General features: G+C 51.4%; 8 protein-coding genes, 1 long non-coding RNA gene and 1 pseudogene across 38 annotated transcripts; 5 read left to right on the top strand and 5 right to left on the bottom strand.

Moving 5' to 3' along the window:
• Positions 1 to 1,898: 1,898 nt before the first annotated feature.
• Positions 1,899 to 17,989, bottom strand: PPP1R2 (protein phosphatase 1 regulatory inhibitor subunit 2). 2 transcript variants are annotated; one of them, XM_028731962.2, is made up of 6 exons: positions 17,593 to 17,987; positions 16,518 to 16,625; positions 15,931 to 16,008; positions 15,642 to 15,742; positions 13,901 to 14,092; positions 1,899 to 5,839 (listed from the first exon to the last, which is right to left on the bottom strand). In XM_028731962.2, the coding sequence occupies exons 1-6, from the start codon at positions 17,799 to 17,801 to the stop codon at positions 5,772 to 5,774; spliced, it is 756 nt and encodes a 251-aa protein (XP_028587795.2). In that variant the 5' UTR covers positions 17,802 to 17,987; the 3' UTR covers positions 1,899 to 5,771. The 2 variants fall into 2 exon arrangements, with proteins under 2 accessions (XP_028587795.2, XP_077785720.1); XM_077929594.1 differs by lacking the exon at positions 1,899 to 5,839 and adding an exon at positions 5,846 to 8,174 and having other exon boundaries at positions 17,593 to 17,989.
• Positions 17,990 to 22,776: 4,787 nt separating this feature from the next.
• APOD (apolipoprotein D) lies at positions 22,777 to 28,123 on the bottom strand. The gene is made up of 5 exons (XM_028731963.2): positions 27,968 to 28,123; positions 25,400 to 25,555; positions 25,013 to 25,134; positions 24,354 to 24,442; positions 22,777 to 23,391 (listed from the first exon to the last, which is right to left on the bottom strand). The coding sequence occupies exons 2-5, from the start codon at positions 25,520 to 25,522 to the stop codon at positions 23,156 to 23,158; spliced, it is 570 nt and encodes a 189-aa protein (XP_028587796.1). The 5' UTR covers positions 25,523 to 25,555; positions 27,968 to 28,123; the 3' UTR covers positions 22,777 to 23,155.
• A 7,378-nt stretch (positions 28,124 to 35,501) lies between these two features.
• Positions 35,502 to 42,239, bottom strand: LOC114598214 (very long-chain specific acyl-CoA dehydrogenase, mitochondrial-like). The gene is made up of 11 exons (XM_077929561.1): positions 41,674 to 42,239; positions 41,228 to 41,426; positions 41,043 to 41,147; positions 40,820 to 40,906; positions 40,237 to 40,299; positions 40,026 to 40,127; positions 38,707 to 38,804; positions 38,196 to 38,268; positions 36,995 to 37,067; positions 36,534 to 36,606; positions 35,502 to 36,375 (listed from the first exon to the last, which is right to left on the bottom strand). Exons 1-11 carry the CDS (start codon positions 41,904 to 41,906, stop codon positions 36,267 to 36,269), a joined length of 1,215 nt encoding a protein of 404 aa, XP_077785687.1. The 5' UTR covers positions 41,907 to 42,239; the 3' UTR covers positions 35,502 to 36,266.
• Positions 42,240 to 50,437: 8,198 nt separating this feature from the next.
• Positions 50,438 to 66,196, bottom strand: LOC114598178 (D-beta-hydroxybutyrate dehydrogenase, mitochondrial-like; annotated as a pseudogene). The gene is made up of 5 exons (XR_013393081.1): positions 66,010 to 66,196; positions 59,958 to 60,068; positions 57,641 to 57,785; positions 54,158 to 54,310; positions 50,438 to 53,600 (listed from the first exon to the last, which is right to left on the bottom strand). The product of XR_013393081.1 is annotated as a D-beta-hydroxybutyrate dehydrogenase, mitochondrial-like (transcript).
• Positions 66,197 to 66,221: 25 nt separating this feature from the next.
• Positions 66,222 to 77,925, top strand: BDH1 (3-hydroxybutyrate dehydrogenase 1). Of its 3 annotated transcripts, none has more exons than XM_028731967.2 (7): positions 66,222 to 66,347; positions 68,707 to 68,835; positions 71,379 to 71,451; positions 72,360 to 72,470; positions 73,373 to 73,514; positions 73,925 to 74,077; positions 74,427 to 77,925. In XM_028731967.2, exons 2-7 carry the CDS (start codon positions 68,741 to 68,743, stop codon positions 74,894 to 74,896), a joined length of 1,044 nt encoding a protein of 347 aa, XP_028587800.2. In that variant the 5' UTR covers positions 66,222 to 66,347; positions 68,707 to 68,740; the 3' UTR covers positions 74,897 to 77,925. The 3 variants fall into 3 exon arrangements, with proteins under 3 accessions (XP_028587800.2, XP_077785686.1, XP_028587801.2); XM_077929560.1 differs by lacking the exon at positions 66,222 to 66,347 and adding an exon at positions 67,037 to 67,116; XM_028731968.2 differs by lacking the exon at positions 66,222 to 66,347 and adding an exon at positions 67,176 to 67,550.
• A 12,505-nt stretch (positions 77,926 to 90,430) lies between these two features.
• Positions 90,431 to 171,851, top strand: DLG1 (discs large MAGUK scaffold protein 1). 20 transcript variants are annotated; one of them, XM_028731975.2, is made up of 25 exons: positions 90,431 to 90,550; positions 90,825 to 90,956; positions 92,725 to 92,891; positions 108,860 to 109,030; positions 131,368 to 131,457; positions 132,914 to 132,967; positions 135,687 to 135,737; positions 136,473 to 136,597; positions 137,357 to 137,526; positions 138,127 to 138,263; positions 140,178 to 140,322; positions 141,176 to 141,302; positions 147,812 to 147,968; positions 148,631 to 148,733; positions 153,651 to 153,765; positions 155,792 to 155,968; positions 157,296 to 157,365; positions 161,521 to 161,554; positions 164,649 to 164,690; positions 165,969 to 166,019; positions 166,555 to 166,656; positions 168,681 to 168,853; positions 169,988 to 170,097; positions 170,565 to 170,656; positions 170,802 to 171,851. In XM_028731975.2, exons 1-25 carry the CDS (start codon positions 90,532 to 90,534, stop codon positions 170,906 to 170,908), a joined length of 2,721 nt encoding a protein of 906 aa, XP_028587808.2. In that variant the 5' UTR covers positions 90,431 to 90,531; the 3' UTR covers positions 170,909 to 171,851. The 20 variants fall into 20 exon arrangements, with proteins under 20 accessions (XP_028587808.2, XP_028587805.2, XP_028587803.2 ...); XM_028731972.2 differs by lacking the exon at positions 161,521 to 161,554 and adding an exon at positions 161,001 to 161,097; XM_028731970.2 differs by lacking the exon at positions 161,521 to 161,554 and adding an exon at positions 160,998 to 161,097.
• A 3,181-nt stretch (positions 171,852 to 175,032) lies between these two features.
• On the top strand, positions 175,033 to 197,170 carry MELTF (melanotransferrin). Of its 4 annotated transcripts, none has more exons than XM_077929557.1 (16): positions 175,148 to 175,372; positions 178,173 to 178,434; positions 181,323 to 181,422; positions 181,940 to 182,122; positions 182,838 to 182,994; positions 184,762 to 184,829; positions 185,491 to 185,681; positions 185,927 to 186,107; positions 187,121 to 187,272; positions 189,058 to 189,154; positions 190,007 to 190,201; positions 190,892 to 191,048; positions 191,462 to 191,529; positions 191,610 to 191,797; positions 194,501 to 194,696; positions 195,870 to 197,170. In XM_077929557.1, the coding sequence occupies exons 1-16, from the start codon at positions 175,233 to 175,235 to the stop codon at positions 195,938 to 195,940; spliced, it is 2,406 nt and encodes an 801-aa protein (XP_077785683.1). In that variant the 5' UTR covers positions 175,148 to 175,232; the 3' UTR covers positions 195,941 to 197,170. The 4 variants fall into 4 exon arrangements, with proteins under 4 accessions (XP_077785682.1, XP_077785683.1, XP_028587819.2 ...); XM_028731987.2 differs by having other exon boundaries at positions 175,199 to 175,372; positions 178,280 to 178,434; XM_077929556.1 differs by lacking the exon at positions 195,870 to 197,170 and having other exon boundaries at positions 175,033 to 175,372; positions 194,501 to 195,042.
• LOC144327914 (uncharacterized) lies at positions 194,011 to 198,058 on the bottom strand. Its single transcript, XR_013393080.1, has 2 exons — positions 197,016 to 198,058; positions 194,011 to 195,981 (listed from the first exon to the last, which is right to left on the bottom strand). It is a non-coding gene; the product is annotated as an uncharacterized LOC144327914 (long non-coding RNA).
• Positions 198,059 to 198,238: 180 nt separating this feature from the next.
• Positions 198,239 to 210,693, top strand: PIGZ (phosphatidylinositol glycan anchor biosynthesis class Z (Gwada blood group)). 3 transcript variants are annotated; one of them, XM_077929558.1, is made up of 5 exons: positions 198,239 to 199,064; positions 204,899 to 204,980; positions 206,598 to 206,790; positions 207,234 to 208,847; positions 209,738 to 210,693. In XM_077929558.1, exons 3-4 carry the CDS (start codon positions 206,670 to 206,672, stop codon positions 208,838 to 208,840), a joined length of 1,728 nt encoding a protein of 575 aa, XP_077785684.1. In that variant the 5' UTR covers positions 198,239 to 199,064; positions 204,899 to 204,980; positions 206,598 to 206,669; the 3' UTR covers positions 208,841 to 208,847; positions 209,738 to 210,693. The 3 variants fall into 3 exon arrangements, with proteins under 3 accessions (XP_077785684.1, XP_028587824.2, XP_028587821.2); XM_028731991.2 differs by having other exon boundaries at positions 198,240 to 199,064; positions 207,234 to 210,693; XM_028731988.2 differs by lacking the exon at positions 204,899 to 204,980 and having other exon boundaries at positions 198,240 to 199,064; positions 207,234 to 210,693.
• A 12,864-nt stretch (positions 210,694 to 223,557) lies between these two features.
• LOC114600772 (trypsin-like) lies at positions 223,558 to 237,616 on the top strand. 2 transcript variants are annotated; one of them, XM_077929559.1, is made up of 4 exons: positions 223,558 to 223,921; positions 224,300 to 224,439; positions 225,462 to 225,563; positions 233,950 to 237,616. In XM_077929559.1, exons 1-4 carry the CDS (start codon positions 223,678 to 223,680, stop codon positions 233,980 to 233,982), a joined length of 519 nt encoding a protein of 172 aa, XP_077785685.1. In that variant the 5' UTR covers positions 223,558 to 223,677; the 3' UTR covers positions 233,983 to 237,616. The 2 variants fall into 2 exon arrangements, with proteins under 2 accessions (XP_077785685.1, XP_028593262.2); XM_028737429.2 differs by lacking the exon at positions 233,950 to 237,616 and having other exon boundaries at positions 225,462 to 225,639.
• The last annotated feature ends 11,230 nt before the right edge of the window (positions 237,617 to 248,846 follow it).

The raw sequence follows: 248,846 nt of genomic DNA, 5'->3' as shown, positions 1-248,846 counted from the left end.
TGGAAGTGAGAGCTGGACCCTAAAGAAGGCTGATCGCCGAAGAATGGATGCTTTTGAATTCTGGTGCTGGAGGAGACTCTTGAGAGTCCCATGGACGGCAAGAAGATCAAACCTCCCCATTCTGAAGGAAATCAGCCCTGAGTGCTCACTGGAAGGACAGATCCTGAAGCTGAGACTCCAACACTTTGGCCACCTCATGAGAAGAGAAGACTCCCTGGAAAAGACCCTGATGTTGGGAAAGATGGAGGGCACAAGGAGAAGGGGACGACAGAGGACGAGATGGTGGGACAGTGATCTCAAAGCTACCAGCATGAGGGAGGCAGTGGAAGACAGGAGGGCCTGGCATGCTCTGGTCCAGGGGGTCACGAAGAGTCGGACACAACTAAATGACTAAAGAACAAATTGATGGACCTACAGTAATAGGTCTCTAAAGCCATTTGCACATGTTGCCAGACAACCAGCCCATGCAGAATGTAGGCACCCTATATATAGAAAGGAGCAAAGCAGTGATATTTTTGGGAGCAGGCTAGCAGGCGGGGCCCATGACTTACATCCTAGGAGCCGACACAACACAAAACACTGTTGCTGGATGTAGGTTTTATTTTATTTGTTTTTTATCTTATATTGGGGGGGGGGGCAAGAGAGTGGGGCCCTAAACTATAGTTTGTTTAGCTTATACATAAATCCAGCACTGGGAATCAGCATCATTAAATTCATCCTGCTGCCCTTCTGCTGGGCGGCTGAGCAACACAAGAAATGCAAAATGAAACCACCAAACCCATCAGGTCTAAAGACAAGCCCCCCTCCTTGCACCCATTAATCCAGATTACAACACCTCGCCAGCCTTAGACAAATTGTGCGCACAGCAAGGGGGAGCGCCTCTTGCGCTCAGATCCTGCTGGCTGGTTTCCTATGAAGGGCTGCTGTGAGAACAGGATGCTGGACTTGATGGGCCACTGGCCAGCAGTCTCATGCTCTCATGTATCCCTCCCCTGCCTTTCCAACCCCGAATCACCAGCCATGGTTGAACTCCCAACTGCCCCCGACAGCAGGACTAATGGTCAGGGATTTGGGGAGCTGTAGTGCAACGTTATATAGCAAGCCCCCCCAACCCTCCTTGCCATCAAAGACCCAAATATTCACCACCAGTGGACTCAGTAAGCTTTGGGGAAAGCATTTTGTTTGTTTCAGACCAGGATTTATATACAGTGGTACCTTGGTTTACGAACGTAACCCGTTCCAGAAGTCAGTTCTTAAACCAAAGCATTCTTAAACCAAAGCGTGCTTTCCCATAGCAGCGGGGAAATTTACAAAAGGAAGACACTCAATAGGAAGCGGAACATGTTCTGCTTCCAAGGCAAAGTTCACAAACCAAAACACATACTTCCGGGTTTGCAGCCAAGTTGTTCATAAACTAAACTGTTCTTAAACAAAGGTACCACTGTATAGTTAAACTGCAACTTACACACATTTTATTTCTGCACATTCAGCTTTACGCACTTGGCAATTAGAAAGAAAGAAAGAAAAGGGGCAGGAGTCCAGAAAAAAAAAGACAATGTGTTTTGACTATATACAATTCTGGCTTCAGGCATGATCCCTGGAAAGTAACCCCCATGTAGGTTGAGAGCTTACCATACATGATTCTACTTCAGAAAAGACAGTTGGCTCCTCCATTATTTACCTTGCAATATTATGACCTCTCATCTTAAAAAATAAAACATGGTTTTTTAACCATGCTCTAGGCACTCTGTTGGGAAACCTCTTTCCACCTTTTTGGAGAGTTTGGTTCAAAGTCCACCAGGATCCAACTTCTCCCCCCGCCCCACAAAGGAGAATAACAGGAAACATCCCCTTTGGCTGCAGCCTCAGCAGCTGAACAAATGCAAAAACGCATACAGTTAAATTAAGAACTTTATTCTAAATACCAAACAACCCAAAACACACTCTGACATTGCATAGAGCTCCTGCGGTTGCATCCTGGTGATGGCAGTGACAGTGAGCAAATGAAGCAGGAAGAGCCTGGTGAAGATGCCCCACAGCTGAACATACTGCTGGCAACTCTTTGTGCCTTCATTTGTGGTGTTCCTCCAGCAGAGAAAAGGAAGGAGGAAGCAGCCACTCCAGAGGCTGCCCTGAGAGTTCTCTTTTCGACTTTGTGGGTTCAACACAGGAAGGGCCGTCAACAATTGATGTGTACCTGGCTCGGCTGAGGAAGTTGGGAGGTGTGTGGCTGCTCTCCTGGTGCTTGTCAGCTTGCTTTTCCCCTCGGGGTGAGCACACCCCTCCCCAAGAAAAGCCTGCAAGGCCCGGGGAGGGAGAAGCAGGCTTGTCGTTGGAGCTTGCTTTTGCTATGCCACACAACTAGCCAAAAAGAAAAGCCAGCCAGCTGCAGAGGTGCTGAGCGGGGTAGATCAGAGCACCCATCAGGTCTTTTCCAATACCTATTGTTAAAGCTGGAGGGGGGGATTGTGACACCCCAGAAGTAGTACCAAGTCCCCACCACGGCCTTGAGCTAAAGTCAGGAGGATGAGCCTGACCGTTCCCCCACACCGTAAGCACAAACGCGACCTAGCCCCAAAACCCCAATCCTCCCTCTTTGGAGAAATCAACTATGGTTGTACCTTGGAAGTCAAATGGAATCCGTTCTGGAAGTCCGTTTGGAAACCAAAGCACGGCTTCTGATTGGCTGCAGGAAGTTCCTGCAGCCAATCAGAAGCCATGGAAGCCCCGTTCAGGTTCCAAAGAACGTTTGCAAACTAGAACACTCACTTCCAGGTTTGCGGTGTTCGGGATCCAAGGTACGACTGTATTAAATGCATGCTTCAATGAAATACCATTCTTTGATGAATGAACTCTGCATTTTCAAAGAATGGGTAACGACTGACCAATCAAAATTGTTTGCAAAACAGTGGAGTGTGCAATCGGCAGGGAATCACTGCAATGCTTAGGCAGGGAAGGCAGCTCAGCCTTTTGCATAGTAGACTGAGCACCCTCCCGCTGGGCAGACAACGGACGGAGGTTCATAAAATGTAATCATTCTGCTTTCAATTGCCTAGAAGTGTTACACTGTATGTTTTGAACTTGGCTGAAGGGGGGGAAAGATACAAAATCTTCAGAAATTCATATACAGTGGTGCCCCGCAAGACGAATGCCTTGCAAGATGAAAAACTCGCTAGACGAAAGGGTTTTCCGTTTTTTGAGTCGTTCCGCAAGACGAATTTCCCTATGGGCTTGCTTTGCAAGACGAAACGTCTTGCGAGTTTGTTTCCTTTTTCTTAAAGCCGCTAAGCCGTTAATAGCCGCTAAGCCGCTAATAGCCGCTAAGCCGCTAATAGCCGCTAAGCCGTTAATAGCCGCTAAGCTGCTAATAGCCGCTAAGCCGCTAATAGCCGTGCTTCGCAAGACAAAAAACCGCAAGACGAAGAGACTCGGAATGGATTAATTTCGTCTTGCGAGGCACCACTGTAGAATCAATGCCTTAACCTTAATCAATTATACTTGGATCATAGTCTGGGCAGATTATAAGACTGCATGCTAAGGAAAGAAAGGAGACTGGGGGTGGGGCCTGAAAAGCAGCTTCTCTCGCTCCCCCACCCGAGTAGAGGAGGGTCTTCACCAGACACCTCCACTTGCCATGTCCTGGTGAAGAACCGGCACTCATGCAGAGCTCACTTGGAAGGATCCCTCTGGCACATTCCCAGGGGAAGTCAGAGGCCACCAGCTCCCAGAGACCCCTCTGCTCTTCATGGCGCTTATAGGCCTTGATTTGGTATTTTAAAATGCTGCCGCTTGGCAGGAAAAGGGCCATCAATACATGCCAGACGAAGGGCCCCAAAGGCTCAGAGAGGCTGTGCAGGGCAGGCCACTTGGGATCAGGGCAGGTGCTGATCCCAAATGCAGGCATTTCTCCCCACCCTCTTTGCAGAGGAGCCTGAAGTCCAAAGGAGGTTTCCACAGATGGTGGGCCAGCAGAACAGGCTAAACTCCCCCAGGGCCAAGGGGGGGCTTCGCAAACAATCAGGATGGCTTGAGGAAGCAAGCCAGTGGTATTAGACTTGTTTATTTAGGGTCAGTGCCGTACAGAACAGACAACATCCCTGCCCAGAGGGCTCACAACCTCAGCCAGCCAACTAGGGGCCTGGGGGTGGGTGCCCTGGAGATGCAGCTCACTGGGACCAAGTGGGATACAGGTCAATGTCACTTCACCATGATGTTGTCAGAATAGGGCCGGCAGGGGTGGGGCTGGGAGGTGGAGTGCAACCAGCAGCTGGAGAGCTGCTTTAAAGAACAGAACATTCACTACAAGTTCTTCTCATGGGAAAATGCAGTCAAAGGAAACGACACTTTTACTTAAAACATCACAATTAAACTGCAAACGGGAAGCCAGGCAGTGACTCTGATGTGGCAACGCTGACATGCAATTCCACACAGCCTGGACTTTTGTGGAAAGGTGAAGCTTGTTTCAACAACCCCCCTCCCCATTTTATCTATGTTAAGTGACTACACACACGTCTTTCTTGTAAGGGTACAAAGAGCCTAACGTTTTAAGACAGCCCTGGAATGCAATACTATAACTTTCAATGTGTTGTTCAGATGTCACACAGTGAACAAGCCACCTTAAAACAGATCCATAGAGTCATATGGAGTTGGGTCAACACATCAAATTTAGATCAAAATTAGGAACTGAAAAGCCAAGGCAGGATTTTCTCTCTACTCAAGTCTGGAGAGAGGGAACAAGCCAGACCCCCGACTCTTTCTCCCCTGCCATCAGCCAGGACCCCGCCGCTAGGGGCCTCCAGGACGAAGGCTGGTCTTCCATCCACAACCACGTACAGGCGGCTGCTCTGGCTCCTCACTAGGGCTGTGTGGCAGCACAGTTCACCAGGCCACCCTATCGCTCTGGACAGGAAGAGGGAGTGATGCTTCTAGCGCAGATTTGCAAAGCTGACTTCCCTCCAACTTTGGGAAAGTGTGGCAAGCCCCTGGGCTGCCTCAGCTGACAAGGTGGCACGCAGCTCAATGGAGATTCAGGGTGAAAGAGCCCACAAGACAACACTCCACAGCCAAGCCCACAAGCAGAAGCAGAGAACGTTGCACGGCCCGGCAGGGCAGGAGCCCCATTTCCAGGCTCAGAACAGCCCCCACGGAACAGCAGGGAAGCTCTGGGAAGCATGGAGGGAATGCAGAGCCTCCTTGCTGCATTAATGCCACCTCCCTCTCTGCCTGTTTCTCCCCCTCCAGCAACAAGATATAGACTAGCAAGATTAACAACCAAGAAGAAATATTCTACAAAAAGAAGCCTATTAATCAATCAATCCCTTTTTTTTCTTCAAAATACCTTGTCAATTGTCAAGCGCTTCAGTGTAAGGGTTCATCTATTCTAGTCGTAAAGTTTGGCACATCAATGCCAAAGCCCTTCCACCAGGCATGTGGCCACTTTAAGTCCTAGAAGGTCCTGCCAAATAGAATAGGAGAAAGCAAAGTGACTGGTTGTTTCAAAACCATAAAGAGGAGCAACACGGATGTGCCAAAGTCACCTGCATTGTACGTCATGTGATCCTGCTGTTTATGCATGAAGCCGTCTTCTCTGTGGCTGCCAGGCACAAGAATAAGCCAGCTCAGCCGAGTTTTCCGTCTGCCTAAGAGAAAAGTCTCGCCGGCTCCCACCACACTTGGCAACACTAAGTGGGAGCCGACCTGCTCCTCAGTGACTTGAGTCACAACTGCAGGTGTGCAATGCAGTGAATACAAAGGCGTGGCTTCAGGATCAGCTACAGTCCTGAGCAGACTTCTTCTAGGCTGTGTGCAATTTTCTCAAGTGGCTCGCTAGGATCAGGTGCTGTAGGAAAGAGAAAAAAAGAAACAGGGCATTTCTCACCAGCTGCAGTTTACATGACAGAAGATTGTGCGTCTATGGGGCAAGCGTTCATCCTCACAGGAGCAGAGCCCAGACGGTCAGATTCCTGCATGCAGCATCTTTCTTTTTCATCTGAACAGGGTGAACCTCCAAATGGTTAACCTGAGTCCATCAAAGCACGTGCACAACACCCAAACACATGGATCATCTCCACTAGCTGCAGAAGCCAAGAGTCCTCTTAGCCACCAGTGATTGTTTCTGAAATGAGGCACAGCAATTGCTTGACCTGCATAAACACCCCTCAACTAGCTTTGTGGGCAGCTCTGCAAGGGTCCCACCCACAATGTCCATCATGCGGGCCTTTTATACCACCCACATGCTTCAACCACCTTCCAGGTCACATATAAATCCAACGTGAGCAACCAAGCACAAGAGACTGAGGCATCCACACCTCATGGTCAGGATTCTGTATCTGCCACACAGAATTCCAGCAAGAACTGGACCAGCCCCAAATCTAGCACCATTTTTGAACAGGCTGGCCAAGGAGGTACATCTACCCTAGAGAAGACTAAGTAGGAAGGAACAGGGAGAGGCAGAACTATACACACACACACACACACACACACACACACACACACACACACTACCCACAACTGTCAAGCAGGTGGCTGAAGAGACAAAAGGGAAGGGAGCAACATATTTGACTAACAGCAGTGCACCAGGTGACCTGGCAGGGGAGAGATCAGCCACTCACAGATCAACCAGTTGTGCCAAAGCAATGCCATTTTTGTTTAACTTGGTTCTCGAGGCTAAAATAACCTCAGCAAAGATCTCTGAAGATGAAGAGAAAGACACTGGGATCTGGGACATCATGTGTGCCTTCTCCTCCCTGCCCAGTCCCAATGTTTTAGTAGCCGACTGATGAGGATTTGCTACCCCAAGTGTCTCTCCTGGCCTCCTTCCCAACATCTTAGTCACACAGCAGGTGACTTTAAGTTGAGGGACGCATACAGCTCTTTAGACAACTGAACAGAGACCTCCACACTACACTTACCAGCATAGCCTGATACTCCCCAAACACTCCCCACACCATTCCTACAGGACTTGGGGGAAAGAGAGGGACTAGGGGAGAAAATGCACCTTTTTCCTATCACTGGGGCCTCATAGAGAGGTAGGAAATCCCATTCTTAATACAGTGGTACCTCGCAAGACGAATGCCTCACAAGACAAAAAACTCGCTAGACGAAAGGGTTTTTTGTTTTTTGAGCTGCTTCGCAAGACGATTTTCCCTATGGGCTTGCTTCGCAAGACGGAAACGTCTTGCAAGTTTGTTTCCTTTTTCTTAACACCGTTAATACAGTTGTGACTTGACTTTGTGGAGCAACTCATAGAACGCGGTGTGGTAGCCTTTTTTGAGGTTTTTGAAGACTTTGGTGATTTTTGAAGCTTTTCCAAAACTTTCCCGACACCGTGCTTCGCAAGACAAAAAAAATTGCAAGACGACAAAACTCGCGGAACGAATTAATTTCGTCTTGCGAGGCACCACTGTAATAAAAACCTGCAGGCCTCCACCTCAGACCCCGTTCCAAGGAAAGTTAGTGGCTTCAGCCCCACATCCAGCCCTCCATTCAGAGGCAGCTAGTGAGCAACTGAGAGCAGGCAACTCAACCCAGACTTGCCCCTCTGCTTGGAGAAAAGATGAACAGCTGCCAAAGAGTCTACAGGGCTGCATGTTAGAGGGAAGCCCTTCATTGGGCTCTGCAGTGGTGGGAAGGGCAAAGAGGGAGCCCTGGCCATGCAAGTGGAGGCCATAGGAGACCAAGCAGAAGCCACAGGGAGCTTAGCGGAAGGAGCCCAACTCACAAGCACCCCAGGGCCTTGTTGGGGAAGAAGATCAGGAGCCTGGGCAGCCAGAACCTCCTGAACTTAGCCACCCATTCCGGCATGCCAGCGTGAAGGAGACAAACACAGAAGGACCCCCCCCCCCAAGACCCAGCTGAAAGGACTGCAACCCCTCCTCAACTGAATCAAGATTCAAGGCCTGCTCTTGTCCAAATACTGTGCTGAAAAGAGAGATGATTTCTAAGTGACTCAGGCTCACAGGAAGTTCAGAAATGCGCATGTTTCAGCTTCCTTTGCTCTGTGAACTGCACAGCTTCACAAGAAAGATCATCCGCAGAATTACGGCCAGCAGCTAACCAGCACGTCGTCCTCGGGGTTCTGGTGGGAAGATTCATTAGGCCTTGATTTGATTCTCATCTGCTTTATTCCTACTACTCTGAATGTCATGGCTAACGTATTATTCAAGTGTCCCAATCTGTCAGAAAGAAGATAACAGTAAAAAAAAACTCACCTCAGTCAAGAAATAGGCACATAACGTGTTTCAGATGGACAGGCACTGCTTCAGTGCACTTGCAAAAAGATAAAATTATGGGGGGGGGGGGAGCTATGCAATTTGGTTCCAGAGGTTGAAGTGATGGCAGAACCCCCTGCAGGATCCAGTCCTGTCTAGGGCAGAACTCTCTTCTCAAAGGGGCCAACCTAAGGGATGCCTGCTAGCAGGACATGAGTGCAACGCAGCAGGGAACACCAGCCGCTGGTTTGGAGAGGCCTGCTGCCTCCGGCAGCCACAGTGGCTGGTCACTGCGGGAGCCTGATCTGCCAAGCTTTTCTCTAATCCTCTCTTAATGGCACCCAAGTTGGCGCCCATCTCTGACTCCTGTGGGAGGGAATGCCATAACTTGACTCTGCGCTGTGTGGAAGACGTTCTTTAGTCCCAATTTTATACCTCCATCCTGTTTCCTGTCGCTTGTCTTTCCTCTGAACTAAAAATATTGTCACCTTTCCTCACTGGCTCGTTGTTTCACCCCCTTGTCCTTTTCTCAACTTCTTCCAGCTCTACAATATTCTTTTTGAGGCGACATTCCAAACTGCACCACAGATTTGTGCAATGACCTAACAATTTTGGCAGTTTTATTCTTAATCCCTTTCCTAACAATCCCTAGCCCAGGCATAAGCAAACTCCGGCCCTCTAGATGTTTGGGACCACAATTCCCATCATCCCTAGCTAACAGAACCAGCGGTCAGGGATGATGGGAATTGTAGCCCCAAACATCTGAAGGGCTGGAATTTGCTTATTCCTGCCCTAGCCTTTCTCAACATCTTCATCAAGGTCTCCACTGGAATCCAAGGTCTCCTTCTTGGTCATCTGCTGCCGATCCCAGGAGCACTGGTCCCAGGAGCACTTTAGATTTCTCGCCCCTGTGTACATCATTTTACACTTACTCATGATTCATTCCACGCCAAATCACCTGCTTTTAATACTCGACCATGCTCTCATGACTCAGATTTTCTTCAAAAAAAAGTTTTATGTGTAGATACCTATGAGATAACCTCAAATTATTTTTTAAAGATTTTTTGGTCCAAAATTGGGCGCAGGAGACCATTCAAAGTGAATCATTATTTAATAACAAAATTGGTCTATAATTCTTCACACTCAATAAATCTGTGCCTTGTTTTGGAATCAAAGTAATATAGGCTTCTTTCCATGTCTTTGGGATCAGTCCTTTTGTCAATATATTGTTCATAACTTCTCTTAACGGGGCTATCAGTTGTTCACCTAATATTTTATAATACTTTACTGTATTATATCCGTCTGGTCCAGGTGCCTTCCCAATCTTTCCCTCTTTAATTGCTGTTTGAACTTCCGTAGTTGTTATTAGTGAGTTCAATTGATTTTGCTTTTCCTGCAGGATCTAATAAAAACAAACTACGTCTCAGAGCCCTTGTTCATTTTATTGTGTAAAGCACTTCTGAAATGATATGGTCAAAGCTATTTTGTTTCCCATAAATGTAGTATGGTCACTGATGCTGTTTTAACCACTGTATGCAATATAACCTTTCTGAATCAGCAAGAAGAAATGTATTTATTTTTGTACTTTATAAACATCCAACAAGTTTCTTGTGAATGAAACCAAAGGATTTAGGCAATAAGTATCAGACTTGAGGGGTTCTCTTCTCCCCCGGCAGTTTCAAGGATCAAAGAAAAAGCAAGAAATTCTTATTTTGTGGTTTTAATTCAGCAAATACGGAGCCCGGCAAACAGCTCCACCTAAACACCATTGTGACAATGCTCACTCTGAGCCTCTCCCCCTCCTTCCCCAGCAACAGCCAGTAGGTTTTAAATTGGAAAATACAGATTTGTTAGATCTTGAAGGACATGACAACAGATTTGGATGTCATGCGTACCTGTGGAATTATAAAGGGAAAGTGCATATTCTGTAATCACATAATCAGGAGATCACTTTTAAAAGTATGGGAAAGATATAAAGATTTATTAGAACAAAAGACTCTGTGGTGGTTGTCACCAACGGAAGCAACATCAATTTTTAAAAAAAGCAGAGAAAAATGGCTTACGTATAGAGCTCTTTTAATAAAAATAGAAGAGAAATTAAAATTGAAAGATTTTGAAGAAATTTGAGATCATGTTAATGATTGGTTGCAATATTTTCAAGTAAATGAGGTTTTTAAATAAGATAAAAAGAAATGATTTAGCTATGTCTAGATTTTAAAGAGAAATTATAGAGGATAACACTGAAATACTGAAGAAAATGTACAATTTATTGTTAGAATGGGAAACCAAAGATGAAGTTAAATGTGTAATGATTAAATGGGCACAAGATTTAGGACACAATATGCAAATGAAAGATTAGGAAAAATTATGTAAAGTTGATTTAAAATTTATTGCTTGTACAACTCTGAAAGAGAATTATATGAAAATTATGTACCGATGGTATTTAACTCCAGTTAAGCTTGCAAAAATGTATAAAACTAGTTCTAATAAAAGCTGGAAGTGTAAAGAGAAAGAAACTACGTTTTTTCAAATGTAGTGCAATTGTAATTACGAAATAAAATTTAGTATAAAAATGTTAAGTACATTGAGGTATAAGATCATAAAAATAAGACAACAATTAAGCAGAAGTAATAAATATTTAAAGAACCAGGGAAGTCATGGGGTGGGTTTTTTTTCTTTTTTGTTTATATGACAAATGTTGTATTGTGTTATTTGGTTGAATATTAAATTGTAAAATCCAATCTATCTATCGTCACATATACATATACATGCACACGCACACACATACAGCCTCATTACCATATTACATGTATGAGAAACAAAACAGATTTGACCATATCACTGCAGAAGTGTTTTACACAATAAAATGAACAAAGACTCTGAGACGTATTTTGTTTTTATTAAGTAATCAATAAAGCTTAATTTTTAAAATATATCAGACGACATTGTAACATAAGAGGGTACAATTTTAACTATTCTCACGAATGTGTGAGTTATTTCAGGCTCAAAGAGACCTTAAACCTGTACAAAAAAGTGTAAAAAATTTACTTCAAAATCAATTTATTTTATAACCACAAAACACCCTCATTTTCAAAACATAAAAAGTACATGCTTAGCCCATTCTACAACAAAAGTATGAAACACATGTTGGTTGTGGTTTGCATGCTATGGCTTATCAAACCCACCAGAAATAAACTGACAAAAATTCACTTTGAATGGTTGGTGACCCTTTTCTGTGGCACTTAATACCATTTTAATACCTTATTTTGAAAGAGACCACAAGTACCTTTATTTTGATACCAAAATAAGCCCAATCGGTTGAAAAACGAGCGAAACAGGAGGTTTTTCCTAAACTGACGCAGAAACTGCATTAGTCTAAATCGCACAAAAATTGAAATTTTCAAAAAAAAATCGTCTGCGCCCAATTTTGGACCAAAAAATCTTTAAAAATTATTTGAGATTATCTCATAGGTATCTACACATTAAAAAAATGAAGAAAATCTAAGCCGTGAGAGCACATGGCACCAGGTGATTTGGCGTGGAATGAACCTCATATCAAACAGCATTTGCCATTTTGCCTGTTTGGAGAGGTCCTTTCAGATGTCTCACAGTAGAAAGCAGCTATCATATCACCTGTGTCTTCTCTTCCCTGGGCTCCCCTCAACCATTCCACAGCACACCTGGGCTCCCTACTCTCTCCTAGAACTCACAGATCCTCCTCTATCGCCTGTCTCTGCCACAGTGCTGTTCTGCATGTGCTTATTCCAGGCATAGGCAAACTCAGCCCTCCAGATGTTTTGAGACTACAACTCCCATGATCCCTAGCTAACAGGACCAGTGGTCAGGGATGATGGGAACAGTAGTCCCAAAACACCTAGAGGGCCGAGTTTGCCTATGCCTGGCTTATTCCTTTCAAATCTCCCTTTGCTATCAATGCCTTTTCCAGCCCAGATGTCAAAGGTGTGTTTCTGCTAAAGGAGATACTTAGAACTAAAGAACTTGGAAACTGAAGTTCATATGTGTATCATGGGATACAAGAATATCTGGGTTGCATCTGGGAGGAGAATCTCAAAACCCAACTGTTCAGGCATCACTAACACTGCTACTTCCAAAGTGTCTTTGTGAATGAAGCCACTTGGCCAGCAACAGCAGAAGCCAACTAAAAATAAATAAATCAGTGCCACTAAGCAGCCTCTGAAATCTCCAAGAGAAGCATTCAATTTATTCATGTGAGGATAAAGGAGGATGGGTAAATGAGGCATGCAGAGGGAAGGCCAAACCAGCTCAGCAGCAGCTGAATAAGCCATTCTGCATGCAGAACGCTGTGTGAGGAGTGCAAACGCAAACCTCCAGGCCAGCTCAGCTGCGGCCCAATTCTCTCTCTCTCACACACGCAGACACACACTGAGTCTGTCTGCTGACATGGCAGTGCTGGCTGCTTGGGCTCCACCCAGCTGCACAAATCCTAGAAGGGCTTGCCTTCCAGTCACCTGGAAAAGGAGTGGAAAAACAAGAATGGCAACACACTGCCCATTTTTGTCTCTCCACAGTTCCTATTTCTACCTCAAGGAGAACGGCCCCTGCAGGCAAATAGGAACAAGTCCCTCCAATGGAAACAGAGCTGGCTGTTAAGGCTGGGCAATATCTGGTTTTCAAAATCGTGATATAATACCAGTTAAACATTGCAATATACTAATGTCTGAAATAAGGATGGAGCTATGTAGAGCCATTGGCTGGCTTCATGGATTTTCCCATATTGTGATTTTTGCTAGCACCTGCTCTTGTGATCTGCTGCCCCCTGGCAGAGGAGAGCTGAGCTGGCAGAGTGTAACAGGGGCTGCAGGAATCGAGAGAATCACAGAATCGGGAGAAACCGCAAGGGTCATTTACTTCAACACCCTGCAATGCAGGAATCTTGGATAAGGCATCTATGACAGACGGCTATCCAACTTCTGCTTGAAAACTTCCAAAGAAGTGTGAGCTGGCTTCATGGTTTTTCCAACATTGTGATTTTTGTATAGTGCGCCAAACGTACTCGCTCACACACAGACTAGGGATAGGCAATGTATTGAAACATCATCAAAAATCAGTTTGAAGTCCACATTATGTCAAGTTTCATAATATTCAGCATGGCAATATATAGCGAATCACAATGTGTGTGTGTGTGTGTGCGCGCGCGCACGCACTATGAAAAAAATTGCAACATGTAAAAAATGTGAAGCCAGTCATCCCTTCTCTCACGATTTCTTCTGTTCTATCAGTTGTGTCAGTTTTAGACCCCTAAGAAGCAGCACTTTCCAGGACGTTACCCTGTTCACCTCTACATAATTACATCCTTATTTCAGACATCGTGATGTGTTGGTATATCAGGATGCTGACCTGATGAACGTCTCACCAAACACATATTGCCAGGTCAAAAATCATGAAACCGACAGCACAATATAGACTTCAAGCTGATACTGTATATCATTTTGAAGACAATACCAGAGTTGTCAGGCAAAGCAAACACTTGGCTGGAGATGGCCAAGGCTGCCAAACCCCGAGAGCAGCTGCCTAGGAGCCTAAGAATCTGAAACCTATTCTCAGCCCTGCAAAACGCCCTCCACCCTGTGGCTCACAGAGCCGACGCTAGTGGGGAAGTGCTCTCTGACCGGCACCAACTGTAGGCACTTTGGGAGTAACTGGCTCACCAAGGTCTACTGTGTCCCGCATCTCTTCATCACATTCATCGTCTTCATCCTCATCATCGCATTCATCGTCGTCATCTTCTTCATTGGCTGCGTCACCATGCAGCTCCTTCGCAATCAGCTGCCTGGCCAGCTTGATGTTCTTGCCTTCATTGTAGTGGGTCTTCCTTTTCATCTCAAACTGCCTCTTCTTCTCTGCACGGAGAACAAACAGATTCAGTAGACCTACTCATCAGCCATTGTTTTTCGACTGCAATACCTCCTGCAACTTCACATTTTAAACACTCTGCTAAAGCTGCAGCAGACCTTGCCGCCACTGCCTGCTGCCATGAAGACCCTGAACGACAAGAACTGGGGTCCATAAAAAAAAATAATATCAACATTTCAACAGGAAGGTTTTTAAAAAATCCTGCAGAGGCCTTGCATTTGGCCAGGAAACAATGTACATAAATGTGTTCAACTGGAATTACTTACCACATTGCCTAGGGTGCATTTGCTAAGGGGAGTTACAGCCGACCTCATCCCAAAGGCTATGGGTGGGTAGGGAGGCAGCACAAACAGAACTTGTTTTTGGTCAGTCTAGAACTTCCAAAACATTTTCCCCTCCCAGCTTCTGCAGGGTGCTCAACTAGATTTTTTCCAGGTCCGCAATGGAGCAGAATTTCCACCTAAGCAGCCAAAATCCACCTGCACAAGTGTGTATGCACAGTCTGTGCAAGAACCACACCAATGTCTGTTTTGTTGGGCCTTCGCACTGAGAAATCAGTGGCTTACTTTTCTGGTTAGTAAAGTCAAAGGAAGAAGCAAACAGACCAGCCTAAGCAGCTCCCAATCTCAGCCATTTTACTCTGGAGTCAGGCATAAGGGCAGGTAACTGGGAAGGCTTAAGGGTACAAAAAAAAGAGATACCCAGCACAAATGCCAGCTATTCTCAAGAGCAGTTTTCAGAAAGCCGTGGTATGAACACAGAGAACTGCAGTGTGTAATTGCAGAAAGAGGCAAGAACATGATCCCCAAACTGATCCGTCAAAGAGCAACCATTCTTTCCAACTTGTTCCCTGGCCCCTGCAGGCAGCTCATTCACCACCACAGCTCTTTCCCTCCCCTGTGATGTTATGCAGTCAAAAGAACTGCTGACTTGGAAAAAGCTCCGTGTCTCACCAAGAGCCTGAAATTTAGAAATTGAGTTGGAAATTTCAGGGGGAAGGAAAATATCCAAAATCATAACTGTCCCCAAGCATCGTTATCATGCCATGGGGAGGTAGAGATCTAAGGAGGACGAACTTTTACCTGTTAACCCAACTCCACTTGTTAGAAGGTCCCAGCCATTACCTGACACTTAAGGGCTAAGTCATACTCAAAGAGGAGCCCCTCATTGCAAAGGGCTGAAGTCAATTAACAACACTGGTTTCAACGGGTCTCCTCCAAGTGTTGACAGTGGAATCCAACCCCCAGGAGTGCCTTCAAATCTAAGCATCTTTCTTTCACAGGTTATAACTATTATGTTAATGGGGTCCAGAGTCAAGAGTCTGTTCCTTGGGCTTCAATCCCACCTCCCAGCCCCACTTGATGGTCACGGGCCATCAAATTACCATCCTCTGCCTCAGCTTTCCATCTATAGATAGGGATAAGAACCAAACCACAACATCTGTGCAAATATGAAAAATAAAAACTATCTAGCCCTTCACACATGTCAGCTATTCCACAGGCACCGTTTGGCTCTAACTGGCAAAGCAAGACCTACCACGTTCTTCAGGAGATAACTCCAACTCATCCTCTTCCTCGCTGCTCTCTTCCTGCTGAGCGAGAATCTTCGGCCCCTTGCCATGTGCTGCAGCTGCTAACCTACACAGATTTATTGGGTTATTTATTTTATTTCATAATACTTTTAGCCCACTCTATTTCCCAAGATCACAGGACAGGTTACAGTAGTAACATAACACACCCAAAGAAATAAGCAAGTTCAAGTAAAAATATAATTTTTAAATGTAGCATAAAACCTAACAATCCTCCCTGCACCCAGGAGCACTTACTTCTTTGCCAGCACATCTGCAGTGACGGCTTCGTTGCATTCTGTATCGCTGCCTGCATCTTCGTCATCTCCTGTCATGCTGCAAAGGTAAGACACAGAGAGGACATCAAGAGAACTTGCTGCTACAGCCTCACTTGAAGAAGCAGCACCAAGCTACTTGCGTGCCAGAAGAGATTCCTTTAAATGCCAGCTCTCCTTATTTCAAGTATTTTTGCGTAAATCAACTCCTGTGCTGAAGATACCAAAGGTATCTACAAAAATAAAGGTGATATCCAACTATGTCATATTCAGAGACCTATTAAATGCTGTAATTGGTCTCTTTAAACAGAGTAGAAGGGCTTTTCCCTTGATATATAATTTTTTGAAAGATATAGTTCCAAATAATTTATAACTGGAGCTTGCACTTCCCCAAAGCCTATCATGCACACCAATGTGCACTAATTAATCAAAAGCAACCCCTGCAACACATAAAGCCTGCCACGCCATGAAATCTTTTCACTCCATGCTGCTGTTTAGCCTATCAAAAGCGCCTTTATCTGGCTAAGCGCACAAGGGCAACCTATCTTTTAATCATCATGACTGGCTTACCTATGGTAGGGCGTGCTTGGCTCATCTATCTTCATTAAGCCGTAGTCTTTGCCCGCTGGATGGTAGGTAGCTAGGATGTTCATTTCATCCCACTTCTGGGACTTCTTACTAAAAGAACATGAGAAAGGAAAGAAATGGAATTAGAACGGAGAGAAACATTAGCACTTCTCTCTTTCAGAAACCCTATTCCCTCTCCCTAGAGAGAAGGGCAACTCACCCTTTTGATCTATCCAACCCCACCTTAAAGCCCCTGCTCAGGTACAAAGCTCACTGGGTGGGCCTTGGGCTCTATAACCCCCCAACCCGACAGGGCTGTTGTAAGGACAAGATGAAGAGGGAGAAAGGGCAAAGACCACCTTGAGGTCTTTGGAGAAAAGGTGGAGGATAATAATAAAGGTAAAGGTAAAGGTATCCCTGCCGGTACGGGCCAGTCTTGACAGACTCTAGGGTTGTGCCCTCATCTCACTCTAGAGGTCGGGAGCCAGCGCTGTCCGCAGACACTTCCGGGTCACGTGGCCAGCGTGACAAGCTGCATCTGGCGAGCCAGCGCAGCACACGGAAACGCTGTTTACCTTCCCACTGGTAAGTGGTCCCTATTTATCTACTTGCACCCGGGGGTGCTTTCGAACTGCTAGGTTGGCAGGTGCTGGGACCGAGCGATGGCAGCGCACCCCGCCGCGGGGATTCAAACCGCCGACCTTTCGATCGGCAAGCCCTAGGCGCTGAGGTTTTACCCCCAGCGCCACCCGCGTGATAATAATACTAGTAAATTATTTATACCCCGCCCATCTGGCATAAGAACAGATGATCGCTCTGATCCGCCTGTTCCAATCATGAAACGAGGTCGCACACGCCCCCCCCCTCTACCTGAAGGGCAGCCCCCAAACCAGGACCCCCCCCCCCCCGGCAGCAACCAAGGAGATCTGACCAGAAGGCTCCCCGCCCCGCCCACGGGGAGTGGGCCTGGGGGGCCCCGAAGGGAAGCTGATCCGGGGCGGGATCCGGGGCGCCCTTCCCTCTGCTGCGCCCCGCCTCCCGCGCCCGAGTCCCGCCCCCCCCCGGCCCGGCCTCGCACCCTTGGGCGTCGTCGTCGTAGGCGCCTCCCAGCGGGGCCTCCGCGGCGGGCTTGGCGGCGGCCCGCTTGGCCTTGGCGGTGGACGCCTCCGCCAGGGCCGCCGCCACCAGGCCTGCGCCGCCGCCGCCGCTGCCGCTGCCCCCGGAGGGGTTCTTGAGGATGCCCTTCACGGGGGGGCGGCCGCTGCTGGACGAGGACTTGGCCTCCATGGCGCCGGGAGGGGGGCAGGGGCTCCCCGCCCGACCACTCGCTCGCCCGCCCGTGGCCTCGCTGCTGCGGCTGCCGCTGCCGCCGCGCTCCCCTCGGCTCTCCTGCTGCTGCTGCTGCTGCTGCTGCTGCTTCTCCTCAGGCGGCGGAGGCGGGACGGGAGGCCGCTCGGAGTCACGGCGCCGCCTCGCTCTGCGCACGCGCAACAGGCAGGCGACGCGCGACGCGGCGTCACAAGCGGGGCGCGGGGCGGGGCCGCCTCCCTTCCCTCCCTTTTCGCCTCAGAAGCCGGGCGGCGGCGGCGGCGGCGTTCTGAGCATGCGCCGAGCGCGCGAGAGGCGGGACGTCCGGAAGCCCGGATGTAGAACGCGCCGCTCAACGCAAACTGCGCCTGCGCAACCCAAACGACAACAACCGCTGCCATTGGACGCGACTCGGCCTGGGCCAGCGCCTCCGCCCTCCGGACGCGGCGGGAAGGCAGCTCCCGTCGGCCCCCGCGCCGCCCCCGCAGGATGACGGGAGTTGTAGTGCAGGCGCGCCAGGAGGGGCCCAGGCAGGGAGGCGAGGAGCCCTTTCCGCGGGGGCCCCGGGCTCTGGCCCCGCTGGCCGGCCTGGAGCCGAGGTGGGCCTGCCCGGCCTCGCCCGGAAGGAGGCGGTGAGAGCGGAGGCCCCAAGGGAGGCGCACCAGGCTCCCCTCGCCCGGAGGCCCCTCAGCGGAGGGCGCGTGTCCCGCCTTCCCATTCATAGGAGGGCTGGAAGGGACCCCCGAGGGCATCCAGTCCAGCCCCCTGCAGCTCCACTCAGGAGGCTAATCCTGAATTCTGTCCTCACAACAACCCTGTGAGGTAGGACAGCCTGGACGGGCATGCAGACCCACTCTCCCCACCCCACCACCCCTGGGACTGGCGAGGGGCACATTCCTCCGCCTGCGTGCCAGGCCGGGCAGGCGGGGCCCTTCTCCTCGAGGGCCTTGCCAGCTCTGCCCCAGGTGGAGCCTCTCTAGATGGGTGCGGAGCCCGCTCCCCTGGCAGCCTGTGCCCACCCCAGCTCCGGTCCTCCATGACCGCCGTCACAGGGCTTTCCTGCTGGCTGCCAGGCGCTGGGCTAACGAGCACATGGGCGGGTGTGCGAGGGGATTAGGGCTTGCCGCTCTGCTGTCAGAACAGCTTGAACAAGTCGGCCATCTCCGATCGCTACAAGAGCCTCCCTTCAGGGGACGCGGCATCAAAGGGGCAGAGCAGCTCCAGGCAGGAGAACATCCCGCCCTGCTTGGCTGCTAATCAGGACGCCGTGTCTCTGCCTGTTCCCTTGCAAGCAGTGACGACCGCATCATCTTGCCAGCTGTCAGCCCTGCCCAAACCGATCGACCGCCTTGCTGGAGTGATTGAGATAATGGCCGGGTTGAGCCTGGCTCATCAGATCATTTGGGAGCTGGGGGGGGGGGGCTGCCAGTCTCTCTCGTCCCGAGCACAAAATTGCCCAGGCAGGCCTCTTCCCCTTGAGCGGTTCGGATGAGTTCCACGCAGTGGCCGCATGGCCGGGCTCCCGGGTTGCCAGCTCCCCTGCCCCTGCTTGTAATTTTATGCCGTGAACCAGTGGTATAGAAATTAAATAAATAGGATAAAATAAATAAAGGTCACATGCATCCTGTTTCACCACCTGAGGCGAGATGGGAAGCTGCTGTCCTGCACATGCTCAGCCCGCCTCCCCCCTTGCCGCCCCACCAAAGCCTCTCTCACCGGCGTGCGCAGCTGTGTGTTCTGGCGATATCTCAGGAGAGCCCCACAAGATTGTGCAGAGGCCTCTCATGGGGCTCTTCTGAGATCTCACCCGAGTCTGGAAGCCGCCCCAACCACCCTCCCCAAGGGTGGTGGTAGAGGGCATTCATGGAGGCACCCCATAGATTCTGCCACCTGAGGCGGCTGCCTCATGGAGGGGCCAGCCCTGTGCACATCCGTCGCACAGCATCAGGGTGAGTGGGCAATCAGGCAGTGGCTTCACTTCAGTCACCTGGGAGAGAGTCAGGCTGTGTGGGAGCAGGTTCCCCAAGGCAGGTGTTGAGGTTGAGTGAGGGCGAGGTGTTCCTGTTGGACTGGGAAAGGTACAGTGCTGTGGGATGGCACTTGGCAGACATGCAGCCAGGAGGGCTAACACAGAATCCCCAGGGGTGGCACCAGACTGCCGCCCCCACCCCCAAGTGAGGAAGAGCCAAGGGGGATAAAGGCAGGGTTAGTGTGAGGGACACGAGTGGCGCTGTGGGTAAAAGCCTCAGCGCCTAGAGCTTGCCGATCGAAAGGTCGGCGGTTCGAATCCCCGTGGCGGGGTGCGCTCCCGCTGCTCGGTCCCAGTGCCTGCCAACCTAGCAATTCAAAAGCACCCCCGGGTGCAAGTAGATAAATAGGGACCGCTTACCAGCGGGAAGGTAAACGGCGTTCCGTGTGCTGCGCTGGCTCGCCAGATGCAGCTTTGTCACGCTGGCCACGTGACCTGGAAGTGTCTCCGGACAGCGCTGGCCCCCAGCCTCTTGAGTGAGATGGGCGCTCAACCCCAGAGTCTGTCAAGACTGGCCCGTACGGGCAGGGGTACCTTTACCTTTAGTGTGAGTCTCGCTGACTCCCAGAGGAAGCCATGGCATTTGTCCCTGCATGATGCTGAGCTAAGCGCAGGTCACTGTAGCTGCGGAAAGGTCAAAATATTTAGAGCGACCAAGATGGCTGTTGATGGTCTGTGGAAAATGGGATTCTTTCATAACTGGTGGCCAGATCTGAGCCAAGGTTGTCTTTGAACAGCTGGGAGTTTGGGGGGAGCTCAGGGCTGGATCTGGAGTAGGACCCAGAAGCCACAGCGTCAGGTTCCAGAGGGTGCCTTCTAGGTTGGTAGAGGGAGAGCAGCTTTTTGCAGGGACTTCTCAGTCCTCCAGCAAGAAGAGACAGGTTTGGCCAGCCACAGGGTTGCTGCGCTGCCCGTTTTCTCCTGGGCAAACCAGGAATTTGTGCCTTTGGGGCTGCATTTGAATTTCCAGGGACTGAAAGTTGTGTTCTGTCTGTTCAATCCATCCAGCCATTTCCCATCAGCTGCAAAAGTACCCCAGGTAGCAGATCTCTCTCTCTCTCTCTCTCTCTCTCTGCATATGTATTGCTTGGAATGCAGGTCCTTACAAAAATGGCAGGTGGCAACTGGCATTTCTTTAGGAAGGATTTCTCCTCTCACAGGAAGGAATCCCTCCCCCTCTCTCCTCTGACTATTCCTGCTATGGCACACATGTGCTTCACCCAAAAGCCATTTGCTCTCTGCTTCAAAAATACTGATTTGGCCATATGGAGATTGAATCATCAGGTTTCTAAAATATTGCTGTTCTCCTTAGTTTTGGGCCCTCAGTTGCTGCTTGTGGCATGTTAGCTAAGGCAAATATATGCAGATGAGAAAAAGCTCATGGGGAGATGTGCCAGAATGTTAACAGCTTCCTGCTTTATTTTTATAGTCTTAATACGGTAAGTTAATTTTATTGGCATTTTGCATTTTGACTTTCTGTGTGAGCCAGCTTGGAAGGGCTTTGGCCCTGAGTGGTGGCAGAGCCCAGCTGGCTATTATTTAGAGAATAAGCAACCCAGAGGAGGCCAGAGGCAGGATCCTGATTCCACACAGCCCTGCGGACCCTGCTCCGACTCTCTTGAAGTGCTCTGGAGCACCAGGTGCTCGGCTCCTGGCAAGCCACTGGGTGGCGCTCCAGGCCCACTCGGCAGATCAGCTTGGTTGCTCAAAGACCCAGCAGCTGCCTAGAGAAGGTGGGCAGGTGAGGAAGCAGCCAGTGTCCCACTTACAAACTTCTGGAGCAGTGAATGTTCCATGAGCTCTTCTTCCTCAAGCGCAGCTTCTGCACCGGCAGCCATTACTGGTGTGGCAGACATGAGTGCTGGAACTACAGGCAGGTTTGTGTGGCACGGCAAACTGTTTAGTTGTAGTATGAAAAGTTACAGGAATTGAGCAGGACACTCTGGGGGGGCCCTGGGAGGAAACAAAGCAGCGTCTCTGCCCAGAAACTCTTGCAGGCATAAAGAGCATTGAGAGCAGGATCGTGTATTACTTCCCTGAAACCATGATGATCCCTAGGAATGCACAATTAATAAGGGAGGTAGAGGGTCCCTAGCTGGCTGCCCTCAAACAAGCCAGGCCCAGGGATTCAGGTTTCAGACGGTGGTTTGTCTGGAGTGAAGCAAACCACAGTCTCCTGAGTGGTCTCAGGTTTGCTGCTTGCACTGGCTTCACATTCAGCCGTTAACCATGAACTCTGACATGTGACTGAGGCTTATGATGGGAGTGGGGGGCGCATTTCCACTTGGGCCTGATCCTCACTGGGTGGCCTCAGGGCAGCCGTTATTTCTCACCTGTAGCTACCTCAACCATAACTGGTCCCTCCTAAACTGCAAATAAATTGCAAATAGGTAAGGCTTCAATTGTTGAGGTGTTTTTACATATTTTGTATGCCTTGTGTTTATCACTGGAGCTCCAGAAAGCCCCTGGCCAAGAAAACACAGCACCAGGGCCTATGTTTGCAACGCTGGGGCGGCAGGGAGAAGGGCCCGTTGGGGAGCTGGCTGAAATTGGTCCCCGTCTCTTTACTCCTCTTGGGCCCCCAGCCTGTCACTTTACCAGGCAGGCTGCCAGATAATGCACATCTCAGCAGAGGCCCAGATGGTTTGCCTCTAAACGGCAGTGAGGAGGTCTAGACACGGCTTTTCAGCAGGACTGACAACAACCCTCAGCACCCATCTCAACCACCCACCTTTGGCTCAGCCTCTGACAGGCAAAGAGGCTGCAAGGAGGTCGGAAACAAACACACCCTTTGGGGTTCTGGAAATTCTGAGGTGCAAGTTCCAAAGGAGTGAGGGGTTCTCACTCCAAGGCGCCCCCCCCCCCGCCCCCGCAATTTCAGCACCATAGCAAGACACAATAAATGAAGGAAAATCAGGAGCTGTATAGATGCAAGTTGCTTGATTAGGCAAGTTTATTCTAAGCAGAAAAACTGAAGTTTCCTCACAAGAGAATTTGGAATGTGGCCCCAGGTTCCCAACCCTCCAGGAAGCAACTGGCAGCCTCCTCCAAGATCCTCGCTTTACTCTTGAGACAGATTTTAACCCGGAAACAGCAGTGCGGAAGGGGGCAGCAGGACACTCCAGCAAGGTCCTCCCCAGGACAGGTGGGTGCCACAAGGCAGCAGGCGCAGGGCCTTCCCACCCGTCCCGGTGGCCTGAGGGCTGGCAGACTACACGAGCCCAAAGACTGTGCTGGTCAAGACAAAGCAGTAGCTAGCGAGGAGGAGCAGGCAGAGTCCAGGGCTGGTTGGGGCCTCTGCAGGCTACATGTCCGATGGGCAGTTCTCCTGGTCGGTGGGCATCATGCGAGCCGTCTCAATCTTGTAGGAATGCAGGGTGCTCTTGAGGTGCTCCACCGTCTCCGGGGGCAGCTGGCGGGTTCTGGACATGATCCAGGCGTAATCCACATGGAAGAGCCAGAGGAAATTTGTGCAGGAGTAGATCAGCGTGTAGTTCTCGTAGTCTGTGGAGAGGACCCAGTAGGGTGCTGCTGGCATGACTGGAGGGGAAAGGAGCAGGAATTGCCATCAGCAAAAGAGCCGCTGGAAGAACCAGGGCTGGCTTGGCCGGCAGGAAAACGGAGGCACGGGAGAGGCCTGGCAGCATCCCTTCATTTCCCAACAAGGCCTCCCTTTTGTCCGGGGCAACAAGGAAGCCCACGGTGCAAAAGGAATAAGGAGCCTGTTCACTGGTGACTCGGAGCCCAGCCGTCCCAAAGGGAAGCTGGGCAGTGCAGAGACTTCACCGAACTGTATCACAATGCAAAAGGCAGCCTTTATAATAGATGTATCCTTGCAGCGGGGAATGAAGTGGCCAAACTCACAGCCGGCAATCAAGGAAATGGCTTTCTCTGTGTTTCTAATGAATGAGGCCTCCATCTGCTTCCTTGGCAGGTAGAGGGCAGGTAGAAAGAAGCCACATTGCGCCAAAGAAGCAGATCGTTGATAAAGGGATTGCAAATGGCCAATAGTGTGAGGCCCTTGTCCAAATCTAAGGCATGCTCACAGCTGGAAGACACTGTGCGCTGCAACACAAAGGGAGCTGCGGAGCTGAAAGGGCCACTCAATTTTCAAGGGGCTGAAACAACTCCCCTGGTGAGGAATGGTTACAACTTTGGGGCAAATTTGGAATATTGTGGAGAAAGTCAATGCAGAGAGGTGCTCCAGTGAAGCTGTGTGTTGGAAGATCCAGAACAGGTAAAAGAAGCTATTTCTTCACATAGTGCATGGTTAAACTATGGAACTCACTGCTGCAGGAGGCAGGGATGGCCACCAACTTGGATGGTCCACCAAGAGGAGTGGGCAGTGAGGGGATTGCCAATGACTACTAACCACAATGTAGCCAGCAGAAACCCCCGAAACGGGGCAGATTCCATTCTGCCTCCACGGTTGGCCTTGCAAGCTCCATCCTCCATGACCAGGGTGAACCAAGAGGAAGAGGAGGAGCCTCCCACTTACTTACACGAGCTAAACTTGACCTGCAGCTTCGCCGGTTCATGGTGGTCTCTTTGGAAGGCTTCCCCCTCAATCTGGTTGATGGAGCCGTCAGAGCTGGAGGGAGAAGAAGACGTGCAGCAGGTAAAGAGCAGCCCAAGGAGGACAAGAAAGTTTACAGTCCCCTTGTGCCGCGGTCGCATTCACAGGCCTTCCCTTCAGATCTGCCTGCTTGGTGGGAGGCAGGCGGGGCCTTTTTGGCGGTGGCTCCTTCCCTGTGCAATTCCCTCCTGCGTTTTGTGCGCCTGGTTCCCTCTCTCTGTGTTTTTAAAATAGGCCTTTGAGATGCAGCTATTCCTGTTCTCGTTTTAACTAAATGTATAATTTTAAACTGCCGCTGTTGGATGGCCTGACCTTGCAGGTTTTAAACCTTCTGTGCCTCCCTTTGTGAGCTGTCTTTGCAGGTGGGTCTTTGGCCCTGGAAGGGGGCACCAAAACACCTAGATAAAGGCAAGCTTGCAAACCCCTCAGCCGGGGCAGCCAGAGGGAGGTGTTGGGGCAGGAGGGCCACCCAGGAGCCCAGCAGGAGCCCCACAGCTCTTGCCCAGCCACCCCCTCCCCAAACCACGAAGAAGAACCCACTTTGCACCCCCAACTCCTACCAAGCAGGAGGAGAAAGATACTTACAGGAGTTCTTTGTTCACCACTCTCACTTTCCCGTTTTCCTTGAGCTCATAGTGTGCCTGGATACATTTCCCTTTCTCAAAATTGGATGGCAGCTTCTCAATCTCGTACCATATCCCCTGATACTGAGAGAGAGGAGGGAACACACAAGAGAGTCACTCCATGTTCTGCCCATCCTCTTCTGTGGGGCTGCGATTGAAGCACCGCTGTGGAACATGCTTCCTCGCAGAGTAGCCTTGAAGAAATCTCATTCTGCCCTGCTTTTCCCTGCCCAGCCTTGGCAATGCCCTCCCCACCTTCAAACCCCCCTCCCCCTGCCGCCACCTGGTGGTCCAGCTGACTGCTGAGTTTGGCTGCAATAAGGCAGCGTCAGGGCGGGTTTGCTCCTACCTTGTTGACGTCAAAGCCTTCCTGGACTGGAGGGTCTGGGCAGCTCCCCATGTGGAAAGTTTGCCCCTGGGTCCCGCCGAGGAGTCCCAGGATGAAGGGGAGCAGCACCCAGTGGACTGCCATGGCGATGGGCGGGAGCAGAAATAGGCTCCCTTCCTGGCAGGGAAAAAAAAACAGCAGAAGGGTCAGGGAGGAGTTAGATGGCCCTTGGGGTCCCTTCCAGCTCTCCAGTTTTATGGGTCTGGCAGTGCTGGGGTGGGAGGAGCCCCTGGCCCTGCCCTGCCCCACCAAGGCAGACATTGAGCAAGGCTCAGAAATGGCCAAAGGGGCCTTGGGTGAAACTTCAGCCCCAGGTGCCTGTCGAGGAGAGAAGGCAGGTGGGGGGGGGGAGCCCAAGAAGCCCAGAAGGCAGTGCATTGGCTCACAACTCCAGCTCAGCCAGGAGACCCAGCGAGACCCCCCAGGGCAGCTGCAAATATCGCTGGGCAGAGGGAGACCAGCAACTCCATGCAAGGAAAGGCATCCCTCACACTCAGATCACCAATAGGGCAGGTAGAATCACCTTTTGGAAAAGAATCTTACGCCAAAGATGTACTTTTTACTTCATTTGAGAAAGTTTATCTCCCACCCATTGGGGGGGGGGAGAGGAGAAAAGCGTTGTGATTCCTGCACTGCGGGGGTTGGACTAGATGGCTATGATTCTACGATAAGCAAAAGTGCTCCTTGTTGGACAGACTTGCAGCCTCTTGTGCTTCCAGGCAGAGGAAATGGGTCTGCAGCCGCTCTGGGCTCTCTCATTACCTCCCCAGGAGCAGCCAGCCCATCTCAAGACCACGCCAGTTCCGGGGCAGAGCCATGGGTGGGCACACACACACACCCCGGGCAGGCCATGCCCAGCTGCCTCCTCTGCCTCTGGGGAGTCTCTGCTGGATGGCGGCTGGAAGGGGGTTCAGAGAGGTCTCCCCTGAAGACAGTGGCTCTCTTGCGAGTCCCTTCAGCCAGAAGCTGGGTTGGCAGAACTGGGGGGGGGGGGGGGAGTCTTAAATTATTGTCGTTAATTTTTCTTATTGCTACTGTTATTGTTTTGTCCTTTTTGTAAACCATTTAGAGGTTTGTCTTTTTATAGTAAAGCAGTGTATAAATTTTATGAAAGAAGTAAAGTTGTGACAACTTTATTATGTCTTCAGACTATTAGAGATTTATATTTATATTTTCTATTAAATCTGTTTTGCAATTTAAAATATCCGTAAGGCTTCCCTTCTTCTCTTTCCATGGTTCATTTTACATATCATAAATCCCTACATATTTTACAAAAGCTATGCCATTCAGTATTACATTATTGTATCCATCAAAACTTGTTTACACTGCTGCCAGCATTTTCAGCTGTATACAATTATTTCCCATATATTCAATAAAAGTTTTCCAATCTTCTTTAAATGTATGTTCTTCCTGTTCTCTGATTCTATATGTTAAGCCTGGGAATTGTGCATATTCTGTCCACTTAAGTTGCCTTTCTTCTTTGGTTGGGACCTCGCTCGTTTTCCATTTGGGGGCTAACAAAACACAGGCCACAGTTGTAGCATCCCTAAATAACCTTTTTTGACACCTAGGAATTTCAGTCTGAATTATCCCCAACAGAAAGGACTCTGGGGGTTTTGGGAAAGTACTTTTAAACATTTTTTCCAATTCATTATGGATCATTTCCCAATACTCTTTTACCCTTTTACAAGTCCTCCGCATATGAAAAAACATTCCCTCCACCTCTTTACCTTCCAGCACTAATCTGATTCTGTCTTGTAAATCTTAGCAAGCCTACTCGGAGTTAAATACCACCTGTGAATCATTTTCAGGTAGTTCTCCTTCACAGAATAACATGCTGTTATTGCTGTAACATCACTTTTCCAGAGTTCTTCCCAGAGGTTAAAATCTATATTGTGTCTTATATCTATTGCCCGGTGTGTCATTGAGGCTTTAACAAGCTCGTCTTTTGTTCCCGGTCTAATAACAAATTACACATTTTGGACTAAAGTTTCTCTTTGTTTTGTAGAAGTTCTTTTTCAAATTGTGAGCTGTGGTTGGAAAAACCCTTTTTTCTATCTAATCTAAATATTTCATGTAACTGATGGTATTGTAACCAGTCCATAACGTGGCTCTTTACATTTGTACTTTTGGGTCTTTGTTTTCTCTTTCTTTTTTGTTGAAAAATTCTGTTCACTATCACTTAGGCTTAGCCTCTTATTGTAACCAAATTCTCAGGGGAGTGATGTTGAACTTCTGTCCATAATTTTACAAAAATTCTAAAGATTATAGTAATAAACAAGCAAGCTTTGGCCATTTATGGGGTGCATGGTCAGCTGCTGGTCAAGCATTTATCCCTGTTGGTAATTCTGGAGGGTCAAGGCTTGATTTTGAGCCCTTTGAGCCAACGCTTGCATGAAAAAGCAGCCCAACTCCAAGCCCCTCCAGGCTCCTACCCCTTGCCTGTGGGAAGGAAGCCCCCTCAGAATGGAGAGCCTGCCTTCCACAAGCCTTCGAAGAAGACCCCAAAGAGACGTGGTCTTGGCCTACCTGAGCTCAGGTGGTGTCTCCTGCCTGCTGAAAGTTCTCCTCCTGCAGACCAGCAGCCGATGCTCTCCAGCCTCTCTGGAAAGGATCCCTGCAAGGGCAGCTCCTTTTATGAGCCTCTCTGGGGCTGAGGATCCTGCCCTGGCAAGCCACACCTTCCTCCCCTTTCACTCATCCCTTTGTTGCTGGGAGGAGGGTGGCAACTGGTGCCAAGCCAGAGGGCAGGCTCTTTGGCATCAGTGCCCTTGCCGCTCCTCCTCCCCACCACCAGCAGTGGTCTTCTCAGTACCAGGCAGTCGTTGCTTCAGAAAATGGACCCCAACCTAAGTCCTTGTATTTTTAAAAAGTTTGCCTATTCCCATCCCTCCTTTTCAGCTAAAGATTCAACGCATTTGTGTCAGGAAGCAAAAAAACTAGGAGAAGCAACAAAACTATCAACAGAGAACAAAAGGAGGGATGGGAATGCATCTTAACTTAATGTTATTTATTCTGTGCTCCTTTTCAAAACAAACCCTTGATCCCATTGCCCAAGGGAGGAACCCTGGGGTCCAACAACTCAAGATCGTCCCTCCCACACCTTCAGTGAAAGGCCACCATTTCTTACCTTGGTCCTTGAAGGAGGTAAGGAAGACAGACAATCCATTTACTAGATCAGTACTGATGGTGTGGAGAACAGGGAGCAAAACCCTTCACCGCTGGTCCCGTTCCTGGATCATCCAGCTTCCTTGGCATTTACACCATCTGTGACCTGCTTCCTAGAGGGAAAGCAATTTCGCAAGAGGGACTGCAAGGTAAATTAAAAGGCACTCACGCGACCTGTTTCAGGTAGCTCAGGCTCATTCTTTTGCACAGCCTTTGGAGTGTGAGGGAGAGGACCTAGACACACTTCCCTTCTTTGAATCCTTATGCCAGCCTGTGCCCTGAAGGGTGACGCTTCCCAAATATACAGCAATCTGTCAGATCAGGAAACGGTGGACGCTAAAGGGCTTTGAATTGTATGGGAATCGGATTTAGGCCACCCAACTGAAGATCACAAATGGGAGGGTATCTGGACCACTCCCCATTCAAGACCATCTCTGCTCACGCACAGGAGGCCTCATTCAAGGCCAATGGCACTGGATGCCAGTCAGGCTGGCAAAAATTAACACACACACCCCTTTCTCCTCTATGTTAGAAGGGCTGTGGAAAGCTTGGTTTGTTTATTCATGTTTGGTGGGAATGCCCTGACGTTTAAAGCTTTTGGAATAGAGTATTCTCCATTATACCCACAATTACAGACCAACCCCTTTCTCCAGATCCCGCCTTAGCCCTCCTAACCTTGGACATAGACTCAGGCTCCACTCTGTGCCACAGTGAACTAATAGGCTTCTTACTGACTGCAGCTCGATTAGCAGTAGCTCAGCAATGGAAGAACCAGGCTGAAATACCCCTGAACATACAGGAAAATAAAATATATCTGGGATACAGCAATATCTGAGCATCTCATCAGAGACAGGAGGGCAATTAAAGGCATAACAAATAGAGACACGTTCCAAGAAACGTGGACCCCTTTCTTGGACAATGGTATTTATCAAAATCAAGACCTCCTTATACAGTACCAACTGCTCAGTATTCTCAGTGGAGAGGTTACGTTAAGTCATGTGTTTTGACTGTTGAATGTCTAAGTGTAGGTCTAGAGAGAATGGATAAGTGTATTGCTGGATAAGAGTTTAATGGTTTTTGTATTTGTTTAAAAACCAAAAAATTGAGCCCAGAGCGCCAGGGGGCCGACTGGAGCATGGCCCCGTTTCACTCTCTGCTTGCCCTGGCTCGGGAACGGCCCCTGAGCTCTACCTGTTCCAGCCAGACAGGAAGCAAGTTGGCTGCATATGTTCCCTTGAGGAACATATATTTGTTGTCCTACAGCTCCCATAATCCCTGACCACTAGCCCTGCTGTGTGGTTAAACCACAGCTGGGGAATCAGGGTTGGGAATGGCTAGGGGGAGGGATTCACAAGACCCTAAAACAGGGCTTTCCAAACTTGGGTCTCCAGCTGTTTTTGGGCTACAACTCCCACCATCCCTAGCTAGCAGGACCAGTGGTCAGGGATGATGGGAATTGTAGTCAAAAAACAGCTGGAGACCCAAGTTTGGAAAACCCTGCCCTAAGACATGGGCGTAGCCAGAACTTATTTTGGGAGGCAGGCTTTGTTAGCGGGGAAGAACTCTGAGTTATTGGCAATGCTATTGGTCAGTTAGTTAAGTATTTTTATTTATTTACGTGATTTAGGGGGGCAGCTGCCCCCCTGCACCCCCTGGCAATGTCAATGCCCTAAAAAGAGCTTCCTGGATCAGGCCAATGTCCCATCTAGTCCAGCATCTTGTTCGCACAGTGGATGAACAGGTGCCCCAAAGGCAGGATCCGGGCACAAGAGCCCTCTCTCCTGCTGCAGCTTCCAGCAACTGGGATTCAGCAGCACTGCTGTCTCTGACGGTGGAGGCAGAGCAGAGCCAGGCTGGCCAGCAGCCATGGAGAGCCGTCTCCTCCTGTCCAAGTTGGGTGGCCACCGCTGCCTCATGTGGGAGTGACTTCCCTAGTCTAACTATGTGTTGAGTGAAGGAGCCCTTCCCAACCGGGGGCGGATGAATGCCTCCCCAAGGCAGCCTGGCCCCAGAACAGCAACCTGAGCCTCTGAAGGGCAGAGTCTGCATTGCGGGCGCAGAGGGCTCTCTGTGGCTTTGGAGTCCATCCACCCTGATCTCTCTCTCTCTCTCTCTCTCTCTCTCTCTCACACACACACACACACACACACACACACTCACTCCAGATCACATCCACGCCACACAGTGAAAGCACATGACCTCCCCCCAAGAATCCTGGGATCTGTAGTTTGTTAAGGGTACTGGGCACTGCAGCCCTCTGGTAAAGGAGGGTTCCAGGATTCTTTGGGGAAGTGCTGTCAATGCGCATTAAACATCTGTTGTGGGTGTGGCTCCTGTTGCCTTCCTGAGAGCAGCACAAGGCCAAAGCAAGAGGGATCTCCTTGCTTCCATTGATCAGGATTCTCACCCCTTGCACAATTCAGCCAGAGCGCAAGGAGAGCCTGGGGGTTCCTGCTGCGGGATCTGACCCAAGTGGGCCCATTTGGACCAGCATCCTTTCCCCACAGTGGCCAGGCAGATCCCACCCACCCATAGGAGCCCACTCCTAGGGGCCAAGGTCCCTTCAGCCCCCATAAAATATCTGAGGGGCTGGGCCCCCCAAAGTTGGTGGGCATTGTCCCTCATATGCTGTGTGCGTGCCACATTTTGTGACTGATTATGTGGGGTGGGACTTACCTGGGCCACCCCAATATTTTATTCAGGTTGGCACCCCTGCACCCCCCCCATGGCAAGCTGGAGGCCCCTCCCTTGCTGCGGCCTCATATCCCTTCCCAGGAGGACGGGGGGGGGGGGGGGACTGCCGGCCAGCCCTGGCCAGGTCTTTCCTCTTGCAAGGTCCGGACAGCCACCTGTCACAGTCAAGGCAATGTGTCACCTGCCAATTAGCTCAGAGTCATTAGCATTTTGAGCAGAGCACATTCTTGTTTGTTTTTATATATTTATATATTGCGGCAGCAACCAGCCCCAAGAGTTGAATGGCATCCATATAATCCTCTGCGCTGTCCTTGAGTAAGAGGCCGCAGGAGTGGGAAGAGGGACAGGGGTGAGTCCTCTTCCTCCAACCCTCATTCTTCGCAGGCTCAGATTGTCACCTGATCCCATCACCTGGCAGGAGTCAGCTAGCTGGACAGGTGTCTCCATCCCCGCCTTCTGCCCAGATGCCTTCCGGTCCTTCTCTGCCTTGCAGCTGTGCACAAGTTTGGCTTCCCCCTTTCTGCTTTTCGTGAAGATACACGTCGTCTTGGATGGCTTTGGGGCAGGAAGGAGGTTCAGGGTGCAGTCCTCAAGTGGGTGGGGGAACCCCAAGGCCTTTCATCCACCTCAGCCAATGACCTGCTTAGGCCCTCCCCACCTGGGTGAGGGGGGGGGCTTTCTCCTTCCTCCACACTTTCCCTGTTTTTGTTCCTTAAATCATTTTCCTCCCATTGGGAAGGAAGGGAAGGGACTCCAAGGCTGGAGGAAAGGTGTGGGGTCTTTTCCCTGGCCCACCCACTTTTGCCGTCCTTCTAATGTCAGAGTTCTAATATCAGCAGGACAAGAGTCATGGAAGACATCAGGGAAGCAGGGCAGGGGTTCCAAAGAAGTGGGGGACACCTGGCTTACCAGTAGTGCATGTGAAAAGGATCTAGGGGTCTTGGTGGACCACAAGCTTCACAGAGCTGCATCAACAGAAGTCAAGTGTCCAGATCAAGGGAAGTCAGAGTCCCTCTCTCTTCTGTCTTGGTCAGACCACGCCTGGAATACTGTGTCCAATTCTGGGCACCACAATTTAAGAAGAATGTTGACAAGCTGGAACATGTGCAGAGGAGGGCGACCAGGATGATCAAGGGTCTTATGAAGCCGTATGAAGAATGGTTGAAGGAGCTGGGGATGTTTAGCCTGGAAAAGAGGAGACTGAGAGGAGATATGAGAGCAATCTTCAAATATCTCAAGGGCTGTCACAGGGAAGAGGGGGCAAGCTTGTTTTCTTTTTTCTAAATTTCATTTTTCATTTTCATAATTAAAACAATTAAAACAATAAACCAAATACAAAACACACATTTAGTTTTGACTTCCCTCCACCCCTTATTTTCATTTCCACTACATATTCTAATTGTTCCCAATATTTCCACTTTCTGTTTTATAGCCTAATAATTGTTACTGCTGAATTTACTCTATTACTGTTAACTTTTTAATATGCTTACAGTAATTTTGCAGATAAACTACAAAGCATTTTCAATCTTCTTGAAATATTTTTCCATCTTTTAAATATTTTTCCATTCTTCCTTTGTTGGTATTTTGCCCCCTTTCCAATTCTGAGCATATATACCATTTGGGCTGCTGTAGTTGCATACATAAGAGATATTTCTGATCCTTTAATACACTTATGCCTAAAAGAAAGCTTTTCTTTAACTTTTAACAAATAATTTCTAAAAACATTTTTTTGCAGCTCGTTATATATAATATCTTTTTGCATGTCCAGAAGCAAGCTCGTTTTCTCTTCCTCTGGAGGGTAGGACTCGAACCAATGGCTTCAGTTTACAAGAAAGGAGAATCCGACTCAACAATGGGAAGAACTTTATGGCGGCAAGAGCTGTCGACTGTGGAACAGGACTCCATTCTAGACTCTCCTTTATTGGAGGTTTTTAAGCAGTGGTTGGGTGGTGATTTGTCGTGGATGCTTTACTTGAAATTCCTGCATTGAGGAGGGTTAAACTAGATGACTCTTGGAATCCCTTCTAACTCAACAATCTAGGATTCTATGAAAATGAGATCTCCCTCTCAAGGCAGAGGCTCTTTCTCTGCCCGCTAGAGAGGAAGGGAAGATGCTTCCATGGGGTTGCTGGGTGATAATCTTATTTTATAAGTAAATAGATCCAATAACTAGAAGGCATGTTTCAAGGGGAATACGGCGTATTTGGTCAAAACTCGATGCAGGACAAAAATAGCAAACGCAACGTCCCATTTTAATGTTTTAATGGAAGTTTATTTTAATTCGCAACAACATGGAAACAGGCAGATAAAAGTGTTGGGAAAATTAATGGCCATCCGTTGTGACAGCCACTCATGACATTCCAAGGAGCACATCAGAGCCACCGGAGTCCCAGGGACAGGAAGTGACAAACGCATTTCTGGAGGCAGAATCAGCCCCAACTCCTCAGCTGCAGAAGATTAAGGGTGGCTCATGGCACACTTGGGTGGATGATCAACTCCTAGGTGTCCTACTTTATGGAGGACAGTCCTCACTTTGAAGGCCGGTCCTGGTCCAGTTGAAAGGCAAGGAAGAGGAAGAGAAGAGAGCTACACTACCTTTGCATCTATACATGTGCAAACTGTAGATAAATGTGTCCTTTTGTGGGGGGAACTTTTCGTGCTGCTCCTCAAGCCCATCAGGTCCTTTCAAAATGCTCGCACGGGAGCAGGTGGCTCAACCTCAGGTGAGATGGGACCGGACGTCCTTTGTGGTTTGTGGGCATTTGTCATCCTACGTAAAAGCCAAGGTGGCCAATATTGTTCTGTGCCTTGGATGAATGCTTTTGTGGTGCTGGCAAGTACCAGACCCAAGATGCTTTACCTTCTTGTCTTTCAGTGGAAGTTTTCCCTTGACTGTGTGTGGCAAACGCCGCCCCACCCCGGGCAGCTGTCTTCCTTCCGCTCGGCTGCCGAGGGGGAATCTCCTTCCGGCTGCAGATTCCTGGACAGGCCTGTGCAACTGTCCAAGGGGCAGGCAAAGGACAGAGGAGCCTCAGGTCATTTGCACTGATGCCAAACGCCTCGTGGCATCCAAGGCCCCCCCCCCCCCCGCTGCCTGAAGAGCCCTCCTGGCTTGTGGTTCAACAAGCAAATCTGCTCCTCGCTCCTTGGGGTCCAGGACCCGCTGCAAGAGCACCAGGCAGGATGAGGCCTCTGGTTCCACAGACCCTTTAGGAGGAATGTGACATTTGGAGACCTCAGGGGCTGAAGAGGGTCCCCTTGAGTAAGACGGGGGGGCCATACATCAGGGATTTCCAGGACAAGTCCAGTTTTGGGGGGCCAGACCCCCATCTGGGAAGATTTTTGCATTTCGGATTAAATGTCCAGGTTTTGGGTTTTTCTTTTTTCTTTTTGTTTCTGCTTCTTTCACTATTTTTTAATGCGCTGTGTCCCAGAACAGGGAGCAGACATCGAGTGGCCTGGAGCGGCCTGACGGGGGCCATGCCAGGCCCCTTGCCAGTCTCCACAGTCGCCTGGCCTTGCCTGACCTTCTCAGGGTCGCTCAGCCTCCCATTGTGAGCAGGAGGCCAAAGACAGCAAAGGGAAGAGAGGGGAGGGAAGAAGGGGGCAGCAGCAGGGAGGGGGCGAGCGAGGGAGTTGGGGGGGTCCTGAGTTTTTGATCCCCAGAATATGGCAGCCCTAGAGTAAGATCGCTGTGCAGCCTCACTCGACTTCCCAGAAGTCATCCCCTGCCCTAGAGCGAGGAACTGGGGGAAGCAAGAGGGGTCTCCATCACTCCATCACTGCCATCAGGGCAGCAAAGAAGATTTACAGTAGATGCATGAAAACGAACACAGCCAATAAACACCAGAAAGGCCGACTGAAACAAGATGGGCCAATGAGGCCGCCCTGCGGAGAACGCTCCAGAGGTAAAGTTCTGGGCTGCCCTTCGTTGGAGGTTTTAGCAGAGGCTGGATGGCCGTCTTAGAATCCTAGAACTGTAGAGTTTGAAGGGACCCCGAGGGTCATCTAGCCCAACCCCCGCCAATGTAGGGATTTCAACTGAAGCATCCCAGGCGGGTGGCCATCCAGCCTCTGCTGAAGATGTCAGGAGTGCTTGTCCAAAGCGGGAGAGGAGGGGAGCCAGCCAGAGCCCAGAGCCAGGAGCACCGGAAGCTGCCTGTGCCAGACCAGGGCAGACCACCAGGGAAACGGAGGCAGCTGGCTTTAAATCAGCTTTAATAGATGCCAAGCTCCTTCCAGTCCCTGACTGAAAGCCCCCCGGAGCTCAGAAGCCGAGCGGGTGAGCAGCCACAACGCCTCCATTCTTCACCAGGGCATCGGAGATCAGCTTCATGCCGGCAAAGGACTCCTCCCAGGCCAGTGAATTGGCTTCCCGCAGAGCCTGGCGGACGCGCTGGAAGGCCTGCGGGACACAGGAGGAGCGTCACCCACCCACGCGGGAGACCAGTCACGGCCACCCGACACAGGGCAGCAGCCACAGGCACCCAGGGCACTCCCAGGCCTACAGGGAAAAGCTGGCGAGGGAGGGAGGCTCGGGGTCCTTCCAGGGCACAGCTGCCCAGCCTGGGCAAGAGCTGGCGCGGGGCTGGCACCCTGTGAGCCACCTTGTTCTTGGCCCCGGGGGAGACCCATCAGCAGTGAGGCTTCCTCCAGGCCGGCGGAAGCTTCAAAGAGCCACAGCCAGGTGCTCTGGCGAAAGGCCCAAATACCTCCCTGCAATTATGGCTAATTGAGGAGAGAAGCATTTCACACCTGGTTACATCCTGCAAGGCTCAGCTCCTGCCTGAGGACTGGGAGGAGGAGGAGGAAGGATCACCCGGCAGGAAACGGGGGGGGGGGGCTGGAGGAGGGGCAGCCAGGGGGAGGAAGTCTGGGTCTGAGAAGCCTCCGTGGGGCCAATGCAGAGCCAAGGGGAGCGAGGGGCCAGAGGGAGGACATGGCTGAGCCCAGGCCGAGGAAGGGGCTACGGGGGTCCTCCTCCCACCCCACTGCTTGCCTCATGGCACCACGTCCGGCACAAGAGCTCCTCGTGCTGCGCTGCCGGCTGCTTCAGCAAAAGAGAGCGGCTGGCCCTGCAAGAAGAAAGAGGGAGCGAGGGAAGGCCAGAGCCCACAGGAGGGGAGCCCAGAGCCCGACACGGGCCCCCCAGGGGTCAGGCCCCTAAGTTTGCAGAGCCTGGGGGCAAACCGTGGGCCCCTTTGCTCTCGCCCTGCAAAGGCAGACTCCCTACCTGGAGAGAGCCACAGCCATGGCGTAGATGTCGATGGCAGAGTCCGCCACGCGCTTCAGGTGGAACTGCTGGTCTGACGGAGGAATTGGGGGGAGAGGGGGCGTCAGGCAAGATTTGGGGCAGCTGGCCTGGCCTCTGCTTCTCACTCCAGAAATTGCTAAGGAGGTGAGTTTGCTTTTGCAGGCAGACTTGGATTATCCCCCCCAACCCATGACACAGCAGACACTGGACCTGCCCCACTGTGTGGCCCCCCAACAGTCCTTCCCAAGAACACCCACAGGAGGTTGTGGGGCCTGGCTGGCCCCCTACCTTTGACAAGAGGCCTCCACGCCCCACCTCAGAAAGTCAGGCTGGGGTCTCTCCCCTGCCTGGTCAGGCCCTGCTCCCCATGGCTCCTGATCCAGGGAGGGACTTGAGGTGCAAAGCAGGGCCTGCTTTTCGTTGGGGGGCAGGGGGGGTACCTGCCACTGCAGCTCCGTATTTCAGCAGCAGGCTCTCAACCGCTTCACCAAAGAGATCAATGGCCTTGGTGACCTGGGCGGAGGAAGGGCAAAGGGCAAGGCTAGCCTGGCATGCCCACACATGCCCACACCCCTCCGCCCCCCCCCCCAGGCTGAAAATAGTCCTGATGGGGGCCAGCAGCTCTTCCTTTACAGGCCCCTCCCTGTTTCTCCATCAGCTGCTCTTTGCATATTTACAGTACCTACAGGCACAGAGATGGCATCTCAGAAAGACCAGGCTGAAGAACCAGCTGGAAAGGAGCCTCAGCCCCCCCACCCCACCCCTGGGTGACAACATCCACCTCTCAGGCAGCCGGCACTTCAGGACCCTCTGGAGTGAGAGGAGCTTGCCCTTCCAGGCACCACCTGGGGACAGGTGTGGAGGGGACTCTGGCACCCTGCTCTGGAAGAACACCCCATGCAGACACCCACATAGGGCAGGGGTGGGGAACCTTCAATCCATGGGCCCACTTCATCCTGCCAAGGGGTCTCATTTGACCCACATTTCTCTCAAGCCAGGCCTACCTGCCCATCAGCTGATGTCACCGGGAATGTCAGCTGATGGGAGGACAGGGAACTGGATCACGCAGCCAAGGCAACAGGGTTCAATTTTTGCTCATCAGCTGATAGGCAGGAGTTAAAACCCTTTGCAAAAGCACTCTCTGAAGCACTCTCTTCTTAAACAATCAGGGGCAGAAGCAGGAAGAGCAGCCTGTATCTTACTGGCTTCGTTCTGCTGTCTGCCACACAGACCCACACCATCACCACCACATACTGTCCACTTAGAGAAAGTGCCCAAAGCTGCTCCAAAGAGTGCTTTTGCAAAGGGCTTTAAGGCAGCCCCAACCACATGTCAAATCTGGCCCTTGAGGCTGATCCAGATCCTGTGGGCCATTGAGCCAAAAAGCTTACCCGACCTGGGCTGTCCTCTTCACTGGCACGATGGAAAGAGGAGCTAAAGTTGCAACAGCATCTAGGATAGGCTCAAATGCTTGATGCTTTTGAGGGGACCAGTTTTTGCTGGCAATGTAACAAGTGTCTGCACACAAGGATTATTTGTGTACATAGCTCTGTACATCTCCAAGGTTTGCTTCCTTGCCAGCACATGGATCCAATTGCAGCTGAGCTCCAAACTCCTTTTTATCCCACCATGATGTCTCACCAGAGTCGCGCAGTCCTCCAGGTCTGGGTGAACATCGCCCTGCAGAGAGAGGCCACTGGGAAGCCCAACTTTCCTGCAGTGGAAGGAGAAAGAAAGGAGATGTGCAGAACTTGGAAGAGGAACAGAACTGTCAGCTGGACATTCAAGATAGAAATCAGAAGGTTGATGGAGAGCAAACCAGCGAGTCTGTGGGCTGTCCCTCCTGGCTGTTGCATCAGACCAGAGGGGGGGGGGGACAGTAAAAGCTCCAATCTGTTTGTCTACTTGCACTTCATGCTTTTGAACTGCTAGGTTGGCAGGAGCTGGGACTAAGCAACAGGAGCTCATGCCGTCGTGTGGATTCAAACCACCAACCTTCCGATCGGCAAGCCCAAGAGGCTCTGTGGTTTAAACCACAGTTCCACCCACTCCCCCTCAGGCCAGAGGAACACCCCAGGCACCCGCTTCTGCCCCCAAGCTGGACATGGGGGCTCACAGCCCCCCCCCCAATAGCCCCAGACATGCTCCTCACCGCTTGGCTCTCATGACAATCTCCTTGCAGAGGGCTTCCACCTTCCCCACCGGATTGGAGAGGGACTTCTGCAGGCGCTGCAGCTCCTCTCCAGCATACTAGGGGCAGAGAGAGTTGCCCTGCTCAAAGGAGGTTCAGCCCCAAGGCTGTTTCTGCGAAAGCGGTGGGAGTGGGGCACCCCACCCCACCCCTCCGGTTTCCCCCAGAGTCTTGGGTCAACCTGGAGCAGAGCAGCCCATGAACTGGGGAACTGCCTCTAAGGTTCCTGCCCACAAAGGACCCACGGACAAGCCATGGAAGAAGGGGCAGCCCAGCAAGGGAGGGCTGCCAGAGAGATTCTGGCCTGGCTCAGGGAGAAAGCTCTGCCATGAACTCCTTTGGGCTTCTCAGCCTCCACTAGAGAACAAAACTAATGGCAGCCAACCTCATGGGGTTGGTGTGCCATCTAACAGGCTGAATATGGTGCTGGCCAAAGGACAACTGTCCAGGACATCTGCCTGGGCTCCTGGTTCACTCCGGGGGGGGGGGCTCTGGGTGCTTTCTCCCAGTCTCCACAGGGTGGGAGCCAGCAGCAGCAGACAGGCAGAAGACCATGGCTCAGGGGGCAGAGCCCCCCTTTGCACTCAGAAAGTCCCCGGTTCCATCCGCCATGGCAGCATTTCCAGGTATGGTTGGGCGTGTCCCCTGCCTCGGATCCTGGGGTGCCACTGCTGCCAGTCAGTGTAAGGTAAAGGGACCCCTGACCATTAGGTCCAGTCATGACTGACTCTGGGGTTGCGGCGCTCATCTTGCTTTACTGGCCGAGGGAGCCGGCGTACAGCTTCCAGGTCATGTGACCAGCAGGACTAATCCGCTTCTGGCGAACCAGAGCAGCACACGGAAACGCCGTTTACCTTCCTGCCGGAGCAGTACCTATTTATCTACTTGCACTTTGACATACTTTCGAACTGCTAGGTTGGCAGGAGCAGGGACCGAGCAATGAGAGCTCACCCCATCGTGGGGATTTGAACCGCCGACCTTCTGATTGGCAAGTCCTAGGCTCTGTGGTTTAACCCACAGCACCACCCGCGTCCCTGCCAGTCAGTGTAGGAAGTGCTAAACTAGATGGACCCCAGGAAGGCAGCTTCTTGTGCTCCAAGTGCCATCTAGTGGCGGGTCCTGAGGGCTTTGATTGACGCTTGTGGCAGCCAAGGAGAGGCTGAGTGAATTCTGAGAAGGCCAAGGAGGTGTCAAGGCAGGTGGGCCAGAAGGCAGGGCGGCCTTCCTGCGCAGGACCAGTGGGAGGGCAGCCTTGGTCAAAGGCTGGGGGGGGGGCTCACCTTCATGCCCCCCAGCGCCACAAACAGGCGGAGGATGTCGTTGGTGCCCTCAAAGATGCGGAAGATCCTCAAGTCTCGCAGGACTTTCTCCACTCCCGTCTCCTGGCCAAAGGAAGAAGGTCACCTCCACTGGCCTGAGGCTCTTGCCCGGTTGGGGCCCAAAGGAGCCGCCCCTGCAAGCCCCCCCCCCGCCCCCTCTCCCCTGACTGACCTTCATGTAGCCCATCCCGCCCAGGATCTGGATGGCTTCATCAGTCACTGTCCAGGCTGCCTCCTGGGGACGGAAACAGCCCAAGGCAGCAAGGGCAGCCTCAGCTGATCTGGGGCCACCACCCCAAAGGCCTTGCTGGCCAGACAGGCGCCCCCTCTGGGACCGGAAGCAGGAGGCCAGCAGGGAACAGGTCAGGAGGATGCAGCACTTTTAGCAGGCCAGGGAGGGGCAAGCCAGGAATTTAGAGTCAAGGAGTGACTCCTCAAGAGCTCCAGAGGGTGCCCCCCCAACTCGTGCCCCAACCCCTGCGAGGCCAATCAGTTTCTGTCTAACAGAGAGGGTGGGTTGAGGGATGGAGATTTGGCAGAGCCGGCCTGGCTTCCTTGGAGAGACATGTCCCCCACCGACCCACTCAGTGGCGAAGTTGCATGCTCCACTACGGGATGGAGAGCAGGCGGGGGCGTGGCGCGCATCCGGGGGGGGGGGCACCATGATGGCACCCTACTGGAATAGTGGTGCCGGGGGTGGTCCGCTCCCTCCGCACTCTCGTTCCTCCGCCAGTGGACCCGCCCCATCCACTCACCGAGGCGAAGATCTTGCTGATGGCGGCCTCCAGGCGGTAGTCGGGCACCTTCATGTCCATGTTGGCACTCAGCACATAAGCCATGGCCTGGAAGGGGCGGGCAGAGGCACCGCTGGGCACCCGGCAGTGGAAGGGCTCCCAGGAATCCCCCCAAGGCGCAGCGCCTCTTCCCGCCCCCCAGGGCCTGTCCTCAGGCGTCGGGCCCAACGCCCCCCCCCCTCACCTCGGTCACGTAGAGCAGCATCGCCATGCGCGCCAGCTTCTCCTGGATGGTGCCAAAGCTGCTCAGGGCGCTCCCGAACTGGCGCCGGTTGGCCGCGTGCTCCACCTGCGGGCGGGTCGGGGCCTCAGCGCGGGCACGGGCGGCTCCCTCCCTCGCTCCGGCCCCCCGACGGCAGCCCCGCTCACCGCCTTGCGGAGGACGCCACGCATGGTGCCGGCCAGCGCCGAGGCCATCCCGAAGCGCCCGTTGTTGAGGATGTGCATGGCCACCTGGAAGCCGCGCCCCAGGCCGCCCAGCAGGTTCTCCGCCGGCACCTGCACGCCGTCGAAGTGCACCTCGGCCGTGTTGGAGCACTTGATGCCCATCTTCTGCTCCGGGGGGCCGCTGAGAGGGAGAGCGGGGCTCAGGACTCGGAGGCGCAGGGCGGCGCGCTCGGCTCCAGCCCGGTCCCCGCGCAGCCGACGGCGCAACCAGCCGCCTCCCTTTAGGCTCCTGCGCCGGTGGCGGCGACCCAGGGGCGAGGGATGCGCACTCTGCCCGCGTCCCGAGGCTAGTCCCTCCTCCCAAGTTCCCCGGAGCCGGTCGCCCGTCCAAGCATCTCCCTGTGCCCCTCTCGCCCCGCGGGGCTCACCTGGTGACGCCCTTGAAGGCCCTCTCGACGATGAAGGCCGAGATCTTGTCCTTCTCCTCGCCCGTCGTCACGTCCTTGACGCGCGTCTTGGCGAAGACCGTGAAGATCTCGGCGGTGCCGCCGTTGCTGGAACCGAGAGGAGTCAGGAGGGCGCGGGGAAGCCCGCCGGGCCACCCTGGGGGGGGGGTCCTGATCCGGATCTGTCCCTCACCTGATCCAGATCTTGCCCCCATTGAGGGTGTAATAGCGCTCGCAGGGACTGAGCTCCGCCGTCGTCTGGATGGAGGCGGCGTCGGACCCGCTCGACGGCTCCGTCAGGCAGAAGGCGGCGTAAACCTCGCCTGGCGCATGGAGAGAGGAGCCGCTCATTCGACGGGGCGCCCCGGCCGGCGGGCTCCCGGGACTCTCAGAGGCAGCCAGCGCCCCTCCGAGGTTGGGCGCGCCGTCTCTGGGCGGCGGCTAGGCTGGCCTCTCACCCCTGCGGCTGCTCGGCGGAAGGAGACCCGACGGCTCCCGCCCGCGTCCCCTGCCTGGCTTGGGCTTCCGACAGCGCTGCTGCCCTCGCCGCCCCGCAGGTCTCGTTTCGGGGAGGGGGGGTTGTCTTACCAGTTGCCAACTTGGGCAGGTATTTCTCCTTCTGGCTTTTTGTGCCAAAGAGCAGGATCCCCTTGAAGCCGATGGACTGGTGGGCACCGAGGGCGATGCCCACCCCGAGGTCGTGCATCCCGACCACCTCCACCATGCGGGCATACTGGGGGGTGAATTGCTCTGAGGTTGGCATCACGCGGGGCAGGCAGCCATTGATTCACCCAGCCCCACAAGGCAAAGATGGAGGAGGGGTCTCTCCAGGGAGATGAGTTCCCCTTGGCCCATCACACCTGGAGCATCAGTGCGCACCCCCACCCACCCATGCTCCCACATCTCTGCGTGGGCAGGGGCTGCACGAATGGGGAATTCTGGCCCCTTCTCTGCCTCACCCCCCCTCTCCTGGCTATATCAAAGGCCTCCTCCTCCCCAGAGTCCCATTGGACACCCCCCCATCAGTCCCTCTCACCTGCGTGTTGGTGAGCCCGATGCCGCCCATCTCCTCAGGCACCTGGAGGCCAAAGCAGCCCATGTCCTTGAGGCCGGCCAGGGTCTCCTCCTGGATGGACTCCAGTTCCTCGTTGGCAGCTGGGTCGTTCACTTCCTGCCCACAGTTTGAAAAGAACAAAGCAAAGGCAGACCCTCCCCTAAGGCCACTTTCCTGTGGCAGGGAGTTCCAGGGAAGATTTGGCCTAAAGCAAGAGACCTCCTTCTAGGCCTGGTTTGCCAAGAAGAAAAAGGGGGAAAGAGAGAGTTGTCTTCTGATCCGAAGGATCTTTGCAAGTTAACAGCTGTGGATACATTTGGAGTCAAAGATCTAAGGGGCAAATCACTCAACACCCAAGACAGAAGAATTATGTTTTGTTTTTTAAAGGATTTCAAAAGTGAAATCTGAAAAGGTGAGAAATGATCCTTTTGCCGGATTTTGCATGTCTGAGCCATGTTTTTCCAGCTTTATACGCTTCCCTCCAGGGCAGGGTTTGTTCTTGTGTGGACAAGTGCCCAGATGTGCCCTCTCAGATGCCCACCCAATCTTGCTACACTCAGCTGCCCAGGGCACCCAAAGATGGATGCTGGCTTAATTTGGCAAAATGGAACCTCAGGCCTCCTCACCCTCACTCACCTCGAAGAAGCGGGTGCAGGGATCCACCATGGCCTGCAGGGACTGCGCTTGCTCCGGGGAGAGCACTGGAGGGGGCAGAGCGGCGGGTGGGTCAGCAGGAGGATCAAACCCCTCACCCCACCCCCCAGAGACCCCCGCTGGCTGAGGCGGCTCCCGCTCCTACCTGAAGGGAAGGGGAAGACGTTCTCGGGGGCCAGGTGCCCGTTGAATATGTTTGTGACAAAGGATGTTGATTCCTGAAAGAAAAGGCGATGCTTCCTGTTTGGGGGGGGGCTGGCGGTGGCACAACAGAGCTCATGCCCTGGCAGCTTCCAGTGGGTGCAGGATCCCTCCTCTCTCCCTCCATCTTGTGGAGGGGACGCTTTTCCGTCTCAGTGGTCCCCTCCTGAGCCTCAAGGCCGCCTTGAACCCGCTTCCCACCTCCTGCCAAAGCACCTGCCCCTGCTGTTTGCCCAGCGTGCCTTCTCTCGGGGTGGGGGCAGCCAAAAGGAGTCCCAGGCAGCCTCACTCAGGGAGGGGGCAACGCGAAGCAGGGCTGAGTGACAACAGCCCCCACTCACCTTGTTGGCATGGCTGGAATAGCTCACTTTTTTCTGGTCAGGCACCGCATAGGAGGGAGGCAGCAGCCTGGAAGAGGAAGGGCAGGAAACATGGGGGGCAGGAAATCACTGAGGACCCCCCCTGCCCCCCATGAAGCCAATGAGATGCAGCAGCCAGCTCAGACCTCTTGACCCACTGAACCTCTCAGGTAGACTGAGGCACCTGCCAAGGTGAAGGGAGAGAGCTAGCTAAACCTGGCAGGACAGCTGACTCTGTGGCATTAACCCCTTCCTGCATTCATCCGACTCAAGCAGGCTGGTTCGATGAGGCTGGTCATCCCACAATACACTCTGTGGTGCCCTGCCAAGACCAGCAGCCCCTGTGCCAGGTCCCTCCCCCACAGCACATGCCCAGAGCCCCCCTCTGCCTCCACCATCCTGCAGTGACTTCTGCCCCCCTGCCTTTGTTTCTGCTGTGCCAGGCATACCTGAGGCTGGATTTGGCCCACAGCTGTCTCCACCACTTGAGCCCCATCCCTCGCTGGATCAGGCGCAACATCCTCTCTGCTTGGGGAGGTGGTCTGAGGTCAGTGGCGCAGAGCACCTGCTTGGTATGCAGAAGGTTCTGTGCTCAGTCCCTGGCAGCATCTCCCCTGCCTAAAATCTTGGGGCGCCATTGCTGCCAGCCAGTGAAGACAGTGTGGAGCTAGAAGGACCCAGTGGTCTGCACTGGTAGTTTCCTGTGCCCCTACTCCTGCCCCCTTCTGTGCAGCCCCTCTCACCCCCTGCCAGGCCCCCCTCCCATAAAAGGGCAAGGGGGAGATTATTATTTCCTTGCTGGGTTTGGTCTCTGGCACCCGCTAGGCTGGGCATGGAGGGAGGGGTGGCTCTGCCTTGATGCTTGCCGCCCAGCACCCGCCCCTGGGGGGGCCTGGCCTCTTCACCACGGGGAGCCGCTCAGCCTAGCTGTGGTGGGAGCAGCTGAGGACGGAAGTTCCCTCCAGGAAGAGGCAAGTTGAGCAAGAAGCAAGGAGCCCAACTTACCTACAAAATGCAGCAGCAGCAGGAGGAGGAGGAGGAGGAGGGGAGCCCTAACTGGGCAGCCATGCTGTGCTCCTACAGTGTGACACCACCGTTTCCAGGGCAATGTCACAGAGCTCTGTGATGTCATCTCAATAATAATAATAATAATAATAATAATAATAATAATTTATTTATACCCCGCCCATCTGACTGACTTTCCCCAGCCACTCTGGGTGGGCGGCTCTCAATCGAGTGTTAAAAACAATACAGCATTAAATATTAAAAACTTCCCTAAACAGGGCTGCCTTTTCTGTCTTTTAAAAATAAGATAGCTGCTTATTTCCCTGACATCTGATGGGAGGGCGTTCCACAGGGCGGGTACCACCACCGAGAAGGCCCTCTTGCCCTGTTAAGGCCCCACCCTCCCTTTTGGCACTGGGGCCTGCCAATTCCTAAGAGGAAATATTCCCTGCAAACCAGCATGGGGGGGTGGACTAGATGATCCTTGGGGGTCCCTTCCAACTCTACAATCTCAGTGATTCTGTGACTCCATGAAGTGTCCCAGGAGCTGCACCCACAGGCACAGAGGGTCATGGTCAGGGCACCCTGACCTGCCACCCGGAGGCTCCCAGGTTGACTTGGGTCTCTGCCACAATCTCAACGGAGCCTTTGAGAAAGCCCTTCTCTTGCCCCCGGCCACAGATGCACCCCCCCCACTTAGACACGGTATACATGCTCTTTCCCTCGGTTATCAAGGGCTGCTTCCACTTACAGTGGGGTGGGGCATGCTTTGCACATGCTCAGAGGCTTTCTTAGTAGGGCTGGGTGACTTCATTATGACTTTAATGGTGATAATCTCCAAATGCTGAAGATGTCGTGATTATTTTGACTTGTTGGACGCTGCCGGGGGCGGAGCACCTTGCTGCCAAAGAGGGGAGTGGGATGCCTCTGCCCCACCTCCACCACTTGGGGCTCCCCACTCCGCACCCACCAGGACTGCAGGGGCCTGTTTTGGCCAGGCGTGCTGTGAGGAGGCCAGCAGGGGGCAGAGGTCTTCAAGTCTTCATCTGGGCTGAGCTGGGTGGCAGCTGGTCGAGAGGGATCCCTGAGAGGCTGGCTGGGTGCAAGGCTCTGCCATGGCTCCTGCGATGCCGCAAAGGAAGCAGCAGGATTGCTCAGGCTGAGCCGCCAGTGTTTTCTAAATGGCTGCCTGCAAGGCAGCAATTCAGCCGGGGCAGAATATTCCCTGCAGCTTGGTGAAGCCAGCTGGCCAGCACCCTGTTCTCACTGTGGCCAGCCAGATGCTTCAGGGGGGAGGTCTGTGAGCAGGATCGGATCACAAAGGCAGCAGCTCTCCCCATGACCTCCCCATGAGCTGTTTCCTAGTTCTGCTGGATCTCTCAGCGGCCTTTGATGCTATCGACCATAACATCCTTCTGGACCGTCTAGAGGGGCTGGGAGCTGGGGGCAGTGTTATACAGTGGTTCCGCTCCTTCCTCCTGGGCCGTGTTCAGAAAGTGGTGTTGGGGGATGAGTGTTCAGACCCCTGGGATCTCACTTGTGGGGTGCCACAGAGCTCCATCCTCTCCCCAATGCTTTTCAACATCTACATGCAGCCGCTGGGAGAGATCATCAGGGGGTTTGGGCTGGGTGTTCACCAGTGTGCGGATGATACCCACCTCTACCTCTCTTTCAAATCGGAACCAGTGAAGGCGGTGAAGGTCCTGTGTGAGTGTCTGGAGGCGGTTGGAGAATGGATGGCGGCTAACAGATTGAGGTTGAATCCTGACAAGACAGAAGTACTGTTTCTGGGGGACAGGAGGCGGGCAGGTGTGGAGGATTCCCTGGTCCTGAATGGGGTAACTGTGCCCCTGAAGGACCAGGTGCGCAGCCTGGGAGACATTTTGGACTCACAGCTGTCCATGGAGGCACAGGCCAATTCTGTGTCCATGGCAGCTGTCTCCCAGCTCCATCTGGTACACAGGATGAGACCCTCCCTGCCCACAGACTGTCTCGCCAGAGTGGTGCATGCTCTAGTTATCTCCCGCTTGGATTACTGCAATGCGCTCTATATGGAGTTACCTTTGAAGGTGACCCGGAAAGTGCAACTAATTCAGAATGCGGCAGATAGACTGGTGACTGGGAGTGGCCGCTGGAGCCACATAACACCATTCTTGAAAGACCTACATTGGCTCCTAGGACGTTTTTGAGCATAATTCAAAGTTTTGGTGCTGACCCTTAAAGCCCTAAACGGCTTCAGCCCAGTATCCCTGAAGGAGCGTCTCCACCCCCATCGTTCAGCCCAGACACTGAGGTCCAGATCCGAGGGCCTTCTGGTGGTTCTCTCCCTGCAAGAAGTGAGACTACAGGGAACCAGGCAGAGGGCCTCCTTGGTAGTGGCACCTGCCCTGTGGAACACCCTCCCATCAGATTTCAAAGAAATAAACAACTATCTGACATTTAGAAGACATCTGAAGGCAGCCCTGTTTAGGGAAGTTTTTAATGGCTGATGTTTTAATGTATTTCTAATATTTTGTTGGAAGCCACCCAGAGTGGCTGGGGTAGAAATTAATAATAGTTATTGTTGTTGTTGTTGTTGTTGTTGTTATCATCATCATCATCACCCCCAACAACTAGCATTCCTATACTGCCTCTGGCAGTGGAGGTGGAAGATGGCCCTTGTGGATCGTGGCCACTGATAGCCTTGTCCAATTGTCTTTTAAAGACATCCAAGTTGATGGCCATCCCTGCGTCTGGTGGGAGGGAGTTCCAAAGTTTTTGCATTGCATGAAGAAGTCTTGCCTTCTGTCTGTCCTGAATTCCCATTCACTTCAGTTCTAGGATTATGAGGGAGAAGTACTTCTCTGTGTCCACCTTCTCCACGCCAGGTATAACCTTATGGCCCTCTGTCATCTCTTCCCCTCTCCCCTCTTCCATGTCTTTTTTGTGAGAGTCAGCTAGGAGCTGGTGTGAGATGCTAAGTGCTGTTGAGCTGACTGGGAGCCACAGGGCTATCAGACTGAATGTAGGACTAGACAAAGGCAACCTAAGTGCAACAGAGGAAGCCAGCTGATCTAAGTGCAACAGAGGAAGCTTCCCAAACCAGGGGGGGGGGGGGTGTAAAAAGGGAAGCAGGGGTCAAGGTGGTCAGCTTTCTGCAGGAAGAGCACCTACAACAAACCAGGGACCGTCAAGGAGGCTTCTTCTTCCATTAGGCAGAAGTCTTGGCTGTAGCAGGAACCCCCCCCACCCCAATCATTCTGCTTGTACAAACTTCATACACACACACACTCACACACTACATACGCCACATTTCTGTTATAAATTCATAGAAAATCAACCATACATTGGATTTGCACTGTTCCATTTTTATTTTACTCCATATGACAAGAACTAACAAAAGGGGAGGGGGGTTTGACCCTGGTCAGCCAAAATCCCTTCACTGTCTCAGCACATCTGCAGGAGCCCTGCCCAGATGATCCCAGACAGAAGACAATCAAAATCACCAAGAACTTGCATATGGGAGTGGATTCAGCATGGACTGAAACAAAGGACAATGATCAGATCTTCCCTCAGGGGGCAGGAAACTGCAAACTCCCCTTTGTCTCCTGGAAGTGACTCATAGGGAGGGGGGAAAGGAGGAACCAGCCAGGTGACAAGATACTCAGGTTACCACCAACTCCTCCCTCAACCCCTCCTTTCTGTAATATATGCATGATGTTTCTGGGGGGTGGGCTTGACCTAGAGGAGGGGAATTTCAAAAGTTTTTATAAGGTCTTGCAGCCCATTGTTCTGGGTCTTTCCTCTCACCTGCGAGTGAGGGGAGCACCCTGTCGCGACAGTCTTTCTTCAATAAAGACCAGGCCTACAGGCTGCTGATTTGCTTCAATTTGCTCTGGTTGGTGTTTTATTTTTGTCCAAGGGAGCCCTCAGATTTTTCCTGTAACATGGCCAAAGGAGGAGAACAGAGAGGAACACAAACCATGGCAAAATTGTGGCTCTGGAAAAGTCCCTGTGGGCAGGAACAGAACCACGTTGGAGCAACGGTCCCAACACTCATCCCCCAGAGCCGGTCCATGAGGACAGCACAATCAGAGGCATCAACGGCCGCCAAGAGAGAGAGAAACAGAAGCAGGATCATCCTCCCTCTGCCCCAGCCTCTCCATCCAAGCCACCCATTGGAGGGACCAAGGCTGATTCGGTCCTGAGCCCATGCCTGAACCCAGGAAATCAGCCCACCCCTCACTCCAGGGACTCCTGATTCTGCGAGGCCTGCTTGTCGGTCAGAGCAAAGCAATTAGCTGCCTCCAAGGTATATGAAAAGCCTGGTCTTTATTTTGCTTCCAAATCTGAAATAGCAAAAAAGACCCAGAGAAAGGGTGCAGCTTCTTTTAAAAGTTCAGTCCCCCCACCCACCCCAAGATCCACTCCCACAAGTGTAATACAAACGTCACCATGTCACAGAAAGAGGTGGTGTTTCCCAGAAATGTGTGTGCTTGACTGGCCACCTACCAAGCAAGAAAGACAAGTCTCTGCTCATCTTTCACCTTTTGCAATCGTTAAGGTTTTCCTTTCACATCCAATCACAGTAATTGCCCTTTACCTTATCTGTGTTAAACATTTCCTCCTTGGTGCATTGATAGCTGTCCTTTTGTCCCATTTCCACTTCTGATAGCTATCTGTAATTTCCCAAGACCTGATTCTGCCCCCCGCCCCCCCCCCCCCCCGTCCCTGTGCCTTGGAGATGATGGCAGTTCCCAGCTTGTCCAGGCACTGCAACCTGGTACCTCTTTGCTTAATGTGTGTGATCCTTGGTTTGGCTTTTTTTTTGTAATTACGGTAAACCACTTTCACACAATTTCTAGTGTTCATTCTAGCATTCATTCATGTTTTCCCTGAGTCTCCATTCATAAAAGTGGCTGAGATTAATAATTTCTGCTAGTAGGAACCTTATTTGAAATAGATCCAGGTAATCCACCCGCTCCACCACCCGACCCAAGAGGGGGCCATTTCCAACCGAGCAGCAAAACATCCAGGGTGGGCTTCTTTACGAGTGAGAATTATGTCACTGTAGATAAAAGCACCACCACCATCTAGCAGTAGTGATGCTTTGAGCACTGCTTTATTTTCTTCAAATTTTTCCCTTGGCTTGGTTCTGCTGGAGTTCTTCCTCTGGGTTCTCCTGCCTTTTCCTGGTGTGTCTGTGGGGGGTCCGGACTGGCCCCTGCTGCCTTTCTGCTTGTGCCACCCCCGTTGCAAGCACAGGAGCCTTGCCAGGAAAGATGGCAGCCCCTCTCCACCCAGGGCACGACTCCCCTTGCAGCTCAGCGCATCCACTCTTGACCAGAGAAGAACCAGCACTGTGTGTCAAAACCCAGACCCCCCCCCCCCCGTTTCACCTTCCTCTGGGATAAGGCTTTCTTCCTCTGACAAGGGTGGGTTCTGCCAGAGGGCGGCAGGATCAGACCCACAGGGAGACAGGGAGACACAGGTGGGCTAAAATGGTTCACTTTATTTCTTTCTCAGTGTGCAGATGATCAGGTGCCCATTGTGTTCCAATGATTTCATAGTGCAGACAAATGGCAGTGCTGGGGGTGGGGGGTGAAGTTACACACATACCCCCCCTCGCATCACTTGCATGCCCATGGTGCTCAGGTAAGCGTGGCTTCCCTCACAGAAAAGTAAAGGGATACTGCTCTGTGAGCTACAATTCCTGGATTGCGGGGGGTTGGACTAGATGACCCCTGGGGTCCCCTTCCACTCTGCAATTCTGTAAGTTGGCACAAGGGGTCTTTGGAGAGCGAATCTGCAGTGGGAAACTATGCCCAGTCCTCCTGCGACTGCCGAGTCCAATTACATGCGCTTGTTCCCAGCATCACACGCATGGCCCAAGAGCAGCTGGCGCATGCCTGAGCTGGCCAGAGGCCCACTGGGTGAGCGGCTCCCGGGCCCGGGCCTGCCTTGGCCTTGCCCTGCTTAGGGGGCAGCCTGCCAAGGGGTCCAGCTGGCGTGAGGGACATGGCTGGGCAGGTGCTCCTTTGCAAAGGGAAGAGCCAGGAGGTCACTGTGGCTGCTTCTGACGCAGACATGCTGCCTGCTCACGCCAGGACTCAGTGTGCGTGTGCCTAACACACTCTGTGTATGCCCAGAGACACCTTGGCCACATTTGCTTGGACTATGAGAGATCTTTAAGGGAACCCGCAAACCCCACCTTTTGGCTCTCGGGACCTTCAGCCTAATCCCATGCAGCCCCCTGGCTGGCTTAGAGCAGTGGCGAAGGGGAGATCACAGAAGGGAGGAGAGCCTCCTGCCATCCCATAATCTGCATGTTCTCCACCCACTGTTGCAGGGGAGGCCCATGTTCCTCAGTTGAGGGGGGGGGATGGAGTAAGGTTACCAGTTTTCCCCCCAAAGAATCTGGGGGCTCTTTTTAAAAAAAAAAAAAGAGGGGGGGAAGTAATTTTTTAAAAAGTTTTTTACAAAGAAGAAGTAATATCTTCTCTTCTGTGGTCTCCTCTGGGTCCTGGCCTGCTCTCTTGGAGTGCTGGCCACCGTGGAGTAGCCTCGGGTCGGGCCTGGGCTTGGCCACGTGTCCTTGCCCTCCCAGTGATCTCCTACCTCTTTACCTCAGTGGTGGCAGCAGCGGTGCAACAAGGTTGGGGCTCCCCTCTTTTTTTCTCCTTCCTCTTTCTCTCTCTTCCTTCTCCTTCTCCTCTCCCCTTTCTCCCTGCATCGGCTCCAGGGTTTTCCTGGCCATGGAGTGCTGCTGGGCAGTTGGCCGGGTGGTCGGGTGCTCTCACTCCCAGCTCGATTTGGGTCACGGGGTGTGTGTGTCAGCGGTTCCCCCAGTTGACGTGCCGGGAGTCCCTGGTTCCCCCTCAGCAGTGGCAGCCTCAGCAGCCCAGAGCCAGGCTGGTAGCGCAGTTGGCTCTGGCTGGCTTCAGGAGCTGCTCACTGCTGTGACGCCCGCCATTTTGCCTCACCAGAATTCCCTATATGATGTGTCTTGTGCCGTTGAACCAATCACGCAACATTCATTCCCTACTAATAAATCTACAACACTTAAAATATAAATCCGGGGACATTAAATGAAATCCGGGGACATTCCGGGGACAGATTTGTGAATCCGGGGACGTAGAGAGTTGCCTTGTATGCAGAAGGTCTTCCGTTCAATCTCCAGGCGCACCTCCGGGGAAAGTGCAGGAGGAGAGATTGTTGCTCTTGTGCTCGGATCCTGCTAGCGGGTTTCCCACTGAGGCATCTGGTTGGCCACTGAGAGGAGAGGGGGCTGGACCAGATGGGCCCCTTTGGCCTGATCCGGCAGGCAGGCAGCCCAACTGGCCAAGACCTCTCCTCTTGCTCAGGGGAGAAGCTGAGGGGGCTCGACGGGTCAAAGGGCTGACTGGGTGGAAGCTGCCTGGCTAGGAAGGACTCCTGGGGGGTGGGGGTGGGCTTGAGGGTCCTCGTGTCCCAGGCCCTGATGCAGCCCTTCCTGGGAGCCCCAGCTGAGGGCAAGGGGAAGTTTCTGCTGCAGCTGGCATGGGATGTCTGCACTGGGGACCCCCTCCCCGTCTTTCTCAGGGTGCTGGAATTCCTTGAGCAACATCCCCCAGCCCCCCAGCTCAGAGCCTCCCCCTGTGAGAGACAGATTCTGCCCAGGCAACTGCGGGGCAGGCTCTTTGTGAGGCCTCCAGAGCAGAGGCAGCCATTTGCTTCCTTGGCATGGGGGGAGGGGGGAAGGAGGGGTGCCAGCTGGCATCCTTGCAAGTAGTCAGTGGCCCATTTACACTCCCAGAATCTGGATGGCTCCCCCACCCCACCCAATGCAGGGTCTCCTGGCAACCGCTTGCTGTGGGCACATTCAGAAGGTGCCAGAAGTGGAAGACACCAACCCCCCCCCCCCCCAGCAGCTTTGCTCCAGAAGAACCTAAAGGCTGGTGGGGTTACTTTCTTTGCCAGGGCTGCCTGGAGACACCCTCCCCAGCCTCAGGAGCCACTTGGGCTGGGCATGTGGCTAGTTCTGGGCCAGGACGACTCTCAGGCAGGCTGCCAAGATGTGGGCGTAGGATCCTAGAACCACAGCATTGTAGAGTTGCAAGGGACCCCAAGAGTCATCTAGTCCAACCCCACGCAAGGCAGGAATTGTTTGTTTCCAATCTGGGCACCAGGCCAATGGGCAGCGAGGGACTAGCGGACGTAGAGCCAGTCGGCCAGAGCCGTGGGCAAGTGGGTGAAGGCCTGCAGCCGGACCCACCAGCGGGCCTCCATGGGGTTGTAGCGGGCGTAGGGGTGCCGCGCGGTCAGTGCCTCGGTGATGTCGTCCAGCACGAGGGAGACGTCCCTCAGGCCGCTGCGCACAAAGCCCTCCATCCGGTGGACCTGCTCCGCGAAGTAGGCCTCTCCGTAATCCGCACGGACGGCTGCGCTGGCCCCGCTCCACATCTGCTCGGCCTCGGCCTGGACGCCGTCCCGGGTCAGGATGCCGGTGGCCGCGATGAAGTTGCTGGGCTCCACCGCGACCACCCCCACCCCCCAGGGGTACATCTCCTGGCGGAGGCAGCTGGTGAAGGCCTCCAGGCCGGCCTTGGAGACGCAGTAGGAAGAGCGCAGAGGACTGGACATGCGGCCGAGCATGCTGCTCACGTTGACCACGCGGCCTGCAGGGGAGCAGAGAGGCAGGTGCTGGGCGAGGAGGGAGGCTCTTTGGGGCCGGCCTTCTCAAAGGGGGGCAGAGGCTGCCCGGAAAGGTCAGCGACTCATCGGGGAGCTTCCCAGCACCACCCCCATGGTGACTGAGAGAGGAGGGAAAGGAACTCTGCGTGTGCTCAGAAGCACACCTCACCAAAATTATTTTCCGTTTCACTGCAAGCCAGCTTTGGAGGCCCCAAGTCCCACTGTCCCATGGGCTGAGCAAATCCACGGGGGCTGAGGCTGCCCACTGGAGCCTGAGCTCCAGAGCTGACCCATCTGCCGCAGGATCTGGAGGGAGGGATCCTGCAGCCGGAGGATCGTGTCCCAGCTGCCCCACCTTCTGCAGGGGCTCCTCAGCTGCTCTTGCCAGGGCTTGTGACAGCCCCCCCCCCAGGGGCTGGCTGCCCCTCCCAGGCCACTGCTGGCCCAATTCTGCAGCAGGAAACCCTGGCAAAGGGACTGAGCGCAGCGGGGGGAGGGGGTGACAAGGAGGGTGTCCCTCAGGAGGCGGACGATGCCGTACCTTGGGCCCTGCGGATCAGGGGCAGAAAAGCCTTGGTGACTCGGATGGCCCCCCACAGGTTGACCTCGGCCACCCTCTGGTACTTCTCCACGCTGGTGAATTCCACGTCCCCAAAGGAGGCGACTCCAGCGTTGTTCACCAAGCCCCACAGACCTGTCAGGCAAAGCAGGAGATGCGTCCTGGGGGTTCTGCCGCAGGAACAGGGTCCTCTGCCCCCGGGGACACCCGGCCCCCTCTCTCCCTGCCCCCTCCCAGGGCCCAAAGTGGGACCCTCTGAATGAGGACGCCAGAGGAACCTCCAGAATCAGCCGGGGGGGGGGGGACACAAGAGGCGCCATCCCTGTCAGGTGGCCTCAAAGCCTACTTCTAGGGGGGAAGTGGCCCCAATCCAACAGAAAGGTGAAATTAGCAGCCAAAGGTAACAAGTGCATATTCTTGCTAGTTAGCATGAGAAGGGGTTAACACCACAGAGCCGTATTGCTGACTGGCACATACTCAGACCATAGAAACACAATTGGTAGACAGGGTTCTGTGTGATGTCATTTCCCCTCCATATGGTACTTCCTGTCCCCTCCTCTCTTCCTTTGGCCAGTGTTGGAGGTGCTCCAGCTTCGGGTTCAGGCCTGAAGCTACTTATACTGCAAATGCAAGTCTTTTGCCTGCATAGTTTTTACTGCTGCCATTGCTGTGAACCATTGCAAGATTATAAGTTATATTTTTAACTTATTTACAAGTTGTTGCCTGATTGTTTGTTAAGTGGAGTAAGAAAGGGGAGCCAGCTCGCTTCATGAAGCTGGACTTGCTCAAAAGGAGCCCAATTCCCACGCTTTTAATTTTGCTGCCAAGAATGGGATTTTGAAACTCAATCCCCGCTTGTGGGAGCCTGGAGGGATAAATTGCAATTAACCTCTCCTCTCCTACCCATTAAACCCCTCCCACATTCTGCACTGAAATGAGTAGGGCTGGTGGGGGGAGCACATCCGTGGGGGAGCCATGGGGTCTCCATCCCAGGCCATTTCCTCCTCCCCACGGATCCACCCCATTCCCTCTTTTCCAGTGTCTTTTGTCCTTGAATTCTGAGCCCCAGGAGGTGCACCAGCGCAGAGGGGGTTCTGCTGCCCTCCTCTCTCCCCTTGCTGCCCCCACAGCCCCCAAAGAAGGTCTGGCAAAGAGGCTGGAAGAGTTTCCCAGGAATGTCTCCTCCAGTCAGTTCCACCCAGAGAGATCCACCGAAGGACCTTCTGGCAAGTCCTGCATGCAAGAGGCTGGACTAGATGAGTCCACCAACTTGACTGTGCTCTGATTCTGTGAGTCTCCCAGGGGCTGCCAAGACCCACGGCTGGGTGAGCTGAGGCGCTCTCTCTGCTGCCCCCTCTCTCCTCCAAGGGGACTGGAAGAGATGGGGCAGCTCTCTCCCCTCCTTACAGCCCCCTCTCCCCGACCTCCCAGTCTCTGAGTCAGAAGGATCCTGTACAGAGAATCAGGAGACCACCTCCACGAAACTTGGGGGACCATTTCTGCGTTTGAGGTGGGGGCCAGAGGTCTCTGCGGGGGTGGGGGGCTTCTCCTTTCCTGCCTCTTGCCCAGAGAAGGGGTCCTTTGAGGCTGGCTCAGCTGAGGGCATCTTTGGAGCTCCTTACGCAGACCCCCCCCCAAAGCCTCTTGCTTGCCTGGCTCCATGCCCATGTGCCAACCCTCTCCTGCTTCATTCCTCCCACCCATGGAGACCCCTCCCTGCTCTGGCCCAGCCTCCTCCTCCTCCCTTCTGGCCCTGATCCATCCTCTGCTCCTCCTGCTGACTCCCTTGGGTGGAGGCGGCCCTTTGCACAGTCCTCCCTGCCTTGCCTTTGCCCTCCTTTGCAATCCTCCTCGGCCTCATCCTGCCCCAGGGAATGTGGGGCTCAGCAGCAGGCAGAAAGGCTGGGCCAGGGGGTGCTGCTGCTGCTTCTGATGCTGCCGGGGGTGTGTGCTTCCTAAAGCCTGCACGTCCTGCAGATGACCTGAGCTGACCTGAGACGGGGTCACCTGCCAGCTGTTGGCTCAGAGGTCCACACCTCGTCCTGGATCAGGCCCCCAGGCAGGCAGCCCCCCCCCCGTGCCTGCTGTGCAGCTAAGATGCCCTTTTCCCTGGCCCTCACCCACAACTGTCAGCCCAGTGCAGGAACAGAAGCCAGCCTACGCCTGGGGGCAGCCGGCTCTCCCACCCCAGGCCACCTTCCTGCCCACAAGGACTTGCCTCCCCAAAGGGAAGATGCCAGGGCAAAGGCAGCTCTGTAGCACAAGGAAGAGCCCTGAGTAAGAGGCACCATGGTGGAGTACTGTGTCCAGTTCTGGGCACCACAGTTCAAGAAGGACACTGACAAACTGGAATGTGTCCAGAGGAGGGCAACCAAAATGGTCAAAGGCCTGGAAACGATGCCTTATGAGGAACGGCTAAGGGAGCTGGGCATGTTTAGCCTGGAGAAGAGGAGGTTAAGGGGTGATATGATAGCCATGTACAAATATATAAAAGGATGTCACATAGAGGAGGGAGAAAGGCTGTTTTCTGCTGCTCCAGAGAAGCGGACACGGAGCAATGGATCCAAACTACAAGAAAGAAGATTCCACCTAAACATTAGGAAGAACTTCCTGACAGTAAGAGCTGTTCGACAGTGGAATTTGCTGCCAAGGAGTGTGGTGGAGTCTCCTTCTTTGGAGGTCTTTAAGCAGAGGCTTGACAACCATATGTCAGGAGTGCTCTGATGGTGTTTCCTGCTTGGCAGGGGGTTGGACTCGATGGCCCTTGTGGTCTCTTCCAACTCTATGATCCTATGATTCTAAGTTTATACAGTTGGGCCTGGCAGGAGAAGCAGAGAGAGATCAGTTTTCCTCCCTGTCTCCTAACTCCAGAACTCCTGGGCATCCAATGAAGCTGAACGTTGGAAGATTCAGGACAGAGAAAGGAAAGACTTCTTCATGCGGCACATAGATAAACTGCGGAACTCCCTTCCACAGGAGGCAGCGATGGCCATCAACCTACGAGGCTTTCCAAAAGGACTGCCAATTCATGGAGGAGGAGGAGGGGGCTTTGGGGGCCGCAGGAGGGGAGAGCTGCTCTTGCCCTGGGGTCCTGCTTGTGGGCTTCTTCCCGTAGGGGCCTCTGGTTGGCCATTCTGAAGATGCTGGACCAGATGGGTCACTGGCCTGATCCAGCAGCCAGGCTCTTCTGGGTTCTTATCTCGTGATCCCAGCTCCATCCGCTGCCTCTTTTCCAGGAACTGAGCCACCTCCCTTTGAGGCCCCCCCCCCCCGACCTCCACCCTCCCCACTGCCTGCTCAGGATCAGCCAGGACGAGCCTCCCCTCTGGGCCACCCGCCCCACAGACACCAAGCAGGTCCCTCTGGCCCTGCAGCTGCCCCAGGGATGCCCGGCTCCAGGGGAGCAGAGACACCCCAGCCCCCATGTGGCCCCACAGAGCCAGTCCCTGGCCAGAGGGCCCTTACCTTGCTCAGGCCCCTTCAGGCTCCTGGTCACGAGTTGGAGAGCCCTGGCCACCTCCTCCTCGCTGCAGACGTTCATCTGCAGGACGTGCATCCGCCCCGAGGGTCCCAGGCGCTCCAGCTCCCGGGCACCGTCTCCTCCTTGGTCCTGCTCAAGGAAAGAAATCCTTTGCCCACAACAGTCTGCCAAGAGTGGGCCCCCCTCCAATCCACTCCCAGGGCCCCCTGGATCAGGCTGGGGGCTGCTGGGGGCTGGCACTTAGCTCCCTGACCCCCAGCTGCTGCTTCCTTGTCTGCAGGAAAGAGGGCAGTATTGGCAACTGTGTTTTAAAACCTGCTTCGTGTATCTGGGAATGGAAAACCAGGATAGTGTGATGAGTTTGGGGAATCAGGCTGAATGCCAAGACATACTCAAGCCCTGGAAACAGCAAGTGTTAAAAGACAAGCCAGGCTAGCTTCCCTAGGAGGAGATCGCTTGGGTGATGGGCCATTTAGAGAACAAAGGAAAGGGGCTCTGTGTGAGATGGCAAAGGGGTGGCCTCGCAGGTAGTTAGAAGGAATTGTTATTATTGCTTCCTAGACATCCATCCATCTGGTGGGTGTTCCCACTCCCCTCCACCAGGCAGGCCAGGGGACTGGGACTTTGCCCCCCGCCCCAGCTCAGCGGCCTGCTCCCCCCTTCTCTGCTCCAAAGGCCCAGGCAGCCAGAGGAGACGCCCTGTCTGGTTCTCCTCTCCACGGATGGAGGATGTGGGCGGGCTGTATCAGAAGGGATTTCCAGATTCATAAACTGCCCCACAGCCAAAGGCTGCCCAAGGGGGTGTACAGTCAGATCAACAGGGTTGCAGACTCAGCTGAAACCAGTAAGGCCATTCCCGCGATTGTGCAAATCCAGAGGCTGATGGGCATTTCAGGGAAAGCCTTCGGGATCAAGGGCATATTACGGGATTAGTGGTTGCCCAACTTCATTTGAAACCACAGGGAAGACACAAACCCTTTGCAAGGAGAGCAGAGGATCCCCAGAGGCAATTCTGGGGCGGTAAGCCTGGCAGTTGGGATGGGGGTGGCCAGGAATGTCACCGTCTTCTGGGAACAGGAGACACAAAATCTGGCAGGGGAAGGTCCTCGCTTTGCAAACGGGTTCAGGGGCTGAAGGGACGCCGACCCACGGGAATCAGGAGCCCAGAGGAAGAGTCCCGGGGCCTCTCTCTGCCTGCGCATGGATGTCCCCCGCTGCCCCGGATGTTTACAAGGGACCCAGGCGAGGGGGCTGAGGGCACGTGGCTTGGAGCTGTGATGAAGAACCTGCACCTGCTGCTCCTGCAGTGCGGGAAAGTGAAAGTGAGCCGTCACCGTCTCCACGGCAACAGGGCCAGGCACAACCTCACTTGGGATGGAAACTTCCAGGCTTGGCCGCCTCCCAGCGGGGGGCTCACTGGCCCTGCCAGGTCTCCCAGGCAGGGAGGGAGGTCACCTTGGCCGGCCTGAATCACAAAGGAGACGGCTGCATGACCTCTGGGTGTCCCTGGGCAGGAAGGCGGCTGCGGGAGGGGAAGAAGGTGGGGAGGAGGCCACCCAAAGGCCCTCCCTGGCAGGAGGAGGAAGAGGAGGAAGAAGAAAAAGAATGGCAGTTGTCTCAGGCACAGAGATCTCACTCCACACACACCCAGCCAAGGGAGCTCCCCTCACCCAGCAGACAAGGCCCGTCTGTGGGACAGGAGGTGGGGAGGGGGCAATGGCAGGCCTTGACCTCCAAAATTCCCCCAGAAGGACCTGTCCACACAGCCTCCCCCACCGGCCTCAGGGGCTCTGTCCTTGGGCACAGCCAGGGGCCTAATCTGCACCCACCCCCAAGTCAATCTGCCCCCACAAAATCCAACCAAGTTTGGTGGCCGCAGCAAAAAGGGAACACAATGAAGCAGGCGCCCTGCTGGGGGGAGCGGGGGGGGGCTGGCACCCCACTCACTCACGGTGTCGTATGAGTTTATGCCAATAAAAACTCGCTGGCTTGCAGCAATGGCATCCCCCACAGCTGGGATGCCACCCCAGGTGAAACTACCCCCCTTGGGGCACAAAATATGAGCAGTCCTCGGTTTACACCCCCCAGACTCCTCTTTCCCAAGTGATGTTCTCCAGAGGTTGTGGGACTCCCAGCGGAGCCGATGGCCAGGGGGGAGGAAGAGGGTGGGAGTCATAGTTCAGCAACCTCTGGAGGGCACCTGGTTGGGAAAGGTTGCTCTGCAGGGTGGGCCCAGCAGCTGCTTCTCTCCTGAGCCCGTCTCTCGTCCAGCTGGGTGGGCGGCAGCAGCCCCCCCCTCACCTTGAGCAGGCAGGCGGCAAAGACGGTGAAGCCCTCGGCGTGGAGGCGCCTGGCCAAGGCCTGGCCGAAGCCTTTGTCGCAGCCGGTGATGAGCACGGCCTTCCCGTCGGCCTGCAGGGGGGAGACAGGAAGGGCCCCCCTCAGAGGCTGCAGAGAGCCAGGCAAGGCTCAGCCGCCAGGGAGAGGGCATCTCTACGCTCTAGACCAGAGGGGTCCACGTGTGGCCCTCAAGGCCCTTTGGGTGGCTCCCGCCCTCCTGCTTCCCTAGGTAGGACGTGCCCAGCTTTGGGAAGGAGATGCGAAGGCACCAGGGAGGAGCAGGCCTGAGCCCCGTGTCTTCATGGCAAAGCCCTCTGCCTTGCTTAGCCGGTTTGGGGAAGGCGGCAGGAGGGCCAAGCGGGGCGTGGGTGTGTCAAACGTCGGCCTCTCTCTCCCAATGACCCACCCTGAGAGACGGCTTCACCCAACCACCCTCCCAACTGGAGGGTCCCGATCCAGTTCTCCTGCTCCCCACCTCTCTCAGCCATCCGGGTCCTAAGAGGCTCAACAAAGGCAGATGGATGCCTTTAAAGTATCAGGAACATTCCTGCCTTCCTCTTCCAGCGAAGGAGGGGAAGAGGCAGGCAAGAGCAAGCCCAGAGGGGCTGGGAGGAAGCACGGCCGGCCAAGCCCCCCCAGAGGGCAGAGTTTGCCTCTCCTGATCTGCACCCCCTGAAGTCACGAAGGGGGTCACCCTCCCTCTGAACCCACCCCATTTTGTGGCTTGCCACACTTGTCGCTCTCTCCTGGCCAGCTCAGAGGTGCTGCGTCTCCTCCCGACTCCTAGGACGCAACGGTTGACTCAGAAGCCTCCCGCATGCCCACTGCAAAGAAGGATGTCCAGTGGCACAGCAAGGGTTAAGAGCTGCTGCCTTGTGGGCACCAGGCGCGGAGGCAGGGGGCTGTGGCCCAGCTGTGTTTGCTGCAGAGACACCCAGTGGGCAGGGCCCCTTCCTCCTTCCTGCACCAGGAGGGTCAGGCCAGTGGTCCTCCTTCCAGCCCCTTCTCCTGCCCCTCTTTCCTGGGCACCTTGTGCAATGAGCCGTCTGGAGGCGGCTTCAGCCGCAACAAGTTGTGGCGGCAGATAAGGATCAGGCCTCAGCTGCCAAGCCAGACCCAGAGCCGGTTTTTCAGGGCTGGGAAGCTGCTGAGTAACCGGCAGGCAGGCCTCACCTGACCCGACTGCTCTCAAGGACAAGCGAACGGGAAGTGCGAAGCGAGAGAGAGCCCGCTTGCCAAGGGCGGGTGACTGGGCTGCTGGCCTGGCATGTGCGGTGGCATCTCCCCTGCGTCACCCTGGGCCAGGGAAAGAGTGACCAGCCTGGAAAGTCCTCTTGGGACACGGCCTGCCCACCCAGACCAAGGAGAGAACTCAGCTCTGGAAGCAGGCCAAGGCACCAAGGGCAGGAGCTATTTTGAAGCCCACAGAGGAACAAGAAGACCTGCGGTGTTTACAGTCCTTGTCAGCCTCCACTCCTCCCTTGCCAGCCCTCCCTCCCCACATCCACAAAAGTCGACAGGCCAGCTTAACTGGGGGGGGGGGGGTGACCAACGGACGGAGCCACACCTGAAGGTGATTCAACAGCTGCTGCCTTTGGGAGCCCAATAAACTGGGAAACCTCCAGACTAGTTAAGGCAGAGCCCTGGGACCTGGGATTGTTTGGAACCACATTTTAAGCACAAATTGCTCAACTCCTAGGGCTGCCGTACGTCCGGAATTTCCCAAAAATAATGTCCAAATGGAATATTTGAGGATCGGTGGAAATGTTTGGGGAAACCCGGGCATATGGCAACCCATGTTGAAAATGTATATTCCCGCCCCCCCCCCCCCGATTTTCTAAAAAAATAGCTGTTGAACTATTCGGCAACCCTACCACCCCCAGAAGCCCCTGGTGTCCTGGTGCAAATGGGTATGTACCGTATTTTTTGCTCTATACGACTCACTTTTTCCCTCCTAAAAAGTAAGGGGAAATGTGTGTGCGTCTTATGGAGCGAATGCAGGCTGCGCAGCTATCCCAGAAGCCAGAACAGCAAGAGGGATTGCTGCTTTCACTGCGCAGCGATCCCTCTTGCTGTTCTGGCTTCTGAGATTCAGATTTTTTTTTTCTTGTTTTCCTCCTCCAAAAACTAGGTGCGTCTTGTAGTGTGGTGCGTCTTATAGAGCGAAATATACGGTAGATGCTGTTCTCTAGAGCAGTGTTTCCCAACCGGTGTTCCGCGGCACACGAGTGTGCCGTGAGACGTTGCCTCGTGTGCCGCGAGATGCCTGGAGGGAGGCGGGCGAGTCGGGCGGCGAGAGGCGGGGCGGCGGCGGCGAGGAGAGGCCGCGCCTCCTGCTGTTGCCTGGCGCTCCTCCTCGCAGCCGGAAGCGCTGCCTGGGCGCCTCCGCGCGACTCTGCCTCGCTGGGTTTGGTCTCCCAGCAGAGACGGGTCACACCGCCCCTCCCTCCCTCCCTCAGCCTGCGCGGAGGGAAAGCCAGAGAGAGGCATCGCTCCTGCGCGGCGGGAGAGGGAGCAGCCGGAGCGATGCCCCAAACGAACGCATGGGACCGGAGGGGAAATCCTCTCCGAGGCGGATTGAGCGCAGCTGAGAGAAGCCTTTCGAGGAGCTGCCGTGTCCCCTGGAAACCCCCTTCCCAGCTCTGCCTCAGCCGCCGCCGCCTCAGTTGCCGCCGTCCCTCAGTCCCTCGCTCTGCTGCCTCCTCCCACCCCCAAAGCTTGGAGGTTCCCCAGCAAGGGGGAGGGAAAAAAACTTTCACTTTTGTGCGTCCCTCCCGGCGTGACACTGCGCGCTGACGTCACGGGGCGGGGCTTTAATGGTGGTGTGCCGCGAGATTTTTTTTTAGTAAACAGGTGTGCCGTTGCCCAAAAACATTTGGGAAACACTGCTCTAGAGGTGAGGCAAAGGTGCCCAAGGCCAGCTCTGGTCCAGCAGATCAGCCAGAAGGAAAAGAAACTCCAGCAGCCTGGATCCAAAACGAAGCCACAGCCAAGGAGGCCCTAACCCGAAGGCACACTGGCTTGGGCTTCCCCTCCTCCTTGCCCCTCCAGGTGATCTCTTCCAGCTGGGACTATTTTCAGAGGTGACCTTTGCCTGCCTCTGGGTCAGACTCTGAGCCCCACATTCCCCTCTCAGGCACAGGAGGGGTTTGCCCTCTGTCAAGGGTGAACAGGAGCCCCTCTGTGGTGGGGATCCCGGCATTGCCTGGCTCTAGCCTGGCTCCCACCTTGACCTGACCTCCCATCATCTCTCCCCTGCTCTTCTCACTCTCCTGTCTTGTTTGCTCCCAGGAAGCCTTGTGGACCCTTTGACTCGGTTTCCCTCCTGGCCGCTTGGGCTGAGAAGGGCTGCCTAGTCTACAAAGAGGGGGGTGGATTTAGATCAGTGCAGCTTAAGTCTCCAAGGGGAAAAAACAAAATCCTGCAAAGTTATTGGTTTAAATCAAGTTTCACGTTTTGTAACCTGGCTCTTTCCTAATAGCAATGAGCTGGCTGTAGCCATGGAGCCATGTTTACTTGCAGCTAAATAGAGTCCTTTGTGCTGCGCAGGAACCCCAAATCTTCATGTTGCCAATGTGACTTTTGCACAGAAGCCAAAAAGGAGGCCGGGGGGGGGGGGGCTGCAATGAGTGACTTTGTCTCTCTCTTGCAATGACAGTAAGCAAGACCATTTGTTGGGGGAAGGGGCTGTGACTCAGTCGGAGAGTATCTGCTTTGCAGGAAGGTGGTCTCAGATTCCATTCCTGGCATTGCTGAGCTGGCCTCTTTCTACCACTGGCAGGCAGAGCGGCCTGCTGAGCACTCCTGCAAATCCTGACACCCCCCACCCACCCGTCTCCTTTCATTCATTGTGAACTGGGAGACTGGTTAGGGCTGCCCAAAGGGACTTGGCACTTATGCACAGGCACTGCTTTTCATGCAGCCCAGAGTCCAGTTTGGGGGCTGGGTCTCACAGCACTGCAAGGCTCCTGGCACACGGAGATGTGAGCCAGGGTCTTCTGTGTCCCCCTTTCTCCTGCCTTCCCAGCTTGCTCCAGGCAGCTAATTAAGTACAATCACAAAATGTGGTTTTTCAGAATTTAACCACAATGACCATGACCCCATTGTGAACCATCATTTGCTCAAACTGCCAGCAGACTACTCTAGAACAGCCTCCTGTGATTGATTGCAGAGTAAGTGTGTTAGAAAATTTGGTATTTGGTATTAAGAAATGCACTGAAAATTTTTCATTTATTAAAAAAAAAGAAATAAAAATGTGCAGTTATGTTGTCATAATCAATGGATTTGAATTGAGGCGATGAAGCGACCCCCCCCCCCCACCTGAGCCCAAGATTGGCAATATTTGTTTTCATTGGTTAAGCAATTACAAGGCAAGAAAGCAAATGGGATTGAAAGGTTTTTAATTGGTTTGACAAATGTGCTTTATGGTATCAATCACGCAACAGAATTAAAAATCCGCTTCCTTGATTTTCCCTTCAAGCCATTGCAGCAGCCGCCCTGCCAGAGGGGAAGGGGCTCCAGAGCTGGGCTCCTGTTCAGCTTTGGGGATGCAGAGATGCTGGGCCTCCGGGCTCCACCCCACCCCACCCTCTCTGGGGCACCCAGGGCGCCTTGCTGACCCCCACAAAGAGGATGCGGGGGGGGGGGGGGCTTTCTTCCTAGCCTACAAGGCAGCGGAGCTTCCTTAGAGGTGGCTCCACAATTGTTGTTACTTTGAAGATTTGCATCTTGCCTTTCAAGCAATGATCCTCAAGGCAGCAAACAAGAAACGGGAAATATTACAAAACCCCAACAACGCCTTCCATTGTTTCAGTTTGCAAGTTTTAGTCTGCTGTAAAGTTTCTTGCAATTGGATGTGTTTTAAGCTGTAAATTGCCCTGGAATCTGACATGATGAAAGGCAGCTTTAAGTAATTGGCTGTGTGGATTGCAGCATTTGGGACTTATTAGCTTAGAGAAAAGGTAAGAGGTGATGTTGAGGGAAGTTTGTAAAGTTACGCCTGCCATGGAGAAAGTGGGCAGAGAAAAGTTTCTCTCTCCCTTTGGCAACACTGGAACTCACGGATATCCAATGAATGTCAAAGGATTCAGGGCACAGAAAGGGAAGTCCTTCTTCATGCAGAGCAGAGTTAAACTGTGGAACTCCCTCCCACAGGAGACAGTGACAGCCACTGACTTGGATGGCTTTAAAAGAGGAGAAATCCATGGACTGGAGGAGGAGGAGGAGGAGGGAGAGAGGGCTACTGATGGGCTACCAGCCATGTTGGCCAGACTCTCCCCTTCCCAGCCCGGCTCCTGAATCCCAGTTCTGGGATAGTGCAGGAGCAGAGAGTTGCTTTGGGGCTTCCCACAAAGGGCACCTGCTTGGCCACTGTGGGAACAGGAGGCTGGACTAGATGGGCTCCCTGGGGCCGGATCCAGCAGCCTCTTCTGAGGCACAAGTGTGTGTGATTGAGAGAGAGAGAGAGGCCTGAGGCGCCTAGTCTCCCCCCCCCCAGCTGTCTCCCAGGCCACCCTGCTCTGGCACCCCCAGATCCCCCCCCCTTTCTGGAGCCCCGTCCTTCCAGGCTGCTGGGACGGAGACACGTGTTCTGGGGAAGAGCGCAGACTTGAGCACCAAGTCCAGAGCCCACGAGAAAGGGAGGCGAGGGGCTTCCTTGAGGGGGAGCCTGCCCAGGGCAAGGAAGCCACGCAGGGCCCCGGAGGGCAGCTCTCTGGCTGAGCCACGTGCAGCTTGTGTCGGGGGGGTGTGTGTGCTCCCCCCCCCGTTGCCCCGGCTCCGCCGCGCTGCTCCTCGCCCAGGCCTGGCCCGGGTGCAAAGGGCAGCACGCCGGAGGCTCGGGGCCCCTATGGGCCGGCCAGGCTCCCTCGGTGCCCCGGCCTGAGCGGGCCTGCTCTGAGTTCGGGACCGGGGTCTGCTTTGGCCCCGGAGAGAGGCCCCTCCCGGCCCGGCCTGGGGGCGCCGCAGCTCCCGCTTCCTTTCCTCCCCGCCCCCCCCCCCGGGCGCTACTCACGGCGAGGGCGCCCCCCCGACGGGGCAGCCGGCGGCCCAGCAGAGGCAGCAGCGCGACGCCCAGCGCGCCCGCCACGCCCCCGCCCCACCGCCAGAGCGGCAGCAGCAGGAGAAGCAGGAGAAGCAGCAGCCCGAGGGCGAGGCGGGCGGGGAGCCCCGGGGGGGGGCGGCGGGGGCGGGGGCGGCATCATCTCCTCCCGGGGCGGGCGGGCGGGGGAGCGAGCGGCGGGCGCGTGACCTCACTTCCTCGCCGGGCGGGAGCGCAGGAGGCCGGGCCAGTCGCGGGAAGGAGGCGCCGGCAGCCAGCGAGAGAGGGAGCGAGCCAGCGAGAGCGCGCAGGTGAGGCGCCCCGGGAAGGCGAAGGCGAGGGCCAGGCAGGGAGACAGGCAGCACCCCCCCCGCCCCCGTCGCCGCCGCTGCCCTTCGGCCTGGCCCTGTTCGCCGGAGCCGGGCGGGCGGGGCGGGGGCGGCGCCGGGCCTCCCTCCCCCGACGAGCCTCCCGGCTCAGCCTCTCAGCGCCCGCCGCCTCCCGGCCGGCCTTCCGGCGAGCCAGCGAGCGGCAGGTGCGTCCCGGCGAGGCCCTCCGGCCCAGCCCGCCTCCGGAGCCGGGAGGCCCCGGCAGCCCCGCACGAGGCGCCCGCTCTCCCCCCGAGGGGCCTGGGCCGCCGTCCCTGTCCCCCCCCCCGGCCAGGCCGCGCGGCTCCGCGGAAAGGGGCCTCGAGGCGCCCCCGCCGCCCCTCTGCTTGGGGGGAAGCAGGCCCATCGCCCCCCGCGGGGAGGAGGCCTGGGGCACGGGGGGGGGGGGCGCTGGCGCAGAATAGGAGGCTTCCAGGGCTGGAGGGAACCCCAAGGCTCGTCTAGTCCAACCCTCCGGGTCTCTTGCGTGTGAATTCCCCCCCCCCCCGTGTGCTGGGAGGAGGGAGTTGAGCTTCCCGTGCCCCCCCCCCCGCCCTTGACCCTGGGGAAGACCTTGCTGGGCTCCGGGCCGCTGCGCTGCATCTTCCGCCTGCCTGCAAGCCGGGATCCGGCTGCAGTTCTGCTGCATGCTGCCAAGGGCCTGCAGGATTCCCTGCCACAAGAGATGGCAAGAGGCAGCAGCTTCTCCAGGGTTAGGCTGGCTGCTCTCAGCGGTGCCCGGGCAGCCTCCTCAGAGTGCCCCCCCCCCGCCTGGCCCGGTGTTCTGGTGATGCCACATAAGGGCATTTGCATACCTGCTCCCTATTTGCATAAGGTGCTTTGTCCCTCGAGTTCTGCTGCGTGGAGAGAGTCCTGTGGGGCCTGGCCTGGCTGTGCCCTTCTTCTCCCTGCCAGCACCCACTCTCCTTTCTGCCCCCTCCCCACACGCTGCCACCTGCAGGGCCTCCCCCAGCCACTCACTCTTGTAACTGACCTACGGGTTCTCCAGAGACCGGGAATGACATTCCTGCTCCTGTCCTTCCTGCTCCTGCTGCTGCTCCTCTCCTAAAGGGCTCCTGCCCTCCCAGCTCTGGGGCAGGCAGCCCCCGTGCGCTCCCCTCTCCATGAGCATGGAGCCCCACGCAGGTAAAGGGCAGAGGGCAGGGCAGGTGGCCTTGCTCGGGGACAGGTGCGGTCAGGAGGCATCCATTGCCCCCCTGGCAGACCTGTGGCAAAGGTGGGGGTTAGTTGAAGCGGGACATGGGGAAGGTTAGGGTTAGGGTCATGGGGAAGGTCACCCAGGGGGAAGCAGCTGGGGGCTGCCCGTCCCAAAGCTGCCATGGAAAGCTGTGCCCGCACATTTTGCCCTGAGAGGGATGGTCGCCCAGGTCCCAGCTGAGCTCTGTGGTCCAAGGTCCAAGGACCCGTCTTGTGTAGCATCACCTTCTCCTGGTGGCTGAGCAGGTGTCTCCCAGGGAAACTCAAGGAGGATCCGAGCGCAAGAGCAACTCTCCCCTCCGCTGGCACTCAGAAGCCTGGCTGCCTCCAACTCCATCCTGGCCAGTGGCCATTGCTAGCCCTCTCCTCCTTTGCGGAGGCCCTTTGACCACCTTCCCCTCCCGGAGAGCCAGCCTCCATCGCTTCCTCCTGCTTGGCTTTATGAGTCCGGCCATAAAACAATCTCCAGTTATACAGCCCCAAGAGCAGCATTTCCCAGGAGGAGGAGGAGCCCCTCTTGGCCCTGCTGCCTCCCAGGCCCCAGCACCCCTTCCTTGGACATGCCTGGGGGTGGGGGGGCGTTGCTTTTGGGGGGCTAGTACAGCAGGCAGGGGGCTCCTGCGCAGAGACCAGGACCACCAGATGGGCAACAGAGATCCTGAACAGGGATGGTGCCCGTAGGAGGGGCTGTGGCTACGAGAGGGACCCCCCGCCGAGGCCGTTGCTTGCCCCAACCACCACGTTGTCTTCCGCAAAGAGAAATCAGGTCCTGGACCTGAGAAGAGCCCCATGTCTGGATGAGACCAAGCGCCAGCTGAGTCCAGCACCCTGTTCTCGCAGTGGCCAGCCAGGCGCCCTGGGTTTGCGATGCCACCCAAAAGCATGTTGCCCACACGGAGTGCCTTCTGTGTTTTTAGGCAGAAGGGCTGGGCGTTGCGTGAGGAGCCTGCTGTTATCTTGATGTGTGGGGCGGGGGGGGGGGGGAGGCTCCCTCCTTTTGGACCCTGTTTTATGGCCAAGAGGCCAGTGGGGCCATAAAGGTTTGGAGCAAACAAAGGTGAGGTGTTCCTGCCCTCTCTTGCAGAGCCCAGAGGAAGACTCCGGCTGTGAAGACACCCATGGCAACCATCCTCACGGCCACCCGCATCTCCCGGCCCCTCGCCCAGCTGGCCACCAAAACCTCCCACCTGAAGGATGTCTCCGCCAGCCTTCGGTAAGTGGCCTTGTGGGGAGGGGTCTGCAGGGGAGTCCCTGGGGAATTGCCCCTTCAGTAGCAGGGAGAGGGGCTTCCTCTCTGTCTCTGGCCATGAGGGGCCCTTCAGCAGAGTCGCCTGATTAGGGGACCGTTTCCTTCCCCCTCCAATCCCCAAATTTCCTCCAGGCACTGCAGCTTTGCCACCCTGAGGGTTTAGCAATTGGGAAATGGAAAGCTGCTGTGAGGGGTCAGAAGCTGCCCCCTGGCCTCCCCTGCTGCTGTCGCTGAGCCCTCTGTGGCCCCATCCCTTGAAAGGCGGCTGGAGACGTCCTGATCAGGGCGTGACGCCAGGGCAGAGCTCAGAAGCTGCCTCACCTGCCCGCCTAGATTAGCCAGGACTCTGGATCCGAAGGTGGGGGTCCATTTCCCCATTCAGGAGCCAAGGCGCTGTTAGGAGCATCCTCCTCTTCCGTCCTCCTTCCTTGGCGCTTCCCAGGGGCTGATAGACTAGCTGGGCCCCCTGGAAGGCCAGGTGAGCTCAGGTTGTTCTGAGGGTAGGCAAGGCACTGCTGCTTGGTGTGGCAAAAGGACCTGGCAGAGTTGGCAAGGGGGCGGGGGGTGGGAGAGACCCCCGCTGAGGTGATGTGGGTCAGTGCAGGGTCCATTTTTAAGGGACTCAAAGGCAGAGGGAATTTTAGGGGCCTCTTTCCAGCCAGTTGAGAGACCTCCCCAAGAATGGCTTCTTCCCTGACTAGCAAGTCCCGTTTTCTGCAGACTTGGGGAAGGAGGTGCCAGGATTTATCCTCTTCATTTGGCACCTCTGGCAGCGCTCAGCACCCCCTTTCTGGCAGAGCAGAATTGGCTCCTCTGGGAGCCTCTGCGTGGCCTCCTTGGGCTGCCCCAAGTTGAGCAAACAAGTTTCAGAAGAGTCCAGAAGGGCTGTCGGCTTTCCAAAGTCCCCCTGACACGTAGCCCCCCAAGGCTGCCGCCTGCCCCCTCCCCTCCCTCCGGCCGCTGGGCTGACCTTTGGGAAGGATCAGCAAGATGACGTGGGGCAAAGGGTGACCCTCGGCCACAGTCCTTTGGCGGGGGAGCTTCCAGCCCAGAGAGATGGGGGGTCCTGCGTTTGGGTCTGCCCCTTAGGACAAGCACTCTCTGGGGCCTGGGGATGCTGGGGGGGGGGGGCTTCCTTGCCCAGAGGGCACAAAGGCCTCTGCAGCTGCCCAGCCTCTCTGAATTAACACACACACACACAGAGGCAGGCCTGAAGGGGCCGTAATCGTAATGAGATTACCCTGCTGGGAATAGCTGCGAGGGCGGGTCCTGCAAGGGGCAAGGGGCCTGGCACGCCCGGCCTGGACTTGGCAGGAGCAGCAGTTGGAGTCAGGGAGGAAGAGGAAGAGAGATGGGGATTGCAGGTGGGGAGAGAAATGGAGGGGGCAGGAGGTCCCTTCTTCCGCCTGCCCAGCTCTCTCTTCCCTCTGTCTGGCAGGGGGGAGCCTTTCCCAGCTGACTTGAAACTGGGGGCTTGTTTGTTTGTTTCTATGCCACCCTTTCCTCCAAGGGGGCACAGATAGTTCTCCCCCTCCTTGCTTAATCCCCCCCAACAACCCTGCAAGGTAGGTTAGGCAGAGAGGCGCAGCGACTGGCTCAGTGAGCCAGGTGGGGCTTTGAACGCTGGTCCCTCCCAGGTCCTAGCCTGACACTCTCAGCACGGCACCACGCTGGATCCCTCGGGTTGGCAGCATCAGGGGCAGAGGAGCTACTCCTGAGAGCGGTCAGGAGAGAACAAGAGAGCTTCTGCTCAGCCCCTTGGGGAGTGGGACCCGCAGCCAAAAGTCCTTGGCCCTGGCCAGCCGGAGGGAGGGAGGGGTGGTGTCATCCGATGAAAATAACCGCCTCTTGCCATGACGCCTCCTGGGAGCAGCAAACCCAGGCGAGGAGGGGCGCTGGGTGACTTCTCACGGACTGGGCTCTTGTGTGTCCCCCTCCCCAAAGAAAGAGCTAGAAGATCTCAGTTTCCTGGGAGGCAGCCTGGGACTTAGTCTGAAGCAGTGCCCCCCTTCTGGGGCAAAAGGAAAGGGGCTTGGCCCCATTGGGTGAGGTGGGCGCAGCGCCATCAAGTCCAGGGCGCAGGGAAATGGACAAGTGCCCAGAAAGTCCAACAGCTCCCCTTGGCTCTGGAAGAGGAGACTTGCCCCCAATGAGGGGACGGGTGAAAAGGAAGTTGAAGGGTTAATTCAAGAGGGTCAGATCTTTCCAAAATGCCTGGGGGTTGTGGGGGCCTTTTTAGGGAATCTTGGAATCCTGGAAGGGACCCCCCGGGGCCATCTAGTCCCACCCCCTGCAAGGCAGCAGTCAAAACTAGGCGTCCCTGGCAGGCGGCCAGGCTCCCCAGCTGGACTGCTCTCTGCAGGGAGACGAGCCTGGGGGTTGGGGGGGGGGATTCACAGCTAGGAGCCCCTGGAGAAAGAGAGAGGGAGGGAGGGGCATGATGTTGGGGATCAGTTTTCCCGGATGGGAGCTTCCGCTGACCCAGCCGCTGGCCTTCTCCCTTTCAGGCCCCTGCCTGAGATCTGTTCCTCGGTGTCCCGCCTGCAGGGCCGGCGTTCCTATGCAACGGAAGTGGATGAGGTGAGAGCCTGTGGAATTCACTGCCACAAGAGGGGATGAGGCCCGTGCAGGGAGGGGCACAGAGATGGGGATACTGGGCCGCTCTTGGCTTCTAGGGGGTCTTCCTCCAGCTTCCTGGCTGGGGTGGGGAGGCAGCAGGGAAGGTGGGGCTGGGGGGGGGGCCTGGGAGGGCTCTTGTGGGGTGAGGGGCTTCCTCCCGGGGTGCCCCCTTGTGGCCAGCAGCAACACTGATCTTTCTGTTTTTGTTTTTTTTTTATAAATTTTTATTGAGTTTTCAGAGTTTTATAACAACAAAAAGAACAAAACAAAAACAAAAAGAACAAAAAAGAAAAGAGAGAAAAAAAAAAATAAGAAGAATACAAATAGATTCTTTCATCACCCTCTTTCTTGACTTCCCCCCACCCCACCCCATGCATCCCAATTCTCCTACAACACTGATCTTTCTGGGCTGTTTCCTGGAGGAACCTGAGCTGTCCATCCTGAGATCATAGAATTGCAGAGTTGGGAGGGGGGACCCTAGGGGTCATCTAGTCCCACCCCCCCGCAATGCAGGAATCTCAGCTCAAGCATCCAGGACAGACCTCCAGGGAAGGAGAGTCCACCGCTCTCCTCTTGCGGAAATCGGTTCCCCCGTCTAACGGCTCTCACCATCAGAAAACCCTTCCATGGAGCCAGCCTGGACTTCCTGCTTCATCTGGGGAAATTCCCCCCAGCGCTGTTTCCTTGATGGGGCTGCTGGCATTTCTGGGGGTGTCTGAAGACCCCAAAGGTTTGCCAGCTGGAGTCCTGACCTGGAGGGTTCTGGGTGCCCCCCCCCGAGGTTGTGGGACCCCCTTTTCATGAGAGGTGGGTGGGGGTGGGCCTGCTCCTCCCTGGGGGGTCTCCAACGTCCCCTTTTTGTGCTCCAGATTGGCGAGAGGCCCGTCCTCATCACTGGCTGCGATTCTGGCTTTGGCTTCGCCCTGGCCAAACACCTGCACGAGCGAGGATTCATCATCTATGCCGGCTGCCTGCTCAAGGTAGGGGGGGGGGAGCTGGGGGGGGAGGGAGGGGAAGCCGAAGCCGCCAAGCCCCTCCTGGGCAGACCCCCCCCTCCAGCTGCGCCTCCAGGCTGCCAGCTGCTCTCTCCCAGGGGGCCCTGGAGGGTCCTTGTCTCTCCAAAACCCAAACAGAGGGAGCCTGTGGATGTGGGCAGGAGCAAGTGTGGGGCAGCAGGCGGCCTGGGGGAAGGTTAGTTAAAGGGCAGCTGGTCCCCCTTGGAGACCCCTCTCCAAATCCCCCTGCCTGGCTCTGGAGGGATGTGGGGCTCCCCCTGCTGGCCACACTCTCAAATGGCAGCCAGCGATGCTCTTCCCTTGCAGGAGAATCCCAGTCATCCTTACCATTTTCAAGGGCCCAAAATAGGTGGGGGGGGGGGGACAAAGCCTTTTCCTGAGTGCCTGGCCCCCACCTGCTGGATCTGGCAGCCCTTCCCCCCTGGCTGGGAGACCCAAGGCAGCCGGCTGCAGCTCTTGCCTGCCCCCTGGTGGCAAGACAAAATGCCTCCTCTGCCAAATTGGTGAAAGTCTGGCCAACGGCACTTTGGGTGAAATAAAACCATAAAATTGGCACAAAGTCTCCTTTGCAAAGGAATGGCACCGTTTCCTTGTGCTCATGGCTAAAAATGAAGAGAGAGACCTCCCCTCACTGTACAAAACTTTTTGGTTAACACAAACTGTTTTGTCTCCTTTGCTCCATGCAAACTGCCAGGGAGAAGATTCCCTCGTGTTACTTGGCCCTTGTTCTGCACACATTGCCTAAACACCAGCTTCTGGGCTCAGGGTGGGATATTTCAATATTGAGCTGTATGACGTTGTTGCATGTTGAAAGGATGTCAAAAGAAATCAGTAAGCAAACAAATGTCCCCCCCGCTCTTCCTCAGGAGCAGGGAAGGGGCGGCTCCAAGGATCTGGACGCCATGAAGAGTGACCGGATGAGGACCGTCCAGCTCAACGTCTGCGACAGCGAAGACGTTAGCCGGGCCGTGGACTACATGACTTCCACTCTGAAGATGCCAGAAAAGGGTAGGTGGGGGTCTGGCATGAGATCAGCCAAGGAAGGGGGTCCAGCAGCCCTTGGTGCCTGAGCCTCCGCACGTGGCCCCCCATCTCCCCAGCCTCCTTCTCTGGGGGGGCCTTGTGGGGCCGTGCAGGTCTGAGGCACCTGGGGGCGCCACAGCAGGGCTGGGGCTGGCAGAGGCAGGAAACACCCTCAGAGCCCTTCCAGCCCCCTCCTGGGCAGCTCCCGCGTGGCCTGAGGGCTCACCTGGTGCAGCGTGGCTGGTGAGGTGCTTGTGAGGCAGTCGTGAGGAAACCGCGCTTGGCTGTGCTTGTGGCCTGAAGCCCCGTTCATTGCTCCCCCTCGTGGCGGCACAAAGGCAGCTACAGACGGGGTTATGCGATGACCGATGTCTCCGTGGGTCTTCTCCCCTCAGGGCTGTGGGGCCTGGTCAACAATGCTGGCATCTCGACCTTTGGGGAGGTGGAGTTCACCAGCATGGACACCTACAAGGAGGTGGCGGAGGTGAACCTGTGGGGAACGATCCGCACCACCAAGGCCTTCTTGCCTCTCATCCGCAGGGCCAAAGGTGAGTGAGACGCTGGAGCTCCCCATAGCTGTAGCTCAGGGGTCCGCCTCCACCATCCCTAACCACTGGGCATGCTGGCTGCTGGGCAGGGTGTGTCAGGAACCCTGCAGCATTGGGGGGGGGGTGCTACGTGAAGGGAGGCCTTTGGGGTTGGTGGGTCTTTGGGAGAGGAGCAGGAGGGCTGGGTCAGGGAGCTTTGCCCAGCAGCCCCCATGAGTCGGGGGCTTCCACCCCACAAGCACCTGGGGAAGGGGCCTGTGGCCAGAGGAGGGGCTTGTTGGGGGCCCCCCGAGGCGGCCCCTGCCCCTTGCTCTTCAGCCCCTTCAGGATCCCCCGCTTCCCCCTCCAGGCCGCGTGGTGAACATCAGCAGCATGATGGGGCGCATGGCCAACCCGGCGCGCTCCCCCTACTGCATCACAAAGTTTGGGGTGGAGGCCTTCTCCGACTGCCTGCGCTATGAGATGCGCCCGCACGACGTCAAGGTGTGCATCGTGGAGCCGGGCAACTTCATCGCGGGCACCAGCCTCTACAGCCCCGAGCGCATCCAGGCCATCGCCGACAAGATGTGGGACGAGCTGCCGGAGATCGTGCGCCGCGACTACGGGCGCAAGTACTTTGACGAGCAGATCGCCAAGATGGAGTCGTACTGCAACAGCGGCTCCTCCGACACGTCGCCCGTCATCGACAGCATCGCCCACGCCCTGACCTCCTCCACCCCCTACACCCGCTACCACCCCATGGACTACTACTGGTGGCTGCGCATGCAGGTCATGACCCACATGCCGGCCGCCATCTCGGACCGACTCTACATCTACTGAGCGGGGGGGAGGGGGGACCCCTGCGCCCCCCACCGCCACCGTGTCCACCTCCAGGAAGGGAAACTAATGCTAAGGGTTACCCTGTACAAATTTCTCCGTAGTCGCTTGTCTAGTTGAGGTCCAAGTACTGTATTTTTAGGGCTAAGCTGTTGTTAATTTAAGCGTTTGAGGCTCCCTTACTCCTTGCATGGTGTGTCTCCAACCAGTGCTATTTATTTCCAATAGTCCCATTTCCCCCCTGCCCATCTCGGCTGCTTTGGTCAGAGTCCCTGCTGCCACCCTCCCCTGGGAGCCCCCCCTTGAGTGGCAGGCAGGGGGGGTGGACCCTTGTGCCCCTGGCTCCTTCCACCCAGCGCCCAGAAGCCCCAGAGCCCCTCCCTCTGGGCTGGAGCTGGGGCTCCAAAGGAGCCATTGGGCCTCCTCCGGCCTTGCCTGCCTTTTGCACACTCCTTCTGGGGGGCAACTCTGTGGACCAGAAACACAAACACTCCCCCCCCCCCCACTAGGCAGGCTCATTCCCATGCACTCCTGCGAGCAAGCGAGCGATGTTCTCCTGAGCCGGGCACTTTGAACAGGGGCTGCAGAGGCAGGGTGGGGGGAGCTTCTGGGGGAGCCCCCGTCCCCTCAGTTTGGGCAGCCAGATGCTCCTAAAGGGCAAGGAGGGTCCCTTGGGCTGGGCAGGGAATTAGAGGACTTTTTAGAAGCTCAAACTCTTTCTGGCATGCTGGCGGGGGGGCGGGATGCCTGCCCCCTTTGCTCCCCAGGGCCAACTGCGCTCACAGGGCACTGCAGCAATAAGTGGCTCTCGCTGTCGGTAGCACACACCAAGGAGCCGCAGGCTAGCCATGCCCCCCCCCCCCAGCCACTGAGCAAGGACTGGGTGGGGGGGCCCTCTGGGAAAGGGAACAAGCCCTGCAAGACAGGACGGCAGAGTCTCTGCTCCACTGCAGTTTTAGGAACACACTTTTGTACAAAAAAGCCACGTGGAGATATTTTTGTGATGCTTCAGAGGCGAACAAAACTGTCACTGGAAGCTGATGAAAAGTGTTTGTGAAAGTGGGGGGCAGGGGGGGCCTGCACTTCTGTAACGGGGGAGGGGGAGTCTGTGATCAAATATCCTCTGCCTTGATTAACATTAAACAACAGTGACAAGGAAGACGCTGCCAGACTCCCTCCTTCCTCTCTCTGTTTCTCTATATTTGCCTGCAAATCTGGACGTCGTCGTCTTCTTTACAATCCCTCGTGTCTTTGATAGAAGTAACATCAACTTTGTTCCAGTAAACTCGGCGTTTCTTCCCACAAACGAACTTAATCATCGAGCTGCAGAATGAAGTAGTAAAGAAGCAATCGCTTAGAAAACAGGGCAAATCTGTGCCTGTATTAATATTTCCCTTGAAGGAAGGCTAACAAATAGAAGGATGAAGAGCCTCTCTCTGTTCTTCCCTTGGGAAAGAGAAGTGGAGATTGTAAAGAAAAGGACAACGTCTAGATTTGTCTGCTTGTCTCTACTCCTTATTGCGGAGCACTTGTCCGTGGTGAGATATTTTTCTGTGACTTCGCATTGTGCTATTATATCATCACCCTCTGTGCTGCCTGTTGAAGCATCTGGCTGGGGCTGAGCGCCCCCCCCCCATGTTAGGCAGCCAGTCTCTTCTGCAACGGGGGCCACGGGGGGGGGGTCTCTTGGCCATGCCTCGCCAGAGCTGCCACCGGGCATTGTGGGGAGCCTGTCTGGCGGGTTTGGGGCGGGGGGAGAGTAGGGTCAGTGCTTGGGGGGGGTCCTTTAGGCCACAGGAGGGGGCTCCTCCTTCCTGGGTGGAAGCCCCCCCCCCCCCAACATATGAAGCAGAGATAGGGACCCCCTTTCAAAAAAGTGTTTCGTTGTGAGGCCTGGCAGGGCTGAGCCAGGCGCTGGGAAGCTAAGCGCAGGGCTGGCCTGCAGCTGCTCCCCCCCCCATTTCCCCAGCATTCCCCTGGGCATGGTGACTCTTGAGGGTCTCTGTGCTGTGGCATTTGCCTGCTGTGCCGGGGGCCAAAGGCCTCCATCCTCCTGGCTGGGTCAGGGGCTGCCTGCCAAAGCTGGGCCAAGAGTGCAAGAGGAGCCCATGAGAAGCTGCCCCTTCATCGCAGGCCAAGGGAAATGGCCGGGGGGGCAAGGCAAGGAGATGCCAGCAGCCCTAGAGCCTGAGGTGGAAGGCAAAAGCCTCCCCAGTTCATCCTTGCCGCTTCCCCCCCCCCCCCAGCTGCACAGCCTCATGGCAGGATGGCATGGAAGGGCAGCACCTCCCACTCCAGCTTCGGGCCAGGAACCCCCCAGGCATCTTCTTGCCCCCCCTCTGCTCTTCACTGGCCAGCTGTTTCTCAGGTCTGCTCTCCCCCCCCCCCCCGGCTGAAGGCCAAGTCATCCTGCTGGGTGGACCAGGCCCCGGGGGTGGGGGGTGCCGCAGAATCAGAGTTGTAGGGCTGGAAGGGTTGCCAATTGTCATCTAGTCCAAGCCTCTGCCATTCAGGCAACGATCCCTTGCCTGTTTCACGAAGGACAGGCCTTGTCTGCCTTCGCTGGATGGCTTGCCAGGAAAAAGCTCTTGGAAATTTTCCTGGTGGAAAGTTCCTTCCTGGTGGGGAAAAGGGATGCACAGGAAACAGCTGCTTTGTGTCACCCAACAACCCGCAATTCCTGTCCAAATCAGTGAGAAAAGCTAGACACGAAACAGGGCAACTTTGCCAGAGCAGCCTCCCATCACCAGGAGGCCAGAACTATTTCAGCAGCCAGGACCGGCCGGCAGAGAAGCCTTGCCCTGTGCCTCAGTCCTGATAGCAGCCTCAGAGGAGCCCCCTCTGCTCCCCAAGACCAGCCGTGCGGGAAGCCTCAACCTTGCTTGGGAGAGCGGCAGCAGCCACTGGGCACCTAGAGTATTTATTTAGTATTTATTTATTATGTATTCAGTTTATATACTGCTCTTTATCCAAAAATCCCAGAGCAGTGCACAGCACAAAAACATAATTTATATAGCATAAGAACAAGAATGGGGGGAAAAATCAGAGAAAAAATCATGAGTATCTGAAGATGTATGCATGAAAGCTCATACCAAGAACAAACTTAGTTGGTCTCTAAGGTGCTACTAGACAATTTTTTTATATATTTCTACTGCATCAGACCAACACAGCCACCTACCTGAATCTAGAAAAAAATCATAATAGTCTCCTCACTTTTAAAAGGCCATAATTTAATGGCCAGAGGCCATTAAAGAGAATGTTTTTGCCTGGCACATAAAGACCATGTAAGGACGGCACCAGGTGAGCTTCTCTCCTGTGGTGACTCCATAACTGGGGAGTCACCACAGAAAAGGCCCTTCTGGTGTTGTCACCCTCCAAACCTCTCAAGGAGGGGGGACATAGAGAAGGGTCTCAGGTGACAAGGGCAGAGCCCAGGGCGGTTTGCATGGGGAGAGGCGGCTCCGAAGGCACTGAGGTCCTGAGCCTTGTCTTGATTGAGCTTCAGTTGGTGGGCTCTCATCCAGTCTGTTACTGAGGAAAGACAGCATTCTGGCCCATCTACTGCCTGGCCTGTGGCTATAAAGGAGAAAAAGAGCTGTGCATCACCAGCATATTGCTGCCAACACACTGGAAATCTCCGGATGACTCCACTCAGTGGCTTCATGGTGGGTGGAATGGAGCCCCGAGGGACCCCCCATGGAAGGCTCCTTGGGGCTCCTGAAGACAACCATCCAAGGAGGACCACTGCAGAGCCCTACCACTTGCCCCCCCCCCCAACTCAGACAGCCTCCAGGAGGAGCCTGGGGTGATATCGAAACCTGCGAGAGGAAGATTAACATTGCCCGTCTCTCTCAACAGAGGTCATCATATATGGATCTAAAACCCCAGTCTGCTCCAAGAGCACCTGGATCTGGTCAGCGAACAGAACGGCAGACAAAAGCACAGAGGGATCCCCAAACGACCCTTTGAGTGAAGTGCAGGTCTCAGGTCTCAAAGTGCCGGCCAGGGCCGGCCTCTGCGCTACTGGCAGCAAACAGGATTGGGGCCTTGAGCAGGCGAGGCAGATGCCTTCCTTGGAAGTTTGTAAGCAGAGGTGGTGTGGCCACCTGTCCTGGATGCTTTGGCTGAGATTCCGGAATGACGGGGTTGGACTAGATGACCCTTGGGGTCCCTTCCAACTCTACCATTCTCTACTCTGCCATTGAGCTGCAGCCCTCGCTCATTCTGGACTCTGCTTAGCTAAAGGCTGTGCCTGGCACAGGGCAGCAGGAGAGGACAAGACCCTGATTGTCGTCGTCGTCCTCCTCCTTTGGGATTCATGGCTGACAGGAGCCCAGCAGAGCCAGGAGTCTGGCCTGGGCAAACGCTGGCACGGAAAGAGGGGGAGGAGGAGGAGGAGAGAGAGACCTTCTCCAGGCCTTCACCCTCCTCCAGATACGGTTCTTGTGGCCTCAGCAGCAAAAGGTACCGTATTTTTTGCTCTATAAGACTCACTTTTTCCCTCCTAAAAAGTAAGGGGAAATGTGTGTGCGTCTTATGGAGTGAATGCAGGCTGTGCAGCTATCCCAGAAGCCAGAACAGCAAGAGGGATCGCTGCTTTCGCTGCACAGCAATCCCTGTTGTTGTTCTGGCTTCTGAGATTCAGAATATTTTTTTTCTTGTTTTCCTCCTCCAAAAACTAGGCCTGGTGTGTCTTATAGAGCGAAAAATACGGTATTCAGGATGCTGCAGAAAGCAGCCCCATCAGCTCCTGGGAAGACAAGTTTCTCTCTGCTGGGTGGGGAGGGAGAAACTAGAGGGCTCCCCCCCCCCACACACACACCCTGGCCTGATCCAGCTGCAGGGCTTTCCTCACATCCCAAGGGCTGCCCACCACCTGCGGCCAGGAGAAGACTGAGCTGCCCACCAGTGCCCGTCTGTGCCACCTCCACTGCTGCTCTGCCTCCTGCACTGGCACCCAACTGAGTCCTGCACTCCCCCCCCCATGCGCCCTCCCTCCCTCATGCACACGCACACACATGGCCTCTGTGTTGTGTTCATGCCCAGATCTGAGCAAGTGGCCCATCTGGGGTGAACTGCCTTTGTGCTCCAGGGGGCATGATGAAGACCCAGGGGCGTGGGGCTGGGGCAGACCCTGCCCCTGCTGGCGCTCCTCCTAGAAACTCTTCGTGGGTGGTGGTGTGGGGCGGGGGGGAGGGCAGGATCCGTCTGTGCACAAGATACCAGGCTGACTCCCTTCTGCGCTCCTGGAGGGGCCAGGCGGGGCGTTTGCAAGAGAGGCGTCACGTACCAAGGCACCCTGTCTCCCTGCTTGGCGCAGGCTGGCACCACCATGGGACTCTGGCCCTCCCAAAGTGGCTGAATTGGGCTTTGTGCGGAAAGCGAACTGTGCCCAGCTGGGAGGCGGCCCCTGCTCCGCTGTCAGGCACAGCCCTCATGCTCCCCCTGCCTGGCGTGGCTCAGGCCATCCCTCCAGGCCAGGCTAGTTACCTGCTTTTCAACTGAAGCAAACTTTCAAAGTGAAAACAAACAAAATGCATTCAAACCTCTGAGGAGAAAATACAGTCATTTTTAAACAAACTTTTATGAAATAAATAAATCAGCAGCATTACTTTCACCACAGGGCGATTAATGCAAATGCAGCCCCAAAGCCTGTTCCACTTGGAGGGGAAAGTCTTGCTTAGGAGCCCCACTGAAAGGGCCACATTCTGGCACCCAGCCATTCTCCAGCAGCAATGAAGACACAGGCGGGGGGGGGGGGGGATGACTGCCAAGAGCCCCCTCAGCCCCGGAGGAAAGGAGGATGCGCAGCCCAGGAGGGAATCTGCCCTGGATCTCAGTGATGTTGTATGCTGCTCCCTGCCTACATGGACACAGAGTCAGGGCAACATCCCACGGTGGTCTGGCAGAGACCAGCAGGGGTGAGATGCTGCTCTCAAGACGTGAGATGCCCTGTCAAGGTCTGCAGGGAAGGAAGCAGACCTCTGGGAGAGCCCTTTGCCTCAATGCTGGCTCACCTAGAAACGGGGAGGTCCTGGAAGAGGACATTTCCCCTTCTCAGCCAAGGCTGGGTGCGCCTGCCAGAGTGGGAGCTGCCATGCTTGAGCAAGTCATCAGGAAAGTGGCCTGCGTGGTGCAGCAGGACCTTTGGGTGGGCATGGAGAGGCTTCTGAGACACCTCCCAAAGGCCATTTTGCCAGTGCCTCCCTGCTCTGCCCATTTGCACAAGGAAGAGGAGGGCAGAAGGAAGGGAAGCAGCCACTGCCCAGGCCAGCTCATTGCTGGCTCTCTGGAGCATCCCGGATCGAGGCTCTTCAGTAAACTAGGAGACTTGTGAAATTATTATTATTATTATAATAAATCATTTTTATTACATTTCCTGTTTTACAATTTCAAATACACATTAAGATATCAATGACTTCCCTTCTTCTCTTTCCATGGTTCTTTTTACATATCTTAAATCCCTGCATATTTTACTAAAACTATACCAATCGGTTTTCCATTATTGCATCCATCAAAACTTCTTTACACTGTTGAATTGATCTTAATGCTGCCAGCGTTTTTAGCTGTGCACAATTATTTTACATATATTCAATAAACGTTTTCCAATCTTCTTTAAACGTATATTCTTCTTGTTCTCTTATTCTACATGTTAAGTCTGCAAGTTGTGCATATTCTGTCAACTAAAGTTGCCATTCTTCTTTGGTTGGGACATCCTCGTTTTCCATGAAACTGGTTAAATTAGCTCAGAAGCAAGCAGAAACTCTCCAGGACAGGAGTAAGAGGCTCCGGTGGCTAACCGGCTGGCTGATGGACTTTCCTGTGTTGGCAGCTCTCATGTGCAACGCAAGACCACAGTCAAGAGGTTAGCAGGGCATGCCTCCTAGCAGGGTCACCTGGGGTCTCTTTTCCCAGCAAGGATGTGACTGGCACACATTCTCTGCCAATACAGATCTCATCCCCCCCCCCAGCTCCAGTCAGGAGAGGACACCCCAGAGGTCTCCTGTCAACTGCCTAAAATAGCTCCGCTTTCAGGGATTCAGCTAGGATTTCTACAGGGCAGCTGGCCAGATCAATGAAAGACCCCTTAAGCTACCAGGAAGCCACCTGGACCCATAATTTTCCTGGGATCAGACCACCTTAATGAACCCACCACCCTACAGAGGCCAGAGGTCACCCAAACCCAAGGACATAAGAAGAACTTGCTGGATCAAAGCAATGGTCCATTTGGCCCAGCTCCTCAAGTTGGAGGGAGCCCCGGTGGATGAAGGGTTAAGCAGACATGCAAGGAGAGTGTCAGCAACACCAATTTATTTATTTAGTTATTTAATTAAAGCTGATCAACTGGATCAGAATTATCTGCTTGTTGACACTCTCAAGAGTGCTGTGGTTTCTTTCTAGCAGGGAAACTAATTGAGAACTAGCATATTGTGACTTGCATGTGTCCAGTAATTGCTTCTTCTGATTCTGTGTTTCACCTGAAAGAAAGGTGTGTACGTACATAACTCCCTTGGAGAGATGCTCAATGAGTCCCTGTTTAAATGAGAAGGGGAAGAACCATGTATGCCACTTTGAGCTCCTTGGAAAAAAAGATGGGATACAAATGAAATCAATCAATCAATCAATCAATCTAATAGGACAGGGCTTTCCGTCACAGAAACCATGTTGCCTCTGCTTCAGTAAGGCTTGGTCTTCTGTGTGTTTCTATATGTTGGGTTATTTTATTGTTAACAGTACTTTCCACCAGTTTTCCAGGGACAGACTTGAGCTAAGCAGCCTGTAATTTCCAGGATTCTCCCTGGATCCATTTTTAAAAATTGGTGTGACATTGGCTATTTTCCAATCCTCACATTTGAGTTCTTTGAGGACTCTTGGATAGATACAATCTGCCCCAGGTCCTGGGGGCCCCCAGGTCCAGGGTCACCTCCCCTCTGGACAATTCCAGCATCAACTTCTCTGAGCTACAGTCATTTAGGCTATCTAGAAATCCTACCTCTGTCATGATGGGAGCACACATGTGGCCATTCTATGTGAGTTGAAGTTGCCCATTACTACACGGTCTCTCCTGTTAGATGCTGCCTTGATTTTCTTCTTCATCTCAAGATCTCCTTGAGCATTTTGATCAGGCAGATAAAAGCGCATCCCAGTACCAAACTACTATTGGGGGCCAGTATTTACACCCACAATGACCCTGCCCTTTGGGAGATTTCTTGTTTGTTCGACGTGATGCCTTCTTTGACATACAGAGTGACACCATCTCTGGTATGTCCTTTTCTGTCCTTCCTATAGAGTTTATAACCAGATAAAGGTACATTCGCAGAGAAACCAAAATGCTTGTTTACAAAGCTATCATACTACCAACTTTACTGTACACTTGTGAAACATGGACCACTTATAAACACCATCTCCAACTCCTAGAAATATTCCATCAATTGTGTCTCTGAAAATTTTTACACATCATTTGGGAAGACGGGTGAACTAATGCCAGTGTAGTGGAAGAAGCAAAGATCACCAGTGTCAAAGCAATGATTCTTCAACATCAACTTCGTTGGACTGGTCATGTTGTTCGGACGCCTGATTATCGTCTTCTAAAGCAACTACTCTATTCCCAACTCAAGAATGGAAAGTGTAATACAACAACAAAAAGAGGTTTAAAGAGGTTTAAACAACAAAAGAGGTTTAAAGATGCTCTCAAGGCAAATCTTTCAAAATGTAGTATAAGCACTGATACTGATAACTGGGAAACACTGGCCTGTGAGCGCTCCAATTGGAGAACAGCCTTTAACAAAAGTGTTGTGGACTTTGAAGAAGCACGAACTTCAGACGAAAGGGAGAAACGAGCTAAGAGGAAGGCACACTTGGCAAACCCTCACCATGATCAACTCCTGCATGAAAACCAATGTCCCCACTGTGGAAGGATGTGTGGATCCAGAATTGGCTTCCACAGTCACTTACTGTTAAGACTGTGTTCATGGAAGACAAACTTACTTGGCTAGGAGTGATCACCAAAGAGAAGATGAAGAATATCCAGATAAGCATGTCCCACTGGTTCTCTCCATTGCACCAGGTTTCCGTTATGCTCTCTATATCAGTGCTGTCCGTCCTGTAAGACCAAACACTCTGGTTTGCCCATCGTGGCTCGGAGGCTTCTAGCACTGATGCATAACACTTGCACACTATGTGCGGTGCTTTGGCCTCTCTGAATTGCTTTCTTGTACCCTTGCACTCAGGGACGCGGGTGGCGCTGTGGGTAAAAGCCTCAGCGCCAAGGGCTTGCCGATCCAAAGGTCGGTGGTTCGAATCCCCGCGGCGGGGTGCGCTCCCGTTGTTCGGTCCCAGCGCCTGCCAACCTAGCAGTTCGAAAGCACCCCCGGGTGCAAGTAGATAAATAGGGACCGCTTTCTAGCGGGAAGGTAAACGGCGTTTCCGTGTGTGGCTCTGGCTCGCCAGAGCAGTGATGTCACGCTGGCCACGTGACCCGGAAGTGTCTGCGGACAGCGCTGGCCCCCGGCCTCTTAAGTGAGATGAGCGCACAACCCCAGAGTCTGTCAAGACTGGCCCGTATGGGCAGGGGTACCTTTACCTTTACCTACCCTTGCACTCATAATGTCTAGTTCATTTCAGCCTCCATATAAATTGCCATCCATGTTATCATCTTCACCCCTGGGAGGAGATTCATTTGAACCTTCTCAACTCTTTTCAGCTTTCCCCCCTAATCAGTTTAAAAGCTGCTCTGCCACCAGTTTTATTGTAAATACTAACAATCTGGTTCCATCCTTCTTCAAGCAGAGCCCAACCCTTTTGTTCAAACCGGGCTTGTCCCAGCATGTTCCCTAGTGCCTAAGAGATCCAAGCCCTCCTCCCGAGACCATTGTCTCTCCCACTCACTGAGACCACAAAGGGGAGCCTGGCTGGGCGGCCCTGTGCGTGGAACCGGCAGTACTTCACCAGAAAGCTGCCATAGAGACTCTGACTTTCAGAATCCTACCTAGCAATCTACATCCGGCTTCCAGTATCTCATTTCTGCCATCATCTTGTGCCTAGTGTGATCATAGAATTGTAGAGGTGGAAGGGACCCTGAGAACCATCTAGTCTAACCCCCTGCAAGGCAGGAATCTGCAGCTGTCCCATTCGGGGACTGAACCTGCAAACGCGGCATGATCAGCACCGTGCTCTAACCAGCTGAGCTATCCAGACTGACATCTATCAGGCTATCTAGGCAACATTTGCAGCCTTCACCTCAGGCGGACAATTCACCCTGCGATTTGCATGCCCACCGTGTACCCAAGTATTTACGTTCCTTATGACTGAGGGTCCTTCTCTGAACTGGATGAATCTCCTCGGCACATGAGGGCATTTGTTGCTCCTGCAAGGCAGGTGCCCCTTTCTAAATGACCACTTCTGCTTCCTCTGAGTGACAGCCCTTCTTGAGAGCTCCAAGGCCTCTGCAGATGCTGCCCTTCCCCAGCCCAGCTCCTTAAGGCCAAGGGAGGCCAAGGGAGGGAGGGGTGCCATGCCAGGGTCCGGCCTCCATGCCCTTTCCCCCCTCCACTCCTCTCCAGTCAAGGGGAAGAGAACACAACAGCTTTGCATCCGGCGTCCCCTGACTTCAAGAGGGCAGGTCTTCAGGCGCAGCAGAGACTGCTGATGGGGTGGGGTGTGAAGGAGCTTCTGCCCTGCTGGCTCTGCTGGAAGCACAACTCAAAGGGCACCAAAGAGGCTGTTTGAATTTGCAGCAGCCAAGTCCTGCCATTAATCCTCTGGCCAAGTCTACATTAATTTGCTCTCTACTTAGATCAGCGTGAAGCTGCCCATTGGGCTCTGGTTGGCCTTTTCAGGGTTCGCTGCTCTTGAGGCGCCGGGAAGTGGAGATTTGGGGTTTCTTTCAAATGCTTTGAGTGCTGCCGGGTGATCCTGGCTGGCATCGTGGCAGCAAGAAAGATCCTGAACATTGCCTGAGTGGCAGAATGAGGCTGAAGATACCGACTAGCCTTTATGTAGTTATTATTCATTTGTTTAAAGCATTTGCACCCCATCCTGCTGAGTGTGCCCCTTCCCTATCATGTAAAAAACATGTGGGGGTGCACCTGAAAAATGGAGTTTGGGGCCCCCTCAAAACCTCGTGCCTTGAGTGACACGTGGCTGCTCTCCTGGCAAAGTGGGAGCATGAACTGGAAGGCTCAAGGCTTGTTGTGGGAGTACAGGATCAGTTCCTCCCTTATTTCCACTTGCATTGGCTGCTGTTGGCACTCAGACCCACTTGGTGGTGTTTTGGAACCAACCTTTCAGCTTTGGCAGACGGGGCTGTGGACACCCGGATCTAGAAGCCCCTTTCCCTTTGCTCCACGCAGACTGTGCCGTTGTCCACCATAACATACAAGAACGGACTGTGTCTCTATACATTGCAACATTTCACCAATGAAAATAGGGGCAGCCTAAGGAAAAGCAGGACATTCTGGGATCAAATCAGAAGCCAGGATGGCTTCTGTAAATGCGGGACTGTCCCTGGAAAATAAGGGCACTTGGAGGGTGTGTGTCTCTGTCCTGTGCAGGCTTCTTGGAGGAGCTGGTCTGAGCTGAGGGTGCAGAGGACGGAAAGGAGGCCTGTCGATGTGGCGCTAGGAAGACCTGCTAGGTTGGCAGGAGCTAGGACAAGAACAAGAGGGATCCTTTACCCAGGGAGACCTGTGGCTGAGAGGGGTGCAGAGCAGCTTCCGGATCTTCAAAGGATGCGCCATAAATCTTTGAACAGCAGCAAACGTGCTTCATGCAAAAGAGAGAGTTGCAGGATGGCAGGAAGCAGTTGTGATGGCGGGGGGGGGGGCAGGAAGGAGAGCACCTTCAGCAAATTTGGGAAGAAAATACATGCTGAAGTGGCCCCAAAGGGGGCTTTGGGGGCTTCAAAGTCTACCTGGATGCAATTAGATGAAGATCAGCAACAAACCACAATGCACAGCATTGATAGCCAGGACCAATTTCTGGTCACTGTGCAGCATGGCCTCTGAGCAACCAGCATTCCCTCACCCAGCACAAATAGAAGGGGCCACAAATCTTGGTATTATGGGATGGCAGCTCCCATCATCAGCCCAGGCAGCCAGCATGAGTAGTGGTTAGGGAGGAGGGCTTCAGGCTCTCTCAACTCCTCTGGCCGGCCACAAAGGGCGCCTTCTGCCCAGCCCAAAACTGAGGTGCGGCTGGCAGTGCTGAAGGGACAGAGTCCAACAGTCACATCAGAAGGGAATGAGCCACCGGAAGGGAATGTTGAGAAAGAATTCTGCAGGAAAATACACATCAGGTTATTTGTGCTTCTATAATACTCTTCTATTCTGAAGAGAAAGCAGGTGTAACATCTCTGTTGGAAAGTGAAGAGTGTTTGTTATTCCCACTGAAAATCAAATATTGGGTGCTTTTACTTGACTTGACCTCGAACAGATGGAGGCAGCTGTATGAGCTGCAGAGAATATGGGTGACCTGTGTGACTGGACAGGGCCCTTCCGGTGATGGCTCCCTCCTTCCTTTGGGATGGATGCCTACCTTGCCTTGCTTTGCCCAACCTGCTCATTGGCTGGAATTCCAGTGGCTGGAAGGCGAATACCTTTTGAGGTTTGCTAAAACTTTTTCAGCCCATCGTCATAGAATCATGGTCACCTCCAGCATTTTGCAGGAAGGATTCTGTCTCATGCTGGAAATTTAGGTTTGTGCAATGGGAGTGGGTGAAAGTACTCAGTCAGAACAAATCCCCTTAAAAAACAACAACAAAGACTTTTTGAAGTTCAGAAAGTGATAGTGAAGTGTGCTAGAAAGTGTGGGAAAGCAATCCGTTGGGGAGAAGATGTCTAACCTCCATGCAAACAAGTCAGAGCAAATGCCCAAAGAGGAGGGACCTTGCTTAATTTCTGAGGTAGAAGCTTAGTGCAAGCAAAGAAGGAAGGGGGCTCAACAGACAGGGGGCCAGGAGGACCCCAGAAGGGGATACAGAATCATAGAACTGGAAGGGACCCCATGGGTCATCTAGTCCACCCCGCTGCAATGCAGGAATTCAAGCAGGCATCCTTGTCCTGGCATTGGAGGGGCATTTCACTGATTTCAGTGCTTCCTGGTGCGTGCTGCTTTTCCATGTCTATTTTTCCCCTAATAACGGCCCTGAACATTTTCCTGGAAATTCTCCTGGTAAGTGCAAGGATCGCCAATCTCTGGGTTTTGCTCCCTCTTTCCCTCCCCTCAGCAAGGCTGCCCCTGTGGCTCAGACATTTTGCACCCTTCCAGGGGGCCTGATTCTGGAGGAGCAGGCTCCTCTGCGTGGCCCTCCCTCCCCATCAGTAAAAAGGGACAGAGAGTGGCTGGTCCATCCCACAGAACTGCTTTGCGGGCAACCACTGAGGGATATCCCTTTGCACATTTGTACTGGGTCCATTTTGCTGGCAAAACTCCACCTGCAAAGGGCCAATGCCAGGCTTCGCCAGTCTGAGCCCAAGTCCTCCGGCCTGGAGCCTGGGAACTTGGCTATGTGATCTCTCTGCCCCACAACACTTTCCAGTGGGGCTGGCTCCACAAATGCCAAAGCTTCTTAGCCACAGAATAAGCTTGGCTGTTCAGAAAAATTTTCCTTTGCAATCATGAGAAATAAACATCTCAAACGTCATTGCCCAAATGTGGCTGGGGAAAGGATTGCTCATGATCAGCTCAGCCACCTCCCTGGCCAGACCCAACTTCAGCCTCATTCAGCGTTGGCCTCCAAGCAGAAGAACGAGAGGAAGACCTTCCTTTGGACGCTGCCGCATGGCAGTTGGCCCAGGCAGGGCTGCCTCCTTCCCTGGGAACCTGGAAACATTCTGGAAGCTCCAGCTCACTGAGCCTTTGAGCTCAGCATCACCTGCCCGGGCTGGAAGCAGCTCTCCAGCAACCCAGGACAGGAGCTTCTCCTTGCCCACCTGGGATGCCACAGGGACTGGGCCAGGGATCTTCTGCATGCCAAGCAGGTGCCCCACCCCAAGCCATAGCCCTTCCATCCCCACCAGCCGACCACAGGAACAGCTATTCCACGCACTCACTCTCAGAAACCTCTCCTCTGTGAGCCCTTACAGGCAAAGCTGGATTTTCGCCTTTGCATTGGGAGGAGGTGGGGGCAGCATATGTGATCACATCCAGTGGTCCACCAACCCTCTGGCAAAATTGGGCTGGCTCAGGAAACAGAAGCAAGAGGCCATTCCTGTTTCTGGATCCCCCAAGACCTCCGCCAGCCTTCCCTCCAGTCCTGGGGTTGACACTGGCTGGTCCAACACCTGTTAAATTTAATTCAAGCCCCCCCCCCCCCCCGCTGGCATTTGCTCAGTGCACTGTGCTTCTATTGACGTATTCTATTTTTTATTTTGAACCTCACCTTGCTACTGTTGTGGACTGGCTCCCTGCCCCGCAGCCCAAGCAAGCCTTGTGGGTGCCTTCATGGCAGCCCCTCCAACGGCCTGGCCAGCCTCCAGATGCACCAGCCAGCCATCAAGGGCATCTCTCCCAAGGCACACGAAGCCATCTGTGGAGAGAGCAAACAATGGCCCTTGCCCTGAAGTGAGGAAGAAGGCTGTGCCAAGAGATGGTATCTCCCCTGAAAGAGATGGTATCTCTTTCCTGAAATGCAGCAGCAGGATCCAGATTCTGGAACCCAGAGTATGCCTTTGGTAGGCTGCAAGATTTTCATGCTTTGGGGTCCAAATGCCCCTCCCCTGCCCCAAAGAGTGGGAAGCAGCTGCACCAGTGCTGGACCTCTGGCCGGTTTCTGGCCACCTGAAGACCCACCACCACCTGACCAGGACTGCTGGGTGTCCCCGTGTGATGCAGCAGAGATGGCCCAGCCTGACAGGAGCCCACGCTCATCTCAGGGGCCCTTGACGCCCCAGGAGCCAAATGGTGGTCCAAGGGGGGGTGGGTGGTGGGGTGTGAGCCTAGTGCCCAGGAGGGACCCAGGGCTGCCTGAGAGTGTGAGGGGCGCTTATGGTATTCCAGCAGCAGCAGCAGCATCATCTGCCCCACATGGCGGAGGGAGACCCATGGCTGGGCGCCACGAGGCGGGCGGAGCCGAACAGGGCTGGCGGCGGAGAAGAGGGTTCCCCAAGACTCTTCTTCTGACAAACCCGGGACCCGCGGAGGGCTGGCTGCCTCGTCCGCTGAGGACTAGCGCCTTGGGCAGCCCTCTCTCGGCCGCGCTCCTCCTCCTCCGGGGTGGGCGGGGCTCCGCCCGGCCGCCTCTCACCTGTCCCGCCCCGCCCCGTAGGTAGCTGGCGGCGGCGCGGATTGGCGGGCGGGCGCGGGAGGGGGCGTGTCTGCCCCGCCCTCCGCCTCCGCCGGCCAGGCCCGCGACGCCATCTTGCCTGGAAAGTTTGGAATTTCGGAGCGGCCTCCCCGGAGGGAGCGAGAAGGCGGCGGAGGAAGAGGAGAAGGCGGAGGCCCAGGCGGCGGCGGAGCGGGGCGAGCGGGAGGCGCGGAGCCGCCGCGGGAGGAGGAGGAGGAGGAGGAGAGGGGCCGCGGGCGGGAGGGAGGGCGGGCGGGCGGAGGAGCCCCCTCAGCGCCCGGCCGGCCGGCGGGGGATCAGGGCCGGCGTGGCGGGCGAGGCGAAGTGGGGCCCCGCCGCTCTCCCGCGCCCCGCCATGCCCGTCCGCAAACAAGGTGAGGCGCCGGAGGGAAGAAGGGCGGGAGCGCCGCCCGCCCGCCTCCTCCGGGAAAGTTTTCCTCGGCGGCGCCCCGGGGCAGCCGGGCGGGAGGGCGGGAGGGCGGCAGGCAGGCGGGCGGGCGGCCGAGGAGGAGCAGCCCACGTGGGCGGCGGCGCTCGGGAGCCTCTGAGCGCGTGCAGAGCGCGGCCCGCCCGGGAGCAGCCAGGGGGGGAGGGCCGGGTGGGTCGGCGGAGGAGCCCCCTGTGCAGCGACGGTGCCCCCTTTTGCAGACACGCAGCGCGCCCTGCGCCTCCTGGAGGACTACCGCGCCAAGCTGAGCCGGGCGGACGAGAGGCAGCTGCGGAGCTCCGTCGAGCGAGTCATCGGCATCTTCCAGAGCAGCCTCTTCCAGGCTCTCCTAGGCGAGTATCATAGGGGCAGCTGGGGAGGGAAGGCGGCGCCGGGACCCGCGGCGACACCCAGAGCCTTTTCTGCGCAGACATCCTGAGACGGAATGGCATTTGCTGTCCTCCTCCTTTTGCAGCACATTCACGCAGTTTGGCAAGTTCCTGTGTCCTAGACAAACTTGGCTCCCTCTCTGCTTGCCCCTGACTCGAGATCATTTGTGAGCAAGTTTAAACACTTTTCGTATCTCCAGTTGGAAAACTTTCACTACCATTTAGCCAACTCCTAATCCACAAAGGGCCTCTCCTCTTAATCCACGATTGCTAAGTTTACTCAAAGGTCTTTTGAAGAAGTATCTTGTCAAAAAAATTTAAAAGTCAAAGTACACAAGGACAGTCAGATCACCTCTGTCTGCCTCCCTGTTGATGCTCTTGGAGAGCACAGTTTGTGAGACAGACTTTTTCCTTGCCGAAGCCTGTTGCTTCCGCTTCATAGAATAGAAGCATAGAATTGTAGTTGGAAGGGACCCCCAGAGTCATCTAGTCCCACCGCCTGCAATGCAGGAATCTCAGCTAAAGCATCCATGACAGTTGGCCACCCAACCTCAGCTTTAAAACCTCCAAGGAAGGCGAGTCCACAACCTCTTTCCATTGCCAAAGAGCACCCGCCCTGTGGAACACCCTCCCATCAGATGTCAAGGAAATAAACAACTATCTGACCCTGTTTAGGGAAGTTTTAATGTTTGATGTTTTATCGTGTTTTTAATGTTCCGTTGGGAGCTGCCCAGAGTGGCTGGGGCAACCAAGTCAGATGCGCGGCATACAAATAATAATAAAATAATTATTACTATTAATGTTAACTGTCAGAAAGCTCTTCCTGATGTTTAGTGGGAATCTCCTTTCTTGTAACTTGAAACCATTGGTTTGAGTCCTGCACTCAAGAGCAAGAGAAAACCATCTTGTTCCCTCCTCCATATGACAGCCCTTGAAAAAAACCCTCTCAGTCTCCTCTTTTCCAGGCTAAACATACCCAGCTCCTTCAACTGCTCCCTATAAAGCTTGGTTTCCAGGCCCTTGATCATCTTGGTCGCCCTCCTCTGCACACATTCCAGCTTGTCAGCATCCTTCTTAAATTGTGGTGCCCAGAACTGGACACTGGACTCCAGGTGGGGTCTGACCAAGGTGGAATAGAGTGGGACTTTTTATTCCCTTGATCTGGACACTCAACTTCTGTTGATGCAGCCTAGAATAGCGTTAACATTTTTTGCTGTGGACTCACGTTACGCTTGTGGTCTACCCCAGAACCTTTTCACATGCACAACTGATAAGCCAGGTGTCCCCTATCTTATGTTTTCAGTCATTCGTGTTACATTGGCTGCTTTCCAGTCCTCAGGTGTGGAGGCTGATCTCAGTTAAATGTTTCTGTTAGAAGCTTAGCAATTTCACATTTCTTTTCCATGGGAACTCTCAGGTAGATGCTAGAAAGCCTGGAAAGGTTTTCTCATTCTAAGAGTTTACTGCCCCCCCCCCAATCTTGTATAATTGGCTGTATATCCTAAAGTTGTGCTTTCCTTACAGGCTTTGTAGGTTCTGCCACTGACAGTTAGCATGTCTCTTTGTGTGTGTGCCATGTGGCGCTGGTGTTTTTGCTCACAAGATGCTCCCTTACTCTGAGGGAGATCTGATTATAAATTGAAGGTGGAAGGAAGATCAAGTAGAAAGCAACAACTGCATACAGTATCTCTTCTGAAAATCAAGTGCTGAACCATCTTTTCTCACTCTCCAGATATTCAAGAATTTTATGAAGTGACTTTACTGGACAACCCCAAAAGTGTTGATCGCTCAAAGCAGATAGAATTTGTCCAGCCTGTGAATACATGGGACTTCTCCAGCCTTCCAAGCACAACAGTGACTTCTGAAACCCTGCCAAGCAGCCTTAGCCCAACCACAGAGGTATGACTTTAACATGTTTGCTCTGGCTCTTGAGCCAATGGGATGGCCATTCTTAAATCTAGATCTCCTGTACAGACTTGTGGTCAGTTTGACAGTAAATCAAAGACTGATGGTTGCCAAGCTTGTATCCTTGTGTGGCAGGGAATCTGCAGTATTTTTCTGTTTGGACAATGGGCTGGAAACACCAGAGTTGGAAATGGGGGTCAGGTAGGGTGTGCCCACCACCCCTCACTTCTTCCAAGTTCTACAGTCTTCCTGTTTCTCCATACAGAAGTCATTGAAGAGTGAACGGTTGTGTCTCAGTGACTAGAAATATGTGGGGAACCCAGGCTTATGAAGCTTGCTAGTTGGTGGAATTTGAGGAATGCTGCTGTCCTTCAGTTTAATCAACCTACAAAACTCTCTGAGTTTTTGTGGCATCAAGAGATAACAGTATGTAATAGTTGTTTGTTCCAGTGGAAATGTCCACAAGAGTACCTTGTCATCTGTTGCCCCACTGAGGTTATGGAGGGATGTGGAATGTTCTGTGTGTTGCCAAAGGTGGAAGTGAGCAATCTGAAAAGAAGTTGTAAAACAAAGGCACATACATTTTTGGATTTTATTGTTTGCAGTGAAAGCTTACTGTGTCATCCGGTCTCTCAGTTGTGTTCTTGGGCAGCAGCATGTCTTCATTATTCAGCCTGCCTCTGTTTCACATTGGAGTAGGATTGACTCTCAGATGATGCTTAAGAAAGGTTAACACCTTCAAGTTGAGATATTCACCTGACGTTATATGTGATAAAATTGATCAAACTGAGGGTCTCTCCAGCTTAGCATTCTGTTTTCCCCTCAGAATGATCCAAGGGGGAGTCTGCCCCTTCTGAGATGTCTAGTTTGTTTGATTCTGTGTCCTCTTTGATGTAGGAAATGACAGCCCCCATGATCTTTCAAGACCTTCTTAGAGAGGCAGCTGGTTCCTGCTGCACGTTCATTGCGCCTAGTCCTACCCTATCCCTGCTTGGATGGTGTCAGAGCTGGCTCCAGGTCCCAGCTCACAGAGGACCAACGCTAGCCGGTAGTAATATACAAAAGTCTTTATTGAAGTACAGTTTCCATTTTCAAGCCGCAGCGCCCAGCTCTACGTCTTAGAGGCTAGACCGGCGAAGCTCCATCTGAGTCTCCACCCCCTGTACACCAGCTTAAGACTCTAACCTTACTCCACCTCTTCCGTCTCTCCTTTCTCCTCTGGGTCCTTCTGCCCCCCGGGGTCTCCTCCTTTCTGGACTCTTCTGACGCTGACCCCCCTGACTCCTCCCCCTCCTTTCGGCGGGCTTTGGGACCTGGCTCCCTATCCGGGCTGCCAACTGCGCCGCCCTCCTGTACATTTGAACTTGGCGCGCGCGCCCAGCCTTCAACCTTCCTCTTGACCGTTTCCTCGCTCTCCGATGGAGGCGTGGCCAATCCTGACTCCTCTCCCTTACTGTGCTCTGGTGGGGAAGCTGGTCCTGATTTCCAACTGCTGCTCTCTGAGTCCCCTCTGGCCCCTTCTTCCTGGGGTGTCCCCCTAGGCACCCCCCTTGCTCTGACCAGGGGAGCCCCTTTCTGTGAATCTTCCGATTCGCTGGAAAGACTCAGAGACCTCGGACCGCTGTCATCGCTAACATTTCCTTCGGATTCCTCCCCCTCGCTCTCTATTTCCTCCCTTTCCTGTGCCTCTGCTCCTGAGCCCCTGACAGATGGTCAAGTGTGCTTTGCCTTTAGGATGTAGGCTTCCTCCTGAACTAGCCCCTGGTGGCTTTCTTCTAGAGGTCAGCTTAAAAGCTGCTCTTCCACATTTTTGATATTAACTTCCAGTTTGATTTTAACTTCAATTTCAAGTAAAACCATCCCCTTTTGTACATCCTGGTTTGCCCCCCAAATGTTTCTCAGCACAGAGGAACCCAGGATACCTCCTCCCTCCTCCACTGTATCATCCATACAGTGGTACCTTGGTTCTCAAACTTAATCCGTTCTGGAAGTCCGTTCCAAAACCAAAGCGTTCCAAAACCAAGGTGTGTTTTCCCATAGAAAGTAATGCAGAATGGATTAATCCATTCCAGACTTTTAAAAACAACCCCTAAAACAACAATTTAACATGAATTTTGCTATCTAACAAGACCACTGATCCATAAAATGAAAGCAATAAACAATGTACTTCAGTCAAACAATCAATCAATCAGCTGAACTGGGTTCCACACAGTCACAAAAACAAAACAAAAAGAGCTGCAAAAACGCAAAAAGAGACAGACCTCAGTGTAACACTCAAAACAGAAGCGTAACACTCAAAACTGAGCATGTTTGGCTTCCGATAAAAGTTCGCACCCTGGAACACTTACTTCTGGGTTTGCAGTGTTTGGGTTCCAAGTTGTTTGGGTACCAAGGCGTTTGAGAACCAAGGTACATGGATATCCCTTAACTCTGCTTGTCCTGCTGGCCGTACATGCAAAATACCTTGGAGGTACCATATTCCAACGTTCTACCTAGCAACCTAAATTTTGCTTCCAGGACCACACCGTGACTTATCTATCCCTAATGTACTGTGGCTGCAGGCCTGGGTGCTGGCCTGTCACAAATCCAGAGGCATATGCTCGGCATGTGAGCAAGCTGCGCTTCATCCTCCAAGAGTTCCATCTGAGGAATCATTCCCTTCCTTTCCTGAGAACCCCCATCTCTGTGACGGCAGAGGAGCTGTCATCCTGGGAGTGGCGTGTCGCTACCACGTCCTTGGGGGCCTCATCCTCAAATCTGTCCAGCCCTTCTCAATTTCTCCAGCTGAAGAAACTTGTACCTGGAGGACCAAGAGCTCACTGCACTTGGCACACGCCCATGACTTCTGTTCAGCTGTCATGCATGCAACGCTCTGTCATGCAAGACGCGCAATGTGTTTTTGTGTGTCATTTTCACTAATCTCAGCATTTGTCTTACACTCCCTTAATAGTCGGTTGGGGAAACGCACCACAAAATTTGGGGAAGTGTGGATTCTGAAAGAAGGATGCATTGTTTCAGGAAGTTCAAATTAGAAATCCAAGGCGGATTTCTCACCCACCCCACATATAGTCCTCTCCTTAGACAGACGTGGCAGGATTTTGGAACACAAAAGCCTGAAGGACTCTTTCCAAAAAAGTGTGAGGAGCAGCAGGACCTTCTTTCAAATCCAGCCTTAGGCTGCACGTTATTAAAACAAGCCACATCCTAGACGCTGCTGCCTGCCTTTGCAAGACATTTCCCTGTGCCCCACCCACCCGGGTATAAACCGCTGGCCAGTTAGGCTAGCCCCAAAATTCCTTGTACACTCTTTCTAATACAGTGGTACCTTGGTTCCCAAACTTAATCCGTTCCGGAAGTCCGTTCCAAAACCAAAGCATTCCAAAACCAAGGCGTGTTTTCCCATAGAAAGTAATGCAAAATAGATTAATCCGTTCCAGACTTTTAAAAACAGCCCCTAAAACAGCAATTTAACATTAATTTTGCTATGAAACAAGACCATTGATCCATAAAATGAAAACAATAATCAATGTACTGTACTATAAAATAAATAAAACAGTATTGTAGATGATAAAAATTAAAATTATTTTTTTTTTCTTACCTGCACTGATGATAGTCATTGTTTGGATGGGGGGCTTTTATCCATTTCCACAGTCACACAATCAATCAGTAGCTGAACTGGGTTCTAGTCACAAAAACAAGTCACAAGTCAGAGTCCCATAAAACGAAGAGCAAGCCACAGTCACAAAAACAAAAGTAAAAGCAAAATTTTTTAGCAAAAACGAAAGCACCTCAGAATGGAAACAGAAGGCTTCAATTACAATGCGGGGGCGGGGGGGGGCACAAATTAGCAGTGCGTCAGTACAAACGGAAGCTCAGGAGCACCTTTGGCTTCCGAAGCAAAGTTTGCAAACCGGAACACTGACTTCCGAGTTTGCGGTGTTGAATTTCCAAGTTGTTAGGAAACCAAGCTGCTACAAAACTGAGGTACCACTGTATACTCTTAATAAAGTTTCATAATTGGACCAGTGAGGTTTGTGTGTGTTTGCCAGTCTCAGGTCTGAGGAATTCCTATGCATCTAGATGCCTTTGGGTTCCGCCTTGTTGGAAGACCAGAGTTAGTAAAGCCGGGAACTTGCCTTGTTCTCAGGGAGAAGCAGAGGTCTGGAGAGCTGGCTTGATGCTCTGTAAATTGCAAGGGGGTTTGCTGGAGGTGCAAGGTGCGCTGGTCCAAGATCCCGGGATTTAACTATTGATCATATGTGTCCCCCTTGTTTCTTGGACTGGTTGGTGACCTAGAAAGGGTAAGATTCAACAGGCAGCAGTTAGGCAGGGAAGGGGGAGGAGAGGCTCCCCTGAATATCCCTCCTCCTTCAAGTCTGTGTCTTGTTCCTTTTAAGTTTGGTAACTTAACGCTTTGTCAGTGGTGCTAAGAGGGGCTCCCACTCACACCTGTGGAGCAACTTTGTAGTCTTAGCACAGACACCCACATGGACTCGGTTCCTGCACAGTGAACTCCGGATCTCTCCATCGTTCAGGGTCACGCGGGTCTGGTCTATGCAAGGTGAGGGAGGAGGAGAGCTCAGCCTGGCTGCCAGCCTCGGTAGCCCAGAGGGTCAGAGTCACTGGGTTCCTCATCTACCAACGAAGTTGCACTCACAGTAGACCCCTTTAAATGAATGGACCTCAATTAGCCATGGCCATGAATCTCACTGGGTCTACCAGATAGAGCACACAATTTATGTAAATTGTGACTTTGTCCTGCACTGTGATCAGCAAAGCTTGCAGGAGTGCTGTTGGTCTGGTTGTAGCAGCTCCTGAGTCTTTTTAGTGTTTACTTAATAATAATAATAGTAATTCTGGAATCATTTGGACATAGGCAGAAGTTGTCTTAGGCAGAGACAAACCGCTAGTCGGTCTTGCTCAGTACTGATTCTCAGCCCTGCTGCCTGAGCCCTTTGGATTGGGAAGAAATCGGGGTCTTCCGTGTGCCAGCAGGTGCTGCCTTTGAGCCACACCCTGTGGAATCTGGTACATTCAAGACGGGCAAGTGCTAAAAATAGTTAAAATCAAGCTTTGTTGTTTGTCTTCCTAAGCTCTGTTTTCACTTCCCACCCCTTCAGAAATTCTACATGGAATATTCCATCTGTTATCTTATTGACTCCAGATGCTGAAATTGTTTAATGGGGAAAACCTTTGCATGTAACTGTAGCTTTCATTCGCTGGAATGCTTCGTTGGGGAGGGAGAGAATTTTTTTAATTCAGCGGTTTATTCAAAATATGTTTAATTAAATACAGCTTTGAATCTCATCCATCAAGCCATCTTTAGGGAGCGCTGGGAGCAAACTGCATGAAGAAGCAGGTTAAACCTCAGGAATAATTTGGAGCACATTGGAAAAGCCCCCTTCCTCTACAGTTGTTTGTTTCTAGGGAGCTTTTCTCATTTCCCAACGTGTTTCTGCCTATTGGGTTCTTTCTTCCTTGGCTGCATCCTGCGACAGGTCTTGATGCTTTGACCCCCCCTTTCTTTCTTCCCCCCTCTTCCCCCCTTATTCTCTCCCCCCCCCCCCAGTTTTCAGTAAACAACCACAGGCCAAATAATGGACTTAAAGTAAACTAACTGGCTGTGTGGAGCAATGGACTGCCTTTGCATTGTAACCACCAAGGTAAGAGACGGAGTTTCAGCAGGGCTGGTGGCTATGTTTGTGGGAAGCCGTATGTTAACTTCCATGCTTTGCAACTTTTTGTAGGGAGAATTTCATTTCAAGCCAGTCACTCAGCCTCCTCTGGGATATCTTAGCTTGCTTAGCAGCAGGACACAAAACGAGTGCATGTAAATGGATGTATTTTCTCTTCAACTTAATACTTTATGGTATTGAATGCATACAAATGCTAGCATCTTCTTGGTGCTTTGCTTGAACTCTCAGAATAGAACTCATATGCTAGTTTTACATAACCTTTAATCTTCCCTTTTTAATGGTTATCTTAGTCTGAGGAAGCTTTATTGGGATTCCATTTTTAAATGTCCTGTGACACAAAGGTTCCATGTTGTCCAGGGGGATCTTGGCTGTGCTGATGCTGCCCAGTGCTCTACAATGGTCAGTCTTCCTCATCGCTTGCAAACGGCCAAGCGTCCTGACTTGGGGAAGCGGAATGGGGGTCCCGCAAAAGGTGGGCTGAGAGAGGACTGGCGTGCTCTGTACTACTGAAGACCTTATTCTTCCTGTGAGACGCTTAAAAGCCCATCCCCACCCCCGTATTTCTGCCTTCAGCAAGCACAGTCATTGGAATGAAACGAAAACTACCTTCATCAAGAACAGAATCTGACAACTTTTAATGAGAGTATCTTGGCAGTTTACAGGTGATGGCTTTTTAGAGCAATAGATGTGAAAGCCTGTGAATTTTTCTTACGGTAGGAAAATGAATGCATCCTTTCATACCTACTCTCTGTTTTTGTCGTCTTCAAAGGGTTTTGCCTTGATGGCTGAAACAGATGAAGTCTCGTCTTTTGCCTGACAGCTTTATCTTAGAGTTCTGTTTTGAGCTCAGGGAATGTTTAAGTGAGTGTTGCATTTGTGTTGGATCCAGGGTTGATGTCATTAAGATAACTGGCATTGCACATTTAGAGTCCATTTAGAGTGTCAGTCCCTGAGCAGGAAAACTTCCCTGGACCTTCCAAGCTCTGAGCTTTAATAGTGAACCTTCCAAGAGGTTTTGGCTTCATTCTGTATAGCAGGGTGCTGTTCTGGGGTTTAGAAACAAGCAGTGTGAGCTGGTGCCGTGCAGAATGAAGCGTTCAGGTCATGTATTATTTATTTTAAGAAATGTATAACCCATCGTTTAATAAAATTGCAACATTTCAAAACAGTCAAGAAAATTAAAAACATGTAAAAGAAAAGCATATAAAATATACTGAAAATAGATTATGCTGTTCCTTTTTTAATTTTCACACTTTTGAAACAACAAAACTTCACAGGTAATCATAATATTAACCATAAATTTAACATCTGGGGCACTAAAAATACCATCTGTTCAAAGAAGATTACAAATAAGTGGTTTAATCACATCAGTTCAATCTCTGTATTACTCAAAGTAATCAGTTGTTCAATATGCTACAAAAGGATTCTGTATGTTTTAAAGTTATATTTCTTTAACTTATTTTGTCTCGCATGTGTGTGTTGTGGTTTTCAGCATATTGCACCCTGTTCTTGGAACATGAATCTTCCATTTAGATATTTTTAATATTGGTGAGGTGCAGATTTTTTTTAGCTGTCAGTGATACCTCACTATTATAATACCAATATAATTATGTAGGGGACGCGGGTAGGTGTCAGACATACCTTTTATTGTGAGTTGTGGCAGTTTCTTTGCCATATAATATTAACTTGCATTTTTGCCACGATGACTGTAGCTGGTATAAAGACTGGTAGTCTCCAAAACAGAAGCGTCTTTCAAAATCTTGATGATCAAGAAACAGCACCCCACCTTGGCATCCCTCCCTCCCCTACTATATCGTCAGTATTTTATAATTATTTTCAACACCTCTACTTCTGAAGTATGACATCTTATACCTTTGCTAGCATTTACACATCTTGAAGCTAAAGTTTATAACTAGATCCTGGCCACCATTGTTTAATATAAATAATATTTCAAACAACTCAAATACAGAAGGGAGGTGGTTTCTTGGGGACTGTAGGATACCAACCACATAACTAACACTTAAGTGAAGCTCCCATGTTCCATCTGTTAGACCTTTGGGGAAAGAGAATGTGCTTTGCAGGTACAGTCCCAGCTTTGATCCCCAAATTCAGTGGAAATGAATTCTTATTTTTTTTATATATATCCTTTCCTTTTACATGGTTACACATTTGTACAATTGCAGTGCTTACGTGTGCAGAGTATCTTTGCAATGGAAGGAGGTTTGGAGAAACCCAGAGCAAGTCAACCACTGCACTGTCTGTGGCCTCCTGAGCCCCCCCCCCCAGGTCCAATGGCCACCATCCACCACTGGCTTAAAGGCCTAGCCCACCAATTCAGGAGTTTTAGGGCATAAATTTGTGATAAAATGTCTGCATTCTTCCACTATTGTAGTTTTGTTCTATTTACTTTGCAACGTAAGTGTTTATTCATTTATAAGGCACCCTAACAAAGGACAGTGTGTATTTATTGTGTAAATAAGCTGAAAAGTGCCTACCTTTGGTTAAGATGGTTCTGTTTCCTGCATTGCAGAAAGGTGGACTCGATGTGACCTGGGGGGGGGGGCGTTCCTCCCACCTCTGCCATTCTGTGTGTCAGGGAAGAGACCAGTCCTGACCCTCTGATTCTCTGATTCTGTGGTTCTGGAGTGTGTTCAGGAATAGAGAAGACATGCTGCCCTCTGCTGCTGGCAAAAGGCATGTCTTAGTCTGACAACCACTGTGAGGAAAACGAAAGGGTTGGATGTGTTGCATCCATTTTGAGCAATGGGAAGAAAGGAATTGTGGGCCCTTTGCAATAGCAGTTTGCAGGTGGCTGGTTCTCTGTGGAAGACAGAAGAGGAGCTCTGAGCATCCTCACTGTGTCTGGATGAGATTATTGCAATAATATGGTCACTTTCTCTCATGTGTGCTCAGAAATATCAGGGCAGGAAAGCATCTAGATATAATAAATAAGGACGAAAACTTTCAGAGCTTTATAAACACCTTCTATTTATGCCAAACTTTTGTATTCCTAATGTTGAAAACTTTGTAGCCCTTTGTTGTGACTTTGCAACTTTTTTCACCGAAGTCTCATCTTGAGTCCCTTCTACGTACCTAGAGAGACCTAAAGTGTAATGCTGGCCCCAAAATTGCTTCCATAATCTTTTGTAAGCTTATTCCAGCTTTATTGATTTCAAACCTATATTAGCCACTCTTCAGCTGTAGCTCTCAGCTGTTCACAAAGTATAATGTTAAAAACACTGCAAAGAGCTAATTACAGCAGATGGAACAATCAGAATTAAAACCAAATAGAATGAAAAGGCCTGGATTTCAGCTGATGCTGAGAAGAAAATGAAGAGGGTGCCACTGAACCTCTTTTAAGAATGGAATTCCAAAAATGGGGCACTCCCCCCCCCCCAAGCCTCTCTTGCTGCAGCTGCTGCCTGCATCTTCTCTCCCCTTGGAGCAGCAGCCCCTCAGAGGCTGATCCTGCTGGAGGGAGCCGGCAACCTTAAACCATCCGGCACAAGCCCCCAGTTCCTTATAACCAGATGTCACAGAATCAGACGTGTACTTCAGGGCTTTAGCATATTGTCACTGTTGATGATTATATACTTTCCATGAATTAAACGGGCCTCTTTTCCCGTGAGACAAATTCTACTTGTCTATGCATTTTCTGTTTCTAAAGCTGGCTTTAGAGATGTATTGTGGACCATGGTTTCCCGTGAACCGTCTATGTTTCTAGTATGGGCAATATCAGTCCGGTAGAGTTCCATGTGCAGTGGTACCTTGGGTTACAGACACTTCAGGTTACAGACCCCGTTAACCCAGAAATAGTGCCTCGGGTTAAGAACTTTGCTTTAGGATGAGAACAGAAATCGCGCGGTGGCAGTGGGAGGCCCCATTAGTTAAAGTGGTACCTGAGGTTAAGAACAGACCTCCGGAACGAATTAAGTTCTTAACCCGAGGTACCACTGTATTGGATGCTTTGATTTCAATTAGAAAAGATGGCAAAACCATCTATGCATTGGTATTCTACTGGTTTGGATGATTGTGAGCAAGTCCTTTGGACAAGCGGATGTTTGCAAGGCAGCCATTGACTTGCCTTGCTGAAGTGGGAGTCTTTGTCCATCTTTATTGTTAGGCAAGACAACCTCTTAATGTGCCTCAAATGCATTCTCTGGGTGTGCCTGGCGGGCAGGGTGGGTCTTGAGGCATCATCCAAGAAAATGGGCTGAGAGCTTGTGATTCCCCACCCCCAACACTGTATGGACCCAAGGGCCGCATCCTGCCCCTTTTATGCTGCTTGCCCAGGTTGGCTAAATCTTGGAGAGCCTGTCTGACTGTTATGTTATTTTAGAAAGCAGGCCTTCGCAGAATAGGTATGGATGAACTCAAATGGAAACACACCAGGCATTTGAAAAAAAGATCTGCAGTGTTCCTATTTTGAGGGCAATTAGTCTAAATCATTTATTCTAAAACCACGTGGAATGATCCCCCTGCGATGTTTGTGAAAATGATACACACATGAACTGCCAGTTGTTGTGTGCTGGATGTGGCCCTCCAGTCCATCACTTGGCTTCCAAGGTGTTCCTGAAGCTGAAGAGGTTCCCTGTCGGAGAGAGAAGGAATCACACGCAGTTCAGGTGTGGTCCTCTCCCCCCTCTTCTGTGTGTGTACCTGGCTAGGAGGGCTGGCTGAGCCCAAGTAAAATAACTGGTCCTGGAATAAAACAGCCATGCTTGGACCAAATAAGTTCTGCCAGGGTGCTTTAGGCTAAAAAAGCCCTCCTCCTCCTAGGGGGAGGAGCGCAAAAGAACTAAACTAGCCCCTCAAAGCGGGCCCAAACTATTCTGAGAAGTTAGCAGTGTAGTGGGATTGAACTTCCGCCTGTTTTTACCCTTTCCACGGCCAGACTGTCCTTGGGGGGGGGGGGGGGGGGTTGTGTCTGTTTTCTAGACTTGGTGATCAGAGGGGGGGGGGCACTACATTGCCTTGCCCTGGCTGCTTCCCTTTGTTTTTGTTTCAAAGCAGTGCAAGCAGGGACCCTGCAGCAAAAGTGCCATGTGCTGATAGATGGACCCCCCCCCCTTAGGCGGCAGCATAACGGTCAGCTGAACGGTCAGCGCTGCCAGTTCCAGGTCTAAGTGCAAGAGCTTATTGTTTGGGGTGACAGATGAAACAATAAATCCTCTCTCCTGCAATTTCTTTAATTCAGCCGTGAATATTGCTATTGGATTGCCCTTTTATTTCAAATCCTTATCTAGTCTCAGCAATAAATCCTGCTGCCCCAAAGCCATTGTCCAGCCCTGCCAAACTGGCTGTAAGGCAGAATAGATTTAACGGGACCCTGCAGTGCTAATAACTCTGATTGCAGTCTGTGGGTTGGAAATGAGCGCACAGTGGTGAGAAGGGAAGCCCCTTTGATTCTGATGGGAATGTCTGGGTGATTCATGGCTGCCCACATTGACCTCAGCTTTTCATTCCTGGTGCTGATTCAGTGTGAAGCATTCCACATACTCAGGCTGCAATAATTAACATTGCTCTTTGCCACCCACTAACACGCCTGCCCCTCCGTTGCCCTGCCATTGCAATGAAACCTCTGCTGATACCCGATGTCTCCGTTCACCAATGGAAATGGGCTCCAAGAGAGACAGCTTCAGGGTGCCCCATATAGTGGTTGGCTGTTCCAGGTAGACAGAAGTAACAGACAGGACCAGGAAATGTGCAGCGAGTGGCTGGATATTTTGAAGTTGGCTGCATTTACTTGGATTTCCAAGTTCCTGCTACAGTCTGAAATGTGCTTGCTGGAGCGTCTCTCTCTCTGGCGTGTGCTTGTGTGTGCCCCCTGCGATGATGGGTCGGTTGCTGCAGCGTTTTGCCCCTCCCCCTCAGCATCTGGCATCAACAGAGCAGTGGCTGCAGCCAGATGAGCCGCTTTTATCCTTATGGAGGAGGTAGCGGAGCTTCCTTTGCCTGCAGCAGGTGGAACTGCCTCATCCCCTTCTCTCCCTCCCTTCCTGCTCCCCTCCCTGGAGATTTTGGGCCAAGAGGATTCCAAAAGGGAGCCCTTGCAGAGTTCTCTTCAGGCTGATGCCTTTTCTCTAACTGAAGAGGGAGCCACCCTCTTGGAAAGGGACACATGGACCTCTTCGGCTTGATCCCGCAGGCGGTGGGGACTTCTGCCACGAGAAATCATTCCGTGCTGTTTTTCTGTCTCAGCTTTCTGTTGAGAGGATCATGGACTCACACGTCCAAGGCAGGCAGCAAGCCCTTCTCTCCCAAAGCATTCTTCTTGAATCTCGGTTGCTGAATGATGGAGGTGTCCTGGGTCTGAAAAGATGTCTCCTAGCACAAAAAACGTGGATTGCTTTTCTCCAGTGCTGTGCCACTGCAAAGTAGCATGCAGCAACAACACTGTCTCTTTAATGTTTGGATGCAAGGTGGGTCCGAACGGGGTTTCTGGCGAACCTCTGGCACATCTAAATAAATTAGCAGCATCTCCTTGTTAATGGGATCTGTAGCAAGAGAATTATGCCATGGGATGGGATTAAGTCATATGCTTTTGGTGACGTGCTGGAGGCAGGCAGGCAGCGGCGATCTCTGCTCGGTCTGTGTGCCTTGTGGAAGAGGGATATTGCACACGCACCCTCTGCAGGAGAACAATTAAAAGGCAGAGTAGGAAAACCTCGGGGGAAGGCTGAAGCACTGCCCTGGCAAAGCACGGCATGTTTTTGTAGTTACCGTTTTTACTTTGTAATATTCATACCCTGTTCTTTGGTTTATTGAGCTCCTGGGGTGGCTTATAGTAATAAAAAGGTTTCTACAGCAGGAAGTAGCTCTATTAATTGCCATCTTATATGTTTTGCTCCTGCTTTATTCTGTGGCTATCAAGGGTTCTGTCTGTCGGAATGGAAGCTCCCTGGGGGAACACCGGAGGGCTTTGGGGGCTGTGTTGACAAACTGTGATGAAGGGGGCATAGTGACCTTTAATGCAAAGCATCCATTTGGATTGACTTGATGGCTTTTCTTTCTTCCCTCCTTTTTTAAAAAGTGAAATGCATGTTATTTCCTAGTATTTGGGGGTTTCCTCATAACAATGTGGGTTGAGATACCCCAGGCTGCGATTGGTTTCCATCCCATGTTGCAGATACTTGAGAGAGAGAGAGAGCAGCTGAAGCATGCATTTTGCCTCTGAGAGGATCTTCAGGCAAGTTCAGTTGACCCAGCCAGGGTTCTTGAGGACTGACTTGCAACTGAAATGTTGCAGGGGAAGTGCAATGATTGGAGGGCAGCTTTGGGGTTGGCACTGGGAGGGAAATGGGGGAGAGGGTTGCAGGAAGGCAATAAAGAGTTTTCAGTGACGGCAGCTGCCTCTCAGCTGCCCCTCTTGGGGAATGGCAAAAATGTTCAGCTCCATTCTTTTTAAAAAATCTTCCTGTTGGGTGCATGTTTCATGTGAAATCTCAGCAGTTTGTAGATTAGCACTTCCAACTTCCCGTGTGGCCTGCAAGTACCCAGTGCTAGGCGGACCCTTTGATTTAGTGGCTGAATAGCCAGTCCCTTCACAGAGAGGTGTGTCTGGCACCTTTGTTGTGTAGCTTTTGTTATACGCTGAAGATGCACATCTTTACCCTGGCTTTTGACACCTGAGACCTATTTGGACCCACCCTATGTTTTTGACCATGATTTGTTGTAACAGATTTTAATGTTGTGTTTTAAAATAGTTGTAACCTGCCCTGAGACCTTGTGGAAATTTAAGCAAATAAATAGTGTGTCTGAGTGTCTGGATGGCAGCTAAGACTTTCCCTACCACTCAGGCTGTGTTTTGCATGCTGGTTGTGAGCAGAGGAGGTTTAATATGCCAGGAGAAAACTTGCCCTGGAGAGGTTATAGATGCTGCCTGCAACTTCAGATTCGTGTTTCCTTCTCTTCCCCACCAGTGACGGAACAATAACTTGGGGGGGGGGGGCACAAGTTGAGGTTTCATGATGTTTCCCCTTCCTCAGCATTGGCCTGGGGTGAGGTGCAGCGCATCTCCACATTCCATTGTGGTTTCCACAAGGCTGCCAAGGTTTGTCTCTGCATATGCTCCCAAGCGCTCTGTGTGCGGGTGTCTTTTTCCAAAGTACCATTTTAAACCTATTGGTTCCAGAGGCTGGTGAAGCCTGGGGAGTCCCAGTGGTGCTTGCAGGTATGTTTGTAGGTCCCCTCCCCCAGTTCTTTATTGCTGTTACTCCTGAAGCATATCCAGTCCATGGGAAATGATTAAAATGCTCTGTTAATGGTGGTAACTGTGGTGGTTGAAGGACCAGGCAAGCCAGATCCAAAATGGAGAAGCTTACTTAGAAGTGCTTATTTCTGGTATGCTTTTTGCACAAGCGGGCTAAGAAATAACATGCCTAGGACATGTGAGCAGTATTATAGCCTGACCTGTACCAACGCCAGCTCAACTTCAGTGTTACTCACATTTGCAGTATCCTCTGTCTTGGCAGAAAGGAAGAACCATATCTGTGGCTTCTGTTACTGGCCTAATGAAACAGTGACCGACACATGGCTCCTAGCTCCAGCTGCTGTTTCCTGAGTGCCAATGGTTGTGTGCCTTAACAGTTCTTGTGCAGAACTTCAGATATTTAGTCCATCAAGGAGGAGAAAGGTCTCTTCCTCTTCTTCTTCCTCTTCCTCTTGGTCGTCTTCTTTAAATAATCCCTTGGCTCCATGGTCTGATTCTTCCCTGTGACAGCTGATTTCCTCCTCCTGGCCATCTTTTGTTCGCAGAATGATTCAGACTGCTGGGCAAAAGAGGCGGGAGGGCTGCAAACTGCCATTTGCCCACTGCACTGAAACGGGTGGGTGAATGCTGGAGTTGGCAGCGCTCTGTCTGCAGAGGGAGAACTGGGAGCCGCAGGGCAGAGAGAGCACTTGAATTCCCAGCGCCTGGCTCTGAACAAAAGGCAGAGCATGGCCTTTTTGTTTGAGTGCTCAGGCAGTCTCCAACCTGAAACACACAGTAGGGATAAGCTGTGAAGTTTTTCTACACCCAAGCAGTATATAATTTTAAATGAAATTTTATGAAATGAATAAATATCCACTGGCAGCCCATTCAGCCAGTGCCCCCCTGGGTAAGGTGGGATGGGTTGGCCTCTCAGCACACGCAAGCACCCCGCCCCTCCTCAATGATGGCAAGCCCGGGCCTGCTGGCTCTGCCTAGATGGCCTTGGCGCCTGGTCCACCGGGATGCCTTTCCCAGCATCATTGGGTGCATCAGCTGCGGCCCCTTTGGTTCCAGGATGGCCTGGTGTCCCCACGTGAGCCACATCCTGACTCACTGTCCTCGGTGCTTGTGCTGGGTCAAGCAGGGCATCCAGGCGGTTGGCTTGGCTCTTCCAGGGGACTCTGTTGGCTCCTGGCTCACTTCTGGGCACAGTTCTCAATGGTCTCAGGTGGGTTGTCAAAGGACTTCCTCTTGGCCTGTGAACCTGCCCAGCATCTTCAGGGACCTTCGCTTGTGGGTGGCCTTTCTCTGGAGAAAACTGTACCTTCCTTTGTCTCTCCCCCCTCCCCACCCCGGCAGGGGAGTTCTCCTGGCATCTTGTTCACTAGCCTGTGGGCGCTAGGTAAAATCTGTGTTCCTCTTGGCTTTTGGTTCTTAATGTGCTAATGGTTTGTTTTTCTCCAAGCTCTTTAGTTTAGGTTATAGAACAGGTTTTCTAGTGGCTAAAATGTTTAATGGCGGCTTTTGGTGTCTGCCAGGATTTCTTTTTTATTTTGCTATTTTGTTTTGTTTTGTATTTTGCTTGAATGTATACTTTTTATTTGGCTTTATTCATTGATGCCTTATTCTGGATTGTTTTATTTGATGTTTTAATGTAGGTTGTAAGCCACTTGGAGATTTCTTTTTTAAAAGCATAAAGTGGCATAGAAATGAAATTAATAATAATAATAATACTTATTATTATTTATGGCATTTTCTGGGATGAGTATGTGTGTCATTTTGACTTAAGGTGTCTTGAATTCTGGTCTGCAGAAAGATGGAATTTAAATGTCATAAATAAGTAAAAGTGGGTGGTTCTACATGGGGGGGTGGAGTCTGGCAGGGACTCCGCTGCACAAGCGGAGGGGCGCAACCTTGATGCGCAACTTGGGCAGCCTGTGCTGGGATCGTTGCAGAGAAGCCAGAGCTCTCTTGTTGCCGCCTTCTTCCCCTCTTAAGTTGGGGTAGCAAGTTGTGTTGTTGAGGTTTGCCTTGTAAAACTGGTCTCCTTTTGAACCCTTTTCCTCCCCCAGAAATACCGTTCTCAAGATGACGAGGACACTCCTTCGCCAGAGCACGGCTCCCCCCGGGAAACTCCCAGTGAGGCGGCAGCTCCAGAGCTTGTGCATGTTTCTGAGAAGAGCCTCTCTCAAGTTGAGAGCGTCCATGGATTTGTGTCCCACTCTCACATTTCGCCAGTCAAGGTAGGAGGCGTGCACATATTTCAGAGCCTCTTTGGGTATGATGTGTCAGGTGTCCAGTGAAAAGTTGCATGCCGCCTTCTTGCTGTAAAGATTTCATGTTCATTCCACGTCCTACCCTTGTGTCTTTCTAATTGGTGGGTTCTCATCATAACATGAAGTTCTGACGTGTTATTCATTCATTTCCTACTGCATCTCTGAAGCAAGGTAACCGGTTCTTCCTGCTTGAGGAATCTAAGGTTTCACTCTCTCACAAATCATTGTTTTGATGGCTGTGTAGGATTTTGTCTGCAAATTCTTAGTCTATTTCTAGGTTATGGCATGAAAACCCGAGTATTCCTCTGTTGTGAGACTTTTTTATTCGGTTGAGTTTAGGGTTGAGAGCAGGGTTTCCCAACAATGTCCGAAATTAGCCAGGTGTCAGGGGCATTTTATAATTGGCTATCAGCTGCTTACGAGTAAGTGAAGATGCCTGGGTACCAGGATGGCGCCTGACATTTCCACTATCTGGAGGTGCATGCCTGGGGATCAGTGGATCTGGACTGTTTTCACATACTAATACCCCACCCTGTAGAAATCCAGTTGTTATCTTTTATCTGCACAATCAGAATGAAAGCAAAATGCTTTTTCTGTGCAGCCTGAGCAGGAACAGTGAATGGCTTACATCTTATTGTTGTCACTTGCCTTCACTTATCCCACCCCACAGTTTCTCTGATAATAATAATATGTGACCTTAAAAGAGGGGTGCTCAGAACAACACACATAGGAACTGGACTGCTGGCAAATTTTGAGCCTGCACTGACCTGGCATTGACCTTTTGCATCATGGTGGCAGCAGTGGGAGTGGCGTGGGTTTCTGAGATTCAGGAGTTCCCTGCTCAGCACTAGCAAGGTTGCCTTGGGTGGCGAGTTCTGGGCAGTGGGTTCAAGAGGGCTGTGGAGAAGCTGCCAGTGGGGCTGGAGGAGAGCTGTGAGAAGGGCGGGACCCTGAAGCAGTTCTGTCAGTACCAGGGAGCAGCAGCTGGTGGGCTGTTTTTGAAAAGCGGAATGGCTCGTGGGCTAGGATGGAAGGACCATGAGGAACCAGACAAGAAGAGTCCTTGTTTAAACAACAGAAAGGTGGATGGTGTAAAAGCAGTTCAGGAGAGGGGAGGCTGCCATGGGAGGTTGTGGTGCAGCTGGCACAGTCTGGATGGTGTGCTGGGAGGCTGGGCATGGACTCCTCAGGTCATCCTCCCCCAACATGCTGCCCTCCAGCTGCAACTGGTCTGCAGCTCCCATCATCCCTGAACATTGACCGTGGTGGGTGGGACTGATGGGAGTTGTAGTTGACCAACCGGGGGGCACCATTTTGGGGAAGCCCGCCTTAGGAAAGCAGCTGCACCCTCAGCCCCCTCCCTATTGCCACCCCCTGCAGAACAGGGTGGCTTCTGTCAAGCTGCTTCATAAGAATGCATGGGAAGAATGTTGAATGATGCATCATGCAAAATTCTTCTTGGGCTTTGGACACACCCAGTGTTTGAAACTCCCGTTGTTCTGGGCGCATTTTGTGAGAGGGAATTTCATTAGCGTGAGCAGTTTCTGAGCTCTGGGTGCAAATACTGTGCCTAAGATTTCAGATTAAAACTGCAGAGTGGAAGGAAAGGAGGACCTTTTTCTGCCTCCCCACTTCTAGCTACTCTCTGAAGACTGGAGAAGAGACCCTCCTAAGAACATTAGGGAGGGGGGCACGCGAAGGACTAGACCATGTGAAAAAGGAACATAATATTTTAGCTGCAGTTCATTCATTTTCAGCTTTGTATTCTTGTTATTAAAAAGCGCGCCTAGACATTCCGTTGTTGCTCCCTTTAAAGGTGCCCTTTAGCTCCTGGCTTTCCTATCTCTGCTTCTAACCCTGCACACATTGGGGCCTGAGGTGTGCTAAAGGAGAGGCTGAATGAGTTCTTTACCTCTGCCATCCTCACAGTCAGAAATGCAGGGCAGATAGGTGGGCCTGGACTCACTTTGACAGGAAGGGGGCTTGAAGAACTGAGGCAGATTGCAGTGTCAGGCAGGGAATACGGGAAGCTGGTGTCAGAACTTGGAAGTAGCCCACAGCAGTCAATGGCAGATGCCTCTTGGCCTTTCCTTCTCCCCAGCCCTGCCTTGAAACACACCCTCATGCCAGCCTCTTCTTACCTGAACCAGCCCAGGGGAGGATGGGAATTGGCAGAGCAGGCCTCCCAGCTCCAGAAAGACAGGAAGAAGCAGGGATTCGGAGGGTGGGGGCAGCTGCCTCATCTCCCTGTCTGCCTTCCTCTGCTAGGAGCAGAATCCTCAGGGACCCTGGAAGCGGCTTAATGCAATGGAATGTAGACTGTGGGCCTGCAGAGACTGGCTGGCTGGCTGAGGAATTCGAACTCTGCTCTGTGGTGGTTGTCCCTCTGAACAGAAATCTTTGGCAGTGCATTTGCTTTTGGAATGGCCTCTAGGTGGAGATGTTGCAAAGGAAGACCTTGGCCACAGGCCTCTCAGGTGATCCAAATACTGTTTTGGCTGCATTCACATGACCATTGATTCCATTCTCATGGCCTTCCCCAACTGTTGATTTCCATGTTAGGTTTGAGTTTTCACACAACATAACAGCCACTTCCAGAACTATAGTGGAATATAGTGGAACATATGGAAACAAATGCTAAACTTGCTCTATTATTTGTAAACAATTTTTTTCTGGAAGCAAATATGAGCACTAAGCTTGCACTGCACTACGATAGTTTGAGAAGTGGTTTTTATGTTGTGTGAAAACTGAAATATAAGTGGACTTAACAGTTAAGGGAAAGTCATGAAAACGAAGTAAACTGGCAGGTGAATGCAGCCCTGTTTGTTTGTTCAGTTTCATTCCTACCTTTCATCTACGCAGTCCCAGGATGTGATACATAATAAACATCAGTCAGCAGTGGTGCCATCCGTATGCTGATAATAGTCAGCACAGTTTCTGTGACATCTGTGGTGTGGCCAGGGAGACGCGCCTGGACTCTGTGGTGGGCTGGATGAGGGCCAGCAAACTGAAGTGGAATTTTGACAAGGCCAGAGGTGATCTTGTGGGTGGGTGGGCGGTTCTGGGGCCTGGGAATGAGAGAGACTGCCTGTTCAGGAGGGGGGGTGCTCTACCCGGAAGGGGCACCCATGTGCCCTGGGGCTGCTTCCAGAGCTGTCGCGGCTGGAGGCATCAAAATTTTAAAAAGTAGGGGGTCCATGGCTTGACTTTTGAAAAACAGAGAGTCTCCAATACTTAGCTAATTGGGAACCAGCTGATCTATGGTGATCTGTCATGTCTATGATGATGAGCCCCCCTGGTATGAAGGGTGTGCGCTACAAGCATTGTTTTGGGTAGTAAATGTTCCCCAATGTAAACCCAGGGTCAGCTTGGGATCTGTTTGCAAAGCACTGATGAAGAACAGGTTCCAGATGTTTTTGTTGGCTGGAGGTGAGGCATCTTTCCCCTCTAGGTGGGAGCAGAAGGGTGCTCAGTGGGCGGCTCCTTGACCTGGATAACTGGGCAAGAAAGACTCTTCACTTGGGAGCAGCATAATCTGTGGATCTGAAGTGGGCAGAACGTGTAACAGACGGAAGTTGGATTAATCAAGAGGCACTAAGACAGTTGGGAGGGGGGAGGCAGTGCCCGTCTGTCCGTCCATCACAGCAGCTGCTTGTGATTCTGCTTGGAGCTGGGCTGTTTGCTTCTCCACTGCAAGACGTTTTGGGAGCAACTTGTAATAAGGCCACCATGTTCATTTCAATGTGGCATGCTCAGAAGATGAGCAGGAGGATCCTAAAGAGTGTCCGGGAGTCCAGGCACTTCAATCTTCATATTTTGGTAGGTGAACTAACATAGCCTAATGATGGTCCGGTTCTTAATTCAAGGGGAGATACTTCTGATACATAGAAAATGTGTATCTTCCTTTGGCATTCTGCAATTTACAAATATTTAAACCACGCTTATGACGGGGGTGTTTTCAAGCCCAGAGGTGGGGAGATCCCTGGAGTCAGGAAGATTTCGGGCATCTTCAGATGGTCCTTTGCTTTTGTACAGTAATGTTTGTGCACGTCATTGCTTGGTGAGGCAGCTGGATCCAGAGCTTGACTGGTGCTGGGCTACTCTGGTGGGGGAGCCAAATCTTCCAGAGCTCAATCTGTTTGTTCCTAGGACCAAGCCACATCTTCCCCCAGAGGTGCTGTTTTATTGCTTTGAATGTGTGTGGTTTTTTTTTAAGAAAAAGAAGGAATGATGCTTAATGTTCCACATCTCTGCCATTCAAGGATTGGAAGATTTATTAGCCTTTGTATCCTCTCCCCTCTTGAGTACACATACCTGATGCCTCCACTCTTCATTTGAGTGTGGACCCAGGCAAGGGGATAGATAGAAGCTTTTACTAGGAATTGGGGTCATCCGATAAAGCCAACTGGCAGGCAACTTGCTTGATCTGAGCACAACACAAAACTCGCAGGATATGCAATGGGATCTCCCCTCCCCATCCCGTGAGTTCCCTGTTGTTGTGGTGCTTCCGTCCAAGGGCCAGCTTCCTTGTCTCCAACTCTCTTTCTCCCTCCCACATTCTCCTTGCTGTGATCCACTGGTCAGGAGAAAAAGAAAACCAGCCCTTCCAGACAAGATGTAGAAGACAACTCCAAAGAGATAAATCCAAAGTGAAACCCACAGCAGAAAAAAACAGCACTGCCAAAATGTCTTTAAAATGTCAACAACTCTTTTGAAAACTAGAAGCCCTGGGGAAATAAGGTCTTCACGTTGCACTGGAAAAGACCACACCCAGGACTGCATCCCCTCCTTGGTCTCAAGTCTTTGTCCTTCTACCCGTGGTGCCCATTGCAGCTATGAAGAAGGTGCCGGCCATTTAAAAGCCCTGTTAAGAGTGAGCCCTGCGTCATCCCAGTTTGCACGTGGCTTCAGTGGCCGGTGGGTCACGCTGCTTGCCAGTCCCATTGAAGTGCTTGTGCTCCCTGACTGGTTTAGCCTCCCTGGCAGAAGCCCAACAAAAAGCATCTTTGCTTAACGCACATCCATTTCAGTAGCATTTGGAGAACATCAGTTATGTGGGGTGGAAATTTTTGAATTTTTAGAAATGCACTGTTTCCTGAAATAAATTAGGAACATAAATAAATGAACATAATGCCAGCCATCCAGCATGCTACAGTTAGTGTGTTGACCGTATTCAGTGCCTATATATTTTCTTTAAAATAAGGTAAGGGTATGACATTGAATCCTAGGGCTGGAAGGGACCCCAAGAGCCATCTAGTCGAACCCCCAAAGCTGTCATGTAAGTATTCCAATTAAAATAGTTTCCAAGTAAAGCTTTGAATCTGTTTGCTCTGTCACTGTAACCTCACTGGCAAAAGCCAAACTTACTTCTCCTGCAACTGCTGTTTTGTGGCCTCCAAAGCCAGCCCCCCCTGCTCCACCTGCAGGGACCCCCCCCCACCACAGTGGAGAAGTGAGAGGCCCACAGCATCCTCTGGCCCCTCAGCCATCCCTCCTAGGATTGCTCTAAGTAGGCTAAGTCTCTCCCCCCCGCCCCGGTTTGGAAAAATCCCCACAGCTTTTATCTGTGATAGCTTCTGTTTCTGTTTTGACAATGTTGATTAAAGTAATCTTAGCTTGGTTTCTTTTGGGATGTCCCCATGTGATACGTGAGAGAAATAACTTGATACTTTTGCAAAGAGGAACATGATCTTATTGCTCATGTAGTAATGTTAATCATCTGTTAATTACATTGTCCCTATTATGGTATAGCTTTTGCATGTAAATAAATTCTATAAAAAGAAAGCAAAACCCCCCACCTCTCAGATTGCAGCAAAAGTCATTTATTTACATTCCCTCTCAAGGCTCCTTGTAGGAGCCTCACATGTCATTGGCTTCTGTGAAGACTGGATGTCCTTTTAAACTAAAATAAATTAAATCTTGCACATTAAGCCAGGCCCAAATTAGAGCAGAGGTTCTTATCTTTGATGCTGACTCAGCCGCAGGCTCGAGTAAGGAAGACACACACATGCCCAGGGCCCCACCTTTCTCTCCTGACAGTCACTAAAGGAGAAACTTTAAGAGTTGAAATTAATTTTGATTGCATATTGTTGAGACGTTGGAGGATATTAAATCACTGTATGTTGCTGTTAGCCAGTAAGAGGTTTTAGAGGTTTGCTGCTGCTCTGAGTTGATAATTTTCCAGCTTCCTACTATTGAAGGTTTTTCCATGTTTACTTGTCTGTTGAGTAACCTCTGAACTGAGCATGAGTCCTCGAAGGCTCCCACTCTCACATGCTTCTGAAAACCAGTTCCAGGAACTGCAGGAGAAGAGAGGAGCTGCTTGGGGACTTCCCATAGTGGCACCTGGTTGGCCAGGGTGAGCAGCGAATGTTGGACCGAATGGGCCCCTGGCCTCATCCAGATGACTCTTCTGGTGTCCCAAGGAGCTCTTTGCATTTTTATCTCATTAATGACTTAGGGGAGGTGATCAAAAGTCCATCTAGAACTTTTTCAAGTGCCTTCAGAATGCAGTACCATAATTCTAAATTATCTGAATAATTCCTTCCAGAAACCACTCACCTAGCATTGTTGAATATTCATGTATATACAGTGGAACCTTGGGTTGCGGACGTAATCCATGACGGAGGCACGTCCACAACCCCCAGAGTTCGCATCCTGAAGTGCCGCGTCTGCGCTGGTGCGATTTGGCGCTTCTGCACATGTGTGAAGCACGATTTAGCGCTTCTGTGCGAGCAGCAAAACACGGAAGTAACCCGTTCCGGTACTTCCAGGTTTCCTGCGGTCCGCAACCCGAAAACACATAACCTGAAGTGGCCGTAACATGAGGTATGACTGTATTATTATGCAGTCAGTCTGTGGGGCAGCTTGCAGGATCAGATAAGCGAAGAGCAGGAGGAACACAATGAGCAGCCTTATTACCTAGCCAGACCTTTAGGCCACCTGGCCTGGTCCTGTCTCTGTACCAACTGGCAGCGGCTGTTGTGATGTCAGGCTGGCGTTGCCTACCTGGAGATTTTTGCACCTGCTGCGTGTGCTCCATCACTGAGCTGGGCCCCTTCTCTGGAGAGGGAAGCTTGCAACAGAATGGAAAGTGCTAGGACTCGGAGTGATGGGCAGCAGCCAAAGCAAAAGGACTCTCTGGAGAACCTCTGTCGTTATTTGCGAGTCAGCAGCTCAAGGAGCCACAGATTTTCCATTAGGTGGTTGTATTCATTAATTTATGTATGGAATTTATGTGCTGCTTAAGATAAGCATAAATCTCTTAAGCAGTTAAAATATAATCAGGAGCAAAAGAAAAACAAGACATTTTCCTTTAGGAAGCTCAAGAAGAGAATAAAACTATATACCATAGATAAAACTTAGTAGAACACTAAAAGAAAGCTTAAGAACCAGGAATCGGAGTCCAGGGAAGTTTGGGTAAACACAAACGTCTATAAGAGGCATTTAACCTTGCTTGTTGTCTCCATCTCTCAAGCCAAGGGTGCTGCTGCCACAGCAAGAGCCCTCTTCTGGGTCACAAAGTGACCAGCGTCCGGGGACCCTGGTTCCAAGTTGCTCAGGGCTTGGACCCTGAACTTGGCTCAGTAGCTGAGAGGCAGTTAGTGGAGAGCTTGGTGTGTGCAAAGCTGGGGGCCCCACTGAGCAGCCTAGAAGCTGTATTTTGTATTAAGTACAGCTTGTGAACCCCAGTCTTTCTCATTTTCTGCTGTGGCACCTTATTTTTGGATATTCACGGGGCTGTTGCATCACCTTAAAAAGAGAGGATGTGGCCTGATGGGGATGCAGGAGCACTTCTGCGTAGGGGCTTTTGCTTCAAGAGAATTATTTGGACGTGGTGTTTTCCCCCAGTGACATGAATCTCCATCTCTGGTTCCAGTTTTCTTCCTCCCCTTTGTGTGAGATGCGTCCTGTTTTGCGGGTGTCTCAGTCTTGCCTTGTTAGCCTGCGGGCAGGGATTGTGAACACCTAACGATACACAATATAGCAGCTGCTTGTTGGTTTATTATGGGATGGAGGAAATAGTATGAGCAATTGCTGCTGCTGCTAGTTTCTAATAGGTGAGAAATGGAACCTGCTTGTTGGGCTTGCCACAACTACCACTTGTGTAGTTTCAGAGATTTGTTCTGAGGCTTAAAAGGGGCTTCTGGTCTCTGTGTGTTTAAAGATGCTTCCATATTATTAATAACTGTTTGGCCATGAGGTGGGTGGGCAGTGCTGCTCCCCCTTTTCTGGAGTGGCTGCAAGCAGCCGCAAGGCACCTCTGGCTTTTTCGCACAGGCGCTGGTGGTGATTGGCTCCGGGTGTTCCTCCCACCCGCCCAGCGCTGTGCTTTGTCAGGCGTCCCCAGAGAGCATCTGTTGTCTGATGCCGGCAGCATCCCTCTCTACCTGCTAATGGGTCTCGCTCCCCTAGTTCCACTCCGCCTGCCTCACTGCTGACAAAAGGAGGAGTTTTTTTATCTTGGCAGACCACCGAAGCAGATAATAGCTTGGAAGGTGGCAGGATTGCCCCTTTGCCACCCATGGAAGTGCCCCCCGGGGGAGTAACAGGTGCGGCAAGAGTCTGGCCACGGGCGCGATGGATGGGAGCTGGCCTGGAGAGGAGCCTGAGCGAGTGAGGCTGGCTGCTGTCCTTCCCTGAGTGATGCAGCTGTAATCCTGCCTGCCGTTTGGCTGATCGCTCACTGTGGCTCAGCAGCTGACGGGGACCCACGCCTGCCTGCCTGCCTGCCTGCCTGCCAGCCACCTGCTGGGCTGCAGAGATGAATTACATTTTTGGAAACAACACTCTGCTCTACTCGCGCACCAGTCGGGGCGGCAACACTGGATCCGGCCATAGCTCGGGAGGACCCAAGCAGAAGCTGTGGGCAAAGAAGGGCTCTGGGGACGCCCTGCCTTCCGAGGAGGCCGAGACTTCGCGCTGGCAGCAGATTGCTGCCTTCTTCACTCGCAGGCATCGCTTCTTCTTCTTTGACTGCATCTCTGTGGCTGCCAGCTCCAGCCAGGTAAAGCGTCACTTGTTGAAATCGGGGGGGAGGGAGGGAGAGGGAGGGCAGCCATTGATAGAAGGGCTGGATCTGGCAATGGGATCTCCTTCCACAGCTGCCAGGTTTAGGGCAGGGTTAGAAGAGGAAGGAATATTGCAGTCAGCCTCATAGGTTTCTGGGTTTGGCTTTGAGCATATTAAAACTTGCATGAACACCAGCTTGGTGGCTTAACATTTCTTCTGACCTGCCACAGAAATAGGGAAATAGGGATTTTGGCACAAATGTCTGACACGATTGGGGCTGCAAAATTAGCCTTGGTCAAACAGCTGGATTCCAGGGAGAGGCTAGGGGGCAACCTGGGGCACAAGTAGCAGGCTGCATGGCCTTGTTTGGTTGGGTGGGCAAGCGTTGTCCTGGAGTGAAGAGTCCTGACTCTGTTGCGAGGGCTCTGGGTCGCCAACGGGGTCTTGGTAGGCCTGGTGAGATAAAGGAAGAGAACAGAGTTGGAAGTGCCTCTTGACCGGAGCTGGCAGCCAAGACCGGGAGGCTTGTCTCTGCAGAGCCCCAGGAAACGACCAGGCCGGGAGGGCAGTGAGTTCAGCTTCCCACCCTGAGGGCAGGAGAGGAGAGCACGCTTCTTCCCAGAGCATCCCTGGGATTGTAACTTGCCCAACTTTGTTTGAAAAGTTTCCAAGGGGTGAATTTCCGCAGCTTTGCAAGGCAGCCTTGGCTCCTGCTGGGCTGCTCTGAGAGCTATGAAAAAATGCTGGGCTGCTTCCTTCCTGTAACTCAAGCACGTTCCTTTCATGTTCCTTCCTGGGTGGATATAGATAGGGCAAGTTTTCTCCTCCTTTTTGGCACCTTTGTCAATATCTGACACCCACATGCTCCCTTGTGGCCTTTTCCCAGCCTTTCCTTAGGACTTGCCTTTTCGACTTGAGCTCTCCCACCTCCGTGGTTTATACCAGCCACAAGCCCACAAGACAGGCCTGCATTGCAGATATAGGCAGAGAGGGAAGGGGGCAGGTGGGTTGCAATGTCCTAGTGAGTTTGGGGCTGAGCCTGGGTGCTTCCTGGCTTCCAGCTCTCCCTCCCTCTCTCTTTTCTCTGCAGCCCAGTGGAGGCCCAGTGTCCTCCAGGCCTCTAGCTGCCAGCTAAATCTTAGTGCTGCTGCAGCACCTCATGAGCTCTCTGGCCTCATCCTTCTTTGCACATGTTCAGGCCCTTGATGTCCATACCACTTTTTTTGCTAGCATTCTGTTGCTCTTTGCTGCCCAAGCATCCCATTCTCTTGCTCCAGGAGCACCATCCCGTTCTGATGCTCCTGCAAGAGCGTTGACTTAGACTTCCTGCCAAATTGTTCCAAAGATGCTGACAATCCTTGAACCAGCTGAATTTCTCTTCTCCATCTGATGCTGATCTGCTTTAGTTTGATCTTGTCATATGTATTCAGTAAGTTTGGTATCTTTTGGTGCTTTCATTACTCTGGTAAGACAAGTATAGCTGCTCCTGAGTTCGGATCCCTCGACCACAATTGTCCGTGCAGTTGCCCTCAAGCTTGGATTACTGCAGTCGGCTCTACGTGGGGCTGCCCTTTAGGTTGGTCCAGACGGCAGCTGGTGCCTGTCTGCCCACGTTCCTGTTCTCACAGTGACCAACCCGATGCTCCTATGGGGAGCCTGCAAGCAGGACATCAGTGCTCTCCCCACTGTTGTTCCCCAACAGCTATTATTCCGAGACCTCATATCTGGAAGCCGTTGAGCTTTATCCTCCACTAATTTGGCTAAACCCTTTCAAAGCCGTCCGTTCAAGATGGTGGCCAACGCTGCAACCCCTGGGAGTAAATTCTATAGTTGTAAGTCTGTGCTGTGTGAAGAAATACTTGCCCATCCTTAATTCTCCAATATTTAGCTTTATACCTCTGGGTTCTTCTAGTATTATGTAAGAGGAAGACAAAGTTGTCTTTATTTCTACCACACCCAGCATGATTTCATAGACTTCTATCATGCCACATCTAATCTGGTTTTTAAAAATAGTTTAGTGGGTTTTTTTTCAAAACTAGAAAGCCCCTCACAGCCTTTTCTCATAGTGGAATTGCTCCAACCTCTTTAGCACACCTTTAACTCCCTTGTTCTCAAATGGTCCAGTTGCTCCCCCTGATTCGTTGAAATATTTTTTATTGTGGATTCTAATGGTCTTGGCTATCGGCTGCTTGAATTCTTTTTTTTGTACCCCTTCCTGTCTGCTTGTCTTCCTTTTGCCAAAGTTTGTGTTCCTTTTCGTTCCCCTCATGTGAGCAGCCCTTCTGGTTTTGAAAGGGAGCCTCCTGGCCTCCTCACAGCTTCCCTGACTGCTTGCTGACCACACAGGTATCCTGCTGGTGACACTTTTCCTCATCTAGAGTATACATAATCATCATTACTGTTTTTTACATTGATTTGTCACTTGCTACAAAATTGGCTCAAAACAATGTCTAATTATAAAGGCATTCCTAATATAAAATGTAAGACACACACACACACACACACACACACACACACACACACGTATACAGGAACATTAATTAGCCAAAATCTTGCAAGAATGTAAAAAGAACAGATGCTTCTTGAACACCTATGAAGACTTGGATATGGCCATCCTTGTGATCCGACGCTTGGGTGACAGGAGCACGTTGTCTGGCACCTGGGGGAGCATTGCACAGTTGGGGAACCAAGGCCTCTCTTCTGGTGGCCACCCTGTGGACCTCCCTCAGATGGTCCTGGCTGAGTTCCTATGAACCCCCAGGCGCTGTGGAGAGATGTGACCCTCTTGACAACTTTTCACCTTCCTTTTTACCAGTCCCCTCATTTGAGTCCTCCTTCAAAGTCAAATGTGACGGCTTGCTTGTTGTAACCTGCCCTGGCATCCCAAGGCACAGGGTGGGATATTAGTTTTAAAATTAATTAAGAAACACCATTTTCACTCCTACCCCTGAGGGAGGCTTTATCCTGGACTGAAGGCTCCTTCGCTCCTGTCTGCCCCTCCCCCTCAGACTTGTCTGTTCAACTTTTTAGTACCAATGGATTGCATAAATGGAGTCACCTTTTTATTTTAAAAAATCCATTTATTTTAAATTGTTAGCAAGTACACAGCTCCCACAGCATACACCCACAAACCCATAGAAATGGAATTTAATTTTTTTGTTATTTATTTTTATTAAAGAGGGGGGAAAGGTGAGTGGGGGTGGGGTCGGGTGGCGAATTTTTGTTATTTATTGCATTTGTTTGGCTCCCAGCAATAAAATATATAATAATGTAATTCAGCTAAAACAATAGCACTCGTTAATTGCGTTCCTCCAGAATAATTAAGTATGACCAGACGCAACCCCAAAGCCTCAGAGCCATGCCCAAATGCCAGGGAAGAAAAAGCTGCCCCTCTCCTGTGGAAGAGGCCTTGGGGTTGGCATTTGGTCCTCTTCTGGGGCGGTGGCTGAGTGCCCAGACAAAGGCCTGGGGTTCCCAGGGAGGCTTGTGTGGGGAGAGGTGATGCAGGAGGTTTCCAAGAGTTGTAGCTTGAAACCAGCCTGTGGGGCTGGGCTTGCAAATGAATTGGCAGCCAGGTCTGAATTAGTAAGGTGGTTAGTGTATGAAACATGGAAAGAACAGGCCTGTCTGGATGCGTCAGTGCAGGGGGCAGCAAGAACTCGCATCGCCCCCAGCCGCTCGGCCAATGTTCAGGGATCACGGGAATCCCTGTACTCTGGGCACTGGTGGCTGCTGCTGAGGAGTTCTGCCAGGTGCTGCTCTGGAGTCACCCTGCTGGCGCCAGTAGCGCCCGTCTCACAGGCGCCCAAACACCGAGGGACAAAAACGCCCCCCAGCAGCTTGATGCCGTTCTTTGTGGCAGGGATCCGGCAGCATCCATTGTGGGCAGTTGCAGCCCAGTAGCTGCGGTTGCCACTGCAGAGTATGAAAGCCTTTAAGCACTCCAGTGGCTTTCAGGAGAAGGTTTTTGGCAGTGACCCACCACGGAAAGGCTGAGCCAGGGATGAATGGGGAGGCTTAGCTGGGTGGGGCAGGGTTAGCTGGGGTGGATGGTTAGGAGCCAGCAGGTGTCTTGCTGTCCCACAGGCAGAGATACAAAATTTCGGTGAATAACAAACAAACATGCTATTGCAAAAAGCTTGGGAAACTCTTTATCTATGCAGGTGGAGCAGTTAAATCTCAATTTGGTCTGGCATTTTTCTCCAAGGTGTTGCTTGAGCTTAAATGCTTCTAAATTGCAATCAGGAAAGCTTGCTGTGTGTTTAATTTCACCTCGCCAACCCTGAACGTCCCTAGAAGGGGTGGCTGGAGGAGGAGAGGGATTGAGATTCTTCCTGTGTGCATCACATTTTCTTAGTAAGCAGAGCTCTATTTAGAACGCTGAAAGCCACTTGGATTTTCAATACTGTATTGTGAATAATTTGGTATCACCCGCAAATTTGGTCACCTCTCAGCTCACCCATAACTCCATGTTGTTTGTGAAAACTTTGAAAAGCGCCCGTTCTTATCTGTCTTCATTGTGAGAGCTACTCTGCTATCATATCACATTAGGTGCCGAGTTCTGGCAGCTGTGTAGCCCAAACAAGATGACGGAGAAACAAGAGGGGGGTGTATCAGACTGTGCAGCATCCCCCCTCCCCGCAAACAAAGGTTTGCAAAAGTGGGGGGGGGGAGCACAAACTGAGGGCTGGTGTCAACCTGTGTCATCACATCCTACTGAGGATTGAACATGCTCAGTGGCTTAGAAATCCCGACGGTCTGTTAGCTTGTGGGGGGTGGGAATAGAAAACTGGCAGGTGGGTGAAAAGCAAGACTGGCTGCCTGCACACCAAACAGGAGCATTTTCTTTGGCAACACCTTGTTGTCGATCTCATGCTCTGTTTTGTGTTCTTTAACCATTTACCCATCCAAATGAGGACTTACCTGCTAATTCCAGGACTGTGAAGGTTGCTCAGGAACCTTCGTCAGGGAATTGGTGGAAACCTTTTGAAAGTACAGGAATTTGATGTCTACCAGTTCATCTGTCTACTAACTTGCTTGTTGGCATTCTAAAATGACAGTCTGAAATGTTAGTAAGGATTTCCTTTTGGAGAAGCCATGTTGATCCAGCTTCAGCAAGACTCAATGGTTGTATCTCACAAGTTTCCACCCATCGGTCTGGAACAAATATTAAGTTAACTAGGGCTGGGAAATATTAGGTTTTAACATCGCAGTGTGTCACCAGCCAAACATTGCGGTTTGCCGATATATCATGATGTTGAAAAAAGCTGCATTGGCCCCATCCCTTGAGGTGGTGGGTGAAACTGCCACAGCTCTCACTGCGGAGCCGAGGCTCTTTCATCCCAGAGCCTTGCAGGGCCCAAGCCCGCTGCTCAGCTGGGGGGGGGGGAGGCTTGCGCCCAACAGCTGAGTGAGCCAGACCACTCCCCAAGATGGAGGGAGCCCTGACAGGCTCCCTTGGCAAGGCTACTTCGCCTTTGAGGGAAGGGGGGGCAAGCAACCTCCTTCTCCTGGGAGAAAGAGGCCACTTGCTTCCCCCCCCCCCCCCAGCTGAGTGAGTCTGGATCCTCCTCCTGCTCTTGTGCAAGCAGGAAAATTATTGAGGCTTCCTCAGCTTGGGAGCAGGAGCAGATTTACGCCCCCCCGCCCCGATGACTCGTGTGAACTGGTGGCGGGTCTGGGTCTCCGTCAAACTGCTTGGCTGAGGCGAGGGCAGCTGCACTCCTGCACTGGTCGGGGGGGACGGGGGACTGACAACGGTGGCGGCTTCACTCAGTGGTATATCGCTAGTAAAACCACAGTGGCTCCTGAGTCCCTCTGCCTCCAGCCCGGCCCGGCTGCAGCTTGTTTCTCCCTAGGCATGCTGTGAGTGCTGGGGGGGACGGGGACTGAGGAGCGGCAGAGGTTTCACCCGTGATATAGCGCTGAGTGAAACCCCCATTGTGGTGAGCCCCTCATACCGGTCCTGGGCGATATATCAATATATCACCAGGCCTGAAGCTGACCTGCCTATAATTTCTTCAGTCTCAAGTCTTACTTTGGCTACTTTCCAGTTCTCTAGAATGTAGGCTGATTTTAGGGACAAGTTATGTAATTTCCTTAGAAGACCAGCATTCCCATTTACATTCTTTAACTCGCAGGTGGATGCTGTGGGGACCTGGTGACTGGTTAACTTTTAATGTCAATAAGCCCTTGTTGGCATGTGGCTCAATTTTCTGGGTCTCTCCCCCCCCCCCTCTCTCTCTCTCACACACACACACAGAGAGAGAGAGAGAGAGAGAGAGAGAGATTAAATTCCGCTTCTCTCCTTCCCAAGTACTCTGTTTGCTCCCTTGTGTAATGCTCCATCATCTCCCCGCCTGGTCTCTTGCTTCTGATGTATTTAAAGACATGGCTGTTGTTTTTATTATGCATCTCTCAGATTTTTTCTGCCTTCCCACTCGCTGCCGGGAACTAGAGCAGTGCTTCTTGCCAGTCGTGTCTGTTTGGCAGGGATTGTGTGAGCTGTCAGTAGATTTGAAGAGCCCAGATTGTGCCTCAATTTGCCGGCCGTTTCCCAGGGCCAGGAGTGGGGCTGCAGCTTTCTCCCTCTCTCTGAGGTCATGTGCTTTCCCCAAGCCAGTGCTTCTTGCAGATGGTTGCGTGAAAAGAAAGCCCCGTGGGCAAGCGCCTGCCTGTGTGTGGAAAGGCTCCATGCCGCTGGGACACCTGCACAGTCAAGTGCCTCAGCCATGTGGAGCCCCTACTCACGAGCAGGCACTTGCAAACGGGGCTCCTTTCTCACACAGCTGTGTGCAGCATGTGGTTCTTGGTGGTGTGTATGTGGAGGCAGCTCTACGGTGCCAGGTGAGGCCGAAAGGACAGCCCTCTGCTCCCCACACACTTAGGCCCTGGAGTCTGGAGAGGGACGCATCCTGCCCTCTTGTGTGCAGTTGTGTACGGAAATGGCTTGGGGATTCTCCAGTGATGGATTTGTTGTCATGCAGACACACAACTAATTGCAGAAGCACCAGCAGATGTTTCCCTTCACATTTTTACAGTATATCACAGATGTCATCCTGAGTCACCAAATTGCCCCTCTTCCTTTCTCCAGACGACTTCTTCTTCTTCTTCTTCTTCTTCTTCTTCTTTTTCTTCCCCTGTAATGTTGGATGAATAATAATAATATAGGTTGCCAGTTCATGTTTTTAGGTGAGATGGTGCATCATATTTTACTTCCAGTTTTAAAAGAAGCAATAGGAGATGCTTCTTTGGTTACCTAGCAACTGTGTGATATCCCACCTAGGTCCCCACCTCCAGTAATTCCTTTTAGCTCCTGCTGACGTGAAACCAGCTGGAATCAGACCCTCCTGCGCTCACTTTCCTCTTGTCTCTTAAGTTAAGGTTTCAGCAAGGGGGAAAGTGCCTTATCTGGGGCCAGTTGATGATCTTCTGTGGGCCTTCCTCTTCTCCCTAGTAAGAGGCAGAGTGAAATCATGTCCTGCTCTGTCTTCCCTCCATTGTAAGGTGCATGTTATGTCCTGTGGCAGATCAGGCTGTGAGCAGCTTGGCCCATGCAGGGGATACTTGGGACAGGTCTCTTGTCCTGGAGCCATGTGATGAATCCAGAGGCAGCTGATCATGTGCTCCTTGCTGTGTTCTGCCCAGGTGTTTGATGCACCTGAGCTTTGCCAGCTTTTTATTCATTTATCTCAAGGATTTATATGTCCCCTTTTAGGGCATAACCCTTGCAAGATCGTATACAGTCGTACCTTGGATCCCGAACGCCTTGCAACTCAAACATTTCGGCTCCCGAACGCAGCAAACCCGGAAGTGAGTGTTCTGGTTTGCAGATGTTCTTTGGATCCCGAATGTTCGACGCGGCTTCCAGTTGGGTGCAGGAAGCTTCTGCAGCCAATTGGAAGCCGCGCCTTGGTTGTCAAACGTTTTCGGAAGTTGAACAGACTGTACCATGATGAGGAAAGTTCCATTAAGATCCACCAGAATGATCAGACCAAAATAATTCTGTGTCCTAAGAATGCCAGGAGGAAACAGCGACCTAAAAACTTTGGGGAAGGAGAATTTTCAGGTCAGGAGCCATCTTGGATTGAGCTGTTCCGCAGATGTTGGTGTCCAGTTTTCTTTCTCCTGTTCCCTCACAGTGGTGGCTCTGGCTTGCCTCAGAGGAGGTCTTGGAAGTCACACATGACCCCTGCTTCCCAGGAAGGGGCTGAAGATATGGTCTCCTCCCCAGTGAGTCCAAGAGCTGGTAAACCCAGGGAAAGAGGCCCCAGAGTGTCTCAACGGTGGGCCCCTGCGCCTCTCCGCTGCATCCACTGCCCTCTGAGTTCTGAGCTGTCGAGTGAGGTGGATGCAGACCCTCTTGTTAATCCACAGAGCCCATCTCTAAGGACTAGTTCCCACCCGGCAGCCCCTTGCACCTCCAAGACAGAAGCGCAGCAGCCTTTGGAGGTAGGGGATCAGAGTTATGGCCTTCTCGTACTCTACCACTCTTTGTCTTCAGCAGCTGCAAGCCACAAGATTAGCTTGGGGGCAGGATGGTTTGGGAGGTCTCTGGAGTCCTCCTCACCCAGCAGCTGGAGCCCACCACACCACACCCTCCCTCATTCGGTAGCTCCTCCGCAGGGCCGCTTCCTCCTCCGCCCTCTCTGAGGGGGGCTTTTCCTTTGCTTTGGAGAGAGGCAGTGTGTTTCCAGCAGTGCTGGGGGGGTTGTAGCTTTTGGGTATCTTGGTTGCCTCCTTTGCAGGACAGCATTCCATTTGAGTGCAGAAGGGCTGGCCTGGCCTTGGCAAGCAGACCTGGCCCTCCCCAGCACACCTGCAGCCATGCGATGTACTGCTGAGCATTTGCCCTCATGCTCAGTCGCGGCGCAGGGTCTCAGGCTTCCTTGCCGTGTTGGAGTTTGCAGCATAAAGGCACTGTGGACATGCCAGGTGACCTTTGGCGCAGCTTCTCTTCCCTCTGCAGAGCATTGATTCTGTTTGCCTGGCAAAGGGGCCGACTGCGTGTTGCCCAATGGGACGCCTTCTGTCTCTGGAGAGGGCGTGCAAAGCCGGGCTTCTGCTGGACTGGCCAGGAGAGCATTTTGCTCGGCTGTCCGGAGGAAATGTGCCACTGCTTCTCCGCTTCTGGCTGAGCCGCTTAACTGGGCTCCCGGATGGCCGCCTGTTCCCCCCCACGCAAGTGCTGCTGTGGGGCTCCTGACGGCTGTGAAGTGGGGCCTCTGAGGCATGCTGGCTCTGCCGCCAAGGCCTGGGCAGACGCACCTCCGGGGCTCCAGCCCCAGGATGCAGCCGGGCAGCCGCCTTGTGTTTCAGCCACGCTGCCTGTGGCATCCAAACACAGGGGCAGGTTCACCAACCTGCGCGACAGTGTGAAGAAGAGCCCCACCAAGAGCACTGCCAAGGTGAGGGCTGCCAGCGGGTGGGGCTCCGACAGCTCGTGGTCCAATTGCTCCTCGGAGAAGGTAAGCCCCCCCCCCCGGCTCCGCCCCAGCTCCTTCTCCCTTCGTGCAGGACTCCAGCGCAAGGCATCAGCTGGAAGGGGGCTGGCGTGCTCTTGAAGCGCTTTCCTGCTCCCTGGAGTTGCCAGGATGTCAGGCCAAGGAAGGTGGTTTCCCCACATGTTGGTTGTGAGTGAGTGTGCAGGAAACCTCAGGTTGGTTTTCTGAGGCTTTGGTTTTCTGTGAATGGAACTGTAAAATTGTGCAACCCCCAGAGCCCACCCTTTGGAGGGGGCTTCAGCAGCAGGAGTGGTGTTTTAAACACTTTAAAAGGTATTTGGATGAGTGGGGGGCACTGAGGGGGGTGCCTGATTCTTTGGTGGCTGAGTCTTGGTGGGGGCAGCACATGATGAGCAGTGCTCTCCAGTGGCCATATTGATTCTGTCCAATTCCAATAACCTATTTATAAAGCAGGTCACATGCTGTGTGCTTGTAGAGGATTCAGTTGGACCAGGGCTTGGCAGCCTTTTCTCTCACGCTTGTCTGCTGACCGGGAGAAGGAACAGAGTGGGTGCTGGCCAGGATCCTGCCCCTCTTTCTCTGACCCCCTCTTCTCTCCCTTTTGGCCCAGGCCATTCTGCCTCACTAGGGGGCCATTGGCATTTGCTTGAGGGCTCCGTAAAAATAGGCCAAATAATTTGCCTGTGGCCCCAATTTAGAGGCCGCCTTGCTTGTCCTTTGCTTCTAAAGGGTGGCCGGGCTTGAGAGGTCTTTAGGGCACTTGCTTGCATCTTTAGTAGTATTAATTTACATGTGCTGAACATTTACATAATCCCCAAGGGAGCTGTTTCACACCCTGGCCAGGCTTGTGCCCTGGGGAGTCACTTTGGCAGCGGTTTGACTTGACTCCCGGAGGGACGCTCCGTTGTCTCTCGAGGCAGATGGATGCCAGCAACAACCATTTATTTATTAACTTTTTTATACTGCTCTTCATCTGAAGATCACAGGGCAGTTCACAACATAAGCTTACAAAAGAAGAACGCAAAGAACATAGGGAAAAACAAAAGTAAACTAATAATCTCCGTCCCACAAACACATTTCCAAGGCCGTTTGAGTGTGTAATCAGCAAAAGGCCTGGTTATAGTGGAGCATTTTCTCCTGGCTCCCAAAGTTGTATAATGAAGGCTCCCTGGATGGATAGGATAGATGGACTCGGCCTTCAGCGTTCTGTGACGGCTGTCTGTCCTGCTCCTTTCGTCTTTAGTCTTAATAAACTCCCTGAAATTGATGCTGGAGTTGGGTGCTTTCTGCAAGCCTCAAAAGGAGAGTGTGCGAGGGCTTGGGCAGCGGAAAGCTAGGGAAGTTGGGTGGTCTCTCTGCTTTCCTTCTAAAGGTTTGCCTTGTGTTCCCAGAAAGAGCCCCCCCTGCCTGTGGCTGGAGGGGACCTCAGGGGGTGGCAGCCCCTTGAGAGGCCCACCTGGACGGGCCGTTGTAGGAGGAAGGCACCCAAAGGTCGCCCCTCCTTCTGTTACAGTACTTGCTGCTCCCTCTTCCTTGCTCTGTGGAAGTGCCTAATAGGACCAGTGAAGTAAAAATGGCAGGTGCATTATTCTTTTGAGTGATTGTGGATTCAGCCTTGTGTGTGCTGGATGCCTCTGGGTAGGTGCAGATGTCTTAATAGCATTGTGGTCCACCACCACCCCGATTCCCCCCCTGGCAGGGGGATGGAAGGGGCACTCAGCCGCAGTTCTGCTCTGGCTCCCAGCAAGCCCAGGGGCCCCCCAACGTCTGAGGGTTTGACTTTGCGGATGCAAAAATATGACCTCCTGCTCCGCTTTTGTCAGCCCGCTTGGTATCTGTTGTCTTCCTGGTTTAGAGTGTGCCGCGTGAGCCGCTTATGGGCTCTGGTGATTAGGGGTGTGGGGAGCAGGAAGAAGAGATACTCAAATGCTTCTTCAAGTGCTGCTTTGTTGTGCAGCCAGGCTTTACAGACTGCTGGCTGTGCAAAAATTACTTTTAGTGGCCAGTGATCCTGTCAAGGGGTGGAATTAAGGATGTGAAGACACAGGGGTGAGGGAGCATCCTGATAACTCCCCCTCCCATTTTTTTTTTTGGGGGGGAGGCATTTATTATATATTTATTCAAGGTTTATATACCACCCTATTGCAAATCCTCAGGGCAGTGCATAGCATAACACCATAAAAACATTTAAAAGCAGCGTGAAGCATTCATTAGAATGACAGGCTACTCGAGGGACATTTTAAACCAGGCCTAGACCCGTTGGCACCAGACGGTTTCCAGGAAAGTCAGAATTTGGAGTGGTGGGTGCTGTGCTCTTCTGAGCAAGCAGGATAGTGATGTCTGCCTGGCCCACCTTTGGCCCCGTGAGGTTTTTCCAGGCAAGCACACCGTAAGAGCCCGCTTGCCTCCTGCTGCTCCTGACGGTAGGACTCGAACCAGTGGCAGAGTCCCACTAAGCAGGTGAAGAGCTTTCTGACAGTGAGAGCTCTTCAGCAGCAGAACAACGGACAGCCTCTCCAGGGGGTGGCCTTTCCTTCCATGGAAGTTTTGAAGCAGCAGCTGGATGGCCACCTGCCAGGCATCCGGCAGCGGCAGTTGCTAACATTGTAATGGCAATTTCCCTTTTCAAAACCAGATAAATTCAGTGATAAAAAAGATGTCAGTTCACATAGCCTCTGTACAGCCATGGACACTGGAGTTTGATTGTTTTTTTAATACACACACACACACCAGTTAACATATGAACTAGGTTATAAGATATTATCTGATAGGAAAACCATATCTGTATTTTTTCTTTTCCTTTTAACAAACCCCCCCCCCAAGTAAAAAAAATATTGGGGTGCACTGGGATGTGGAACCTGTGGCTCTCTACTGGTTGCTGGACTCCAGCTCTCCCCCCAGTGCCAAGGGGGCTGGGGCCTGTGCAGAGGGGGAGGGGGAGAGGCCTGCTGGTTTAAGGCCACAGTTAAGTCTACCTCATCTTGGCCTCAGCTCTACAAATCCAGCTGATTGGAAGCCAAGAAGACTAGAACAGGTGTGCCACAAGTTGTGCTTGCTTACGCCTTGCAGTGCCAAATCCAGGAGAGCCTGAGACTGGCAAAAATGCTCCACGTTGCCCTGGGTCTCTGAAACACAGCTGCAGACCCGACTCCTGGGGTCCTTTGCAGCAGTGCCTCTCCGAGGGAGACCTCCCTCTGCCACGACCTGGGCCCTCTCCCAGGAGGACTCCACACAGGAAAAGGTGGGGCATCTTTGCTGCTTCCGCCCAGGCACTCCAGCCTCCTCCTATGTATTGGGGCCTGAAAGCCCAAGGAAGGGGCACATGGAAAGCAACTGGTAAGCCGTTGTGACTTTCAACACGGCACAGCATCTTTATCGGTAAAGGGGCACAAATGGCGCAGCATCAGCCTTCGCTTCCGGTATCCTGAATTTGTGGAGCTTGAGCCAACTTAGAATTGTAGAGTTGGGAGGGACCCCAGGCTAGTCCAGCCCCTTTTATGAGGAAGCCTTGACCCTCAGAATCACTTGATGAGCCCTTGTGTTGTGCCTTGCTGGGGAGAAGGAAAGGGGAATGTGTGTGTATGTTTGTGTTTTCCAAAAGATGCTGGGGTTGCAAGTATGTCTTCAGAGCAGCCCCTGCTGGACTTTTGCCTACAACGGCCCCAAATGTGAGCCACATGCGCTGGGGTCTTAGGCGTTCCTTCAGCATTGGGGGAATGTCTGCTCTGCAGCCAGTTCCATCCGCGAGAGCCCTGGGGGGGGGGGAGTTCCTCTTCCACCCGCAACCTTTAGATTCAACTCCTGACTTCTCTCCATTCATGCTTTTAGATACCAGAAGCTGTTCCTCTTTCTCTTCCCGTTGTCTCTGTCCTGCCAGTCCCCGCTGAGACCACACTCATCCCACCTTCCATCTCACAGGTTTTTATTCCTCACCCCACCCCTTGGCATGCCAGGGCCTGTCTTGCTGTGGTTGCCTCTGTGATTGCATGCCCGTTTGGTCCTGGGGTCCTTGGAACTCAGCATAGCTTTTCTTCCCCTTTGGGGCATGCTGCAGAATGGAGTGGTTGCCTTGCCTCCTTGGGTTGGCTGCATGTGCATCTCAGTGGCAGGGGAAGGCTTTTCCTGCAGAAGGCCCCAGGCCAGGCAGGAGCTGAGCACCGCCTGACCATGCGGAGAGCCGCTGCCCAGGAGCCTGGCTCAACTGCTGTGGCCCCTGCCATGAAGACGCAGCCCTGTTGACCTCTCTGGACTCCTGCTGCACAGCGGTGCTGGGGGACCTGCTCCCACTGCTGCATCTGCTCAGAGGCCAGGCTCTTCTAGGGAGATGCCCGCTGACTTCATGGTCCGACTGAGAGGAGGGGCAGTGGGCCTTGGCACTCATGGCACGCCTTGCTGTAAAAGGCAGATGGGTAGGCTGGCTAATCCAGGCTAATTCTTTTCTCAGCTGAGTCATTCTCCACATACATAAAAGATGCCTCCTTAGGCATCTTAGGAGATGCTCCTTAGGCATCTCCTTAGGCTCAGCAAAGCACTCTCTGAGTTGTTGGTCTGGGGCAGTTGCATCAGAACTGCTTCCTGCAGAAGCCGCCCAGAGTGGCTGCAGAATGTGAAGGTGAACAGCTTGTAGGCTTGACCGGCGTCCAGGCAGATGGTGCTAGACCCCTTGACACTGGCCGACCTAGAAATCATAAAATAAAATAGTAGAATTTATTATATAGATTTCTGCTCTGTGCTTCAAACAAATCTGTACATACTAAAGGCAGCAATATATAACAGAGCAGTGACTATAGCAGAGGCAAAGCAGATTGCAAGCCTGGAAAAATAATTGTTAATGTTTATTGTATGGCACCACCAGTGTCCTCGTGCTTTATAGTGAATAAGATGACAGGTCCCTGTCCCGAGGAGCTTACAGTCTAACATTAGTAGTTTTTGAGGCGAGTCAAAGAAGAAGTCGTGTCCAAATGAAGAGAACTCAAAGGTGGGTTGGGGAGTGCAAGCAGGCAGTAAGGGATACCCAGCTCTTGCTCTAGCACATAACATTTGTCTTCTCACAAGAGCAGAGAAATATATGGGTTGGGGAGGTTTATGGGATTGGGTCAGCAAAGCATGCCTGTTGCACTCTGGCTTCAAAATGGGCTGCAGTTTATTAACCGCTTTGGTAGGGCTCCGTTTTGCTCTTTCAGCTGCAACTGGCCTCTTCCTCTGGGTGTCCCCTGGTATTTGCTGTCAGGAGCAAGCAGCTTGACCCTGTTGCACTGCAGAGTGGGCAACCCTTAAAGGGAGCGGCAGTCTTCTGCCCAGAAAGAAAGAAGGCTCTGTGGCTTCCCTTTGGGCATTCCTTCTAACGCACGGCCGTTATATTTTTAATCCTAAGGCAAATCCTCCTCCAGTGGTGGTGAACACCGAAACTTCGGAGACCCCAACCTACGTAAGTGTCTATTGATATTTAATTGCCTTGTATGTCTTTCCAATGAAGCTCAGTGAAAACATATGCTCTGTGCTGTGCTATTTTTTTTGTAAATTAAAAAAAAGTGGTGAATCCACATTTAGGCAGTTATGCTTTAGCTTCCCATATCACCTGGGCTATCTATCTATCTGCAGGGAAATAAGAAAGCTCTCTCTGGTGGGGAAAGAGAGAAAATCTCTTGCCATGTTAGAAGTTGGGGGTGAACCAGTTACACTTGATAGGTTTGAGGCATCTGCAATGCAGAGCTAGCACTGGGCAATGGTTGCCCCACGATGGGGTGGCATCTGCGATCAGCTCCTAGCTCAGCTGAGATAGATGCCCAGACCGGGGTGTAAGGGGAAGAGGGCTCTGCCACGGAGTTTTGTGGGTGGAAGCCAAATGGAACTCCAGGCTCAAAGGCAGCATACAAAGTGTCTTGCTGGTTCAAGCCAAAGTTTACACTAGATTAGAATTGGGGAGCTTTTGAGAGGTTGCTGAACTTACAACTACCATTGGCTTAGCAAGCATAGCCAATTGCCAGGCATGATGGGAGTTGTAGTTTAGCAACACCGGGAGAGGCCAATTCCCCACACCTGCCCTAGACCAACATTCTGTTGGCAACAGTAGCTGGACAGATGTCTTTGGAAACTCACAAGCAAGACATGCTGGCTAATAACTATTTAAAAATAAAATAAAATTAATTGCTTACCACAGGGAAAAATGTCTCAAAGTGACTTACTTTTTTTTTTTTTAAAAAAAGCATACAATACCAAATGTAAAACACATCAAATGATTTTAAAGAATTAATATTTTTTTTAATAAAGTGCCCATCCTGCAATAACAGCACAGCTCCCATTCCACTCATCTAAATGGTGAGCCCGGGGTAAAGAAGCACATCTTCACTGTGCCTAAAGGCGCATCTGTCTAGGGAAAGCATCCCACACTTGGGGAGCCACCACTGAGAAGGCCTGATCCCATGCTGCCATCCACCGCTCAAAGGAGGCCTCAGGTGGTGAATGTGGGGCCTGTTGATGCCTGTGTGAATGAGAAGCAGAGTTACGTGCCATCTTCACGTTGATCATGGCACATTCCAGATCCCTGGATGACCCCACTCTCTTGCATTCTGATGCTCATCTTGAGACAGTGGAGGAGAATCGTTCCTCACAAGTCCCAGGGTGGCTTCTCACATGACGGAGGTGTTCCCTGTTTTGGCACAGGGTCCATTTCCAACCCTCCTTTGCCAGCAGGCAATGCAGTGGTCTTTGCAGCTGCCACGCTCCAGAAGCGTCAGGTGCACTTAAAAGTGGCCTCCCCACCCCTCAGTCGGCTGACCCATTTTCTGGCCAGCTCTTTCTGCTTCCTGTGTTCAGATAGTGCAGAAGCACAGTGGCAGCACCTTCGGCGGAGGGCTGTTTGTTCCCGACCTGTCGCCCTCGCCAGCGGAGTAATGCAACACCGAGGACTCCTTTGAGAGCCTTTGCTTTGTCTGGAGCCAGCCTGGAGGGGATCAGGTTCCACATGTCAGTGACTCTGGGCTGGCAGCCTCTTGCCCTGGAAGCAGGATCACATGTTGAACGCAGAGTCTGCTTCCAGCGGGAAGGAGCAAAACGTGGCATTTTGCGTGATTGGTGGCTTGAACAGGAGTGGTCCTTCAAGCAGCTGTTTAGGCACCTAAATGCCTGAGCTGTTGCATTTTGAACAAGCTGCAGGGATGCCCAGGACTGGCTGCTGAGGGCTGTGTGAAGATTTTGATTTCATCTAGTCCTGCCACCCTTTCTCCAAGGAGCTCAGGATTGCGCCTGCAGATCTCTTTTGCATTGGTTTTACCTCCAGAACAAGGAGATCGAGAAGCCACCTGAGGATCACAGGGCAGTTTACAGTATAAAAACACAAAACTACACACCATAATAACAAGCAAAAACCATCCCCCTCCCAGTTTATAAGGCCATAGAGTGTTGAATCAGCCCAAGGCCTGGGAGAAGAGGGAAGTTATTTCCTGGTGGCTAAAGATTTGTAATGAAGGAACCCAATTGTGTAAAACTTTGGATTTGTTTGAATTCCATTTGAACAGCACTTTTATTGAACTCCCCAGCTACTTTGCAGCTATTGTTAAAACACAAACTATCCCGATATTTCGGTAGCACATAGAACTAGCATGGCAAACTTTTCAAGTTTTGTTTATTAAATATGTCAAATAAACACAGTAAATCAAATTTAGGCAGCAGAAAGTTTTCTTCACAATTTATCCAGTCACATTTCCCCAGAAAATCCACACCACTAGTCTTAAGCAGGTGACTGCTACCTTTCCTCATCTACCCAAAGGGAGTGTTAGGAAGAGTCAATCTCTGAAGAAGGTGGGCAAGTCAGATGGCAAACTATTTGGTGTTTGCCAGGTTAGCCAGTCAGTCCCTGGGTCTGTCAGCACCTGTTGCTCTGCTGTGTTTTTCTGTTCCTTGAGCAACAAAATGTTCTCTTTCTGGAATGGGGGGAGGGGGCTTCTTGTATTTCTTTCTGTCTCTAGTGCGCATGCACACACCAGCAGGAAAGGGGAGTTCTTAATATTTTCGCAATCTCTCCTCCCCTTGCATGGTCCCCGCGGCAGTTGCGCCAAGCAGAGTGAACCATCAAACATGGTGTCAGCAGCCATCAGCCGGGGCCTCTGAAGAATCCACAAACATTTCATGCTTTTGTCTTCATGTAGGTCAATGGCACAGATGCAGATTTTGAATATGAAGAAATTACACTGGAAAGGGTAAGGAGGAGCTCCTGCAACCTTTGATTTCCCAAGGGATTTGTTTTTTCTCCCTGCTTGGGAGGGGTTGCTTCTGCTTCCCTCTCTTGGCTGCTGCGGTTGGATCTGGCTGCTGCCCTGCTCTTACGGCTTCTTAATGCCCATTTGCCAGAGGAGCTCTGATGCCTGGCGTGGTTCATGATGCCCTGGCCAAAGCAGGCAGGAGAGGCAGGCCTGCCTGGCCTCATGGCACCCATCCTGCTGCTGCCGTGGCTTTTTGGAGCTGCCGTTCCTCACACAGGTGGCTCCTGGAGTAGAGCCTGTTGGAAGGGCCACAGCTCAAATCCTTGCTCAAAGTCCAGCTGCCATTGCATTGGGGGGGGGGGTCTATAAGCCAGGTACTGATCCTTGTGGCAAATGAACGAGATGGAAAGTTCCAGCTGCAAGCTTTTCTGCCAGACAGATTCCTGGGCTATCATCAAGCATCAGGAAGGTGATGGGGGGAGAGTTCGCTAGTGCCAAGACCTTCATGTGCTGTTTCAACAATCATAATGAAATAAGTTTAAATTCATTCCTTTTACTGTTAATTTTCCTGTGGAGCTGACAGTTTTCCCTGTCAAATGGAAATGTTGGCACCATACAGCATTTCCTGCTTCCTTCCACACGCTGACAACCCCTCTTAGCTCATCCAAAAGTATACTTTGAAGTCGGTGTCCCCCTTGGTGGATCACAGGTGCTTTGGTTCTCTTCTCCCAGGGCAATTCAGGACTTGGCTTCAGCATTGCAGGAGGTACAGACAACCCCCACATTGGGGACGACTCGAGTATCTTCATTACAAAGATCATCTCGGGAGGAGCTGCTGCGCAAGATGGAAGATTGCGGTACGTCAAGTTCCTTCTGTGTTCCAGGCTTTGGCTCCATCTAATGTCCATCTTCGCAACAGTCCGGGAAAAGAGGCAGCATGGCTGCTGTTCCTGCAGAGAGCAAGCTGAGCTGGTGTGGGATTCATCCAGCCCTGATTCCTGACTCTTAGGAGGATGCTTGCAGCAGCCTGGAGCCTTCAGCATTAGCCGTCTCTCCAGGGTTGGCCATAAGGCAGAAGTGGGGAACCTGTGCCCCTCCAGGTGTTCCCATCAGCCGCAGGCAGCAGGCCCAAAGGGGCGGGGGGGGGGGGAGCTCTAGGCCAGTGGCACTGGAGGCCTTCCAAGACCAAAGGGCGCCCTTCTAGCCCAGCATCTTGTTACCAGTGGCCATCCAGGTGCCCATTATGGGCAGCCCACAAGCAAGACCTGAGTGCAGCAACAGCTCCTCTCTGCTTGTGGTTTCCAGGAACTTGTTTTTGGAAGCATTAATGCCTCTGATGGTGGAGAAAGAGGATAACCATTGATAACCCTCTCCTTCATGAATTTGTCTCTTCCTCTTTTGAAGCCATCCATGTTGGTGACCATCTTATGGCACTGAATCTTAGTTTGTGTGTGTGTGTGCTGTGTAAGAAGTACTTTCGTCTTACCTTCCATCTTCCATCATTGAGTTCCATTCAATGAGCCCATGGATTTAGCATTCTCAGAGGACAAAAGTGTGTGTGTGTGTGTGTGTGTACCTGGATGCCATTCAGGGCCACCTTTGCTCTCCACCTGCAGGGTGAACGACTGCATTTTGCGCGTCAACGAGGTGGACGTCCGTGATGTGACTCATAGCAAAGCCGTAGAAGCCTTGAAGGAGGCAGGCTCTGTAGTCCGGCTGCATGTCAAGAGAAGAAAGCAAGTAACGGAAAAAATCATGGAGATCAAGCTCGTGAAAGGCCCCAAAGGTTTGTGGCGGAAGGGAGCAAGCCATGCTTAGTTTAGGGATTGGATGGGGGTGGCTGCAGCTCCTCTTTGTGGTGGTTAACCTGCCTGCAGTTCTCAAAGGCCTGAGCAGGGGGTGGCATTTGGACTGCACACAGCAGTGCGTGGTTTTGGTTGGAAATTCCAGCCGCTCCTGTGGAAGCTGGAAGAGAGCCCATGCCTTCCTGTGGGCAGCCTTCACCCCCAAGTTATCACTGGTGGGTGAGTGTGAGCCTTCCAGCACATGGGCTGGGGGGTGGGGGGGTCCCTGCCCTTGCCTGATTCTCACCAGACCATTCCCTGCTCCAGAGTCCCCGGCTCAACAGTGGAACGGTCTCCCTCAGGAGGTTGTGGATTCTCCTTCCTTGGAGGTGTCTAAGCAGAAGTTGAATGGCCCTCTGTCACGAGTGCTTTAGCCAAGATTCCTGCATTGCAGGGGGTTGGACTAGATGACCCACGGGGTCCCTTCCAGCTCTACCATTCCTCTGGACTGTGGTCAGATACTTTGACATGCAAGCTGGTTGTAGAGTTGCAGACAGTCTGCGGAAGTTGTGCTGATGACGGTCTTTGTTCTCTTGAAGCAGGTCTTGGGTTTAGCATCGCTGGGGGTGTTGGAAACCAGCACATTCCTGGAGACAACAGCATCTATGTCACCAAGATCATTGAAGGAGGTGCAGCACACAAGGATGGCAAGCTCCAGATTGGAGACAAACTGATGGCTGTGAGTTGAAGTTGCAGTATCCCTCTGTTTTTGGCACAGCTCCACAGAGGCTGTCCTCAAAGCCAGGGGTTGCCCTCCTTTCATGCAGGACTCTTTGTTGGGAGCCAGTGAGTCATTTCTAAGCTACAAAGCAGCCTTGGGGTTCTCCCTGAGTCTCTGCAGTGTTGCCTGCTGCGTCTTGGCAGGTCAGTGGTTTATCATGGAGAAGACTGCAAAGCTCACTTGACTGCCTCCGGCTTATCAGAGCCAGATGTATCCAGTTTTCTTTGCTGGGAAACGAGCCCTGGACTCAGAACACCTTGCACAGCTAAGAAAATCCTCTAAATGGCACTGTAATATGGGAAGTCAAACATGGGAGGGCTGGACAGTCCTAAAGAGGCCACTGTCAGTCCACAGAAGAGGCTCTAATGTACAAAGACAGCAGTAGAGAACTGAAAACAAGATATGCTTGACTATAGAAAACCCCGAGGTCTGTGCCCTAGGGCTCATGTGCTGGCCCCTGCCTACTCCCGGCGCAGAAAAGGGCCTTGTGCTGCTCTCAGCCATTCCTGGGAGAATCCAGCCAGTGCCATTTAATCAGGCTGTCCAGGGCCTGGCCTGGAACTGGGCTTGTAAACAAGGGACTTTGTTTTGGATTATGATTTTGAGCATCATAACTGAGAGGAAATGTGGAAACGGAAGCAGTCTTGATAATTAAATGACAGGAGATTTAAGAGATTAGGATTACATAATATAGCAGCGTAGTTAAAGACAGCTAAGAAGACAGCTCTTGATAAGGAATAATGAGAATGAAGCCAAACCCCAAAGGAAGCCCTTAAAGCTGCCCCCATTGTAATGCCTTTATGAAAAAGTACAGTGAGAAGAAGAGCAGAGCTGCTCTGGGCTGGATCAGGCCAAAGGAGAGCCATCCGGGCCAGCATCCTGCTGTGGTCAACCAGGCAGCTTAGAAGCAGGATTCCACCCGGCGGTGGTTTCCAGCAGGCAGTGGGCAGAGAATAGAATTGGGGGCTCACGTTGAGCTCCCTGCTGGACTTTGTAGGCACATCCTGGAACAAGAAGGAACACAAGCTTTTGCCAAAAAAGTGCAAGCGGACAGTAAGATGCTTAAAAAAAAAAAGAAGAATTTAAGGAGCACATTGCTAAAAGCATTAAGACCAACAACAAGAAGTCCTTTAAAGGTGTTAGTAGCAGGATACTGTTGGGGCGGCAGTTGGACCCTCAGATTAGGATGGTTGGTATTCAATTTCTATACCACCTTTCATCTGAAGATCACAGGGCACCGTGCAATATAACAGAAAAATAGCATCATAATAACAAAGAAAAACAATACCCCACCATAGTTTAAAAGGCCATAGATTGTAGTATAATTATTAAAGTTGAGTGGCAAGCAAGTCAGAGGAGGATAAGGAGATTGTGGGGAATCTGAACGAATCTCTTGTGCCTGTCTTCACAGAAGAAGAAACAGGGCAGATCCCAGTGCCAGAACTCAGTTCCACAGGAAGGGAGTCTGAGAAACTGTGAGTGGGTAACCATTTCAGGAGGATTTTGTGAGGGGGCACCCCACAGGACCCCACCTGCACAAGGTCCTGCAAGATACATGCCCTGTCTTCCTCTGAGAGCACCTTTGGAGGAAGGGTCCCTCATCCGGCAGCCATCCAGAGTGGGGGCTTGTTGGAACAGAGGACCACCCTAGAACGCACTGCTCCTGGACGTCCCAAATTGGCATATTTTTTTTAAGACCATGTCGGTTGAGGCCAGTGAAAGCTGTTTCCAATCGGAGTGGACAGCTAAGGCCCTTCTAGACACAAGGAGGTTGAATTCTGAGCAAAGCGCAGGCTCCTTCCCTACTGTTGTACGTGTGGGATCAGAGACTTCTTAGGGGTGAGTTCATTTGGTCTCCCCCTCTCTCTCTAGGTCAACAGCGTTTGCTTAGAGGAAGTGACACATGAAGAAGCAGTGACTGCCTTAAAAAACACCTCCGACTTTGTTTACCTGAAAGTGGCAAAGCCCACCAGCATGTTCATGAACGACAGCTACGCCCCGCCAGACATCACCAACGGTGAGTTGTTCTCTGGCAACCGGCGATTACTGCACTTCGGCTCCTTCCTTTGACTGAGGCATTCATACCTTGTACGGTGTGCTTGTAAAAGGAGATTTTCAGATTCTATGCCTGCTGGTCCGTTTCCTTTTTTTCGGTTATGTGAAAGATGACGTAAGCAATCATTTTCAAGAAATAGTAACTTAATTATTACAAAATCTCAAGGTGGCCTGTATATGGGAAAATGTGTTCATCTCATTAGTTTTTAAGAGAAAACAAGGCTTCAATCTGTTGAAACAGTGGCTATGACTAACTTAGGGCTATTGTTTTCAATGGGCCTGCTCTGAGTAGGAAGGACTTAATTGGATACAACTATCTGTGCAGAGAGTTGTTTTTCTTAGGATGGGGCCAGGAGGGCTGTAGCTTTGCATGCAGGAGATCCTAGGCTCCACCCAGTGACAGCATCCCCCGCTGTCTCCTTGAAATTAAGACAGATGCGCCTGTAGGTACACACTGAGGCATGCTATAACTTAAAACTCAGCAGGCATTTACAAGGGAGCTGTGGCCCAGCTGAAGGAATGCTGGATCCTGTGCACAACTTTAGCCCATCTAAATGGCCAACCAAAGAAGCCAGCCCCCCAGCCAGCTGTTGGGGAGGTCAGTTTCCCCCCTCTCTCCCCCTGAGTGCAGGAGGCGGCTTGGCCCAGACGTTAGGAAGCAGCTTGTGGGGGAAGGAGGCACTGGCAGAGTTGGAAGCAAAAGATTTGGCTTCAGCGCAAATGGTTTGCACAGTTTTTTCTGATGTGCCAATAAGTTAAGTTCCCACATATGACACTTGCACAGAGTTCACCGTCTACATTTCTCTCCTTCCCAGCTTATTCTCAGCCTGCCGACAACCACATCAGCCCATCAACCTACTTGGGGCAGACCCTTCCGCCAGCGTCGCCAGGGAGATACTCCCCTATCCCCAAAGGGATGCTCGGAGACGATGAGATCACCAGGTAGGGAGCGGCTGGGTCCCTTGCAGAATCTCCCTCAAGGCTCCTGCACCTCCTCTTCCTCTTCTGGATCCCCACGTCCTGCCGCAGTGGGGACATAGGTTTCCAGGCAGGAGTTGATCATGCCTTCCTCTTAGCACGTATCTCCCTTTCACGTATCTCCCCTGAGTTTGTGCTTCTTCAAAGTCTATGACACCTTTGGTCAAGGCTGTTCTCCAGTTGGAGCACTCGCAGGCCAGGAGTGATTCCCAGTTGTCAGTGTTTATACTACTTTTTTTTAGATTTGCCTTGAGAGCGTCTTTAAACATCTTTTGTTGTCCACTGGTATTTCATTTTCCATTCTTAAGTGGGGAATAGAGTAGTTGCATTGCTCGTTTAAGAAGGCCTTCTTGTGAGAGCTGGACCATAAAGAAGGCTGATCGCCGAATAGAATAGAATAGAATAGAATAGAATAGATTCTTTATTGTCATTACACAAGTGCAACATTGCACAAGTGCAACGAAATTGGATGCCATCCCTTAAAAACAACAAAAGCAAAACAACAACAACAACCAAACAAACCACATTCCAGCCACACCCACACCAACACCCATCAAACTCCCAGGTCACACTATCGAGTTACAGCATTCAAAAAGGCCACAGCTCTTGGATAGAAACTGTTTTTCAGTCTATTTGTCCTTGACTTGATGTTTCTATATCTCCTGCCAGAAGGCAGTAGTGCAAACAGACTGTGTCCCGGGTGAGATGAATCCTGCAGGATGTTGTTTGCTTTCCTAAGACAACGGGAACCGTACAGTTCTTCCAAAGATGGGAGAGGATGACCAATAATCCTTTGGGCTGTGGTTATGACCTTCTGGAGCACCTTCCTCTCCCTAGCTGTACAACTGGAGAACCAAGCACAAATACAGTATGTAAGAATGCTCTCTATGGAGCCTCGGTAGAAGGACACCAGCAGTCTCTCACTCAGATTGTTCTTCTTTAAAAGTCTGAGGAAATAAATTCTCTGCTGGGCCTTCTTCACCAGAGCAGTGGTATTTGCGCTCCAAGTCATGCCCTGATCGATAGTTACTCCCAAAAACCTGAATTCCGCCACCCTCTCCACCCGTTCCCCGTTGATATACAAGGGCTGAATGTCCGCCTTTTTTTTCCTGTAATCCACCACCAATTCCTTGGTCTTAGCCGTATTAAGAGCCAGATTGTTCTCTCCACACCAAACACAGAGTCGCTCCACCTCGTCCCGATAGGCAGACTCATCCCCTCCTGAAATGAGCCCTACCACCGTAGTGTCATCAGCAAACTTGATGATTTTGTTGCTGGAATAGATGGCTGTACAGTCATACGTATAGAGAGCATAGAGCAGGGGACTCAACACACAACCCTGTGGTGAGCCGGTGTTAAGGCTAAGGGCTGTGGACATATGTGACCCTACTCTAACCCTCTGAGAACGTTCTGACAAAAAATCCAAAACCCAGAGACAGGTGGAGTTGGAGAGTCCAATCGCCTCTAGCTTGGACACCAGTCTATGGGGGAGGATAGTGTTAAAAGCAGAGCTAAAATCCACAAACAGCAGCCTCACATAACTCCCCGGCTGCTCCAGATGGGACAGAGCAGCATGGAGAGTGGTGGTGATAGCGTCTTCTGTGGATCTATTTGCCCTGTATGCAAACTGGTAGTTGTCAAAAGTTGATGGAAGACAGGAAATAATGTGACGGCGCACCAGTTTCTCAAAACACTTCATGATGATTGGAGTCAGTGCAACTGGTCTGTAGTCATTCAAACTACTGATTGTGGATTTTTTAGGCAGAGGGACAATAGTTGACGACTTCAGGCAGGGTGGGACAATAGACTGGTGTAAGGACTTATTGAAGATCTTAGTAAAGACCCTCGCCAGCTGATCCGCACAGCCCTTCAACACCTTTCCAGTGATGCCATCAGGTCCAGCCGCCTTCCTCGGATTCGCCATCCTCAATACCTGTCTCACCTCATGTTCCTCTACCGTGAATGAGGGGCCCCTATGGGCTGGTGGCTGTAATACCGGCGTCTCAGGTGGCTCCTTCTCGAAGCGAGCAAAGAAGAGGTTAAGCTCCTCCGCCAGCAAAGGGTCACCGTCGACAGCACCAAGGTTAGGTTTGTAGTTGGTAATATGCTGAATCCCCTGCCACATCTGTCTTGTGTTGTTGCTCCTTAAATTATCCTCAATCCTCAGCCTATAATCCAATTTTGCCCGTCGAATACCCCTCTTCAAGTTTGCTCTTGCCACACTGTAAAGCTGCACCTCGCCTGACCTGAAAGCCCTGTTCCTTTCCCGCAACAGGCACTGGACCTCTCTATTCATCCAGGGTTTCTGATTGGGGTAAAACCGGATGGATTTATTTACTGTGACAGTGTCTGTGCAGTGATTGATATAGCACAGAACTGCCGCCGTGTGCTCCTCCAGGTCTGAACGATCGAAAATATCCCAATTGGTTCTCTCAAAACAGTCCTGCAGCTGGTGAATAGCACCTTCAGGCCAGATTTTAACAGATTTTAATATTGTGGGAGCCCGTTTCCTGAGTGGGATATATGCTGGTACCAGGAACAGAGACATATGGTCGGACTGGCCCAAGTGTGGCAGCTGTAAAGCCCTATAGCCGTGATTTACATTCGAATAAACTTTATCCAGTGTCTTGTCCCCTCTTGTGGGACATTTCACATGCTGATAGAGCGTTGGGAGCACTGTTTTAAGTTCAACATGGTTGAAGTCTCCCGCAATGATGTGCACAGCTTCAGGATACTTGTCTTGCTGGCTGCTGATAAGGCTCTGCAGGCATCCCAAAGCCAAGTTGGCATTGGCATCTGGTGGCACGTACACACCAGTTAACATAACAGCTGTGAACTCCCTAGGGAGATAGGCTGGTCTACATTTAACAGCCACATATTCCAAATCCGGTGAACAGTGACTGCCCACAGTCTTCGAATTATTGGACCAGCATTTGTTCACATATACACACAGCCCCCCTCCTTTGGTTTTTCCGAAGTCCATGCCTCGGTCATGACGATGTACCGCACAGCCTTCCAACTGAATAGCTGTGTCTGGTATGGACGGTTGAAGCCATGTCTCAATGACAAATAAAACGCAGCAATCTTTTACAAGGCTGTTCTTTGCTGCCTGCAGCCTCAATTCATCCATCTTGTTGGCAAGAGATCTCACATTAGCAAGAAATATGCTAGGGAGCGGTGGTTTAGATGGACTCCTCTGCAATCTTACCAGGACGCCAGCCCGACAACCCCGCCTTTGCCTCCTGTCTCTACGCCGCCTTCGCCTCCTCCCTGGAGGCATAGTAATCCATGGAGAGCCCGGTGGCCTGGCTACTCCCACAGGAACGTTATCTGGGCGAAAATAATCAGCTCTTACAGCTTGTTCACACTGTAACCCGACCTTCAGAAGTTCCTGCCTGCTGTAAATCTTTCTTGCCCGGCCAGACATACTCAGACCAAGTAAAAATAATAAAAACAAAACAAAACGCTGAGGGAGAGCACTAAGCCGCAGCGTCTATGCGCGCCGCCATCTTGTATATCTTGTATCCGGTTACTGGCTATTGGATTCCCATTAAACCACTCCTTTCCTTATCTGCTTGTTCAAGGCTGAATTAATTTTTGGTCCTCTTCACAATCAGGAAGGTGCAAATCCCGTGTAGACAAATGGCATCCCAAAGCCAGCGCCCTACAGCAGCTGAACTGCCAGTTGGACTTTAACTGCCAGTTGGACTTTACCTGGCTACTCCCACAGGAACGTTATCTGGGCGAAAATAATCAGCTCTTACAGCTTGTTCACACTGTAACCCGACCTTCAGAAGTTCCTGCCTGCTGTAAATCTTTCTTGCCCGGCCAGACATACTCAGACCAAGTAAAAATAATAAAAACAAAACAAAACGCTAAGGGAGAGCACTAAGCCGCAGCGTCTATGCGCGCCGCCATCTTGAAGAATTGATGCTTTTGAATTATGGTGCTGGAGAAGACTCTTGAGAGTCCCATGGACTGCAAGAAGATCAAACGCATCCATTCTTAAGGAAATCAGCCCTGAGTGCTCACTGGAAGGACAGATCGTGAAGCTGAGGCTCCAGTACTTTGGCCACCTCATGAGAAGAGAAGACTCCCTGGAAAAGACCCTGATGCTGGGAAAGATGGAGGGCACAAGGAGAAGGGGGCGACAGAGGATGAGATGGTTGGATAGTGTTTTCGAGGTTACCAGCATGAGATTGACCAAACTGCGGGAGGTAGTGGAAGACAGAGGTGCCTGGCGTGCTCTGGTCCATGGGGTCACGAAGAGTCGGACACGACTAAACGACTAAACAACAACAACAACAAGAGTAGTTGCTTTGGAAGATGATAATCAGGCATTCGAACAACATACCTAGTTGTTCTATCCCACAGAGCCATAGGTGGGCTCACAGGGATCCAGAAACTCAGATTCCCAAAGAAGGCTTCCCACGCTACCAGGTTGATTGGTGGTTTATTACAGATCAGGGCCTTCTTGGGAGTGGCGCCCGCCCTGTGGAACACCCTCCCACCAGATGTCAAAGGAAAAAACAACTACCAGACTTTTAGGAGACATCTGAAGGCAGCCCTGTTTAGGGAAGCTTTTAATATCTGAAGGACTATTGTATTTTAATATTTTATTGGAAGCTGCCCAGAGTGGCTGGGGAAACCCAGCCAGATGGGTGGGGTATAAATTATTAATTATTATTATTATTATTTAAAGGAAAAAACAAAATCACCACGAAAGGTCTGAAGGCTCCCTCCTTGCCCCTGTTTCCAGCACTCTGTGGGGCAGACTCCCCAGCAAGAAGGTGGCTTATCTGCCCCCAGGCACTGGAGCAAATGTACTTGATACAGTAGAGCAGCTCACAGGTGGCCATGATCTCCACCCCAGCCAAGGTTCCCCACAGCTGGCTGATATTGCTCTAATTAGGCCTGGAGCCTAGTATCCCATTCCCATGGATGACAACAACTCCCTTCCTTGAGCTGGTCAATTAACCTGCTTCTCAAGTGTGTTGCATGAAAGCTTAGTGTTACAGCTGCCACCAATTGTGAGTTTATCTTGAGTATTCAGCCGGTGCTAGCAGAGCTCCTGGAACAACTCACCGAGGGTTCAACACAACCAGTCCAATGAAGTTGATGCTGAGGAATCATTGCTTTGACACGGGTGATCTTTGCTCCTTCCACTACACTGACATTAGTTCACCTGTCTTCCCAAGTGATATGTAACATTTTTCAGAGACACCACTGATCGAATCTTTTGAGGAGTTGAAGATGGTGTTTATAAGTGGTCCATGTTTCACAAGCATGTAGTAAAGTTGGTAGTAGAATAGCTTTGTAAACGAGCATTTAGGTTTCCCTGCCAATGTCCTTGTTCTCAAACACTCTGTGCTTCAATTAGGAGAAAGCCGCACTTGCAGAGCTCAGGCGATGCTGGATTTCGGCACCAGTGTGTAGAAATATAACTGCCCAGGCAGGAGAAGAAACGTTACAGCATTAAGTTGGATTTGTGGCACTGTGGAAGGGTTGATTTGTGCTTGTTGGCGTTTCACTTTGGTTTTTGGGATATTGAGCGGCAGGCCATCCTAAATGTATTCACAGAAGCTTACAGGAAACTTGGCTTATCGCTCAGTATACCAAAAACCAAAGTGCACATACACTATGTTGTCATCAGCATATTGAAGCTCTATGGTGGAAGTTGTGGGAACCCTATGCTAGCTATTTGCAGTTTAGTAGCTTCAGAGAGCTTGCTGGGGAGACCATGCATTAAGTACTTTTTGAGTCCCTTTTTAAACAAGGTTTTAATAACAAAAACAAAAACTCCTTTTACACTAAAGATAACAGCAAACATGACCCAACCACCAACCCATCCCCCAGGGTAATGGGAGAGCTAGGTGCTGCTCCTTATATACTCTACCCAATTGCTGACACAGCTTGATTAACACAACTCAGCAGCACCTGCTATGTTTCACCGCTGCAAGACTGGGTCTCGTTATTTGCCCTGGCAATTAAAGACATACACAACTTGTGAAACAATAACGAGCCTTCACAGTTTAAAGAGACCATTCAACACCCTCCTCTTTGCTTACCAGGCAGAACCGCTCAGGGACCTGGTCCACCTGGTGGAGGCGGATCAGCTTCAGAGGAGTGGGCAAGACACAGGCAGGTGGGAGAAGGAAGGGGAACTGTATTCCTCATAGGCCCTGTCTGGCCAAGACAGCCTTGGCTTCTGACTCTGACCAGCCTAGCAGTTTCATGCCTGGCAGTTTCTTTATTCTTTTCTTTATTATGTTTTTATATATGTTGGAAGCCACCCAGAGTGGCTGAGGCAACCCAGTCTGATGGACGGGGTACAAATAAAACAACAATTACTACTACTACTATTATTACCATTGTTGTTGTCGTTAACTAACTGAAATCTAATTGAAAAAGGTGTTTTGAGTTCTAGCCCTAATATTGGCAGGCTAATGGCGGGAATTCTCTCCATCTTTCAGGGAGCCACGGAAGCTGGTGCTCCATCGAGGATCCACAGGGCTTGGCTTCAACATAGTGGGAGGAGAAGACGGCGAAGGCATCTTTGTCTCCTTCATCCTTGCAGGGGGGCCTGCAGATCTAAGTGGCGAGCTCAGGAAAGGAGACCGTATAATTTCAGTAAGATGACTGAAAGGGGAAGAGCAGGACTCTCCCTTTTTCTGACTCTGCTTGTTTTTTGACCCTTGAGGAAGGTGGGCAGCATGTAGCCAGCCCATGTGGGGCACTGAGTGTGGGGCAGTGTGCTTCTTGGAACCACCAGGGGGACAGTTCTGGGTCTCACCAGCATCTCAGTCCACAGGTTGTCCCTTGGAAGGTCTTGCTTTATTTATTTATTTATTTATTTATTCATTGCATTGTATCCAGTCTTTTCTCCAAGGAGCTCAAGGTGGCATACATGGTTCTCCCCCTCCTCATTTATTCCCCACAACAACCCTGGGAGGTAGGTTAGCCTGAGAGGCAGTGATGGGCCAGAGGTCACCCAACGAGCTTCATGGCCAGGTGGGGATTTGAGCCTGGTCTCCCAAGTCCTAGAATCCAGCGCTCTACAATCTACACCACACTGCCTTTTTATTACTTGTGTATTTATCTGTGATAGTTATAAACCACCCACCAACCAAGTTCTCTGTGCAGTTTACATAATTTTGAGGGTCTAGGATAGGTCAGCAGAAGGTGCCGGAGTCTGCAGCATCCTGCCCCTGCTCAAAGATCCCAGCCTTCACGTTCTGCGCAATGTCCCTCCTTGCTTTCCTAAATATTCTGTGTTTACATTTGTTTTGCAGGTAAATGGTGTAGACCTCAAAGCTGCAACTCACGAAGAAGCAGCTGCTGCCTTGAAAAACGCCGGCCAAGCTGTCACCATAGTGGCTCAATACCGTCCAGAAGGCAAGTGAATTACTGAGTTAATCCACCTGTCCTGCAGGGGAAAGCTGCGTTGATTAAGGCGTGGGGGAGGGGGAGGGTGTTAGGGTACTGGCCACAGCAGGCAGAAAGAACATCTCTGAACGTGAGCAGAATGTGCCCACATGAAGCCCCCAGTTGGTTGGTTTCCCACCATGGGTTAGTGTTTCAGAGAAGGACACGGCAACCCCCTCCCCACACGTGCTGGAACAATGCCAGTTGCTCAGGGCAGGTGAGGTCGACATTGCAAGTAGCCAAGGGATGTGTCCTGCTCCTGGAATCTGTAGTGGAATCCTGTTCCTGTGCCAATGACTAACCTAAAGGGTTTCGCCAGCCTAACTTCCCCCCTGCAACTGTTGGCTACTCATGTATACTCCTCCTCATGTATGCTCCCTTTCTTCCATTTCTTATACATGCCCTTCTAAACTCTCAGCTCATCCGTAAGCTCCTTGTGCAGCCACATTGGTTTCCTTAGATGCCCCCCACTTTTCTTTCTTGTTGGTATTGTCTGCATTTGGGCCTTCAATATTTCTCCTTTTAGAAACTCGCATCCTTCTTGGACTCCCTTCTCTCTAAGTATTTCTGACCCTGGGAATCTCACCCAGTAGCTTCTTCAGCTTTTTGAAATTGGCCTTCTTAAAGTCCAGAGTGTGTGTCTGACTACAGTACACTCAGTTTTCCCTTACCTCTATCCTGAAACGCAGGAGAACATGATCACTTTCTCCCAAGTTTCCAAGTACTTCCACTTTGTTGATCAGTTCCTCCCTATTGGTGAGGACCAAGGTAGATAATCCTCTTGTTGCTTCTTCCACCTTCTGGGAAATAAAATTGTCAGTGAGGCAACAGAGGAATTTGTCATTCTTGGCAGAGTCGTGAGTCCCAACAGTTATTGGGGAAGTTGAAGTCCCCCATGATTACCAAACATGATTACCAAACTCTTACCATAGTAAGAGATATACTAATCTGCTCTAATAAGGCACCATCCAAGTCTTCAGTCTGGCTTGGCGGTCTATAGCAGACACCGACAGTAAGGTCACTGCTTCTCCTACAATTTTTACCCATATACTCTCAATCTGTTTTTCATGCTCCAGGTCATGGATTTCTTCAAACGTATGCATCCTTTATATATAATGCTGCTACTCCTCCCTTCCTGTTCGGTCTTCCTTTTGAACAGGTTATACCCCTCAATTCCTACATTCTAGTCATGAGTCTCATCCCACCAGGTTTCAGTAATGCCTACCAGGTCATAGTTGCCATCCTGTACTAAAAGCTCCCATTCATCTTGCTTGTTTCCCATATTCTGTGCATTTGTGTAGAGACAACTGAAACCACGAGACATTCCCTGCAGCTGTTTCCTTCCTGCCCTTTAGCAGGTTTCTAGAGCACCACCTCAGTCTCCTGTGCACCAGTGAAGCTCTTATCCCCAGTGTCAGGTGTCCTTTTGACGTTTGTCTTGTGTTTTCTCCCTCCCCCTCAAGATCTGGTTTAAAGACAGACATAGCGCAGGTGTTGCAGGTCACTGCAGCAGCTCCCTCACCCTCCATCTCTCTTGGTCCTATGCACACCGAGAGACAGCGCTCTGGGTCTCCCCCTTGAACTCTCCCATTAAACACCCTTGCAAACGTCCCTGTTGGCAAGCTCCCAGCATCTGCACTGAGTTCAGGTTGCCTGCTGCTAGCTGCTCCCTCAGGCTGGCTTCCTCTCAGCTGTCACTCCTCCCCACCTGATCTTGTGCTCCAGCAGAGCAATCAGCCACACCCTCAGGCTCCCAAAGACACAGGCTTCACTCTCTTCAGTCTCCTCCAGCAATCCTTCCCCCTGTTTGCAAGGCCAGTTTGCAGGCTCTGGTCATGAGCTCCCAGAATCTGCACTGAGCTACGTTTGAAGAGGGACAGAAAGACCTTTGCTCCCAACATCTTCTCTTCCGGGGCAGAGAGTTGGCTGTTCAAAACAAGATGGGACAATATTCCAAGAATATCTCAAAAAGTACTGTGATAATGCAAATCTCCTGACAGATTTAGATTGAATCTTGAATTACAAGGAAACCATAAAAGTAAAAATTACTCTTGATAAGTAACGGAAAAAATAAGAAAGTTCATATAGATAAATAAGGTGTAAGAGGTACAGTGCGGTGAATCGGAAGTTAAAGTACAGTGGTGCCTCGGGTTACAGATGCTTCGGGTTACAGACTCCACTAACCCAGAAATAGTACCTCGGGTTAAGAACTTTGCTTCAGGATGAGAACAGAAATTGGGCAGCGCCTCTCTTCTATTAGATTCACTGCTCTCCTCCCCGCCTTGGGGAATGCTTTCTCCCTCTGAGAAACTGGAAACTTCTAACTCTTCCCTGACATATACCCTGCCTTTTCCCCTGACGGGCTCAAGGCAGCTTACAGATAAAATAGGAGCGGCTAAAAACACATAGAGAGAATGAAGCTATCATTGGAAAACAAACATAGAATTAAAACTATCTATTGATATAAATACAAAAGGTCTATTAAGAACATACTGATAATTACAGTGAAAACAGCACAGCACCAGCTCTCCGATCACCATCGTCTGCTCTGGTTATCTGTGCCAGTTGGAGGTGGGAAGCTTTAGTTCCCAGGTAAAATTCAACTTTCTGTGCGCTAAGTTAAGTTACTTCTAGTGTTGCTTTCAAATAGCACTTCAGGCAGGAGCCTGAGAAATAGGCTTGTGCCATAGAAAGGAGGGTCTGAGCCAGCCAGGTTCCCCCCACTGGCTGGTCTCCAAAGCTCCGCCCTGCAGGAGGCTGCCAAGCCCCTGGCCCCTTGGTCTGGCGCTGCTGGGAGTCCAGCCGCTGTCAGCAGAGCAGGTGGCGCTGCTGGCGAAGGAAGGAGCTGCTTGTCGCCATGCGCCCACGTTGGATGTGTGCCATTTCCATAATGGCCGTGGAGTGACAGGCAGGCGGCTGGGTGAGTTGGGCATGGAAGCCCCTCCCGGCACCAGGCTGCCTTTTCCCCAGAGGTGCTTTGTGTTTCTTCATCCAAGCCTACGACCTTCACTGCTGATTTTTCCTCCTGGCCGTGGTATGAAAGAGACCACTGTGTCCTTTCAAGAGATGTCCAGTTTCTCTTTGATGGGATCATGATCTGGACTCTGCAGCCAATTGTGTGGAGGGTGGGGGAGGAAGTCAAGATTGCCAAGGCTGCCATTGGCACAACCCTCTCTGCACCTTCCGGAGCAGGTGATGGTCCTGATGGGCTCCCCTTCCCTTGCTCTGCATGTGCTCCCAGCGTGGACTGGCTTTAATCCGAGTCACGTGGGCAGCAGGCAGAGACGGCGGAGGTGCGGCTTCTGCTCAGGAGGACTGAGAAGCAGAGCTGCCGTGAGTTCTGCTGCTTCCTGGCTGCTTTAGTGAAAGGTGCTTGGCTTGCTTTGGCTGGACCCGTCAGCTGGAGAGAGGCATGTGAGTAGAGAGCGCCATGAGATCAGACGAGCAAACGCAGCTCTGCCAGGGTTAGCAGGGGCCCCTGGTCGGGGCTTTGTCTTGCTGGAGAAGGCAATCCAGTTAGTGCAGATTAGAGTGGGAGGAAGGAGGGAGATGCAGCCGGCATCTGGCAGGTGGCAACCAAGTCGTTGCAAAAAATCTCCGCCAGAATTGCCCCTGCAAGGGCCCTTTGCCGGCTCTTTGCTCTGGCTGGCTGGCCAGGAAGTGTCCACAGAGCCCCTGGTGCTACGCTGTGCAAAGGATTCTCCTTGCTTAGAAGCAGCCATGGTGCTTCTGGTGTTGTCTTGTTGCCACAGACAGTGGTCTGGTGGTTGGTATCCAGAGAGGGGAATAGCAACAACAAACAGCTTTCTCAAGCTGCGTTAGGCTACTGAAATGAATAAAGCCAACCCAGAACGGACTGTGGTGATGAGCTCAATTCAGTCCTATGCTCAAAATGCCCTTTTGTGCTCTAGTTGTCCTGCCTTGTGCAGATGGGTCTTCTGGCAAAGGGCAGAGTAGATCCAGCAAGCCTGAAGTCTGCCCATTCTGGGCAGTGCTGGGTCCTGTCTTGGAATTCCATATTGTAATTCTGCATGGCTCTGGGGACTTGGGTGTGTGCTTATTTTTACTTTTGTTGTTGTTGTTTAGTCGTTTAGTTGTGTCCGACTCTTCGTGACCCCATGGACCAGAGCACACCAGGCACTCCTGTCTTCCACTGCCTCCCGTAGTTTGGTCAAGCTCATGCTGGTAGCTTTGAGAACACTGTCCAACCATCTTGTCCTCTGTTGTCCCCTTCTCCTTGTGCCTTCCATCTTTCCCAACATCAGGGTCTTTTCCAGGGAGTTTTCTCTTCTCATGAGGTGGCCAAAGTCTTGGAGCCTCAGCTTCAGGATCTGTCCTTCCTGTGAGCACTCAGGGCTGATTTCCTTAAGAATGAATAGGTTGGATCTTGCAGTCCATGGGACTCTCAAGAGTCTCCTCCAGCACCAGAATTCAAAAGCATCCATTCTTCGGCGATCAGCCTTCTTTATGGTCCAGCGCTCACTTCCATACATCACTACTGGGAAAACCATGGCTTTTACTATACGGACCTTTGTTGGCAAGGTGATGTCTCTACTTTTTAGGATGATATTTTTAATATTTTGTTTTATATATACTGTGGGTTTAAACCATTTTGTTTTGAGCCACTTCAATTGAAATGTGGTGTGCACATTTTCAGAGAGTTAAAATTCTGGTTTTATGCCAGGGAGAGAAAGAGTGCCGGAGAGACTTCACCGTTTGTCACAAAATCTAGACTGTGGAAAACACAGCAGAACTTGAAGCCTTTGGAGGGAGCACACTTAGCAGCAGCAGCAGCAGCAGCAGCAGCAGTAGCTGTTGTTGTAGGGTTCCAAGATGCTGACTTATTTTGAGCTAGCAGCATTCTCCTTTTTCATTTCTGTTTGTCAGAATACAGCCGTTTTGAAGCTAAAATACACGACTTGCGAGAGCAGATGATGAGCAGCAGCATCAGTTCCGGGTCGGGGTCCCTGCGGACAAGCCAGAAACGGTCTCTCTATGTCAGGTAAGTTGCCTTCTGAGCCAGTTGGTGGGACTTGCCCAGGAGCTGCTCTTTGGTGACTGGGCTTGTTCCTCAGAGGACGCGGAGACTGTGGCGGCTGCACAGGATGCAGCTTTGCTGGGCGCTTTCTTTGTGGTTGGCTCAGTCACCTTGGAGCAATCAAATGGTCTTGGGAAAATTGGCTTTCTTGCTTGAATGCAATTTTCAAGTTCGAGGAAGTTGCCAAGGTTTGCTGGCATGCACCTAGAAGGGCAGCAGGGGTCTCCCAGAATTCTGGTTCTGCAGGCATGTGTTGCACTGTGACCTCCCCAAGGGGCAGAATTGCTGACCAGGGTTGCACCTTTGTCTGTCACCCAGTATGGCAAGCTGGCTTATGGAGAGCTAGCAGTGGCCAAAGGGATTCCATGATGGACGGAGGTGGAGGAGGGTGAGTTGACCGACTGGAGGGCTTGCTGGCTAGTTGCCTTGCAGCTTAGCGGTTCCGAGGCAGAGCGCTTGCTGAGGAGGGGCCCTGGCAGGCAGCCTGTGCCTCCATTGCTGAAGTCGGGAGGCTTGTCAAAAGGGCAGCTGACTGCAAGAGGGTGAGGGGGCGTTCTGCCTTTCTCTTGAGGAGAAGGAGAGGCGGTGGTTGGCGGCTGATGTTGTTGAACAGTCAGAGTAGCTGCAGATGCGGGAGGCCACCTGCCTGCCAGAAACCTCTGTAAGCTCAACTGCCCCATTCTCTCATTGCCTGGTACATAAAGAGGGGACTTGGGTGTCGGAACACGCCTGGGGGGCACACACAGCCCATGGACCAAGACAAACCTCTCCAGGCATCTTCCTGATGAAGCGCAGCTCGGGACATCCATAAATTTTCAGCCCCGGTGTGCACCAGCGACACATATCCGAAGATCAGCAGAGTAGAGCAGAAACGATGTGGAGCTTAGGTGTGGCATTCTAAGTAATTTATTAAGCAATATATACAGGACAAAGCAATCATGGCGTCCTCACACATCTTCTCCAAGAGAGAGAGAGAGAGAGAGAGAAAGTAAGTAAGTAAGTACAAAAGTACACTTTCCAAGCCTGGAAAATAAACACCGACATGTGATGTAACAATCACATACCCAGCAACGGGAGAATGCAAATGCTGACATCCGGGACACCAGAAGAGGCTGCTGAATCTGGCCATCTAGTCCAGCACCCTCTTCTCAGAGTGGCTGAATGGTGGCCTTGACTGCTGGCTCCCTTGTTTGGTCTGCTGGGTCTTGAGTGTCCTTCCCTCCATGGGTGACGGGGTGAAAGTCTCCAGGCAAGGACAGGAGGCTCGTCAAATCTTTGTGGACAAGCCTATTTGTCCTGCTGGTGCTGGTAGGGTGCAAATTAAGCCCTGTGCTTCATCAGACTGAGCTTCTGATCAGCAAGAGGAGGACTAGACCATGTTAATTCATAATGACGCCTTGACAAATTTCTCTGAAACTCCTTGGGCTTTTGAATAAATGGTTTCTTCTCTCTTGGGTTTTCCATCTTTGCAGCTGTCAATAGACTTAAAAGTAGCAATGGCAAACCACAACAAGGTCTCATGACTGAGGTGGAATAGCCAGATTTGTCCTTTGCAGCAATAACAAAGGGTCCTGAGCAAATGTATCATGGCCTAAGCTGCCACAGACTAGAGTTCTGTCTGGTCCATGAGCACTGATGCTGCAGTGAGTGTGTTGGTCTAGGAGGAGCCACGAGGCTCATTAAACACTTGAGTGCATTAGGAGGAGAATTGTAAGTTATTTCCTGGGCGACTCATGGACCCGACAGAGCAGAGAGAGAGCCAGGAGCACAAGGGGGCTCAGCACTAGAGACCTTGTGCCCGGGGAGAGGGAGCTGCTTGCTCACACACAGCCGGCATCAAGGCAGAGCTGCTGGAGGAGAAGGACTGGGCTCCTCTTCTGCCACCGCCCAGTTTGACTGCAAGGCAGTTCCAAGGGAGGCAAGTGATGACAGCTTGCCAGTGGGGCCTTTGTTTTCTTACTCCTCAAATGCGCTCCCCTTGTGCCTCCAGAGCCCTCTTTGACTACGACAAGACAAAAGACAGTGGCCTCCCAAGCCAGGGACTGAATTTCCGATTTGGCGACATCCTCCATGTCATCAACGCTTCTGATGATGAGTGGTGGCAGGCACGGCCGGTGATGCCAGATGGCGAGAGGGACGAGGTTGGCGTCATCCCCAGCAAGCGCAGGTAGCCCTCTCTTTCCTGCTGGGGTTTTCCTCTCTTCCTGGGCCACAACCTTCAACAAGAGGGAGTGTTGAGAAGACCACCTGTGCCCCAAGACCCTCCCCCTTCCTGCCCACAGTCTCATAGAGCCTTGCTAGATGTCGAAGGCGGTGCCTGGCAGTATCTTTTGTACCTCCATGAATCAGAAGGAAGGGGTTGTGGTCAGCGGGCCTTTTGAGCACGGCAACTTCTCTGTCGTGAATCTTGGAAGACAGCACACCTCCCTGGGCAACATGTTGCCTCTGCCCCCCCCCCCCCCCCCGTAAGGAGTCCTGTGACACCACCACACTCCTCTTCCTCCTCTGGGGAGTAGCAGGAATTGTTCTTCACTGCAACTCCCATAGCTACCTTGTCAGGCCCCTATAATCAAACAGTTCTACCTACAGTTGTCAAATATGACATAAGATGTCAAGAAACCATTTCCTGTGATTCTGGCCTTGAAGACTCTTAATTTTTGTCCTATGCATCCAAACCAAATTCCCTATTGCAGACATGTTTAAGTGTTTTAAAATGCTTCCCAGGTGTAGCACAGAGGTGCGCCCCCTCCCAGCTCCACATTCTGGCGGCTGCATAATTCGGCAGTTGGGCTTGTGCCCCTGATATCTTGCAGTGTTCCTGCCAGCAAGAGGGCATGTTTGGTTTGCTCCAGGGACCACCACGGTAACTCACATGGGCCTCCAGCAGCCAAAATACTCACTCTAGGCTAGCGTGCATTAGGGCCAAGTGGGTCTTAGCCTTTAACATGCAGGTTTAAAACAAAACAAAACCGGTATTTTCCTCCCCTCTCACAGTCCTGAGCAAAGCCTCTCCTCTAAAGCTGCAGTGTGCGCTGGGAAGAAACCTCCACCGCCCCCTGGCAGGAAGAGCAGAGGTCACCCGGAGCACCGCTGCTTGGCTGGAACTGGCCGTGTTCCTTGACTCCAGCAGCCAGCCTATACTGGTCTGGTGTCTGAGGCTGCCACTCTTGGCGCTTGCCACCAAGGCCTCCCTGATGAGACTTGGAGAAGACAACAAAGGTTGCAGGAATGATTCCCTGCTGCAGCCACCTTTTGCAGGTGGCTTGGCCCCTCCAGCAGCCATTCAGTTCTGCTATCCAAAGAAGGCCATCGACTCCAGGCCCCTTTGCCCGGACACTCAGGCTAAAGCCGGCCAACGCCTCCTGTGGCCTCCCTCCAAGGCCCACGTGTTTTCCAGACTGCCCCCCCACCAGCTTCTGCCATGGGGCGCAGCAGGATTTAGCGCAGAGCGCAGGTGCTGCAGAGGCACTAATCTTTTTGTGCTTTTCTGGCAGGGTTGAGAAGAAGGAACGAGCTCGTTTAAAGACAGTGAAATTCAACTCTAAAGCAAGAGGTGACAAAGGGGTGAGTTTGGACTCTTTACGCTGTTGCTACTGTAAACTCTGTCATAATGAAAGCCTTGCATGCTCACTTCACCTACAGGCTGGGGGGGGGGGGGACTGGCCAGGAAAGCGATTCAGCGCCCTGTGAGTCTGGCATCTCCTAGGTGGAGACAGGACTAGAGAAATCCAGGGTAGAGCAGGAGAGGCCTCTCGGGGACAAGGGAACCACTAGGACCTGCTTCTGAAGGCGGGGGTGTTGCCTTTGGCCCCCGCTTGCAGGCCTCCTGTCAGGGTACAGGACTGGCGCTACTGGGGAACAAGAGAATAAGGGACTTGGTCAGGATTCCTGGTCTGTTCCTCTCTGGAAAATCCTCCTTTAAAAACAGCTTTAGAATCAGGACAGTCTGGTCACCCAGGGGCCACCCAAGAAAACTCAGGTCAAAAGACTTTTGGAGTGAAAGTGCCTGAGATGGATGGATGGATGGATGGATGGATGGATGGATGGTCCATGGAATGTTGTGCCCTTGGCTGTTTTGTTTCCTTTGTGGGACCACCGGGCTTCTGTCCCTTGAAGGGGTATCGTGAGGAAAGGTGAGGGCTGTGGCTTCCTGGCTCCCTCCTTGACGCCCTGGGTGCCCAGAGACAGCCTTGAAGGTACGTAACCACAGGCTTGTGGGCAGCTGGGAGGCAGCAGGGAAGGGGAGAGCAGAGTCAGGAGAGGGTGGAGCAGGCCAGCCGACCAGAGAGGAAGAGCAGCTGAGGGGAGGAGACTCGGTGGACCATCAGCCATGTTTATCTTTTCACAAAGTTGTGTGAAATACCATAATCTTAAGGATAGAACAGATTGTTACAGTAGACTCCAAATTAACACACCAGCAACATTATTTAAAAAAAATATTTCCGTCACTTGTGCTAACAGACATCTGTTACAGACGCCCCCATGAAATGTATGCACTGAACACTTTGTGTGAAAAGGAACCATTGGTGGGTTTAAGCAGACTGGTGCTGGAACGGGGCTGGTCCCAGGCTGGGCTGTGTGTGCAGGAGGGCAGGGAAGCTGCAGGATGTGGGGCTGGAGCCGAGGGGCCTCCCTGGTCTCCTTTCCAGAGCTACATTTCAGCCCTTGTGCCTGGGGAAGCCTCAGGCCCTGGGCGGGGCGGGGCGGGGGTGCCCTAACCCTATGGCAAGAAAGAGCAGGACCCATTTAGTCACCTGGTGCAGCCAAATACCTTTTTGTGGAAATGGGCCTTTGGGGCAGCTCACAGAGTTTGGGTGTTGCATTTGTTTCCGTGCAGCCTGCACACACAGCCCTGGTCCCGTGCCGTTTTGAAAACTGGTTGTGTTGGAGTCACAGCCTTGTATGTTGACTGTTGCCAAGTTTGCACACGGCTCCCATGTCCTAACCCTGCACCAGACCCATGCATGAGCCCCTGAGTGGAAACCAAACTACGCTTGCCATTGAGAGAGAACTGCCCGTCTTGTCTGTCTTCCCTCCTCTTAACATGGCCCTCTCGTCCTGCCAGTTCTCTTTCTCTCTCTCTCTCCTCCCCTTTCCTCCTCTTTCTTGGTACCTTCCTGGGAACTCTGTGCATGCTTGCTGTTGGCAGGGGCTGCTTTGCCTCGGGAATGGGGCAGCCTGGTCTTAATTCTAGCACCTAACATGGCAAAGCAGAAGGAGGCAAAATTGATGGTGTTGAAAACTGAAGCTGCTGTGCTTGTCCCCCCCCCCCATCTCTTCTTCTTTCAAACAGTCCTGCCAAGGACCACCCCCCACCCACCCCCCTTTTATGCCAGGCGTCAGCCACTGACCTGCTTGTCCTTTTGCCTGGGCAAAATCAGCTTACGCCGCGTTGAGCACCCAGCGTAAGAGGAGAATGTCGGGTGGCCTGTGGGTTTTTTTCTGCTTCCTTTTCTAACCCATTTGTACTAATGATGCAATTCTGCAAAGAGGCTGTGAGAGCTTAACAAAGTTAATACACTCTTAGTACTAAAAACAAGACTCTCCTGCCTGTAAGAGCCTTAAAAACACATGGCTGATATTTTCTGCAAATCAAAACATAATTACTTCTAACCATGTTTTGTTTTTTTGCTATTGGAGCCGACTTCTAGCCACTCAGCATGCAGTAGGTGAGGCTCTTGCTCTCCAGACTCTGCACAACAGGAAATGGCTGTTCTCTGGGAGACAGGAGAGCTCCAGTGCGTCCCTCTTAGCCAGAAGGAGCCTTGCAGCACCGTGATCTCCCAGAGGTAGAGGCTTGGGCAGCTCCTCCCAGGGAGGTGAATTTGCGTGGGGAGCTGCGCCCTGGGCCTTCCGGTCCAAACGGTTTAAAAACAGAGCAGGCAAAGGCGGACGCTGTTCATGGTGTGCTCTGCTTGACTAAACTGAGCTCCTGCATCAGTTTGCTGGCATTGCAGGGGGTTGGACTAGATGACCCTCGGGGTCCCTTCCAACTTGACAGTTCCATGATTCTCTCGGTGTTGGGGAGAGGGCTTGGCTAGCTTTGAGGCTGAGCAGCTTCTTTCCAAGGGGGGCTCCAGTGGAAGAACCCCGAGTTTCTGCTGTGGCTCTTCTGCCCTGCCCATTCCTCTGCTGCCACCAGGGACAGGCAGCAGGAAGAGGAGATCAGATGCAGCCAGGCAGGTCCCACGGCATTTGGGTCTGTTGGACTTCAGTGGCAGCTAAGAGACCATGCTGGCTTGAGCTGCCAGCGGTTGGGATCCAGATGGCCGGGCTGCTTCTGACATCCTCTTTGTGCTGTAGCCCCTGAGGGTCCCTGGTCCCTCTGGATATTCATGCAGGTGGCTGAGGGGGGGGTCTCAGTGACCCCTTGTGGTGCTTGGATTATGAGCCACTCCAGGCACTGCTCTCCGGCTCAGATACCACGACTCAGGCTGCTTTGTGCCTCTGGCTGTGGCTTCATCTGACCTTGAAAATGCCCAGGAATCCTTCCTGAGAAGATGAAGGGGCTACATTGACTCCCTTTTATTTGTCTCCGTTGCATAGACTGCCTTTCAGCCAGAGTTTCAGAGAGTACAGGGAGAAGAGCACACCAGACGGCCTTATGCCCAGTCAGACCAGTGGTCCAGCCAGCTCAGCATTGTCTGCACTGACTGACAGAGGATCTCCAGGGTACTAGGCAGGGATCCTTTTCCCGCCCTACCTGGAAATCCTGGGGGAGCACCTGGGCCCTTCTGCATTCAGAGCAGATGCTCCACCGCGGAGAGGAGAGCCACCCCACAACTTGCTCTGGGAAAGTCTGTGCTGCAAGAGGTCCCTGTAGCTTCTTCCTGCTTCTTCCTAAGGAGCAGCTGGAGGGGGCCTGTTTCCCACTCCTGCCAGCAGCACCCGGCGGCCTGCCTGGGCTGGTGCCTGGGCTAGTGTGGGGAGCCTGCAGAGACAGAGCACCTCCCCGCAGCCAGTGCTTCCTCAGAATGGAGCCGGCCGCTTGCTCCCCAGGCCCTTCTCCCCCCGTGCCCCCGCCCTGGCTCCAGCCGCCTCCCCTCCTAAGGAAGGGCTGTGGATCCATCCAGCCTCAAACTGCTGCATGTTGTGGTGCTGGAAGTCGGCCTCTGCCAAGCTGGTGGACTGGGCCTCTGTGACACACTGGACATTCGACCTCCTTTGTTTTGCCCCTCCTTCCTTCTCTTCTTCAGCAGTCATTCAATGACAAGCGTAAAAAGAACCTCTTTTCCCGAAAATTTCCCTTCTACAAGAACAAGGACCAGAGTGAGCAAGAAACCAGTGATGTGGACCGTAAGTATGTGGGTGGGGGCAGGGCAAGCGCCAGCTGCGGATGTGCCGGGGGGCCTGCCTTGCGTGCCAGACGTGGCCTTGCCTTGAAGGGGTCCCAAGAGCTGCCACAGGGGCAGAGATGCCCCCATCCTCAGGGAGGGGCTGGCCCAGCTCTCCTTCCGCAGCTGATTGGGGGGGGGGCAGCCAGTTCTGTTGGCTGCAGCTAAAAGGCAGGCGGCCTCTGGCTTTCAGAGGTGGGTTTGAGGGACAGGAGCTTTAAGTGCTGCCCTGAAATGGGTTTCTGGCTGAGCTTTGGGCAACCCCCTGGACCCCTGTGGACGCTCTTGGGACCACCTTGCCGTAGCCCCTCATTGATATGCTACTGACGGTTATTTTCTTTGTGATTGTCTCTTTATTGCTTGCCCTCTGGGAACTTCTCTGCAGGAGATCCCTGAAGACATGGGATCAAAAGGCCTGAGTAAGTGACCCTCTCCCCAGAGGCCCCTGAGCCCCTCCTCTCACCGAGACAGAAGGAAATGCCTCCTCCTCCTCCTCCTCCAGGGGCCCAGGCGCTTTCCTCCACACTTGTTTGCCATCTCCTCCTCCAAGTCATGCCACTTCCATTTACTTTTTGGTTGGGAGGCTGGGAAACCTTTCCCTCTTTTGCAAGCACAAAAGTCATAGAATCATAGAGTTGGAAGGGACCCCGCAGGGTCATCTAGTCCCACCCCCTGCAGTGCAGGAATCCCAACTAGACATTTGGCCATCCAACCTCTGCTTGGAAACCTCCAAGGAAGGAGAGCCCAACACCTTCCGAGGGAATCTATGCCTCTGATCTGTGTCCTCTTTCTGGCTAGAGCCTCTAGCCAGATGCAGGTCTGCCGTAGATCTCGCCTGGGGTTCTCCCCCGTTCTCCACGGGTCCCCTGGTGTCTGGTGTTGGCTCAGCAGATACAATGGCCAGGGGGACCCTTTCAACAAGTCTTTATGAGGGACTTGAGCTTTTAAAAGAAGCGCTTACTGATCCTGAAGAAAACATCATCATCATCATCATTATTTTACTATTATTTAATAAATTTGTATGCTACTCTTCATCCAAAGATCACATGGAAGTTCACAACATAAAAATGCAAAATGAGAACACAAAATACACGATTAAACAAAAATAGACCAATAACCCACAATTTAAGAGGCTATAGAATGTTAATCAGCCAAACACCTGGTTATAGAGAAATGTTTTTACAAGGTGCCTAAACATCATCATCATCATCATCATCATTATTATTATTATTATTAATTTGCTGCCCTTTATCGAAAGATTCCAGGGTGATGTACAACACTAAGAACACATAATAAAAATCATAATGATAAAATAAGCATAATAACTTCCCCTCCTTTAACAGACCATAAATTATTTATTGGCCAGAGGCTTGGGTAAAAAGGAATGTTTTGGCCTGGCAACTAAAGACATGTAATGATGGTACCAGGCGGGCTTCTCTGGTGAGAGCGTTCCACAATCAGGGAGTCACCACAGAAAAGTCCTGTTCTCATGCTGTCACCCTCCAAACCTCTCCGGTAACGGGGACATAGAGAAGGGCCTCAGATGACAAGTGTGGGTCTGGGTCCGCTTGTATGGGGAGAGGCAGTTCTTAAGGTGTTGAGGTCCTGAGCCCCAACTGAAGCTGACAGAAGGCACTCCACTAGTGCAGTCAGGCCAGGATAGGTGCAGTATGCTCAGATGGTCTTGCCCCCGGGAGCAGCTTGGCCACCACATTCTGCACCAGCTGAAGTTTCCGAACTGCCTTCAGAGGCAGCCCTATTGATAACGTGTTGCAGTAATCTAACCTAGCGGTTTGCAGAGCATAGACATAAAACCATAAACCTGTCAGGGTTCCTGTCGTGGGATGATGGGTGCTCTTTTCACAGATATTTTTCCTCTCAAGGGCCATATTTCTCTTATCGGCCTTTCAGATGGAGAAAGCCCTAGGGGGCAGGGGCAATATTTTTGCTCAGCTGCCAGAACTGGAGGAGGCCCTGTTTCCAGGGTCTGTCATGGGCTCGTCCTGGTGACAAGTTCAGCAGCTCTTTTTTCAGATCCTCTGGAGCTGGTCTCCAGCAACAGCAATCTAGGGGCCAGTCTTATGCCCGGGGTGGGGGGGGGAGGGGGACTCCTGCAGTTCTCCATGACCTGCAACAGCACAAGTCATTAGGGTTTGGCTACAGGACAGAACTGCTTCCGCCCCATGTCCAAGTCTCCATTGAAGCAACAAAGAATGCAGGAGACTATTCTTCATCTTCTCAGAGTTCAGGTTGTTGAGGCAGTGACACCCAAAGGCTGTTTCTTGAGGACTGACTTTATCTTTTTTAATGGTACCCAAATGCAACAAGTCTTATACCTGAAATTCCTCAAACAATTCATCCACCATCAAAAATTCAGGATATAGAGTCACTTTTTATTGGCAGGGCGCTCTGCAGTCTGAATCTTCCTGCCTCTGTAGACCTAGAAGAGGCTTACCTCCACCTGCCGAATCACCTTCAGCACAGAGAGGTCCTGAGGTTCCCCTACAGCTGAAACCACTTCCAGTTCTGACTCTTGCCATTTGGCCTCGTCCACACACAAGAGGGTTCCTGGTGGGTCCTTGTGCCTCCAGAGTATCCTTATCTATCCTTCTTTGGAATACCTCTTGGTGTGGCAGGAGTGCTCTGGAAGCTCAAAAAGATGTCTGCATGCTTGTAATTGCTGGCTGCTCACAGCTTTCTAGCCCATGAAGCAAAGAGTCGCCTGTCTCCTGCCCAGGGACTTGGCAGTGACTTTGGCGGCCTTCCCTAGGGATGCTTCCAAGATGGAGATTTGCTAGGCCAGCTCTTCTTCAAATACGTTTATAGTTCCTGACAAGTTGAATGCTTGTGCCTTCACCAAAGTTGCATTCAGAGGACGTGGGCTTCAGCAGGTTCTTCCGCACTATAGACCGCTGAAGCCCTTTCTAACCCCTCTTGCCCCCTCCCAGCTCCTGCTGTGTGCCTTTGCCAGGTGACCTGGTGCATGGCTGCAGATGGTGTGGGAGCGGTTTAGACCATCGGTGGGGAGAGGCAGAGCAGCGCTTTCAGCCTCCCAGTGGCCTTTCTGGCCTGACCCACTGAGCTCCACCGCTTTCCCCGGCTCCATCTGGCCCTCGTGGTGGCAACCCCTCTGGCCATGACACATGCTGCAGGTTTGGCAGATCCCCAAGGAGGCACCAATGGCCTGGATGTGAACGGAGGCTCCCTCTGTGCCCTGTGCTTCTCCCACTGCCTCTGAGCTCCAGGCAGAGTTGGGAAGTCGCAGAAACTCCTCTGGGGTTTGGGCCACCTTGTTCTGTGTCTGCATCCAGACGTCCTCTTGCCTTTTGGTAGAGTGCACTCACCCCAGCCCCAGCCCTGTCTCATTCATTGAATGTGGAGAGAGAGCCTTCTTCCCTGCAGAGTGCAAGTCATGGCAGCCCCGTCTGGCACTTGTCCTTGTCTTGCTTTTCTTTGGGAATTCTTTCTGGTCTGGTGCAGCTCCTCATTTTCTCCTTCCTGTTCCCGTTTCAGAGCACGTGACGTCCAACGCCAGCGACAGCGAAAGCAGCTACCGTGAGTGTCTTGGGGCCTTCCCCACATCTGCCTTTGGGGCTGGCTAGGAAGGCTTGCTTGGCTTTCCCTGTGTTTGCAGCTAGAAGCAACTCTCAAGGCGCTCATTTGGCAGCAGAGCGTACCTGAACTCTGCTGGGGGGTCAAGCTTTGGCTCTTGCGATGGGGCTCTTCCCCAGTCCAGCTTACCTGGGCAGGGCACCTGAGCAATGGACCCCCTCCTTCCGTGGTGCCTCCGCTCTGCTGGATAGGCCGGTTGCTGGGAGTGTGAGAGGGTCGGATCAGCAGCTGATCCTCACAGACCCCTCGCCTCTCAGGAAGCTCCACTCCAGGCAAGAGACCGGTTCTCTTTTAGCCGCATTGCCGCACTGCTGGCCTAAACTTGTGCTTAATTTACTCCATTGTTTGTTGTTTAATTTCAGTGACAGTCTGTTAACGTATCCCTTGTTCTTGTGTTTTTTTTTATTTTTCTCTTTTCTCACGTAGTTTTTGGCTTAAGGCAGGGGTCTGCAACCCGCAGCTCCGGAGCCGCATGTGGCTCTTTTACATCTTTGCCGCGGCTCCGGGGCGGATACTAGCGAGGGGAGGAGGCGCATTGTGCGCCCTGACACTCCTCACTGTGGTGGGCGCTGTACTGGCTGTGACGTCGCATGGGGGTGGTGCGTGCATTAGTCACGCACCGTCCCGACGTCACCTTCCCACCTGCTGTCAGATCGCGGCTCTGGAGATATATTTGTTTTAAATGTCGCAATGGTTTTGTGGCTCCCAGTTGTTGTTTTTTCTTCGGAAACGGGTCCAAGTGGCTCTTTTTGTCTTAAAGGTTGCAGACCCCTGGCTTAAGGCATCATATCCAAAGTCTTCCACTCCCTGAGCACTCTCAAGCCACCTGACCGTAGAGTCCTGTGTCTTCTAGCCTCAATAAGATTCTAGAAATGTGGCAGGAGGGGTCACTCATAATTTCTGGGCCTGTGGCCACATGTGAAATGTTGAGTGTGTGACAAACAGCGTCCCCCAGTCGCTTCTTTAGCTATATGTTACTTAAAACTGAGGCATACCTATTAAGATCACCACAATAAACTCACCTTAATCGAAATATAATTAAGAGTAGATTGTGGCTCACCACATATATACAGAGAGTGGTGCTTATTAATTTCCTATCTGGCTTCTATACCAGTTTTTTTATCCTGAAAAGTCTTCTATATGAGAGATACGTGTGTACATCTGTATTATTTTACGCAGACACTACATTCCGGCTCTAAACTGGTGTATCTGAATTTGCAGGTGGCCAAGAGGAATACGTCCTGTCTTACGAGCCTGTTACTCAGCAGGAAGGTTTGTAGCGTGTTGCATATAAAACAAAAAGCCCTGAAGGCCACAGAGGCCTTTGGCTCTCCTTTGCAAGCACACCTCCCAAGGGCTCGCTTTCAGCACCACCAGGCTGGTTGGCACCCAGTGCCCTTGGCTGCACTAGGACCTTCTGTGAAGGAAGTACGTAGGGCTCCCTTCAAGCTCCCAGCCGTTGCTCTGGAGTTGCTTCCTTTGGACCTACAGTGTGTGTGGGGGGGGGCATGTGCTGTCCCAACGAGGGCTGTGGACTGGAGGTTCCTCGCCCCTGCCGTCGGAAGGGAAGCCGTCAGATCAATGTCTCCCGTAACTTGGCCATGGCCACAGGAAAGGCCTTCACCTGCATTCTTGCCGAGCAAAGCTCTGGAATGAGTAGAATGCCCAACAGGGACTCCTGCTGGCAGGTGGAGGGGGGGGGGAGCTGGCTTAGGCGAGCCTTTGACCCCCAGGAACTTGGGGAAGGGACAGGAGGTTGTTGGTTGTTTTCCTTCCTCTCTGACTCCTGGGTCTGTTCCCCCTTCAGTCAACTACACGCGGCCTGTGATTGTTCTGGGACCGATGAAAGACCGGATCAATGACGACCTCATCTCCGAATTCCCTGACGAGTTCGGATCCTGCGTTCCACGTATGTATGGCAGAGGCCTACCAGGGAAGGTTTTGTGACACAGGCAAGCAGCACAGAAAGTGTGTTTCAGCTTGGGAAAGAGCAGGCCAGGGTCACAGTGCACGGGTGCGAGGAGCTGCAGTTGCGTGTGGTTGGGCTTGGAGCCAGCCGTGAGTGCAGAGCCCTTGCGGGGGCCAGAGTCCTCCTGCTTGGCATGGGGACACCCAGGGCCTCCCTTGGGCAGCTCTGGGCATTGCCTGGCTGCAAGCAGAGGTGCCTCTTGCCCTCAAGAGCCCTTTCATGCAGTCCCCAGCCAAGCACAGGCCGGGAGAGAAGACCCTTTCTCAGTCAGGAGCCATGAGGAGCTCCTAGCATCTTGCCGTTAATTTGATTTGAACTGATTTTAGAATGAAATGATTTTAGAATGTTGTATTATCTTTTACTGTTGTTAGCTGCTCTGAGCCCGGCTTCGGCTGGGGAGGGTGGGATATAAATTTATTATTAGTAGTATTATCTTTGGCATTGGACGTGCTTTCCCCTTGGCCTCATGGGCTGGCCAACCTGTCCAAGCACACTTTCATTGCCTCATTCCTGGGGAGGGGGGCACCTCTGGCCCCTGTCCCAGTTTGGCTTCTTAGACCAGAGGCTTTCAACCTTTTTGAGTCCACGGCTCCCTTGACCAACTACCTTCTTTCTGCAGCTCCCCTGTGGGGCTCAGTTAGGTCCCCCCTTGCCTGCAGAGCTGGCAGCGTCTCACCCTTTTTCGAACACCCTCAGCCTCCTCTCCCCTCTCCTTGGGCCCCTGGTCTCTGAGCTGCCCCACCCAGAGGCACCATTCGCCCGGGGAGCCTAGAGCCAGGGCTGCTGCCATAAACAGCTGCACCAGCCTTTGGGAGGCGGAGACACACAAGAGGGCATCCGAGGAAGGAGGGAAAGAAAGAGGAAGAGAGGAAGAGAGGCCAGTGTTGCCCAAGGCACACCCCAGGGTTGAAAGCCACTGCCTTAGACCCTTGCCCAAACCACACCAGCCTGGCACCTTCTGAGGGCAGGATTTTGATCCTGCACAGGGAACGGGATCATGCAGCCTCGGCAGCAGGATTTAATCTGCTCATCAGCTGATAAGCAAAGATTGTAGCCCTTTTCCTTCCCTTTTAAGGGTGCAACGGAGCAAAGGGCTCTCCTTTAATTGGGGTGGGGGTTGGGAGCTGGCTCCAAGGGCACTTTGCCTCTTCAGTCATGGAGATGGGCTTCAGGCTCTTGGTGCCAAGTGCCGTGTGAATGGAAGGGAGAGGCTGCCTCAAAGGGCACTTTGCAGAGCTGCCGTGGGGCGTTTGACTGCTAGGTGTGCACACCCGCCACTGCCTGCCTGTCAGATCTGGCCCATGTGGCCCATCTTGATAAGGATCTGGCCCATGGGGGCCATGAGATTCCCCAGCCCTGGCCCCGTTTGCCCCCTCATTCCCCCTGCCTGCTGGCATCCCTGGGTTCTTCCTTTCCAAACCTGCTGCTGGAGCGTCACCAGTGTGCAGACGACACCCAGCAGTGCTTCTCGCTCCTGTCAACCCAGGAAGGCAATTTTGAATGGACTCTGTGCAGGAGGAGATAGGGCTTTGCAAGCTAGGGCTTGGTCCACACAAGGCAGGTAGTTGGCTGCTGGGTGAGGGGGGCTCAGCCTGTTCTGGAGGCGGCTGACGCAGTGCCCTCTCTCCACTTTGGCCAATCTAGAGAAGGCAGGCCGGGTTCATTCCTGTATCCAGACAGGATTGCTGCCCTGCGTTCCACATGGGACTGCCTTTGATTGAAGGCCGTCTGGAAGCTTCAGTCAGCCCTAGATGTGAAGGTCAGACTCTGGTCTAGCACTTGAAGGTCAGCGCACTTGTAGGGTGCCAGGATCCCACCTTGGATCTGCTTCCTCCCACTGTTGTGCGCAGTAAGCGGAAGGTGCTCAGTGCCAGTATTTGGCGCCAACGTTGAGGTTGCTGTGTGTCGGGCCTGCCTGCCTGCCTGCCTGCCTGCCTGAAAGCTGCCTGTCTCTTTCCACAAAGATACGACCCGGCCAAAGCGAGACTACGAGGTGGACGGTCGGGATTACCACTTTGTTACGTCCAGAGAACAAATGGAGAAAGATATCCAGGATCACAGGTTCATTGAAGCCGGCCAGTACAACAACCACCTGTATGGAACGAGTGTCCAGTCCGTGCGGGAGGTGGCAGAGAAGGTAAAGGAGCCCGTTCTCTTTCCAAAGTCTGCTTGGGAGAGATGAGGGATGGTCCCGGTCTGCCCCAGGGTCTCCTTCCCCAGTCAGTCATGACGCAGCCTCACAAGGAGGAAAGGGCCTCTTGCTGTGGGACTTCCGCTAAACCTTCAGCGCTTCAGGAGCCTCCTGAGCCCAAAGATCTCTATTAACGAAATGTCATGAAGTCAGTGCCCTCAGTCCATTGCCTCAGCTGTGCCATGGGAAACATCTGAAGATCTTATACAGCACAGCTAGTGCCCAGCACTGCCTGGGTCTTTTTAGAAACCCCAAAATATTGTGATTTTTAAAGGGCCCAGCAAGCCCCTGAGAAAATGTTTCCACGCCCTTTGTGCTGCCTGGAGTCCATCCAAGTGAAAGGAGCAGAATTGGCCACTGAGGATTGCCTTGTCGGTCCCTCTGGGAAAGGGGCAGGTTGGCACACGCAAAAGAGATCTGCGTTGCTTTTGCATTTCCCTTTGAAGCATGTTGGCCGAGATCTGTGGCGGGGCAATACCAGAGGTTGGATCAGGAGTTCCCCTGCTTAGGTTTCCTCCTCCTCCAACTCAACTCTGCCCAGATGCTGTTACTGTGAGTCTTAGGATGGCAGTCACAAAGGGAAGCTCAGCAAAGAAAGGCTTGGGGGTCCCAAGGCAGCTCTGCAGCGCAAGCAAGGCAGCTCTGCTACGTTCCACCAAAGGGAAGCAAAGAGAAAGCCGGCCAGGGTCTCCCGCTCTGTGTGCACCTGGGTGATTCTGACGGGGAGGAGCTTGGGGGCAAGGCCAGGGAGAGCTCTTTTCCATTGGCTCATCTGGAAGGGGTGTGGCTGCCAGGATGGGACCCTTCTTTCTGAATTTGCCGCTACACTGCAGAGGAAGTGGGCCTAGAGTTGCTGCCCAAGGCAATGCCACAGGTCCCCATAGGTTTGCCAAACAGGCCTCCTCTCAACCCCAAGAAAATGGCTTTCCAGGGAATGTCTGCAAATAGCTCAACTAAGGGGGAAGGGCGCTCAGTCTCAGCCGCCGGGCTTTAAAATGCAGACAGGCTTGGCTGAGCTGTCTGCCAGCAGCGAGGCCTTGGATGTTCTGCTCTAAGATGCCTCTTCCCTCCGTGTCTCAGGGGAAGCACTGCATTCTCGATGTCTCCGGAAACGCAATCAAGAGGCTCCAAATCGCCCAGTTGCACCCAATCTCCGTTTTCATCAAACCCAAATCAGTGGAGAACATCATGTGAGTGAAAGCTGGCCTTGTCCTGCCCCTCCGACCTTTTCCTCTCTGCACATGTTCTGGTGACCCTCCTTGCGGCATGTGGCTCCTCTTCCAGGAAGGTCGTCAGCCACGGACTCCGGGAAGGGAGCTTTCCCTGGGGGCTGGGTGTATTCCACAACCCATAATATCCTGCCGTTTTCAGCAGGAGAAAGAAAGCAGCCAGCAAAGGTTCAGTCCTCTGCAGGAAGAAGACAGGGCCAAACTTTAAAAGCAAAATGTCTGTCCTTCCTTCTTCTGGTTTTTGGCTCTGCCTTCTGGAGAAGAGAAGAGCGACTCTGCTGCTCCCGAGCTGCTGCTTGAGGGTAGCTCAGGAGTCGCCAACGTGGTGCCCTCCAGGGGTTGCAGGAAGGTGCTTCATTTTAAACATCACATCCGAAAGGCTGAGCCTCGTCATCAGTATCTTGGTTTGATTTGTGCTGCAATTTCAGGGAAATGAATAAGCGGCTGACGGATGAGCAAGCTCGGAAGACCTTTGAGAGAGCCATGAAGCTGGAGCAAGAATTCACCGAACATTTCACAGGTTGGTTGCTCAGCTGTGTTCCTTTCAAGGCAGCGGCTGGGGGGTTTCAGTGCTGGGGGGAGTGGTGCAAGAGCTGTGCCAGTCCAGGCCCTCAAGAGCCGCTGCCTCCTCCTCCTCCTCCTCTTCCTTCTTCTCTCCTCTACAGCTATTGTGCAAGGAGACACATTGGAAGAAATCTACAACCAAGTCAAGCAAGTCATTGAGGAGCACTCCAGCCCCTACATCTGGGTCCCCGCCAAGGAGAAGCTCTGAAGGCCGCCCAGCGGGGGCCCCTGTGCCTCCCCCCTCCCCTGCTTCCCACCTGGGGGCAGCCCTTGTCCTGCATGGGCCCCCGTGGCTCCCGTAGCATTTCCCCAGTGCCCCCCTTTTGTTCCGATGGTGTGGATTCTCACAAGCTGCTGGCGGGCGGCCATTTTCTCAAGGGTCAAAGGGCAGTGGCTCGATCCGCTTGTGTGGATACGAAACGGAGAATTTTGTGGTAAAACTCCTTAATGTTTAAGGGAAAGTATCCTTCAGAGATTTTGAGAAAACAAATCTTTATATACACCCTTTTAAATATTTCCTAACAAAAGAAAAGTGGTCTTAATGATGTAAATGGTGAGCAGTTTTGCACGCGTGACTTGACCTGCATGATTTGATTCACGGGGTGGCTGCAGGCCATAGTTCTGTAGTTTTCTGTTGTTGGCAACACATTTATTTTACAGGCAGTTAAACAGGAGATTTTTGTCCAAATGTCCAAGATAATGTAAATGGAGTTGCCATTATTTCACAAGGGAAAACCCATTTTCATAATTTCATAAGAATATTCTTTATAGTCTATTTTTTCATTTTTTGCTGATGCCGTTGTTGGGGGCAAGAATATCTCCTGTTTTTAAACTAGCACACACAAGACTATTTGGAGTGTCTTACTGATATCATCAATGGGTAACGGTCATTACATTTTTGAATCCAAATACAGTTTAGGTGCTTTAAAAGCTTATACTTCATATAGGAATGATTAATTTTGTTCTGAAAATATTCTGAAAGATTATCATAAGAGACGATTCAGAGTCTGAAATATAAATATGTTCTTAGAAGTCAGATTTTAATGAATATTTTACCCACAATAACTGCCTATTTTGTTATAATAAAACATATTATATACATACAAATATATATATATATATATATATATATTAAACTTTCTTTAACTAAAGTTGTACTGTGGGAATTTCTTTATGTTGCTGTACACAGAACTCCTTTGCTTGCAGCTGGTTTGCAGGATCCCTGAGAGAACTGCTTTATTGTCGCATTTGAGGGGGTTTGCAGTGCCCAACGTGATGGCGGCCCTGTGAGCTGCCCAGCTCCCTCCCCTCCCCACTTGTGGACCTGGAGCTCCCGACTCTCAGGTTTCCTCTTTGCTCCTAGGAGGACGTGCATCTTCGCCCCGGAAGAGCTGGCAGTTCCCCTGTACTGGCGCTCCGCTTCTCAGTGGAAGTGGGAGCAAGAGGAGCTTTCCTCTCCCCCTCGCCAGGCGCAGCTCTGGTTCCTTCCGTTGCGCCGGCCGGCAGTCTGAGTCCTTCATAAAGAGCTTCCATCTGCTGCTGCTGCTGCTGTTCAAATCCTCCAAGAGAGAGAGAATGAGGGAGCGGAGCTTTTTAGTGGATGGTTGGAGATAGCAACAAACTAGGAATGATACTGAATGATACTGACCCATGGAGTCGCTCCCAGTGCTACAGTTCTGTGATTCTGTAATCTCTCAGTTTGGTTTTAAATTTCCTCTGTTGACCGATTGAACACTAAAGCAGAATATAAATTTTCTGAATAAACCTTTAAAAAGGCAGCAGGAGACATACATAGTCCAAAGGTCAGCATAAGTTGCCCGAGTCATAGAATCATGGAGTTGGAAGGGACACCAAGGGTCATCTAGTCCAACCCCCGGCAATGCAGGAATCCCAACTAGATCATCCCTGACATTTGGCCATCCAAGCTCTGCTGAAAAACCTCCCGTGAAGGCGAGTCCACCACCTTCCGAGGGAGACTGTTCCACTGTCAAAACAGCTCTTACTGTCAGAAAGTTTTTCCTAGTGTTTAATCGGAATCTCCTTTCTTGTAACTGGAAGCCATGGGGTTGAGTCCTGCACTCCAGAGCAGGAGGAGGCAAGCTAGTTCCCTCTTCCAAGTGACAGTTCTTGAGATATTTGAAGATGGCTCTCATATCTCCTCTCAGTCTCCTTTTTTCCTGGCTAAACATACCCAGCTCCTTCAACCACTCTTCATAAGGCTTGGCTTCTAGACCCTTGATCATCGTCTCCCTCCTCTGCACATTTTCAGCTTGTCAATACCCTTCTTAAACTGTGGTGCCCAGAAGTGGACACAGTGTTCCAGGTGTGGTCTGACCAAGGCAGAAGAGAGTGGGACTATGACTTCCCTTGGTCAGGACACTAGACTTCTGGGGATGCAGCCTAGAATAGCATCACTTTTTTGCTGCTGCATCAGATTGTTAACTCATGTGAAGCTTGGGCTCCACCAAGATCCTTTTTGCATGTACTGCAAGTAAGTCAGGGACCCGCCATCTTCTATTTCTGCATCTGGTTCTTCCTGCCTAAGTGCAGAACTTTACATTTGTCCCTATTGAAATTCATTTTAAGTCGCGGGAGTTCCTGTTAGAGCAGGACTTCATCAGTGCAGTCGAGGAAGAAGCTCCCATCCTGTTTCCTCGCCCATCGCATCTGTAGAATGTCCCAATTGGACCTCCAAACCCATCGGGCAAATTGCTTCTGTGATGTCAAAAGCCATGCCTTTAACTGGAGATTGGGCACAGCAGCTGCTTGGTTTTGAAAGAGAAGGAGTAAGTGAGCCTTTCAGTCGCTCTTTTCCCCTTGGGTGATTTGGAGACGCCATCCCTTCCAGCCTCAAGATTGCACTTGCAAATTTGTGTGAAGAGAAGATCTCTGTAGCCTGATCTGCCCAAAGGGGCCCCTCTAGGCCACCATCTCACTTTCTGGAAGCCCAAAAGCAGCACATGAGGACAACAGTCCTCTCCTGCCTCTGTTGCTCCATTGCACAGGGCACAGTGGCCCATACAACTTTTCCCCACAGCAGTTTTCCCAAAAACAAAGGCCCATGCGACTTGGTCCCAGTGCCAGAGTGCAGATTAGGGTCCCTGCTGGCCTTCAGCAACTGCTCCCTCAGGCAGGATTCTGAAATTCCAGAAGCCCAGAGGACTTTTGAGCTACCGACTCTTTTATCTCCCTGCCCTTGTATCCCAGCATAGCCAGCAAACCCTCTGACCCCCCTCCCTCTGCCTGTTGCCTTCATGCCTGGTCCTCCCCCCAGGAGCTCCATCTGCGCCCCCTTCTGTAACAAACACACACACACACACACACACACACACACACACACACTTTTGGCTCAACCCCCTTGTCTCATCCCCACCCGAAACCTCTTGAAGAATGTGTCGCTCGCCAGGACACATCCTGCCCCTGCCACCCTGACTGCTGCTATTGTATTTACCTTTTAAGAATATCCCATACACATTCCAGTTTTCAAAATAACCCCCAAGGTTGCCAACCACCCAAAATTAAAAGCAATTCAGATTCAGAGTAAAATACTAAAAGCAAGGATGAAAGTCAAAGTTCTACTTTTTAGGTGGGAAGAGTGAGATTCACAAACACAGCATGAGCAACTCAGGAGTAGAGCCAGCAGTGCAATGCAGCAGCAAAAAAGTCTGATGCAATTCCAGGTTGCATTAATGTATGTGTAGTCTCCTGACTGTAAGAAGGCATATGGTGCCATTTGTTCATTTTGATTAGACCTCACCTAGATTGTCTAATTCTGAACACAGAAGTTTAAGAAGAGTGTCAACAGTCTGGAAGGTGTGGCAAGAAGTGTCCTATGAGGAATTGGGGGTGGGTGGGGGGGAGATGGTTAAGAGCACCAGGAAAGCCACCCAAAGGGCTTGTTTCCTTTTGCCCAGAGGGCAGGATCTGGGCCATCAGGTTCACACCACAAGGAACAGAATTAGGCATCACAAAGACCTTCATGCTGGTGCCAGCTGTGAGGCAGACTCTGTCTCAGAAGGTGATGGACTTCTTCACTGGAGGCTTTTAAGCAGCAGAGGCGGGGTGGGGGGGGATCCCCCACCTATCTGGGATCTTGTGGTAGAGGAGATTCCTGCTGCCATCTGTTGAACTTCCTTCCTCTTCTCTTGTTCTGCGCACTTTCCCGCCTGCTAAACCTGCCTTAACTTCCTCCAAGCAGAGGCTGGCTTTCCGTCTGGGACCCCCGGTGCTCATCTGGTGGTTGGTAGCTGCTGCCTCTCCCGCCTGCTGTTTTTCTGTCTGCATCTGCTGCAGAAGAGGAGGCTGCCCAGGGGTCCAGGAGCCCCTCCTGCCCTTGCTAGTCCACTAGGCTGCAGCAGCTTCCAGGATATGCCTTTGCACGGGCTGTTAATTGGCTAAGCCACTAGGTGGTAGTGAAGCAATGGTAAGCTCTGTTGTCCCCTGACTGCCAAGTGGGGGGGGGGGGTTCCTTGAAGGCAGTCATTCACCTTGCCAGATCCAAAGTCTTCCCCCCTCCCCCTGGAGGTGGGGACATGCAGGGTGGCATCGCCTGCCTCCTTTTCCAGAGAGGAATCCAAGAGAGAAGGCTGAGCAGCAGCTTCCAGAGAGCTCCCTTCCTCCACCATGAAGAGCGTCGCCCGTCCTTCTGCCCTTCTGCTCTGCTTTCAAGCTGGTAGGCTGAAACTCTCTTCTCTGTTGAGGGTCAGATTCCATGGAGAAGGAAGTTTCTTCTTGGGAATTCTGGAGGTGGGGGGGAGGGCCTGGGCCAGAAGACCCCTCCCCCTCCTTCCATGGTGGGTTTAGGCACCCCATGGCTTTTTAGGGCTGGTTGCCACTTTTGGGGTTTTCACAGCCTCTCTCTAGCTTAAGCATGGCCCAATTCCTAGCCACGACAGGGCAGTTGGGAGGGAGCAGCCCCAGAGATTCTGGCCCAGCAGGATCAGACCCCAGCGAGGGAACAGGCCCTTCTGGCTGATGCACAGATCCAAACAGGATGACCCAAGTGTTCATTTGGCAGGAATGCCAATAGGAATACCAACTCATGTACTCTCTCGTGAGGCAAGGGCCCGATCCCACTCTTCCTTGGCAGAGCACCCTGTCAGGGTCAAGAGTCTTACTTTCCCTTTCTGGTTCAGCCGTGGGAGTCTCGGAGCGGGGCCTGTCCAAAGAGCAAAGGACCCGCTAGGGCAGTGGCTGCTGTTCTTCCTTCTTTGGGGTAGACTTTGGCTTCCAGGAGCTTGTCCATTTAAAACCAGCTCTCTCAGGAAATGAGGAAATGGTCGTCCCACATCACCCGTTTTCTTGGCAGGCTGGGGGGGGGGGTGGACAGAGATGGCCAGAAACCCCCACAGGCCCCCAGCCCAAATAAATGGCCTTTGCAGTTCCAGCCAGTCATACAGCAGCAAAGCCACTGACAGGAACCTGTTCTTGTTGCTTTATGCACAGTTGGTTGATCTTTAAATAATTTTTGTAACAATACATATAATGAACCCAAACACTAAGAGCTAAGAAACAAAATAGCAGCAGCTGAATTCATAATACCATTAAGGAGACCAGACATGTAATCAAAGGAAAGAGTGAAAAAGGAGTGAAGAAGAAGAGAGAAGGCGTCCAAAGGGGGTGTGGATTCTGGCAGAGCCCACACGGACGTCCCAAAGAGGAGTCCCAGATCTCAGACGTTGGTTTTCTGTATGCTGCTGGACAAAAGGAGCCCTTCCCTAGGTGTCCAGGGAAGAGAGGCCCTCTGGCCAAGAAGAGTGATTGGGGCAGCTGCTCAGTCCTGCCAGGTCAGCCACTTGGCCTCCAACCAGCCACGCAGGTCCAGCTCCGCTGTCCCTCTAGCAAATCCCAGGACAGTGGCGTACAATGGGTGCAGCGTGGACCCCTGAAGACTTCAGAAATGTTTCTAGGATCAGGCTAATATGGGGAAGGGCGCCTGCGGGGCAAGGCCAGGCAGTGCGTTTAGTGCTGATCCTACTGATCGCTCTGGGCAGCTGCCATGCACTTTGGACAGAGGCAGCTGGCGTCCAGGATGCCTGGAAAACAAGCTTAGGGAGGGTAAGACGCAGGCTGAGGTCCAAAGAGGGCCTTCCAGCTGTCAGGGTGGATTGCCATCGCCTTGTGTGCCGTTCTCTGTTCCAGTCCTCCATAAAGCCACCCGTATTGACCATCCCCTCATTCAGCAGAGTCTTACAAGAGCAAATTGTGGTTTGGGGAATTGTACTGAACTAAAAGATTCTGCTACAAGCTTTGAGTTTCAGAAGCACTTGAGGCTGCTGGGCCATAGACAGAGGCCAGGAGGTGCCATGGGTTCAGCCATCCTGCTAAAGGCAGCAGCAAAAACTGATATTTCAGGAGGGGAAAAGGCAAGAAGGTCCGTCCCCTCTTTGCCCATCCATGGCAGAAAGGCCCCCGGCCACCCAGCTCTTCTCCAGCAACTCTGGGGCCCCAGTTTTAATACTGCTGATGGGAATGTTGTTTGTGGAAATATGGCGGCAGTCTGAGCTGTCGTTCTCCACACAATGCTGAGTTGGGAGAAATGAGCCACTTTGAATCTTGTCAGGGAAAAAGCCAGGAGATATTATGTATGTAGAAACTAAATGATTTGGCTTTGCTCAGCTTTGGTCCATTTGTGCAAGGACCAGGTGGCCTCAGCTTTAGTCTTCTCTGCAAAGATGGGACAGAAAGATACAGAAACGGAGTGACCTGCAAACACCACTTTGGCCAAGTTCCTATCATCATTTTTACCATAAGAGAACCTGAAGAAATGTTGCTGGTCATTTTCTCTTGCTGGACAACTGAATACGACCTCACATGATGGCACCTGGGATTTGCCACATCAGCTTAGCAAGTGACCTTGGGTGGTAAATTGCCACCCATATTCACCACATGAAATTGACTGAGGAAGCCATTTCAGAAGCAAAGGGTGGGAGTGGGTCTGTGCCCCTGGGCAGCAGCAGCAAAGCCCCCCAGAGGATACAGCCCCCGAGGGTCCTGCTCCACCCCTCTGCCCCCAGGTGACACGGGCCAAGCTGAACAATAGGCCCTGCTTTGCTCTTGTCTCACGGGGTCCCTGTGTCTGGGATAAAAGATCCCTTCTGGGGAGGCCCAGCACAGCCCCTCGTGGCTAGATGGACAAGTGGAAATGACACCCTTCGAGACAGAGAAGCGCATTCCTGCAGGAGAAGCCTGTCCGTGGCTTCCGACCCCGATGGCTGGGTTCTCTCTTCCCTGTGAGAGGCCTTGTGCCATTGGATGTCAGCTGCTGAAGTTAGCAAGAGGAGGGCAGCCCTGTTTAGGGAAGTTTTTAACGTTTGATGTTTTATACTGTTTTAATATTCTGTTGGAAGCTGCCCAGAGTGGCTGAGGAAACCCAGCAAGATGGGCGGAGTAAAATAATAATAATAATAATAATAATAATAATAATAATAATAATAATAATAATAATAATAAAGCACTGCCCTTTCGCTCAGGTCCTACAGGACTTTGGGACCCTCCCCAGGGACACAAACAGGCCCTGATCAGATGCTCATCCCCAGCAGTTCCTCCCTGTCTCACTTGGCACGTGTGTGCTTTTCAGTCTTTGCCTTGGACCAGCTGAATTGGTGCACAGTCTCTGACAAAGAGCTTGCCAAGTGCAGCGACATGAGCAAAGCCTTCTTCAGGGCCAACATTCGACCCCTGCTGACTTGTGTGAGAGGTGTCTCAGCCAGCGACTGCATATCAATGATCAATGTAAGTAACTTGCTTGGGTCTGGGGTTGGGGAGGGGAGGCAACATTTCTGGCTATGACTGGATGGAAGTTCTGGCCCTGCCTGTCGCCTCGGGGTGTAGAGTCTCTTCTTTCTCAGGCAGTAAAAAGGTAAAGGACCCCTGGACGGTTAAGTCCAGTCAAAGGGTTGCGGCACTCATCTTACTTTCAGGCCAAGGGAGCCGGTGTTTGTCCACAGACAGCTTTCCAGCTCATGTGGCCAGCCGAACTATACCACGTCTGCCACAACAGGACACCATGATGGAAACCAGAGCACACAGAAATGCCATTTACCTTCCCACCACAGCAGTACTGTTAACGGAAAAAATCTGAGGGCTCCCTTGGACAAAAACAAAGACACCAACCAGGATAACTTGGAGCAAAACAGCAGCCTGTAGGCTTGGCCTTTATTGAACTGATGCATCAGGGTGTTCCCCTCACTTGCAGGAGAGAGGAAAGACCCAGAAAAATAGTGTGCAAGGTCTTAAAAAAACTTTTGAAATTCCCCTCCTCTAGGTCAAGCCCACCCCCCAGAAACATCATGCATATATTACAGAAAGGAGGGGTTGAGGGAGGAGTTGGTGGTAACCTGAGTATCTTGTCACCTGGCTGGTTCCTCCTCTCCCCCCTCCCCATGAGTCACTTCCAGGAGACAAAGGGGAGTTTGCAGTTTCCTGCCCCCTGAGGGAAGATCTGATCATTGTCCTTTGTTTAATCCACTCCCATATGCAAGTTCTTTGTGGTCTTGATTGTCTTCTGTCTGGGATCATCTGGGCAGGGCTCCTGCAGATGTGCTGAGACAGTGAAGGGATTTTGACACCAACCAGGATAACTTGGAGCAAAACAGCAGCCTGTAGGCTTGGCCTTTATTGAACTGATGCATCAGGGTGTTCCCCTCACTTGCAGGAGAGAGGAAAGACCCAGAAAAATAGTGTGCAAGGTCTTAAAAAAACTTTTGAAATTCCCCTCCTCTAGGTCAAGCCCACCCCCCAGAAACATCATGCATATATTACAGAAAGGAGGGGTTGAGGGAGGAGTTGGTGGTAACCTGAGTATCTTGTCACCTGGCTGGTTCCTCCTCTCCCCCCTCCCCATGAGTCACTTCCAGGAGACAAAGGGGAGTTTGCAGTTTCCTGCCCCCTGAGGGAAGATCTGATCATTGTCCTTTGTTTAATCCACTCCCATATGCAAGTTCTTTGTGGTCTTGATTGTCTTCTGTCTGGGATCATCTGGGCAGGGCTCCTGCAGATGTGCTGAGATGTGCTGAGACAGTGAAGGGATTTTGGCTGACCAGGGTCAAACCCCCCCTCCCCTTTTGTTAGTTCTTGTCATATGGAGTAAAATAAAAATGGAACAATGCAAATCCAATGTATGGTTGATTTTCTATGAATTTATAACAGAAATGTGGCGTATGTAGTGTGTGAGTGTGTGTGTGTGTGAAGTTTGTACAAGCAGAATGATTGGGGTGGGGGGGGGGTTCCTGCTACAGTACCTATTTATCTACTTGCACTGGCATGCTTTCGAACTGCTAGGTTGGCAGGAGCAGGGACCGAGCAACGGGAGTTCACCCCGTCACGGGGATTCGAACTGCCGACCTTCCGATCGGCAAGCCCAAGAGGCTCAGTGGTTTAGACCATAGCGCCACCCGCGTCTCAGGCAGTACCATCCTATGGATGTGTTAGGAATTGCTGGGTACCACAGCAAGAGGTGTTACTGGGCTTGTGTCCTGAGCACTCAGCGGCTGCCCCTGCTTCCCCTTCCGACAACCTGATGCCAGCTGGGCTGCACTTTGCTGATGCTGTCAGAGAGACAGGGAGGTTGGGAGATGGGCTTGCCCAGCCATTGTGAAGGAGAAAGTGGCAAGTGGTGGGCTTCTTCCTCCCTGCTGCTTCCCTTAATTGCCAGGCAGGCAGGTGTGCAGAGCACAGGGTGATGCCTTTGCCTCTGTTTCTTCCTCCAGTCTCATGTTTTGAATCCTTGTTTCTTCTGCTCCCCCTTGGTCACCTCCTTCCCTCCCTCAGGCACATCAGCAAGGCCAGGCTAGGCTGGCGGCTTGGCTGTGCTGAAACTTTCTTGTGGCATTCACCCTGTTGTTAAATGGCTATGAGGTGGGCAGGATCTGGGATCAGCCACCAGGAGGAAGGCAGCTCCTTCTGGCCAGGAACTGAACTTTGCTAGCCAGGGCTGTTGTGCAGATGTGTGAGATATGGGCAGACATATCTTGCTGCCTGTGACGTACCTTCCTTGGTGGTTCCTTGGGGACTATAGGTCAAGGCGGTGAAACCCCATTGTGGATGTGGGAAAGGTCAGTCTCCTGTTTGAGAGGCTCTCTGGCTTTCTGTATCCCACTGGGCTGAGCCTGTGAATGACAGCATTATTACGGGGTGGGGGGTTGCATCCAGATGTCGTCATCCTGGCAGTTGGGCAGTTCAAGGTGGAACTCCACATGAGAGAGGATTCCCCAGAGAGCCTGCTGAGCTGAGGGAATGTTTAGCCCAGGGAAAGTGGGGGGCATTTTCATTGGTTCTCTTTTGCTATTTGTCTCCAAAGGGAAACACGCTGCACCTCTTTTTCTTAAAAATCCATATTTTTTCCACTCTTTTCTTGTTTCATGACCACTGTGTGGTCTCAGCTTATTTTTAACCCTCTCTCTACCTTCACACTACCTTCAGAGGCTTCAGTGAGACCCCAGGGAAACTTGGGGGCTGGTGGCTTTGAGGAAGCCTGGTGGAAATGGCTACCCGCTTACCAAAATCTTGAAGGAGGGAGGCTGGGCTGGGCCGAGGGGTCTCTTGGCATGAGCCTGCCACTCCCTTCCCTCCTAAGGGGCTGCCAAGCAGGTACCTAAAATGCCCTCCCGTTTCTTTGACAGGCAAGTGTGGCGGATGTGGCAGCCGTCGATGGCGGCACCATTTATCAGGCTGGGAAGGAATACAACCTGAAGCCAGTGGTGGGAGAAGCCTATGGCCAAGGTAAGTGAGTTGTTGCCAGCATCCGTCCCTCTGTTCAGGCAGGACCCAGCAGCTGCTCCACTTGTGTGCCACAGATGCCTTTTCTGCTGATAGCGCGTGGGTGCTGGGGGGAAGATCAGTGCCACATAATCTGTATGCACAGCCAGCCTCACAGCACCCACGTGGAAAGAGAAGCACTGGTGTTTTCATTTTGTGTGGAGGAACGCAGTGGAGAAAGTGACTTGGCCAGTTCCGTCCAGCAAGGCCAGCACTGGGAGGCAGGATCTCTCTCAGCCAAATCCAGTTCACTCCCTGCCCACCTGGGCTCTTCCCAGTTGCAGCAGCAATTGATTCCAGCAGGCCAAGTCAAGCACTGAGCACGGTTCAAATGTGGGGAACAGCCAAGTGACTGTGTGCATGAAAACCCATGCTGACTGGACAGGGCTCCAGTGGCATCCAGGGTGCCATCCTGCTGAGGCCCTGGAGGTCCAAGGCCTTCCTCAGACTGACAGGCCCCCTTCCCACTATCCCTGTGCAGATGTTGGCACATCCTACTATGCAGTGGCTGTTGTGAGAGCAAACTCCAGCTTGACTATCGACAGCTTGCTGGGAACCAGGTCGTGCCACACGGGCATCAACAGGACAGCCGGCTGGAACGTCCCCATTGGCTTTCTTCGTGACAGCGGCCGGATGCCAGTGATGGGCTGCGAGGTAGCTGCAGGTGAGGCCTGCCTGCAAAGGGCTGGTTGAGGACGTGCCACCAGCTTCTGAATTGCAGAGAGTCAAACTGCTCCTCTGAGCAGTTGCGCAGATGTCCGTACATTTATGCAATATTCTGGACTGGGGTTGTGGTTGGGTTGCAGCTGGCACAGGAACACCCCCATGTCCTGCCAAAGGAGGTTTTTGTGTGCAGAATTTGACCATGTTCTCTGCAACTGCCAAGTCCAGAGCCTTGCTTTGCTTTGCAAAAGTCCCAGAGAGAGAGGGTTCTCTTCCCACCCCACAGTGTGTGTGTGTGTGTGTGTGTGTGTGTGTGTGTGTTGGGGTCGGGAAGGCACACAGCATCACCTGCAGAGCCCTGAACACGCTGGGTCCTGATGTACTCAGTTGCGCACACACACAGAAGAGGACTCTCACTCCTCAGCATTGGTTTGCGCTCAGCACAGAGGGAAACGGGGGTTGTGTGTGCATGTGGGGCTTTGTGGCTCCTTGGCTGGCTGTGAGCTGCACAGGTGTGTCCCTTGAGCTGGGCCAGGGGGCCTCTCTTGTCCAGAGGGAGGGCTGTCCCTCCTTGTGTTCAGAGCTCCTTCCAGCCTTGACCTGAGCCCAGCAAGGCTGCTTCTCCAGCTGCTTTCTCCCCTGGAGCCAGGAGTGGCAGCGGCGGCTGCTCTGGCCTGGCTTGTGGGTCCAGCCCCTCACTCCTCCTTCTCTTCCAGCCGTGGGCAACTATTTCAGTGCCAGCTGTGTCCCTGGAGCCAGTGGAAATGGCTACCCAGCTAACCTCTGTGCGCTCTGCAGAGGAGACGGGACCGGCCGGGGGAAATGTGAGCTGAGCCCCAACGAGGAATATTACGACTATATGGGCGCCTTCAGGTACCTTTGGGCGACAAGAGAGTGGGGCCCATTTCCCTGGAAATCTATGAATGCTGAGGAATAAAGAAAGCTTGGCTTATTATATGACATGGAAGTAACAGAATATATCAATGCTGCTTCAGGCAGCAACACTACAATTGAAGCAGGCAGCAAACCCTACCCTGCGCTAAAGTGGCAATCATTCAGGTTGTTAGGGAAAAATCTAGGTGCGAGGCTGCTCAGTCCCCCAGCTGGTCGGGCAGAGCCCGCAGGTCCCTGCGGAATAAAGGAAGGAGTTCAGCCCCCAACCGGAGCAAATAGCTGTAGACCAAAGTTTATTGTGCAGCAGGTTCAAAGAGGAATTTTGAACCCCAAGGATGGGGTGACAAGGACTTTTAAAACTTTCCCACCATATCCCAGAATACAGTTCACGCAGCATCATTGCTACATCACTGGCATGTCACATAAGCAGACATGGCAGGGCAAGACTCAGGTATAAGATTAGTATAGGAAACACCTCTGAAGTCCCACCACCCAAAGTACAAGAGAACTTCCTTTGCATGTCTGGCCCCTTGGCAAGTTTGGTGATGGGATTAGGCTTTCCTTGGCCAACAATCAGCTCAGCAATTGTCACCTCTGGGCACCTCTTGGAGTCCTTTTTCAAGGGGGAAACAGCTTTGGAATGGAGGAAGCTGGCAAAGGAGATGATTTTATATTATTTTTAAAGCTAGGTACTGTATTTTTTGCTCTATAGGACGCACTTTTCCCCCTCCAAAAATTGAGGGGAAATGTGTGTGCATCCTGTGGAGCGAATGCAGGCTCCTTGGCTTCAGCGATAGCAACGCGAAGCCTCCGAAGCGCAGAGGGAGCTCTCCCTCCGCGCTCCAGAGGCTTCGGGTTGCCTTTACTGAAGCCTGGAGAGCGAGAGGGGTTGGTGCGCACCGACCCCTCTCGCTCTCCAGGCTTCAGGGATAGCCGCACGCAGCCCCTCCAGCAGGGAGAGGCTGCACGGGGCTAAAGAGGAAGCCAAAACAGTGAGTGGGATCCATCCCGCTGGCTGCCTTGGCTTGTGCCATAGCCGCGCGCAACCCCTCCGGCAGGGAGAGGCTGCACGGGGCTATGGCTTCTTTAGCCCCACGCAGCCTCTCCCGGCAGGGAGAGGTTGCGCGCAGCCTGTACGCTGCTCTTTGGGGCTGGTGGGAAATAAGATTTTTTTTCTTGATTTCCCCCCTAAAAACTAGGTGCGCCCTATGGTCCGGTGCATCCTATGGAGCGAAAAATACAGTAACTTCCCTGAGCGGTCAAGTTGAAGGGATACATTCAGGCATAATATTTGTAACATTTAACTTTAACCCCCCCGTAATTTCCGTAACAAGGTGTTGATTAGTTTTTAATGCTGGCTAGATTAACATATGCTCTCCAATGTCTTCCAGGACATGTCTTTGAGATCAGACTAGTACCAGGGTCAAGAAAGTTCATAATGGGGATATCCTGCCATATTAAGTTATGCCAACCTTCCAACTCATGTCCTGATGATCTACAGTAATAAACCATAGGAGAAGCTCAGGCTGACACTCCCCTATACACTCTGCTCCCCTGCAAATGGGCGTCTCTGACTTCTTGCCCCACTTGTTTAGGGCTGAGGCAGTGGGGCAGGCAGAGGCGGAGGCAGGCTTGGGGCAGGATCCTCACTCAGGGTCCTCCTGGGAGCAGCGGCCAAAAGCTTCTCCCCACGCTGTGCTTCTGCGGCCATTGTGGGGCCTTGACTGTGCCTCGGTTTCCCCTCAGGTGCCTGGTGGACGGAGCAGGGGAGGTGGCCTTTGTGAAGCACAGCACAGTCGCCGAAGCCACCGAAGGTGAGTCAGCCTGCGCAGCTTCTGCCAGGGGGAGCCGGTGGCCTCTTGGGTGGCATGTGCCAGGTGCTGGGAGAGGGACCCAAGAGGGGGCACTAACTCCCTTTCCAGAAGTGGAATTCTTCTTTCATCAACATTGGATTTATGGGTCAGGAGGGAGTTATTCCCTCTGCTTCTCTAGGTGAGAAGGGAAACCTCACCTGGGGAAGGCACAAGGGCCTTTCTGCTAATGGTTCTCCTGGGGCAGTTTTTCAAATAAATGGAACGCAAAGGCATGAAGAAAGAACAGTGACAAAACTGCTCAGCTTGGCACAGTTTCCTGTGGTCTCCCTTTCAGTGGTGCCCATGGGAGTCCTGGTTTGCAGGAAGGGGAGCTGTCCCTGGCCTATGTGGGTCAGAGCCAGTGTAGTGTAGTGGTTAAGAGCGGTAGTCACGTAATCTGGGGAACCGGGTTCGTGTCTCCGCTCCTCCACATGCAGCTGCTGGGTGACCTTGGGCCAGTCACACTTCTCTGAAGTCTCTCAGCCCCACTCACCTCACAGAGTGTTTGTTGGGGGGGAGGAAGGGAAAGGAGAATGTGAGCCGCTTTGAGACTCCTGAAGGTTGGATATCAAATCCAAACTCTTCTTCTTCGTCACTGCCTGTGCTCTGCTCTGTCTTCCAGGCCAAGCTCCCCCCTCGTGGATCCTGCCGGGGCTTCAGGCCACGGACTTCCAGCTCCTTTGCCGGGATGGCAGCAGAGCGGCCGTGACGGAGTGGAGGTCCTGCCACTTGGCCCGTGTCCCTGCGCACGCCGTGGTGGCCAGGGAGGACGCGAATGCCAGCCTCATCTTCCAGCTGCTCAGCCAGGGGCAGGTGGGTCCCTCTGGCTCCCCGGCCTCTGCTTCAGCTGCTGGCCTGACTGGAGATGAGGGGTGCCCACCCCACCCCCACGGCCTGCTGCACCTCCCCAATGTCACCTGCTCTGCAGAGATGGAGAGGAAGGCAGGATGCTGAGCTTCTCTGGGCTCTTCTCACTCAATTGCAGACTTGGGGGAGATTGTGCTGTTGAGAAGAGCCAAGTTTCCTAACCGGGACTCCCTTTTCTGTCATTGTTGCAGCAAAGGTTTAACACCGAAGGTGCTGATTTCCAGATGTTTGACTCTTCAGCCTATGATGGAAAGAATCTTCTCTTCAAAGACTCCACCATGGAGCTGGTTCCCATTGTGGGGCAGTCCTACCAGGCCTGGCTGGGGGAAGAGTACATGCATGTCGTGCGGGGACTGGACTGTGACCCTACAAGTATGGGGCATCTGGGGGTTGGCTCTCTAAGGAAGAGCGGTGGCCCCTGGCTGGAGGGGGGGCCCTGGGAGTTGGGTGGGAGAGAAAGAGCCACCAGGGCTGGGCAGAGGGTCAGCAATGGGGCGGGGTAGGCAAACTAGCGAAGACAGGAGTGCCTGGCGTGCTCTGGTCCATGGGTCACGAAGAGTCGGACACGACTAAACAACTAAACAACAACAACAACAAGGCAAACTAACCTGGGTGTCTGTGGTCAAGGAGGCTTCGTGGTGAGAGCTGCCTCCTGTGGGAGGGAGTTCCACAGGGGATTTCTGTGCTGCGTGAAGAAGGGCTTCCTCTTATCTGTCCGGAGCCTTCCAATGTTCAGCTTCAGGCTGAACCAGTTCTAGTGTTAGGAGAGAGGGAGGAAACTGTCTCTCTCTCCACTTGCTCAATGCCAGGCAGAATTTTATAAACTTAGAATCATAGAATCATAGAGTTGGAAGAGACCACAAGGGCCATCGAGTCCAACCCCCTGAGTCCAACCCCCTGAGTCCAACTTCTATCATGCTGCTTCTTCCTTGCCTCTGGGACTTTTTAGAGAAGTCCCCAGCACTGCAATCTTCCCTCGTAAGGGAGGGGCAGCACCCCCTGACCGTTTTGGTGGTGCTTTCCTGAACCTTTCCCGCCCAAGGTCCATGTGCTCCAGGGCCTTGATCTGTTTCCAGGTGCTCTGACCCCCCACATTCTGCTCTCCTTAACCTGTGGCCCTCCAGGTGTTTCTGATGAGTCCCACAACATCTCACCTGCCTGATGGCAGCCTTTCTGAGAAGAGTGCACTTGCAGCTTGGTGTTCTTTTCCCCCTCATGGCAGGCACCGAGTTTCTTCTCCGTGTCTTTGCACAAGGACCCCCAGGATCTCAGCCATGCCACCCTCAGCGTGGGATTTGCTGACCCATTGCTTGCTTGCTTGCCTGGGAGCTGGGCCTGCCGTGGGCCTGCCATGTTCTCAGCCGCTCTTTTTTCTGGGGCTACAGGGCTGCCTCCCTTCCTGCGCTGGTGCGTCTTGTCTACAGAGGAGATCTGGAAATGCAGCCAGATGGCCACGGCCTTCGAGGAGAAGCAGCTGAAGCCGGAGCTGCAGTGCGTTTCGGCAGAGAGTCCTGAGCAGTGCATGGAGCGCATCCAGGTGTGGTGCCCAGCGTGATGGGTTAGCCTGGGGGCTGCTGCTGCTGCCCTCTGCTGGCAGGGCCCAGGGGCACCTGGGCAGACCTCAGGGGGCCATCAGGGAGATGGGGAGGGGTCGCATCCCAGGCAGGCAGCAGGCTGTTTGACTAGGCTGCATGAGAATACCTGGCATGGGGTGGTAGTGTTCTATTCTATCTCTTTTCTCTATTTTCATTCTGCTTTCCAGGCAAATATTGTCTCCCAAGCAGCTCAGGGCAACTGAGAGGCGGGTGGAGAGACAGAGAGATGGAATAAAAGAGAGAGGCACTGCCCCAAGGAGAGAAGAGGGAGGAGGGAGAAGTGGGGGTGCCGGGGGCTGGGAAATGGTCAGAAGGGGACGGGCAGCAGCTCAGGGCTCTGCATGCAGCTTCATCCCGGAGGGCAACTCCAGGTGGGGCTGTGGGAGGGCCTTGCCCCAAATCCCGGGAGAGCCATGCCTGCCATTCAGGGCAGACAGTGCTGGGAAGGGGAGGCAGCTGCCCAGGATCCTCCGCCAGCACCCTTCTGCTCTTCTCTCCCTGTGGCCCTGGCTGGGCAGGGGAGCTGCAACGGCCCCCTCTTCCTGCCCTTGGTGATGGATGGGGCTTAATCCCCCCCCCCAGGACCAGGGCAACTGGCCATGGGAGCCAAGAGTTTGTTCTGGCCGTGGGGGGCAGGCAGGGGGAGCCAGCTCCTGGCAGCTGCTCCTTTCTGTTCTCCACATCCATTCTGGACACAGCAGCATCGGTGCCTTGGCTGAGAGAGTCAGGGCCTTTCTTCTCCTCCCCGCTCCTCTTCCATTGGGGGTTGGGGCCATTTGGACGCACAGCCTCCCAAGCACATCCCTCCAGGTGCAAATGCCTCTCACCTCACCAGGAGCACCAGAGCTACTAAAGGAAGCCATGCTGGCCCTTTGCCTTATTCATTCAAAATAATGACAAGCAGCCAAATAACAACGTAAAAAAAAATTCACAAAACCTGCACCTGTCAGAACCAATAAAAGATGTTGGGTCAAAACAGACGGTGAAACAGAGCATCACCATCAATGAATCCCAGGGTGGAGGTCTGGGGTGTGTGTGTGTCATTGGCGTCCAGAGAAGAGCCTTTGGCTAGTCTTGCCTTCACAGCCTGGCAGAGTTGCATGGGCACTGAGGTGGTCCTTTGGGCACTGAGAATCCTAGAATTGTAGGGACCCCTGAGGGACCTCTAGCCCCCCCTTCAGTGCAGGAATCTCAGCTCAGAGCATCCACAACTGATGGCCATCCAACCTCTGCTCCAAACACCACCTTCTGAGGAAGTCCACCGTCCACCGTTGAATGGCTCTTTACCCTCTTGAAGCTCTTCCCAGCATGTGATTTCAGACTGGGACTCTGGAATTCATGGCTTGCGCTCAGGGAGCCCTCCTTAGCCCAAGGGCAGTGGAGATGGAGTGAAGCAGAGGGATGTGAGCATCTGGGCATGGACTAAGCCGAAGCAAAGCTATCAGGCAGCCATGCCCAGATGGGTTAGAGGGCAGGATGGGTGTCACGTATCTGGCGGGGAACAGACCACCAGGCCACAGGAGGGCTGGCTGCACTGGCTTCTCCTTGCCACCCCCTTTGGGTCTCAGCCTGCCCCTCTGCATCCGTTTCCTTCTGTGACCTGTGAGCAAGACAGGACAGTGCAGATGGGGGCCATTTGGGGACAGGCAAAGGGGCAGGCAGGCACCTCCGCCCCCCCCCCACGTGACTCAGCCGGGTCTTAAAAGGATGTTTTGATTTCCTTTCAGAACAGAGACATTGACGTTGTGTCTCTGGCCGGAGAGGATATTTACACGGCCGGGGAGACATACGGCCTGGTGCCAGCTGCTGCCGAGCATTACGCAGGTGAGGAGGCTGGCAGGACTGAAGGCCTCTTGTGTGCAAGCTGCTTTGTGGCTGACTGGCTGGCGACTCAGTGCCCACAAACGTGGCCACCGCCCAGCTGGGCACCACAGAGCTGAACCAAGGGATTCTCTAAGGACATTTCCAGGCCTCCAGGAGGAGCCCCCAAGCGCAAAGGTCCGTGGGGCAATTGGTGATTGGCAGCAAAGACGCAAAGAGCCTGGAGGCCTCAGATTTCTGGCTCAGACTGTGCTCAAGTGCTGATCTTCAAGGAGACAGGAGACCCACCCACCGCACTCCTTTCCCCCTTGCTCTCTTGCCCCGTGGGGCTCACAAGCCGAGGGCTTCCTTCCGGCCTTTGTGCTGGGGCTGGGCTCCCCTGAGGACAGTTGTGGGCAACCTGTCAGGTTCCTGGGTCACGCTGGCCCCAGAAGGTTTGGCCAGGGAGGACAAGAAAGGAGTCCTTCAAGAGCTGGGGGGGGGCACACGTTGCCCACCTGTAACCCCGACTGGGGCAGGGGCTTGCCTTGCCAGTCTCGTACTGTGCCTTGGAGGGGCACTTTGGCTGCCAGTCTTTGCCCAGCTCTTCCTCTTTCCTCTAAGACAACAGTCATTGAACAAGGAGGACCCAAGGAGGGAAGTATGTGTGTCTCGGGGGGGGGGGGGCGACCCTCCGCTGTGTAAACAGAAATGATCCCTGTACCTCTATGGTGCCCCTTGTCTTTCCTGACCCCTTCATTTCAAGCTCTTGTCCAAAATGCTGCTCTTTTTTAGAGATCCCCTTTTAAACAGCTAAAGGAGGGGGCAGAGGGGGCTCAGGGTTTCTTTTGTGCTTCCCGCCCCCCCCCCCCCCAGACAAGGACACCACCAGCACCTACTACGCAGTGGCCCTTGTGAGGCGGGTGGCCGATGACGCCTTCACCATCTACGAGCTGCAAGGAAGGAGGTCCTGCCACGCAGGTTATGGGACAATGGCTGGGTGGAAGATGCCCATTGGCCTCTTGCTGAAGAAGGGGTTCATCCGTCCTCAGGACTGCAACATCCCCAAAGGTAGGGGGGCAGGAGGGGGCTGCTGTTTGGGACTCTGGGTTGACCCTTTGGGGCCAAAGGAGACATGGAGGGCATGCACAGACCTCTGCTGGAGAGAGAGAGAGAGAGAGAGAGAGAGAGAGAGAGAGAGAAGGGGGAGCAAAGGGTGGAGGGGCTCTTGACCCCCCTTCTCCCAGCTCCTGCATGTGGCTGCCCCCCCGGGGGGGTCATGGGATCACCACCACCAGGCCAGGTAAGGCAGGTGCTGAGGCACCCTCTGGCCCAGCAGAGGCGCCACCTGATACTGAAGCAGGCCAGTGATCCCCACCCCCTCAGTCTTGCCTGTGCTGACAAGAGAACTCGCCCTCGGGAGTCTCACAGCATCGTAGGGTTGGAAGTTGGTCATCTAGTCCACTCCTGGTCTCAGGCAGGGAGTCTTCTCTGGCGCTGCCTGGGGTTGCGCTGGGGACCTTCTGCATGCCTAGCAGGGACTCTGCCCTTGAGCTGTGGCCCACCAGCCTCTCAGGTGAGTCAGAGTTTGGCCCAAAGCTCTGCCCTCATCCTGGTTCATCCAGGACCTGATGAAGCCTCATGCATCCAGGCAGGGCTGGGCCCCTTCCAAGTCCCTCGTTCCGAGTGCCCAGCTGTTCTTGGGGCCCCTCCTGGCCTTGCTGGCTCATGCCCGGCTTCGCCCTCCTCCTCTCGTTCCAGCGGTGAGCACCTTCTTCTCTGGCAGCTGCGTTCCTGGGGCCCCGGGAGACGGCAACCTGGACAGCCTGTGTGAGCTCTGCATTGGGGACCTCAGTGGCAAATACAAGTGCGATGCCAGCAGCCAAGAACGTTACTATGGCCACGCTGGAGCCTTCAGGTAACGGGGACTGGCAGGGGGGTGCCAGCTGGCCTGAGCCTCAAGTGCCTGGCAGGAGACCGGAGGGGGCCTTTCCTCTTGCTTGCCACCCGGAAGGCTCTGGGGAGAGACTCTTGGGGTGTGAGCATGGGGCATTCCCTGAGACAGAGCGGCGCATGGGTTGTCCAAGTCAGATGGCACTGATTGCAGCAGGGAAGGGTGTTTTCAGTACAGAAAAAGGGGGGATGTACTTGGTTCCTCTCAGCCCCCAACCACAAAACCAACCACGGAAGCTGTTCACATCAGCCAAAGCTCCTGGCTGCCGCTGGCCATTCCAACTGCGGGGGGTGGGGGGTGGGCATGCCTTGCTTTGCTGCTGCTGGAGGTCCTTCTGCCACCTGCTTCACAGGTCAACCTCTTGGTGTTCTTTGCAGGTGTTTAGCTGAGGGCAAAGGCGATGTGGCCTTTGTGAAACACTCCACAGTCTTTGAAAACACAGATGGTAGGTTGCCCACTCCTGTCTTTCATGATCCCTCCCTCCCTCTCCTTGAAACCACTCTCTGAGCACTTTTGTCCTTCCAGGGAACAACACGGGCTCCTGGGCCTCCCAGCTGCGCTCGGGGGATTTCCAGCTCTTGTGCCCAAATGGTGCCCGTGCGGAAGTTAGCCAGTTTGCCCACTGTCATTGGGGACAGGTGCCCGCCCACGCCATCATGGTTCACCCAGACACAAATGCTTTGGCTGTTTTTGGACTTCTGAACATTGCACAGGTACTGGTTTATGGCTTAGAAGAGAGACAACACAAGAGGGCACCATCGTCGTCTTCATCCTCCGGAGGGTGCTCTTTTCTCTCACTGCTATGCCTCCTGTTGGGCACCAGGGTGCCAGTGGGAGGTGGGCCCCCTTGGCCTGATCCAGCACTGCCGGGCACTCCTTCTGTCTGCTTGCCCTCTGGTGATTCTGCCCTCAGAGGCCAGGCTGGCAGCAAGGAGCCTGGTGCTCTCAGGAGGGGCCCGGACACCCCTTGGCACTCTGACCCAGGGTGGGGATGCAACGTCAGGCAGCGGAGGTCCCTGCTGGTTCTTGGGTCCCTGCTTGGTTTCACATGGTTTAGTTTATTCTGCTGCTGGTTTATTTGAACTTGGGGCTTATCCACACTTCCCTTCCCTCCGCTCTTTGCAGGCATGGCCCACAATTTAATGCTCTGTGTCCAAACACACACACCCTTTTTGATCTACAGCCTCCCCCCCCCAACCCCACTCTTTACAGCTCAATTGGAGCAAACGGCAATCCAAAGGAAACCCCAACTGACATTTGCTCTGACTGAGCACTAAAGAGTGGGTTTTCGTGGGGAAAGTTCTGAGGCAAAATAAATGCTCCAACACAGAGTGTTAAAGCCCTGTTGTCACTGTGTTGAGCTGCTCTGTTTCTGCTCACTCCCCTTGTGGGTCAGGATCAAACAAAAAGGCAAGGTGTAAATGAAGCCCCCTTCTACCATCCACCCTTCCTGCTCCTGAGATTTGTGGGCTTGGTTTTGATGCACTTTCTCAACCCTGTTTCCAACAATGGACCCTCATAGGAAACTCTCCACCCCTCCCACCCCACTTGGCACCATAGAGTTGGAAGGGACCTCAAGGGTTATCTAGTCCAACCACCTGGCAGTGCAGGAAATCCAAGACTACATCATCCCTGCTAGGTAGGCCATCCCAGTCTGTGCTTAACTTCTGGATGCAAGTGAACAAGAAATGAGAATAGGATCAACATGGTCACAGCAGGATTGTGGAACAGCCGAGCAGCAGTATTTCTCAGTAGCCAGGCTTGGCTTTTGCTAAGATTTTTTTTATAAGCTTCAAGCGTGGAAATAGTAAATGGGCATCTAGGTGCCGTCAGCATGAAATGAAAATAAAATAAAACCAGGAAAAGGTTTCAGTAATGGAGGAGAAGGGGCAGATGAATGATGGGGGGGGGGGAATGAACAATGCAAAGGTTGTTGCTGAAAGATTTAGAGCGGAGTTGCTGGTTATGTTTAAACTTTCATGGAAAAATCCAAGGAATCACAGCCCTGCAGCGTCACCCATCCCTGGCAGCCCAGCAGAGGCAGCCTCCTCCTTGAGTAAATATTTATAGCAGCACTGCAGGCTGTGAGTGGGAAGGATTCTTGGTCTGGAGGAGGCCCAGGAGCCTCCAGGCGAGTGAGGACTAACCTGTGATTCTGGAGTACAGATTAGGTTCATCTGTGATGCTACAAAGCAAAATGCTAGTAAAACTATCCATTTATATTTCCAGCACTTATGGAATGTTTGAAAAGTATAAATTGTCTCATTCAAAAATATAATCCCAAGAATATGATCTGAACCTCTCTGGGGTTTTTTTACATGAAATTAATTTCAAAAGTTTAAAATGCAGACAACAAAAAGGAATGAACACAACACTTGATAAGATCACAAAAAGGAATCCCACTAAAAGTCGAAACAAAATAAAAATTCCTTCCAGTAGCGCCTTAGAGACCAGCTAGTTTGTTCTTGGTATGGCTTTTGTGTGCATGCACACTGATATGCCCATGGCATCTGAAGAAGTGTGCATGCACACTGATATGCCCATGGCATCTGAAGAAGTGTGCATGCACACGAAAGCCACACCAAGAACACTTAGTTGGTCTCTAAGGTGCTACTGGAAGGAATTTTTTATTTTTTATTTTTACTATGGCAGACCAACACGGCTACCTACCTGTAACCCACTAAAAGTGTTAGTTGCTTACCTGAGCAGTTCCTGGTTGGCACACAAATTTTCACTGGGTCCTCCAGTAGAGGTTCAGGAGGAGGAGGAGGAGGAGGAGGAAGAAGAAGAAGAATTTATTTATGCCCCGCCCACCTAGCTGGTTTTCCCCAGCCACTCTGGGTGGCTCCAAACAGATTAAAAACAGAAAAAACATCAAACATTAAAAAGTTCCCTAAACGGCCAGTGATAAAAACCACACTCAAGATGATAATAGAAAGCAATTTATTGGTGTACAAAGCTTCACTGAAAGCATGTTATCTTCTCAGAAGATAATGGTATTTTGAAGTTAGAGGAAAACAAAACAACTTAAAGCAATGCAGCATAGTATTTTTTAGAACAGTATCATTTTAAAATGGTGTAAGCCTAGCACTACAATGGCAGTGACAGAGCAATCAGCCAGTGTTTGCTTAAGGTCAGAGCTCCCCCAATTTCTTCTAGTCCATCTAGTTGTGAAGCATAATTTCTAAGCATATTCACCTTTTGGAATTAAGTTAATAGTGAGCCAAACAAGGCAACCCAGTGTAGCGAACTTCTTGCTTCTCCCCGCTCTGGTGCTGGGAATCACAAGGTGCTGGGAACCCCCCTGCCTGCTCTCTGCAAACTCTGGCAGGCAGCAGCTTCTCAGCCCCCCCCCCCCCCGCTCCAAAAGGAGAGGTGCTCCTGGGTGTAACCAGGGACCTCTGCTTGGCTTTCAGGACTTCTTTGGTGACCACAATGAAAATGGATTCCAAATGTTCAATTCTACAGCCTTCAAAGGGAAAGATTTGATCTTCAGGGACTCCACCGTTGCCATTGTGCCAGTTGGGGCGAGGAGGACGGCCATCTCCTGGCTGGGGGAACCATTTGTGGAGGCCCTGCAGGGCCTGAGAGCTTCCCAGTGCTCTGGTGCAGGTGAGTCTGAGAAGCCCCATGGACTCCCCCCCCCTCCTGTCCCTGCAGCAGAGAGAAGTGACCCATGGAGTACATCCAGCATGTCCAGTGTCTTTGTGTGGGTCCCCCCCACATCAGCATACTAGTTTATTATATGGCAGTTCCATTTCCGTCATTGCAATAATCGACAAAACAGGCCTGTCTCTCTCAACACCGTGAATATGTCATAGCCTCCCTGCTCTCCATTGAATCAGTTCAGTTGATTTGTACATTTCTGCCATTTCTAAGTATAGTATCATTACTTTCATTCAACGTATATCCCACCCTTTCTCCCAAAGGAGCCTGGGGTGCAAAAACACCATTGAAACAATGTCCTTTTAAAAGCCTATGTGAATTTTTGTTAACGAATGTGTCTGGCTACTCCTGAGGGTCCCTGGAGGGGAGGGATCCCTGATCCTGGGCTGTGAGGGGAGAGGGAGCAATCCATATCCAAGTCCTAGCACTGAGCTGAGAGGAAAGAGACTGCTCCCCCCTCACCAATCTGGGGAAGGAGTGAGGGGAGGAGAGGCATCCTTGTCCCTGCATATATCTGGGCCTCAAAGGTTCTGTGGAACACAGTGATCCTCACGCCTTCCGTGTAGCATAGAAGTTGGTTTGCTTTTAAAATATTTTTAATTAATTTTTCACAAAGAAAAAAAACTTTACAAATTTTACCATAAACCATAACTTACTTTATCAATTGACTTGGAAGTTTATAAACTTATGCATGGCATGGGGAAGGTAGACAGAGGAAAGCTTTTTCCCCTCTCTCCCAACACTGAAACTTGTGGACATCCAATGAAACGGACTGTTGGAAGATTCAGGACAAAGAAAAGAAAATCCTTCTTCACTCAGCTTAGGAACTCCCTGCCACTGGAGGCAGTGATGGCCACCAACCTGGATGGCTTTAAAAGAGGATTCGACAAATTCCTGGAGGGTCAGTGGCTCCTTGCCCTGATGGCTCTGCTCTACCTCCACTGTGGGAAGCAGCTTGCCTCTGAATCTCAGCTGCCGGGAATCCCAAATGCAACTAGGGCTCTTCCATGCAGGTCCTGCTTCTGGGCTTCCTACCGGCTTCCAGTTGGCCAGTGTGAGAGCAGGTTGTTGGTCCTGCAGGCCCTTCTAATATCCTTATGTCCATATGTTACGTTCCAGCTTTGTCAGTGAATGTCTTCCTCCTGCTGCTGATGACAAGTCTTGGTCTTGCTGGATTCTGCTGTCCGTGATCCATTGGCTGAATGCCAACATGCCAGGAGGCAAAAGGCAGCTGCAACATGGACCACCACCACAAAGTCAACAAACCAATCAAATCAGCTGGCCTGATCCATCTGGAAGAAGTGGAGCATGCTGGGCCTTCCTTTTTCCTCAGACCACAAACAATGGTTGCTAAAGCATTTCCATTGTGGTGGGAACAAGCCTGGCCTCTCCAGGGCTCCTGCACTAGCCTTCCTTTCTCCTTCTCTGGCACAGTCCTGAGGGGGGGGGGGGGGGCTCAGAAGCTTTTGCTTACCATTTTGGTTAATTATCATGTCGTTCAGAACTGACAAACTGATTATTCATAACCGAGATTTGTTTGAAACAAGTTAACTCCAAGCGATGGCTTATGAAGCAGACTTGTTTCAACAAAGGAAATTTTAAAATAGCCACATCCTTAACTGTGCTTAAGTAAAAGGAGCAAAAGCTTCCAGTTTGCTCCTCACAACCTTGGAGTAGGTGAGCTTGGGGGGGGGGAGGACTTGTCTCCTCCCCTCCAAGACTAGCCAGGCTTCCTTGTGATGTCTGACTGCAGCCCCTCTTGGGAGACTTGGCTCTGCATCCAGAGATCCAGAAATAGCTCCCCTCTGCCTGCAGTTATGGCCCTGGGCTCAGGTGTGCTGGGAGGAGGCAAGGAGCTGCATGTCTGCCTGCTGATTGCTTGAAGAGCGTCACTGTGTCCATCTTTTTATACTAACTAGACTAACACAATTACTGTATTTATTAACTCCCTTGAGAGTCCCGCTATGAATAAAAAAGCAGGCTATAAAGAGAATAAACAGGAGACAGGTGATGGCAAGGAAGGCATTTTCCAGCCCTGCCTATCTTGGCTATATGTTGCAGCACCTAGAAATCCAACGCCAAAGAGCCTCCCATAAGCAACAAAAGGGCAAAACCTCTTAGTAAATGCCTGCAGTAGCTGTCGTGAAGGGAGACAAAGTTAAGTAACTGCAGTTTCCAGGATTTTGCCACAACAATAACAGCAAACCTTAGTAACATGAGATGTCAGCCATACCTGCCATGGTTTCTGGGGCTGGAAAAACTCACCTGGGTGCAGATGAACAGTCTGAGAAAGAATATACCAGCCAACACCAAGCATGCAGAGAACCCTCCCCAATGCTTTGGATGAAGCCAAACGACGACAATCCCTAGTTGTGAAAAGCCAGCTCTGAAAAGGTCGAAATAAAGCATAATCTCCCGTCTGGGGCAGGTGCAGATAATCTGGATGAAAGAGGGTTGTCCTTCTGCCACAGACTCTAATTGCACAACCCAACCTCTCCGTGTGATGGGAATAGGCACCTGTCTCACAATTTCTTCTCTCTGCTGATCTCCATTGCACCTGTGCTCCAGCATGTTTTGAGGGGGGGAAATGGAAGGCTTGGCCTCCCCACTGGACACACCATTCAGTGCAAAGGCAATTGATGGATGTCACCTCAAGTGTGTGTGTGAGTGTGGGGCTAGGGGTTGCTGAGAGAGGAGACCAGTGCCGGTCAGTATTTCAGCACCTTACAGTTGAGGAATGGCTGACTTCCCCCCAGCATTCATGCAACTCCCTGAGCTGCTCTGCGGGAGCTTTTCCGTCTTGGCAGAGGGTGGTCTTTGTTGCTTTGCAAGTTGTGTAATCTGCCCAACAGAGTGTAAGTATTGAAGCACCACCGGAGCAGGTGGCACCTGAGCCTCAGGCAAGGAAAGCCGCCTCATGCTGGGGAATTCTGGGCCAAGAGCGACGCCTCTTCCGCTGGGGGGGGGGGCAGAAGAGAAACCCCCGCTTGCCTGGAGCTTCTTCTGAGGAGGCCTCGACGCCTTCCCTCGGACTCTGCCCTCTTCCTGGCACTGGCAAGGCTCTTTGTCATTCTGGATGTGAAACTCTGATAACACAGGAAGGTCTGCCCGGCCCTCCCTCCCCAGGCCTGGCTCTCCCGCGCCCGGGCTCCTCCGGAAGTGGCCCGGCCAGAGCACCGAGCGGTCCCCTCTAGCCTTTCCGGAGCTCTGCCGCCGCTCTAGCGCGCTCTTCTCGGCTGCCCTGGGGGGCGTCCCGGAGAGCAGGCTATTTGCATGGCGCCCGCCCATTGGCGCCCAGGTAAGCCTCCTCCCCGCCCCCTGCCCGGCCCCGCCCCGAGGGGAGAGAGAGAGAGAGAGGGCGGCGCCGGGGCTGCCTCGTCTCCCGGGAGATGCGCGTCCCTCTCCAGAACGTGTGAATGGTGGCCGTGGCCGGGAGAGAAAGCGCGGCCTGGGAGGTGGGCGCCTCCGAAGGGGCGGGAGGGGGTGGCGCTCGCTCCGGCCGAAGGAGCGCCGCTGCTGGGGGGCTTCCCCTGGGCGAGCAGGAGGCCCGACCCGAAGGACCCTCCGGGATCTGCCGCTGCCGCCGGGCACCGAGTCTGTTCCTAAGCTGGGCGGCCCCGAAGGGCCCTTGGGAGGCTCCGGGCGCCGCTTGGCCGGGAGGGTGGGCGTCTCGGACTCTGTGTTGCAGAGCAGGAGCTTCGCTTCGCTAGACTCTCCAGCTGCGCCGGCAGGAAAGCCAAAGCCCACAAGGGCCCTGGAGAGCCAGGAGCGGACAGCCTCGCCAAGCGGGCCGGGGCTCGGGATCTCGGGATGGCCAGACCTCGCCCAGCCACACCGACAGCTGCTTCGCCCATTCTTGGATTGCCATCATTTTGCCCAGCAGCAGAGAAGCCCAAGTCCAATGGGATCTGCCACAGGCATAGGGGCCACAATGCTTTGGGATGGCCGGGGGTGTGGGGGTGCTTGGTGGTGCTGAAGGCCCCCAAGAGCAAAATGCCTGACAGCCTGAAACACCGAATCTGAAGCCACCTCTGCCAATTCAGGCAGACTCCTAACTTGGCAGCGGCATGGGCAATACATTGACAGAGAAGGAGTCCTGCAAAGGAGATTGGCATTACAATGGCCTCTTCCAGGAAAAATGGCTTCCTGGTCAGGGAGTCTAGGTGGAAGATGCTGTCCCACGAATCCAGCTTGCCTGGTCCAGCCAGATCTTGTCGGTGCAAGACAGGTCACCAACCTCCTCCATGTCCTCAACAGCTGCTGTTCGACCATGCATAGGACTGGCATTTAACAGCAGTACTTCAATGCTCACGGGTACGTTCATGTGGCAACGAGGTCTTTAAAATGGAGAGAAGCTAAGGGGGGGGGGGGCTGTATTACAGGTCTGCCCACTTTCTTGGCCTGCCCACCAAATCATCATGGCCAGGGCTGGCAATTGGAGTACCCTCTTCCCGTCCCTGATTAGCCCTTCTGATATTAAATATGCCTAATGGATCTATTGTATCTGCTATAATGGAGCAATATAACAAAGACAGCACTACAGAGCAGCAAGCCCTGGGTTAGAGCGAAAGAAAGTGACTGCGCTGTGCTGCCTCATCCTTCCGCTTACAGGGATCCTCACCCTCTGGCCCCAAGACTGGGGACAGTCAGCTCTCATCTGGTCACTTTCTTTCCTCTTTCCAGGGGGTTCACATTCCGTATCCAGGTTCTCAGGTAAAAAAAAAATGCCCAGAGGTTGGAAGAAATGTCTAGAGTTGGAAGGAATGCCAAGGATCATTTATTCCCACCCCCTGCAGTGCAGGAATCTCCATTAAAGCAGCCATGACAGAGGGCCGCTCAATCTCTGCTTTCAAACCTCCGAGGAAGGAGAGTCCACCACCTTTCGAAGGAGTTTGTTCCACTGTCAAACAGCTCTTACTGTCAGAAAGTTCTTCCTGATGTGGAGTCGGAATCTCCTTCCTTGTAACTTGAAGCCATTGGTTTGACCCCTACCCTCTGGACCAGGAGAAAACTCACTTGTTCCATCTTCCATGTGATACCCTTTAGATATTTGAAGGTGGCTATCATTTCTCTTAGTCTCCTTTTCTCCAGGCTAAACATATCCAGTTCCCTTTACCATTTCTCATACGCCTTGGTTTCCAGACCCTTGACCATCTTGGTTGACCTCCTCTGCACACATTCCAGCTTGTCAATATCCTTCTTAAATTGTGGCACCCAGAACCAGGCACAAGACTTCAGGTGTGGTCTGAGCAAGGCAGAATAGAGCAGTACTTCCCTCAGTCTGGATACTACTGGTGATGCAGCCTAGAATAGCATCATCTCCCCCCTCTTCTTTTCTTTCTTTTTCTTTTTTGCTGCTGCAGCTGCATCACATTGTTGACTCATTCTAAACTTGTGGTCTGCTAAGATCCCTAGATCCTTTTCACATGTACTACTGGCAACCCAGGTGTCCTCCATTTTATATTTGTGCAGCTGGTTATTTCTGCCTAAGTGTAAAACCTTACATGTGTCCCAGTGACCAAAGTAACATGGATGTTTGGGTCCCCTTAGGCAGCCTCCAGAAGAGTAGAACTTCCAGTGAGATATAATGTGACCCCAACACCCTCTGCTTGAACGTTGAACCTGGAGTCCATTGATGCCTCCCCACCATCTGAACAGGCAGTGGTGATAGATCAGTCCAAGTCCAATAGTTTAAAAGTTTTATTCAGCTATAGGTGTAACAGGATTAATAGAGTAACATACACAAAAGAATAAAGCATTCAGAGTGTCTCCTGTGTCTAAACCCAGGTGCTTTATTACTGTAATTGTTTATTTATTTAGAGCATTTGAAGAACAGATTATAAATGTTCCCAGAGCAGCTTACATAAAATCACAGAAGATGCTCCCCACTCAGGCTTACAATTGAAGAAAAACACAACACACAAAGGGACAAGGAGGAAAGAGGAAAATCAGAACTGGGGCACCAATTTCTATTGGCCAGTGGCGCAGCTCAGAGGCAGTAAGTGCCTAATGGCACTGGACCACCAGCCAAGTGGATGCAAAGAGCCTTGTGTCTCCCGTGTCTCCCATGAAGACTGTTTGATGGAATGGCTGCCCCCAAGTGACAATGGAGGGAGAAGAGGTCTGATGAGATGGTCCTGTCACAGCAGATGGATGGAGTGATCTCTTGCACCTCTGCTATGGTCCCTTGGTTATCCCACGCTGTTCCACCACACACTCCTGTACTTCCACAACTCCTTCCTCCAGCTTCTCTTCCTTTCTGCTCCACCTTTGCCTTCCCCCCTCACCCAGCTCTTTGCCTTGCTGTTCCAGACCAGATAAGGAAATCTAATCTTTTGATGCAGTACCACATCTTGCACCCAGAGATTCTTCATTGAGAACTGTCCTTATGAAAATCCCTGCATCCGTCAGCTTCCTATGTAAAACCCTCCCCCAGACATCTCTGGGTCTGGCTTCATTCCCTCCTGCTCTGCCCCAGAAGAACTCTATCCAGGAGTTTGTGTTAGGCTGTGGGTACACCAGAGTGATAACATGCACATGGGTCACACAGATCCCATGTTTTCCATGTGGGCTTTTGTTCACATTTGTTGACATGAGCGCTTTTACTTGAACTCCTCAATGTTTCCCAGCACACTAGTAGGTTGTGCTTGCCTGGAGGCTATTGTCCCCTCACTCAGGACTTCCCACACTCCCTGAGTGCCAGAAATCTGAGGTCCATTGTGGGCACACATGGAAGTATTTGTTTGCCTTTGTACATGGCCAATTTCTTTTTAAAAATGGATGTGAGTTTTCTGGCAGAACAGTGTGTTGAACATACTTTCTGTAAAAAGTGTGGGTTCCAGCCCACCCTCCCTGAGCTTTGCTGAGAGGGCATTTGACTACCTGTGCTGGCAGCCATTTTTAAAATGTATTTTGGAAATACAAAGTTTTCCAATATGCACAAAACAGTAGACTGGTTTTTTTAGGTGTGTGTCATGACTGCTGCCACCAGCAACTCACCTAAAGCATCTCACCAACAGAAAGGGGGGTTTGGGGACAAATGGCACCTAGCAAACCATCACATCACAGGGGTAAAAATACATGCCCACACAATGCACTTCAGTATGCTCACCATTTGGTAACATTTGGTTTTATGTTAGATTTTCCCCACCTCACTGCAGTATCTGTGAATCAGGGAAATCTCAATTAAATGACAGTTGGGTGCAGGTACCACCAAGGCAGAAGACATGTATGTGTGGGATGCATCATACCCACTTAAAGATGCTGGATGTATAAAGCCTTCATCATAGACCGATAAACTCTTAAAATAGAAGAGTTGGAAAAGACCCACAAATGTAATTCAACTCCCTGCAATGCTGGAATCACAGCTGAAGAATCCCTGATAGATGGCCACCCAACCTCTGTTGAAAAATCCTCAATGAAGGAGAGACCACCACCTTCCAAGGGAGTCTATTCCACTGTTCTCACTGTTAGAAAGTTCTTCACATGTTTAGTGGGACTCTTCCATTGGTTTGAGTCTTATGATAAGGAGCAGCATGAAACAAGCTTCGTACTAATGGGTACTAAAGGAGCTTGCAGATGCAATCTATGTCTAAAATCTTTGAGAATTCTTGGAGAATAAGTGAGGTCCCTGCAGGCTGGAGGAGGGCAAATGTCCCCATCTTCAAAAAGAGGAAAAAAGAAGAGCCAGGTAACTGCCGCCCGGTGAGGTTGACATCGATACCAGAAAAGCTTGTAGAACAGATAATTCAACAGTCGGTCTGTGAGCACTTAGGAAAGGATGCTGTGATTACTAAGAACCAGCATGGTTTTTTTTTAAAAAAAGTGGTGCCAGATAAATCTCATTTCTTTTTTTAAAAATTGAGTTACAAGCTTGGTGGATCAGGGGAATGCTGTGGATATAGTGTATCTTGATTTCAGTAAGGTTTTTGACAAAGGCCACCATGGAGGAGAAGCTGGTAAAGTGGGGGCTGGATGACGTAACTTTTAGGTGGATTGTAGCTAGTTGACTGACAACCCCAAGAGTGTTCATTAATGACTTAAACAGATTTGAGAGGTGGGTCCAGGCTAACAAAGTGAATTTCAATAGGGACAAATGTATGGTTCCGCATTTAGGGAGGAAGAACCAGCTGCACAAATATAAAATGGGGGACACCGGGCTTACTAGTAATGCATGTGAATAGGATCTAGGGATATTAGTAGACCACAAGCTTAACAGGGAACCAGGCAGAGAGTTTTCTCGGTAGTGGTGCCCGCCCTGTGGAATGCCCTCCCATCAGATGCCAAGAAATAAACCACTACCTGACTTTTAGAAGACATCTGAAGGCAGCCCTGTTTAGGGAAGTTTTTCATGTTTGATGTTTTGTCGCTTTATTATTATTAATAATAATATTCTCTTGGGAGCCGCCAGATGGGCGGGGTAGAAATAAATTATGATGATGATGAAGAGTCAACAGTGTGATGCAGCAGTAAGAAAAGGTACTACTATTCTAGGCTGCATCAACAGAAATATAAAAAGGTAAAGGTAAAGGATCTTGGGATGATTAAGTCCAGTCAAAGACGACTATGGGGCTGCGGCGCTCAACTTGCTTCAGGCCGAGAGAGCCAGTATTTGTCCACAGACAGCTTTTCAAGTCATGTGGTGAGCATGACTAAACTGTTTCTGGCACAACAGGACACTGTGATGAAAGCCAGAGCACATGGAAATGCCGTTTACCTTCCCACTGCAGCAGTACCTATTCATCTACTTGCACTGGTGTGCTTTCGAATTGCTAGGTTGGCAGGAGCTAGGACAGAGCTCACCCCGTTGCACGGATTTGAACCACCAATCTTCTGATTGGCAAGCCCAAGAGGCTCAGTGGTTTAGACCACAGCACCACCCATATTCCTATATCAACAGAAGTATAGTATCCAGAGTGAGGAAGTAAGTCGTCTGCCTTGTTCAGACCAAACCTGGAATCTCATGTCTGGTTCTGGGCTCCACAGTTTAAGGAGGATATTGACAAGCTGGAATGTGTGCAGATGAGGACAACCAAGATGGTCAAGGGTCTGGAAACCAAGCCATATGAGGAATGGTTGAATATGTTAATGGTACATTTAGCCTGGAAAAGACGGGAATGAGAAGAGATATGATAATATCTAATGGGCTGTCACATGGAAGATGGAGCAAGTTTGATTTTTCCTGCTCCAGAGGGGAGGACTGGTACCAGTGACTTCAAGTTACAGGAAAGGAGATTCCAACTAAACATCAGGAAGAAATTTCTGATAGCGAGAGCTGATCAACAGTGAAATGGGAAGTGGTGAACTTTCCTTTCTTGAAAGTTTTTAACCATCTGTCAAGGATGCTTTAGTTGAATTTCCTGGGATGATCCTTGAATGATCCTTGGGAACCTTTCCAACTCTATGATTCAGTGATTTTAATTTTGAGTGCCCTTAGTTTTTCCTACAATTTATCAGTAAGAGATTTATCAGCTATCTAATTCTACTATGTATGTGACTATGAAGCTCCTCAACTTGGCTTCACAGGTGAATGCATGAAATATATATGGGATATGTCAGGCACGTCCAACTTCCAAGAGACTGCAATCTACTCACAGTAAAAACCCCCACGCCTGGCAGTGATCTACCCATTGTCATTGGAGGTTGAATCACCCATCGATGAAACAAAATACTAATAGTAAGCAGTTCTTCTCATTCCTTAACAACAGAAGAAAAACAGGTCCTATAACTGGGACTCGATTTTGTTCCTAAGCCTCACTATAATGCTTTTTGCACCAGGGTAGATTTACATAAATTTGTGTGTAATATTAAGTTACGTGACATGTTTGGTATCAGAGATCAACAGCCACAGCAATTTAGACCTAAATCATCTTTTATCCCGCCCAGTTTTAATCCTTCCATCACTTTGTTTCATCAATTGGTGATCTGTGATTTGGATAAACTTGAAAAGAGGAGCCCTAGGACCCAGGACAATTTAACCAAGTCCCAACATGCCTGCCTTAATGACTTCTCAAATGATACTAACATTATCATAAAACCAGCTGATAAAGGAGGGGGAATTGTCATCATGAGTAGACTTTGAAACAGTATAGTGTCATAAAAATATTGTTGGTATATTATTAGCCAACATGTTTCTTCTTGTTGTTCAGAGTGGGGCAAAGTAAGGCCATGATCATCTACAACTTTATCATGGATGAAGAGACTGGCATGGCTTGCATTACTGAGACTTAGGTGAGTGAGCTGGGAGGGCTTGACCATACCCAGCTGTGACCATATGGGTACTTGGTACAGCACAAGGCTCGGTGGGGGAGGGTTGAGGGGTGTGTGTGTGGCTATTGTGCATAAAGCACCGTCTCCTTTACCAAAAAGCCACTCTTGATTTTAGACAGGTTCAGAGAATCTCCGCCTGGCATTGGTCCAAAGAGACAGGCTGGGAATGCTGATGGTCTGTTGACCACCTCTTTCACCCAGCAGCTTCTCTGATGGAGCTGGCCAAGGTGATATCTGGGGTACTGATGGATGACTCTAGGATGATAGTTCTGGGTGACTTCAATATTCTTATGTTGGCTCCCACTAGGCCAGCTCATGCGACTCTCTCAAGTGGCCATTGGTCTACATCAAGGAGCTGTAGTCTTTGCCCAAAGTGATATGTGGAATAGACAAAGGATGGGCTGGGGTGAAATGCACTCCCTTTTCATAGTTGGATCATTGCCCAATAAAGCTTGGAATGCCAGTGGCAACTCCCTGCTGGAAGGTTGGTGGGCCTGTTTAGATGGCCTGCCCTCAGAGGCTAATGGAACTGATATGTTTTGGAAAGCTGTGATCCTGTCAAAGCCCCGGTCTCACTATGCAATGCGATGACACAATTATCCCCAAGTATCCTGTCCAGCTTAGTAAAACTCAAGTGGCCCCTTGGCATCCTGGAGAACTCTGGACTATGAAGCAAGCTGGACAAAGATTAGTGTGCAAATGATTCAAGTCGTGCTCTGAAGCCAACTGAACAAAGCACATAATCAGGTGTGCCATGTGGTAGTGTGGGCTGCGAAGAAGGCTCAGTTTGCAGCTTGCATGGCATCCTCTAGGAGCCAACCAGCAGAGTTATTTCAGATGGTAAGGCCTCTTTTAAAGAAGCTGCTGCTTTTTTGGAGTTTTGGAGTAGCCCGGAGGCAACAAGAGCCCTGAAGAAGGTCCTGGGGATGACCAGGACGTTGAGGGGTCCTGCGGTGACCAAACAAGCTCCCAACGGGCCTGCTTGGTCCCACGAGGAGCCAGGTCGCCCCGGTGGTGGAGCCGTGGTCGCTGGGCTCTGACACAGTCCAGCAGCAGGCTGCCCTGTCTCAGGAGTGGTCAGTTTCCAAAATTTTAACCAAAGGAACAAAAGGATTAATTGTGAATTATTTAACCTATTGGAACTATTTGTTGTATTGTCTGGAAAACGAAAAGGGAGTCTACTCTGGAAATGGTTGCTGCCTTGCATGGGAATAAGCTGTTGGAAAAAATAAAGGTACAAATAAAAAGTCTGCCATCAGAAATAAAGGAAGGGGGTAGGGTTGTCAAACTGAGAAGCTTAAGTGACTGATCTTTAAGATGCCCCCCCCCCCCGGTGATTTACTGTCTGTAACCACTTCTTCTACATTTTAAACGATATACAGCTATAACTTGCTTTTTTCTTCTTTGCTCTTGAGAGGGGAGGGAAGAGGAAAGACTGTAAATTATTGTTGGACCTTTACTTTTTATCTTAAGGGGTGAGGCTTGAAAAAGGTGTCAGTATTTGTCTAACTAGGAATTATTTCTGTCACCAACAATGCTCAATCGGGTTTTGTGCTTTAAGTATTTTGTCCTTTTCAGGGCTGGCTTTTGACAACCAGGACTGCTGCTGTTTCCAGACCTTCCAATCCAGGCAGGTCTGGTGAACCTGTGATGGCTTCACCCAAAACCTTTTGGAGAGTTCTCTGCATGCTTAGAGTTGGCTGGTGTCTTCTTCCTCAGACTGGCTACCTGCACCCAGATGAGTTTTTCCAGTCTCCAGAGGTCATGGCAGGTAAAGCTGACATCTTATGTATGTGGTATGAAAAGGTTTTGTGTTTTTACAAAACCTAGTCTTTGTGGACAGTCCTTTATACCTGGTTTCAAAAAGGTCTTTGGGAGGGGGGGGGGTCGGTGACGAGTTAAATTCTAGGGCCCCCACCACATGGCAAGTGAGCTGCTTTCCATTTCCTCCATTGTTCCAAACAGGCCACATATCGGCAGCCTGGTTTATAAAGAGCAACAAGAGCAATTCTGAGTCTGCTGAATTATTGATCTTCTGCAGTTGGTTCTGCTTTTAATTAGATTCTTTCTTTGTTTTTATTTTAGTGAGTCAAAGACTTCAATTATTTTTAACTTTTCTAATCTTATGTTGCAGGTCACTGGGGCGGGGGGCTGGTTTCTAGCTGACAGGGTTCCAGCTATTACCTGTGTTAACCTTTCCCCACTCCTCCTCAGGCAGCATCTTGGACTTAAAGGTTTACCACCCCTGGGAATTCCTCCCCAAGTCTCCTTGCAGGACTGTAGTGTTTCCCTTGATCACATCTGGAGCTGCTTTCTGGGCCATCAAAGCCCTTCAGCACCTGGGCCTCTCGACCAGCTGCATCACCAGCTACACCCTCCTCGTCTCACCCCGCCTCCTCCTCACCATCTTTTCATTCATCCTGGACTACAGTGTTTACCAGCTGGCTCCTCTGTGGGGAGCGGATCCGTGGAACTCACTGGCTCTGCTTGCTGGCTCCTACGTCACACTTGTGTTTTACACGAGGACTTTTGCCAACACTGTGGAAGGACTTCTCTTTGCCTTGCTGCTTCTACTAGTGTCTTCAAAAGCAGCCAGCGAAACCTCGGCCTCAGCCTGTCGGTGGCAGAATCCTCTAAATCACAGACTTATTGGGATGATCATAGTTGCTGGATTTTTTAACAGGCCAACGTTTCTGGCATTTGCTTTGGTGCCGCTGTTGCATTGGGTATGTGCAGGTGCTACATGCCAGCCAAGCGTTAGAAGAACAATACAGCATGTTCTCTGTCTTGCCCCAAGTGCCGCCTTCACTGCTGTTTTCTTCATAGCTGCTGACACCTGGTATTTCACTTCTCCCCTGTCAGGACTTAGCCTGCACAGCTTTTATGAGGCCAGCCCACTGAGCATCCTTGCCAGGCTGCGCCAGAGTGTCGTTGTGACCCCCTTGAACTTCCTCACCTATAACCTCAACCCTGATAACCTGGCACAACACGGGACTCACCCGCATCTTACACATTTTGCCGTTAACGGGGTCCTGCTTTTTGGGATCCTTCATGTAGAAGCTGTTAGCAATGGCATCAAACTCCTGAAAGTGCACATCAGCCAATTTATGTGGTTGAAGGCCTTGAAGAGGAGCTCACATTCAGCCATCACATGCCCAGAAGGCAGGCTGGCACTGCTGGCTTTCTATTTTATCCCTCTGGCACTTCTTTCTTTATTCAGCCATCAAGAACCTCGCTTCCTCATCCCTCTCATCTTGCCTCTGGTCCTTTTGGCCACGCAGCATAGACAGGCCCAGCAGTGGAAATCCATCAACCTTGTGTTCAATCTCTGTGGTGCCCTTTTCTTTGGCTGCTTCCACCAGGGAGGCATAGTCCCTTGCCTCTTCCACTTAGAGCAGCTCACCCATTCCCCAGAGTCCCTGAGCCATCGCACACACTACACACTACTCTTTGCTCGGACCTACATGCCTCCCAGGTTTCTGCTTAATGTTAACAAGAGCAACACGCTGGTGGAGCTGGTCGACATGGCTGGGGCCGAGAAAAGCTTCCTTTGCCAGATTCTGGGATCCATAGTGAATGGTCCTGCCTGTCTCAATAGAGAGCTGGGCAAGGAAATGACTTGCCAGGTGCTGGTTATCATCCCAGGCACCGTCAGAACCATAATAGAGCAATGTCCATTACTGGTCAAGAAGGAGACAGTAATATTTCCACATCTGACGATGGAAGACCCACCACAAATGTCCTTTCTCCTTAGTGAAAAGTGGAGAAGCCAGTTAGGACTGCATATCCTGTATCTGGAGAGAAATCAAAAGAGCATCTAGCATCAAGGTGAGCTAAGCAAAGAAGCTAAAGAACATTTGGCGCACAAACATGCAGTCCACAACAACCCTCGTTATTCTCAGCCCTATATAGACCAGGTGCATTTTGTAGCTCCCATTTGCTGGTAGAAATCTCCCAATACACCTCACCCACCAAACACTGTGTCACAGTCCTGTGTCACCACAAGCAACCCATTTCCTTTCTTCAACTTCCAAGTTGAAGGGCACTTGTGGCAACTGCCTTTGAAAGGTGCTCTTTGCGTTTGGAAGCCAGAAAGAGGCCCTTGCAAAAAGTTTGCTTTATGCACCGCAGTTGCCACTGCCAAACTCCTCCTTTGTTAGTAAGGGACCAAAGGGCACATGATTGCATCAGTATTGATGGCATGGAACATTATCTGCTAGAAAATGAAAGTGTCCAAAATCAAGATATGTCGTAAGACTGTACTGAGGTGGGGAGCTGCTATTTAGCACCCTCAAATCCTCCAGATGAAATGCCTTGGGTCAGTCTCTGCCACAGCAACCCTCGTGGCTTCCTTCTGGAGCAACACCGCCACTCCCCCTGCAACAATGTGCAAACACTTCTGGCATCCTTTCTAACCCAGATGGCAATGTGAATTCTCCACTAGAAGACACAGAAATTGGCCGCCTCGGCTGGCAGAAGCCACAAGAGCAGCAAATCCAGCCTCCAAGGAACGCATTGCCCACTGCTGCTGCTGCTGTGCTGGCAGTGACAGCTGCAGAGTGCTTTAGATCTGCCCCCCTCCCCAGCAGCCTCTTGGGGAACAGAAAGCGCTTCTGGTCTCCTTCCACCCTTATCCCTGACGTAAAACTCTGCCACCGCCTTCTTCCCAGGTGTGGGGGAATTTTATGGTTTGCCTCAGGTGACAAAATGTATTGCAGATGAAGGTGATGGACTATATGGAACTGGCGGAGATGACTGGCAGAATCTGAGACCAGGGAGAAGAGTCGGTGGAAGAAGATTGGAAGAAATTTAAAGACTATTTACAGAAATATTGTAAAATTAATGAATGTTAGAATGATGTTGGAATGAAGTTAAGTGGTTTTAGCAGCAATGTTATTAAGGTCTATGTAAAAATGGATTGTTAATAGATGGGAATTTGAAGTAAAACTATATTAAGATAAAGGATTAAGATAAGAACAAAGAGGGAAAGGATTTGCTGAATTAATTAACTGATTTGGGATGCAAAAAAGGGAGGTGTGAGGAGGTCCGGGAAACAAGTGAACGAAAGATAAGATATGGAAATACTGATTTGTTTTTAATTGTTATTCTATTTTTCCTGTTTTTTTTGTATTTTATTTTCTCTTTTTTATTTTTGGTTTTTTTTTGTATTATTGTAACTTTGTTTGAAACTTTAATAAATATTATTTTTTTAAAAAAAAACCCAAAATGTATTGGGCCAGCCCCGGCAGTAGCTTTCCCTTGGTTTCTGGGCATAATTTTAAATTATGACCATTGCAAAGGTTTGAGCACCCAGGTGTAAGCCTCCCTTGGTCCTAAGCCCTTCATAACTAAGCGGTCCTCTGAGGTTAGATTAGATACAAGTGGTTGTTCCCCTATTGTGGAATCTGTATTGGGAATTTTGGTAGCTGTGTATATCTGTGTATTGCAAGGGGTTGGACTAGATGAGCCTTGTGGGTCCTTTTCAAGCCTACGATTCTGTGATTCTGCTGTTATGATACTGTTGCCCGTTGTTGTGATTTAGGATAGTTTTGGTTTAATAATAATTTTAAATGCTGGTTTTTTAAAAAAATGTAATTGCTGTTTTTTTGTTTTGTAAACTACCCTGAGGTGTTTTAGGACACGTGGTGGGATACAATAAATGAACAAATACTTAGTCTATTCTTCCTAAAAACAAGCTCTACATACATTTACCATAGCCTTGACACCTGCATTTTCAGAGCCCACTCTATTCCTGTGATTGTAACTGTCCTCAGTTTTGAGATTTAGAGTGCTGTAAGCCCACTGGTGAAGGATGGGTAATAAAATTAATAATAATAAATAATATCCTCACAAAGCATGCCCCTGGCTCTACTGCCTTTACCAGCTGTGTAGCAGGCAGAAATTCAACAGGTCAGCCTTTTGCAGAATAGAAATACAATTATGGGGAAAGCTTCATCTATTCACATTCTGTCTTATTACTTGTGTCACCACCAATTTATTTTTGGGGCCTCCACACCACCTGCAAGAAATCACATAATTTTGCATGACTCAAAAGCATTTGCAATTATTATGCAAATCAGTGTCCTCTATTGCAGGTGGATTAGAGGGCCCAATGCATCTAGTGTACTGGCCCCAGAAAAACCCTCTTGGTGCCCCAGCAGCAGCCCATGTGGAGCTGTCCTCCTGACCATTGTTGCTGCAGCTTACCTGGATGGGCTGGCATGGGGAAGGGCGGCAGTGAGGCTGGACCTGTGAATGTGTTTTACATTTCTTTTTGCTTTTAACTTGTTGCTATTTTATTGTTGGGTTTTGTGTGTTTATGTTGTAAAGCGCTGTGATACATTATTATGATACACACACACACACGTATATATATATAATAAAATCAATGCCCCAAAGCCTGCCCCCAATTTGCTCCATTGGTGGCCCCCACAGGTTCATGCCAGTCCTATCCAGGTAGTAGGAGTGACACTGGTGTTGGGAGGGCAGCACTGCCCCCTCCAGGCTGCTGCTGCTGCTATATGCAAGGCTTCAGGAGGGAAGAAGTGGGGGAAAGAACATATCCTTCCCTTCCTCAGAGCAATAAAGTATATTGGATTGGACTGGTTTTTAAAACTGAACTGTAATGATAAATATAAATAACATTAATAATAACAACCATAATAATAGGTGGAGAAATCACAGTTTATTGGTAGAGCACATGGTTTGTATGTTGTAAACAAAGAAACTTCCAGGATAAAAGCTCCACCTTAGAGAACTGGTGTCAGTCAGAATAGGTCATGGTCTTGCCTGACCTGGTACAAAGTAGCTTTCTATTATGTTCAAAGTGCTCCAGGTTGGAACTGGCAGTCAGCCCTCAACTGAAGCCTTTTAGGCTACATATATAGCCAAGCTTGTGAAGATTTCAAGAAGGTAAGGGTTTTTGTTGTTTTAAGAAAACTGCTTTTTCTTTTCCTTGTTCCAGGCTGGCTGGAGCAGCCCATAACAAAAGCATCCCTGGTGGCAACTGCAGCATTTTGTTTCAAGGCCCCCTATCCCACAGTTCTACTGCAAAACATGGTGACTTTGGCCTGATCATTAAGTCTGGATGGATGCACATACTGGGAGCTCCACTAGCTCTTATTCCATTTCCAGGCACAAGTCAAAGTCCTCCTGGTCTGTCTGCTCCTTCAATTATGCAGGGGAGGTTTTCCTCGCAGGGCTAAATAGGCAAAGGCAGTTCCAAACAGTACAACTTCCAAATCACAAGAAGAAAACAAACCATCAAAAACAGGTTTGGCCTCTCCTGGATAGGTCCATAGCCTCAGAGCTGTTTCTGGATTCGGATGCCAAAGTGGCACCACACAGTTAGGGGGCTGGTGTGCCAACTGTGCCACAAACTGGGGAATGCAGAGCTGGCTATTACATTGGGACAGCAGATGCAGTTTGCCCAAAATTTACAACTTAAGATGCTGACAAAAACCATGCACTGGGAGGGAACATGTTACTTCAGAGCAAAAGCAACTGCACTGACTTCCTCATTCTTTGAGCCCAATTCAAGATGCTGCATTTAACATTAAAGATCAGACTTTAGCAACGACCTACATTTCTTTTTTACGGGTGTTTTTAAACACAGCATTGCTGCTGTCTTAACTGCTTTTGTTTCTTGCCCTGCAATTCTGTTTAGTTTTGCAATTGTTTTATTGCATTTTATGTTTTTTAAGTTGTGAGCCATCTCAAACTTTTCTAAGGAAACACAACACTGTTGTGTGGAGCAGTCTTTGGGTTTGGTTCAGAAGCACCAGCTGATGGGAGAACGCAGCGACCGGACTGCAGTGGTGGCGGTGGGCATCTGGCCATTGTTCAAACAGCTGCACTGGCTGTCCACTTACTACTGAGTCAGGTTCAAGGTCCTTGCAGTGCTTGACAAAGCCCCAAACAACTTGGGTCCAGGATACCCCAGCGACCGCCTGAACCCTTATCATACCCCAGTTCAATCACAGAGGTCATCTGCAGAACCATCGTTGGTCATTCCCTGAGTTGGTGAGGCTCGTCTGACAAGGAGGAGTCGTGCCTTTGGTGTCACTGGCCCAGTCCTGTGGAACTCCCTGCTACAGGAAGGCGAAGCGGCTGCTGGAACAGGAGCGGGGCCAGAGGGCGGGGCCTGCTTCTGCCTCCAAGCAGAGCCCCAGGAGAATCTCGGGGGGACTCAACTGCGGAGGCGGCTCCAGGTCTCCCTGCGGGGAGGCTGTCCGGGGAGGGAGCGGGGGTTGCTGCGTCTCTGGTGGGCTCGGCCTGGGACTCCAGCTCCGCGACCTCGCCAGCCTCAGTTTCCACAGCCGTAAAATGGGGTCGGGGCCAAGCGTCCACCCGGCCGCTGCCATGGCGACCGCCTCCTCCCGCCTCCCTCCCCCGCACGCAAGACAGACGCAGGAAGGCGGAGCGGGCGGGGCAAGGCGGGCCGCCCATTTTATTGGCCGCTTGCTCCTCCAGGGGGCGCTCGCAGCCTCGCCCATTGGCCGGCAGGAGACGCGGCGGGCCCGAGTCCGCTATTGGCCGCCCTCAGCGTCCGTCTTGGGCTCCGTCCTTCCTCAGGGATCCCGCCCCTTGTCCTTTCCGCGACGCTCATTGGACCAGCCGCTGGCCTTGGCCTCCTCCTTCAGCTCGCGCAGGAAATTGTCGCGCAGGCGCAGTCCGCGCGTCAGGGCCGCGGCCGTGAGGCGCGCCGCCGCCCGGATAGGCCTCGCCTCCGCCAGCCGCTCCAGGAGCCGGTGGTCGTTCAGCAGGGCGAGCAGCAGCCGGCGCAGGACCATCCTCGCCGCGAAAGGCAGGCGGCCTCCGCCGACCGAAGACTCCGGGCGGGAGAAGGAGCCGCGTCGCGAGCGGCGAGTGGGCGGAGCAGGCGCCGGGCAGGTCACGTGCTGGCCTGGCGTCGGGATTGGCCGGGGGAGCTGAAGGCCGCGTGACTTGGTCCGCCTGACCATAGAGTAGCGGGTCCTGTGGGCGGAAGTGAACGCAGCTTCCGGGCCTTTGGCTAAAGGGCAGCTAGAAGTCGAGACAAACCTAGAGAGCATCTTAAAAAGCAGAGACATCACCTTGCCACCCTATAGTATTTTGTAACTTGTAAAAATTACCAAATGTGTCAAATCCACCTCACATTTTTTAAATGGAATGGTTCAGCACAACCAGCAATTTTTTAAGGAAACTTGTGGAGTATTTATTGTAAATTGAGCCTTTCACTGCAACATGTCTACTCAGAAGTAAGCCCCACTGAATTCAATGGAGCTTACTCCCAGGTCATTGTGTAAAGGCTTGCAGACTTTTACCATTTTTGACCCTGGTGAAAGAAAGCCTAGTCTTGCCCCTGCAAGCAGCATATTGATACAAATGAAGAATATCATTGCAGACCTCCTGCAAACTTGCCCCCTCCCAGGCCTGGCAGAGAGGAAGAGAGGGAGGAACCTTGGCTCCCTGACTTAGTTCTCTCCTACATGAGAAGGGCAGGAGATCCATGCATCCTCCCCCTGCAGCCCTGGGACTCCCCCTTCTCCCCAGTACACCTCTGGCAGAATGATAGAATCATAGAATTGTAAAGTTGCAAGGGACCCATGACAAATGACCAATGTTTAAAAACCTTCAATGAAAGAGAGTCCACATTCTCCTAAGGGAGAGTGTTCCACTGTCAAATAGCTCTTGCTATCAGAAAGTTCTTCCTGAATAAAGAGAAGATTCATCAGGTCCTTGCAGAGAGGAGAGACAAAAGCCACCCCTTCCCCTTTCAGGAAGAGATTTGGGAGTGTGAAGAGAATGATGGGAAAGGGGGAATGGACGGGGCAGTTGTTTAATTTTTAACTGTTTAAATGTCACTCTTGGAGTTGGGACCCGAAGGCCCTCCTGTTGAGGAAAGAAATAATGGAGAAAAGCTACTTTCTCTTGTGACTTCTGTGCATGAGGAAATCCTGAGAGAGGCATAGGAGGCGGGGCACTTGCATCCTCTGAGGATGCCATCTTGGGCCTGGGGGCGGGCCCCATACTCCACCTCAGCACATAAGGCTCCCAGGAGGCCTCGGAACATTGCTGCTGCCGCTCTGCCGGTGACTCTTGGGGAGGACCGCTCCCCCCTGAAGCCCATTCTCCATCTTGGGCCTGGGGGCGGGCCCCATACTCCACCTCAGCACATAAGGCTCCAAGGAGGCCTCGGAACATTGCTGCTGCCGCTCTGCCGTGAACATTGTGGTGGGCCCACACCCACCACCGCCACAACTTTGGGGACACTGGTGCTGCTGCAGCAAATTTTTAAAATGTTTTTATATATTTTAAAGTGTTGTAAAGGTGTTTTTACTTTTTATTGTGTTGTACCACCATAAACGGTGGTTTTATCCATGTATTTTTATTTTGTTTTGTTTTATTTTGGGTTGGGGCGGGCTGGTTGTTGAGTGGGGTGGGGATTGGTTTTGTTCTGGTGTAATTGTTTCTGTTTGTTTGCTTTTATATTTTGTAAATGGAGGCGAATATGAGGCTTGGGATTCCTACTGTGGAGGGGCGAGGGAGGTATGGCGGTGGGGGCAGATGTTATAGGCGAAGGGGATCGAGATACGGATATGCTCGTACCCCTTCCAATCTGCGCCCCATCCCGAGATACGAGGGTAGGGTGAGCAAGGATTACTCACCTCCGTCACTGGTGTTGTGCAATGCCAGGTCTATAGGCAACAAAACCGCCACCCTGCGAGATTTCTTCATCTCTCAGGGGGTTGACCTGGCTTGTGTGACGGAGACCTGGGTGCGCGAAGGGGATACTGTTACCTTACGAGAGATGGCGCCCCCGGGTTTCTCCGTCCTCCACCAGTCGCGGACTGTGGGCCGGGGGGGAGGGGTGGCATTATTAATCCGGGAAGATTGTTCTTTCAGGGCTCTACCATCGCCATCGATCCCCGGCATTGAATGTGTTGGCCTAGTGTGGGGCTCCGAGGTGAGCTTGGCTGTCTGGCTGGTGTACCGGCCACCTAGCGCACCAGCAGCCACCCTGTCAGGCCTGCTGGAGGCGGTGGCCGGCTGGGCCTTGGAGTTCCCTAACCTATTGGTATTGGGGGACTTCAACATCCATGCTGATGCCACTCCCTCCTCACAAGCTCTGGACCTGGTGTCTTCCATGGCGACACTAGGGCTCTCCCAGTTTGTTTCGGGCCCCACACATCAAGCAGGCCACACGCTGGATTTGATCTTTGGCGTCGGTATAGATGTGATCATGTTTCCTTCGATGAAGGTGCCATGGTCTGATCACTACGCTCTGAAAGCCAGGATTGACGTTCCACCCCCACCCTGCTTGGGTGGCGAGCCGATTTGGGCTCGCCCGCAGAGGCTGATGGACCCTGATAGATTCCGTCAAGCCTTGCGGGACCTTGCTCCCCCTGGCGACTCATTGACTGAGCTTGTTGAGGGCTGGAATACCCAGCTCCTGGCAGCCATCAATGAGATCGCACCTAAGCGCCCTCTGCGACCCTGCAGAAACCGGGCTCCCTGGTTTACCGAGGAGCTCCGGAAAATGAAGCGGGACCTCAGACGGCTAGAGCGAGTATGGCGGGGTGCCCGTGACGGAGCTTCAAGAACATCCTATAGAGTTTTTATGAAAACCTATGAGATGGCAGTGAAGGCCGCTAAGAAGTCCTACTTCTCGGCCTCCATTGCATCCGCTAGCTCTCGCCCGGCGCAATTATTTAGTATAATTCGGTCTTTAACGTCCCTCGAAGGACAGCCAAATTTAAATAACAATTGGACACACAGCTGTGAGGCATTTGCGAGCTTTTTTGCGGAGAAGGTCCTGTTGCTCCGCCATGACCTCCCCGCCAATTTCGATACAATAAAGGAACTGGAGGCCCCTCGACTGTCCTCGGGTCCAGTATTGGACCACTTTGACCGGATATCCCCAGCCGATGTGGACAGACTCCTCCGAGCTGGAAAGCCCACCACTTGTCCTCTCGACCCGTGCCCGTCTTGGCTGATTAGAGCGTGTCCAGACGAGGTGCGGGCCCCCCTGGGGGATATCATCAATTTGTCCCTTGGCACCGGGACATTCCCAGGGGAACTGAAGGAGGCAGTGGTGCGCCCGCTTTTAAAGAAAACATCATTAGATCCCTTAGATCTATCCAATTACCGCCCGGTTTCGAATCTTCCATTCCTGGGTAAGGTGATTGAGAGAGCGGTTGCGGAACAGCTTGGTAGGTTTCTGGATGAAACATCGGCTCTGGATCCATTCCAGTCCGGCTTCCGCGCTGGTCATGGGACCGAGACGGTTCTGGTCGCCTTAACAGATGATCTCCGTAGGCAGCTGGATCAAGGCGGGTCGGGGCTGCTGATTCTTCTAGACCTGTCAGCAGCCTTCGACATGGTCGATCACGAACTCCTGGACCACCGCCTTGCCGACGTGGGGATCCAGGGCACAGCCCTTCAATGGCTGCGCTCGTTTCTCTCTGGTCGGGGACAGAGGGTGGCGCTTGGGGGGGAATTGTCATCCCGCCACTCCTTGGTGTGTGGAGTGCCTCAGGGTGCGATTCTCTCCCCGATGCTTTTTAACATCTTTATGCGCCCCCTTGCCCAGCTTGTCCGGAGTTTTGGGCTGGGCTGCCATCAGTATGCTGATGACACCCAACTCTATCTGTTGATGGATGGCCATCCTGACTCGGCCCCAGACACACTGATCAGATGCTTGGAAGCTGTGGCTGGATGGTTACGTGGGAGCCGGTTGAAGTTAAATCCTTCGAAGACAGAGGTCCTCTGGCTGGGACGGGACGATATGAGATTGAGGGGGCAACTCCCTTCTCTTGCGGGGGTGCAATTAGTGCCAGCACCGTCCGTTAAGAGTTTGGGTGTAATCTTCGATACCTCCCTCTCCATGGAGGCGCAGATTGCAGCTATAACAAAGGCGGCATTTTTTCATCTCCGCCAAGCTAAGCAGTTGGCTCCTTACCTCTCTCGCCCTGACCTAGCCACTGTGATCCACGCGACGGTCACCTCCAGACTGGATTATTGTAACTCGCTCTACGTGGGGCTGCCCTTGAGACTGACCCAGAAACTCCAGCGGGTGCAGAATGCCGCAGCGAGACTCCTTACGGGGTCTTCGCTGCGAGATCACATTCATCCGGTGCTATACCAGCTGCACTGGCTCCCGGTGGAGTACAGGATCAGGTTTAAGGTGCTGGTTTTAACCTTTAAAGCCCTATACGGCCTAGGACCCTCGTACCTACGGGACCGCCTCTCCTGGTATGCCCCACAGAGGAACTTACGGTCTTCAAATAAAAACATCTTGAAGGTCCCAGGCCACAGAGAGGTTAGGCTGGCCTCAACTAGAGCCAGAGCTTTTTCGACTGCGGCTCCAACCTGGTGGAATGCCCTGTCGCAAGAGACAAGGGCCCTGCAGGACTTGACATCTTTTCGCAGGGCCTGTAAGACAGAGCTGTTCCACCAGGCCTTTGGTCAGGGCGCAGCCTGACTCCCTCCTTTGGCAATCTCTACAAAGCTTTAGTCTATGGTTGCCATCAATTTGTATTTTAATTAATTTTTAGAATGTATTTATAATGTTGTATTGTTTTATTGTTGTTAGCCGCCCTGAGCCCGGCTTCGGCTGGGGAGGGCGGGATATAAATAAAATTTATTATTATTATTATTATTATTATTTCAATTAACTGCTTGTGGCTTTCAACCAGAAGGCTTGTGAGCCCCTTGCTGGGCTCCTGTCCTGAGCTGTTATAGACCCTTTTCCAAGCTGTGCACCATGGTCTGCTACTCTGTGTGCAGAAACTGCAGGGTTTGGTCCCGGTTACAGTGCCTCATGAAGATAATGAAGCAGCAGCTGGAGGAGAAGTAGGTTTGCAGCTGCAGCCAGCGCCAAAGCCACACTGCAGTTGCAACAGGAATATGAGGCCATCCCAATGGCACTCACAGACTGCCAGCAATTCTGAGCTCTAGTGGGCTGCAAACTGTAGATTATTTTTGGAAGGAAGAAAAAAGAGATTGGATTTTGTATTTGATATCCCACTTTATCACTACCCTAAGGAGTTGGCTCCTGCCAACCTAGCAGTTCGAAAGCACGTCAAAGTGCAAGTAGATAAATAGGTACCGCTCCGGCAGGAAGGTAAACGGCATTTCCGTGCGCTGCTTTGGTTCACCAGAAGTGGCTTAGTCATGCTGGCCACATGACCCGGAAGCTGTACGCCGGCTCCCTTGGCCAATAAAGTGCGATTAGTGCCGCAACCCCAGAGTCGGTCACAACTGGACCTAATGGTCAGGGGTCCCTTTACCTTTACGTAAGGAGCCTCAAAGTGGCGTACAATCTCCTTTCCCTCCCCCCCCCACAGCAAATTTTCTGTGAGGTGAGTGAGGCTGAGAGACTTCAAAGAAGTGTGACTAGCCCAAGGTCACCCAGCAGCTGCATGTGGAGGAGTGGAGACGCGAACCCAGTTCACCAGATTACGAGTCCACCACTCTTAACCACTACACCACACTGGCTCTCAGTCTTTTATATGGAAGATGCCTGATGCATATGGGGGCCTGGAAAACCTTGCCTGTAGCATTCCCAAATGCCAGCTTAATAACTGAGAGAGGAAAGTCCCTGAAACATACCAGAACTGCTTTGTTATCTTTCCAGAAAATAAATACATCTATATAACACCTGTTGGTTGGACGCCACCCACAATCTCTGCTGAGGTTTGGCAAGAGTCCAGGGGAGCCCCAGGCACTTACCCAGGGTCTGTGTTCCCTTGAGAATGAAGGCATGGAGGAGGCTGTTGTAGCTTTAAGAAATATGATATATTGACATATCTACACCTGAATTTGGATGGAAGGAGTCCAGATCTAACAACGTGGTCATCCAAGAGGGGTTTGTTCCCCACAGCAGTGCAGCAGTGGAGTCCAAGGCATCTCTCCCAGCCTCTCTTCAGCCATCCTGCCAAAATGGTTCTCTCCTTTTTTCTCAGCCCCCAACTCTACATATGACATCATGCTCTGCTACCCCAGTAACCTTCCAAATCTCCTGTCTGTTTGTACATCTGGGCAGGGGGGGAAGTGTTATGTACTGAAGTTCTCACCCTGGGCCAGCAGGGGGATACTGTAGATAGTTATGCAAATGAAGGATTGAAAGTGACGTTTAGTGATTGGATAGTTTTGTATGCAAATGAAGGATCGAAAAGTGACGTTCCATGATTGGATAGTTTTAGAACGTTCCAACAGTTACAATTGTTCTGTAGCTCTATATAAGCAGGCTGACTGAGCTCTTCAGTTCAGTTCTGTTCCAGCTTACAAAATAGAGCTGCTTTGGAGAAATCGCTGTGTCGTCTGCTATGTCAACCCACAACTTAACAGGAAGGACAGTTCTCTTCTTAGTAGCCCTAGCGTAGCCAGGTTGTTTTGCATAAGCTTGCCCATAATTCCTCTGCCGTTTGTATTTTCCCTTCATATTCCAAATCGATGCTTTAGTTAGATTCATGCATTGCAAGGGCAAGGACAATGACCCTATGGATCAAAACCCTATCATTCATTATTTTCTTGGGGTTGGGGGGGGTCCCCCTCCCTAATTCATAGCACACCTATATTGCAGCCAGAAGAAGTTGTTCAAGCACATGTCAGCAGGATTGCTGCTCTGGAGGGCAGGCTCATCTTGGACTTCCTTGAGTGGGAATTGACCTCCTGGTTATTGAGGGTGACATGGACAAGTTCCTCATCAACAGCACCTGGAAGAGCTACCCAAAGGTAGATGTTGGTCTATGTCCCACTGTCTCCACCCTGGCCCACCACCTGAGGATACCAGCTGCTACAGCATCTGGCTAGGCTGCCTAAGCAATGGACATAATGTTTATTTTAATGAACTGAATAGAGTGAAAGATTATGAGTCATGGGGGCATGGAGAGTGCGTGTATTAACAGCGCTTGGTTTATTTTTTTAGTTGCTAATACTGTTTTATAGATTATAAATGCTTTGTTAATCATATAATATGACTTTTGCTGTAATTGTAATGTTTAGCGTATTTTTGTTGCCGCTTTGTTTATACACTGGTACCTCGGGTTACAAACACTTTGGGTTACAAACTCCGCTAACCCGGAAGTAGTACCTTGGGTTGAGAACTTTGCCCCAGGATGAGAACTGAAATTGCGTGCCAGCGGGCGGCAGCAGCGGGAGGCCTCATTAGTGAAAGTGCGCCTCAGGTACCACTGTAGTATTTTCTAGGCTGTAATTGTTTTTACTGATGATTTGTTAGGCTGAAAGAGCTGCTCAATGCCCCAATGCTGGGTCTGAATAGAAAACGCTCTGAAAACTTGGGGAACCTACAGCCCAGACCTCCTACAAACCCAAAGGAGCAGCAATCTTATCTCCTTCAGAAATGTTACTAAAAATAGCCTAACTGCGTGGACAAGAATCAATGTGAAAGCTGTGCAAACATTCTTTCTTCTCTTCTCTGGGAGATTAGACGACTTCCAGGTGCACACAGGACTCCGCATTCTCAGTGAGGCCAGTTTCAGAGAAGAGAACATGCTGTGGCTGGGGTGCAGTTTACTGCTGGTGGCTCTTGCAGGTACAATCCCCCCCCAAAAAAATCTGGACAGTTTATCTGCCCAAGAATAGTCATGAAATGTTGGGTGAGGATGAACAAAACTGCAGTACAGAAGCTGGAATGCAAAGCCACGGCCATCAATCCAGAAGAGGGCTAAAATTTCAGTGTGCAAGTAGAGGTGTCCTGGCAACAGAGGAGGGGAAGGAGAACCAGGCAGTTAAGGCAGGAAACAGAAATGCAGGAGGGCTATCACCATTATCAGGCATACTCAGATTTAACCCACTGATATTAATGGGCATGCCTAACTTAAGTCCACTGATTTCAGTGGGACTACTCTGAGTATTACTTAGTTGGATACAACCCAAAAACCCACTCTCTACACTGACCATTCAGACTATTCACCCAGTCCCACTTTATTAAAAAAGCTCAGTGGTGTTAGACTTACCATAGCAGCATTTGGTCAATCTGTGCTGTCCATCACTGAATTTGTTCTGTAACAGTGTGTGAAACTGACATATCCCTAAGCAACTCGGTCCCAAAGTACCATGAGACCCCAAAGTACTTACTTTCCAACGTGACCACCAAGATCTGTTGATGGGGCACTTCTGTTGGTCTCCTCACCCCAATGAACCCTGAGGTTTAGCTGGACGTCATTAGGGATTGAGCCTTTGGTGTGGCAGCCACTGCCCTGTGGAACTCCCTGCCACCAAGAGCCATCCCTCCCTTCAGACATCTTTTGAAAACTTTAATGTTTAGAGAAGCCTTTGTAACATGAATCTTATTTCATAGTATTGTAGAGTTGGAAGGGACCCCTAGGGTCATCTAGTTCAATCCCCTGCAATGCAGGAATCTCAACTCTGTTAACTAATTAGTATTTATTGGCATTTTAATGATGTTTTCATGCTGATTTTATTCTCATATATAATAATAATACACATATACAGTACATATATATGGTTGTAAGAAAATAAATTAACAGCTCATATCAGAATAATCAAAAGCAGTCAGTTATTTGGGCTGATTGTACAAAGAGAAAATGTCACTATTACATGGGGCAAACCAGCAGTGTACTATATAGTTACTGGTTATAGTTACTGTTTTGGAATAGTCTACAATAATACATTATGATCTTTCCTGTGGTTTAAAACTGTGGCTTTTATTTTAGCAGTATGAGTGATGGTATGTAGAACTCTGGCAGAAAATTAATCAGGAACAGTTGCCAGCCACACTTACTTGCAATATGAGACCAATAATTCAAAGGATTCCTATGCAGGGAGATGGAGGTGGAAAGCAGGATATGGTGGCAAAAAGTTGAGCCTTTGTTTACTAGCAGGAAGAGATTGCATGCAGTGCCCTCATCTAGCTACCGTAGTCTGGCTGACAGATGTCATGGGATAGGCTGGATACCATTTCCTGAGTTCACGAGGCCACATTGCATTTTAGCATGTTCCTAACCATTGAAGAAGTCTTGATTTTCCCCTCTACCAATTATATATTGAGCTGTTGCAGCTGCTGAGAAGTTGGTTGGTAGTGCCAAGTGTCAACAAGATTCTGTGCCATGGGAAGTCTCCCTCCAGTCAGTGCACCATGTCTGCAGTGGGGCCCTCATCAGCCAAGAATGGGTGTTGTCCTCAGCTCAGTGCAGCAGGAGGTGGGTATAAGCCTGCTTCACACCCTTTGCACACAATCTGTCTCCCACAGGGAATAAAGTCCATTCTCTGCTGTTGGCTGCTCTGTTCTCATTTGAAATAGGAGGGCAACTTGTGCATTTGACTGCCTGCCTACAAGAATCCTTGAGGGTGAGCAAGGAATCTTTCAACCCAGGCTGAGGCAGAAAAACTCTAGGGAGAACACTATTGACCCACCTGCTCTTCTTCCAGCAGCCCAGACCACATGGAGGTCTGGCTTGGCCTACAAGTCCCTGAGACTCTTCCTAAGGAGAAGCAACAGGTCATTGCTGCTGCCAAGCTGGTCCCTCATAAGCAGTTCAACAACTACACACTGGACTATGACATTTGACTGCCTGCCTACAAGAATCCTTGAGGGTGAGCAAGGAATCTTTCAACCCAGGCTGAGGCAGAAAAACTCTAGGGAGAACACTATTGACCCACCTGCTCTTCTTCCAGCAGCCCAGACCACATGGAGGTCTGGCTTGGCCTACAAGTCCCTGAGACTCCTCCTAAGGAGAAGCAACAGGTCATTGCTGCTGCCAAGCTGGTCCCTCATAAGCAGTTCAACAACTACACACTGGACTATGACATCATGCTCATCAAGCTTGCACAACCAGCTGTCCTGGGTGAGCTAGTGCAGCCCATCAGTTTGCCCAGCCAATGTGCCATAGCTGGGACCCAGTGCCTGGCTTCAGAATGGATCAGCAGCAACTGTGAGTACAGAGAGGGTGGTGCTGAGAGACTAACCAGGACCAGCAACAACTGTGACAGACTGGAGCAGGGGGTTGCTGGAAGATGCCCCTCTTTGTGGCCGTGGGGGATTATGGTGGGGACGCGCAAGGGGGCACTGAAGTTCCTTAGTGATGCATGGGATAAATGACACCATGCAAAAAAGGGAAGGGTGGATGAACGGCAAATGGTGGGAGGGAGGCACCAACAATTCATTGTACTATGATAGATTCATGGCAGGTGGCAGTGCCCCCTTGAAGCAGAAAGAGCTCAAGGAGAGAGGGGTGAGGCCTGAGCATAAGAGTCTCCCTCCTGCCTTGCCCCAGGCAGCTGCTCAGGATCAACATATTTTGGGCTTACAGCTGATGGAACAGACAGCCTTCTGCAGTGCTCCTACCTTCCAGTCACATCTGATGCCACTTGCAACAATGTCTACCCAGGACGGTTCACTGACAGGATGCTTTGTGCTGGACAGCTGGACAGCAGCCAAGATGCCTGCAAGGTGAGGCTCTTCTCTTTTTACTGGCAAGTCCAGTGATTGGGGGGTGGGGGGGTGGGGAGCAGACAAGCAGAGGCATACCTTGACTCCCTTGTGATCTTGGCCAGAAGCTGTATCAGTACATCTGAAGCTGGGAGAGACCATGGACCAGAAACTCCAAAAGTTTGCTTTTTGTCACCTTTCATGCTCTGCCTGTGATTTCCTCCATGACCACCAGGACTGCTCTTCTTCCTCTCTCCCTCCCTCTCTTCCTGCAACTCTCACCTGCTGTCTCTATCTTTCTTCTATCCAAGCGTCACTTGGCGCTCCACTCACAGTTCCAATATCACCACTGGCCAACCTGGGAGATGGTCCTGCAGGGCTGATGAGATGGGTGCCTAGAGGAGCCTGCATGCCTTGCCTGGCCTCCCAGATGGGCATGTGTGCTCCTAGCCACTTCAAGCCATGGGTGAGAGGTGTGGTTTTGGTGGCCCCCTGCGCCTGCACTTTTTGGTGGGAGGTAAGGTTGTATAGGTGTCCCTGATTTTGAGTTCAGTAACATGGTCTAATTATGCGCATCCACACACACCATAGATGAATGCTTCCCTTCAAACTAGAGCTGTCTCCAACCAATTCACTCACAAGCACAAGCATGCTCCGTAGGCAGGCTAGTAGCTTACTGGCCAGACATTAACCAGAACTAAACAACAAAGCATAATATATTTGAAAAGTACAATAAAAAGCCATGTGCCAAATCCTCCCCATATCAAAGTTAAATAGTATTTATGTCATTCCCGCATTCTAGAGAGGGACAGAGGGGCTGTAAGCGCAAGCGCACACCCACCCCAACAGGGGAAGGGAAATTCTCCAGCTGCAAGAGCCAACCTCTTGGGAGGTACTTGTGGCTGGGGAAAGCCTCACACAGCTCCCTCTCTCCTGCTGCAGGCAGTGCTCCAGGGCCTGAGAGTTCAAATAACGACAGTGAGAAATTGCCATGATTTGATCCTGTCCCCTGGAGAGTCCCAATGCTGTTGTCTATGTCTTAGGGAGATGTGGGCAGCCCCCTGGTGTGTGAAGAAGCCCTCCAAGGACTGCTGTCCTGGAAGAAAAGCTGCAGTGAAGAGAATCGGCTGGGGCTGTACACCAAGGTCTGCATCTTTGAAGACTGGATCCACTACACAATTGCCAACAACTGAAGAGCAATAAAGCCAGATTGAGCTCTGACCTGGTATCTCGCTGCTCTGAGAAAGACCCTGTGATCTGGCACCACCAGCAATGCAATGACTATACAGGCCTGGCTACTGTGGAAGAGAAGGCTTCTAGGAAGTCTACCTCCCAGTCTGCCCACCACCAGAGGGGTCATGGCTGAGGCAAGGGAGCAGAATCGAATGATTTGCTCCCTCACTCCTCAGCTTCCGGCACACCTCCTGGAATGGCTTGATTTCACATTATGGTAGATGTTGGTTAGGGTTTACCATGTAGGTGAGGGAATATGTTAACTGTCAGGGGCTCAGGAGCAGAGGCACAGGAAAGGGAGGAGATAGAGACCGAGGGGGAGGAATCCGAGGGAGATGTCAGCGATGACAGCCGTCCGAGGTCTCTGAGTCTCTCCAGCGAATCGGAGGATTCACAGAAAGGGGCTCCCGTGGTCAGAGCAAGGGGGTTGCCAAGGGGAACACCCCAGGAAGGAGGGGCCAGAGGGGACTCAGAGAGCAGCAGTTGGAAATCGGGACCAGCTTCCCCACCAAAGAGCAGTAGGGGGGAGGAGTCCCAGGTATCGGCATCAGGCAGCTCTCCGTCAGCAGAAGGACATGAGTCAGGATTGGCCACGCCTGCATCAGAGAGCGAAGAAACGGTCGAAAGGAAGGTCAAAGACAGGGCGCGCGCACCAAGTTCAAACCTACAAGAGAGTGGCGCAGTGAGCAGCCCGGATAGGGAGCCAGGTCCTAAAGCCCGCCGAAGGGAGGGGGAAGAGTCAGAGGGGTCCGCGTCCGAAGCGTCCAGGAAGGAAGGGATCCCGGGGGGTAGTAGGACCCAGAGGCGGAAGGAGAGACGGAAAAGGTGGAGTAAGGCTAGAGTCTTAAGCTGGTGTACAGGGGGCGGAGATTCAGACGGAGCTTCGCCGGTCTAGTGTCTAGACGTAGAGACGCACGCTAGGGTTTGAAAATGGATAATGTACTTAAATAAAGACTTTTGTATATTACCGCTGGCTAGCGTTGGTCCTCTGTGAGCTGGGACCTGGAGGCAGTCTCTGACAGTAAGCTCCGTCTCCTTTTTCATCAGTTTTCTTCACCGAAGGCGTCGCTGCGTGAGTATACGCAGCGCGGGAAGAAGACTGGTGCCTCGCGAGCTCACAAGAGTCAGGCGAAATGACTACCGAACAGCAAATATCTGCCTTGCAAAATGCGGTGACACAACTCAACGCGGAGATAATCGCATCCAGGAAGAGAGAAGACGAAGCGGCTGCTGCCTGCAGAGATCTCCAAGCCAGGTTGGAAGTGCTTACGAAGCAGGGGCAACCGGGACCCAGATCAGAGGGGATTGGGCTGGGGAAGAGAGGAGGCAGCCTTGTATCTCATTTCGATGGGAATTTGCAGCAGTACCCCAACTTCCGAGCAGACGTGCGGTTTGCGCTGCAACTGCTGGATAAAGACTTTAGAGATGAGCAAGAGAAGGTGGGGTTTATCTTGTCTCATTTGCATGGAGACGCGAAAGCGTGGCTGCGCAATCTGTGGAGAGATAAGGATCCAGCGCTCCGAAGTGCAGATGCATTCATTAAAGCGATGGATTCCTGTTTCTTATCCAACATTGACGTTGATATTGCCCGGAAGGACATACATGGGCTGAAACAAGGGAAAGCCAGTGTGAGGCAGTATCATTCCCGCTTTTTTGCATTAGTCAACGCGCTGGGGTGGGATAAAGATTCGGCGCCAGTTAGAGACCTTTTTTGGGAAGGATTGAACCCAAATGTCAAGGATGAAATTGCAAGGGGGGAGAGACCCACAAGCACTCAGGAAGTCGTTCAGAGAGCGCTAACGGCTGGGGTGCGGCTGGAAGAACGCCCATGGGGCAAAGAAGAAGGGCGTTGGGGACGCACGCCAGCGAGAGTGCCCGCCCTCTTGCCCAGGGATGCAGTGCGTGCGCAATCCACGCCTCCGCAGGGAGGAGGGGAAGAGCCGATGGAGATTGGCGGTGCTAGGGCTCAATCAGCTACCAGAGCCTTAACACCGGGAGCAGTCAAAGCGAAGCCGCCTAGAGGAAACAGGAAGTGTTACGTCTGCGACAGTGGTCAGCACATGGCGAAAGAGTGTCCCCAGAGGCTCCACAAGCACACTGCAGCCTCCGCAACAGTAACGGCAGCAACTCAGCAGAGAGAACCACAGCAGGGAAACGACAGAGTCTGGCTGGAAACGGAGGCACTGGGGCCCAGCCAGACGAGTCAGTGAAGAAGTCCCCAGAGATTCTGCAGCCCACAGACCCCCTCCCACCCAAACCAGTGGTGCAGCTCACCGCATCGCTCCAGCTACCCAATGGACTCACAATGGAAGTGCCTATTACTATTGACTCTGGCAGTAACGCAGACTTTATAGGACTGGAGTTCATTCAACAACACAATATAGCGCTACTGCCAGCCACGCTGCCCCTGAAGGTTGTCACGGTGGATGGCAGGGAACTGCTGGGGGGGCAGGTGGTACAGCAGACGCCGCCGATGGTGATGCAAATTGGGAATCACCGGGAAGTCATCAGCTTCAATGTCACCCAATTGTCGGACACGCCTGTAGTATTGGGCATGAGTTGGCTGCACAGGCACAGCCCAGCATTGGCTTGGTACCAACGCCAACTGACTTTCGGCTCCTCCTACTGTGCGGAACATTGCATTATACCTAGCACAGAAGGGGAAGAGGATGACCCACAGTTACACTTGGGCACGCTGCAAGCAGTGCCACTCAAGTACGCGGAGTTTTTGGAGGTTTTCTGCGAGAAGGAAGCGGACAAACTACCTCCTCACAGGTCCTATGACTGCAAGATTGACCTCCTGCCGGGGGCGACGCTGCCAACCGGGAAACTGTATTCCATGTCTGAAGACGAACTGCAGGAACTCAGGGAGTTCATAGATCTCAATTTGAAGCGCGGTTTCATCCGGGAGTCGAAAGCAGTGGGGGGCAGTCCCGTATTCTTTGTAAAGAAAAAGGACACGCCCCCAAAAAGACTTGTGGTGGACTATAGAATTTTGAACTCGAAGACCAGGCCCTCAGCCTTCCCCATGCCCAGGATTGACGACCTGCTCGCGACGGTGAGGAAAGGACGCGTTTTCACCAAGTTAGATCTGCGAGGGGCGTACAACCTGATTCGTGTACGGGAAGGCGACGAGTGGAAGACGGCCATGTTCACGCCACTGGGCACCTATGAATACAGAGTTATGCCCTTCGGATTACAAAATGGCTCGCACTGTTTTCAAGCTTTTATGCATCATGTGTTGGCGGGACTCCTCTACAAGAAGTGCGTCTGCTTCCTGGACGACATCCTGATATTTTCAGCATCGCGGGAGGATCACGAGAGGGATGTCAGGGAAGTTCTACAGAGACTGCAGGAGCACAGACTGTACGCCAAACTGGAGAAGTGCCAGTTCGATATGACGGAGGTGGATTTCCTGGGCTACAAATTGTCGGACAAGGGGCTCGCCATGGACAGCGCCAAGGTTCGCTCAGTATTAGACTGGAAAAGCCCACGCAATCGGAAGGAAGTCCAGCGGTTTGTCGGTTTTGCCAACTTCTACCGCAAGTTCATCAAGGGGTTCGCTATGCAGACGGCGGCCATCACCGACACGCTCAGCTCCAAGAAGAAGAAATTCATCTGGACGGAGCAAGCGGAGCAGTCCTTTCAGAAACTCAAGCGTCTCTTCGCGTCCGAAGAGCAGCTACTGCATGTGAATCCCAGCAGACCGATGAGGGTTGAGACAGACGCCTCAGACAGGGCCGTGGGAGCTGTCCTGTTGCAACAAGACCAGCAGGGGGACTGGAGGCCGTGCGCCTTCTACTCCAGGAAGCTCAGCAAGTCAGAGCAGAACTACACCATCTGGGACAGGGAGTTGCTAGCTATTCATGCAGCGTTCAAGGCATGGCGGCACTTCCTTATCGGAGCCAAACACACAGTGCAGGTCCGCACGGACCACAAGAATCTGGAGTACTGGCGCACGGCAAGGTTCCTGAACCAGAGGCACATTAGATGGGCAGAGTTCTTCGCGGACTTCGACTTCAGGATAGAGTACATCCCAGGCGACAACAATGTCATGGCGGATGCTCTGTCCAGGAAGCCGCAATATCTCGAGGAGGCGGCACCGTCGGCGGCCAAGCACATTTTCACTCCGGAAGCGTGGGCGTGCGCCTCGGCAACCGTGGACCTGGATGCCGTACGTCGCGCACTGCAGGAGGATCCTTTTGCACAAGCCAAGATGGAGGAGGTGCACAAGGGCAAGGCGAAGGACGCCGAGTTCCAGATACGCGACGGGTTACTCATCCGCAAGGGGGCACTCTACGTGCCAGGAGACGACCTCCGCGCAAGGGTACTGCAGCAGCTACACGACGCTCCCACCGCCGGGCACTTTGGCAAAGAGAAGACTGTAGAATTAGTAGCCAGAGATTTTTGGTGGCCCAAGATGCGGGGGGAAGTCGCGGATTACGTCTCGAGGTGCGACACCTGCCAGAGGGCCAAGTCAGTGCACAAACCGCCGGCGGGACTGTTGGAACCGCTGCAGACACCGCTCGAACCGTGGGAGAGGGTGGCCCTGGACTTTGTCACGGATCTGCCCAGCTTGAGGGGCAAGACAGCAGTGCTAGTGGTGGTGGACATGTTCACCAAAATGGCCCACTTCATTCCGTGCGCGAAGGTGGCCACGGCCGAACAGACCGCCAAACTGTTCATAGACCACGTGTTCAGGGTTCACGGTCTACCACGTTCCATCCTGTCCGACCGGGGGCGGCAGTTCATCTTGAACTTCTGGCAGAAGCTGATGGGCTTCCTGAACGTCAAGATCAACCTGGCTTCGGCAAGACACCCGCAGACCAACGGACAAGCGGAGCGGGTCAACGCCATCATGCAGCAGTACCTGAGATGCTACGCAAATCAGCAGCCAGCAACATGGGTGGACTACCTGCCGCTCGCCGAGTTCGCCTACAACAACACAAAGCACGTGTCCACGGGAGTGACACCGTTCTTCGCCAACAACGGGAGGCATCCCAGAACTTTCCCGGGATTAGAGAGAGTGGGGGAGGGGGAGCCACAGGCAGCGGAAGACTTAGCAGCAGAGTTGCAGGAGGTCCACGAACAGCTTCGGAGGCAGTTAGAACTAGCAAAGCACGCATACAAACTGCAGGCCGACAGACACAGAAGGGTTGGGGAAGACATACAGGTGGGAGACTGGGTTTGGTTAGCAGCCCAGGCAGTGCCGGCCAGATCGTTAGCAAAGAAGAAGCTCGGACATAAGCAGCTAGGGCCTTACCAAGTCGAGGCACTGGTCAATCCAGTGGCCTTCCGGTTGACACTTCCGGAAGGATCCAGAATGCACCCAGTTTTCCATAGATCAGTGCTCACGCCCTACAAAGCACCTCACAGATTTCAGGAGCCAGGCACGGCACCAGACCCGCTCAGGGAGACGCCCACAAGGGGGGGGGGTCGCCAAGGGGGGAGCCCATCAACGAAGTCACAGAGATTTTAGACTCGAGATGGGGGGAAGAGGGAGTAGAATATCTCCTAGCCAGAGAAGGTACCCCGGCCAGCGCCAACAGTTGGGTGCCGGACTATGCTTTGGAGGAACCTCTGCTCAAAGAGGAGTTTCATGCCCTTTTCCCACACAGACCCATGCCAGCCGAGTATTTCGACGACTGGCTTTTCACACCCACATTTTCAGCCAGCACGTTCCAGGGGTTCGCCTCGGACGAGGAACCGGCACCAGACACACGCTCCTCGGAGGGCTCACCCTCGGGGTCTGCCACAGACCGCTCTTATTGGTGGGACGATCGACCAGAGGAGCAGTGGCGCAGGAAGTGGCTGGGGGGTCCTTGGCAGGCATCACCTTCAGAGGGGAACGGGGGAGAGACGGACATGGACGTGTTGGGAGAGGACGTGGGGTTCGAACACGGAGGCAGAGAGATGGAGGCAGAGGAGATCGACGTCGCTGAGGGCACGGAGAACGAGCCGGACTTCGCCGGCTGGATGTACGACACGGGGGACGAACTGTATCCGGCAATCACCCCCACAACGACGGAGCACCCAGTACCCACACCGGAAGGAGGGGAGGGGGGAAGGGGGGGCTTCGAGGGGGGGATGGATGTCAGGGGCTCAGGAGCAGAGGCACAGGAAAGGGAGGAGATAGAGACCGAGGGGGAGGAATCCGAGGGAGAGGTTAGCGATGACAGCCATCCGAAGTCTCTGAGTCTCTCCAGCGAATCGGAGGATTCACAGAAAGGGGCTCCCGTGGTCAGAGCAAGGGGGTTGCCAAGGGGAACACCCCAGGAAGGAGGGGCCAGAGGGGACTCAGAGAGCAGCAGTTGGAAATCGGGACCAGCTTCCCCACCAAAGAGCAGTAGGGGGGAGGAGTCCCAGGTATCGGCATCAGGCAGCTCTCCGTCAGCAGAAGGACATGAGTCAGGATTGGCCACGCCTGCATCAGAGAGCGAAGAAACGGTCGAAAGGAAGGTCAAAGACAGGGTGCGCGCACCAAGTTCAAACCTACAAGAGAGTGGCGCAGTGAGCAGCCCGGATAGGGAGCCAGGTCCTAAAGCCCGCCGAAGGGAGGGGGAAGAGTCAGAGGGGTCCGCGTCCGAAGCGTCCAGGAAGGAAGGGATCCCGGGGGGTAGTAGGACCCAGAGGCGGAAGGAGAGACGGAAGAGGTGGAGTAAGGCTAGAGTCTTAAGCTGGTGTACAGGGGGCGGAGATTCAGACGGAGCTTCGCCGGTCTAGTGTCTAGACGTAGAGACGCACGCTAGGGTTTGAAAATGGATAATGTACTTAAATAAAGACTTTTGTATATTACCGCTGGCTAGCGTTGGTCCTCTGTGAGCTGGGACCTGGAGGCAGTCTCTGACATTAACTATATTTTATTCCTCCACAAACCTGGCCAACAGACAAAACATCAGCTTATCGCTTGTGTTTAGAAGCACAGTGATAAGCATCTTAAACAGTAAAAACAAAAGCCTTTAGGCTGATCTCCCCCTTCTGTTACCCTGTTTATTATAGAAACAGGCCACCGACTGGAAAGTATGGTTAAAACATATAGTTTACTCATAGTCAAGCACCTGTCCTTAGCAACAACAGCAGTAAAAATAAATGCAGGTAAAATACTTGTATTTACAGTGAAAGAGGCCTCAGGCATGAGCCTGATGCTGGAGCAAGCAGATACAAGTCTTCTCCCATTGGCTGGTTGGAGAGAGAGAGAGAGAGAGAGAGAGAGAGAGAGAAGGAACAGAAAATACTTTTCTTCTTCTTCCCTACCAAGAGAGGAGGGGAAATGAAATAACACAGAGCCTTCTCTACCAATTGCAATGATCTGAGTCCACCTAACAGCAATACTGCTCTGTGATTTTAATCCCCACACTTGCTTACTAGTAAGAATATGCATTTTTAGATTTGATTTCTAAACTCCCACAATATTTACTCCATGGAGCAGTTTCGTTAGCATCCCAGCCTTCCATGGCCTAACACAGTCAAAGCTCCATGAAAGAACCTACCACACCAGCACCCACCTAGAGCTGGCTCTGAAGTCTGCCTGTTTGTGAAGTGAGGCACTTGGGGTGCTCAGAGGCCCAACCTCTCCAACGGATGTAAGTTGCAGAGCTGCTGATTTCCATACCCCCTAAGGTACCCATTTCACACACCCCTCTGCGACATCACTGTTTCTTCCAAGAAAGTGCCTGGTAGGTTGAGGCACAACCTCTTCAGTTCTTTGCTCTTCATCCAAACTGGCTATCAGTTGTACTTAAGGAGGCCATCCAACAGTCCCTTGCCTGAGCTAAGCCAAGCCCCCTTGCCCACCTCACCAGCTTCTTACAGACATCTCAGTTCTGTTTTCCCATCACTGCCAACCACAGAGATGCCAACTGAGAGTGCCCACAAATGGCAAGTTTAGTTGAGTGTGTGTGTGACACTATGTCACTGCACTGAATGGTGCCCAAAGCAGCCTGAAACAAACACCAACTGATTATCAAAACACAGCATCCTTGGAGGTGGCTACTGCTGCTGAAAGCTCTTAACTCTGTCCCTTGACAAAAACAGGGTTATGACAGGAGGGATGCATTCCATTGTCTCTGCAGGCAAGGGCGGAGGAAGGGGGTGTGGTGGGTGGGTGCCACCCTGGGCGTCACCACTGAGGAGGGTGACAAAATGCTGGGCGGCACTCCCCACAAGGCCTGCAGCATGCCCAAACCACCAGGACCAGTGGTCAGGGATGATGGGCCTTGTATTCCCAAAACATTGGGTGACCCAAGGTGGAGAAAGGCTGCTCTGCACTGACTGGCAACCACTCTCTTTCTCACACAGGGCAGAGATACCTGGGTGCATTGGGTTCACTGATGCATTTGGTGCAGAAGTTTCCCCTACGCAAGTTGCTCTCTCTGTGGTCTTTGTGGTCTTTAAGAACAGGCGAAAAAGTCCACTGCCAGTCCTTTGGCAAACACACAGGGCAGAAGTGAAACCAATTGAATCATCTGAAGCAAACTTAACAGTAATATAAGGCTATGGCTATAAGCACACTAACTTGAAATAAATTTTGTTGAGATCAGTGTGACATTTTGGAACCTGGGTGAAACTATCCTGAAATGGGCAAGTCAGCATAGAGGGGTCTCTCTCTCTCTCTCTCTCTCTCTCTCTCTCTCTCTCGTCTTTTCTCTTTACATGGAATGGCTGCAGGTCTGTCCTGCACATTTTTCTGGAAGCAAGTCCCAAATTTATGGGTTCAGGGAAAGGCCCAAAGAAAAAATCTATGCCAATCTAGGCTATTTGCCACAGAAAGGCCTTCATTTGGCACCAACACCCAAGCTAAACACTCTGTCAGTTTGCCTCAGATTCTAGAGAATTGTAGGCTTCAGAGATCCCCAAGGGTCATCCAGCCCACCCCCTGCAATGCAGGAAGTACACTTTGATTGCAACTGACACTCACTCACCGTTGCTCACGAGCACCAGAAGCAGGTGTTGTCCCCTTCCAACGAAAACCCAATCTGTTTTTGGAGATTTCCTGATCTGCACACACCTCCTCAGGTTGGGCAGGTGGCCATGTTTCCATTTCACTATTTCATGAAAAGTATGTGTTGCTTGATTGTAGAACAAAAAACCTCAAAGCAGTTTACAAAACCAGCAAAAGCACAGGCAAGCACAGCACAACTGTATGGTGTGAGGCAGGTTAGGCTGGGAGGAAATAACTGGCTGCGGAGATTCTCAAGCCCGGAAGGAAGCTAGGCTGATCATGCTGATCATAACCAATTTTCTCCAGCACATACTTCACCCCTTCATAGTTCTCCTTCAGTGTACTCGAGTGAGCCAGGGGTTTTGATCCCCCAACTTTATGCTTTGCCGCACCAATTTATGGAAGATTTCGAGGTTTTATGGCTTCAAACTGATCCCTTTTCGACATAATCACCCAGAACTATCGAACCTGAATACTTCTTGTCATTAAAATAATCATTTCCAATCAAAACAATTATTCGACATGCCATTTTACCCCCACCAACTTCTTCTAAAATGCTCCACACAAGCGTACATGTGAATAAAAATGTAAAAAAATGACATGTGGCCAGAACTCAAAAACTTGACCTGACTGAGCAAAACCAATGTGATTTTTGGATTCAGTGCATCAGATTCGTCCTAAATCAGCTGAAAAAAACGCAGACAACAAATTTGTTGTTGACCAGTGTAATCAAGACCCTTGGAGGGCCATGGGTCGCTGTGGCACTACGCAGCATGGGCATCAAGCTCCGCCAACGCATGCCCCGCTGGGCCATCCAACAAAAGCGTACCTTGGGGTGGATGTTAAGGTTATGGCCACGATTTTGAGACTGTGCATAATCCGCTGCCCAATGGACAATGCTGTGGCCTATAACCCAGATCTTCATGGTGGGCAAACCTGTAAGACAATTAAATTGCAAGTGATAAGGAGGAGGAGCCGGGACGAATGTGACTTTTGTAGGCTGTTGAGCGCCAGCGCCCCAGTGTCTTGATGTGTGCGGGGTCCCAACCCTGTATCGCCGCTGAAGTGGCAGCCCCAATATGGAACGAGTGCCCGGAATATTCCTGGGGACTAACACCGCAAGCAGATAAGGCTTTGCGTAAGAACAGCAAAAGAGGCTTGAGCCCTGGTGTCAGCCTCTTTTGGCCTTAGGCCCGCCGTCCATTGTCTTCCCTGGCCGAGGGCGGGTCAAAGGCCAGCTCAAGCAGGTGGGTGGCACCCGCCCAGGTGAGCCTCGCTCTGTGCTGCAAACCCTGCCCACCTGTGGGGAAGGGAGGGCGGATATTGGCCCTCCCTTCCTTCAGAGATCTTTGGAAAGCTTTGTTGGTTTGCTTAAACAGGCATCATGATTTTAACCAATGAGTATTGCTTGATATTCATTGACATTTTCATGGATCTTTTGTTGATTCTCCCTTCTTCATTTCCCCACTTGCTATATTGCTACAAAGGGACGCGGGTGGCGCTGTGGGTTAAACCACAGAGCCTAGGACTTGCCGATCAGAAGGTCAGCTTCACCTGGAAACCCTGATTCCCCTCCTCTGCTACTGTTCTACGTTAAGAACACAAGAAGAGGCTGCTGGATCAGGCCCATGGCCCATGGAAGATGCCCTCAGAATACCGCTACACAACGATAGAGGGGATCTGGGTTTCCAGGTGAAGCTTGGCAGAACTGAATGGAGCATTTTCCAAAACCTTGCCCCAGCCTTTTGCCTCACAGCCATGCTCAGCTCCATGCCCCTCTGTCTATGGAGCGCAACCTTCTTCCACTTCAATCAGGCCTTATATCTCATGATGGTTGCTTAAGAACAGAAGAAAAGGCTGTGCTGGGTCAGGCCAATGGCCCATCTAGTCCAGCCTCCTGTTCTCACAGTGACCAACCGGATGGCCGTGGGAAACCAGCAAGCAGCACCCGAGCGCATGAGCCCTCCCCGCTCCTGAGGTTTCCATCAATTGGGATTCAGAAGCATGGAGGCAGAGCAAAGCATTTCGCATGCGCAGAGGTATTTGTCTGCTTGCGCATGTGAGGAAACGCTTGCATGGGGTGGTCCGCCAGAAACAAAAGGGTCTCCTTGTGCTCAGGTCAGGAGCAAATGCAAGGAGCAGGTGTGGCAACAAGAGAGCACTCAACAAAATCCCCCCCCCCCCCAATCCCCAGGGGTAGACCTTGGTGATATGGTGCCCTGAGCTAGGAAACAGCAGGGCTTGAGCTGACCTCTTTGAATTCCGAGGTGCCGGAAGAGAGCCCAGCTTCCATCTGCCGTAAGGCCTATTATGGGCTGGCATTGAAGTCACAGTGGCCTCTGCCAAAGCTGGCTTCTTCGAAGTACATTTACAAGCCATTCTGAGGCTACCTACCCAGAAGCTTAGAAGTGGTTACAACTTCTTTTTTTACAATTATATTTTATTGTTTCAATATTTTAAAAATCATTTACAGTCAAAACACAATTTTGACTTTTCTCTTAATTTTCGCCGACTTCCCACCCTGTTTTCCATGGAGTTGTTGTTTCTCTCCTGCTGCACCCCGTCTTCTGTTTGTCAAGTCATAACCCCAGTATTATAATCCAATTACTTACGTTGCTCATAGCTCAAATCCTCCTTACGAGTTCAGCATACTATAATCCGAAAAAAGGCCTATTTGTCCACAAAACTGCTAATTTTGCTAGTTCTGCATAGTCCATTATCTCACTTATCCCTTCTTTGGAACTTCTTTTTCCTTCCATTTCTGCGCATATAGAATCCTAGCTGCTGTTGTTACATATAGAAACAACTTTAACTAATTATATCGAATAGCAGGTCACCACAACCAAAAACTGCAGTATCCAGCTCACCATTGCAATGATAAACTCTAAAAATATAATTGAGACAAGACATTTTAAGGAAAATTCATCAGAAACTATTCACTTTGGTTGTTGTTAGTGGCTGTGGGCATGCCATAACATTACAGCACATGACTCCTTCACCCCGAGAATCATGGGAACTGTAGTTTACCTCTAAACACAGTGCTATGGGTCCCAGTGCAACACATGCCTGGCTTATCCTAGAGATCACTGTGTGCAAAATTTGTGATGCCACTTGAGCCTAATATTTACCCTGCAATGCCAACCACCTTTGCCCAGGACAATGTATGACACCCTGGACTCAGCTCTTCAAAAATTATTAGAATTTGGACTAAGAAACAGGAGTGTTCTGGAAAGGATATTTTAAAAAGACCGGAAGATCAGAATTATGAAATTGGGGAAAAACTTGAAAAAAATATTTTTAAAACTCTTCCAAAAATCCCTTTTAAAGAATCAAGTCTTTTTTTAAAAAAAAAGTCTTTAAAAAGTATTTAAAAGAATCCTTTCCAAAAAATTAAAAAATTGTACAGTAGCCCCTTAGAGGTAGGTAGTTGGTCTACCTAGCTGAATCTGGGGGGAAACGAGAGAAGAACGCAGGAACAAGTGAAAGAAGCTTTCTCCCGACAGCCAGAACATGGAAAGGCCTCCCCAAAATTTTTAGTTTGGAATGTATAATTGGCTTTATTGTTTGTATTATGATGTGGCAAGATTTGATTTGATTTGTTTTGTTATCATTAGAATGTTACTAATGGAGAATTAATTTTAAAAATATTCAATCCATTAAGAAGTTATTAGTTCATCTTCAGTGAAGGTTTGCCGGATCATAAATCAGCAAATAGAATGTAAATAGAAAAAGAGATGAGCAAGAGGTCTCCTTTCCACTGACATCATCATTCCATCATGTTGTCATAGTGCTGTGACCTCATGTCTCCAGGGGCTTGGCGGCCCTTAGCAACGCTGGTACACAGCGACCTTCAAAAAGAGTGAGTGTGTTTTCTTTTTCTCCCCAAAGTTAGTGTGACATATTTAGTTTTAATTTGGCATTTGTGTTCCCTTTGAATAAAAATAAGAATAAGAATAAGAATTTTTTATTTGTATCCTGCCCTCCCCGGCTGAGGCCGGGCTCAGAGCGGCTAACATCATAAAAACCCCCCAGGAAGGACCTTTTAGGCAGAATTTTGTTCCAAAGCCAGAACCATTCAGCTCTTTCAGGAGCTGGCCAGGGTAAAATGGAGAAATTGGAGACAGAGGCCTGTTCAGAGCTATTTGTGGTGGTGTCATGGAATTCCTTACTAATTAAATGTCTCCCTGATTTCACAAGAGGAATAACCATGCTCTATATAGCTCATGTCTGGGAAAAGGTGGCATTTCCCCAAGGTCTTACCATGAGGGTGCAGTAAATGAGAATTGGCCCCTAACAGCTTGCTTGGTTCCCTCCCCTGTACGTTTTAGGCTCACGTTCCCTTTTTCTCTGGGATGCGGTGCAGGCCGTGATTTGGGCTGACTTCCCAGAGAGCCTCTGTTGTAAATAAAAATTGCCCTTTTCCCTTATGGGGTATCCAAGAGCCCATATAGAGTCCTTACATAGGTTCCCTATTGGTAGGAGAAGATAACAGAGGCCAACCAGAGAATATTGAGAAGCAAGGCAGCTAGTAAGCTTGATCTTTATTGATCTGTTGCAACAGGGTGCTCCCCTCACACGCAGGATAGACGAGGAACCCAGAACAATGGTGCGCAAGGCCTTATATGGACTCTTGAAATTGCCACCCTGTAGACCAAGACCACCCCCTGGAACATCATACATACATCACAGAAGGGGTGTAACCTAAGACCACCTCTCAGATACATCACACCTACATCACAGACAAGGCGGTCTAAACAGAAATTTAATGTTGTTTTTGTCCTTGTTTATCTCCTGTCTGGCAGGTTACTTGATTGGATTGCCTGGGGAGCCTGGCCAGTCTTTTGTAATGATAAATACTTAGTTCCTGGGCCAGGTCACAGGCTCACACCCTATTCAAACACAGACATACCCTTAAGACAGGATTTGTGAAGGAAAAGACAATGGGGAGGCTTTTCCAGTTTGACCTTGCAGAGAAAACATTTGCTCAGTTTAGGAATCAAAATGGCTTCAGGTCGGTCTTCCTGTGCTGATCTATGTACGTGCGCCTATCACACCATCACATGAGCGGTGTGAGTTTTTCAACCGCATTCTAAATGACATACAGCATTACCAAACCAATAAACAGAATATCCAGTCAATCTTCAGTACCTATGAAAGAACTTCTGGGATAGGACCAGAAGCATTAGCCTCATCCTTAGGATCAGAAGCTGAGGCTCCCACAGATGAGAGTTGTTGTTTTCAACACAACAAAGGCACTTCCGAACCTGGCGAGAAGTTGGGGTTGCGGGCTTCACGCCCACTCCATGTGCTCGGGGGCTGCATCCAGCCCCTGTGAGACCGAGGGAATCCCGGCCGCGTCGTCAACCCAGCCAGCCAGTTGGGTGGCTGGGGGGCGTAGCCTGCCCTATTTAGGGCCGGCGTGGCCGGGGCTCGCCCTCTTTTCGCCTCACCAGCCATCCTGCTTTGGTTTGTATTAAGGTTGTTTTGTCTCTTACCTTTTCATTAGGCTGTGTATCTCAATTCCTTCGGTGATCGATTTTCACTTGGATTTACCCGCGCATCGGTGTTGTGCCTCCCATTGGATTGCCCACCCGTGTTCCAGGCAGCCGCTTCGGCAGCCAGAGCCATTTAGCTCCGGAACAGCAGGGCTGAAACCGCGCTGGAAAACCCCATCGACCGAGTGTTCCCTTCTCTCTGGGTGGCTTCTCTGCAGCGGAGCTTTGCGGAACACGGTTTGCACGTTCAGCGCCAGCCCATCGCCGTTTAGTCCTTTTACTCGGAAGCGCACAGCTCACCTGACGGATCAGGTTAGACTGGGGGTTCTTATTTCTAGCCGCATTTGCAGGGTGGTGGGGCACCTTTAACGTTTGTGGGGGGCTTGGTGGAGCAAAAGGAGGGAGGCTTAAAAGGACACGTCTTTGTCGCTACCCCTTTGCATTTGGTACTGGCCGCTTTGCCTTTGCGTTCCAACGGTTGCTTCTTCACCATTATACCTTTCCAAGAACTTCAGCCAGACTTCCAGATCAGATTTTACCTCTTTAGATAGGGGAACCCTGTGATGGGGTGACCACAAGCCTGCTGACAACCTCGCGAGGCGGCTGCAAAATGGGCGGCCTGGGGAAACCACTCAGCAAGCAAAGTTCAAATGGCCTAACAACGACTGCCTGAGCGTAACTTTTCTTAGAGGGAGAAGTTGCTGAATGAGGTCCCTAAGCGCAACCATTTTTTCACTAGGAAGTTTTGAGGTTTGGGTGACTGTGACCAGCTCAATGCCTAGGTAAACCATAGTTGTAGCTGGGCCCTCCATTTTATCTGCAGCCAAAGGTACTCCCAGCTCTGTGAACGTGGGATTCGGCGGGCACCCTTTGCGCCTCCCCTACTCGGGGGAAAACCCGGTTTCGGGGGTCCGGAGCAACGTGGGGTGAGTGGCGAGGTGCTTCGAATCGTCTGCTCCTTCCACGGAGCGAAACCGCATAGCTGTTGCCGGAGAGCGCTGACTTTTTCCTGTGGACAATTTGACTTCAAAGTAATTACCCATGAGTAAAGCTGAAGCGGGAGAATTGGATTTTTAAACGTTTAATTTGGTATTGTAACGGGGAGGTTCAATACAGGAAGTCCACCTTCCCCTTTTGTAAATAGACTGAAGCAATGAGGCTGCAAGCTGAAGTCTTGGAAAGCCTTTTGTAAAAGACTAAATTTCCATCGGTAAAGAACATTAAGCCCCCCCTTGGAGGCAGGAGAAGGGGGGGGGGGAGTTGTGGACTGAGTATGCCTGCAGGAGAGAGTGAAGAGAGCTAAAATACCGCTGCTCTGTTTGCAAATATTTTTTATTACATTTTCTATAAAAACTTCCATCTTTCCATTTTCCACATCACGTATTTTAGTTTGTTGAACCTCCCTCCACTCCTCTGACAGTCATCCATAATAATTCTCCTATTTACACATTTCTTAATATATAGTATCACCTTTAAGTAATTTCTTTACATCCTTATTTACATTTTTGCGATATTCCTCACTTTTCACAAAGCCTCTTTAAAACACACTAGCGTTGTATTCTCCTCACATATAGTTTTCAAATACTCTCTAAATTTTCCCCAATCCTCCAAAAACTTATGGTCTCTTTGAAGTCTAATTTTCCCCGTTAGTTTGTCTAATTCCGCATAATCAATTAGTTTATTTCTCCATTCGTCCAGAGTCGGTACTTGTTCTTGTTTCCACCTTTGAGCTGTCAGCGTCCTCGCGGCAGTTATTGCATATTGGAAAAGTTTGAAATCCTTCCTTTTAATTTCCCTTCTGGTTATCCCTAGTAGAAAGGTCTCTGGTTTCTTAACAAAGCTATATTGTAGCATTTTCCTTACTTCATCATATATTTTTCCCCAGAAGCCCTTCTGGGGGCATAAACGTGCCCTCTTTCTCTCTACACCTCCAGCATTTATTACAGATCTTATACATTTTGGCCAATTTAACCAGTGTTAAGTACCATCTATATACCATCTTCATGGCATTTTCTTTTAGTGTTATGCATGCTGTGAATTTCAGATTTTGATTCCATATCTTTTGCCACTCTTCCAGCTCTATACTGTACCCTAGATCTCTGGCCCAGTGGATCATTACCTCTTTCACCTCCTCATCATTCGTATGCCATTCTAGTAGGATTTTATACATTTTTGATATGGTTTTACGATCATTATTAACAATTTCTGTTTGGAACTTCGAATCCTTTTCCTCATACCCTTTTTCTTTCACCTCCTTTTTAAACATATTACTTATCTGCCAATAGTGCAACCAGTCCCGTACATGTTCTTTCACTTGTTCATATGGTTTAACTGTCCATTTGTCAGATGCAACTGATGGACTATATGCAATTGGCCGAGATGACCGGCAGAATCCGAGATCTGGGAGAGGAGACGGTAGAAGAAGATTGGAAAAAATTTAAGATTTACTTGCAAAAACATTGTAAACTGTATGAATGCTAAGCAGGATGCTTGATTATAAACAATCTGGCACCATTAAAATAGATGAAGCGAAGTAGGAAGATAGGTTAAAATGTAAGAAAAAACATTTGGATAAACATTTGGTTAAATTTAATTGATAGTTAGACAGTAAGGATGGAAGTAAGGTGATAATTTGCTGGACTAAATTTTTTTAACATGGAAGGTAGGGGCGGGAGATGTGAGGAGGTCACAAGAAGATAAGAAAGTATGTTACGGTTTGTTATAACTTGGTTTGTTTATTATATTGTAACTTAAAAACTTCAATAAAATATTTATATAAAAAAAAAATAACTGTCCATTTGTCCCCTTCTTTGAATACCAGGTCTCCATATGTGACCCAGTTACTTCTCATATTGAGTTGCTTAATTCCCATCATCTCTAAAGGGGATAGCCAATGTGGTACCCCCCTTTCTAATATATTTTTATATCTGATCCATACTTCGATTAGCGATTTCCGGAATATATGATTTCCAAAAGATTGATGACCTTTTTTACCCTCCTGCCATAAATAAGCGTGCCACCCGAACCTATTGTCGAATCCCTCTAAGTCCAATAATTTCGTGTTTTTGAGCTTTATCCAATCTCTTACCCAGCAAAGACATGATGCCTCATAATACAACTTCAAGTCTGGCAGGGCAAATCCTCCTCTCTCTTTTGCATCCGTTAACAGTTTATATTTAATTCTCGGTTTTTTGCCCTGCCAGATATATCTTGAAATCGATCTCTGCCACTCCTTAAAAATTTTAACTCCTCTTAATATTGGGATCGTCTGAAATAAAAATAGTAATTTGGGTAGCACGTTCATCTTGATCATTGCTATTCTACCCCAAAATACCGCTGCTCTGACCCTGGGAACGGGCTGCTAGCAGGACTGATGTCTTTTGGAATGTTCATTGACAGTGTTTAGAACGTTCATTGACAGCTAGCTAAACAAGAGAAATACTGTCTCCGGCTGCTTTTAAAAAAGGAGTAAAAGTAACTGAAAACTGAAACTAACTTTGGATTGTTTGAACTGTGTTTAAAAGAGGACATTACTGACTAATATAAATAGAAACTGTATCCCCCTAGTGGAAGCCTTTGAACTGGTGACTTTACAAGAGCTGGGCTAGGGGAATTTCCAGCTGCAAGATAAAAACTCTGAGACTCTGGGACTGACCTTGAATCTTTTAAGTGTTATGGCAAATGGAAAGGAAAAAACAGACCAGTTAACTGCTGAAAAAAACATTAAGGTCTGGGAGAACTTGGCAGCAACCCAGGAGAGGCTCAACACCAGGCCTCCCTGCTTCTTCTTCTGCTGCTTCTGCACCAGTACAATCAAAATCAAGAGGAATGTCAACAGAAGAGGCCTTAGCGGTTGCATTAAATAAGATAAATGATTCATTGGAACAGCTTAATAAGAAAGCGGATGCGACAAATGTGAAAGTGGATGCTGCAACTATTAAAATCGACTTAAATACAGAAAGTATAAATAACTTGGGACAAAAGGTGAACACCAATATAGAAACCATCCAGAAACTGATACAGGAATCTACTTTGATACGGCAGACTGCGGAGGAAAGCTAGCGAGAAAGCCATTGCTGCTGAATGTAAAGTAACACAACTGGAGAGAGAGAGAGTCCCAGCCCTACAGAGGCAACTTGATGAACATAAATTGACGCTTGCTATGATTGAACTTAAAGAAAAACAGATGAATCTGAGGATTAGAGCCCTACCCGAATTGGAGAAGGAAAGTTTGACAGACTTTCTCACACAGGAATTTGCTGACCTTTGGGACTTGGACTTGGGTCAAGAAGAGTTTAAAATTGTGAGGGCCTTCAGACTTGGAAGAGGAGGGAAAAAAGAGAAGAATAGAATAAGAGACTGCTTGATCACCCTTCGAACTAAAGAAGAGAGAGATAGAATCTTGAGCTGGCACTACCAGAAGAACTTAGAAGTACAACAGTCAAGAGTGGAAATTTTTAAAGACGTCTCGAAACATCTTTTGGATCTTAGGCCTAACTACAGAGATATTGTTGCCCTGCTGAGAAGGAATAAAATCATCTTTAGGTGGGAGTTTCCCCAAGGTCTATCGTTCAATTTCAAAGGAAGGAAAATAAAAATAAGATCAGTAGAAGAGAAAGTAAAGTTTTTGTATAAATACGAAGAAGATCTGCAGAAGGAACTTGGAAAAGAGCCAAGAGCATTGGATAGAAGATCACCAGATAGAGGACTAGAGCAAGGAGCATCAGATAGAAGATCACCAAACAGGGGAATATTGGATATATCAGCATTATCCTTTGGACTGGATCTCCCAGTGAACGTGTCACCACCACCACCAACAAAAGAAGAGCAAGCATTGGGTGCAGTTGGAGGAATATCAAAGTAATTACATGATGGCGTTGCAGGTTTCGAGCTGGAATGTGAATGGACTGAACTCTCCAGAAAAAAGGCGGAGAGTATTTCATTTATTGAAAAAAGAACATTTGGACTTGATTTGTTTACAAGAAACACATGTGATAAGGCTACACAGGAAAATATTAAGTAATAAAAGACTGGGCCAAGAATTTATCTCATCAAAGTTAAAAAAAGAGGAGTGGTCCTTTATGCAAAGGAGAGCCTATCACCGAAATTCATATTCAAAGATGACCAAGGAAGATTTGTTGCAATTGAAATTCAATCACAAGGAGAGAAATTTCTGATCGTAGGTATTTATGCACCAAATGAAGGAAAATCGGAGTTCTATAAGAAGCTACACGAGACTCTGATGGACTACATGGACTATAATATGATCTTGATGGGAGACATGAATGGAGTGGTGTCTACAAATATGGACAAGGCACAGAGACAGGTAGTCACCAAAGATGGCAGACTACCAAAAACCTTTTTCGACATGACTGAAAATATGGATTTAGTTGACATTTGGAGAATGAAGAACCCTCTGGGAAGAGAGGGAACTTTCTTCTCTGAGGCTAAAATGACATGGACAAGAATTGACCAAATCTGGGTAACCAGGGGATTGGCTCCAAAGATCAGCAAAGTGGAGATTTGCCCCAAAACTTGTTCTGACCATAATGCCGTGAAGATGGAAATGAAATTGACGCCAATTGGTTCCTTTAGATGGAGGATGAACAATACTTTGTTCAGGAATGAAGAGGTGACCAAAAAGGCCCAAAAAACTCTAAGAGACTGTTTCGAGATAAACATGAATACTACAGTGGAAAAAAGAGTGATTTGGGACGCAAGCAAAGCGGTTATGAGAGGATTCTTAATACAACAGAATGCAATTAAGAAGAGAACTCAGAATGAAAAAAGGATAAAATCCTGAGGAAAATAAAGGAAGGAGAGAAGAAACTGAGAGCAAAACCAAAGTCACAGGAGATCTTGAAAGAGATAAAGTTATACCAGGTACAATACAAGAAGCTGATGAATCAGGAAATAGAATGGAAGATTAAACAGATGAGGCAAAAGACATTTGAATCGGCAAATAAGTGTGGAAAATTGTTGGCCTGGCAAATGAAAAAAAGACAAAAACTCAATACTATTACGAATTTGGAAGTGGAAGGAAAGAATATACAGAACCCAGTGGAGATCAGGAAGTGTTTTCAGAGGTATTTTAAACAACTTTATACACAGGAGAAGCAGAAAGAAACGGACATTGATCGATTTTTGAAAATAAATGGACTACATAAAATCTCTCAGGAAAAACAGCTAATGTGGAACTACATAATAACAGATCAGGAGGTGGAAGGGGCCATTCAGAACATGCAATTAGGTAAATCTCCAGGACCAGATGGTTTGACTTCAAGATATTACAGATCTTTGAAAGAATGGTTAATACAACCATTGAAGGAAGTCTGCAATGAAATATTGGAAGGGAGAAAGGCACTGGAGTCGTGGAAGGAAGCTTACATTACACTTATACCGAAAACAGAGACTGAAAAGACACAGCTCAAGAACTACCGCCCCATATTGTTGCTTAATGTGGATTACAAAATTTTTGCAGATATTTTGGCTAAAAGATTAAAAAAGGTGTTAGTAGAAGAAATTCATAAAGACCAAGCGGGCTTTCTCCCGGGCAGACACTTGTCTGACAATATGAGGAATATATTTAATATTCTAGAAAAACTACAAGTGAATATCAATACTAAGGCAGTTTTGATATTTGTGGATGCAGAGAAAGCCTTTGACAACATCTCTTGGAGTTTTATGAAGAAGAATCTACAGGGGATGGGGGTAGGTCAAGGTTTTGAAAACGGTATAGATGCAATTTATTCAGAACAAAAGGCAAAATTAATTGTGAACAATGTAGTGACAGAAGAGTTTAAGATTGAGAAAGGGACACGACAAGGTTGCCCAATTTCTCCATTGCTTTTTATATCGGTCCTTGAGGTGTTGTTAAATATGATTAGAAAGGACAAAGAGGTTAAAGGTATACAAGTGGGAGCTAAACTGTACAAACTGAAAGCATTTGCTGATGACTTAGTATTGACTTTACAATGACTTAGTATTGACTTTACAGGAGCCAGAATCTAGTACTAAAAGGGTATTGGAACTGATCCAAGAATTCGGACAGGTAGCAGGTTTTAAGTTGAACAAGATGAAAACTAAGGTTTTAGAGAAAAATTTAACTGTGAATGAGAGAGAGAAGTTTCAGGAGGAGACAGGACTAACATTGGTTAAGAAAGTGAAATACTCAGGGGTTAACATGACTGCCAAAAATGTGAATTTATTTAAGGATAACTATGAAAAATGTTGGATTGATGTGAAAAAGGATTTAGAAATATGGACAAACCTGAAGTTATCATTGTTAGGCCGAATTGCTGTGATAAAAATGAATGTATTGCCAAGGATGTTGTTTTTATTTCAAACATTGCAAATTTTGGATAAGATGGATTGTTTCAAAAGTTGTTTTAATAATGCATTTGGCTGGCATGCATATTTGTGGTACGATAAGGTCAAAGCACATAAAGCGTTTAAAAATCATATTGTTAGAAAATATAATGGTTGGGAGTTACTCGTGCGTAATCCTGCTCTGTTTGAGCATTAGATTGCCTGGTTAAACCCTCCGGACTGCACAGCCCATCTCAGCGTGGCTGCCCTTAGTCACTCGTAGAATCTGTCTGTGGGCGTTTCTTAAAGCGTTGCCAACATAAGAGTTGTTTGACGCCCAATCGTTTCCGCCTCTCACTGCACGGGAGTCTCCTGTGCAGGGTGGGCGTGGGCAGCGGGGTGCTTGGGCTCTCCTCACTAACTTCCAACGAAGAGTCCTGGAGCCCCTGCACCTCCCTGTCCCGTTCCTCTCCTGGATCCCTGGTGTTACACTCATTCTCTTCCCCTTTTTCCCAGCTGAGTCTCCCCCTAGCGCTGGGACCTTCTCCTGCAGAATCAGAGACCCTCTCCTTCTCCCGTGCCTCTGATGGCAGTTCCCTGACAGAAAAGCATTGTTTAATGTTTGGATAAGATATAAGGATTTGTTAGAAAAGAAAACCCCAAGAGGGTTGTCACCAATGGAAGCGAAGGCACAGGAAAAACTCAATATGGAGGCCAAATGGCCGAAATATTGGGAAATTCTGGAACAAGATGGAGACAGTATAAAATTGCAGAGCTTTGAAAAATAGAAAAATAAAGTGTGAGATTGGCTTCATTATTACCAGATAATGGAGGCATATAACTTGGACAAAAAAATTGGCTTCCAGGTGGAAGAATCAAAATTGGAAACAGAATTGTTAGAGCCAAAAATCAAGAATCTGTCAAGAATGTATAACTTGCTGTTGAAATGGAACACTCAGGATGAAATGGTGAAATCAGCTATGATTAAATGGGCACAAGATGTTGGACATAACATAATGATGGCTGACTGGGAACAGTTATGGACCACAGGTATGAAATTCACGGCATGTAATGCCCTAAGAGAAAATTTAATGAAAATGATTTATAGGTGGTACATGACACCAGTCAAGCTTGCAAAAATTTACCATTTGCCCGATAATAAATGTTGGAAATGTAATGAGCCTGAAGGTACATTCTTTCACCTTTGGTGGACATGCCCAAGGATTAAGACATTCTGGGAGATGATTTATAACGAATGAAAAAGGTATTCAAATACACCTTCCTGTAAAAGGATTATAAATTTGGAACGATCGTGCGTTGGTGGAACTGGCATACAAAAGAGGAAAGGCAAGTTTCTTTTTTTTATTATTGTATCGGATTTTAATTGGGACTCTCCTCCCCTCTATGGATTTTACAAATTTAAGACACCAAATATCAGACTGACAGGAGAA

This window comes from Podarcis muralis, chromosome 6 (genome assembly GCF_964188315.1).
Source record: "Podarcis muralis chromosome 6, rPodMur119.hap1.1, whole genome shotgun sequence".
Lineage (NCBI taxonomy): Eukaryota > Metazoa > Chordata > Lepidosauria > Squamata > Lacertidae > Podarcis > Podarcis muralis.
The sequence above is the reverse complement of the archived record's forward strand: the minus strand, read 5'-3'. Positions and strand labels throughout refer to the sequence as shown.

Coding starts and splice junctions, on each gene's coding strand:
- DLG1 (XM_028731969.2), top strand. Junction 164,691..165,968: donor CGACAGCGAAAGCAGCTACC/GTGAGTGTCTTG, acceptor CTGAATTTGCAG/GTGGCCAAGAGGAATACGTC. Junction 166,020..166,554: donor GCCTGTTACTCAGCAGGAAG/GTTTGTAGCGTG, acceptor TTCCCCCTTCAG/TCAACTACACGCGGCCTGTG.
- PIGZ (XM_077929558.1), top strand. CDS start 206,670: ATGGCTTCACCCAAAACCTTTTGGAGAGTTCTCTGCATGCTTAGAGTT. Junction 206,791..207,233: donor GTCTCCAGAGGTCATGGCAG/GTAAAGCTGACA, acceptor ACTCCTCCTCAG/GCAGCATCTTGGACTTAAAG.
- LOC114598214 (XM_077929561.1), bottom strand. CDS start 41,906: ATGGGGGCAAGATCTGGATCAGGTGAGGGACAGATCCGGATCAGGACC. Junction 41,148..41,227: donor GTGGCGTCCTCCGCAAGGCG/GTGAGCGGGGCT, acceptor ACCCGCCCGCAG/GTGGAGCACGCGGCCAACCG. Junction 37,068..38,195: donor TGGAGGACTGCGCGACTCTG/GTGAGACATCAT, acceptor TCCTCCGCCCAG/GTCACCAAGGCCATTGATCT.
- LOC114600772 (XM_028737429.2), top strand. CDS start 223,678: ATGGAGGTCTGGCTTGGCCTACAAGTCCCTGAGACTCCTCCTAAGGAG. Junction 223,922..224,299: donor AGAATGGATCAGCAGCAACT/GTGAGTACAGAG, acceptor TTGGGCTTACAG/CTGATGGAACAGACAGCCTT. Junction 224,440..225,461: donor GCAGCCAAGATGCCTGCAAG/GTGAGGCTCTTC, acceptor TCTATGTCTTAG/GGAGATGTGGGCAGCCCCCT.
- PPP1R2 (XM_028731962.2), bottom strand. CDS start 17,801: ATGGAGGCCAAGTCCTCGTCCAGCAGCGGCCGCCCCCCCGTGAAGGGC. Junction 16,626..17,592: donor TACGACGACGACGCCCAAGG/GTGCGAGGCCGG, acceptor ATGTTCTTTTAG/TAAGAAGTCCCAGAAGTGGG. Junction 15,743..15,930: donor GCAGATGTGCTGGCAAAGAA/GTAAGTGCTCCT, acceptor AAATCTGTGTAG/GTTAGCAGCTGCAGCACATG.
- MELTF (XM_077929556.1), top strand. CDS start 175,233: ATGCAGGGTGGCATCGCCTGCCTCCTTTTCCAGAGAGGAATCCAAGAG. Junction 184,830..185,490: donor AGTCGCCGAAGCCACCGAAG/GTGAGTCAGCCT, acceptor TCTGTCTTCCAG/GCCAAGCTCCCCCCTCGTGG. Junction 191,049..191,461: donor GGCCACGCTGGAGCCTTCAG/GTAACGGGGACT, acceptor TGTTCTTTGCAG/GTGTTTAGCTGAGGGCAAAG.
- BDH1 (XM_077929560.1), top strand. CDS start 67,052: ATGCTGCCAAGGGCCTGCAGGATTCCCTGCCACAAGAGATGGCAAGAG. Junction 72,471..73,372: donor ATGCCGGCTGCCTGCTCAAG/GTAGGGGGGGGG, acceptor GCTCTTCCTCAG/GAGCAGGGAAGGGGCGGCTC. Junction 74,078..74,426: donor TCTCATCCGCAGGGCCAAAG/GTGAGTGAGACG, acceptor TTCCCCCTCCAG/GCCGCGTGGTGAACATCAGC.
- APOD (XM_028731963.2), bottom strand. CDS start 25,522: ATGGCAGTCCACTGGGTGCTGCTCCCCTTCATCCTGGGACTCCTCGGC. Junction 24,443..25,012: donor GTGGTGAACAAAGAACTCCT/GTAAGTATCTTT, acceptor TTCTCCCTCCAG/CTCTGACGGCTCCATCAACC. Junction 23,392..24,353: donor GCAGGTCAAGTTTAGCTCGT/GTAAGTAAGTGG, acceptor TTTCCCCTCCAG/TCATGCCAGCAGCACCCTAC.